Source organism: Gymnoscopelus braueri, assembly GCF_963280865.1.
Source record: "Gymnoscopelus braueri genome assembly, chromosome: 14".
Lineage (NCBI taxonomy): Eukaryota > Metazoa > Chordata > Actinopteri > Myctophiformes > Myctophidae > Gymnoscopelus > Gymnoscopelus braueri.
Genome location: NC_137619.1, coordinates 8,528,158 through 8,816,515, shown reverse-complemented (window position 1 = coordinate 8,816,515; position 288,358 = coordinate 8,528,158). Strand labels below are relative to the sequence as shown.

The 288,358-nt window shown below is 41.4% G+C and overlaps 14 protein-coding genes and 1 pseudogene across 25 annotated transcripts in view; 3 read left to right on the top strand and 12 right to left on the bottom strand.

Moving 5' to 3' along the window:
* Positions 1–33,206: 33,206 nt before the first annotated feature.
* LOC308100494 (proteasome subunit alpha type-7-like) lies at positions 33,207–33,962 on the bottom strand (the record flags this gene model as incomplete). Its single annotated transcript, XM_080449559.1, has 1 exon — positions 33,207–33,962. The coding sequence occupies one exon, from the start codon at positions 33,960–33,962 to the stop codon at positions 33,207–33,209; it is 756 nt and encodes a 251-aa protein (XP_080305685.1).
* Positions 33,963–34,296: 334 nt separating this feature from the next.
* LOC308100493 (nectin-4-like) lies at positions 34,297–43,510 on the bottom strand (the record flags this gene model as incomplete). Its single annotated transcript, XM_080449558.1, has 7 exons — positions 34,297–34,360; positions 37,936–38,011; positions 38,478–38,632; positions 39,333–39,426; positions 40,637–40,942; positions 41,295–41,642; positions 43,453–43,510. 7 exons carry the CDS (start codon positions 43,508–43,510, stop codon positions 34,297–34,299), a joined length of 1,101 nt encoding a protein of 366 aa, XP_080305684.1.
* A 4,233-nt stretch (positions 43,511–47,743) lies between these two features.
* Positions 47,744–49,775, top strand: LOC308100492 (gamma-crystallin M2-like; the record flags this gene model as incomplete). The annotated part of the gene is made up of 3 exons (XM_080449557.1): positions 47,744–47,752; positions 47,950–48,192; positions 49,503–49,775. The coding sequence occupies 3 exons, from the start codon at positions 47,744–47,746 to the stop codon at positions 49,773–49,775; spliced, it is 525 nt and encodes a 174-aa protein (XP_080305683.1).
* Positions 49,776–50,613: 838 nt separating this feature from the next.
* LOC308100450 (delta-1-pyrroline-5-carboxylate synthase-like) lies at positions 50,614–64,381 on the bottom strand. 3 transcript variants are annotated; one of them, XM_080449499.1, is made up of 17 exons: positions 64,272–64,381; positions 62,954–63,105; positions 62,189–62,362; positions 61,125–61,229; positions 60,136–60,294; positions 58,993–59,083; positions 58,696–58,820; positions 58,095–58,239; positions 57,893–57,966; positions 56,199–56,298; positions 55,793–56,013; positions 55,436–55,573; positions 55,141–55,336; positions 54,497–54,618; positions 52,186–52,372; positions 51,974–52,069; positions 50,614–51,807 (listed from the first exon to the last, which is right to left on the bottom strand). In XM_080449499.1, exons 1-17 carry the CDS (start codon positions 64,363–64,365, stop codon positions 51,626–51,628), a joined length of 2,361 nt encoding a protein of 786 aa, XP_080305625.1. In that variant the 5' UTR covers positions 64,366–64,381; the 3' UTR covers positions 50,614–51,625. The 3 variants fall into 3 exon arrangements, with proteins under 3 accessions (XP_080305625.1, XP_080305626.1, XP_080305627.1); XM_080449500.1 differs by having other exon boundaries at positions 62,213–62,362; XM_080449501.1 differs by lacking the exon at positions 64,272–64,381 and having other exon boundaries at positions 62,894–63,026.
* A 2,672-nt stretch (positions 64,382–67,053) lies between these two features.
* LOC308100491 (tripartite motif-containing protein 72) lies at positions 67,054–70,108 on the top strand (the record flags this gene model as incomplete). The annotated part of the gene is made up of 6 exons (XM_080449556.1): positions 67,054–67,647; positions 68,225–68,320; positions 68,427–68,660; positions 69,135–69,157; positions 69,245–69,378; positions 69,507–70,108. The coding sequence occupies 6 exons, from the start codon at positions 67,054–67,056 to the stop codon at positions 70,106–70,108; spliced, it is 1,683 nt and encodes a 560-aa protein (XP_080305682.1).
* Positions 70,109–72,026: 1,918 nt separating this feature from the next.
* LOC308100490 (ubiquitin carboxyl-terminal hydrolase 2-like) lies at positions 72,027–73,433 on the bottom strand (the record flags this gene model as incomplete). The annotated part of the gene is made up of 1 exon (XM_080449555.1): positions 72,027–73,433. One exon carries the CDS (start codon positions 73,431–73,433, stop codon positions 72,027–72,029), a length of 1,407 nt encoding a protein of 468 aa, XP_080305681.1.
* A 2,429-nt stretch (positions 73,434–75,862) lies between these two features.
* On the bottom strand, positions 75,863–76,672 carry LOC308100489 (phosphatidylinositol transfer protein beta isoform-like; the record flags this gene model as incomplete). The annotated part of the gene is made up of 1 exon (XM_080449554.1): positions 75,863–76,672. One exon carries the CDS (start codon positions 76,670–76,672, stop codon positions 75,863–75,865), a length of 810 nt encoding a protein of 269 aa, XP_080305680.1.
* Positions 76,673–79,016: 2,344 nt separating this feature from the next.
* LOC308100488 (phosphatidylinositol transfer protein beta isoform-like) lies at positions 79,017–79,820 on the bottom strand (the record flags this gene model as incomplete). Its single annotated transcript, XM_080449553.1, has 1 exon — positions 79,017–79,820. One exon carries the CDS (start codon positions 79,818–79,820, stop codon positions 79,017–79,019), a length of 804 nt encoding a protein of 267 aa, XP_080305679.1.
* Positions 79,821–82,765: 2,945 nt separating this feature from the next.
* Positions 82,766–88,078, bottom strand: LOC308100486 (hyaluronan-binding protein 2-like; the record flags this gene model as incomplete). The annotated part of the gene is made up of 13 exons (XM_080449549.1): positions 88,017–88,078; positions 87,632–87,722; positions 87,371–87,466; positions 87,137–87,247; positions 86,907–87,023; positions 86,073–86,183; positions 85,806–85,977; positions 84,878–84,975; positions 84,317–84,659; positions 84,063–84,205; positions 83,844–83,978; positions 83,101–83,246; positions 82,766–82,927 (listed from the first exon to the last, which is right to left on the bottom strand). The coding sequence occupies exons 1-13, from the start codon at positions 88,074–88,076 to the stop codon at positions 82,766–82,768; spliced, it is 1,785 nt and encodes a 594-aa protein (XP_080305675.1). The 5' UTR covers positions 88,077–88,078.
* Positions 88,079–88,871: 793 nt separating this feature from the next.
* On the bottom strand, positions 88,872–92,500 carry LOC308100485 (putative E3 ubiquitin-protein ligase TRIML1; annotated as a pseudogene). Its single transcript has 5 exons — positions 92,456–92,500; positions 91,932–92,027; positions 90,642–90,872; positions 90,071–90,246; positions 88,872–89,458 (listed from the first exon to the last, which is right to left on the bottom strand). The product of its transcript is annotated as a putative E3 ubiquitin-protein ligase TRIML1 (transcript).
* A 3,048-nt stretch (positions 92,501–95,548) lies between these two features.
* Positions 95,549–184,796, bottom strand: ablim1a (actin binding LIM protein 1a). Of its 6 annotated transcripts, XM_080448649.1 has the most exons (26): positions 160,751–160,857; positions 149,027–149,161; positions 135,956–136,139; positions 135,373–135,482; positions 129,570–129,696; positions 128,559–128,652; positions 122,997–123,084; positions 120,509–120,573; positions 119,220–119,264; positions 116,757–116,834; positions 115,355–115,513; positions 114,214–114,258; positions 112,697–112,732; positions 111,748–111,880; positions 110,593–110,712; positions 108,917–109,021; positions 107,730–107,777; positions 106,239–106,379; positions 104,238–104,326; positions 103,345–103,468; positions 102,484–102,545; positions 100,178–100,238; positions 99,737–99,744; positions 98,657–98,731; positions 97,252–97,332; positions 95,549–97,010 (listed from the first exon to the last, which is right to left on the bottom strand). In XM_080448649.1, exons 1-26 carry the CDS (start codon positions 160,770–160,772, stop codon positions 96,897–96,899), a joined length of 2,349 nt encoding a protein of 782 aa, XP_080304775.1. In that variant the 5' UTR covers positions 160,773–160,857; the 3' UTR covers positions 95,549–96,896. The 6 variants fall into 6 exon arrangements, with proteins under 6 accessions (XP_080304775.1, XP_080304771.1, XP_080304770.1 ...); XM_080448645.1 differs by lacking the exons at positions 95,549–97,010; positions 97,252–97,332; positions 98,657–98,731; positions 110,593–110,712; positions 160,751–160,857 and adding an exon at positions 184,353–184,796 and having other exon boundaries at positions 99,224–99,744; XM_080448644.1 differs by lacking the exons at positions 95,549–97,010; positions 97,252–97,332; positions 98,657–98,731; positions 110,593–110,712 and having other exon boundaries at positions 99,224–99,744.
* A 2,147-nt stretch (positions 184,797–186,943) lies between these two features.
* On the top strand, positions 186,944–204,496 carry fhip2a (FHF complex subunit HOOK interacting protein 2). Its single transcript, XM_080450223.1, has 17 exons — positions 186,944–187,380; positions 189,649–189,727; positions 191,289–191,458; positions 192,516–192,620; positions 192,707–192,829; positions 193,064–193,288; positions 194,180–194,376; positions 195,387–195,501; positions 196,051–196,127; positions 196,279–196,471; positions 197,940–198,103; positions 198,914–199,060; positions 199,161–199,251; positions 200,004–200,147; positions 200,425–200,565; positions 201,508–201,611; positions 201,920–204,496. Exons 1-17 carry the CDS (start codon positions 187,336–187,338, stop codon positions 202,035–202,037), a joined length of 2,238 nt encoding a protein of 745 aa, XP_080306349.1. The 5' UTR covers positions 186,944–187,335; the 3' UTR covers positions 202,038–204,496.
* Positions 203,210–244,346, bottom strand: srfa (serum response factor a). Of its 4 annotated transcripts, none has more exons than XM_080450228.1 (8): positions 243,260–244,346; positions 236,750–237,016; positions 219,859–220,096; positions 215,752–215,907; positions 212,885–212,983; positions 211,905–212,099; positions 210,695–210,796; positions 203,210–208,094 (listed from the first exon to the last, which is right to left on the bottom strand). In XM_080450228.1, the coding sequence occupies exons 1-8, from the start codon at positions 243,944–243,946 to the stop codon at positions 208,057–208,059; spliced, it is 1,782 nt and encodes a 593-aa protein (XP_080306354.1). In that variant the 5' UTR covers positions 243,947–244,346; the 3' UTR covers positions 203,210–208,056. The 4 variants fall into 4 exon arrangements, with proteins under 4 accessions (XP_080306354.1, XP_080306351.1, XP_080306353.1 ...); XM_080450225.1 differs by having other exon boundaries at positions 210,720–210,796; XM_080450227.1 differs by having other exon boundaries at positions 210,720–210,790.
* Positions 244,347–247,908: 3,562 nt separating this feature from the next.
* ptk7b (protein tyrosine kinase 7b) overlaps positions 247,909–288,358 on the bottom strand; it is a 121,982-nt gene continuing 81,532 nt past the window's right edge. The window contains exons 5-20 of the mRNA XM_080448643.1: positions 282,471–282,618; positions 275,826–275,956; positions 269,383–269,649; positions 265,738–265,874; positions 265,441–265,576; positions 264,012–264,131; positions 262,731–262,880; positions 262,202–262,349; positions 260,233–260,360; positions 257,990–258,193; positions 256,805–256,966; positions 255,792–256,024; positions 254,149–254,229; positions 253,059–253,210; positions 252,099–252,277; positions 247,909–250,571 (exon numbers count right to left, since the gene is read on the bottom strand). Of these exons, the coding sequence (XP_080304769.1) occupies positions 250,411–250,571; positions 252,099–252,277; positions 253,059–253,210; positions 254,149–254,229; positions 255,792–256,024; positions 256,805–256,966; positions 257,990–258,193; positions 260,233–260,360; positions 262,202–262,349; positions 262,731–262,880; positions 264,012–264,131; positions 265,441–265,576; positions 265,738–265,874; positions 269,383–269,649; positions 275,826–275,956; positions 282,471–282,618 (2,537 nt within the window). The 3' untranslated portion in view covers positions 247,909–250,410. The remainder of the gene's footprint in view (positions 250,572–252,098; positions 252,278–253,058; positions 253,211–254,148; positions 254,230–255,791; positions 256,025–256,804; positions 256,967–257,989; positions 258,194–260,232; positions 260,361–262,201; positions 262,350–262,730; positions 262,881–264,011; positions 264,132–265,440; positions 265,577–265,737; positions 265,875–269,382; positions 269,650–275,825; positions 275,957–282,470; positions 282,619–288,358) is intronic.
* fbln7 (fibulin 7) overlaps positions 271,904–288,358 on the bottom strand; it is a 156,552-nt gene continuing 140,097 nt past the window's right edge. Inside the window, exon 10 of the mRNA XM_080448652.1 lies at positions 271,904–271,961. The gene's annotated coding sequence lies outside the window, so the exon portion shown is untranslated. The remainder of the gene's footprint in view (positions 271,962–288,358) is intronic.

The window sequence follows — 288,358 nt, the reverse complement described above, 5'->3', positions numbered from 1 at the left end:
ACACTGGAGAGAAACCTTATGGGTGTGATCAGTGTGGACAACACTTCTCTCAAATGTCCAACCTTAAAACACACCAGAGAATTCACACTGGAGAGAAACCTTATGGGTGTGATGAGTGTGGACAACACTTTTCTCTAATGGCCCACCTTAAAACACACCAGAGAATTCACACTGGAGAGAAACCTTATGGGTGTGATCAGTGTGGACAACACTTTTCTCTAATGGCCAACCTTAAAACACATCAGAGAATTCACACTGGAGAGAAACCTTATGGGTGTGTTCAGTGTGGACAACACTTTTCTCTAATGGCCAACCTTAAAACACATCAGAGAATTCACACTGGAGAGAAACCTTATGGCTGTGATCAGTGTGGACAACGCTTCTCTCAAATGTCCAGTCTTAAAACACACCAGAGAATTCACACTGGAGATAAACCTTATGGGTGTGGTCAGTGTGGACAAAACTTCTCTCAAATGTACAACCTTAAAACACACCAGAGAATTCACACTGGAGAGAAATCCTAATTTGGTCAATGTGGAATTAATTTTACTCAGTTAAGCAGCCTAAAATGTCTGGTGTTTAAGCCAGTTAGTACACATTGCTTTATATCTGTATGCCTTCTGACTTCTTGGATATTCCTGATTGCTGCTATAGATACCATATCTGTCATCATCGATACCATATCAGTCATTTAACTTCATTACACCTAGTTGATGTATTGCATTGTCGTGTTATCACTGTCTTTGCTGAACATGTCCCATCAATATTTCACTTATTGTACTAAGTAAGTGACAAATAAACCCTTCTTGATTGATTCTTGATTTGATTCCCCCTCCTTTTTCCTTGTATGAAGAATTGTCAAGGTAATAATGATAAAATCACAGTAAGTTGGTGTCTGGCGGTTCTGCCAGTTAGTGCACTTAACATTATACTATTTAGTAGTTTAGTTTTCAAATATGTCTTATCTTTATCTTGTTGTAACGACCATTCAAAGACATTAGGTGTTGTGTGTTGTTTAGAGTTTTTTATTGCAATATGATGACTGTAGTTATGTAGGCTGTCTATGTAGGCTGTCTTTTGTCGGGTTTGTAATAAACATTTAAAGTTAAGATGTCGCTTGCAATGTGTTGGTTTACTGTGATTCTGGCAATTTAATGTAATCACAAGGAAAACATTTGGTGTTAGGGAAGCAATAACATACTTGTACTTATTTAGAACATATGTTTTGCCAAATAAATTAAGATGCTGTTATGTACAATGACACACTATAAACACAATATAGAAAGCAATTGTTCCTTCAGCACACCAGGGCCCTATTTCACGAAAGCAGATTAGGGGTTAGATGTATATATTTACTTTTCATATCACATTATTTATGTAATGTGTTTATGGTAACGTAACGCATCACATTTCATTCACAAAGCAGCCCACCACCACCAGGGTTTAGAAAATATAGAACAAATTTAACTATATTTCAATGAAAACATCTTTGCCAGAAAAATGCAAATGTGAACCTTGACAATACAACATATAATTTGGTCAGCTGTTGCACCTTGACCTCTCACCATGACACAAGGGTTAATAAGAAGAACATTGTACATCCCATCTTAAGACCTGACTCTGATGGGAGAATTGTTTCATATTCACTCATATAGTCATTAATTAGCGAATTCAACATTGTTGAAGTCTGAAGATACTGATTGTCTGTTTACTGTGCATGCATGTAATATTATATGCATTTATAAATACAGGGTGTCATATTCATAATTTTCAAGGTAATAATGATACAATCACAGTAAGCTGGTGTCTGGCGGTTCCGCCAGTTAGTGCACTAAACATTATACTATTTAGTAGTTTAGTTTTCAAATATTTCTTATCTTTATCTTGTTATAACAGCCCTTCAAAGTCATTAGGTGGCGGTGTGCAATATGATGACTGTATTTATGTAGGCTGTAGAAGACACTTGGTGTTAGGGAAGCAATAAAATAGTTTCTCTAGTGAAATAAATTAGAGAGAAACCTTATGGGTGTGAACAGTGTGGACAACACTTCTCTGTGATGTTCGCCCTTAAAACACACCAGAGAATTCACACTGGAGAGAAACCTTATGGGTGTGATCAGTGTGGACAACACTTCTCTCAAATGTCCAACCTTAAAAGACACCAGAAAATTCACAATGGAGAGAAACTTCATGGATGTGGTCAGTGTGGACAACACTTCTCTAAAATGTCCAGTCTTAAAAAACACCAGAGAATTCACACTGGTGAGAAGTCCTAATTTGGTCAATGTGGAATTAATTTTACTCAGTTGAGCAGCCTAAAATGTCTGGTTTTGAAGCCAGTTAGTACAAATTGCTTTATATCTGTATGCCTTCTGACTACTTTTATATTCCTGATTGCTGCTATATATACCATACCTGTCATCATGAAATGTTTAACTTCATTACACCTAGTTCATATATTGCATTGTTGTGTTATCACTGTCTTTGCTGAACATGTCCCATCAATATTTCACTTATTGTACGAAGTAAGTGACAAATAAACCCTTCTAGATTGATTCTTTGTTTCCCCCTCCTTTTTTCTTGTATGTAGAATTTTCAAGGTAATAATGATAAAATCACAGTAAGTTGGTGTCTGGCGGTTCCGCCAGTTAGTGCACTAAACATTATACTATTTAGTAGTTTAGTTTTCAAATATGTCTTATCTTTATCTCGTTATAACGACCATTCAAAGTCATTATGTGGTGTGTGTGTGTGCAATATGATGACTGTTATGTAGTCTTTTGTCTTGTTTGTAATAAACATGTAAAAGTTAAGATGTCGCTTGCAATGTGTTGGTTTACTGTGTTTCTAGCAATTGTAATTGTAAATGTAATCACATGGAAGACATTTGGTGTTAGGGAAGCAATAACATACCTTGTACTTATTTAGAACATGTTTTGCCAAATAGATTAAGATGCTGTTATGTACAATGACACACTATAAACACAATATAGAAAGCAATTGTTCCTTCAGCACACCAGGTTGCATTGTTCTGAAGGAATTCGGAACAATCATGACATGTAGAATTGAGGTTTCTAGGAACTTTAATGGCCTATGTATTTCAATGGTTCTCAACATGGTTTAAATGTTACTTTTCAAATCAGAGATAGTTTGAGGTGAACTATGTATGGTAACTTCATTAATCATGTATTATTCTCTAGTAGAACACTTCTCTCAAATGTCCAACCTTAAAACACACCAGAGAATTCACACTGGAGAGAAACCTTATGGGTGTGATGAGTGTGGACAAAACTTTTCTCTAATGGCCCACCTTAAAACACACCAGAGAATTCACACTGGAGAGAAACCTTATGGGTGTGATCAGTGTGGACAACACTTTTCTCTAATGGCCAACCTTAAAACACATCAGAGAATTCACACTGGAGAGAAACCTTATGGGTGTGTTCAGTGTGGACAACACTTTTCTCTAATGGCCAACCTTAAAACACATCAGAGAATTCACACTGGAGAGAAACCTTATGGCTGTGATCAGTGTGGACAACGCTTCTCTCAAATGTCCAGTCTTAAAACACACCAGAGAATTCACACTGGAGATAAACCTTATGGGTGTGGTCAGTGTGGACAAAACTTCTCTCAAATGTACAACCTTAAAACACACCAGAGAATTCACACAGGAGAGAAACCGTATGGGTGTGAACAGTGTGGACAACACTTCTCTGTGATGTCCGGCCTTAAAACACACCAGATAATTCACACTGGAGAGAAATCCTAATTTGGTCAACGTGGAATTAATTTTACTCAGTTAAGCAGCCTAAAATGTCTGTTGTTGAAGCCATTTAGTACAAATTGCTTTATATCTGTATGCCTTCTGACTTCTTGTATATTCCTGATTGCTGCTATAGATACCATACCTGTCAACATGAAATGTTTAACTTCATTACACCTAGTTGTTATATTGCATTGTTGTGTTATCACTGTCTTTGCTGAACATGTCCCATCAATATTTCACTTATTGTACTAAGTGACAAATAAACCCTTCTTGATTGATTCTTGATTTGTTTCCCCCTCCTTTTTTCTTGTATGTAGATGTATGTTTTCAAGGTAACACTGATAAAATCACAGTAAGTTGGTGTCTGGCGGTTCTGCCAGTTAGTGCACTTAACATTATACTATTTAGTAGTTTAGTTTTCAAATATTTCTTATCTTTATCTCGTTATAACGACCATTCAAAGTCATTAGGTGTTGTGTGTGCAATATGATGACTGTTTATGTAGGATGCCTTTTGTCTTTTTGGTGTGAGATGTTCGACTTGCGGTTGGAGTTAGTACAGAGGCCTTGATAGGCCATACAATTTTTAAAAATAAACTGTTAGGATTTAGAAGACGTGGCTTACTGGCTCTCTCTGACGGTGCTATTACAAGTGGGAGTACTTGCCTTAACACAGTAATACTGGGTTAAAGCTCGCTGCCGTGCTATGAGCTTGTATATCTGCTATTTTTTAATAGCCAAAGAAAGTGACACAGATGCGTTCCAGGTCTTAATGGGTTAAAGGTGTTGGATAGTGGATTACATCTATTATGTATGTAACTATGCACCTTATATGTTATATATCTGCTGCTATTTTGCTATTTTTAACTGTTAACTCAATCCATTGCTGTTCTTTAACCATGTACCGTATGTGCTATAGATACCATACCCGTCTTAAATAGGTTTAGCAGCTTTTTTAACTGGCTATTGTTTATTGTATTGGCTATTGTTTATACAATGGTATTACACCTAGTTGTTATATTGCATGGTTGGGTTAACCATGTATTTGCTGAACATGTCCCATCAATTCACTTATTGTACTAAGTGAGTGACAAATAAACCCTTCTTGATTGATTCTTGATTTTTTTTCCCCCTCCTTTTTTCTTGTATGAAGAATTTTAAATGTAATAGTGATACATTCATCAGAAAATTGGTGTCTGGCGGTGCCGCTAGTTACAAACAAAATTTGGCCATATCAATCCACAACAGCCTGTTATTTGGGGTCAAATTATTCTTGTCAGTTGTTCACACACCAGGGCCACCTGGTGAGATAGTGACACATCTAATTATAATCAATGGCCACATTTGCATGGATATAGGTCATTTTCTAAAGACAGATAAGCGATCATTTACAAGACAAAACCCTTCTTGATTGATTCTTGATTTGATTCCCCCTCCTTTTTCCTTGTATGAAGAATTGTCAAGGTAATAATGATAAAATCACAGTAAGTTGGTGTCTGGCGGTTCTGCCAGTTAGTGCACTTAACATTATACTATTTAGTAGTTTAGTTTTCAAATATGTCTTATCTTTATCTTGTTGTAACGACCATTCAAAGACATTAGGTGTTGTGTGTTGTTTAGAGTTTTTTATTGCAATATGATGACTGTAGTTATGTAGGCTGTCTATGTAGGCTGTCTTTTGTCGGGTTTGTAATAAACATTTAAAGTTAAGATGTCGCTTGCAATGTGTTGGTTTACTGTGATTCTGGCAATTTAATGTAATCACAAGGAAAACATTTGGTGTTAGGGAAGCAATAACATACTTGTACTTATTTAGAACATATGTTTTGCCAAATAAATTAAGATGCTGTTATGTACAATGACACACTATAAACACAATATAGAAAGCAATTGTTCCTTCAGCACACCAGGGCCCTATTTCACGAAAGCAGATTAGGGGTTAGATGTATATATTTACTTTTCATATCACATTATTTATGTAATGTGTTTATGGTAACGTAACGCATCACATTTCATTCACAAAGCAGCCCACCACCACCAGGGTTTAGAAAATATAGAACAAATTTAACTATATTTCAATGAAAACATCTTTGCCAGAAAAATGCAAATGTGAACCTTGACAATACAACATATAATTTGGTCAGCTGTTGCACCTTGACCTCTCACCATGACACAAGGGTTAATAAGAAGAACATTGTACATCCCATCTTAAGACCTGACTCTGATGGGAGAATTGTTTCATATTCACTCATATAGTCATTAATTAGCGAATTCAACATTGTTGAAGTCTGAAGATACTGATTGTCTGTTTACTGTGCATGCATGTAATATTATATGCATTTATAAATACAGGGTGTCATATTCATAATTTTCAAGGTAATAATGATACAATCACAGTAAGCTGGTGTCTGGCGGTTCCGCCAGTTAGTGCACTAAACATTATACTATTTAGTAGTTTAGTTTTCAAATATTTCTTATCTTTATCTTGTTATAACAGCCCTTCAAAGTCATTAGGTGGCGGTGTGCAATATGATGACTGTATTTATGTAGGCTGTAGAAGACACTTGGTGTTAGGGAAGCAATAAAATAGTTTCTCTAGTGAAATAAATTAGAGAGAAACCTTATGGGTGTGAACAGTGTGGACAACACTTCTCTGTGATGTTCGCCCTTAAAACACACCAGAGAATTCACACTGGAGAGAAACCTTATGGGTGTGATCAGTGTGGACAACACTTCTCTCAAATGTCCAACCTTAAAAGACACCAGAAAATTCACAATGGAGAGAAACTTCATGGATGTGGTCAGTGTGGACAACACTTCTCTAAAATGTCCAGTCTTAAAAAACACCAGAGAATTCACACTGGTGAGAAGTCCTAATTTGGTCAATGTGGAATTAATTTTACTCAGTTGAGCAGCCTAAAATGTCTGGTTTTGAAGCCAGTTAGTACAAATTGCTTTATATCTGTATGCCTTCTGACTACTTTTATATTCCTGATTGCTGCTATATATACCATACCTGTCATCATGAAATGTTTAACTTCATTACACCTAGTTCATATATTGCATTGTTGTGTTATCACTGTCTTTGCTGAACATGTCCCATCAATATTTCACTTATTGTACGAAGTAAGTGACAAATAAACCCTTCTAGATTGATTCTTTGTTTCCCCCTCCTTTTTTCTTGTATGTAGAATTTTCAAGGTAATAATGATAAAATCACAGTAAGTTGGTGTCTGGCGGTTCCGCCAGTTAGTGCACTAAACATTATACTATTTAGTAGTTTAGTTTTCAAATATGTCTTATCTTTATCTCGTTATAACGACCATTCAAAGTCATTATGTGGTGTGTGTGTGTGCAATATGATGACTGTTATGTAGTCTTTTGTCTTGTTTGTAATAAACATGTAAAAGTTAAGATGTCGCTTGCAATGTGTTGGTTTACTGTGTTTCTAGCAATTGTAATTGTAAATGTAATCACATGGAAGACATTTGGTGTTAGGGAAGCAATAACATACCTTGTACTTATTTAGAACATGTTTTGCCAAATAGATTAAGATGCTGTTATGTACAATGACACACTATAAACACAATATAGAAAGCAATTGTTCCTTCAGCACACCAGGTTGCATTGTTCTGAAGGAATTCGGAACAATCATGACATGTAGAATTGAGGTTTCTAGGAACTTTAATGGCCTATGTATTTCAATGGTTCTCAACATGGTTTAAATGTTACTTTTCAAATCAGAGATAGTTTGAGGTGAACTATGTATGGTAACTTCATTAATCATGTATTATTCTCTAGTAGAACACTTCTCTCAAATGTCCAACCTTAAAACACACCAGAGAATTCACACTGGAGAGAAACCTTATGGGTGTGATGAGTGTGGACAAAACTTTTCTCTAATGGCCCACCTTAAAACACACCAGAGAATTCACACTGGAGAGAAACCTTATGGGTGTGATCAGTGTGGACAACACTTTTCTCTAATGGCCAACCTTAAAACACATCAGAGAATTCACACTGGAGAGAAACCTTATGGGTGTGTTCAGTGTGGACAACACTTTTCTCTAATGGCCAACCTTAAAACACATCAGAGAATTCACACTGGAGAGAAACCTTATGGCTGTGATCAGTGTGGACAACGCTTCTCTCAAATGTCCAGTCTTAAAACACACCAGAGAATTCACACTGGAGATAAACCTTATGGGTGTGGTCAGTGTGGACAAAACTTCTCTCAAATGTACAACCTTAAAACACACCAGAGAATTCACACAGGAGAGAAACCGTATGGGTGTGAACAGTGTGGACAACACTTCTCTGTGATGTCCGGCCTTAAAACACACCAGATAATTCACACTGGAGAGAAATCCTAATTTGGTCAACGTGGAATTAATTTTACTCAGTTAAGCAGCCTAAAATGTCTGTTGTTGAAGCCATTTAGTACAAATTGCTTTATATCTGTATGCCTTCTGACTTCTTGTATATTCCTGATTGCTGCTATAGATACCATACCTGTCAACATGAAATGTTTAACTTCATTACACCTAGTTGTTATATTGCATTGTTGTGTTATCACTGTCTTTGCTGAACATGTCCCATCAATATTTCACTTATTGTACTAAGTGACAAATAAACCCTTCTTGATTGATTCTTGATTTGTTTCCCCCTCCTTTTTTCTTGTATGTAGATGTATGTTTTCAAGGTAACACTGATAAAATCACAGTAAGTTGGTGTCTGGCGGTTCTGCCAGTTAGTGCACTTAACATTATACTATTTAGTAGTTTAGTTTTCAAATATTTCTTATCTTTATCTCGTTATAACGACCATTCAAAGTCATTAGGTGTTGTGTGTGCAATATGATGACTGTTTATGTAGGATGCCTTTTGTCTTTTTGGTGTGAGATGTTCGACTTGCGGTTGGAGTTAGTACAGAGGCCTTGATAGGCCATACAATTTTTAAAAATAAACTGTTAGGATTTAGAAGACGTGGCTTACTGGCTCTCTCTGACGGTGCTATTACAAGTGGGAGTACTTGCCTTAACACAGTAATACTGGGTTAAAGCTCGCTGCCGTGCTATGAGCTTGTATATCTGCTATTTTTGAATAGCCAAAGAAAGTGACACAGATGCGTTCCAGGTCTTAATGGGTTAAAGGTGTTGGATAGTGGATTACATCTATTATGTATGTAACTATGCACCTTATATGTTATATATCTGCTGCTATTTTGCTATTTTTAACTGTTAACTCAATCCATTGCTGTTCTTTAACCATGTACCGTATGTGCTATAGATACCATACCCGTCTTAAATAGGTTTAGCAGCTTTTTTAACTGGCTATTGTTTATTGTATTGGCTATTGTTTATACAATGGTATTACACCTAGTTGTTATATTGCATGGTTGGGTTAACCATGTATTTGCTGAACATGTCCCATCAATTCACTTATTGTACTAAGTGAGTGACAAATAAACCCTTCTTGATTGATTCTTGATTTTTTTTCCCCCTCCTTTTTTCTTGTATGAAGAATTTTAAATGTAATAGTGATACATTCATCAGAAAATTGGTGTCTGGCGGTGCCGCTAGTTACAAACAAAATTTGGCCATATCAATCCACAACAGCCTGTTATTTGGGGTCAAATTATTCTTGTCAGTTGTTCACACACCAGGGCCACCTGGTGAGATAGTGACACATCTAATTATAATCAATGGCCACATTTGCATGGATATAGGTCATTTTCTAAAGACAGATAAGCGATCATTTACAAGACAAAAGGAATGTTGCAGTGCAGATTTTTTCCCCCTTCTTTTTTCTTGTATGAAGAATTTTAAATGTAATAGTGATAAATTCATCCGAAAATTGGTGTCTGGCGGTGCCGCTAGTTAGTGCACTAAACATTATACTGGTTGAGGTGAACTATTTATGTAATGTGTCACAAATGACACAAGGGTTAATAAGCAGAACATTGTACATCCCATCTTAAGACCTGACTCAGATGAGAGAATTATTTCATATTCACTCATATATTCATTAATGAGTGAATACAACATTGTTGAAGTCTGAAGATACTGATTGTCTGTTTACTGTTCATGCATTTATTAATATATGCATTTATAAATACAGGGTGTCATATTCATATATTTTATGTCAATATTATAGGAATTAAGACATATTTGAATTGCATGCATATTACAAATCAATTCATCCACAAATGTATGCTCTTGGTTCTCTTGTAACAGAAAGTCATACGTTTCTAGAAGGTTGCATGGATGGAGCATGTCTGGGGGAGGAGGAAGGGGTGGAGCACAGGTAGGGTAATGTAGACGTATGTTAGGTTGTGATTGGTGGAGAGATGGCTGCATTGTTCTCTTTGTCCAATCATTCAAATAAGTTACTGGCTCCACCCCAAGCTCTCTGGTATAAGAAGAGCTTGTAGTTGTAATTTATCCACAACTCCTCCAGGACATCAATCATTTCTGATCAGATCTGACTGTGGACTCCAGAATTCAGTGGAAGATGAACTCTCTCAACCCAACCAAGGACAGTTCTGCTGAACAGGAGGGACCCAAAGAAAATGGTATGTTACTTTCTCTACCTCCTTTCTAGTTTTAATTTCCCCTCTGTCATACAAATGTTTTATTACTTTACTTTTCAAGTTTTAAACTAAGCAGTCCCATTACTTGTCTCAATCTTTACTTTGTGTATCTTACTTTGTGTTTCATTTCAATTTGACCTGTAGCTTTGCTGTAGATTATTTCTCTTTATTACTTCTTTGTCTCCTTTGTGTGTGTTTTTGTGTGTGTGTGTGTATATATATATATATATATTATTATTTTTTACCATGGCTGGCTGGTGGTTAACTTCCTAGATTTTCTAGAGAACAACATTAGTACTCTATCCCACCTCTAAACTATATTTCCTTTGTCTTTCTGCAATCCAGTGTTGCATCATCAGCCTGGCTTCCCTGTGCTACCAGCAGTGAATGAACAAAGAAGCGTGGCTACACCAAAACGACACTGCTGTGATCAATGTGGACAACACTTCAGTTGCATGTCCAAACTTAAAATACATCAGAGAATTCACACTGGAGATAAACCCTATGGATGTGACCAGTGTGGACAACACTTTTCTGTAATGGCCAACCTTAAAACACACCAGAGAATTCACACTGGAGAGAAACCTTATAGCTGTGACCAGTGTGGACAACACTTCTCTCTAATGGTCAACCTTAAAACACACCAGAGAATTCACACTGGAGAGAAACCTTATAGCTGTGACCAGTGTGGACAACACTTCTCTCTAATGGCCCACCTTAAAAGACACCAGAAAATTCACAATGGAGAGAAACCTTATGGGTGTGATCAGTGTGGACAACACTTTACTCGAATGTCCAGCCTTAAAACACACCAGAAAATTCACACTGGAGAGAAACCTTATGGGTGTGATCAGTGTGGACAACACTTCCCTCTAATGGCCAGCCTTAAAAGACACCAGAGAATCCACACTGGAGAGAAACCTTATGGGTGTGATCAGTGTGGACAACACTTCCCTGTAATGGCCAGCCTTAAAACACACCAGAGAATTCACACTGGAGAGAAACCTTATGGGTGTGATCAGTGTGGACGACACTTCTCTCAAATTTCCAACCTTAAAAGACACCAGAAATTTCACAATGGAGAGAAACCTTATGGGTGCGATCAGTGTGGACAACACTTTTCTCTAATGGCCAGCCTTAAAACACACCAGAGAATTCACACTGGAGAGAAACCTTATGGGTGTGATCAGTGTGGACAACACTTCCTTCAAATGGACAGCCTTAAAAAACACCAGAGAATTCACACTGGAGAGAAACCTTATGGTTGTGATCAGTGTGGACAACACTTCTCTCTAATGGCCAGCCTTAAAACACACCAGAGAATTCACACTGGAGAGAAACCTTATGGGTGTGATCAGTGTGGACAACACTTCTCTCAAATGTACAACCTTAAAAGACACCAGAAAATTCACACTGGAGAGAAACCTTATGGGTGTGATCAGTGTGGACAACACTTCTCTCAAATGTACAACCTTAAAACACACCAGAGAATTCACACTGGAGAGAAATCCTAATTTGGTCAATGTGGAATTAATTTTACTCAGTTAAGCAGCCTAAAATGTCTGGTGTTTAAGCCAGTTAGTACACATTGCTTTATATCTGTATGCCTTCTGACTTCTTGGATATTCCTGATTGCTGCTATAGATACCATATCTGTCATCATCGATACCATATCAGTCATTTAACTTCATTACACCTAGTTGATGTATTGCATTGTCGTGTTATCACTGTCTTTGCTGAACATGTCCCATCAATATTTCACTTATTGTACTAAGTAAGTGACAAATAAACCCTTCTTGATTGATTCTTGATTTGATTCCCCCTCCTTTTTCCTTGTATGAAGAATTGTCAAGGTAATAATGATAAAATCACAGTAAGTTGGTGTCTGGCGGTTCTGCCAGTTAGTGCACTTAACATTATACTATTTAGTAGTTTAGTTTTCAAATATGTCTTATCTTTATCTTGTTGTAACGACCATTCAAAGACATTAGGTGTTGTGTGTTGTTTAGAGTTTTTTATTGCAATATGATGACTGTAGTTATGTAGGCTGTCTATGTAGGCTGTCTTTTGTCGGGTTTGTAATAAACATTTAAAGTTAAGATGTCGCTTGCAATGTGTTGGTTTACTGTGATTCTGGCAATTTAATGTAATCACAAGGAAAACATTTGGTGTTAGGGAAGCAATAACATACTTGTACTTATTTAGAACATATGTTTTGCCAAATAAATTAAGATGCTGTTATGTACAATGACACACTATAAACACAATATAGAAAGCAATTGTTCCTTCAGCACACCAGGGCCCTATTTCACGAAAGCAGATTAGGGGTTAGATGTATATATTTACTTTTCATATCACATTATTTATGTAATGTGTTTATGGTAACGTAACGCATCACATTTCATTCACAAAGCAGCCCACCACCACCAGGGTTTAGAAAATATAGAACAAATTTAACTATATTTCAATGAAAACATCTTTGCCAGAAAAATGCAAATGTGAACCTTGACAATACAACATATAATTTGGTCAGCTGTTGCACCTTGACCTCTCACCATGACACAAGGGTTAATAAGAAGAACATTGTACATCCCATCTTAAGACCTGACTCTGATGGGAGAATTGTTTCATATTCACTCATATAGTCATTAATTAGCGAATTCAACATTGTTGAAGTCTGAAGATACTGATTGTCTGTTTACTGTGCATGCATGTAATATTATATGCATTTATAAATACAGGGTGTCATATTCATAATTTTCAAGGTAATAATGATACAATCACAGTAAGCTGGTGTCTGGCGGTTCCGCCAGTTAGTGCACTAAACATTATACTATTTAGTAGTTTAGTTTTCAAATATTTCTTATCTTTATCTTGTTATAACAGCCCTTCAAAGTCATTAGGTGGCGGTGTGCAATATGATGACTGTATTTATGTAGGCTGTAGAAGACACTTGGTGTTAGGGAAGCAATAAAATAGTTTCTCTAGTGAAATAAATTAGAGAGAAACCTTATGGGTGTGAACAGTGTGGACAACACTTCTCTGTGATGTTCGCCCTTAAAACACACCAGAGAATTCACACTGGAGAGAAACCTTATGGGTGTGATCAGTGTGGACAACACTTCTCTCAAATGTCCAACCTTAAAAGACACCAGAAAATTCACAATGGAGAGAAACTTCATGGATGTGGTCAGTGTGGACAACACTTCTCTAAAATGTCCAGTCTTAAAAAACACCAGAGAATTCACACTGGAGAGAAGTCCTAATTTGGTCAATGTGGAATTAATTTTACTCAGTTGAGCAGCCTAAAATGTCTGGTTTTGAAGCCAGTTAGTACAAATTGCTTTATATCTGTATGCCTTCTGACTACTTTTATATTCCTGATTGCTGCTATATATACCATACCTGTCATCATGAAATGTTTAACTTCATTACACCTAGTTCATATATTGCATTGTTGTGTTATCACTGTCTTTGCTGAACATGTCCCATCAATATTTCACTTATTGTACGAAGTAAGTGACAAATAAACCCTTCTAGATTGATTCTTTGTTTCCCCCTCCTTTTTTCTTGTATGTAGAATTTTCAAGGTAATAATGATAAAATCACAGTAAGTTGGTGTCTGGCGGTTCCGCCAGTTAGTGCACTAAACATTATACTATTTAGTAGTTTAGTTTTCAAATATGTCTTATCTTTATCTCGTTATAACGACCATTCAAAGTCATTATGTGGTGTGTGTGTGTGCAATATGATGACTGTTATGTAGTCTTTTGTCTTGTTTGTAATAAAACATGTAAAAGTTAAGATGTCGCTTGCAATGTGTTGGTTTACTGTGTTTCTAGCAATTGTAATTGTAAATGTAATCACATGGAAGACATTTGGTGTTAGGGAAGCAATAACATACCTTGTACTTATTTAGAACATGTTTTGCCAAATAGATTAAGATGCTGTTATGTACAATGACACACTATAAACACAATATAGAAAGCAATTGTTCCTTCAGCACACCAGGTTGCATTGTTCTGAAGGAATTCGGAACAATCATGACATGTAGAATTGAGGTTTCTAGGAACTTTAATGGCCTATGTATTTCAATGGTTCTCAACATGGTTTAAATGTTACTTTTCAAATCAGAGATAGTTTGAGGTGAACTATGTATGGTAACTTCATTAATCATGTATTATTCTCTAGTAGAACACTTCTCTCAAATGTCCAACCTTAAAACACACCAGAGAATTCACACTGGAGAGAAACCTTATGGGTGTGATGAGTGTGGACAAAACTTTTCTCTAATGGCCCACCTTAAAACACACCAGAGAATTCACACTGGAGAGAAACCTTATGGGTGTGATCAGTGTGGACAACACTTTTCTCTAATGGCCAACCTTAAAACACATCAGAGAATTCACACTGGAGAGAAACCTTATGGGTGTGTTCAGTGTGGACAACACTTTTCTCTAATGGCCAACCTTAAAACACATCAGAGAATTCACACTGGAGAGAAACCTTATGGCTGTGATCAGTGTGGACAACGCTTCTCTCAAATGTCCAGTCTTAAAACACACCAGAGAATTCACACTGGAGATAAACCTTATGGGTGTGGTCAGTGTGGACAAAACTTCTCTCAAATGTACAACCTTAAAACACACCAGAGAATTCACACAGGAGAGAAACCGTATGGGTGTGAACAGTGTGGACAACACTTCTCTGTGATGTCCGGCCTTAAAACACACCAGATAATTCACACTGGAGAGAAATCCTAATTTGGTCAACGTGGAATTAATTTTACTCAGTTAAGCAGCCTAAAATGTCTGTTGTTGAAGCCATTTAGTACAAATTGCTTTATATCTGTATGCCTTCTGACTTCTTGTATATTCCTGATTGCTGCTATAGATACCATACCTGTCAACATGAAATGTTTAACTTCATTACACCTAGTTGTTATATTGCATTGTTGTGTTATCACTGTCTTTGCTGAACATGTCCCATCAATATTTCACTTATTGTACTAAGTGACAAATAAACCCTTCTTGATTGATTCTTGATTTGTTTCCCCCTCCTTTTTTCTTGTATGTAGATGTATGTTTTCAAGGTAACACTGATAAAATCACAGTAAGTTGGTGTCTGGCGGTTCTGCCAGTTAGTGCACTTAACATTATACTATTTAGTAGTTTAGTTTTCAAATATTTCTTATCTTTATCTCGTTATAACGACCATTCAAAGTCATTAGGTGTTGTGTGTGCAATATGATGACTGTTTATGTAGGATGCCTTTTGTCTTTTTGGTGTGAGATGTTCGACTTGCGGTTGGAGTTAGTACAGAGGCCTTGATAGGCCATACAATTTTTAAAAATAAACTGTTAGGATTTAGAAGACGTGGCTTACTGGCTCTCTCTGACGGTGCTATTACAAGTGGGAGTACTTGCCTTAACACAGTAATACTGGGTTAAAGCTCGCTGCCGTGCTATGAGCTTGTATATCTGCTATTTTTGAATAGCCAAAGAAAGTGACACAGATGCGTTCCAGGTCTTAATGGGTTAAAGGTGTTGGATAGTGGATTACATCTATTATGTATGTAACTATGCACCTTATATGTTATATATCTGCTGCTATTTTGCTATTTTTAACTGTTAACTCAATCCATTGCTGTTCTTTAACCATGTACCGTATGTGCTATAGATACCATACCCGTCTTAAATAGGTTTAGCAGCTTTTTTAACTGGCTATTGTTTATTGTATTGGCTATTGTTTATACAATGGTATTACACCTAGTTGTTATATTGCATGGTTGGGTTAACCATGTATTTGCTGAACATGTCCCATCAATTCACTTATTGTACTAAGTGAGTGACAAATAAACCCTTCTTGATTGATTCTTGATTTTTTTTCCCCCTCCTTTTTTCTTGTATGAAGAATTTTAAATGTAATAGTGATACATTCATCAGAAAATTGGTGTCTGGCGGTGCCGCTAGTTACAAACAAAATTTGGCCATATCAATCCACAACAGCCTGTTATTTGGGGTCAAATTATTCTTGTCAGTTGTTCACACACCAGGGCCACCTGGTGAGATAGTGACACATCTAATTATAATCAATGGCCACATTTGCATGGATATAGGTCATTTTCTAAAGACAGATAAGCGATCATTTACAAGACAAAAGGAATGTTGCAGTGCAGATTTTTTCCCCCTTCTTTTTTCTTGTATGAAGAATTTTAAATGTAATAGTGATAAATTCATCCGAAAATTGGTGTCTGGCGGTGCCGCTAGTTAGTGCACTAAACATTATACTGGTTGAGGTGAACTATTTATGTAATGTGTCACAAATGACACAAGGGTTAATAAGCAGAACATTGTACATCCCATCTTAAGACCTGACTCAGATGAGAGAATTATTTCATATTCACTCATATATTCATTAATGAGTGAATACAACATTGTTGAAGTCTGAAGATACTGATTGTCTGTTTACTGTTCATGCATTTATTAATATATGCATTTATAAATACAGGGTGTCATATTCATATATTTTATGTCAATATTATAGGAATTAAGACATATTTGAATTGCATGCATATTACAAATCAATTCATCCACAAATGTATGCTCTTGGTTCTCTTGTAACAGAAAGTCATACGTTTCTAGAAGGTTGCATGGATGGAGCATGTCTGGGGGAGGAGGAAGGGGTGGAGCACAGGTAGGGTAATGTAGACGTATGTTAGGTTGTGATTGGTGGAGAGATGGCTGCATTGTTCTCTTTGTCCAATCATTCAAATAAGTTACTGGCTCCACCCCAAGCTCTCTGGTATAAGAAGAGCTTGTAGTTGTAATTTATCCACAACTCCTCCAGGACATCAATCATTTCTGATCAGATCTGACTGTGGACTCCAGAATTCAGTGGAAGATGAACTCTCTCAACCCAACCAAGGACAGTTCTGCTGAACAGGAGGGACCCAAAGAAAATGGTATGTTACTTTCTCTACCTCCTTTCTAGTTTTAATTTCCCCTCTGTCATACAAATGTTTTATTACTTTACTTTTCAAGTTTTAAACTAAGCAGTCCCATTACTTGTCTCAATCTTTACTTTGTGTATCTTACTTTGTGTTTCATTTCAATTTGACCTGTAGCTTTGCTGTAGATTATTTCTCTTTATTACTTCTTTGTCTCCTTTGTGTGTGTTTTTGTGTGTGTGTGTGTATATATATATATATATATTATTATTTTTTACCATGGCTGGCTGGTGGTTAACTTCCTAGATTTTCTAGAGAACAACATTAGTACTCTATCCCACCTCTAAACTATATTTCCTTTGTCTTTCTGCAATCCAGTGTTGCATCATCAGCCTGGCTTCCCTGTGCTACCAGCAGTGAATGAACAAAGAAGCGTGGCTACACCAAAACGACACTGCTGTGATCAATGTGGACAACACTTCAGTTGCATGTCCAAACTTAAAATACATCAGAGAATTCACACTGGAGATAAACCCTATGGATGTGACCAGTGTGGACAACACTTTTCTGTAATGGCCAACCTTAAAACACACCAGAGAATTCACACTGGAGAGAAACCTTATAGCTGTGACCAGTGTGGACAACACTTCTCTCTAATGGTCAACCTTAAAACACACCAGAGAATTCACACTGGAGAGAAACCTTATAGCTGTGACCAGTGTGGACAACACTTCTCTCTAATGGCCCACCTTAAAAGACACCAGAAAATTCACAATGGAGAGAAACCTTATGGGTGTGATCAGTGTGGACAACACTTTACTCGAATGTCCAGCCTTAAAACACACCAGAAAATTCACACTGGAGAGAAACCTTATGGGTGTGATCAGTGTGGACAACACTTCCCTCTAATGGCCAGCCTTAAAAGACACCAGAGAATCCACACTGGAGAGAAACCTTATGGGTGTGATCAGTGTGGACAACACTTCCCTGTAATGGCCAGCCTTAAAACACACCAGAGAATTCACACTGGAGAGAAACCTTATGGGTGTGATCAGTGTGGACGACACTTCTCTCAAATTTCCAACCTTAAAAGACACCAGAAATTTCACAATGGAGAGAAACCTTATGGGTGCGATCAGTGTGGACAACACTTTTCTCTAATGGCCAGCCTTAAAACACACCAGAGAATTCACACTGGAGAGAAACCTTATGGGTGTGATCAGTGTGGACAACACTTCCTTCAAATGGACAGCCTTAAAAAACACCAGAGAATTCACACTGGAGAGAAACCTTATGGTTGTGATCAGTGTGGACAACACTTCTCTCTAATGGCCAGCCTTAAAACACACCAGAGAATTCACACTGGAGAGAAACCTTATGGGTGTGATCAGTGTGGACAACACTTCTCTCAAATGTACAACCTTAAAAGACACCAGAAAATTCACACTGGAGAGAAACCTTATGGGTGTGATCAGTGTGGACAACACTTCTCTCAAATGTACAACCTTAAAACACACCAGAGAATTCACACTGGAGAGAAATCCTAATTTGGTCAATGTGGAATTAATTTTACTCAGTTAAGCAGCCTAAAATGTCTGGTGTTTAAGCCAGTTAGTACACATTGCTTTATATCTGTATGCCTTCTGACTTCTTGGATATTCCTGATTGCTGCTATAGATACCATATCTGTCATCATCGATACCATATCAGTCATTTAACTTCATTACACCTAGTTGATGTATTGCATTGTCGTGTTATCACTGTCTTTGCTGAACATGTCCCATCAATATTTCACTTATTGTACTAAGTAAGTGACAAATAAACCCTTCTTGATTGATTCTTGATTTGATTCCCCCTCCTTTTTCCTTGTATGAAGAATTGTCAAGGTAATAATGATAAAATCACAGTAAGTTGGTGTCTGGCGGTTCTGCCAGTTAGTGCACTTAACATTATACTATTTAGTAGTTTAGTTTTCAAATATGTCTTATCTTTATCTTGTTGTAACGACCATTCAAAGACATTAGGTGTTGTGTGTTGTTTAGAGTTTTTTATTGCAATATGATGACTGTAGTTATGTAGGCTGTCTATGTAGGCTGTCTTTTGTCGGGTTTGTAATAAACATTTAAAGTTAAGATGTCGCTTGCAATGTGTTGGTTTACTGTGATTCTGGCAATTTAATGTAATCACAAGGAAAACATTTGGTGTTAGGGAAGCAATAACATACTTGTACTTATTTAGAACATATGTTTTGCCAAATAAATTAAGATGCTGTTATGTACAATGACACACTATAAACACAATATAGAAAGCAATTGTTCCTTCAGCACACCAGGGCCCTATTTCACGAAAGCAGATTAGGGGTTAGATGTATATATTTACTTTTCATATCACATTATTTATGTAATGTGTTTATGGTAACGTAACGCATCACATTTCATTCACAAAGCAGCCCACCACCACCAGGGTTTAGAAAATATAGAACAAATTTAACTATATTTCAATGAAAACATCTTTGCCAGAAAAATGCAAATGTGAACCTTGACAATACAACATATAATTTGGTCAGCTGTTGCACCTTGACCTCTCACCATGACACAAGGGTTAATAAGAAGAACATTGTACATCCCATCTTAAGACCTGACTCTGATGGGAGAATTGTTTCATATTCACTCATATAGTCATTAATTAGCTAATTCAACATTGTTGAAGTCTGAAGATACTGATTGTCTGTTTACTGTGCATGCATGTAATATTATATGCATTTATAAATACAGGGTGTCATATTCATAATTTTCAAGGTAATAATGATACAATCACAGTAAGCTGGTGTCTGGCGGTTCCGCCAGTTAGTGCACTAAACATTATACTATTTAGTAGTTTAGTTTTCAAATATTTCTTATCTTTATCTTGTTATAACAGCCCTTCAAAGTCATTAGGTGGCGGTGTGCAATATGATGACTGTATTTATGTAGGCTGTAGAAGACACTTGGTGTTAGGGAAGCAATAAAATAGTTTCTCTAGTGAAATAAATTAGAGAGAAACCTTATGGGTGTGAACAGTGTGGACAACACTTCTCTGTGATGTTCGCCCTTAAAACACACCAGAGAATTCACACTGGAGAGAAACCTTATGGGTGTGATCAGTGTGGACAACACTTCTCTCAAATGTCCAACCTTAAAAGACACCAGAAAATTCACAATGGAGAGAAACTTCATGGATGTGGTCAGTGTGGACAACACTTCTCTAAAATGTCCAGTCTTAAAAAACACCAGAGAATTCACACTGGAGAGAAGTCCTAATTTGGTCAATGTGGAATTAATTTTACTCAGTTGAGCAGCCTAAAATGTCTGGTTTTGAAGCCAGTTAGTACAAATTGCTTTATATCTGTATGCCTTCTGACTACTTTTATATTCCTGATTGCTGCTATATATACCATACCTGTCATCATGAAATGTTTAACTTCATTACACCTAGTTCATATATTGCATTGTTGTGTTATCACTGTCTTTGCTGAACATGTCCCATCAATATTTCACTTATTGTACGAAGTAAGTGACAAATAAACCCTTCTAGATTGATTCTTTGTTTCCCCCTCCTTTTTTCTTGTATGTAGAATTTTCAAGGTAATAATGATAAAATCACAGTAAGTTGGTGTCTGGCGGTTCCGCCAGTTAGTGCACTAAACATTATACTATTTAGTAGTTTAGTTTTCAAATATGTCTTATCTTTATCTCGTTATAACGACCATTCAAAGTCATTATGTGGTGTGTGTGTGTGCAATATGATGACTGTTATGTAGTCTTTTGTCTTGTTTGTAATAAAACATGTAAAAGTTAAGATGTCGCTTGCAATGTGTTGGTTTACTGTGTTTCTAGCAATTGTAATTGTAAATGTAATCACATGGAAGACATTTGGTGTTAGGGAAGCAATAACATACCTTGTACTTATTTAGAACATGTTTTGCCAAATAGATTAAGATGCTGTTATGTACAATGACACACTATAAACACAATATAGAAAGCAATTGTTCCTTCAGCACACCAGGTTGCATTGTTCTGAAGGAATTCGGAACAATCATGACATGTAGAATTGAGGTTTCTAGGAACTTTAATGGCCTATGTATTTCAATGGTTCTCAACATGGTTTAAATGTTACTTTTCAAATCAGAGATAGTTTGAGGTGAACTATGTTATTTTATTCTCTAGTAGACCACCACCACTAGGGTTTAGACCTGCAATGTCTGTTATATGAGAGACTTATTTAATGATCACTCATATATATATTATTGGCCATGTGTACACATGTAAGACTGTACAACAATAACAACAGTTCTGTAGAGAATCAGAACAGACTAAAGACTAAAAGAGAAGGTAACTAGAAAAAGTGCTTCTTGGAGCACAGGTCTCCGCCAGTTCAGGTAGGTTATTATGGCCTCCTGGTGGCGCTATAATAGGCCAATGCGGAAAGGGTGGCATTTCTTCCTCGGCCTAGCTCTCAGATGGCTCCCCTTCCCCTAATAGTCCATGTATACATGTATGTAACTTTAACATTCCAAAATGTTCTTCTGGAAACAAAATATGACCATATCAATCCACAACAGCCTGTTATTTGGGGTCAAATTATTCTTGTCAGTTGTTCACACACCAGGGCCACCTGGTGAGAAAGTGACACATCTAATTGTAATCAATGACCACATTTGCATGGATATAGGTCATTTTCTAAAGACAGCTAAGCGATCATTCACAAGACAAAAGGAATGTTGCAGTGCAGGTGTGAAGTGTGTGAGGGGATATTTCTAAAGAGTTGCCAAAGTTTGCCAAATAAATGAAGATGCTGTGATGTACAATAAAGACTATGAACAGAATATAGCAAGCAGTTATTCCTTCACCGCACCAAGTTGTATTGTTCTGAAGGAATTTGGAGCAATCATGTAAAATAGGAACTTGAATGGTTTATCTATCTTAAAGGCTCTGCTTGAATAGCAAGATTGAGATGAGAGAGACTCATCCACACAAGGACATGACTAGTGTTAGCCCGGTTGCTTAAGACCAGATTTTTGAAAAAGGGGGACACGGCTGACAAAAGCGCCAATTTTTTTTTACGTGTTCTCCATCACCATAAGTTTCATTTTGGACGGGGAGCCACACCATCAAGATGGCAGAAGGCGGCCATCTTGGATTACAAAGATGGCCACCATGCAATATCTATAAAAGCCAATATCTCGGCTTCCAAGCAACTTAGAAGGTCAATCTTGGTGTCAAAATATACATTTTCTGGGACAAGGAATGCAATAAAACTATAGGGAATATCAATAAGTGACTAATTCAGCCAATATTAGATAATTTGGTAAATTCTGGCAATATATGTACACAATTATGCACGCTTCGTCTAGATTATGCACAACATCTCAGTGTGTGTGTGTGTATGTGTGTGTGTGTGTGTGTGTGTGTGTGTGTGTGTGTGTGTGTGTGTGTTTATTAAACTTTGACAGATCTGACTCTTGTTATTTCCTATTTTTCCTATCTATTTTGTAGTATCGTTCCTATTGTTTCCTGTCTGCCTAGTTACTGTTTACCTGCCTTGTCTCTCCTCCCTGTGATTATTAGTTATCTCCACCTGTGTCCTGTTAGTCCCTAGGGTGTGGGTGTGTCTGGATCTGGTTCCTGCCAGTGTGACCACCTGAATTCACTCACCTGCAATCATGCCTACAGTACTTAAGCCTCAGTCTCTCTCCAGTCTCTTGCCCGATTGCCTTGTGTTTACCCAAGCTCTCAAGCATTGTTCAAAATCAAGTTTTTTGCCCTAACTGATCTCTGTTCTGTTTTCTATACTACATTTTTGCCCAGCCCTTGCCGGTACCTCTGCCTTCTCTGACTGCCCCTTTGGTTTTCGACCCCTTGCCTTACACAGTTTAGATTTTTGCCTGCCCCTTGCCAATCTCGTCTCTTGCACACAATGGATTGGGCTTTGTAGATCTCCAAAAGAGTTGTTGTGGTCTGGGATACTTACATCACCAGCAGCATAAAAGAGTCAACAAGGGAGAAGCGAGGCAAAGGGATACGACGGAAGGTGGCTGGTCAAAACAAGCTGCCGGGGAATTGGCCAGATTTCCTGCGTGATCCTATAAACAAGCAGGAACTCTTTACCTTTCTCTCTGGGAAGATTGCATCCACCGCCTGGCCAGAGGGCAAGCTGGTCTTCATCACATCTGGCAGCACAGTGGTCGGCACAGACACCAGCCACTCCATGCTGCCATGTAACCACGAAGAGGCCGACACCAGGATATTGATTCACCTGCTTGATGCCCTGGAACATGGCTGTTCTACCTGCTTGATACGCACTGTGGATACGGATGTTGTCGTTATCCTCATCGGCAAGTTCCATGCCCTGCTCACCAAGTATCCAGCTGCAGACATCTGGGTTGCTTTTGGCACTGGCAAGAACTACACTTATGTTCATATAAACACCATCTGCCATGCTCTGGGCAAAGACAAGTCCACAGCACTTCCCATCTTCCACTGTTACACAGGCTGTGACACAACATCAGCATTCTGCGGGAAAGGAAAGAAGTCAGCATGGGTGGCATGGAAGTCCTACCCTGAGGTCACCCAGGCCTTCAACTACATGGCAGAAAATCCATACACTTCAGTGACCATAGATGCCCAACACTTTCAGCTTCTTGAGCGTTTCACAGTCATCATGTATGATAAGACAAGTGATTTGGAATCTGTCAATGAAGCACGGCGAGAGTTGTTCTGCCAGAAGAACAAAACGATGGAACACATTCCACCAACGCAAGATTCACTGTTGCAGCACGTGAAGCGAGTTGCCTACCAGTCTGGGATCTGGTCCACGTCTGAACTGGCCCAGCAGCCGACACCCAGTCCAGAAGGATGGGGATGGACATTGGATGACAACAACCAGGTCTGGCTTCCTGTGTGGAGCATTCTACCGATGGCGTCAAAAGCCTGCAATGAACTGGTCAAGTGCGGTTGTAAACGTGGTTGTGGTGCAAGGTGCTCATGCAAGAAGGCACACTGGAATTGCACAGAGCTTTGCAGTTGTCAATGTGACAGATAATTTGAATGTCAATTCACTTCATGCTCCATTTTCTGTGTCTGACTGCTAACCGAGTTGAAAATTATGTAAATATGTTGCTAGAATGACCATATTTATTTGATCGTGGCACAAATAAACATCTAGTGGAATTCTCAATAGCTTTATTGCATTCCTTGACCCAGAAAATGTATATTTTGACACCAAGATCGACCTTCTAAGTGGCTTTGAAGCCGAGATATTGGCACTTATAGATATTACATGGTGGCCATCTTTGAAATCCAAGATGGCCGCCTTCTGCCATCTTGATGACGTGGCTCCCCGTCCAAAATGAAACTTATGGTGATGGAGAGCATGTAGAAAAAATGTGGCGCTTTTGTCAGCCGTGTCCCCCTTTTTTTGTTAACAGCCCTTACTATGTTGTTTATTGTAAATGAAAGCAGGACATGATAAATGGTTAGCAGTGATGACCATTACAGAAAAAGGTGAAATTAGATGTATATATTTACTTTTCATATCAGGGATAGTTTGAGGTGAACTATTTATGTAATGTGTTTATGTTAACTTAATTAATCACATTACATTCACAAATGCCACAAGGGTTAATAAGCAGAACATTGTACATCCCATCTTAAGACCTGACTCAGATGAGAGAATTATTTCATATTCACTCATATATTCATTAATGTTGTTCACGTTACTCACAACAAGGCCGTGCCTTTGCATTCTGTCCACGTATACATGCTGTATCTATCATATATCATCACTGTCGTGACCTCGGATACTGTACTTTTCTTTTTATATGATCACCATCATTCATTCATTCTCCTATACTCGGGTGTTTCACACCCATGATGAGATAATGGTTTACACGTGATGGATATATTTATTTCCGTGTTTGATAAGCACATTATAGGATAATTAAATGTATAGAAATCTCAAACACGTAGACCTACTAACTGACGCATTATACAGGGAAATGGAGAATATATAAATAATTTCAGCTCAATAACCACTCGCTATTGTATTTTCTCTATATAGTAGGCTTTTAATGCTATAATCTGCCGGGTAAAAGATTGAGGGGGGAAAAGCGGTCATTGTGTGGGGAAAAAATATCAGGCTGTGCCAATTTTAGACTCACAAGCACAGATACTGTCTGTATCTTACTATTATTATAGCATCACTACCTGGCTGGCACTTGACAATGCTGTTCTACTGTGGAAGGCTCTACTGCACTCTGCTGGTGGTACAGTAGATCACAGTCGGTAGGTTTAGCTACTCCACAGATTAAACTAAAAAAGCAGTCTGCCCTGAGTGGTGTTCTATGATCACGCTGGGCTTGGATAATGACTGTTATTATGGTCAATCTATCACTTTCGAGACAGAAATCATCAATTTAACCCACGACTGGGTGCATAAACTCATGCATTAGACAGCCAACACACCACACACACACACACACACACACACACACACACACACACACACACACACACACACACACACACACACACACACACACACACACACACACACACACACACACACACACACACACACACACACACACACACACACACACACACATAAGAGAAGATTTTTACAGCATAGCAGTGATTCTCAACCATTTTAATTCAAGGACCCCCAGTTTAACATGCATTAGGCTATACACAGACCCCCATTTAATTACATTTCTATCTCTGGGACCCCAATTTATATTGCAAAATCAATGTTAATTTAACTCAGAGAGTGTACAAACGGAACCAAATGGACCCGTAAGGGTCAGAGTTACAGACCCATAAGGGTCCATTTGGTTCCTAACTATCTATCATTTAGCTGGGGAGTGGGGACCCCCTGGAACTCCCTCAAGGACCCCTGGGGGTCCCCGGACCTCACTTTGAGAACCACTGGTATAGACACACAGCATACAACACAAGCAGCAGTATAACAAAAACAAAAGGGGGGGGGGGGTCCTACCTTGAGCCGTCTTCTTGACTTCATCAGTTGTGTAAGTGACGTCCAGGGTCAAACTTTGGAACCCATGGATAGAGAGATAAGAGCCCCACTCTCTATAGTTCATCCCCGGATGAGCCCTCCAGCGGCGTTGACAGTCACGTGGATCCTCCATACATCTGGCTAGCTCGCCAGTACTTTCCTCCCCCCCTGCCGGGAGCTCCCGGTGTCAATGGGCAGTGACCGACCACGACCAGCCTCATCCTCCCGTCCCGGCTGCCATCTTCTCACTCACCCTTGGCAGCCCCTCATACCTGGGTTGTTCATCTTGGTTGATGTTTAGTGTTGCACATAGCGTTCTGGTGTAGCACAGTGGCCAGGGACTTCTGTAGAGTAGGCTTCAGGGTCCAGCATTCACAGCTGTATAGGAGAACAGACTCTACAGCAGTGCTGATTTCGTCGACTAAAACTATGACGAAAAATGTTCGTCGACTACCTTTTTTCACTGACGAAAACTAAATTAAAACTAAGCTAGACTAGAGTAAAATGCTAGTGAGGGATCTAGTGGAGAAGAGATCCAGTAGAACTAAAAGACAAGTCATTTTATGTTTGGTTGCACTCGGGTGTTGCGCTCCGAAAACAGCAGATCTACAAGCTTACAACGCGTCGCAGCGCGACGCGGCTATTTTCAGCATGCAACCAAGAAATCAGCCAACACGACGCCATCAAGACTAAAATACATTTTAGTCGACTAAATCAGCTGTAGATTTAATCGACTATAATCTTATGATATTTGTCAACTAAAACTAGACTAACTAGGCTAAATATGACTAAAACTAAATGGAATTTGATTCGAAAGACTATGACCATCAACACTACTCTACAGGACTGAGAAGAGGCTGAGCTTAATATGGTTGGGGGTTTGGACTTCCACACACTGGTCATGCCATTCAGAGCACTTCAAGTTCAGGCAAGCAAGGGTGTTCCCCTGCAACCCCCCCCGCCAGGATGTCAAACTCCTCACTGTTGCCGTCTGGGGTCATCACCTTCCTTGCCTCTTCTTTCGTGTATCATCATCATCAGACGTCAAGCTCAATGTCATGCAGCCACGCCCTCGTCTCAGGCCCCACATCAAAGAGGCCGGCCTCCGTGGTGGACTATGTAGGGGACAGGTGGCAGTGGTGTAAAGTAACTAAGTACATTTACTCAAGTAGTGTACTTAAGTACAATTTTGAGGTATTTTTACTTTGCTGGAGTATTTCCAATTTTCAATACTTTTACTTCTACTCCACTACATTTCAAAGGCAAATATTGTACTTTTACTCCACTACAATTATTTGAAAACTTTAGTGAGCTTGTAGATCTATTTTCAAAAATGTTAGTACTTTTACTTTTGGTACTTTAAGTACATTTTGATACCAATACTTTTGTACTTTTACCCAAGTAATTTTTTTATTCCAGACTTTTACTTGTAACAGTACTTCTACATTGCAGTATTGATACCTTTACTTAAGTAAAATAGTTGAGTACTTTTTTCCACCACTGCTACCAGGCCCCACTTCTTAATAGATGTTTTGAAGCAGCCAGCCCCAGGCGTGGCAGGTCTTATTTATCGCAGTCTCCCGGGTCCCAGATGTAGCAGTGACAAGTTGTGGGCCCAGCTGATCCCACTCCTGCTTCCGGGATGCCACCATCCATGCCTTGAACACAGGTCCTCAGGGATAGAACTTAGCTTATCTCTTGTGCCGCCTTGTTGTATGGGTGGTGGGACATGAGTCTGTTTAGTTTCTTCCCGCTCAGAAACATTGCTCAAATCGAGTCCTTCTTTTTTGTCATCATTTGCAGACGTTGAAAAAGTCATTCATGCTTTCATTTTATCAAACTAATAAATGGTATAATAGTAAACATGCATGTTTCTCTTCCCTGCTGTTGGATTGCTCGACTTAGCGTCTGGAAGCAGTACAGAAGCGCTTGTAACTCCAACAGTGGTGCTCTGCTCTCATTCTACCACAAACCAACTCTGTTGCTTGCTGGCAGCATTTTATACTCAGCTGGAGGCAATTAGTTTGGACTCCACCACTTAGCAACTTCACAAGCACATTACAACCCCCCTCTGTCATTCTGACTTGGTCCAGCCCAATTACACTGGCAACAGAACAGCACAACTTGAACAGGGCACTTGGTCTCTATTGCACTCATGCATATATTACACATATTGAACTTGCCCCTCACGATTATCACCAAACATTCTGTCTCCACAGCTGGAACTAGTAAGTTAGCAGAGTGGCCAGCTCAGCTGGACGGGAAACAACTCCAAAAATGTCAGTTAAAATGTATTCAACAATAAAATCATGACTTCATTTATTTTCTGTGCAAATACAATTCAGGTTGTAACACTTGCTCAACGGTTAGCCTGTGGCTCTGGCATTCAACACGAGCTCTGTTGATGCAAATACGGGCGTCCGCGGTGAGACCCGCGAATGCCATGCAGACATGCTCATCCAGGGTGTTTAACTTGCGTATGGTCCTGTCCTCCTGCAATTTCCCTACGGATTTCCTCTCGACGCCGAGGACGACGACGTCTTTACCCCTGATTCCCACCACTGTGGATCCTTTCTTTACGGCTTCTTGACAAGAAGGTAGAATACGCACAAGAAGTTCTTGTGCGTATTCTACCTGAAACAGATGGCCATCTGGAGAAAACACAGTGATTGCTCTGTCATACCTTGCTGCCATTGTGTCTGGTTAACTGAAAACGTCCCTTGGCTGCCGTGGGGTGATTTTTATCTGTCCTTGTCTCTCTCTCGCTTAACACCCTCAGATTCTGTGTCAGCTTTTTAAAAGGGCTGCCTCACATCTTGCCTCATGATGTCATGATGTCTTGCCCAAATATGGAGTTCCACAGGGCTCTACGACTGGCCTCCAAGTACTCTGGTTGGAAATATTGGGTAACCATGGCAACCTGATGTAAAAAAAAATGGAAACTCGATATCAACATCATGGACCCCAGGTTTGTAATGGAAATAATCTGTACAATATTACCTTGAACTTCCAACAGTCCTGACTCTGTCCTCTGCTACAGGGAGGAGCAGATGACGGACACAGGAGCAGGGTTGCCAGATCTGCGTATTATAATTTCCCCGCGAGATTGTATTTGAAAATAGCCGATCTACAAGCTCACAACGCGTCGCACCGCGGCGCGTTGTGAGCTTGTAGATCTGCAATTTTCAAATAGCTGATGTATATGTGAAAGTGCTCATGTGGCCCATAGTCGCTTCTTTTGGGCTGGTTTTCCTAGACCTGGTTGCTTGTTTCTCGAATCTGGCAACACTGGACAGGAGCCTTCTCCAATATCACTTTCATTGGTAAACAGTGAAGTATGAGGTGTCATACAAGGATATCTGGTGCTGTAACACCCCAAAAACATGTGTGTATTTTTTACCCTAGTCCTAATGGCTGTGATATTACATACATTTCATGTATTCCAGAGGGAGCCTGATGTAATCCCTATAGGCTACTGTACTCCTGCCCTACGTTTGTAGGCTACTCACCCTATAATTAATTACTACGACTTGGGGTCAGTCAGCTATCATATCCATTTGAAAGTTAGGCACAGTGTGGCAGAAAATGTGTATTTAGTAAAACATCTCCACTTTTCCTTGAGTACTGGAAACTGTACTTTCCTGTGCTTTTTTGGGTGAGTTTTCGGAAGGGTTTTAAAACAGGGCCGACTCAGCAAGCCTCGTTACCTCCGACTCCTCAATTAAAGTAGTAGGATTATCCTTACTTTTAATAAAAGTAGCCTATGTTTTCAGTGTTGTACTGAATGACATGCGTTTTTGTTCCCAAAGTTACCATAGTAAGAAATGGTGAAATCAACAAGTATTTCAGAGAGATTTACTTAACCCCCACGCATTGATAGAAGGATTCAGTAGTTCTTCTTTGTGATGTCACATGATTGCTTCAAAATAGCTTTTTACCTTTGTGGGACTGAATGACATTGATGAAGTACAAAAGTCTGGACAATTTTTTAAAATGTTTTTTAGATACAAATTGTAAAAATGCATGGAGGTACTTTTGTTGGCCTGCTGGCAGCATGCATAAGACATTTACAGTGTTTTGCGAGATTATTGGCCTGGCGGCGCTAATGCAAAAGATTTTCAAGTCCAACATCCTCCGTTTGGACTTAATGTGGCCAGTCTATGACGTCAAGACGGTGTGCAGACCTTCTCCTTTTGTTCACAGTCTATGACGTTAGTCATCTATGATGTATCTGTATATGACCCCATGTTTAGGCAAGGTTTCAGACCGATCCGACCGCCAGTATAGAATTAAGTTTGAATATTTATAAAAATGTATGCGCTTTGGCGCTGATTGGTCCAGCGCTTTACATATTAGCCACAGACAAACACATTTCTTGCTTCTTACAGAGCCACACCTTAACCCAGTAAGACCTGGAACGCATCTGTGTCACTTTTTGATTTGAGCTAAAAAGCATAATTTTACACTTTGGCTTTAACCCATTTCAAAAATAGCAGATCTACAAGCTCATAGCTACGAGCATGTAGATCTGCTATTTTTGAAAAATCGAGTCAATTTGTGCAAATCTTTGAATATATATTTTTAAAGCGAACATTTGTAACTCAAATCTTTGCTTCTGGGGGGTCCCTGGACCAAAATATTTAGAGATGGGGGTCGGCGGCCGAATACATATCATTTTGGGGGTCCTTGACATGAAAAAGTTTGAGAACCACTGATATAGAAACATACGTTTTTCAGAATACTGTTGGGATTTAGAAGACACTTCTAGAATCGGCTTCAGGCCTTAGGGCGCGCTCCCACCGCACTTTTATTTTACCTCTGGGGCGGAATCTGCCAATGCTTTGTCAATGTAATTGCGTGGATTCACGCAAGAGCAGATCTTTCCGCATGTCGCGCAGACCTTGCGTTTATCTGCTCTACACGACTTGTCCATTTGAAGCATAAAACTGCTGGAGGCAGGAGCTGATTTTCCCCCTCTGCCCAATCGGGTGAGTCGAAGGCGGACCGTCCCGAGACTCAGGAAGCACCATGGTGCTCAGTCAAGGCAGAAGGCGGTGCGGGCTACGGGGAGGGTCCTGAAAGTGAGTGACAGGTGCGTCACTCCAGTTTTTTAGAATCCGCTGGCTGCAAAAAACTGTGGCTGCGCACAACCTGCGTTTAACAGCAGCCGACCATGTTTTGGTGGGAGCGTGCCCTTACTGGGTGTGTTCTTTTTGACTAGTACAGGAACTGGGTCGTGCCGTGAAACGTATTTCACAGGTTCTGGATTTGTTTCAGATAAGGTTCTCAGAACCTAATCCGGCCCTGCTCAGTACTGTGGGTGGCAGTGACCCTGAGTTCTGGGCACTCAGAAATGAGAACGTAACACTTTCAAATGTGAAAATACTAATGCTAAAATAGCCAATCTACAAGCTCACAGCGCATCATGTTGCGAACTATTTTAACTTCTTTGGGGTTTATTTCTATGACATACACCCCCCTTCAGGGGTGGTTGTGCTTATCATAGAAACGTAAACAAAAAAAACATCACAGAACTCGAAAGAAGCCAACAGACTGACCTCCAAGTAACGCTGATAATGGGTAGGCCTACTGTAATTCATCACCTCGGTTCCACTGTCCCTCCAATCTACTGGACCAGGACCAGGAACCAAAGTCTTATTTGGGCAAAACTGACGTCACCAGCGTATCGTCAGAGATTCACAGAATTCACAGCCACGCGTTATTAGAACCGTCTTTCTTTATAGTTTAGTTATTGTCGCTCACCACCGGACTATTTACCCACAAAGACCTATAGCTCTAGTTGCTTTTCTTTCTCTTTTTTTTTAAAAACAAGTGGAATTTTACTGAGCCATTACTATTCAGAATAGTAGCCTATATATAAGAATAGATGCTGTGTAGACTTAACAGCATGTAATATCCGGACTTTACTCTGTGTTGAAATCTATAAAACAAGACCAGGAGACCTGGTTCTGCCAGACCCAGAATGAAGTCCTAGTATGTAACACACCTACAAATGATGTCATGAATAGTTCATGACGAAAGAGGGACAGACTTTTTTTGGCTGGGGCCGGGGGACAAAGTGACATACCAAATATGGAGAAAACAGATACAAAGCCTCATGTAAGCCCGACCCCTTGGGTCAGGCAATTATGGAATATGTGTTTTGCTAGCCTAGAAACCAGACAAATCTGACATTGCAAAAAAGAAATTGACCCCGGTAGATTTGGTCTGGCACCGCTCAGCTGTGATTGGATTCTGGATTGCACTCCCTCCGAAGTAGTGAGGGACCAATCAGGGCCCAGTATGCAAATATGGGGCGGGTTTATCACCATGAGGCATTTTTTTTATACGCCCCTTGGAGATGCAGGTTCCACACAGAGATTCCAGACTAGTATCTACGTAGTGATATTAGTCTGGCCATGCCAGGCTAATGTTTTGCTACTGGTAATCACTCAGAAAATGTGTTAAAAAGTGTTGGGAGTTAAGCCAATGAACTGAAGTCTGCTGTCGTAACCACCTAAACCCCAGCATCCTTATTCATAGCGCGACACCTAGCGCCGCACTACAAGCTTGTAGAGTAGATCTGCTATTTTTGAAAAATCATGCAAATTTTGCAAATCTTTGAACATACATATTTTTAATGCAAACATTTGTAACTCATATCTTTGCTTCTGGGGGTCCATGGAACTAAATATTTTGAGATAGGGGTCCGTGGCCAAATACATCATTTTGGGGGTCCTTGACATGAAAAGGTTTGAGAACCACTGATGTAGCAACATAGGTTTTTTTCAAAAAAACTGTTAGGATTTAGAAGACATTTTGTAGAATCGGCCTCAGGTCTTAAAGGGTTAACCGGATTTCTTCGGTTTCTTCTTGTCCACCTCCTCTTCCTTTTCTTTCTCAATCTCGGCCACAAACGCCTCGATTTCCCTGGACTCCAGTATCCTCAGTGGCTCGTTTCGTTTCATAACGGCGAGTTCAATATTTTTCCCTCCTGACTGCACCACTTCGAGCAAGGCCCTGATAGCCAGCTTGATTGCCTCCGTGTCTACGGCGACGGCTTCCTCCGTGTAATGCTTCTCCAGGAACTCCCTCACGGTCTTGGCACTGTGGCCAATCGCGTTCGCCATCCAGGCGTGATAGGTTCCTGAGGGCTCCGTCTGGTACAGCCTGGGAGTCCCATCGCAGTCGAACCCAACGATTAAAGCGGCTATACCAAACGGCCTGCGCCCGTTGCTCTGGGTGTAGCGCTGTTTCAGCGCCGCGATGTAGCGGGTTATGTATTCCACTGTGACCGGATCCTCAACGGTTAGCCTGTGGCTCTGGCATTCAACACGAGCTCTGTTGATGCAAATACGGGCGTCCGCGGTGAGACCCGCGAATGCCATGCAGACATGCTCATCCAGGGTGTTTATCTTGCGTATGGTCCTGTCCTCCTGCAATTTCCCTACGGATTTCCTCTCGACGCCGAGGACGACGATGTCTTTACCTCTGATTCCCACCACTGTGGAGCCCTTCTTTACGGCTTCTTGTGCGTATTCTACCTGAAACAGATGGCCATCTGGAGAAAACACAGTGATTGCTCTGTCGTATCTTGCTGACATTGTGTCTGGTTAACTGAAAACGTCCCTTGGCTGCTGTGGGGTGATTTTTATCTGTCCTTGTCTCTCTCTCGCTTAACACCCTCAAGACTCTGTGTCGGCTTTTTAAAAGGGCTGCCTCACGTCTTGCCTCATGATGTCATGATGTCTTGCCCAATATGGAGTTCCACAGGGCTCTATGACTGGCCTCCAAGTACTCTGGTTGGAAATATTGGGTAACCATGGCAACTTGCCATCGAAATTGGAAACTCGATATCAACATCATGGACCCCAGGTTTGTAATGGAAATCTGTACGATATTACCTTGAACTTCCAACAGTCCTGACTCTGTCCTCCGCTACAGGGAGGAGCAGATGACGGACACAGGAGCCTTCTCCTGTGTCAGCCTCATCTGTAGCCTCCTTAGGGCGGACTCACACATTATGCGTGAAGCAACTCATGCTCATGCGCGGGGAGCTGCGCCACACGTTGTAGGCCAAGCAGCCAGGGAGCAGGGCGGAACTTCAGCAGAAGAGGCAGAAGGGTGGGGTTTAACCGCACAACCAATAGGACTGAAGGGCCATGCTTAGACCCCACTGGGCAATGCAATGAAAGGGTCGTAGTCATGTATAGGCTACTTTACAATGTAAAGTAGGCTATACATGACTACAACATTCTTTAATTAAGGTGTCATATTTCTACAATTGGCTCCAAAACCTCTATATCCAATCATTTTGGGCATAAACAATACGTTGAGGGATAAATGTAGGTCTGATGATGATGTACCATGTATGTCCAAATCATGTATAGGCCTACTTTACATTACTTAAGATCATTTTCCTAATATCTTTTTTTTTTTGGGACAAAATAGCCTACTTAACATCGAGGTGAATCATTGGGACCTTGTTTGTTACCAAACTAGATTTTTTTAATAACTGCGAGAGGCTGTTGTACCAGGAGGTGGCAGCGTAGTCAAAGTGCCCCAGCCAAGATGTGTTGATTCAGTGTCAATGCTTAATAATAAAAAAAATTAATGGGAGCCACTGTGAAGCCATTGTTATTGCCATTTATTACAGCAACAAAAACACATCATGTGTCTCAACAAAAGCACAGTATTTGAAAACAAACCCAAACAACAAGTCGTCGCTCAGCAGCAGCAGCTCATCTGTCAGCCTGACAAACATATCATGGCTTCTATTAAAGATCAAACGCTGGTGAGTGGTTTGTCGGTGCAATGACAGACATCCGTAACAAGCTGTGCACCCGGGATACTGACGACTTTGAGACGGTCGTGGAGCTGTGTCAGGCCCACAAACAGTTCATGCAATCTGCCGTTGATCAGTGATCAAGGAAATGTAAGGCTGATCAGACACTGTTTGACAAGGCACAGACATATACAACAGACAAGAAACGTATTGATAAATTGATAAATCGATAAAGGGGAAACGAAATGCCATTTCGTTTGTCAAACGTGTGTCAAACAGCACACGACGTAACTACATACAAAACCAGTGTGAGCTATCATAGAGCATTTTTTATCACAAATGAGGATTTAGTGCAAAAGGCCATTAAAACAAAACAAAAAGTGCAAATTTCAATAAAACGTATTAGAAAAGGTTTTGTTGTCTGAGGCTCCCCGTTTTCAAATGTCACTCAGCTGCATACTATAACACTGTCTATAAAACCATATCATACAGTAGTGTTTAGACTTTAAACAGTACACAAACAATGGTCCGACCTTTAAAAAAGAAAACTACAAAAGGAAGATCTCTGAAAAAGCTCTCAAAACAATTGACGTAGCCCTAATAAAATGCTGTTTTGACCTGTAAATTTATAAATAATAATACCAATATCAATACCATTCACCTGTGCTTTCGTCATTGAAAAACTCTGAACAATCCACTTCCTTGTTAAGAGTTATGCCATCCCAAAAGTATCTGTAGCAGTGAAATCCTTCATGTTAACCGTTTCAGACCGGGAACACATCTGTGTCACTTTAAGATGTCTTTGGCGATTCAAAAATAACAGATATACAAGCTCGTAGCGCGGTACCAAGTGCTGCGCTACAAGCTTGTATATCTGCTATTTCGGAAAAATTGGAGAAAACAAAATCATGAAAATGTGCGCAAATCTTTAACTCAAATCTTTGCTTCTGGGGGTCCCTGGAACAAAATATTTTGAGATGGGGTGGGTCTGCGGACTTCCCCAGAAGCAAAGATTTGAGTAAAAGAAATGTGCTTTAAAAAAACTATATATATATATATATATATATATATATATATATATATATATATATATATATATTTATTTATTAATTTTTTTCCAAAGATTTGCACACATTTTCACGATTTAAAAAACAATAACAGATCTACAAGCTCATAGCGTGGCACTCGGTGCCGCGCTATGAGCTTGTATATCTGCTATTTTTGAATAGCCCAAAGTATAAGATAATGGTTAAAGCGGCTGAAATCTAATGACAGATGCTTTCCCGGTCTTAATGGGTTAATACATACATACATAATGATTATAACAACAATAATAAATGTAGTGTTTCAAAACTGAAGAACAGCGCAGTGGTTTCACTTAGAAATAACACTTCAACATTCACATTCGGTACAACACACACAGGATGAAGGTTTCCTGTGAACCAAAAAATATCAATAAATGTCTGGAATCACTATGAATATCAAATTACCATCTTTCATCATGTTTAGAATCAGAATAATCATTTATTTTGGTAAATATTGCAGAAATAATGCAATGGTGAAATAGGGTTAGTTAAATGGGGTGAGTTGGACACTTCAAAATAAGGCACTTAGATAGGAAGCTAAATTCTCAGTATGACAATCATTCAGTCAACATTCTGTCAACCTTTCAAAATTCAAGTACACCCAGTCTGATACATTAGACCACGGACCCCCCCCCCCCCCACCCCATCAAATAGTTTATCTCTGGGACGCCAATCTACAGTAATACAACAGTAAATGTAAAGTAGCGGGCATGGTTTGTTCTCGGCTGCAAGTGCAGAGTCACAGGATGGAATGTCTTTTATAGGCTGACAGCAATCAACAACCACCCAATTACTCGGTTACAAGTAAAAGTCTGGGAAACATTTTTTACAAAAGTATTGGAATCAAAATATACTTATACGTTACACGTTGCAGCCGACAACAAGCCAGGCCCCACTGCCACGAGGTGGTCCCGTTTTTTACAAAGATCATATCATGAAACATAGAGATACTTATATACAATAATGCAGTGCTAGGGTGGGGGGCAGCCATTCCTCTGCTTCTGCACGCCGATCAACAGTAGTAGGATTGCATTGACGCAAAAAAGAGGAAAAATAAACAGGCACACAAGCCTGTCGGCCGGTCCTCTCCTGAACCAGTCCCGTCCTGTTGGTGTTCCCTACATGAACAGGGAACACCATTAGAATCACAGCAACACTACGCACACAAATAGGATGGTTACTGACGTTGCTGATAGCAGTGGTGGAAAAAGTACTCAAATTCTCTACTTAAGTAAAAGTACCAATACTGCAATATAAAAAATACTCTGTTACAAGTAAAAGTCCGGAATTCAAAATGTACTTGAGTAAAAGTATTGGTATCAAAATGTACTTAAAGTACCAAAAGTAAAAGTACTAAAATGTTTGAAAATAGACGATCTACAAGCTCACAACGCGTCGCGTTGTGAGCTTGTAGATCGGCTATTTTCAAATAGCCTATGTATAAAATAGGGCCTATGTATAAAATAGGGCTCAAGTGGTTAATGTATGTTTTATAATATAATCATTTATATCGGAAAAGTAACTAAAGTTTTCAAATAATTGTAGTAAAAGTACAATATTTGCCTCTGAGATGTAGTGGAGTAGAAGTAAAAGTATTGGAAATTGGAAATACTCAAGTAAAGTACAAATACCTCAAAATTATACTTTAAAAGTACAGTACTTAAGTAAATGTACTTAGTTACTTTCCACCACATGGCTGATAGTTACCTGTACAGGTGGAAGAGCCACCAGATGGAATAGAATAACGTCACCCATCTCAGCATGAAGCATGGTGAGAAGCGTCCTAAAGAACAGAAGACGGGGATAAAAGACTCATAATGACACTGAAGACATCATGGGAACGTGACATTACATTTTACAAAGCACATCATGGACAGGCCGCAGGCTACATTTCTGACCTGACATTCCTCATGAGCAGTGGTGGAACAGTGGTGGAAAAAGTACTCAAATATTTTACTTAAGTAAAAGTATCAATACTGCAATGTAGAAGTACTCCGTTACAAGTAAAAGTCCGGAATTTTACTTACTTGAGTAAAAGTACAAAAGTATTGGCATCAAAATGTACTTAAAGTACCAAAAGTAGAAAGTACTCGCTATGCAGAATGTCCCATTTCAAGGTTTCAAATGTATAAAACTCTTTTGAAAATAGCCGATCTACGAGCTTGTAGATCGGCTATTTTCAAATAGCCTACGTATAAAAACAGGGCTGAACACCCCTGGGTTCAGTGGTGTGCAGGTATATTTCTCACCTGTGGCGTGGTACACGTAGAGAGAGACATGTTGTCGTCCATGAGGGTTAGAAGCTTCACAGGCGTAGAGACCTTCCAGGTCAAAGTTGAGGACGCTGAAGTGCAGCCTGCCTCCCTCGGCACTGATCCCAGACGTGGGCCATGACTGGTTCACTCTACAACAGAGACACAGCAAACACTCAGGATGAGCGTTTATCCCAGTGATTCTCAAACTTCTTCATGTCAAGGAACCCCAAAATGATATGTATTTGGCTGCGGACCCGCGGACCCCCACCCCCCCCATCTCATAAATATTTTGTGCCAGGGATTTTTCTAAAATAGCAGATCTACAAGCGAGTGCTGCGCTATGAGCTTGTACTGTATATCTGCTATTTTTGAATAGCCAAAGTATAAAATATGGTTAAAGTGGTTAAAATGATGGTGACGCTATATTAACAAATTTGGCCTGGGACCCCCTGGTACCCCCCCCCACCCCCAAGGACCCCTGGGGGTCCCCGGACCCCACTTTGAGAACCAATGGCGTATCCCACACAGAAAAGAACAGTGTCATGTTTTTAAAATAAAATATCTGATAAAATGGACAACAGCTACGTTTTGGAGAGAAACCCCTGTATTGAGTGGCCATATACTTGACATTCCAATGTTGATGTTACATCTAAATACCACCATGCTATATGGTGTCCGTCTAGCTGAGATGGTGTGCGTTTGGTCACATTCAGGTCCGTGGATACAAAATAAACTAAACAAGACATCATTATGTTTAACAGAAAGGCTATTTCAACTTTCGAGCGTGTGTAAGCACACAGGTTCAACATTTACATTTACATTACATTTAAACTAGTTTGTTGAAACTACCTGCTCCAGGTGTACGTTGCTTCTGGACTGGAGTCAGACACACATTCAAACACGTCTTCGGATGTTTCATGGATGTTCACTGACAGCGGCGCATCTGCAAGAAAGGAGATGAAATGGACATATTGTAGGGGCAGTAGTTAAGAAGGATGTCAGTAGCCCCCCATGTTCTGAACAGGAGATAATGGCACCCATATAGATAATGATGCAACTGACTTCAAGATGAATGGTTCTTTTGAATGTCAACACTGAAGCCTTGTAACTCCTCCTTGCATTTGCATCATTTAGTGTACGACCACCAGGCACCAGGCATGCATGGTCTCACACAGTGGAATCTACTCATACCTGTGAACCTACTGGCTAAATGCTATAGAACAGTGGTTCTCAATCAGTGGTCCGGGGACCACCAGTGGTCCTTGGAGGGGTACCAGGGGGTCCCAAGCTAAATTAGTTAACATAGCATCACAATCATTTTAACCACCTAGCTTTGGCTATTCAAAAATAACAGATCTACAAGCTCATAGCGCGGCACCAAGTGCCGCACTATGAGCTTGTAGATCTGCTATTTTTGAAAAATCCTGGAAAATGTGTACAAATCTTTGAATATATATATTTTAAAGCGAACATTTTTAACTCAAATCTTTACTTCTGGGGGTCCCTGGCACAAAACGTTTTCAGATGGGGGTCCGCGGCCAAATGTATATCAATTTAGGGGTCCTTGGCAAGAAAAAGGTTGAAAACCACTGCTATAGAAGACAATTACGTGTCTGTGATGTCTTTTGGAAAACAGGCACTACAGATTGAGACGACATGCACTTTGTTCCACTACTAGTTGTATAGTGTGGTTCAACAAGGACTTCACGCAATACACAACAGGAGAAAAAGTTTTTTTTTTTTTTTGGAAGGCAATTATTTTTTACCCCTTTTTTCTCCCTAATTTAGTCGTTGTGCCAATTGATTCCTCCCCCACACACATTTCTGTGTTGTCTCTGCGGTTGTAGCCTACTGACTCACCTGCCAGTGAGGAGCCCCCACCAGGAGGACGTAGAGCCTTCGTCCTACTCCTCCCGCTTAACACTCCCTGCTGACAGGTGACGCCCTCCTCCCCGGCCGGCTTCCCTCCCCACGCTCGACAAAGCCGGATGCACAACTGTGGATTCGAACCCACAGCCTCCGTGGTGGTGGGCAGAGACTTTACCACTGCGCCACCCGAGCGCAACAGGAGATAATGTTTAACCTGCACATGTGACTCCCTGTTGTTACAAATATGAAAGTGTATAAGCTGTAGGGCAAGGTATATAACTCACAGTGGACCTCAATGGTGAAGGGCAGGGTTTCCTCTGTTTCCAGGGCTTGTTGCTTGACCACACACTGGGCGAGGAGGTGGTTGATATTTCTGGTTGGTATGCCGACCAGATGGCTGACTGTGGTGGTGGTGCCGTTAGCATGTTGAGTGGAGTTGGTCGCAACGCTCAAATCTTGAGAAGACCCAGTGTCCCAGGTGACATCTGCAGGGGGTTTGGCACCAGAAGCTATGCAGCTCGCAAACTTGACCAAATCCTCCCTCTCAACGGGAGCAGGAGCTTCAACCTTCAGGCTGGTCACTGGAGGGACTAAGAGAGTTGCACAAACAAGTTGACAAATAAGTCGCATCAACTGACTAGCCAATGCTTAGTTGCATTATCTTAATTGATCCAAAAAGGAAAACAAAATGTACAATTTCAAATGGCTATCATAAAGCATAAGGCAATCATGTAGCATTATAAAGAGAATCTCTGAACAAACATTCATCACTCTAGCCATGATATGAAATATATCACAGCCTTGTGTGTATTATTGCTTTAATAACCTGGCTGTCATAACTCACATTTTTATCCAAAATCATTACGTCGTCAACTAAAACGTAACATCCATGAGTTATCTCCATTATACAACAATACTACAATATAAAAAGGTATATTTTACCAAGCACAGTCAGAGGCATCTCTGTCCTGTATGATCCACTTGGGAAGAGAGTGAAGATGCAGGTGTAGACTCCTTCATCCAACAGCGTGACATTAGAGAAATGGATGGATCCATTGTTTTCCGTTAAGTTCCCGATGAACTTGAATCTACGGTCATGATCGTCGACGAGCTCTGGGCCGTATTCAGGAGAAACTGTGAGGAAATCGTGAACCTTGGTGTTGTTTCTGGTTGTCTTCTTCCAGAAGACCTGAGCGATTTCTTCAGTTGCAGGTTTCTCAGTCAGTGTGCAGGGAAAGGAGACGTCCTGTCCTTGTACTGCCGTTTGGTTTCCTCCAATCACCTGGATACCTGGACAACACAATTTACAATTACAATTTAGGTAACTCAAAGTACTGTAAGTAATGATGGCAAATGGCAGTTGACTTAAAACGTCAGCCAGTGAAAACAGCAGAAACTCAATTCAACATTTTAAATATTCAGTATTGTACACAATACTGTATATCAATGGTTCTCAAAGTGGGGTCCGGGGACCCCCAGGGGTCCTTGAGGGAGTTCCAGGGGGTCCCCAGCTAAATGATGGATAGTTAGAAACCAAATGGACCCTTATGGGTCTGTAACTCTGAGTGTACAAATGGACCATTGATTTTACAATATAAATTGGGGTCACAGAGAAAGTCATTAAATGGGGGTCTGTAGCCTAATCCCTAATGCATGTCAAACTGGGGGTCCTTGAAATTAAAATGGTTGAGAATCACTGCTAGAGCCGTAAAAAATCTTCTCTTGTGGGGGTCCCTGAGGCATTTATTTTCAAATGGGGGTCCACAGGCTAATGAGTGTCAATTTGGGGGTCCTTGACATGAAAAAGTTTGAGAACCACTGCTGTATATCAACTGGATGTGATTTCATGTGAAATCTTAGTTGAACTTGTTCATATAGTTCATGATTTATAAAATACATTGTCAATGATTCTTCTTCACTTCTATTGTAGGGCATGTTATATAATATAACTTATATTACATTTCTTAAATGTTTTGTCTGTATTTTTTTGTATTAGAGATAGATTCTTTATTGGGCTCACATTGAGATGCAAGATATCCTTTACAAGTTAGTCCATATACACGTGGATTAAAACGTGCATAGTGCATACGTAGCCTTGCCCTTGGGTCATGACATCATATACATCATATAATTTTGTCTGTCCCAAATGTTAACTAGGGGTCCGGCGTGTTTGTGCATTGTATACGTCCATATTTTTCAATAAAGAAGTGTTTTAATCCCGTCTGTGGCCGAACGCCATTTCCCCCCTCGTTTACTTCATGTTTACATTGAAATAATTCCGTCTTTCACCGCATGCGCCCCGTCACTAACACCCAATGCCATTGGGAACTTCCGACAGAATCGGCCACAGACGGGATTAAAACACTTCTTTATTGAAAAATATGGACTAATACATTGCACAAACACGCCGGACCTCTAGGTAACATTTGGGGCAAGCGGGTAAGCAGCTTATATTTAGCATTTGTACATATTCGGAGAAATACGGGTTTTACTGGTGAGATTCCAGTGCAAACTGTGCAAAGGTGGTCACTAAGACTCGTAGATACGAAAGTAAAAAGTCAAGACTCGATAAAATACTACAGCTAATGTTAGCAATGCTAATAAAGAATATATAGAAACATACTTTGAACTGTGCTCGTCATCCGCATCAACAGCCACAGGGACACCAGTAGGCCTGCAACGTTTTTCCAAGCCATTGTAAACATAATGCCAAATCAATTAGTTCATTCTCGTTAGTTGCGCTAAAGTTTGAATGAAAGATGGATTTGCCAAACACGTCCAACCCGGTTGAAGGCGCCTTGCTAATTGCTAAAACCAGGGTTGCCAGATCGGAATGACAGTTTCCAGCCCAAGCAGCCCTTAAAACCAGCCCATTGCAATAAAAACCAGCCCACATGCACTCTCATGCACGCGCGCGAAGGCTTGTTTTGGGCTTGTTGGGCTTGTTTTGGGCTTGTTTTGGGCTGTTTTTAACTTTAAAACAAGCCCAAATTTGATGTGCCCACCCAAGGCTATTTATCCCAGCCCAATGAGTTTTAAAATAGCCCAATTGGGCGGAAAACCGCCCAATCTGGCAACACTGGCTAAAACTCTAGTCCACCAGGGGTCTCCAACCCGTGGCTCCACGGGGTCACATGTGGCTCTTTAGCCCCTCCCATAGTGGCTCCCTGTGGCTTTACAAAAACTATATGGAAATTAACTATATTTATTTTCTTCACATCTTAATTTTTTATTTATCGTGGCTGTAAAGTAGGCCAAACATGACACAGCCTACATTCTTACGTTTTCCAATATTGTAAAAATGTGTAGAAGTTTCAACATTTCTGTCAACTAAAATGAGCATCATATCATAATGCTCATTAACAGGTATTTGTATTTAGTAATTTTGATAGGCTAATATATACACTTAATAGCAAGTGTTGACTTCATTATAAGGCTCAAATATATTTGTGGCTCGAGACAGATTTTGTGGTCCAAAATGGCTCTTTTGACTGCCTTTTGGGACATTATTTGGGATATTGGGCTATAATAAGATTTGACTTGACTTGACATTAATAACTTTTTTATTTTTATTAAACCTGCCATTCACGGTTATAGCTGTGATTTAACGGATTTTTTTTCCTTTTGGGGGGGGGACGTCCAGAACCCAAGATAACATGATCCGAAGATTTACTGGTCCATTCACTTCCTGGTTAACTTATTACTTTAAAATCCTGTATCTCGGCTCCTGTGTACCTTTTTTTTTTACTATGTATTTTTGGCGAAACATGCTATTTTCAACTGGGTATAACAAGAGAACGGGAGGTCACAATGACATTTTTTTCTTTAAGCACAACGATTTCCTCTGTGATTAGCAACCATCAGGGGATCGATCATAGGCCTACTGGAGATAAATATTCTGTGGTTCTTGAAAAAATAGTCAGAATGATTAAAAATGCTGGCAGAAGCTACCTGCCAGCATTAGAAAGCCCCTGGCAGAGGATCACCAGAGTGCCACCATTGTTATGCTGTATAATAAAATACCTGCCACCAACAGAGAATTACACAACAGATTTCTTGTATAAAAATTATTAACATTTAACACAGACCTATTTCTGTAGTAGTCAGTGGAAACCAGCAGTAAGGATAGGATAGGATACATACCTATCCTGCAGCTTGGCTGCAGAACTTTACTTACTTTAGCATTGCATCAAGCAGTCCACGTCCCAGGTCTATCTCCCGCTGCTCCTCTGACAACGTTCTTCCTGGGTGGTCCATGGAAATCACCAGTTGAAGAAAAATAACACCTGTTTAGTTATCATTCAGCAACCGTATGTACTGTACTATGTAGAACAGGGGTCTTCAACGTTTTCAGGGGAAGGACCCGCTAGCTGAGAGAGAGATGAAGCAGGGACCCCCTACTCTATATTGTATAAAATTGTGTTTCAGATTAAAGTTTTTTTTTAACTTAGTCTGCTCTTTTCCCCCTCTACACCTATAGCCTCTTTGCCAAAAATAGCCGATCTACAAGCTCTCAACGCCTCGCAGCACGTGGCGTTGAGAGCTTGTAGATCTGCTATTTTCGGCTAATGTTCCTCTCAGAAAAGGAATTCTAGGGTTCAAGTGGTTAATGTAAAAAAAACTAAATCCTATCACACAAAGATTTGGCGGACCCCCTATAGTAGCTCTGAGGACCCCCTAGGGGTCCCGGACCCCCTGTTGAAGACCCCTGATGTAGAAGATCACTGAAGAGCGTCAACAATGCAGGGGTAGTTTCTTTGTTCAATCAAAATCACATTTTAATCAAATCAAGCTACTGTACATGCAGTGTATCAGAAGATTCAGACGTTGCCACTCTTTTCCTTCAACAGGAAATCTAGATTCTAGATTAGTTCCTCCCTCCACCTTCAACATGTAACTTGATGCTTAGCAGATTGCAAACACATGCAGCAGACAGGAAACACATGTTTTGACAATGCATACGCTACTTATGTATTGATTTTATGTCACTTTCAAGTTTTCTTTATGTTGAAATCTGTGTATAAAGGTATTAATGTGGTATTCAGTTATAGCCTACATCAGGAACAGCCGACATAGAGTATGTGACTGTTATTAGAGACCTGAATGCTCTTTTAGATTTGATTTGAAAGATGTATCATTGTCTCAGTTTGTTTTATGTAAGTAGTGTTTTTCTGGATAGAATCTTAATTTAAAGCAGACCTCTCTGGAATTAAATTGCTTATTTGCAAAGTCCAATGTTTTTTTCCACTGGATATGTGTGCCATTTGTAGCAGAAGTGTCTTTCTGTATGTTGGAACATTCAAGGTGGAAGTACAGATGTGTAACTGACTGTTATAATGACTTAGGTGCGGAAACTGCATTTTAATGTAGGAAATGGCATCTCAAGTAACCATAATCAAAGTAAGACACTGTATTTCATAATCTAGGACAATGTGTTTTATACAAATATAATAATCAGTTTGATCTTCTATTTAGAATAACCTGGGGCCTGTCTGTGTGAGTGCTTCTAAGGAAAGGAGACGTTGAGTATAAGAGGTTGTAAAGCAGCTCAAAATACAGTGACCAGGCCTACTTATAGCATTTCTCAATTTGGTTGTCTTCTGCAGTTGGAGCACTTTCCTAACTGTAGCCTAGGCTAACTATTCTGGGTTTTTTTGTTATGTTTTGAGAGTAAACACATTTTGTAACAAACCACCCATCACATCATGCTTTGTGGTCATAACTAGGCTACATGTGTAGAAAATTGACTGATTTAGTATACATGATTAATCTTCTATATTGGCTAAATTGGCTACACAGAGCAAAATCCAAATATAAACACAAACCTGTTGAATAGGCTTCAGTTGTAACATAGCCTCTTGCCGTGGCATTTTCTTCATCATACTGAAGCTATTCCACAGAAGTTGGCCACACCTTCAGTGTCCTTTTTTCTATGAGGCTAAAGTCACTGCTAAGTGATGGTAGGCAGCTGCCTGTATATGTGTACAGTACTACTTACTTACTGTATGCTCTGGTTTAGTGTGAATTACGTCTGCCCCCTTGTTGTCCAAACATAATGTTTCCCACATGGCCAAATCTCCACGGCACTTTCTGACCTCTGACCCCTTTAAAAAAAAAACACCTGTCCGGCTTAGCTGAGAGTGTGGCGTGGTAGAGGAGGTCTCCCCGAGCGCGTCGGTATGTCACAAGTGCTGACACAAAGAGCCGTCTCCTGTCCAGCGTCCACCATTGTCTGCAAGCGGCACTTTTCTGACCTCTGACCTCACTGGACGGCCCACCACACCGTCAAGAACAGGCTGATAAGAAGGTCAGTTGGCTCTCATGCATTGAAGGAGGCATGAGCTCGGCCCTGGCCTCCCTAGGTTGGCAGAGGGAGTGTAGTGCCCAGGATTACATAGAGATTGGCACTGGGTGTAAAAAATGGGGTTACAAAATCGTGGGATAAAAATTATATAAAAAAAAACAGGCTGATAAGAACAGCATTACTTCCGGTACAATATGTCATCACACCTCAAAATAAAAGCTCTAACCACACAAGCCCCATATGGGTGACCCCGGAGTCCCTCAGGGCTCTGTACTAGTGTATTTTCTGTTATTGTGGGGAAAGCTTTCGCTGAAAATAGCCGATTGACAAGCTCACAATAATGCGTCGCAGCGCGACGCATTATTGTAAGCTTGTCGATCTGCTATTTTCTGTAGGGATGCTGGGGTTTAAGTGGTTAAGCTTAGTAGCAAACATGAGTACTTTAACTTAAACCTTACCACTCATTTTCAACCATTCTAGTGAATGAGGCAGCCTAGAGGGCGGGCCAAAGAGTACACCTGTATGTCACTGATCACATGACCCCAACAATCGATTTTCCAGTTCTAGGCAACATAGAAGGGGGGGGGGGGGGGGGGACTTTTTTCTTATTTCCACACAACAGCTCTAAGGTATATTATGACATGGTTCAATGTTGAACATGAGTGGCCCTTTAAGTACAAATTTGGCAACTTTCATTTTTAGTTGAGTAATATTTTGACCAGGACTACCTATACTTTAACAGCCGTATCCTGCCTCCACAACCTACTGTACATAACAAGCTGCAAAAGTTGCTCTTAATGGTGGGCCTGCATCTGACCTCAACCTTGTTTTTGTTTTTTCCCAGGGACAATTCCAGAGTTTCCACCTCTATTATTCAAGCCTAGGAAAAACAGTCCATCCAAATTTGCATGACAACTGAGAATGGAACATGAGGTTGACATGTGCCCAGAGTCATGGGGCAACAGAATAGTTTTGTGCTGACATGATAATTCACCTTATTTCAATAACAATGCTCAGTGCTAGTTTCACACAGATAAAAGGATGTGTAGAACTGGACAGGCCTGTCCTGTCAAACCACACAGCCATAATGGGAAAGGTAAGTGGACTCTAAAAGCACTAAAAAAAGGCAGAGCCAGCCAGAAAGCCTCCACAAGCCACATACATGTATCCCAAATGGTTATCATTTATGATATTTTGCTGTATAACCGGAATCCTGTTTTTGGGCTGTCTCGGAGCTACGTTGGACGACAGCTCCCAGGGTGAATGACCAGTGCTTTGCTCTTCCCCGTTCAGATCATCTTCTACGAGGGCAGGAACTATGAAGGACGTCACTATGAGTGCAGTGGTGACTGCACCGACATGCATTCCCACTTTGCTCGCTGCAACTCCATCCGCGTGGACAGCGGCTGCTGGATGGCCTACGAGAAGCCCAGCTATTCTGGATACCAGTACATGCTGACCAAGGGAAAGTACCCCGACCACCACCGCTGGTCCGGTTTCAATGACTGCATCCGCTCCTGTCGCATCGTCCCTGCTGTGAGAGACGGTCCTCTTTTCTCATCTACAAACACGAATGACAGTACACGTAGGACAACACAAACACTACATAATACAATACCACACAAACAATAGCACTAACAGCAGCACACAAATAACACTACACGAGGAACAACACTAACACTACACAAATAACAGTACACCTGGAACACAAACTCTACACAGATAACAGTACATATGCAACTAGAAAAAGTGCTCCTCGGAGCACAGGTCTCTGCCAGGTTAGGTAGGTTATTGTGGGCCAGCAATGTTTGGAATTCAGGATGGAATATGAAAAATCGGACGGATCCGTCTTGATCACTTGACTAGAGATAATATGTGCACCGATTTACGTGATGTTTGGACAAGATTTGTAGGAGTAAATGTTTCGCAACATATCAGCCTCCTTGTGGCGCTATAATAGGGCATTTGTTCCTCAACGTAGTGTGAATGTGCACGCAAAGTTTCGAACGCTGCATTCATGATTTGCGGCATTTTGTTCCCAACGGGCCACTCCTGCAAACTTTAGATGTCAATCTTAGCCAATCAGGATGGAATATGAAAAACCTGAAAGACCCGTTTCGTTTAATGACTATAGAGATACTGTGTACCGATTTGCGTGATGTTTGGACAAAATCTGTAGGAGTACGGTCAAAAAATGTGTTTTGCATAAATCGGCCAGATTAGCTTAACAGACGGACGGACGGGGTGCAAAACATAGTCATGGCTATGCCTTCGGCCTGGTGGAGACAACAATACTAACACTTAACAAATAACAGTACACAACATTAACACCACACAAATAACAGTACACATACACATGGAATGATACCAAGACTACACAAATGAGTGTCATTACACAGATTACAAAACTACATAACTACAGTAATAACATTAAAAAGGTAAATCCACACTGGATGACTTTGGGTAGAAAAAGGCTTCTACACTGTTCTCTATGGGTTGAAGCTTTCAAGCATGTTTCACTTCTAACCCCATCAGTGATGTCAAAGCAGATATTGTTACCAATACCAGCAATGATGTCACACCTGCTGTGACATCATTGCTTGGGTCAATGGGGTGTGGTCAGAAGTGCAACATGCTTGAAAGGTTCCAAACACCGAGAAAAACACACCAGCTGTCTGCTAGAAGTGATGCCTTTAACATTACACACTTTACATAACCAATACACTACACAGTTACACCGCCACAATACGGACATCATAGATGCCATTTTTGCTCAGATTATTGCGCGATAACGTGCACGTTCCCTGATACCAATGCTTCTTTCTGGGTATGTGTGTGCTGTGCAGTACAATGGCAAATATAGGATGAAGATCTTTGAGAGGTCTGACTTTGGAGGCAAGATGACGGAGCTGAGTGACGACTGCCCCAACCTCCAGGACCGATTCCACCTGCGTGACATCTGCTCCTGCAACGTCATGGAGGGCTACTGGATCCTCCACGAACACCCCAGCTACAGAGGGCGCCAGTACTACCTGCGTCCTGGAGAGTACACCAAGCATAGTGAGTGGGGCAGCACAAGCTCCACCATTGGCTCTGTGCGTCGTATTACGGAGTCCTAATAAAAGGCTCTCTCTTGCCTTACACAGGAAGATTTCTCTAAAGCATAGGCTCCGTTATCAGGAGATTAACAAATTAACCACAATAATTTACCAATTATTTAAAAACAAATTGATATCTACAATCTACAAGTTCACAACATCTCACATTGCAATGCATTGTGAGCTTGGAGATCTGCATTTTTTTTGGAAAACGAAATCTAAATCTTTTGAATTTGTTTCATTTTTAATTTTAGCCTACGATGTCACATGCTCAAAATTGGGACGTCAGGGTTGTTGTAATGTGGTTAAAGATTAAGAGTACTGGAGAATGGCTGAAGCTAACCAAATTGGAAGTAGCTAAGCATTTAGAAAAGAGTCAAGATGGCTTGACTTCCATTAGCCTCATTTGTGTTCAACAAACAAACCTCCGAACTTGTGTAGATTGTAGTTCAACTGGTTCACAATAAGAGTTGAAGGAAGTTTATAAAGATGTGTTACTAACACAGAATGCCGCTTACAAGGCAGCAACATGTGCAATGTATAACTAAAGGAGCCTGGTTTAATATTCAGTGTCTTAACATTCCTCAAACTTAAACCAAAACATTCATGTAATCCGTGGCATGGCAAAGTAACTTTGTTATCCTGTCAATGTGGCACAAACTGAAAACACAACGGCCTCAAAGAGGTGTCTGTGTGAAGTGCTGAGCAAATAAATGTTAAATGTTGAATACAAAACAATCCAGTTCAAGTGTGCAATAATCAAGATCTGCCTTTACATTAAATACATCTGTAAACCACAGGCTTCAAATGCAGTCTTCTCTTACGACCGTGTGTTACAAACATTACACAGGACTTGAAGTAAAGAACTGTACAGCATATTTATTCAAATCATTTTGTGCAAAACGGTTGGACCATGGCGAAAAACAGAAGAAAATTAACTGATCTGTACGAGCGGCACATAAGTTAGAAAAAGACAGAACTTTCCAAGTAGAAAAATAATGATAGCTACAAAATCACAACCGTTTAACTGATTTCTTTCAGTCCATCTAGAAAAAAAAATCTGATATGGGATGAAATAAGCTAGTATCAAACATGAGATTTCCAAACCGGAATCTGTCTGGCAGTTGTTTCAGTTGTGTCATCATCACAGGCGCTTGTCACCCATACAAACGTCACAATGACAGTGATATAAGATAATCAACCATGTGCTCACTAGGCTTGGGCGATATCAAGGTGTTATAGTATGCTAGTATAAGTGTACTGTACTACCAGGTTAATTATCAATCCCATAATAGTATGATTTTCAATACTGTCAAAAATACAGACAAGGAATCGTGAAAATGTTGCCACATATATAACTTCATCTTGAGAGGACTTCTTCCAACTACAAATGCAGTTAATTAGTCACAATGTTATTCGACTAACTGCCACTCTGTCACCTGGCACTTCATCTCTGTTCAGCCCACCAATATCAATATCTGCCACAGCAACAAGTGTCATTGGGTCATCAAGTAAGGTATGCCGAATATGGATTGAGGACACGATATACAGTACAATCTACCGGGGGAAAAAATTGTCAGGAAGGTATAAAATAATAATAATAGATAACGTCCAAGCCTCGTGAGTGAGCAACCCATCATTACTGCCCAAGGGAGTTAATGATCGAGTGTCTCAAAATATATCCGGGGAGAAGTGGGATCTCTGTCTAAAACAGAGACTTGTGCTTGGGCTCAGGAAAACAGCAAGTGGCTCTTTTGAATGAAAAAGTTTTGTTGTAATATCAGGCAAATGGAGCTGCAGTTCAAAGTAAGATGGGCAGTTGTTGCACTCATGACAACTCTTGCCCAGATGGTGCTTCCATAGGTGGGGTTCTAGTTGAGGTTCCTATGTGGGACGGGGATGTTCTCATGGAGGTACTTCATACTGCCTTGCTCAGAGAAGTCAGCCACCGTGTGCCCTTCACCCCGCAGCACCCACTTGGTGGTCAGGAGCCCCTCTAGACCGACAGGGCCTCTGGCGTGGATCCGTGCTGTGCTAATGCCAACCTCAGCTCCTGCAATATCAAAATAACTCAAAATGAGCTCCCCCAGGCAATTTTTGAGTCAGTTTTAGTACTCAATCTTTAGCTCAAAATAAGCAATGACAAGACATACTGTATATACTGTATGTATTTATGTTATAACAGAGAGATGTCAAGCTATCATTGCCTCTGTACCTACCTAAGCCAAAGCGGTAGCCGTCAGCAAAACGTGAGCTGGCGTTCCAAAACACACAGGCACTGTCGAGCTGCTGTAGGAACTGCTCCGCAGTGTCCTCTGTGGAAATACATTATATTGAACTCAATTCATATATATATTCACTACTTAAAAACCAGGGCATGAAGTTGTTAAGGATGGTGTTTTTTAACTTATGTTAAGCGAGATTTGCTAACCATTTTCAGTAACAATGACATCCGTGTGGGAGCTGCCGTATTTGTGAATGTGGTCCACGGCATCCTGCATGCTGTCCACCACCTCGATGCAACACTCCAGGTCCCCGTACTCTGTCCTCAGAGACTTCACCTCAGATGGGCTGAAGGTCAAGTATGAAGCAAACCTGGGTCCAGCGTGGATCTTGACCTATGGGAACACAGGGGCATGATTTTAGGAACATGGATCATAAAAACATTTTTTTTGGTGCTATAATTGAAAAGTTAAAAAGGTAGGGTAAGTGATATTTTTTCGTTAAAACAAAAAGTTTATTAAAAAGTTGAAGCTCTATATTCTGATGGTATCCTGCCCTGAAAATGCATTTTCTGTTTAATAAAGCTCTGGAGAGACATGGAGACTCCTGTTACTGAACAAACACTCTATAGCCATGAGTACTATCACAATATAGAGCCATTTAACACGTATTTTAACCAAAGAAAATCACTTACCCTACCGTTAAAAACTACACTTTTCAGTGACATTTCAATAACACATTTTAAGAACCTGTAATTTGATTGAATTTGATTTGTTTCTAAAAAACATTATACATGTTAAAACGTCATGGCTGAACATGATTTGGGGGACTATGTTTTACCGAATGTGGAGTTAGAATAGAATAGAACCCACTACTTGGGGCGTTTTTTTTTTCTTCACTGTATAGTAGCACATAGGTGAAATTTGTCCTCTGCATTTACCCATCCAATAACAACTAGGAGCAGTGAGCAGCCATTCTACAGCGCTCGGGGAGCAATTAGGGGTTAAGAGTCTTGGTCAGGGACACGCATCGACACATTGCTGGCATGGCCTGGCATCGTACCTGGGACAACCAGTAAGGGGCTCTGGCTTCCCAGGCAGGCTCACCAACCACTCAGCTATGCACTTAAAACTGTTTGTTCTTCAGAGTGATTTTTGGGGGGGCTGGTCTGAAATCAGGCATGTTTTCAGTTCCAAGTGAAGTTCATGAAGACATCGAAACATGTTGGTTTAATAAAGGCTGCTCCCTCTTTTAACTCTGAGTGCCCGGATCTTCCATTTTTTTTATCTGAGAATTTATTGCAAGTTTTGAAGCAATATTGAGCTTGCTTTATATGTAAAATTGATGCCAGTTGTAGCCGACAGAACAAGATTTAATTTGAGCCGTTTAAACAATGACAGTGACTTTCTCTGACCACCAGGAGGCAGCACTGTGCAGCAGTAAGTACAGTAGCCCGTTAATATTGGAGCAAAGGGAAGGATGTGTGTTTGTTTTCTTTGTTTTGTTGTTGGTTGAATATGGTAATGAGTTATGATGTAGGCATTTATGTTTAGTGTTGTATCATAGTGTTCATTGGGTAATTTATGTTGGTATGTTTTTTGATAACACCATGACTGTAGTGTGTCTGTAATTTTCATGACACCCTTTCCAATACGCTGAAACCATAGTCTGTATAAGAAGACCCTCAATTAACGTGCTGTTGCTGGCATGTTCTTCAGATGCATTTTTGTGCAACACATATGCATACACCTGATTCATTGTGATTACCTCTTCCTTGATTTGAGTGATTTGTAGGATTTGTACTGCTAATGCATGTTTAAATGTATTTTACTTTAAATGAACACCTAGAAAATAGAAAGATGTGGCAGAGTAGTGTTGTGGTTTCCCCTTGTGACTCAGTCTAGACTGATGTCATACAAAACTGCCCCCTCCAGAAGAAATGTCATGCTAAATACACCACAGGAGTCAACATTATCCTCGTCACCTTAAGAAATTAATTAGGCCCCCACAAAATTCCACCCGCACCCTCAGATCTACGAGCAGATTCCTCCTCGATGTCCCTGGTACAAATCTACGTACTATGGGTGACCGGGCCTTCTGCTCGGCAGCGCCGCGCCTGTGGAACAGCCTTCCTATTGACCTGAGAGCACCACAGACCCTGGACTCTTTTAAAATAGGCCTGAAAACGTTTTTGTTTCAGAGGGCATTTTCGTGTTGAATTGTTGTTTAGTCACATCTGTTTTTAAATCCTGCTTTTTAACTTTATATGATTGATGATGTTTTACCATGTGGCACTCTGAGATTCCTTGTGAATGAAAAGTGCATTACAAATAAAATGTATTATTATTATTATTTGAATTGTAGTGTGCTCTGAATTCACTGTAGCAATTGCTTTAGAGTTTGTGCATAATACTCCTGACCATGATAAGTCAGTACAGTGTGTGTGTGTGTGTGTGTGTGTGTGTGTGTGTGTGTGTGTGCGTGCGTGCTTGCGTGTGTGTGTGTGTATTTTGTTTTACCTGTTCCGTTCTTAGCATGTCGATGATCTGATCAAACATAGGAGTCCTCAGCAAGTCTCTGTGGATAAGCAGGGTCTCCATGGCATTGCATGCTGCAGGGTAGTCACACTTTGAGTCTTTGACTGTAAAAAAAAAGAAGATTAGACCCAAATCAGTCCATCACCAATATGCATCTTATGGAACTCAATATAGTATCTCACCTTATAAGATCTTATGGAACTCAATATAGTACCTGACCTTATAACATTGTATCTATCTTATGGAACTCAATATAGTACCTCATCCCCGATCTATCTATGCAGCCATCCATCCTGTATATAGCAGCGTGTGCCGTGTACAATGGAACAAATAGTACGGTTTCCGAGAACCAGGAAAAAAACCTAAAACAACAAATATCTGTATGTTGCCGAAGGGCACCGGTCTAGTAATGAATGATGAGGGATAGGTGGTGAGATGACCCAAAATATTGCACATAACACACATGCACACAGTACTGTTTGGACATAAGAGGTTTGTTGTAATAGGCAAAAAATAGAAGTAAAGGGAATATTCTTATGGCGACTCCAACATCCCCATAAAACAATGACAATATTGTTTTATTGCTACCAACAAGCCCCACGTCAGTGCATTTATTTGTCACATACCAATGTCAATAGCTTTGTCTATGCTGGCATCGGCGTCTAGGTAGACGTGACAAACGCCCTCGCTGTGGCCCAGCACTGGAATGCCTTTGGCTGCTTTCTGGATCTCCCTGACCAGCTGGGATGAGCCTCTAGGAATGATCAGGTCAATCAGTTTGTCTAGTCTGCACAGGTCCTCGACCTCTTCACGTGTGCCCACCTAAAACACATGTCAGAGTTAAAGCATATCCCACATGGAATAATAAGCAGTGTAACTTTGTACAGACACACAAATTACGGTAACATTTTCAGCTCGTACCAGTTGAATGGCATCTCTCAAACCATGAAGGGAGAGTGCTTCCTGAGTGAGTTGATGTAGAACTTTATTGGTGTTGGCTGCTTCTTTCCCACCTTTCAGTAACAACGCATTTCCACTGGCAATTGCCAGAGCTGATACCTGTTAAAGAAAACAATATTTGTGTCATGTGTGGACAGGAAATACTAACATTGAATCATTTGTCAAATAACAGTGTCCGGTAAATAAAATAAAACATTGTTTTCACACATTGTTTTCTGATCGCTTGCTTTTAATACTGTGATACTGTGACAACTAAACAGAGATGGTGATCATGATGTCAGTTGGATTAAAGTACAGTATGTAGGCCCCTTCACTGACCTGTGGGAGGCAGTCAGGGCGGGATTCAAAGATGACCAGAAGGACGCCAATAGGCACGGTGATCTGTTCCAGCTCCAGGTTGTTGGAAATCCTGGTTCTGCTCACCACCCGGCCCACACTGTCCATGGAGGACACAGCGATCTGACGCAGGCCAATGGCCAGGCTGTTCAGCTTGGATGAGGATAGACTCAGGCGGTTCAGCAATGGCACAGAAAGGCGACCTAATAGTGAGCAACAGAAACCCTTTATGCATAAGGGGGCAGAACTGCGAAGCAACGCCTACTGCAGTGACCTTCTATAGTATGTTCTACTAACTATATGTTTGAATCAATAGCCATTTCCATGCTAGCAACAGTGAATGAACCAGTGAAAGGGGATGATGAACAGCAAGTCTGTGCCTCTGTACCTGAGGCAGTTGCTTTCTCCATGTCTTTCTTGTTGGCACCGAGAATCTCATCCTGCTTCTCCGTTAGCAGTTCAGCCAGGCGGCAGATTATCTCCCCCCTCTAGAAAAACATACATGTAGTAGTAATAACATGAGGCGCAGCATAGTAAGATTCAAACTTGTGATTAGAGGTCTTCACAGGTCCACCCCGAACCGAAAATACCAGACAGTAGTCTGTGTTTTATCATGGTCGCTCGGGTCCGGGTAGGTTCAAATTCTTTCACCTCTGATCCTGGGTCTGTTCATCATTATATAAGTGTAATACCCGAGTAAATCGGAAAAGACCCGTACTCAGCGCTGATCAGGAGAGAAAAGCATGAAGTGAAAATCAGGGGGATTTGTTTTGCTGTGCATGCCATGTAGTCCATGAGCCAGACAAGATTTCATTATCGAAAGAGTGGGCAAAACCATACCTATATTAAATTGTTCATAGGGTCAATACGTGTAAATAAATATATGATAGCCTCTCCACAGGAGCAGCTTTTTCATTGTTATCACACATTTTGTTATTTTCCCCATACGTTCATGACATGAAAAAATTACAACATTTTAAAAAGAGTTATCATAATGAAACTTCCTGAGTTGATTACTTACATGAAGACAATGATTTATCGTATTACAAGTTTTCTGAAATTGTATATTTAAATATGGAAATTAGGCATTTAGTCCATGAGCGAGAGCCCCAAAATTGAGCCAGATATTGAATATTCCCTCGTTAAAAACCTTTGACTCCAACATCTTAACAAAATGAAATAAGTATGTTGACTCTGGCTTTGTCCAATATTCCAATGTTGATTCTGGAAAGTTATGCAAATGTGGGCATATTTTCCTAATGCCTAATTTGCATATTTAAATATACAATTTCAGAAAACTTGTAATACGATAAATCATTGTCTTCATGTAAGTAATCAACTCAGGAAGTTTCATTATGATAACTCTTTTTTAAATGTTGTCATTTTTTTCACCTGTCATGTACGTATGGGGAAAATAACAAAATGTGTGATAACCATGAAAAAGCTGCTCCTGTGGAAAGGTTATCATATATTTATTTACTCGTATTGACCCTATGAACAATTTAATATAGGTTTGGTTTTGCCCACTCTTTCGATAATCATTGCTCAATTTTGGGGCTCTGCCAGGTTGCCGGCTGTCAGTTCAGCGGCTTGGGAGAGTGGATCAAACTACACCTCCATGGAATCAAAAGGTGCGTGCACCGTCACACGCACGATTATGGATTCCTTCTTCATCAAGGTGAAAACATGGTTCTACTGGCACTAGTAGAACTTAATAGTAATTATTAGGTTTGTCAAGTTAATGTAATAGCCAACAGTCGGGGTCGATTCTGTAATATCTCAGAACAAATTGGATCTCTGAGCGAATTTCATGGATCCATTAAGGTTCGGGTCTGTCATTTTGGACCCATGAAGAGCTCTACTTGTGAGCTTTAATTGCATGTAAGATTTTCTCCAGCTGTGTCACTGTTAAAGCTGCAATACAAAACATATTTTAATGAATAAAATAAAAATTTAACCAACATGTATGGTAGAGTATTAATATAATATAACTAGTAAATCTGCAGTTTGTTTGGTGTAAAATTCCACTCACAAGTCATCTTATGTCAGCATTGCTTTGGGTGAGAGAACTGGGAAACTCACCTCCTCTGGGAGCAGAGCGGCCAGGGTGCGGCCTGCCTGCCTGGCCATTTCTGTCTGCTGCTCCACGGTTGGACCTGGTGATGGCAAAAACAGTGCAAGGAACTAACTGACCATCTGCATTTCACTTCTTAATGAAATAGAGGAGAAATAGATAAAACACGGGTGACTAAAATGAGATTAAAAAAGAAAATCACTAAATTACCTGCGGGTTTCACTTCAGAGAAGAAGGTGCCAACTTTCTTCCCTTCTACGATGTCAGTGATGACGTGACCCGTGACTTTGGGATGTGTGCCGTTGGCAATGACAACAGATGTGCCTCCCTGCAGAGCCCACAGTGCTGCTTTCACCTGGTCAAGACAACATGGTGACAAATATCTTCATTTTCATTGATCCAAACCATGTTTCATTTACATGAAAGACTAGTAGACTAGTCCAGTGCTTCTCAAACATTGTCATGTCAAGGACCCCCAAGTTGATATACCGGTAAATTTGGCCACGGAACCCCATCTAAAAACGTTTTGTGCCAGGGACCCCCAGAAGAGAAGATGTATGTAAAAAAAAATCTAAATTATTCAAAATTATCCAAACATTTTCGAGATATTTCAAAGAATTTCAAAGATAGCAGTAGAAGCTCACTGTGAGGACTAGTGAGCTTGTATATCTGGCTATTTTTGAAAAGCCAAAAGTATAAAATACAATTCTTACATTTTGCTGGGGACCCCCTGGAACCTCCCCAAGGACCCCTGGGGTTCCCCGGACCCCACTTTGAGAACCAATGGACTAGTCATTTCTACGACACTGACCTTGGCTTCCATGCCACCAATGCCTACTCTAGACTTGGTGCCATATGTGATAGACTGCTGGTCTCCAGGGTAGAAGATATCGATGAGCTTGGCATCATCCGTTTCTGGAGGGCTGTCATATAAGCCTGTTGGATAAATCATTATTTGTACAATTATTTCTTTACCCTGTGGTGGTAGCCACATTCAGAATCTCCTTTCAATGTAAGACACTCAATTACATGATCATTAAGAAAAAGAAAACATGTTTTTGGATGAAATAAATAAACATCATGTGAAACTGGGGCTGTATTCCTGTACCTTCAACATCTGACAGAGCAATGAGTAGATCTACTTTCATCTCAACAGCCAAACGTGCAGCCAAGCTGTCATTATCCTTGATGCTTATTACCTGAAATACAAAAGAAACTTTCATTAAGTAGAGCATAACACACAATTTGTTTATTTATAATTTATTGCAAATATCAAAAACCAACCCCCTCCCCCCAAAATAAATAATCAAAATATGCCACTGGTATGTCACAAACTAATAATCATCACGTATACTGTACACAGTTACAACAGGCCATGCAGCTGAGCTTCTAGTGCCCATATAATCAGGACACAGCATGCTAATTACCTTTTCAGAAACAGGCCGGTTTTTAACTCTCTCAGTGCCACGCCCCGAGATATCCCGAGTTTTTCCCGAGTACCCTCCGTGCCAGCACGAGAAATCCCGAGTTTTTACTTTTGACTGTGGTCGCGCTATTCTGTTTATTTTTCATGATCACTTTCGCTTCCTGACTCCTTCAGACTCATTGGGTTCCGGTTTCATGACGCAGATTCCGTTTCCGGTTCTCATTTTTTTCCCGCGGTCATTTTCGGCCAGAATAGGGAAAGTCACGTTTTTCACACGGTATAAAATACGAACGGAGAGGTCCACATCTACTCTCTTTGGTCTGGGTGACGATCAGTCATCGTAGTCGTGTATCGCATCGTAATTTAGCCCGATCAACGATTGTCAAACATGTCAACATCCGGTTATGACCGGATGTGACGTGAGCCTGTTTGGGAGGGGGCGAGTGAGCCAGCGAGGTCATCAATGTGTCGATTTGTTGCTCTCTACTGGTAGAACTGTATTATGGGTTTAAACACCCAATCAGATAATTTATTTGAATGAAAAATTACAAAATTACAAAATTAAAAAAAAACGCAAATTGCTGGCACTGGGGGAGTACTTTATGAAAAAACTCTTGGCACTGAGAGAGTTAATATACATTTATACCAAAAAAACGGTTGGTGGACACATGCACAGTACACATGTGCACGGTCGCACATACAGTTAAAATTGAGCTTACTGTACATGAACAGTTGGCGAAGGTGAATAAAATAAGTGAAGAGAAACGTTTCAAGTATGAGTTATGTAAGTCAGCCTCACAACACTGAACCACACTTAGTACCCACATTTAGCCCCTGCAGATCACTGTTGGGAACAGGAGGAGCCACCACAGCATCGTTGGTGTTGATGATGGGAATTATGTTCATCCGCAGAAGTTCAGAGATGGTGCTGTTCAGGTTGCGTCGCTTCTGCTCATCGTGAAAATCTAGGTTGGTCACTAGGATCTATAGGGTTGACATGGAAGAATATTGAGCAATGTAAGATCGGGGTGGAAAAGTAGCACTTGCACACCTATTATCACCTAGCCAGGCGTTCAGAGACCTCAACTTACATGTGGTCTAAATTCAATGTAGGGACTGACACTGGGTGAAAATAATAAATGGATTTAAAAAAGAAATGCATTGCAGAACCAATGCAAAAGCAGTCCTTATCAGTAGGTGGAGATCTCCAATCGTCTGGCAACGTGTGACGGTGAAAATTGACTGTCAGTTGGCCTAAACTTTTGGCCACTGTCAGAGAACCTTTATTCGAGGACCTTGTTTGATGAATTTGTAGGGGTGTGCCGATACACTAATTTCACGATACGATACACGATATTGGGCTCACAATATCAATACAATACGATATATGGCACTTTTTTATTATGAAAATATATGGGGGGCGGAAGCAAATGCAAACAAATACTGTTTTTGCATTATTATTATTGCAAAAATGTTATGTTTTGTTTTTCAAAACGATACATATCGGCACGAAAACGTATCGCAATATATCGGCACACCCCTACTTATTTGGCTTGTAAAAATACTGCACAAGCGGCTGGTATCCTTGAGAATCTTTCAGCCACTGTGTGGCCAGTGCGTTAATCATTAGTGTGGATCAGTTATCATCCTATTCTTTGCGAAATGTGGTACTTCCATCAGCATAGATCACATTTGACAACATTACTGTAGGTTATTAAAATGCATTTTTGCACAGCCACAATAAATAACATTCATATTCCAGAGAGCAAGCGAAACCTGTAATGGAGGGATAGTCATTTTGTGCCGGTACATACCTGAGCAGTGCATGTGCTGTACTGCGTGAACATGGCTTCGTACAGTGCCATCAGACCGCTCTGCCCCGCAGCCGCACATGCCCGTGCCTCCAACACTGGAACCGACTGTGGAACAGAGAGAATAGATTTAGATGTCTTTATTATCCACAAGAGAAATTTGTTTTGCCCAGGTCAATGCATACATTCAAGACAAGACAATACACAAATATATACACACCACAATTAACACACCTAGCAAAGTACTTCAATTCTATAAAAGATCAAATTCTAAATTTAAAAGAGACTTTAAAAGAGAGATGAAAGCAAGTCGGTCCTCTCCACACTTGTGGAGCACCCAGAATGTGTTTGCGTATGATGTCATGTGTGTGTGCATGTATGTAAGTCCATGGAGCGATAAGCACAGAGTCCAGCTCATCCGGGTGCCTGTGTGTGCACAATGTTTTAACCCTTTAAGACCGGGAACACATCTGTGTCATTTTAGATTTCTTTGGCTATTTAAAAATAGCAGATCTACAAGCTCATAGCGCTATGAGCTTGTGGGTAGGTTAAGTTTTTTTTAATTATTTTTATAACTTTTTATTTACTTTTTCTTTTTTCACAGAAAGTTGTCATAATTGTATTCAAATAAACAAACTGGGATAATATAAATTAAAAGACACACAATACAAAGAGAACAAACAAAAACACAGAAAACAAAACAATAACAAATAAAAGGGAGGGCAAGCAGCATATTACAATGACATAAGACTATAGATGCACACGCAGTTAAATATTAATATAAAAAGAAACACACAAGAGCACATCAAAAGGCAAATTGTAAGAGCACAACCGGGGCTTTCCAATGCAAAGAATCACTTCCCTTATAAATCAAAGTAGCGAGATCCTTGGGCAGGTAATCTATCAGTGTTCAAGTTATTTTCCCTCCCTTTTATTTTAGCACCGAGTCTTTCCATTGGGAGTACTTGATATATTTCTCTATTAGGTTAAGGGTTTGACCTGATGTGCAGTGCTAAGGGTAGGTTAGGTTGGTTAAGGGTTGGTTAAGGGTAGGTTAAGACTTTGACCTGATGTGCAGTGCTTTTATTCACCATGTCCTTGAGCTGGTTCTGTCCAGAATGCAGGGCTTGTCTGACGCTCTGGGAGAGCAGGATCTCATGCCTTAGTCTCTGTTTCCCGAACGCCACAGCTCCACTAGTGACGATCATCATCTCCCTGCCTTGGCTCTGCAGCTCAGCCACCTGACGGCACAAAGACGAGTAAACGTTTGTCATTTTGTCACACCACAAGTCACCAAAATTCATTCTTTGACATCTTTACCTACTAAGGGCTGTCACGATTATAAATGTACGTTGGCGGTTAATTGTCACTCAAATAATTGAGATTAACGATTGAATTGTGTTTCTGTCATTGAAAATTAATGGAACATTATGAATAAAAATTACATTTTGTTTGACCTTTAGCCTTCGTAAACAAAAGTTGCACAGGTCAGATATGACAAATAACACATATTTAACTACTTTATACTTAAAAATAAACATTAATAGTGGAAATAGCCGATCTATAAGATCAAAACGCGTTTTGAGCTTGTAGATCTGCTATTTCCACTTTTTGCCATTAAAAAAATAATAATACATTTTTTAACATGGAATTAACAAGACGATTATACAAAAACAATTGCGATTATATAAAATAATTACGATTACGTAACAATTGTGAAAGGCCTAGTATTACCTACATATAAACATAATATTTTCCTCCTTTATGCCCACCTAATATTTTTTATTGTTACATAGCAATCATCAATGCATCCAGAACAATGTGACATCCACCTGTTCCACTACGGACGCCAGCCGCCCCAGCGCCAGGCCACACTCGTCTCCCCGGGTCACCACGGCGCTTCCTAGCTTCACCACGATACGCTTGGCCGTCTTTAACTCACTCCGGTGGGCAAAGGACTTCCCATGGGATCGGGTGGGAGGAACTGTATGAAATAAGAACAGCATGATAATGTTATGACAGATTAATAACACATTTTAGGTTGCACTTTGCAGTGATTATTATTGTACCCATTTTGGTTAATCCATTAACACATTGACTGCCAATCGCGTAGATCTACACAAACCTATTTAAAGCCGCCACGTGCCAATCGCGTAGACCTACGCGAAGTGGTGTTTTTTTATTTTTTATTTTTTAAGTTCACATTGCACTTTTTTTCACTTTCGATACGGCACATTTCATTGTAGCACCACCGGAAACGGAATTATCCGGGATCCGGTTTTGCCGATCCCATCGGCCTCCATTCTAAAGCGGACACTAAAACGCCATTTTCTCGTTTGTAGTTTTTCTCGTCGCTGATCGCTGTTTAACATAAACTGTTGTAACTACAAGATGGCGACTGGGTTTTTGACGGGGATTTCACTGGGCGACGCAGTCGGATCGCCGCTGTGTTTACAAACAGTTTTATGCTAGGGATTTAAAGGGATTTAACGAGGTCTGTGGCGACGTGAATACAAATAAAAAAACAATAAAACGCTGGCACTGGTGAGTACATTATGAGATTAAACTCTGGCGTGGAATGTGTTAAGACCGGGAACGCATCTGTGTCATTTTAAGATTTCTTTGACTATTCAAAAATAGCAGATCTACAAGCTCAACTCGGTGCCGCGCTATGAGCTTGTAGATCTGCTATTTTTGAAAAAAAGAAAATCGTGAAAATGTGTGCAAATCTTTGAATATATATGAAAACAAATTACTCAAATCTTTGCTTCTGGGAGTCCCTGGAAACAAATATTTTCAGATGGGGGTCCGCGGCCAAATACATAAATTTGGGGGTCCTTGACATGAAAAGGTTTGAGAACCACTGATATATATATAGCAAGATACGTAAAAAAAAAAAAAAAAGGATTTAGAAGACATTTGTAGAAGAAGCAAAGATTTGAGTTAAAGAATTTCGACAAGATTTGCACAAATTCTCACAATGAAAAAAAATAGCAGATCTACAAGCTCGTAGCACGGCACTTGGTGCCGCGCTACGAGCTTGTAGATCTGCTATTTTTGATCAGCCAAATTAAAAAAAGATGACACAGATGCGTTCCCGGTCTGAATTGGTTAATAGTGTACCATGCTAGGTGAGTGCTTCGTACTTACACTTCTGTGAATATGTCCTGAGAAAGAGTGAGCAGCCATTTGGCTGCCGGGTCCTGGACTGCAGGCGGGAACACAAAGCCAGCCTTGGAAACATGGCACTGAGACCTGAAAAAAAGCTGGACGTACCAACACAGATCCACAATCAACTGATCTAATACTAAATTATTGGTCAAATGATAAGTTTCATCTTTCCATCTTGCAAGAGGTCAGAGCGTTTTGGTATTCCTGTGGATAACTACTGTATTAACCATCAATGATTTAACAAAACAATATGTAATGGATTATGGAGGGGTTTTTCTTTACTGGTATTGTAAAATTTCAAAAATGAGTTAATTATTCTAACAATGTATTTGATTATTTTAAGAACAACACTGTCAAGTCATGCCTGCCATTCACAGCCTCCATGTTGTCTAGACCTACAGATAGTACAGAAGACAGTCAAGTCAGAAAACGTAACTTATTGGCACTTCGGTCGTGAATAATCACAGTAATACACACCCTCTGGTGTAATATTGCTTAATTCTTCTCTACAGCCAGTATCCATCCCATCATGCCCCAATGGTGACTTAGGTTGCTTGCTCCACACCAGAGTAAGCGACACAGTCTGTTCAATATAGACTTGTTTGGTAAACCCATTGTTGCTCACACTCACACAAAATAGCTATGTCAATTTTAGCCATGGTTCACAACATGACGCCATGGCGGAACTTCGACCTGGTTTTGGCACTTTCTCCGTTTACAACCCGTACATACACATCAACGTTCAGATTTCAAATATAAAATGCTGACCCCATGGCCACGAATGTTACAATTTGAATCGGCTGGGTCTTAATACCCGTATCTTCCGTATTGTTTAATAAAAAGCATTTTAATCCGATCGGCGGCCATTTTCTCATATAGTTAAGATGTATCAGAGTGCAATACATCGCCCAGCCGATAGGGTCGCGTTGTTGAAAGCATAAGGAGAAAATTAGTTGAAAATGGCCACCGATCGGATTAAAATGCTTTTTATTGAATAATACGGAAGATACGGTACTTAGGACCCACCCGATTCAAATTGTAACATACGTGGCCATAGGGTCAGCACTTTACATTTGAAATCTGAACGTTAATGTAGATGTACGGGATGTCAATGGAGAAAGTGCCAAAACCAGGTTGAAGCTCCGCCATGACTGTCATGATGATATGACAGACTGACTGTTATGTTTCAGGGCTATGTCAAGTTCAACATCAATGTCTTGATGAATTCTACACAGCAACTAGTCAGTAAGTCAGCCAAATCTACAGCTCAGCTACATAACACCAGGCTGCTGTTGCATCATGCCGTTATCAATATTGAACTAACGTTATGCTGTAGCTAGTTGTGCTACAGTGTGTACACACTGCACATGTGGCTAACTCTCAGGTTAGTTAGCCGGTGTTCCCAGTGCAGCAGCTATGGCAAGCTAGCCTGGCTAATGCGAGCTGCCTCCCTCATATAAAGGACATTTTGCTCATTATTAGCAGGCGCATCTCTTACCCAGAGATATGAACAGTAAATCCTCCCAGCGGTGCAGCTGTGAGTTGTGTTGTTTACCCTGCAGAGGAGAGGAGGACAGGGAGGGACACGTCGTCAGAGAGCAAAGCTGCTGCCTGCTGTCTTGTTGGGTTGCCACATCCACAACAGACACGTGCGCTCTGTAGCAATTCATCAACAGCTTCTACGCAGGATTTAGTGCGGAGGTAACCAGAACGCTCGCCCCTAAACACACTCGCCCCCAAGCCCCCAGAGTTGCTGAGAAACATTGAAGCCGCCACCCCAGTGGCCAAAGCTGGAACTGCAGGCGGGGAGAAATACATGCACGAGCAAAACATACTGAGAGATAATATGTAAACATATTATACATAAATACATATCTCGAGTGTATTTAATAAATATCTCGCGTTCATTCCTTGATACACGGGCTGCCATAGGTAGGACTCAAAAAGGACACTAGTGCTTGTTTTACTGAGGTTACTTATGGTTAGGAATAAATGTAGGCCCATCGACCACTGAATACAATTTTTATTATTATTATATTATTATTATTTTTTTTTTAGATTTTGCTGATTACATTGAAGGCACTTCATGGCCTGGCTAACAAGGTCCTCAGACAGGAACCTGTAAAGATAGAATGACTTATGATATCATACAGGTCGGCTAGTAGTCCATGAATCCAATCCAGGTACACTGTACAGCTAAAAGAAAGACATCTTAACCTGAACAACTCTGCTGCAGAGTTGGCAGTTTCTTCACCAATGCAGATGCTGGCCTTCCAGTATGGCCTCCCCAGCCAGAACAAAAGGCTGTGACATCAAACAGAGTCTGGGAGACGCCCTTTTGCTTGATTTATACTCCATAGTATGATGGAGTTTCACGCCAAAAATAGCCGATCTACAAGCTAAGCTTATTGCATATGGGTTAACCTGCTGTGTGTTCAATGTTGCAGTCTTTTTTAACTACAATAGTAGGTAGCCATCTTAGAATACAGGCTTTTTTAAATTCATTCCTGGCTGCTTCTATTTTTGTGTGCCTGGGAGTGGGATCTACTGTATGTAAAGAAAACAAAACTGCTCAAGTAAGTGATGCACCATTGCCAAACAAAATAACTTCCTGAAACGTATACCTTGTAGTACATCTTTAGTAACGTGACACTTAGGCACATGAGCTGTGCGTGTATGCCAGTTAGTAGGGGTCTATGAAACATTTATGAGCAAGCAGGACACTGCAGACTGAGACGGCGTAACAGGTGCAAGCAGAGCAATGGGAACCATTGAGGATATCTTGGAATGTCCCGTCTGCCAGGACCTTTTCACGGATCCTGTGACACTCTCATGTGGACACAATTTCTGCCTCACTTGCATCCGGAATGTCTGGGATGCAGATGTCTCTGATGCGGGTCCTTTCTTCTGTCCGGAGTGTCAGATAATCCTCCCTTCCAGCCCTACTCTGGAGATAAACACAAGCCTTCAGACAAAGGTAAAGGACTTTGCCGTCAACAGATCAGAAGCAATGGGACAGAAGACAGCCCCCAATGGTACAACATCCTTCTCTCAGTCTATTTGCTGTGACCACTGCATAGAGGAAAAGGCAGTTGCCGTAAGGACTTGTCTCACCTGCGATGCCTCGCTGTGCCAGGCCCACGCTCTGTTGCACCAACAGAGAGCAGCTCTGAGGGAGCACACGCTGGTGGATGTGACCGGAGACCCCATGTCTCTGAAATGCAGGGAGCACAGGGAGGAACTGAAGCTGTTCTGTAAAGAAGAGAAGGTTCCTGTGTGCTGTTTGTGTGCCCTGGTCGGAGTTCACAAGAGCCACCAGACAGTTCAAGTCCAGGAGGCCTGCTCAGACTTTAAGGTGAAGTATCACTGTCAGTAGGGGTGTGCCGACTAATTTCACGAAACGATACGATACGATATTGGGCTCACAACTTCGATATGATTTCGATACGATACGATATGCACTTATACTTATTACTTAAAATATATGGGGGAGAAAAAAAGCAAATGCAAACAAATAATTCTGTTTTTGCATTATTCAGACATGCAAACTTGTAGCTTTTCAGCTACAATAGCCGTTTTGAATCCAAATAGGGCAATAGTATGACACCTGACCCGAAAAAAAACTACATTTTGTCACCCTTTTCACCTCGGGGCTGTTTGCATGCCTGATTATTTTTTCTTTCAAAACGATATTTTTTTCCCCCAAAACGATACATATCGTCACGAAAACGTATCGCGATATGTCGCGGGACGATATATCGGCACACCCCTAACTGTCAGTATAGTGGGGATGTCATGTAAAACATAAAAAATAAAAATCCTTTTCTTTTTTGACTCACAATTGTATTCTCTCACATTTTGACATTCTCGTCCTCATACTATTGTTCTGTCAGCCTGCTTTCTATAGGTTTGTGTATGTCAATCTGTTATAGGGCATGTTAGAGACCACGATGAGCCAATTGCTGAAGAGAAGAAGTGAAGCGGAGCATGTTATCAAGGATTTGGAGTCACTGTATGCAGAGACATTGGTACATAAGGAAGATTTTCATTTTAGATGATTAATTTTATTCAGGTATTTTAGATTATACCTCCATCCCACCCCACCAAACACATATTCCCATTTTTATTTTCCAGAAGTCTGCTGCAGATTTCAGAGAGAGAATCTCAGAAAAGTACAGTAGGATCCGGTTTGTACTGGATGGTGATGAACGCCTGATGATGCAAATAATCGATGCAGAGGAGACATACATGACGGCGTGGCTGGAGGCCCAGAGAGGAATCATGGAGGTCCATCTCAAAGAGATAAACAACCTCAGAGCTGCCAGCAAATCTCTACTTCAAGAGACAAACGACTTGAAATTCTTACAGGTATTGCAATTGTTAAGTTATTTTTTACCTTTGTTAAATTGTTAGAGACGTCATGAAATGGCTTTATTGCTAACGTTACCTGCTAAGCTTAACTCAGAAACAGTGGTGTTGTTTGTCAACCAATCAGACGATCCCGTCCCCTCGAGCAATGGGATAGAGGAGGTCTCACATTTTCAGATGCACATTTTAATGTACTGTTTAAGTTTGAAACAAACTCAATGCGCCGTCTGGCCGTCATCCCGAGTTGGATAAAGAACGTAGCAGCCCAAGAGTGTTTCCCTAATTAAAATTATTATACTCTAACATGATTATACCCTAACATTTGTTATCAAGTTATCTTACTAACAAACTCAAGCAAACAGACAGACAGACAGACAGACAGACAGACAGACAGACAGACAGACTAATAATATGATATTTTCTGAGTTTCTCAGTTTGTAAAACAGTGTGTCTATCTATCTGTGCCCTTGACAGCAAATCACAGCACACAGTCTTGGGTGAGTGGATTTATTGGTTCAAGTTTTAATATTACAACTGCATTCCATTCATACAGTATAACTTTTATCTTCTAATGATTATTACAGCAAACCTCTGGATTTAGCACCTATCCAGGAAATAGACAAAGTTCAGTGTGATCCTGAGAGGTTGAGAACAGTCGAAAAGCTAATAGATGACCTATCCATGGCTTTGGCACAACACCTTCCACGGATGTGGTCATGTTAGTACAGAATAAAGTATTTAATCATTTAAAGTCAACCCTTACCATCTATATAGTTGTGGTAATAACTATCAAATTAATTACGTTAATTAAATTAAATGCGTCTTAATGGTGATGTTTATTTGCAGATCTAAGTACTCATGTGTCATTAGACTCCAAGACGGCACACCCCAAACTGGAGGTGTCCCAGGACAGGAAACAGGTTCAATGGAGCAGACAGCCTCTTGGCGAGACGCCAAGCTCTCGACCATACGACTCCCAATACAGCGTCTTAGCGGAAGAGTGCTTCACTGCCGGAAAGCACTACTGGGAGGTCATCGTTCAGGAGAAACCCTACTGGCTGCTCGGTATGACCACTGGCCCCCTCCCGAATAAAGACGGTCCAACCGCGAGCATCTCCAGCCCGGATATGAACAAGACGTCCTGGTACATCTACCACGGAGATGGACAATACCTGGCTTGCCACGATGCCCAGGAGAAGCAGCTTTCGGCCGGTGGAAAGAGACTCAGAAAGCTGGGTATGTTCGCAGACCTCCAGAAGGGAGAGCTGTCGTTCTATAACGCCGACACTCTGACTGTGATTCACTGCTTCGCTGTGGAGTGTAAGGAGCCCCTGTACCCCGTGTTCAACCCTTGCATTGACATGAGCGGTCTGAACAGGCAGCCGCTCATCCTGCTCTGCCTCAGAGACTATGATTGGCCTCTAAACACAGCAGAAGCAGAGAATTAATTTGACCCGATGATAAAAATAATAAAACTCAGCCAGGGACTGAACATAAACAAGACATGACAAGGTCATATGTATCAGGTCGCACTTGTAGTTGTCTATCAGTGATCCAGCACTCCAAAAATGCACGGGGAACGCAAGGTATTTCAATAAATGTAAACATCCTTATTTGTGGTGAATGGCCTGAATACTTTGCACTGTCTACCCCATCTGAATGGCTTATGTGAGCATAATAAAGAATAGCAGAATAATAAATCACTATCCAAAATAAATACGATTTTTATGAATTGTGGGCTTCAAAAAAAAAGAAACATCTCTGTGCTTTATTGTCATAAATTGCATTTGCATTTCTCGTCATAATTACACAATCATAATTATTGATGTAATTATATAGCCTAAACCCTCTATTGTCAGTAACAGGGCCCATTTGCTTCCATGTGTGCACTCTCATGGGGTCTAACTGAGTACATTAGTTACTTTTCACTATAGCCTACTGGCATATACCTAATACCTTACATGAAAAATTACCCAAATGGGTCCATTTGGTTCCATTTGTACACTCTCATGGGGGTGTAATTGAGTCTTAAAATCGAAATTACTTGAGTAAAAGTTGTTATTCATATTGAAAAAGGAAATGATCAAATATGCTGCTATTAATTAAAAAACCTGCACAATGCGATCCCAACATCCCAACCAGGACTATTTACGAGGGGTATTGTATATTAATGTATTTTCCAATGTCGTATCGTCAATGTGAAGCTATTGACGTGTCATAAAAAGAACGGGTGATAATGATGTTTAATGCTATGAAATAACTGTTTAATCAGATTGTTGTATTTATGAAATAAAACCTGACGTTAAGTTGCTGAATTACTGTACTGTATGTATGTTTTTCTTCATCATATCAATGTTTGTATGATTCTCTCTGTATAATAAAGCTCTTATTGAATAACTGGGCTGTTAACTTGCACGGATGTTATGTTGTGCTGAGTACGCTAAATATTGACATGGTAGAATCCATGCCTTATCAAACTAGAAACTTGTTGTAAGTGCATCATTAAGACATCCTAACATGCAATATTGAGGTTGGTACTTTGTTAAAGTACCTGTTGTACCCGTCTGTCTGTGACTTATATTTTGTGCCCATACAGTATATGGAGATCTCTGTATTTGTAAGTCCTTGTCCCTTAATACCCATATATGGAGATACCTGATGTCATCACTATATGCCCATATTGTGGTAACTCGGAAAGCGAACAAAAAAACACAAATATCACAAATATCTGTGTGTCAGCCCACAGGACATCTAGAGTCTGCCCATCCTACCAAAATGCCCATATATGGAGATTTATGTATCTATCCGTCCTTGACCCTTTTATATGCCTATATTTGGGCATGCCCCCTTTTGTGCCCATATATGGAGCTGACTGGTTTGTTTGCATCTGATGCCAGGACGACACATTGAGGTTAGACAACACACTCCATATCTGGGCGTAACTCCATTGGGAACTCCTTATATGGTTATGGCTGAGTGAGTCATGGTGACATAAGCGTGGCGACGTAGTCTGAGCAATTAAGCCCTATTTTATACTTTGGCTATTCAAAAATAGCTCACGATGCATCACGTTGGGATGTGTTGTGAGCTTGTAGATCGGCTATTGTTGGAAGATTCTGAAAATAATGAGTATATTTTGATGCCAACACTTTTGTACTTTTATTCAATTATAATTTTGAATACAGGCCATACAAAAAAAGGGCAGTACTTCCATCACTGGATTTATATGAGTAATACCACTCTGAGTCAGTTCTCCTGTTCAAAACCCTTCGCCCAAATGTTTTTGTATAACATTCATTCCTGATGGAGATAAACTGGGCGTATTAGTTTATATTTTTAGAGATCTCTGCAGCCATGTATAGTGATTTATGTTGTATGGGTATTATCACTTTCCATCTCCATCACTCTCAATCCATCCATTACTCCATCTATCTGACTGTCCTCCAACGGAGGCTCACATCCGCGGGAGGAGGCCAACTCATAGAACAGCACATAGGCATCGAAACTGCACACCTGGCTGCTCAATACTCTAGTCGCTACTCTGGAGTCATTGAAGGTGTGCCATTGTCCTGAGGTGGGGTTGCGACAGTAGGCTGTATAGTGACCGTCGTTTCTAGTGGTGCCTGAGTGGGTGGACACTGCATGTAGATTGTACACTGCTGCATTCATGCTGTTTTCAGAGGCAAACTCCCGCAGGTCAAGGTCTTTTACAGGGAAGCTGACCAAAGTTTTCAGTTTGCTGCTGGTTGTTCCACGCCCCTCAGAGAACCGTTTCAGGTGAAGTACTAATATCTTGGGGAATTTCTGTACCGTGAACTTCTTAGTGCATGTACTCTTGGCTTTACAGTTGCAGCACGTTGGCTTCTCATCCCCATCGAGGATGTCCTCTTTGGTGAAGAGCCGCATGCAGTCCATCAGGCTGACCATAACACCCTCTGCGATGGGCAGAGAGAGTGTCCAGAAGGGGTCAAAGACGATGGCGCAGAAACCGCATTTGCTGCAGGTCAGGGAGCTCTTCAGTTGGCCCGCAAAAAGGTCAACTATCTTACTGTTCTCTCTCTCCAGGTATTTACTCCACATCTTCTTCCCTTTCTCCTCATCTGGCAGGTGGTCAAAGTCCTCTACATCACTGGCATTCGGTCCGACTGTGACTCTGTTGACCTCGTTGTGCAGCCCATCCAGAAGGTAACGCAGAAACTCATGTGCATCGTGTTGGTTGAGTCCCTCAAATACGGGGGCAAACTTCATGAACTGAGCTTTGAACTCGAAGGGGCTGACGACCTTGCTGCTGCTGGATGACGTCCACATGGTTTGCATCAGTTTGGCAAATTCTTGCATAAGGACTGTGTTGTTGGTGCTGCTGCCGCTAGTGCAGCTGTTAAGGTCTCTGCTGTACGAGTTGTCCAGGCAGTAGTCCCGTAGGCTTTGTGTGTTACTGAGACACTGCAGGATGCTGTTCATGAAACAAGTGTTTCCCAGGTTCCTTAACCCCACCAATCCCTGGGCACTGTTTGAGTTTATGGAGACCCTGGTGAGGGAGTTGGAGTTTAAGGAGTCCCTGGTGAGGGAGTTGGAGCTTAAGGAGTCCCTGGTGGGGGAGTTGGACTGGGCTTGGGAAGAGAAATAGGAAGAGTATGGGGACGACTTGATCAAACTCTGCCTTATATTGTTGACAAGGCCCTTGTATTTGGGCCTCCGAGGGTATGGCTTTTGGTATGGCTTCTGGACGGAACCACCATAACTGGAACTGAGTGATCCGATGACGCTAGACATAGTTCTGCAGCTGGAATGACAGCAAAGAGTGTTCACCTTATATAGGCTGCCTGGGATCTTTGGTCTGACATCACACACAATGCAAACCGTTGCCTAGCAACGGCGACTTTCGCAGGTATATCCTGAATTTGGCATTGTATGCCCATGGCTAGTGGTCACCGCCATCTAACTCTAACTATTAACTATTATGCAAATCTCTGCGTGCATGTGTGTCAATGTTTGGTGTATCTCTTCTTGGCGTATCTCGAGGACCGGTCAACTTCAATCTGACCATTAGGCCCATATGTGGAGCTATAGGCAGACATCTGCCCATATATGAGCATAAAAGGGACACAGACAGACAATGGGTACAACGGGTTAGGCATTCCTAACTTGCATCGTTCCTGAGTACTTCTATCCCAAGCTTATCTCGAGAATCAAAATTACGCAAATCTCTACGTGTGCGTAAAACCTTCTGACCGATGAACTTCAAACTCGGCGTGCATAGCACCCAGGGAGTGCATGCATGGTAGGAAGTCAGTCAATAGGCCCACATATGGGCATAGAGATGGAGTTCAAGTTGTCCAGAACCGCCGATCCGACCGATATGCCCATACATGGGCATACAGTATCTAGAGATGAAATCTCTGTGTGTGTGCATGCGTGTATGCCTATCTCTACTCAAGAACCGTCCAACCGATTGACTTCAAACTCGGCATGTGTATCGCCAAGGACCAGAGGGAGTGCAGTGCCCGGTGTGAAGTTGGGCACTGAAACAGGTAATTGTAAGGCACTCTGAAATGGAAGCTTTGGAACAGAGTGTGGGGTACTGTGGACAGGAGAGGTTCCGGTGAAAATGACGAGCTGGTTCTCAAAAGGTGCTACCTCTGGGTGACTGGTAATGTTTTGACCCCACAGGATATCTGGGTTTGTTATAATAATGTTATAATGCATTATAGTGGGATTATAAGTCACTATAAGTGGTCATTGTGTTCTTTAAGTGAAGTGAAAAAAGCGTTAACTCTGTGCAAGAATAGAAAACATTTCTTCTGCCCCCAGAAGGCTTTGATCATGATTATTGGGTTATAAAGCATTCTGAATATTTATAAGTGCTTATAACTATAATTATAAAGTGTTATAAGCAGATTAAAATGCATTTATTTATGCAAATATATGTTTATAATGCATTATAGACATGGGCTTCATAGAAAGTGTCAGCAATTTTCTTATGTGAATGAATGAATTAGCGTTCATATAATTTAAGTAAAATATTCATGTACAGTTATCATCTAACTGTGTATGGCAGCTGCTCCACATATAACCCCCTCTATAGGGAGTAAGGATTACTGAATGAGTGAGGAGAATAAATAAGTAATAAACCGAGATCTAATAACGCCATGACTCCCAAGTTGATCTCAGTCTATTAAGTCCGTCATCCATGACGTGCCTCTGACTTCCATTACAAAATTGAAGTTAAATGTAAGTTATTAATTGTATTGAGTACCACATTCGAATGACATGGGCCATGGCTCTAATGTGGAAGTATCCTTCCTATATTAGGGTGGGCCGATTGGCCGGACCACGGCCACATCACACTGACTCAGACATAACCATAAAACCCGATACGCCCATATATACAGTAGGCAGGACCATGGCCATGTCACTCTAACTCAGACATGACCATAAACAAACACGATAAGGTTGTCCAGAACCGCCGATCCAACCGATATGTCCATATGGCATATACTGATGACATCAGGGATCTCCACATATGGGCATAAAAGGGACAATGACTGACAAATACAGAGATCTCCATATAGCATAAAAGGGACGCAGCACAGGTAAACAGACAGATACAGAGATCTCCATATATGGGCACAAAAGGGATACAGACAGACAGACAGACAGGTACGTCTACTCTGACAAAGCCCTCGTCACTATGACTCAGACATATCGGTCGGATCGGCGGTAAGACGTAAATTGTGGAAAGGTTTCAGCCCCATTTATTATAACATTAAAGTTAAATATTAAAACATATATAAAATGTGGAAAAAAAATGTATGGAGGCACTTCCCTTGACCAACTGCCAGCGTGCCTGGACATGGACAAACACATCTTCCAAACATGACCTGCACACAAGGATTTCAAAGGGGACACATGCACGACGTCTACAACCTCCCTAATGAACCAACCCAGCCATTAGGGGTCATTAGCGACAAGGGACTACGGTGGAAGTTGAATTGTCCGCACAATGGGGAGAAAAGGGGGATCAAAATCTGCAAAGTAACTAGTAAATAAAGCTGTCCAATAAATATAATGGAAAGTGGATTGTCCTCTGAAATGTAGTAGAAGTATAAAGTAGCATGAAATGGAAATACTCAAGAAAAGCAGTACTTGAGTAAATGGTACCAGTGGAATGACTTTCCACCGCAGTAAGCAGGCCAGTATCATTAGTCACTGAAACCCATGCCTCTGTATTCACCATTCTCCCTTATCTCATCCAGCTGAGTCTTAGTTTCAGCCTCCAGACGTCGTATATCATCCATCGACAGGTCGATCCATTTGTCAATCCAGCAAAACAGCTGTCTATGGAAGAGGGTAAACATGCGCTTTTCTTGCTTCTGTATAAAGTGCTCCACCTTACCCTGAAAACCAAGCCACTTGAAGTGGACAGTGACTAGCTTGTAGGCACACATATGAGGACAACTGGGGTTGCTTGCAACTTCTTTCTTCCAGTCAGGTCCCAGGGGGCTTCTCCCTGTCTTCTCTGACTTGAAAATGGCAGGATCAGTATCAGGGTTGTAGTCCCCTGTTGATACTTGACTTCCGTCAGCAATGTCGATGTGAACAACTTCAGCTTTCTTCCATTCCTTTGCATCTAATCCGTGAACATTGTCCTCCTCTCCCATGTCAGGCTTGTGCCATGTCTCAATCTTAATTAAAAAGTTGTCCTTCATGTACTCATTTGTAACAATGGTCCGACAATAAGGGTACGCATTCCAGGCCTTCTCGTGGCAAACGAGAGAACCTTTTGGCGCAATCATAGTGATTAATTTAGGCAATTTACAATTCATGTGGTAGATCTTGTGTGTGTACTGTCCTTTCTCGCCATCTTTCTCGTAGGGCTCGTTGGCCAACACTTCCACGCCCTGTCCTGCGCCTGTCTCTATTTTACTTGCCTCTGCGATAGCATACAGCTGGCCCACCCGGTACTCGTCCACTGACATGGGTAAGACGACTCGAAATTCTTTAACGATCATGCTGACTTGTGGAGTTCCGTCTCTGAAACAGGATGCAGAACAGTGTGAATGCAACACCTCTTCAACTTGACAGCCGTTGAGACAAGAGAACTATTGTTCTGTAGAAAATAGAGCTAGACGTCTAACGATATCGTCACCCTTCAACACCTTATAGGCTGACTAAGCTCTGATCTAACATCACACACAGCACAAAGCGTTGCCTAACAATGCCGAGTTTTGCAGGGGTGTCCTGAATTTGACATTGTATGTCTTCGGGTGAGTCCTCCAAACAGAGTTAGTGATGTCTCTGTGTCGTGTTGAACCCAAGGTTGAGAACCACTGGTATAAATGGCAAATTGGCTAAAATGGACAATTATGAGATTTATTTTGCAGAGTAAAGCCTAAGTCAGCAAAAAAAGTGTCAAAACTGGCATGTCAGTTTTTGTCAAGTGACACATTTTCACTGAAGCATAAACTAGTTTTGAAAGTGTTATTCTTCTGATAACAGAAACATTTTCCGAGGCAGAAGAATGATTTTGTTTATAGGAGTTTACAGTGGAACAGAACTTGAGTTCAAGGCAATGTGCCTTGCCTAAATATGGAGTCATATGTCATAATATCTATGTCATAGACGACTGGCGTCATAGACTGGCCACATGAAGGCCGTGACCCACAAGAAGCCACGCTGTTAATTGGACCCAGTCTTGTTTAACCCAGAAACTTTAAGAATGCCAGTAAATGGCAACCCAAGAAAAGACCATTTATATTCTTCATTGAACAGAATACTGGGGTTCAGGTGCGCTAACACAATTACAATGTTTCTAATAACTAACATTAGGACACAAAAGTAATGGCTAATATTTCAAAACGTCCAAAATATATATTGAAAAAATTAGTGAAGATACTTCTGTGGTGTACTGGCAGTGTGCACAAGAAACCTGGCGCTGATCGGTGCAGCTCTCCGGACGGACAGACACACACACACACACACACACACACACACACACACACACACACATTCTAGCTCTGCCCTTGGTCAGGTGAAAATAAGACCCCCAGCCAATCGATTTCCGAGTGTACTATATGATGTTTGACCAATGAAATTACAGTTTACTTTGATGGGCTAGTGTATCTATGTTCCCCGTTTACAACCCTAACACTAACCCTAACCTTATGGGAGGCGGGGAACATAGAACCCAGGGGACATAGGGATGACCCCACTCTGTATAGGTGAGACATGTGGTTGTCTACACCTTCCGCAGACCAAACTGTAGGGGTTGTTACAATTGAATCCAACGGCCTCACTGTTGATTCAACCACTTAAACCCTATATTCTTAGTCAAACGGACCTGAATTACAACTATATACTATTTTTGGCGAATGTCCCCCCCAGAATAGGCATGCTGGTGCTCAAGCGGTTAAGATCACACTCATTGGCTGTTCAACTAGTCTGTCATGTCTGAAGGTAAATGAGGGCAGTGCCTAGTGGTTGCCATTAATCACATATAGGTGCCAGCTGGGACGCCAGGCGGATTCATGCATGCAGAGAAACAGGAGAGCATAATGAGAGACTTGCAGAAGTCAGAAGAGAGGAGAAGTCAAGCGTGCAGAGAGGTGCAAGCCAAGGTTACAGAAACAAACACTTTCAGCACTGTGTTATGCCGAAGCACCATATAAGGTCATTTTGCGGATTATTGAATTTAGGAAGAAACTCAGTTTTCAGTCAGTGGATTGATCAAGGGACTGTTTAGACTGTGACACCACACGGATGAACATAATGTATTTCCTGCTCCGCTCTTGGATGTCATGCTTCAGTTATTGTCTTCATCTTACAGTATATGTGAAATGAACCGCTAAAGAAGCAAAGATGACACGACGAGATGACACGACGAGGTGTCAGACGCGGAGTATTAGAGGCCTTCCAAGTACTCTGATCATTTAGAAAGAGAACACCATTGAAAGTAATGGCTGAAAACCTCACAAGATGGCACCACCTGTCCATTTAACTCAATGGACGGACGGAGGGACGGTCAGGGCAGTCGCTTGTTCTAAATCGGCACTGCACAACTGCACTAATTACTCTTAACACCAGGTACTGTACAAGTAACTACTAAAAAAAAGACAATTCAAACTTCATAGCAAAAAAACCTAAGAAAACATTGCCAGTAATATTATAAAGTTACAAATGCAGTACCAGTTTGTCAGCGGGTACTACAGTATGGCGTCAGTACCCTTGTGGAGGCCAGTCTATGATGTCAGTGATGTTTGACACCAACTTGGGAGATTTTGGGATCTCCGTAGAACTACAGTAGTAGTGCAGTGCTGCAGTACTGTACTGTACTGTACTGTAAGCAGATTAGTTTCATTAGTCACAGAAACCCATGCCTGTGTATTCACAGTTCTCCATAATCTGATTCAGGTCATTCTTAATTTCATCCTCCAGACGACGTATATCATCCATCGACAGGTCAATCCATTTGTCAATCCAGCAAAACAGCTGTCTATGGAAGAGGGTAAAAATGCGCCTTTCTTGCGTTTGTATATATTCCTCCGTCTTACCTTGGAAACCACGCAACTTGACCAGGACTTTGACTAGCTTATAGACACACATATGAGGACAATTGATGTCACTTGTGACTTCATTTTTCCAGTCAGGTCCCAGGGGCCCTCTTCCCGTCTTCTCTGACTCGAATATAGCAGGATCCGCCTCAGGGTTGTAGTCTGCTCTTGGTATTTGACTCCTGTCAGCAATGTTGATGTGAACAACTTCAACTCTATTCCATTCCTCTGCAGTTAATCCGTAAACATTGTCCTCCTCTCCCATGTCAGGCTTGTGCCATGTCTCAATCTTAATTAAAAAGTTATCCTTCATGCACTCATTTGTAACCATGGTCTGACAGTAAGGATATGCATTCCATGCCTTCTCATGGAAAAGGGTAGATTTTGGCCAAAACCAAGTAATACATTTAGGCAAATTATTCATGTGGTAGATCTTGTGTGTGTATTGTCCTCTCTCTCCATCTCTGTCATAGGGCTCATTAGTCAACACTTCCACACCACTTCCTCCACCTGTCTCTTTCTTACTAGCCACTGCAGTCGAGTACAGCTGGGCCACCTGGTATTCCTCCACTGAAATAGGGAGGATGACTCGATATTCTTTAATGATCATGCTGAATGTTGTCTACAGTCTAAAACAACATGCAGAACAGTATACACCCAACTCTCTTTCAAGTTGACAGCCATTAACAGAAAACGTTGGTGTTGTTCATGATAGTTGCCTCAAACTGTAGGTCTTGCTCTATGTCTAAAGGTACCTGCGCCATATATATTTGACCAAGTTCTATGGTGACGTCACACAAACCGTTGCCTAATAACGCCATGGGCATTGTATGGCCAAGGCTAGTGATACACTAGTGATATACTGTGATGGCCACATGTGATGGCCACACCAGCAGCCACACAAAGTCAGTAAAACATGGTGGACATGTTACACGTATGTAATGGTTCTTCAATCCGGTGCAACACATTTAATTTATTTTTCAGGGTAAGGGTATCTGTGAAACACAGTTGAAACCATAGACTGTAAAAACAAGACCAGGGGACCTGGTTCTGCCAGACCCAGACTTCACATGACGTGTTAGCCTGTGTCTATGCCCATGTATGGACGAAAGGGGGACAGACTTTTATGGCTGGGGCCTAAGGACAAAGTGACCAAAACCTGTTTTTCGCCCATGTATGGAGAAAACAGGTACAAAACATGCCCATGTATGGACGAAAGGGGGACAGACTTTTATGGCTGGGGCCTAAGGACAAAGTGACCATGCCCATGTATGGAGAAAACAGGTACAAAGCCTCATGTAAGCCAGACCCCCTGGGTCCGGCAAATATGGACGAAGGGAACGGTGACGTCACCCATTGGTTTCTACAGACCGTAAATGAAGCCGATTGTTCAGGAACGTGCAATCCGCCATCTTTAATACATACCATTGGGCACGTCGGAACTCAAACGCTATTGCTTGAGACCAGACATGAACCGGAACCGGAAAACCATCCCCAAAGAATGCTATTGGTTGGGTAGCTTGTCAATCAAGAGCGGGGGCGGGGAATGAATGCTATTGGTTGTGTAGGTTGTCAATCAAATCATCCTGGAGCGTAGCCTACTTTATCGTCAATTTTAGAATAAATGCGATTTTTAGCGAAACGCATATCATGATCAGCTGGAGGACTAACCGGACGCGCTCCAGGTGTTCTTCAAAACTGCTGCTGTGTACTATGTTTTCATCTAGGTACGGGAGGCAGATCGTGTCTCTCAGGCCAGCCAGGCAATGTTCCATGCTCCTCTAGAATTCTGCAGGGGCGGAGCTCAGGCCAAACGGTATTCATTGTGGAGAGGCTTTGGGACAGACGTAGGTCTTTTGTACTGGACTGGTGTCGTGGATGGTAATGTGCATCTGAAGGGAAGGTATGTAGCCTACATCGTCACTGTCTATGCAAAGGCTTGACACTCTCTCAACATTGTCTTCGCCACTCTCTGCTGACCCTCTTGAAGGTGGTTGAGTTCCACAGGGGGGTCCCATGTCACTGGTGTCTCCTCTTGCCTGTTACCGGGCTGTGGTGCAGGGTGTGACATGTCTGTTGCCCCGTTGGACTTACGGTGCGGACAGCGGGCGATTCAGGATAGTATTTTCCGGAAGTGCATTATATGTCTATGAGAGCCGGCAACTACTGGCGATAGGGCGAAGTGGGCGGGGGGGCGATGAAAGATGGATTTTCTTTATCTTTTGGACGATGTCGCCCGGCGATCGCCCGAGAGTCGCCCGCTGTTAAAACGTACTGTTAGACTCTGCCTGTCTGTCTGGTCAGGTGACGGCTGGTGATATTTGGTCTGAATGGCTGCTGAGTACACTATTTTGACTGATTCTAGCTGTCCAACAACTTGGTGATGGTTCAGGTAGACTGTGGTTAGTGGTGTTTGTCATGAATCAATAGCCCAGTTTCAATTGAGCGGAGGAACTTGCGCTGAATGGTGATTCTGCTGTACTGTTCATAATTTTCTTCATTTGCTGCTTTCCACAACAGCTTCTCCTTTAGCTCAATCGTCTGGAATACAAAGTTCAGGGGGGTCTCTCTTGGATCCTGCAGATGTTTATAAGCTGGTGGTAGAGGTCAGTGGAACTGTCGATCTTGTAGTGACCCTTCTGGATGGTGAGTAGTGATGTGAGGGTCAGCCCACGCTTAATCTCTCTCAAGGGTAGCCCTGGACTGACAGCCCTGATCACAGCTTCCACAATCTCAGCCTCTGTGTGTCCTTTTTCTATCCCCATCGCAATCTGGCGGACTAAGCTGAGATAGGATCATTTCTCCCTCTGTCCACTTTCTCCAATTTGCACACAGATTTTAAACTGCTAGTTTTTTGCTGTTTATGTCCTGAAACAGAGTCAAGATGTGCTTGAATCTTAATAATAACCGCTTTAATGAATTCCTTGGGTCAAAATTATATAGACAAATGTGTCTCCATTTTATTGTTCGGGTTGGTGATAGGTGTAAGAAAGGGTTAAAAGTGCACCCCATGGGACATTAGTTGACCTGGGCAACAAGAAGAAATCTTAACTAGACACCATAAGGGTCCTAAAAAAATATGTCACTCGGGTGCTGTGGGACCCTCTCCCCTGCCCTACTATGAAAAATTAAACAGTTTTGGACATATGAGGTTTCCAACCGACGGAGATGATATATAATATACCTCTTTAATAAATTTACATTTCTACACAATGTATCACTGCCTGCAGTCGTCATTAATCTGATAATACACTTGAGGGACTGAATCTGCTGGCTCCACTGCACTGCTGACTGTACTAGTGTAAGCTATAATAGACACGGTGGAGAACAATTATGAAAGAACTGTTTATTTATGACAAGAATGCATAAATCTATAGGAAACAAGTGATGATAACTGGTTAAACATCATTTATATTACACTTTTCCCCCCAAAGCCATCTTTTTACAGCAATAATGATCCTTCTAACCCTTCTTGTCTATATGCATTTCTCAGATGGATCCAATCACAACTCGACCCTTTATCCGGTTGTCATACTGCTGCCTAACAAAGATGACTTAGACTGCTTGCGTCTTTGCCTTGATCCAGTCCAGGAAGTGGGAGACCTTTGCATAAACGCCTGGTTTATTCGCCACAGCACATTTGTCTCCCCAGCTCACAAGACCATAAAGGAAGTGGGTATTATGCCTCTGACATGTCAGCGGTCCTCCAGAGTCACCCTGGAACATAAATGAACATCCTTTATAATGTAAATTACATACAATACTAGAAAGGGACACACACACACACACACACACCACACACACACACACACACACACACACACACACACACACACACACACACACACACACACACACACACACACACACACACTAATTCCTCTACTGACCTGGCAGGAATCTGTCCCTCCTTGCAGGTGGCCGGCACAGAACATGCTGTCATCAATGGCGTTCCCATAGACCTTCTTGTCAGAGCACATCTGCTGGTCAATGAGCAGCACCTGGGCGTCCAGTAGGTGGCTGGAACCATATTGAGCTACCACCAAGAAATACATAAAAAAATCACACCCAGTGTGAAGTGAGCGGTGCTATTTATGAGTTGTTAATTTCATCATGCATCTCGGTAGCCAATCACAGCACGTCCTGCGAAGTGACGTGCTTACATTTTTTACATTATTATTAATTTCATCATGCGTCTCGCTAGCCAATCACAGCGCGTCTGCGAAGTTTGAAGTTAATTTCATCATGTGTCTCGCTAGCCAATCACGGCACGTCCTGCAGAGCTTAGCCTATGGGCGTGTTTTCCACAGCATGGCGTCACAGCGAAAGACACATTTTCACGACGGAAAGAAAAACCTTCGCCACGGATGGGTCCTAAACCCCTCTTATAGGAGCGGTTACACCACTCAAAAATAGGGTACTATAACCACTTAAACCCTCTATATACTTAGGGAAATGGAGTTTCCAAGTACAGTTGCACAGTCGGCTATTTCTGGTGAATGTTTAGTAGTAATTAAACGTAAAGATTTTACTGAAAAAGCTTGTAGCTCGAGATTATCGATCCATCAAGTTTAAAAGAAGATCGGGATTAAAGCAAAGGCTTTCATGCTGTGTGCAATGGCAGTGTTCTTACACTGCTCCGTAGCACCCCATCCAGCAATGGTGCACTCTGATCCATCAGCGAATGCAGCATCAGGCAGACAGGCCGCCTTCACAAACTGGGTCTCGTTGGCACAGATGCCGTTTGCACCTTTCAGCTTCAACAAAGCTAAAACAGGGGAACATTACTGGTTATTTCCAAATAATGCGTGACGATAAACTTAGCGATTTGAGTTAGAGCTACATTGATCACCTATGTCATTGTAAACGGCTGCAGGCGTCTCTCTGTAGTTCTCATGAACGATGGTCTCTTCCACGACCAAGGTTTGCTCTGTGGGCTCTTCCAAATCCAGTGACAGACTTCCTGCCACCACCTCCAATTCGTTCTTTGGATCACTGTGGCAGAATATAAATGATTGCACTCAAATAATATATTGGAGAAGGAGTACCTTTGGTTCAAATGTGTTAAGTATTCCTATTTAAATTATAGAACAACAGATTTCTTACATGCAGTGGGCAGCCGTCAGTACCCAACAGCTCTTAATGAGGACTCCTCCACACAGATGACTGTGGGGACGGGTTGCTCCCTTCGGCCTTGCTTGCAGGGACACTTGCCAAGGCAGAGCGCCAGGATTCACTTTCAGACCTCCGTATATACGTGTGAGGGGCTTCCTAGGCTCGGGTTTCCCACAGGCTTTGAACTGCTCCAGTTGGGATGGGGATGTGGGCTGAGGATCGGTTGGTTTGGGCTGTGGAACGGTTGGTTTGGGCCGCGGAAGGGTTGGTTGGGGCTGGGGAACGGTTGGTTGGGGCTGGGGACCGGGAGGGGATACACCAGTTGGTACTACAGCTGGAAATAAATACAAAGAAATTAAAAACTTCATTATTTTTTGCTTCTTGTCAGGAAAGAAGAGAAAATAAGTGGGCATTTATAAGAGGTGCTCGCTATAATGTAACGTTCTACTGCATATAATATTTCAGGGAGTTGTCTGAAGAGTTGTACGCAGGATATGTACTTTGTTGCATAATGAGTCACAACATTAACCATTAGAGTCTGTTTAGTCTGACCTGTACAGTCGGAGCATTCAGTCACATCACCGTAGTCCCACCACAACTTGCGACCTTTTCTGATGAAACACCAGGGCATTACGTCTCCATCCGGGTTTCTGGATCACAGAAACATGAGCAGCAATATTTGTTTTCATAACCATATTGAGGTTTCAGAATGTGCAAACATGTAGTTACCAGAACTTGCAATTGTACAATGGGGTCAATCTGGTCCCAACATTTTGGCTCCTCAAAAAATTATGTAATTTCTTCCACTCTAAATATTGTATGTTTGCACCTTTTTTAATACATATTTTGAACACATTTCCTTTCTTTATGGGGTCCACACCATAGACTGTGAAAAAGAATGGACAGCGTTATGCCCATAGACTCTACAGACCTAAATGAAGCCTATTTTTCAGCAATTTCAAATCCACCATCTTTCTACAGTATGTCGCGTCATATCGCGTCATATCCTATGCACACAGAAATTAATGCTATTAGTTGGAGCCAGAGCGGGGGTGGTGAATGAATGCTATTGGTTGTGTAGCTTGTCAATCAAATCATCACAAGGTAGCCACGCCCCTCCTACAACACACCCTACTTTATCATCAATTTTAAAATAAAGGGAACCATTATTTACCAAAACGCATATCATGGTGATTGAAAGAAGACTTTAAACTAGCGACTGGAAGCATATAGTATTTATGAAAATGTCTATTAAGGTAATAAAATCTATCTAAAGTTCAGCAAAAACCCACCCACTTGAATGGAGAGAAATTCTTTCTGGCACCAGCAGGGGTAAAACAGCGAAACTACAGGCCATTCATATGAACTGTCACTTCCTACGTAGACTCAATGTACAGCTCAGAAGCAGGCCCCTTGGTCCACACATACAGGTTATGCATATATGTATACATGTGTGCAAAGTTGATCTTTAAAACCTGACCTGCAGAAGTTATGCGGGCCCAATCCGTCAGCGTCCTCATAGGCAGTGAAGGGGTTAACTCCTCTCTCCAGGATGAAGTGAGAGTTCCAGTGGAGGCATTCGCGGCCGTCGTCTGTCTCACTGACGTTGCCACGGTACGACTCACCGTCGCCCACATAACAGTCATTAGGGCCTGGTGGTAAATATTACACGCCTTGGTCAGTACACAGTTTGTGAGACCACATACAATAGAATGAAGAGGTTGTCACATGTAGTAATGGTATTTACCAACATGGCAGAATTGCCCTCTAAACCCTCCCTTGCACTCGCAGTCAAAGTCGTCTTCATCCCGGACGCACGTTCCACCATTCTTACAGGGATTGGGTTCACATAACGAAACTTTAAAATAAAGAAAGCTTTCTTGTTACAAATGGACGGGTAACATTTTAAAATCTATTATTAAATTCAATGACTACACAGGTAGATTTGCACCCATTTAGACCGGGAAAGAATCTGTGTCATTTTTACATTTCTTGCGGCTATTCAAAAATAGCAGATATACATACAGTATATAGCAGATATACATATATAGCAGAGCTTGTAGATCTGCTATTTTTTTTTTAATCGTGAAAATGTGTGCAGATCTTTGAATATATATATATTTTTTAATCTAAAATGTTTAACTCAAATCTATGCTTCTGGGGGTCCCTGGAACAAAATATTTTGAGATGGGGGTCCGCGGCCAAATACATCCTAACAGTTATAACAGCTATATCAGTGGTGCTCCAACTTTTTCATGTCATGCCAAAAATGGACCCCCATCTCAAAATATTTTATTCCAGGGACCCCCAGAAGCAAATATTGGAGTTTAAAAAATTCGCTTTGAAAAAATGTATATATTCAAAGATTTGCTAAAATGTTCGTTTAAAAAAAAAAATAGCAGATCTACAAGCTCATAGAGCAGCACTCGGTGCCGCGCTATGAGCTTGTATATCTACTATTTTTGAATAGCCAAAGAAATCGAACATGACACAGATGGGTTCCCGTTTTTAATGGATTAAAGCAAAGCACACAGATCAATTCAAGCCAAAGAGGAGTACACTGTTGGAGAGACACTCCTACCTGTTTTGCAGTCTGGCGGTTGGAAGGGCTCCTTACAATGGCATTCATAGAAAGGGGCCACAGAGGTCAGGACACACTCACCACGTCCACATCTGCCCCTCTTACAATGTTTGCGGGCTGCAGTAATAGTAATAATAATATTATGGTTTCATGCAGTGGTGGAAGAAGTACTCAAATTCTGGACGTAAAAGTAGCAATACCGTCGTGCACAAATACTTTGTTTTGCAAACCTTTCTGACACTTCTTGCCCTTGAAGCCTTCGGGACAGTCACATTTGAATCTCCTCATGCCTTTTTCCTCACATATGCCATTATTGAGGCAAGGGTTCGGGTTGCATTGTCCTGGGATGAGTGTAAAGCAAATGGGGAGATACATGGGAAAATGTATGCTTCGTATGAGAAATTAATATGTGTAATAATATGGGAACATTCTATATTTCCCTACTTATAAGATTGAATTCTCACCATCTGGTTCTTGAAGTTCGAAAATCCAGTCTCCTCTGTCATCATCTTCATCATCATCGTCATCACTCCCGCTATCTACGATCTGATAGAAAAAGTCTAAAACATGAGTCATAACATTGTTAGTCCATTACTCTATCCATGTAGTTTTCTTTATTCTTGATTCTCTATCTCTCTCTCTCTTTCCCAATAAAGGATATAATATTATCATATACCACATACTGTACAGTACACTATAAAAGAGTAATGGAGTAAAGTGCTTACCGTCCAGGATATCTGTAACCCGGTCCCTTAAACGTTTTCTCTCAGCACCATCCTCAACCTGAAGCTTGTGTTTCCGCTTATGTTTTCTCAGCTGAGAGAATGATGAAGGTTTCATCAGTGCCATTGACATCATAGTCATCGTAAAAACACATACAGTAATGCTCACTGCTCTGACTGTCCTTTAGACAATTCAAAGACAACATTGGAAAGACAATATCACAAAGCAAATATGACTGACAAATCCGGAGGTGTTTTATTCACGGCAAAGGTGGTTACTTATAACACAGAGACAGTGGCTTAAACTATGTTTGTCCATTACTCTATATTTGCATACTGCCATGCCTGACGTCAAGCACTGTAAGAAAAAAGGGATCAAAATACATACTTCAGCAGATGTGATGAGCATCGTTAAAATCAGGCACAAGAAGAGGACTTTAAGGTTCATGATGGCAGTGGATCAGAGGACGTCCGGGAGAGTGAGACAATCTACTCTCAACATTTGTGTAAGTATACTAACCTTTGTACTGTATGGTCATGGCCCGTACAAGTAGCTGAATCTGTTTTTTAATTGACTTGTGGACAGTGGCGTTTTTCCAACTGTAATCAGTGCAGTGCACTACACATCCTACGCAGCAAACATTAATAATACTGTACGTATGGCACAACATATACAGTAGGGCTCCTCAGCTTCTTTAACTGTTAATGTTTTTGAAGTTCAACTGCAACATAATGTTTTTCTTTTTAAATGGGTGAGTGTGCCAATATTCACTTGCAACGCATACTGTATACTGTAAGCACAGAGAGCATGTTTGCTAAGAGCTCATTATTTGCTTGAATGTAGACTTTGTAACCCTTCAGATTCACATCCAGGCAGGTGCATCTAAGGCCAAAATGAACTGTGTGCACTTGTGTGATCTGTTTTCAAGAGGATCTTTTAAAGCAGAATTCTAATTGTACAAATACATGTTTTAATATATGACAACATGAATTACTCATCATCCTTAAGGTATTAGTAACACCACAATATATATTTTTTAATATCAAGAGAGAAATGGAATTCTATTACAAAGAGAGTGTAAAACCAACCTTGTCTACCGTTTAGTATAACATCTGAAGTTAATTTATTTTCATACAAATGCTTTTTATATAGAGATATATAGATTTTTATTTCAAAGATGAGAAATTTGACGTCAGCAACATCAACACGACAATCATTAAAGAAATTACAACAAAAAGTACACTAGTCTTTACTCGTACAGAGAGTACTAGTGGGCGAGGGTGTGTTACAGATCATGATAGGTCTGGCGTTGGTGCCTTTATGGTCATGCCCCGGGCACACAGCTAGGTGAAGGCAGTCTGTGAACGTGCCCGCACAGAAGGAGAACAGAGGGGCCATGTTGTCTGCCGCTACAAACGTCACTAAACCTGCAGGGAAACTACACAAGACCCCGATGCGACGGAGGTGTTTCGTGACAGGCAGCTGGTGGGGCACCCCTCCATGCCAGGCTGTGTACTCGCCATCAAAAAACTCCACACACCAGGATGAAACCCCCCGGCCCAGCCAGCAGTCCTCAGTGTTACCTTTGCGAGGGATCGTTGGATAGGTGAGGCCCAGTTCCCAATAGGTTTTTCCAGTTACATCGATCTCCCAGTAGTGGCGGCCAAAACTAAAGCCCTGTGAACTGATGACGTTGAGCGTGGAATCGAACCGTCCCGGGAGGTCGGGCAGTTCCTGCCACGTGTCTGTGTAAGTTGCGCTGTCACCCTCGGCCGAGATGATCAGCTTAGGGTGGCCGGTCTCTGGATTGAGATGCACCTCACTGGAATCTGGAGACAGAAACCAACAGTGTCAATATGATATTACAAGATATCAGCGCAATATATCGTCTTATACATACTGATAATTAAGGGGAATGATGTCGTTTTGTGTCGTTTCGGCTTTTATGTTGGAGAACAATACCATTGCAGTGCTTGGCCAGATACTGATATTAGTTGGGGTTGAATTCCACAACTAATAGCCGTATCTGGCCTAGACCGGATCACACTAGTCAATTCAAAATGAAAACCAGGCTTCCTACTGTGTGTAAAGCCTGGTGACGCTTAAGTTTAAACCGAACATGTCCACTAGCCGAACATGATGTGTGATAGGTCAGAAGTTCAAAGGGGGCGTGATTTATTTTGTTTTGTTTCTGCATTCTGCCTAGGCGTGATTGTGCCAGTGTCACACTTGAGATTTGCATGGGAAGGGACACTGAAGCCAAACATCTTAACCACCTTTTGTCAATTTGCTTTGAAAAGGGGTAAAGGGGTAAAATACAACACATATCGACATATCGGTAGTGTTATACGTCTCATTGAAACCTCCCACAGCATATCATTTATTTGCTGTAAAATGTACTTCTGGTATAAAGTAGTGTAACGTTAAGTGTGTGAACTGACAGCTCTTGAGGAGGGTCTTAGTTATGGGGGTCTGGGAGCGAATCAGCAGCAGCATGTTGTTGGTGAGGCTGAGGATCTGCTCGGCTTTGGCCTCATCCAGCTTCACGGTGCTGGGCTCTGTGGTGTTCAGCAGGTCCATCACCCTGTGTGAGAGAGACGGCCAGGAACCACATCAGCTGCTATTGTGCGCTGTAAAATGTTTGTTAATCCAACTTGGGAGTGTAAACATTTTTGCCGTGATGGTCTCTCTCAGGAGAACACTCAGAAAGACACTATGGATTTTGCTGAGTACTATATGATTGGAGAATAAACACAGCAGATTGGTATAGGTTGGTATACATTTATGTTTTTGTCTTAGATTCCGTACCTGCCAACACTCTCTTTGTCCTTCTGGACAAGGGGAAAAAAAGAAAGATTTAGCAAAGAAAGAGAGAGAGAGAGAGAGAGAGAGAGAGAGAGAGAGAGAGAGAGAGGGAGAGAGAGAGAGAGAGAGAGCAATGGAATCACATAATGTTAATTTAGTTTCACTATGAAATAAATAAATACAACTAAAATAAATAGCTTTAGTCACCATCGCACTGGGATCAATGTCCAGAGCCAGTTCCACTGTAAGTCTGGCCAGGTGTTGCTCTATTTCCTGGATAAGCGAACAGTTCTTCTCCATGAGCCCGTCCAATGCTGACACGGCAGCTCTCTCCTCCATCTCCAGGTGGGCTAGAGTCACCATCAGGTCCTCTTCCAGGACCTTATGGATCTCCTGATACTTCCTGATGATGCCGTCCCTTATGACCGCTGACTTTGTCTAGGTCACGCACAAGCATCGATCATTGTGTGTGAGCAAGGTGTGCATCGTGCAGCAGTGGTGTAGCCAGGAATTAATTAGTAGGTAGGCCTGGCACAATGTGGGTGGGCACAGTGTGCGTGTGCATTAATTAATTAATACTTATTTTTGCCTATCTGCACATGGTTTAGCAATGCATTTGTATTGGTTGAGTAGATAATGGACAGGTTGTCATCTCCAATCAGTAAGAAATTGACACCCACTACATAATTTAGCAGCTTAACAGTGTGAATTTGAATGCAGAGATTGCTGTCCACATTGTTATTTTAGTTGAGAATGGCTTAAAGGGATATTTCACTTTCAAAAAAACTTTTTTTTCATTGATTTTATTTAAAAATGTTATTGTATTTTATTTTTTTAATTTTCCAAAAAAATATTTAAAATAAATGAAAAAAGTAATTGAAAAAACACGGCCCCCTCGCGTATTAGGGGGGCAGGGTGAGTCACCAGAACCAAGGACGGGTGTTTTTGATGAATCTAACATGGTTAAAATGGAGTTTGAAGTTACAATGGGTTTGTATAGGAAGGGGGCGTGTCTGATAAAATGAATATCAAATGTATAAATACTGAATCGAGCAACTTAAAAACTGTCTGGGGGGCTCACAAAGGCCTGAGTAGACGATAAAATGACCAAAAGTTTTTTTGAAAGTGAAATATCCCTTTAAGATGAGATAAAAAAAAATATATATATATATATATATATATATATATATATACTGTTATCAAAAAGGCTTAATATAATTATTATTATTTTTATTTTTTTATATATATATTCTTTTTTTTTTTTTTTGGGTGGGCACAAAAACCAAAAAGGGGGGTCCAGGCCTACCTATGCCCACCCGTGGCTACGCCCCTGTTGTGCAGTCAATACCTGACCACTAAATGTTACAGCAGTAGTGCTTTCTGGGTACAAAGATCATGGCTGACATACAGATATACTGTTTATATGTATAGCACAAGAAAACAAGATGTTTTTTGTCAAAGTAATATTTGAGAACACTAGTAGTACAAACAACTTACTGTGAGTTCTGACTGACGTGCAGCTAGCTTCTTCAGCCTGTATTTCACTGCTTCCCTTTGCTTCTGTAGACTCTCCTGCTGCTTTTCTAACATCTCCTGTGTGAAAGGGGGGGTCGCAGAAACATTCACAACACAATTTCATTTCAACTTCCGGCTAATTGGATCCCAGAGAATGATTCTGGTGAAGTGCAGCAGAATCCCCTCATACCAGATCCCAGGTTTTTGTCTTATCTAAATAGAAGTAATAGGAGCTTGGCTAACAGAGCATTGTGCAGTGGTTAGATAAGTGTTCATTTAACTCTTGAGAGTTAAATTAACATTTAGGATTTTACAATCAGTGGCCTTCTCCTTACAGGTTATTGCAAAGCAAAGCATTGCAATTGCTTGCCAGCTGTGCAGTGATTTGTAAAACATAGTATCATCTTCATCGTCTTTTGCAGTCTTTTGTGGTCTTTGCTGTATGGACCCCCTGTGTGTGTATAAAGTTTGAATTGAATTGAAAAAGTAATTACAGTATGACCCACCAAGCTGGAAAGATTCCCCTTGACCTCCTCCCATAGTTTGTTCATCATTCTTTTTAAACTAGTCCATGCCCGCATCTCCACCCACCGTCCGTCCGTCCGGGCGGGCTATGGGCCCGAGACTGTGACTACAGATCTCATATCACCTGGTGTTATTGGATCTATGCCAATGGATAATGGACAAGGCCCATGTGCAATTTCGGATTGATCGGTCAACCCACTGAGGAGGAAAATGGATGAGGACGGACTGACCGTTTTGAGCATTTATTAGTATAGGAAGTAGGACAGGCTGACCACATGTAGCAAAAGCCACCACAGGCATTTGATATCCAAACTCCTATGTTAGGAACTTGACATGGCCTGACCCAGACCAGGCTGCTTGCTATACACTTAAACTTCTCATTTACAACAAAGGCTCTTTCACGACAGAGAAAACAGAGAGTGGTTGGAATTTAAAGGGATAGTTCGCGGGATAGTGACCAGCGGACTGGTAGGCAGCGGTTCCGGTAGGAGATACAAAGGAGACTCTTTGTGTTTCCTACCGGGAACCGCTGCCGGTCATCAAATTATTGGCTTAGGAATGGGACAAAAACTACAACATATCAATGAATTCAAGTCTCCATGGGGTGACTAATCGATCGAGTCATTTTGGGGGGGAATCCCTTTAATGCAAATCACTTTTGAGCATTGCCAGGACCACTCAATGACAATGTGAAGGACTTTTGTCTGTATACTGTACGTGACGTGTAAACTGATCCAGAGGAAAGGGATCAAGTCACATACTGTAATCCACATGCTAAGTACTGTAGCTTTTTGGTGAACGCTTCAGTTGTGACATTCAAACGAGTCATTGTGGAACTGTACACAGAACGTTTTCTATATACCGAGAAATCTCTATTTTCATTGCCATGTTCCCAGAAACCAGGATCATTATTTATTATTTGTCCTTCCTGCCCTGTGTCTGAAATCACTCCCTCCCTATTACGCCATCTTGTAGTGATGTCTGAATGTTATTGTACCCTGTATAGTAGACTCATCCTATCCCATAGTGCATCATGAAAGGTATGGTACAACCCGTCACAAACCCCATACTGTACATGCCATCGTGCATTGTGCTGAAAGAAAAATGCAGACGTTTATCTGACTGGCACACAAAAACATTTTTTAACCTCGAGTTCACTATCTGGCACAGCAGTGATGGCCATTTTGTGGTGCCTCCATACATTTTTCCCATAGAGATTTCAGAAAATATTTATATAAATTATTTTAAGCCTGGAACCAAGCCATCCAGGCTCCTGGTAAATCATGACCATAAAACATTTGAATTAAATATTCAAATATTTTTTGACAGAGAATCAAATGCCCCGAATCTATGCCCTGTATATAGTCCCCTACACAGAACTCCCTACTGTATAGGGATTAGGGAGCAGAGAATTTGTGAGTGACACAGCTGGGGTCTGAGCCAGTTAGTGTGCATTCCGCATGACCATGGAATCATGGATTTGAATTATCTTCCTCTTTCTGTATTACTGTCTAGGATAATAAAGGTTGGGTTGATTTTAGCCATGGTTCACATGACGCTTGAATACAAGCGTCATGGTGCCGAGTCCCCCTGGTCTAAAGTTGTGTTCGATTTTTTCACATTGCCATCTCTCACATAAACATAAACGTTCAGATTTCAAATATAAAGTGCTTACCACCGAGCCACGGATGTTACAAGGCGATGCGGACCGCGATAAGTACCCGTATCTCCCGTATTGTTCAATAAAAAGCATTTTAATCCCATCGCCGGCCATTTTCTCCAAATTGTCTCCGATACTTTCAACCATGCGACACTAATGGTTGGGAGGTGTATTGCACTCTGATACATTACAAAACAAAAAAAAACAAAAAAAGAAAATGGCCGGCGATGGGATTAAAATGCTTTTTATTGAACAATACGGGAGATACGGGTACTCATCGCGGTCCGCATCGCCTTGTAACATCCGTGGCTCGGTGGTAAGCACTTTATATTTGAAATCTGAACGTTTATGTTTATGTGAGAGATGGCAATGTGAAAAAATCGAACACAACTTTAGACCAGGGGGACTCGGCACCATGACTGTCATGGTATGACAGTCATGTTTCAGGGCTAGGTTGATTTAAGCGATGAGCCGATGACTGTGTGCATCTATTAGCTAGATGCACAACAGGTGGGTAGTCACACCCAGCTCTGTGTCCAATTAGTTACTCAGGCCAGGTGTGACTGCTTGAATCAGCCATCACCCACCCTACACTGTCATTATTCACTGCCCAGCCCAATTAGGTAATAAGATGACCATAGAGTACAGAAGTCCTGACTTCACTCGTTCATCCCCTGGTTCGTAATTTCTCTATGGAGAATAACATTGGGTCATCATAGAATCGTCTCATATAAGAATTGGGGTCCAAAGATAAACAAACTGTCTCTGTGATATTGTCAGAGGTGAAAATTTTACTAATTCGGCGGAAGTAACATTATCGTTTTCTCAGTTGATGCTTCATATCCATAAGAGTCAAATCGCCGGGATCATTTGTTTATTTTTGGAACACAGTTCTTATTTGACGCGATATTAAAGACGTCTATGGGAATTCACAATGGGGGTGGAAAACCGCGCACCAGGTAGGATGCGTAAATTACGCCAGACTTCGGTGCTCTATGTTGCTTGTTTTTTGTGACAAAGTACCTGCATGAGCAACAATGTGTTTTTTGTAGAGTTCCCAGCACAATACTTTCTAGTGCTCTTTTTTTTTAACCTTTTATAGGCTATATTTTGTTTATTCATGAGAATACATATCCCACACTCAGACTGCATCTATAAAAGTCTCAAAGTATCACACAGAAATATAAATAACAGGGGGAAGAATATATTCTATTTATGCACAGAATCAAACACGTGTGTGATTGCCACTGGTTTGGCTTTAAGTCTAGGATATATAAGATTGGTCCCATGAAAACCAGTCCTCAACATATGTACAACAGTGCGGAACCAGTGTTTATTATGGATGAAATACAAAAAAACGAAAAAAAAACAATACAGGCGGTGGATACCTTTGGTACAGCCGAGGGTCATACGGTTCAGGGTGATTTAAAGCTTTATTGGCTTAGATTTCAATACAACAAATGGCAGTGTGGGTTTCATTTATAAAACAGTTATTTCAAATACAGTTACTCCTTTACACTGGGTGTTTTAGCTATTGTTGGTTACTGTACTGTATGTTGGATACGGCATTGAAATATGTTCAGAGGAATTGTTATTCCAGTACAACTAAAGGGAAAGTATAATGGCCAGGTTAATGAGAGCCTGAGAAGAGAGTAGAGAAAGAGAGAGTGAGAGTTTTTTTTTTTTGTCCGGGTCAGCTATGAATGCCTGGCATGTGCAGTAAGAGCATGATGAATATGTTTTATAACAATTAAGTTTTCATGTTGTAGATCCAGCAAAACAACGGGTCGGTCAGCTAACTGAATGCCCAGTCACTTTTTTATCTGAAGGACTCACTGAGTCAATTCAATGCCAGCATTGGGCTATAAAAATCTCTCAGCCCAGGTGGGGGGACGGGGGGACGGGGGGCGGAGTGGGACGCTGACTCACGTTCAAGCAAATAGCATGGACATTTTTCATAAATGGTGCCATGAAAAGGTTTCTACTGTAATTACAAAGTTCCACAGGAATCAACAGCAACAAATAGTAGGAAGGAAAACAAGCAAAAAAATAAATACATGAAAAGCAGTTCCATTCAGAGCAAAACAAGAAAACAAGCGCAGTCAAAGAAAAATAAAAATAAAATAACATGACCCTCGAGATGATTCATCCTCATTCTTTGTCATTTTTGAACGTGGAAGAGATTTCCCCCGCCACTCCTTGTCTCCATGAGCAAGTCTATCGCCAATTTGGACAAATCATTCAGTGCAACAGCAAGTCTCTGGAAGCACCGGCAAAAAAAAGAGAGTCCATTTCATTGCTTCCTTGCATGGTTATGTATGTCAGAAAAACAGAGAGAGAACAAAAATGAGAAGAAAAAAAAAGAAACAAAAAAGCTACATCTAGATTACAGTTGGAAGTGTGCTATCTGAATGAATGTACAGTATATCAGTGGCTCTCAACCTTTTCTGGATCAGGGCCCACTTAGAAAATCTCAAAAGCGTCCGCGGCCCACCCACCTGACCACTTAACGCTGCCGTGTTAAGGGGTCAGGTTGGTGGGCCTCCTGCATTTCGAGAGCATGTTTTATTTTAATGATCAATCAATCGATTGTGTTTATTTGCCATCACTTTTTAAAACTGATGTAATATTATCATTAAAGTATCTGTGTTTTTGGCAATTTTTTGAGGGGCCCATTTGCAATACCCCACTTGGCCCACCAGTGGAGCCCGAGCCCACAGGTTGAGAACCAGTGCAGTATAATGCATGCTGTTCTGACAGCCTTAGAAGAGCTTGGCCTTCTTTTTCATGTCGTTGCGTTTCCACAGGGGAAGCCTGTCAAACTCCTGGATCTCCATTCCAAAGATGTCAAAGAACGTTTCGGGCGCTAAGTGGCGCTAGAGTGAGAAGAAAGGTCGAGAAAACAAAGGAGGGGAGGGTGGGAAATAAGGGAGGAGGGGGGGGGGGGGGCTTGTGGTTAGCATTAACGCCACAAAGGGAGGGGGGTCACTGCAAAAATGACAAGAGGCAATGGATACTGCACATTCCTTGCTACAGTAGCACTTGTGTAACATCTTATTTACACAAAGTAGACAATTCCAGTATCAATTGCAGACGGTCATGTGGGAAAGCTGATACCTCCAGTCTGGTTCTGTCCACCTCCCTGGGCAGTTTAGCTCTCCCTCTACTGGTTATCATGAGCATTTCATATGGATACACCTTCAGAAGGAGACACTTTGTCAATAAAAAGAATAATAAGAAAGTGGGGGTTGGGGGAAAAGTCAAAACCTAGAAACTGATTTAAGCTTCAGAAACCTGTAAACAATTTGATATGACACAAATTTGTGGCAATTTTGTTTTGTACTGAGACAGGGTGGGAATCACTGGTAGGGAGAACAGGTGTGTGCAGGGAGGTTGTTGTTGTGTGGAGGTGAGGGGCTGCTGTTAACAGGTTGGGGGAGGTGTGCATGGTAAGCTCTGTGCACAGTAAAATCCTCTGTTCATTTAACTCTGGGAGTGGTACAAATGGAATCAAATGGACCAGCAAGGGTCCGTTTGACTGCATTTGTACACTCTCAGAATAACAAATGGATAAATTATAACTGAGGAGTTTACTGTGTATGGTGGCTACCGGGACGCATACCATTTTTGGTGTGTTGACGTGCAATCAGTTGGTAAATGCTGAGAAAAGGGTAAGGGAGATATAGTGTGAAAACAATGAAAAGGGTCTGCATTCTCAGAGTAATATCGTATACCAAATAAAAGGAGTAAATTTGTCTCAATAATAATAATGAAGAAAGGTCTACATGGGAATGGCTGTCCTGGAAAGCCACTAATATAATATAATATAATATAATATAATAAATTAATATAAATGAACTGATATCATCTCACAAGGAGGGAAGTGTCCAGTTATTTTGATGTGGCATTTTGCCACTGTTAATTCAACTGAAATGCCCAATAATAAGCAACTAGAAGTCGTAGGCGGCCTCTATTCAACTCATATTCACACAGTAGTATACTGTACACCTCATTATATACTATGTTAAGTAGTATATACAGTGATATGAGTTGTTTGGATGATAATCTTAAGTGTTGGATTCTGCAACTGTATGGCTGCATACAGTATCCAGCCACTGTCAGTCAAAGCTTAGCTATGTGCAGATGAATAATGGAGAAGCCAGCATGCTAAAGCGCATAAGGGTGACTCGGCTGGTCCTGTAGCAGCATGCCAAATCAGGAAGCCAGCTATTAGTGAGTCTTTTACCGTTGATAAAAAAGTTAGTTTATCGCTTTCTTCCACCAATGTCCCCACACCACAGATTTTAAATGAGGAAATTAAATTATTATTATTATTTAATTCCACACTCCTGTCTTTGAGTTGGGCTTTTCTTCATTTTTTTGACTTGTTGAATATAAACAGCAGTAGTTAATTAACGACATATATTAGGCACCTTTGAAGAACAACAAGTTTTAAGTATGCTACTATATTTGAGGTTACGGGCTAGGTTTTTCATCAATACAAAAAGAAGGAGATACTTGCTTTTGGTTCCAACATATTAGGCATAGATACTCCCCTGTCCATCCTTGCAAGTGCTGCACGGCCATCCTTAATGTGCTAAAGAATAGAACATACACAAATGTAATATAGTGGGAGGGGACTGGATCAATTGCATGAACATCCCCCAGTGACTGTGGTCACTCACTGGTCAGTCACTATTCTCATTAGATGGAGCAAGTTCTACTTTAGGAATCAGGGAATGAAGCATTCAAGATTCAAGAAGGTTTGCACACTTGTTTTGAAAATCTCTTCAGGGTTTTTCTAGTGTTTCTCTACATCACATGTTCAAATGCAGTGGTGGGAAAGGTACTCGAATGTTTTACTTAAGTAAAAGTATCAATAATGCAATGTAGAAGTACTCTGTTACGAGTAAAAGTCTGGAATTCAAAATGTACTTGAGTAAAAGTATTGGTATCAAAATGTACTTAAAAGTACCAAAAGTAAACATACTAAAATGTTTGAAAATAGCAGATCTACAAGCTCACAACGTGTCGCGATGTAGAGCTTGTAGACCTGTTATTTTCAAATATCCTAGGTATAAAATAGGGCTAATGTGGTTAATGTATGTTTTATCATTTATATCTGCAAAGTAACTAGTAACTAAAGTTGTAGTAGAGTAGAAGTAAAATAACTGAACATAGGAAATACTCCAGTAAAGTGAAAGTACCTCAAAATTGTATTTAACTACAGCACTTGAGTAAATGTACTTAGTTACTTTACACCACCGTTCAAATGAGACATTTAGCTTGACTCAAAACATTGGTAAACTGACAGAAACAAGACATGAGAGGCAATGACACTACACTGCATGTACAGTACAGTGAGTGGTTCAATGTCCACACACCATCATGTCCGCCTCCCCAAAGTAAAGAAGCATTTACAAATCACTGCACTGCATGCCCTGTAGCCGACAGTCTAACACTGATGCAAGCATTCAGCAAAGTGGGGCGAGGTGCATTTTGGGACAAGGTGCGCACGTCTTGTGACCCATGGGGCAGCAAGCAAATACATTATGCAAGGTGAGGAAGCATGCCATGTAAATAAAGCAGATGGGACACATACCTGAAACTCTGCAGGACAAAATGGGACAGAAAATGAGACTCACAGTTAATGGTTTTCCTATCAAATCTACCCTACCAGGCTATACTATCTATTACCAGATGATTACCTCCCTATTTTGGCCATGTTATTATAGGTGAAAAGGTTCAGAAATGATCAGAAATATTCCAAAAATGATTAAAGATTTCCAAAACTTTGCAAAGATTTTCTGAGATTTTCCAAACTAGCAAAAATAGCAGATCTACAAGCTCACGCATCATGACATATTTAGATCGTCTATTTTCACTATTCATTTAAAAAGTGCTTAAGTGATTCAAAATTAATGTGGATTTTTGTAATGAGTTTCTTTGTTTTGTTTTTTTTGCAAATACCGATGGTGCTGAATAACCTTGGTGAACTGATTAAGAGATAAGAAGATTGTCTCTATTTGGTGGGAGCGCTCACCTCTTCCGCCCCCGCACATGTCCCCATAGCTGTTGTACTGGGTGAAATCTGTGGACTGGGGCTGCAGGAATGCACATGTTGGAGCAAAAAATAAATAAACGGAAAAACATCATGTTTTGCAAATCAAGAACAGCAGACAATTAAACACACAGAAATTTAAGGTGGTGTAAGTGTGACATAAACACATACATATATATATATATATATATATATATATATATATATATATATATATATATATATATATATATATATATATATATATATATATATATATATATATATATATATATATATACTGTAAAAAAGGGATGGACCTTTCAAAAAAGAAGGGACTGCACACTCCAGAGAACAGAGATGGACAACTTACTACTGCATAAAGTGTTTTTTTAGCACAGCGTGTTTCGCCGTGAGCTTCGTCAGGTGCTATACTAAGGTGTGAGTGTTCCATACATATAGTGTCACTCAGAGTCATTAAACACTCATTCCACAACTCCAGGCGTGGTATAAATCATTCAATTAATTAAATACAGGGAAAGGCAGGAAAAGACGCTGTATACACAAACACCATGAAACAAACAGATCAAATAATAACACATTTAGAGAGAAAGTATAAATACATCAAAATAAATATATATATAGTAAATGTACCGACGAAGGGTCCCATCAACCCACCACAATGGTGCAAAGAAACCCATTTATACCAATGTATTACAATGCAAAGTTTTCAAATACAAAACAAATATCATGGTGGGCACAATCAAAGTGGGCCTCAATAGAGGTCAGGATGTAGGCTAAACATGGAGCAGGCCAGGTAAGTCAGTCAAAATGGGACTGTTAAATATATAGGGCAGTGCAATCTTAAAAAATAAATATAAATAGGGCAGTGAGATAATGACACATTTATAACATTTAAGATTATAGAAAGGGGCCTGAGGTCTAAGCTCTCGTTTAAGCCATTAGGTTCCATAGTATTTAAAGTAAAGATCCAATGTGCTTCTCTCTGTAATAGCATTTTTTTCATGTCACCGCCCCTAGGTGGCAGGCTGACCTTCTCTACGCCCATGAATTTAAGTGTGGCTGCTGATCCATGCCCCCACTCCTTGTCTCAATGTGTCTCAATGTCGTGCAATGGCATATTCCATGTTACCGTTTCTGATCACCGCTTTGTGTTTAGCTATTCGTATTTTCAGATTGCGTTTAGCTTGACCAATATAGACCATCCCACAAGGACATTTCAACATCTACATACATACATACATACATACATACATACATACATACATACATACATACATACATACATACATACATACATACATACATACATACATACATACATACATACATACATACATACATACATACATACATACATACATACATACATACAGTACATACATAATTATTTTTGCTAAAATAAGTGTTAAATAGCTCTATATTCCAATAACAGAGGTCTACCCATCTTTGCCAATTTTATTCAACCAGAAGAGAGAACTAAATAGAGGATAAATAAAAAGTGATGACACACTGAACTGGAACACTATCAAATTAAAGCTGATAAATTATCTTTATGAGGTTCTCTCTACTGATTGGAAACATTTGGGATGTTTACTAAAGAGCTGGACAGATGGGAAGACCCCTTTTACTGTACAAACACTCTGGAAGACCCCTTTTACTGTACAAACACTCAAGCAAGAGTGAGATGAGATCATAATATAGAGCTTTAACTCTTAAACAAAAACATACCACTTACTACCATATTTTGCAGAAGGTGAATCATTTGAATTACCAGTATTATAAAAGCACATACATTTTAGCTTGGTCACATTGGAGCAAATACATGCTGATAATGTCACCCCCTGATCTCTGTGCATTTATGGAAGGGGTGATGCAACTTTGATGAAGGCGAGGGCCACTATATTTCCACACTCACTCCAGAGGGCCACATTGCATATATACCGTCGGGCAGAAACCTCTTATCTCCATATTTTAATTTTAAATATTTTAATGCCATTCTATGTCACACACAAAAGTAGCAAAAATAGCAGATCTACAACATAGACTGAAGTGATTAAAGCGGGTCATGTTTGGAATTGTAACAGCTGAAATCAATAATATATCAGTATTCCGATATTAACCTGCGGGCCGCATTAAGTGAAGGTGGGGGCCGCATGTGGCCTCCGGGCCGCCAGTTGCCCATGTATAATTTATGGTATTTGGCAAATGATTCTGAAGGTGATTGAGCTACGGCCACGTGATTGATGTTGTGATGCTGGAATAATGTAGTTGTAATGAGTTCTTACCCGATGCATCCCGTTCCTTCCATAGCCAGGCAGAGAGTTGGTTTTAGTAGGAGAAGTTGGATCTGTAACATCAAATTGGTCTTTGGGTCAGCTTGTTTGCATGAAAACACAAAGCTAAGTCTATTTTATTTAGCAGACCGTGGTATTGCACTGCAGCTTATACATATCGCATCTTCGTGACATACCTAAATCAGACCTGAATCATACAGTATGATATATTTCAGTCGATGGCCTTTCAATGGCAATTCAAAGGAGATAAAAAATGCTCCAGGGGGGTGAAGACCCTGCCTGCAACATCTCTTCAATGTGACTAATGACAGTACATTGTAAAGCGCATTTGAGTGGGCGGATGGCTAGAAAAAGCTTTATATAAATGCAGTCCATTTCCATTTAGACACACACACAGATGCACACACACACATGCACACACACACACACACACCTGATTACAACACCGTACAAGTTTTCAAATGTATAAAATGCATAAAAATCTTTTGAAAATAGCCGATCTACAAGATCACAATGCGTCGCAATGTGACGCATTGTGAGCTGGTAGATCGGCTATTTTCAAATGGCCCAAATGTATATATAGGGCTGAAGTGGTTTTGTAATAATAATCAAAAAAGATAAAGTAACTAAAGTTTTCAAATAATTGTAGTGGAGTAAAAGTACAATATTTGCCTCTGAGATGTAGTGGAGTACAAGTAAAAGTACTGAAAATTGGAAATACTCTAGTAAAGTAAAAATACCTCAAAATTATACTTAAGTACAGTACTTGAGTACATGAACTTAGTTAACTTTACACCACTGACAAGTACTATGTGATCCAGGGCTGACGCAGCATACCAGGGGGTTAAATACCTGCGTCACAGTTGGTCTGCTTGGGATCGTAGCGCTGAGCGGAGAGGCTGCGTGCGTGACGCTCTCTGATCTGATCTTTCTCCCTCTCTTCTTTCAGAATGAGCTTCCCCAAACCAGACTGGATCTGAAATACACACATTCAAATACATCATTTCACAGCCCTCACAGAACAAATGGCAACCAGACAAAGAAGTATTTTCTACACAGTAAAATCCAGAATTAAAATCTGAGGTTTAAATTAAGACTAAATACAACCCCTTTGCACCACTTTGAGCACAGATTAGGTACGGTCTAACTAGCAGAACTAGAGTTAGACACACCAAAATGTGTGTGTGCCATGTACTTTGGTCCAAATACCCTTATAGATCTTTAACTCTTGAGAGTGTAAAATGAAACCAAATGGACCCTTACGGGGCCCATTTGGTTTCATTTTATGCTCTCAAGGGTTAAATGATTGTAAAACGTAGAGTTAAATGATCTACTGTATAAGGGTCCATTTGGTAACCAACTCTCCATCATTTAGCTGGGGACCACCTTGGAACCCACTCAAGGACCACTGGTGGTCCCCGGACCACTGGTTGAGAACCACTGATCTTTACTTAATTAAAGAATTGTTATTTTTGATCAACGTTTGCCTGTTATCTCTCCTATGGTACCAACATCAAGAATTGTGGACAAAATCTTATCAAACGATAACAAAATATAATATAATAATAAGTCTTGGGTCTGGGAGTCTAAATCTCATCAAATGGTGGTTCCGTGGCTGAAATGCCGAATAAATAATGGACCTTGATATGAAAAGGGTTGAAAACCACTGCCATAGATGGTTTAAATAGGCCGTCTGGTAAGGTTTTGTTGTGTTGTTAAAGGTGTGTGGATGAAGCCTGGCTGACCTTGCTAAGATGTTCCTCCTGCAGCTGTTTTCTTTTCAAGGCTTCCTCCTCATCCTCCTCCTTAGATCGTCTCCTCAATTCTGATGAGCCTAGAGGTGCCACAAACAAACCACTCAGAAGATGAAAAACAACACGCACGCACCCACACACACACGCGTACATGTATGCCCACGCACACACATGCACTCACACGTACATGTATGCCCATGCACACCCACACAGGTGTGCGTTCACACACGCACAGCTTTCTGGATACCAGAAACTCTAAAAAGATAAATCACACACACACACACACACACACACACACACACACACACACACACACACACACACACACACACACACACACACACACACACACACACACACACACACACACACACACACACACAGTTTACTGTGTATTGGACTGTACCTAATAATGAAATGATTTAATACAAAGACAGAAACATATGGTTGTATCATTGAGGCCCAACAAGGCCTGCATAGACTAATGAACTCCTGCAGAGTGGTGAAGAACACACACAAACACACACAGGGGGACCGATAGAACACAAATGCGAGACAGAGTTGACTAGACGGACAAACAGATAAATCAGCCACCGTGACATCGTGACGAGATGGTCAACGCTGGCAGCAACTACACAGTTAAATCCTCAGCGTGTTGACTTAACTCCAAAAGCATAAAACGGTTCCACGTTTTTCACTCTTGGCGTTAAACTAACACTCGGAATTATTTTACGTCGAGATCTTAATAACTGCATGTTGTGAATATACACAGAAACAGGACGAGACGAGACAAGGCGCGAATCAGTTTGAAGTCAGTCTCAGTTATCTCTGTCCAAGTCATTTGTGTGACAGCGTTGAGTATACAGCAAGGACACTAGTTATGTGCTCTAGGTTAAAAACCCAAATAAAACAACGACAAAAAAACGGCATGACTGAGGCTATACCACAAGCAACAGATAGTTAAAGAAGAAGCAGAAATGCGAGCCATTCAGAGAGGTACAACAACAACGCCGCTGTGCTGTGCAAGCAAACTTAATAATAACACCAACAGATGCCAACAACTGAACAGTATAAGCCTGTGCTTGAAGTGAAAAGCATAGTGAAAGCAGGGATGCAGTTAAAACCAGTTCAATCCGGGAACGCATCTGTGTCATTTTAAGATTTCTTTGGCTATTCAAAAAATAGCAGATCTACAAGTTCGTAGCCGCGCTACGAGCTTGTAGATCTGCTATTTTTGAAAAATCGTGAAAATGAATGCAAATCTTTGAATATATATTTTTTAAAGCGAAGATTTGTCAAATATTGTGTTCCAGGGATCTCCCTAAAGAAGCAAAGATTTGAGTTACAAACGTTCGCTTTAAGAAAATATATATTCAAAGATTTGCACAAACGTTCAAACATTTTCAAAAATAGCAGATCTACAAGCTCATCGCCATGAGCTTGTAGATCTGCTATCTTTGAAAAGCCCAAAGTATAAAATAAGGGTTATAACTCTAAATCTAAAAAGGACACAGTATGCGTTCCCGGATTGAACGGGTTAAAGGGGCGGAGCCTATACAGGGAGACTGGGGTTAAAGGTTAGGTTGTGTTTAGAATATCAGGTAGTCTCGCGTAGCCAGACAACCGGAGATCTCCGCCTACCGATACGTCTAAATTTGGATTTCCCCCCCGACGTATCGGTAGTCAGACATCACCAATGTGGTTTAGACGCAAGACTATAGGTGTTAGGGCAGTGGTTCTCAAAATGGGGGTCCAGGGACCCTCAGTGTTCCTTGAGGGGGTTCCAAATGGGCCCCCTACAAGTCCGTCACTCTGAGAGTGTACGAATGGAACCAAATTGGACCCAACCATTTATACACTCCCAGAGTTATGGGGGTCCTTGAAATATATATCATTATTTTTTTAATTGAGAACCACTGTTGTTAAGGGTATGTTTTGCCACTAGAGGGCAGCAGCAGTGTAAGCATGCTCTTCGGGGGGAGCCTACTGTACCTAATACAGCGAGAGAGGGAGAGAAGGGCCAAAGGACGCCCTCGCTGGTATCCGCAGTGGGAGCATGGGCGGCGGGGAAGGTGGCGGATCTGATGATGTCATCAGCGGTCTTGATTTGGGCCGCTATCATGGCAGCTGTATCTAAATCGGTAACCATGGGAACTGATCTATCAGTCTCTGTGGGTCAGAGTCTTGGACCCGCCGCGCACGTTTTTCAAATTATCTGGCAACGTCCGATCGTCAAGTCTCGGCGATCGCTCGGTGCCAGACTGTCGTGGGTTTGACTTGGCTGCAAAAATGTCTGTTTTCAGTCACAAGTCGGTTTACTTTGTATTCGGCCTTAAAACTGATCTTCCTCATAGTTTCACTTATTGCTAATTTCTTGCTAGTTTCTTGAGTCATTATTCTCAATAAAGCAGACCACACCACTTGTTTCAGTATAATATAAAGTACATAAGTCAACAACTTCCCTGCACCGGCAACAAGTGGAATTGTCTCACCCCATTTTACAAGTTAAAGGGGTAGTTCACCCCCAAAATGACTTTTTTTCTATCGATTAGTCACCCCATGGAGACTTGAATTCATGGATATTTTTATGTTTTTGTCGCATTTCTAAGCCAATCATTTGATGACCGGCAGCGTTTCCGGTAGGAGACACAAAGTGTCTCCTTTGTGGCTCCTACGGGAACCACTGCCTACCGGTCCGCTGGTCATCAAATTATTGGCTTAGAAATGCAACAAAAACTAAAGAAATCCATGAATTCAAGTCTCCATGGGGTGACTAATCGATAGAACAAAAAGTAATTCTTTGGTTGAACTATCCCTTTAATATGAGAAAAGCAAGGATTAACACAGGATTAAATCAGAAGGACAGTGTAGCACAAGCTACGGTGGTCAGACAGAGTATAGGGTCAGAGAGAGACTTCAAACAGTGCTCATACATTAGACACTGGAGGTGGACACTGCACATGGTTAATGCTATGACACACAGTTTCCATTGAAGGCCAGTACATTAGCCAGTGGTGAAAAAAAGTACTCAAATGTTTTACTTAAGTAAAAGTATCAATACTGCGATGTAGAAATACTCTCCGGAATTTAAAATGTACTTGAGTAGAAGTACAAAAGTATTGGCATCAAATACTGTTATGTAATAATAATCGAAATCTACAAAATAACTACCGTAGTAACAAAAGTTTTCAAATAATTGTAGCGGAGTAAATGTACAATATTTTCCTCTGAAATACTAAAAACTGGAAATACTCCAGTAAAGTAAAAAATACCTCAGAATTGTACTTAAGTACAGCACTTGAGTAAATGTACTAAGCTACTTTACACCACTGACATTAGTAATTAAAAGCACGACTCGCTGAGCCACTGACATAAAACATTTCAATAACTACAGCATAGCACTCAAACTTTAGAAATACTAGGCTGTACAGTTACTGTTGCCTCATAAAATGAGATGAAAACAAGTTAAATGAGTTAAAATACCGTGCAGTTTGTAGATGGGCGGTTTTCTGTAGATGTTGATCCCCTGATCTGGAAAAAATAAAATAAAATAAGGACATTTAGTAAGAACATTGTGCCACCATTACATGAATGCACGATACAATATGAATGTAGCAAAAACACTGAAGTAAACAGGAATGTATCAAACAATTATGGTAAAGACTGTGCATGTCAAGCATTCCAAAATGTTACAGTAGCAAATACTTACTGTAAAAAGCAAATACAGTAGTTACAGTAAACCCAGTCCTCATATTGATGTCTGTATTAAATGCCTCTATCTACCCCAGCCCCCCCCCCCTCCCATGATACTGCACTCTAATGGTGCATTAATTGTCTCTAGGAGAGGTAGGGGGATCAAAACGTTGACACAAATGGAATTAGAAAAAGTGCTCCTCGGAGCACAGGTCTCTCCACCAGGTCAGGTAGGTTAGTGTGGGCCAGCAATGTTCGGAATTCGCCAATGAGCCTGGAATGTGATTTTTTTGTTCGGCCTCCTGGTGGCACTATAATAGGTCAATGTTGAAAGGGTGGCATTTGTTCCTCAACGTAGTGCAAAAGTGCGTGCAAATGTTTCACCGCAATCGGACGCTGCGTTCATGATTTGTGGCATTTTGTTCAAAACGGGCTACACCTGCAAACTTTAGATGTCAATCTTAGCCAATCAGGATGGAATATGAAAAATCATCAAACAGATCTGTCTTCATCACATGACTATAGAGATTATGTGTACCGATTTGCGTGAAATTTGGATAAAATCTGAAGGAGTAATATCCAAAAATGTGTTTTTTAAAAAGTGGCATCCTGGTGGCGCTATTACAGGCTCATGTGAACAATTTGGGGGAGAGGTTCTGAATTGGCATGTGTGCACAGTTTCGCTGCGATCAAGCTGCGATTAGCTGTCCACAGACAGAAGAACACAGACACACACGGAAGGACGGACAGGGTGCAAAACATACTCTCTCGCCCTGCCTTTCGGCCTGGCGGAGACAATAAAGTGGCAAGGGGATGAGAGACAGAATGAGTGGAAGAGAGAGAGAGAGAGGGAGAGAGAGGAAGGGAGAGAGAGACTCAGAAAAAGAGAGGAAACGAGATCGAGATTGACAAAGAGTGTTGACGGCGATCAGAGAGTTCAGAGATGGAGCAGTGACAGGGTGCGCTCCGGCTCCTACCTGGGAGGTGGAAATGTTTAGGGGTCAGAGAGAGCGGCGGAGTGACCGGCCGGCTGTCGGGCCTGAGGGGGAGGGGGGAGCTCCGGCCGCTTGGTGGGTCAGTGCCTCCGGATGAGAAGAATGAAGAACAGAAACATAAGCAGGGAGGACTAGAGGTAAAAACCAAGATGTCTGGACACTAGCGTGGAGCATGAAGGGAGCGACTTTGGACCAAGTCACTCCGAAGGGGAAATAATCTGATTTGTTTTGATTAATGCTGTTAATGAAGTTAATTAAAGAGAAAGTAAAGCAGACTTAAGTAGTAGATCTGATATTGTAGGAAATTAAAATAGAAAAAAACATTTGCATTTGGGAGATGTATTATTAATTATGATGTACAATGTCTGTTAATGTCTAATAGCAGTTCTGTGGTAAAAACAAAACAAAACAAACCTGTCAACATGCAGCAATACAGAGATTAAAAATGAAATTCCACTGAGAGGGCATCTATTTCAACTCATCCTATACTTGCAACTCTGTGGAAGCTGGAGATTCATTCTAACATGCAGAAAAAGTCATCCGCCATTCAGACACGGGAGGATTTTATTGTAAGATTTCCAGCTCGTAAGACAAAACTTCCCAGTGTGCATGCAAAGCTGTCAAACGCTGCAAAACACAATAGAAATGCACTGACCGTTGCATGAATGAAAGAAGAGCCTCAAAATTGCATAGGCCATCGTTATGTTAGTAATGGATCAGTTAGCTCATGCTAGGTTAATTGGAGGTTAAACGCAGGAGGCTTGGCAAGATGGGGTCGACCGTTTCAGCAGACATCACCACGCCATTTCTCATGTCTGCGTGGCGGGAGATGGACATGGATCCAGAATGGAGGAACGGTATGACATTTGGGGGGCGGGAGGAGGGGGAGGGGGCGGCGGTAAGACTGGAGGTGGCGCGTGCAGCGCTATCCCACCCGGTCTCAGTAACAATTGGCGACGCCCTCTTCTGTGACGCACGTGGAACTGCCTCTCACATGGGCGGACCTCTTTAAATAACTCCCAAAACCCCTGAAATACCAGATGGCACCATGGCGTCAACGTCAAGCATTAGCCTGTCAATCCCTGTGTCTTGGGATCGAATCCTTGTCATCGCACTTTTTTATTTATCAAATTATATGATTCGCGTTGCAAATCGTTTTGTTAGGTTTAGGCATAGTTTTTGGCGCCCCCAGCGAGGCCCGTTTGGTGAGAACAGACTACAGCCCCTAATAATAAGTTAGGAAGTAGTTGGGGAAAAAAACAGTTACAACGTCGGAGGCGCGCCGTCTCTGGCGGACTTGAGCAACGAGAGGCACTGCCGAGCGAGCGAGTCGCTGTGCCGAACGTTGCGAAGTCCGCCAGAGCCGACTCAGTGCCGTTCGAGTTATGTACCGATAGTAATAGTAAATTATCCAGCGTCAAGCACTATTTTCCACCACGGAGGACAGCCGGCCAGTGCAGTGCTGTCCTCCTGGAATGTGAAGCATGACTAGGGGGGGCGAAGCAGTTCCGTGTGCGTCACAGAAGGGGCGTTAACACAGAAGTTACTGAGACCGGGTGGGATAACGCCGGTCGCGGAGGTGGCGATGGAGGTGACATCTTGCCTGGGGGGGTGCAGCGGAGAGGAGGCGCATGTTGTTTGGACTGTGGACCCCTTACCTTGGCTATGGGGGAGGAAGTGGTGTCTGAAAGGGGATGTGGGGCGGGAGTCACTATTTCTGGAGCCCACACTGTTACTGCACAGAGAAGAGCAGAGCTTCTGCATGCCTGTAAGAGCTTCTGCATTGGGGGGGAATGGTATTTTAAAAAAAGGAACGAGGGGGACATTATACCCTCCGGGGACCAGGCAGCACAGATGGAGGAGACAGAGGGTGAGAGAGAGAGGGAAAAAAAGAAAGGGAAAAATATTTACAGGAATCATGTATCGAAAAGAGGGAAGTATATAAAGCCACTTCAAGAGTGTGAAGTGTGAAGAGTGGCACAAGAGATACCTTTGAATGAAATAATACATTTAAAAAATAAAGGGTAGTTAACTGAAAGGTAGTTAGTTGGGTTATTAAAGGTTGAATCCCACCAGAACTGACTCGATATTATTCTGTGAAAAGTGTGTGTTAAAAACAAACAGGAAATAAAGTTGGGGGAAATTTGGGGGGGAACAAAACAGAGTCAGTCTTGATGGAATATCACTTTAATACAGTATCTCTAGAGTAGTAGGGTGGAGGGGGGGGGGGTCAAGTGGATGCTTAAGGTCAAGTGGCTCAGGGTGGGTCAACTTTAGCGTCTATGAGGAGGGAAGTGAACTGAAATAGAATCAGTTATGTCACTGTGTTGTGCAGGTTGACACAAAGGTATAATGAGTAGGATTTGTCAGTTGCGGTTTGTAAACACAACATTCAAAGTTGGCTCCTCCTCCCCGGGCTCAGCAATAGGCCTGGGGAGGGGGGGGGGGTGGTCCTACTCATTATATGCTGAACTGTTTTCTTTGACACACACATATTGACCGAGTGTGACGCAAGTGCAAAATGGACGCTGTGTGAATACAATTTTACTCTGAAGATCATCCAAAATCTTTTTTGAAACGTCTACACTGGATTCTGCCACAAAAGAATGACTGAAACGAAGCACAAGTGTGTATTCTGTCATGCACACACACACACACACACACACACACACACACACACACACACACACACACACACACACACACACACACACACACACACACACACACACACACACACACACACACACACACACACACACACACACACACACACACACACACACACACACACACACACACACACGCCTCACCTGGCCTGTGAAAATGTTGTGGCGAGCGTGACAAGGTGGGGGTGTAACCATGGCGATTATAAACAGGTGACCCTATGGAGCCCTGACTAGTGGACCTCTGGAGGATGCGTTCTGCCCTCCTGTCATAAGAACCCTGTACAGAAAAACACACACAAAGCACACACACACTTTATCGCCTGCTGCACCAGTAATTCTCAACCTTTTTGCAGCGGCCTATGCAGGAGTCTAGTCCAGTGTTGATTTCGTCGACTAAAACTATGACGAAAAATGTTCTTCGACTACCTTTTTTCACTGACGAAAACAAAAAAAAAGTATATTGTCAATTTCGTCAACAAATAAAAACTAGACTAAAATGTTAGTGAGGGACTAGTGGAGAAGAGATCCAGTAGAACTAAAAGACAAGTCATTTTATATTTGGTTGCGCTCGGGTGTTGCGCTCTGAAAATAGCAGATCTACAAGCTCACAACACGTCGCGCTGCGACGCGTTGTGAGCTTGTAGATCGGCTATTTTCAGCATGCAACCAGGTGTTAATTCAGCCATTAGAATGCTATCAAGGTCCGCCAAAATACATTTTAGTCTACAATTGTAGATTTAGTCGACTAAAAAGACAAAAACTAAAACATTTCAGGTGACTAAAATATGACTACCGGTAAAAGTAAAACTATACAGAATTGTATTCAAAAGACTATGACTAAAACTAAATAAAAAATTGCTGTCAAAAAATCAACACTGGTCTAGCCGTCTGTCTGTGAGTATATCTACACTACAGTAAGTGTCCGAAGCTAATCTTGCAAACCGCTGAACCTACTGTATCAGCGCCGGATTTATTGGGAACACTGCCAACAGGCCACAGAAGGGCTTTGACAAATTCCTTTTCACATTATGTTTCATAATTCTTTTAAGTTTTTAATATTTAACATGAGAACATGACACAATATTCTTCTCACCTCGACAGGCGGTGTAGGAGACATGTTTCTTGAGAACTAGAAAAGGGACAAACAGGTCCGTGTCATGGTGGGTTTTCATCAACACAAAGAATCATCTGAGATATGCGCCACTGAGGCACCAAACTCACAGTATTTAGACTGCTAGGACAACTTTACTTAGCAATTTTATTATTATAAGACATGTACGTGTGCAATACAGCAAAGCATCTTCTACTTCTTACCAAAAGCACACACAACAAAGACGAACAGAAATAAACATGCTAGCCGAAGGTTTTTGGATGACCAGCGAACAACACCGTGTATTACCTGATGCAGTGTTTGGACAAATGACAGATATCAATAGATATGTGCTTCGGGGTATTAGATACCTGAATTCCACATGAGTGAATCTGGATCGTTCATATTTGTCCTACCATGTCTTCACAAAACAATACCATCTACTAAGTAAAATCAGTCTCATTGAAATCTCTATATAGACAACCTATGGTCTTGGGGTGTGTCCTCTTCCATCAGTTATTCATTAGTTAATTTGATTGGTTCAGGCAATGTCGCAATGCCATGGCCGACAGAACACATATCAGGAGAGTTTGTCGCACGATTTTGTTGCCTGATCGCTCGCTCACTGGTAGCCAGTATGGGGTGAAAGTGAGCGACCAGTTAGCAGCATTAATAATGTGATACAGGGATTTCAGGAGACTGGGGAAACTGGCATTTTGGGCATGAATGCAAGAACCACACATTCCTCCACAGTCTCCTAATTTATGTCCAAGACATATCTGTGATATCTTGACATATCAACTTAATAACCACACTCTCATTCTCAGTCATGTTCTTATTTAAAACTGCTATTAAAGCATGAGATTGATACATCCTTGTGTCAGAGCTCTATAAAATGGATATTGATGCCCGTTACTGCTGTCCATTGAGCAGAGACAGATAAAGAAAGCCAGAAGGCCATTCTTACATGACATTCTGACAGGATGAGAGGGATTTGGACATGTTCTCATTGAAATAAATGCATATTTCTCTACTCTGGCTTTCTCCCTTTCGCTCCCTTTCTCTACACCGCTCGTTTTCCGTGCAAAGAAAATGGGCACTCGCCCGATGCAATATTAATAATCTGGCCCAGATCATAAATAATTTGTTGAACCTCAATGTTGAGTCCCTCGGTAATGTCATCTGCCATGTTGAACATGAGTGTTGCGTGGAATTTGGATTGGATTTTGATTGCATTTTCAAACGACGTTCGATGTTTTAAAAATGTTTTCAAATAATTGTAGTGGAGGATTAAAAGTACAATATTTGCCTCTGAGATGTATAGTGGAGTAGAAGTAAAAGTACTGAATATTGTAAATACACCAGTATAGAAAAAAATAATACCTCAAAATTGTACTTAAGTACAGTCCTTGAGTAAAAGTACTTAGTTACTTTACACCACTGCAAGTGGTGTAAAGTAACCTACTGTAGACTAATTCATCATCACCAGTAGAGTAGAGACATACTGTACTGTGTCTTACCTTCTCATCTGGCAAGGGGGAACGTTCCCTCCTGGCAGTGTGGAGCTGTGAGGAACACATCCAGGACTGTGTGTTAAAAGCCAACAACAACCCTGCTGCCTGCCATTACTCTGCAGGAACACACTTTATACCGACTATAATAATAATATCACAATGTGGAACAAGCTAGCCTTCATTTTGTATGAATCCTTCTTGTCTGGAATGATTCCCTGGGAAAGAATCCTGACTCTTAACCCTTGTAGTTAAACTAACACTCTGGTTTTCAGTTTATATATAATAGCATGTGGTTGCTGTCGGGTTCACACCTTTTTCTTTTTCAATTATTATTTTAAACACATAAAGAAAATAGTGAAAATAGCCTATCTACAAGTTTACAACGCGTCGCTTTCTGCTATTTTCATTACTTATGTGTGACACTCTTGTATGATGATTCATTCATATCATTCATTTACCAAAAAAAAAAAAAAAATGTAAACATGGAGAACAATACAAGGTTTCTGCCCGACAGCAACGGTGTGTATAAACTGGCAGACTCATTTTAACCCATTCAATACAAGAACGCATATACTGTGTCATTTTAGATTTTTAGCTATAACCATTATTCTATACTTTGGGCTATTCAAGAAATAGCAGATATACAAGCTCGTAGCGTGGCACTCGTGTATATCTGCAATTTATTTTTGAAAAATCGTGAAAATGTGTGCAAATCTTTGAATATATATGTTTTTTTTTTACTAAAATCTTTGCTTCTGGGGGGATTCTACAAACGTCTTCTAATCCTAACAGTTTTTTTTTTTTCTTTTTTTTAGAAAAAAATTGTGGTTCTCAAACTTTTTTCATGTCAAGGACCCCCAAAATTATATGTATTTGTCTGCGGACTCCACCATCTCAATTTTTTTTGTTCCATGGACCCCTCCCAGAAGCAAAGATTTGAGTTTAAAATGTATATATATATATTCAAAGATTTGCAAAAAAAATCCACAATAAAAACAAAAATATTAGCAGACATACAAGCTCATATGAGCTTGTATGTCTGCTGTTTTTGAATAGCCAAAGAAATGTTAAAATGACACAGATGCTTTCATGGTCTTAATGGTTTAAGGTCACACGGGTCACTCTTGCGTGCATGCAAGACATTTACCTCTCCCACACTCTCTCTTCTCTCCTCCCTCTCATCCAAGGAGGTCGTGTACATGGGGTCATAGGTTATGAGATCGGGGCGTTCAATGTCATAAATGGCTTTGACCTTAGGAATGGCAGCTAGGTCTCTGTAATCAAGGATCTCATTGTCTACTTTTGCCTATGAAGACAAATAAAAACATACATATACACACACACACAGACAAGAAGTAATGGGAGATTACGAGAAGCACGACAACTCTTACGAAACAGGATTAACAGTGTGTTAATCTACTGCTATTGCTAAAATAGGGGCGATAATCTCTCCGATTCTAAATTCAGAGTAACCAGTCGTGGAAAGAAGTAATCACTTTTACTTTTACTTTTACTAAGTAAACATAGCAATACCACAATGTAGAAATACTCTGTTGTGCTGTATTCAAAATTGTACTTGTGAAATGGTACAAAGGAAGGCAAGGAGTATAAGTATTATGCAATACTGTATATAAGTATGAAATAAAAATAAATGGAAATACTCAGTAAAGAAAAAAGTACCTCAAAATTGTATTTGAGTAAATGTACTTAGTTACTTTCCACCACTGGCAGTAACACAGTAAGGAGCAGCCACACACAATGACAGTTTACAGTCTATGGAACAACAGTCTAGGCATCTATGTATATTTTCACAGTAAAAGGTGTACTTTCTCATGGCTGATTGATGTTATGTCTTTTCTGAAGCTTGAAAAAATTAAATTCACAATTCGAGGATCCTTTGACAAATTCTATATCTATTGGCAACCATTAATATCATATGTAAGCAGATTACAATCATTATCACCTGACTGAAAACACATGGTACTGGGGTGCTTTGGTGGTGCGGATCTCTATTTGGTGCAAGATGCATAACTTAAGGTATTAAGGAGGTGATTTCATGTGAAGGTCATGGAATGAGCTAATTCAGCTCATTACTTATATAAATGTGTATACAGTTTTATTTTTATTAATCATTATTTTATTTTTTTTATATTATATATTTCACATTTTATTGGTATATTTGTTTTTATATACATCACTGCTATATATCATTGTTAATTCGGCCTTTTTTTTCTCTTCCTTCTCAAATTCTTATCTATTCTTTATTCCCTTGAACATAATTTTGTGTTTTTTGTTCTTGTCTCTTAACTATGTATCCTACTGTATTTATTTGATCTTGTACATGTACATGTATTGTTGTGTGTATGTGGGGGAAAATGGTGGGCGGATGGGAGGACTGGGGAGGGGTGGATGGGAGTTGTTGGGAGAAAATGTAAAACCAAAGAGTTGTTTCAATTTTTGTAAATTTGAATACAATGTCATGTGTACTCTTTGAATAAATCTTGCTTTAAAAAAAAAAAAGGTGTACTTTCACGGCCATATAAACTTACATAGATCGTGTGACCCGGTGAGCCAGGTATGCTTGAACCAGGTCGGGAACAAATACTTTCGGATGACGACCTTGTCGGCTGTGAGAGGAAAAGGACAAGGGGTTGAACGTTAGTGAACAAGTAGCAACGATGTGTCTCAAACAGTCAGTTTCCCCAGTCAGTGCATATAAGGATCCACAGCACCCTCTGTCATCTGGAAATCACTTTCGATTATCACGGAAAACACTTCAAAGTAAAACACTCACTCTCCTGGGTTGATAGGTAAATGTGATGAAGAACGGACGGCAAAACCTGACTTTCATGGACCATGGGAAACGCTTTGGAAACACCGACATCTGACTGTACCCTCTTAACTCATTCAGTGCCATTCTTATTTATGGCAGTTTGGTTCTGAGTGCCACAGCCAAAATTCATTGTAAAAAAAAAGGTGCTTAGGAGCCGAGATACAGCCTTTTTCAGTAAGAAGTTAAACAAGAAGTGAATGGAGCAGCAAATCTTCAAATCATCGTATCTTGGGTTCTGAAAAAAAAAATCATGACGTCTTAGACGTCACGTGGCGCTCAGGGCGCTACAGGCCATGACGTCTTAGACGTCATGTGGCACTGAATGAGTTAAGCCATTTAGACCTGAGGCCGATTCTAAAAATGTGTTCACAACGCACTTTTTTTTAAACCGAAAATCTGGCAAATTATTTTTCAATGAGAATCGCGTGGTTTGATGGTCTTGCGCATCTTTACGCGTGTCGTGCACACCATCTATTTAAAGCAGATAAATGCTCGAGACGGATGCTGCTTTTCCCCCTCTGGCCAATCGGGTGAGTCGAAAGGTGGCTACGGGGAGGGTCCTGAAAGTGAGTGACAGGTGCGTCACTGGTTATTGGGACAGAATGCGCTGCAAGCTACTCCGTTTTTTAGAATGCGCTGGCTGCAAAAAACTGACGGCCGCACACAACATGAGTTTATCAGTGGGCAACCATATTTTGGTGTGACCGTGCCCTAAAAACTTTAAATATTTATAAAGAAATTACAAAACACGTATGTTGCTATATACTGTACATAGCATCAACAACCCCAAAAGGGGTTCCCGGACGGAAAAGTATAGTTACGTATAGGGGTTCCCGGTCTAAATGGGTTAATCTTCGCCGGATGGCGGTGTTGCATGCCAAATATTGTGAGCTTGTAGATCGTTTTTTATTTTTTTTGTGCAACACCGTTGTACAACATTTGCATTGTGACTTTCTGCTCCTAAGAATCTCATGCCTATTAACTCTCTCAGTGCCAAGCCCCGAGTTATCCCGAGTTTTCTCTGAATACCCTCCCTGCCAGAACGAGAAATCCCGAGTTTTTACTTTTTACTGTGGTCGCGCTATTCTGTTTATTTTTCATGATCACTTTCACTTTCTGATTCCTTCAGACTCATTGGGTTCCGGTTTCATGACGCAGATTGCGTTTCCGGTTCTCATTTTTTTTTCGCGGTCATTTTTGGCCAGAATAGGGAAAGTCACGGTTTTTCACACGGTATAAAAAACGAACGGAGAGGTCTACTTCTATTCTCTTTGGTCTGGGTGACTAACAGTCATCGTAGTCAGGTATCACATCGTAATTTAGCCCGATCAGCGATTGTCGAAAAAGTTACATCCGGTTTATCACCGGATGTGACGTAAGCCCGTTTCGGAGGGGGCGAGCGATTCAACGAGATGATCAATGTGTCGATTTGCTGCTCTCTACTGGTAGAACTGTCGTATGGGTTTAAAAACCCAATCAGATAATTTATTTGAATGAAAAATTACAAAATTAAAAAATTAAAAAACACGCAAATTGCTGGCACTGGGGGAGTACTTTATGAAAATACTCTTGGCAGTGAATTAACCCATTAAAAACGGGAATTTTAGATTTGTTATGTGTTGGATATTCAAAAATAACAGATATACAAGCTCACAGCGCTATTTATGAAAACATTTTTTTTAAAATCTTGAAAGTGTTTGAGAACAACTGATTTAGAAGACAATCGTAGAATCGGCCTCATGTCTTAATGGGTTAAATAGGCCCACACATTTCATAGGATAATGAAAAATTTGGATGGCAACAATAATTGCATTGCAATTAATAGTCTTGAATTTGTTGCATGTGTCGAAGGGAATGAGCTCTTCCGTGTCTTGGCTATTAGTAAGTGGGGGATTAGTAACAAATACAAACATAGAGGACAGTCTAATCCTCCACATGTATGTATGTGTGCGTCACTGTACCATACACCTTCAGTATGAGCACAGCACGGGTGTTGAAGAGACAGTCAGAATGTAAACATAGACACGACTAAAATGGTTCCAAAATATGTGACACACAGAGCAGGCACTGCACGCTGTCTCCAGCAGATGGCAGCATACAGTGCACCATGTCCCTTATGTACATGGTGAAACACAGGAAGGATGATGCCATCTCTCATAGCCAATGGCGAATACAGTACCTGCCTTTCTGTTTTTTGGAGAAGTAAGAGGGACGGAGGCAATAGCTGTGGAGGAAGGAAGGGAGAGGGGGGTTCACAGGACATCACACAGGGGCTGTGCTTCTCCAAGCCTGACTCACAGCGCTCACACACACACACACACACACTCACATGCCCATACACATACTGTATCCATACAGTACGTATAATACAGTATATATGGTGAATGGGTCCATGAAAATGTGAACCACATCACACAAACACTCACACAAACCAGTTTTCATGCAAACACTCATAAGTACTCAGTCTCTCACGCACAAAACAAATGGGTACACGCAGTCACGCACATACATTTTTCCGATGTGCACGCACGCACGCACGCACGCACGCACGCACGCACGCACGCACGCACGCACGCACGCACGCACACACACACACACACACACACACACACACACACACACACACACACACACACACACACACACACACACACACACACACACACACACACACACACACACACACACACACACACACACACACACACACACACACACACACACACACACACGGGAAATTCAATTACACATTGATAGGTAAGGATTCAAACAGCAGGAAGGGAGGAGGCACGGTGGCGCAGTCGGTAGCGCTGTCGCCTCACAGCTAGAAGGTCCTGGGTTCGATTCCCACAGGGGACGCTGTGGGCGCTGGGGGCGTGTTCTCTCCTCCGCGTCATCAGCGCCCATACCCTAGGTGGGGTTGGCGAAGGGGCCTTTCTGTGTGGAGTTTGCATGTTCTCCCCGTGTCTCCTAGGGCAGGTACCCTCACAAAAAACATGCAGTAATCCTGGTCTCTATACTGCCTCCCCCTGGCCAGCCGGGGCGCCTGATGGAGGGGAAGGGAACTGGTTGGAATAACGTGTTCCTTCCACGCGCTACGTCCAACCAGGGAAACTCTCCCCTGTCAGGTGATAAAAAGGTCAGTTGGCTCTCATGCATTGAAGGAGGCATGAGCTCGGCCCTGGCCTCCCTAGGTTGGCAGAGGGAAGGTAGTGCCCAGGATTACATAGACAATTGGCACTGGGTGTTAAAAATAGGGTTACAAAATCGTGGGATAAAAATTTAAGTAAAAAAAGAAAAAAACAGCAGGAAGGGAAGGCAGGTGGCAGCAGCCCCACAGAGAGATCCCTGTCTCACATCCAGATGTTTACATTGTACAGTGAAATGGAGCCATGGACAGAGAAAGGTGTCCTTTATGGAGACAGACAGCGTCAAAGACAATCAGTGGTTGTCCATAATAATTCCTACCCGCTCCCTTTGTCTCTCCTCCGTTCTAGTGGTGTTCTTGCAGCCAGGATGCCACACAGTAGATCCTGAGGGGGGGAAAGATAGAACATTAATGAACTGCATGCATATTGATGTGCATACTGTATACTCAAAATATATATGCATGTATTTAGCACTGCCGCATATTTCATGTTGTTGCTGTCGGGCAGAAGCCTTGGCATCTCCATGTTTCAACTACAAAAGTAGCAAAAACTAGAAAAAGTGCTCCTCGGAGCACAGGTCTCCGCCAGGTAAGGTAGGTTATTGTTGCCTCCTGATAGCGCTATAATAGGCCATTGTGAAAAGGGTGCCCGTTTCTTCTTAGGCCTTTCACGGCAATCGAACACTGCATTCATGATTTGAGGCATTTTGTTCCAAAAATGCGTTTTGCTAAATTAGACCTGCTGGTGGCGCTATAACAGGCCAATGTGAAAGGGGTGGCATTTCTTCCTCAGCCTAGTGGGAATGTGCGTGTAAAATTTCACGGAAATCGCAAGCTGAGTGCTTGAGGCATTTTGTTCAAAACGGAGCAATCCTGCAAACTTTGGAAGCCAACCTTAGCCAATGAGGATGGAATATGGGAAATCGGACAGATCCGTGTTCATCACATGACTATAGAGATACTGTGTACCGATTTGCATGACGTTTGGATAAAATCTGTAGGAGTAATATTAAAAAAATGGTTTTGCACAAATCGACCTCCTGGTGGCGCTATAACAGGCCCATGCAGAGGTTCTGAATTGGCATCCAGGGAGTGTGTGTGCACAATTTCGCAGCAACCGGGCCAACGGTGCCAGAGATTAGCTGTCCACAGACAGACGGACGGACGGACACACACACACACACACACACACACACACGGACACACGGACGGACGGACGGACGGACAGGGGGTAAAATATACTCTCTCGCCATGCCTTTCGGCCTGGCGGAGACAATAACTGATCTACAAGCTTGATACATGATCTACAATATCTACAAGCTGGTAGATCTGCTGTTTTTGAAACATTTTGAAAGTGAAAGTTAAAGGGATATTTCACTTTAAAAATTAAATTGGGTCAATTTATTGTCTACTCAGGCTTTTGTGAGCCCCCAGACAGTTTTTAAGTTGCTTGATTCAGTATTTAGATATTTGATATTCATTTTATCAGACACGCCCTCTGTAACCCATTGTAACTTCAAACTACATTTTAACCATGTTAGATTCATAGAAAACACCCATTTATTTTATACATTCTTTGTATTGTATTTAATTTCTTTCATTTTCCAATTCAAAATAAAAATGAAAATGAAAAAAGTTATTGAAAAAGCACGGTCTCCTCACGTATTAGAAGGACAATATCAGTCACCAGAACCAAGGACGGGTGTTTCTGATGAATCTAACACAATGGGTTTGTATAGGAAGGGGATGTGTCTGATAAAATTAATATCAAATATCTAAATACTGAATCAAGCAACTTAAAAACTGTCCGGGGTGCTCCTAAAAGCCTGAGTATAGACCAGGGGTCCTCAACAGGCGGACCGCGGTCCATGACCGGACCGCGGGACACCTCTCTGTTTTTTTTTTTTTTGTTTTTACCCTAAAACCGAAATAAAGTAACAAAAACGGGGAAAAAGTACCCGAATCCGCCAAAATCCGCAAAAAAAAATCGCGCGCGCACGCGAACGCGCGGGGGGGGGGGGGGGGGGGCACATGCACGCGCGCGCAGCGCGCGTGCATGTGCGGACCCTAGCCTTATTCAAAAACATATTTGTGGACCTTCAAGATTTGTTGTTGAGGACCCCTGGTATAGACGATAAAATGACCCAAAAATGTTTTGAAAGTGAAATATCCCTTTAAAGGACAACTGTGTTTTTTTTTACAACCAAGGTTTATGTTTTAGCTTGTAATTAAAGTAAATAAAAGATGAGTGTTCAAATTTTTTTATTTACTGCTTTCTATAGTTATTATATTTTTTACAGTGGGTGGGGGCATTCTGTCCGGTGGCTAAATATGTCTTTTTTTACACAATAACCCGGCGTTTTCTTTATTATTATTTACAGTAGCTCTTCTAGCCCCCAATAACTCACATCTGGCCATCAAAGACCACAGGACCTTTTTTATTGTGTAAAAAAGGCATATTTAGCCACCGGACAGAATGCCCCCGCCCACTGTAAAAAATATCGCAAAAATTGCTAAAACTATAGAAAGCAGTAAATGAAAAAAAAATAACACTCATCTTTTATTTACTTTAATTACAAGCTAAAATATAAACCTTGGTTATAAAAAAACTAAGTTGTCCTTTAAAGTGGTTAAGAATGTCTGTAGGTTTTATAAATATTTAACCAATGAAAAGTATTATTAACAAGAGCTTGGAACGAAATAATAACTACATTGAATCCACTGGAACACAGATTTTCTTTTTTTACCATTTCAAATATTATCTGAACATGAGTGAACATGTAAGCATGATTTCTTTTGTCTGTTTACCTTGCAAGTACATTTCTTCTCCTTCTGTGAACATCTGGTTGCACCGGCTGCATCGTGCACAGCTAGGATGGTAGTGCTTATCCCCTGCCTGGAAAACACGGCCCAAGGCAAACACACACACACACACACACAGCAACATTAATACCACCACAGCCTGATGGACGAACAAACATATCTGACCAGCAGTGTTGATTTTGACAGCCGATTTAGTTTTAGTCATAGTCTTTTGAATAAAATTCCTTTTAGTTTTAGTCATATTTTAGTCATCTGAAATGTTTTAGTTTTAGACTAGTTTTAGTCGACTAAATCTACAGTTGATTTTAGTCGACTAAAATGTATTTTGGCGGTGCCTTGATGGCGTCGTAATGGCTGATTTTTACACTTGGTTGCATGCTGAAAATAGCCGATCTACAAGCTCACAACGCGTCGCAGCTTGTAGATCTGCTATTTTCAGAGCGCAACACCCGAGCGCAACCAAACATAAAATGACTTGTCTTTGTTCTACTAGATCGCCTCTCCACTAGTCCTTCACTAACATTTTAGTCTAGCTTTTATTTGTTGACGAAATGTACAATATATTTAGTCTTAGTTTTAGTAATCGCAGCTTAGTTTTTATTTAGTTTTCGTCAGTGAAAAAAGGTAGCCGACGAACATTTTTCGTCATAGTTTTAGTGGACGAAATCAACACTGCTGACCAGTGGAGAGACTTGCACTCCTCTCCCTCAAGAAACTGCTGTTGAAAAAGAACGCCTCCATGTAAAACTGTTGAATGTACAGTATCTCAGAAAACACAATGTCCTGTGAGTGTAACATACGACATGGACGAATTGGAACCTCCCATCGCAACACGTTGAAGTTCTTCATTGCATAATCATGGGTTATGTAATGGGGTTATTACTGTATATATAGACATACTAACGTAATGTATTGTGGTTATACCACAGCTGCGATCATGGTATAATCACAACGTACCACAGCCTCGAGTGTATTATTTACTAAATTATACAATCCACTGGATTGGATTCTATCACCACCAGACAGGCAACGGTAATAATGGTAATACTTAGCATGACTCAGTTGACATGAGGGTTTGTAGTACATAAATACTAGCCTGACCCGAATGCTGTTGACATAATCAAGCACCTGCCACTATGTGCACTCCTCTCTTTTTTGAGAAAGCGTATAATCGTATGCCAGAAAATTAACAGAGGTCTAGAGTACTTGAGGTGCAATTCACACAAATGTCATTCTTTACATGAGGAGTGCTCCACCAGCCAAATGCTTTTAGGACGTTGACGTTAACCCAGGTGAGATAAATAGCCAAATGGTCCTATACCCGCTTGCTGTATAAAAACTCTCCAGCTTTCCGTTTGACAAGTGGCCACTCAGAGATAATGTAATCACACCACCAACTGCATTTGCATTTTACAGTTTGACTTCACTGTATGCAAAGTGTAAAAAAACAAACAAAAGGGAAACAAAGCTTCTTTTTTTTCCTTGGTAGATGAGGGCCAACAATTATTTCTTCTCATAGGGATCATTTTAAAATAACTTGAACTTGACTTAACTTCTGATGAGGTAAAAATAAACACGGTCAGTATGGACAGTATTGTCCATACTGACCGTGTTTATTTTTTGAATCTCATCATCTCTCATCTGGTGTAACTGCATTACACATAAACCCCAACACACCAGACAATATGGTTTACAATAAAGCCAGCGATGGATAGGAGGGGTATCTGACCTTGAGTCCTGGGCAGTGGTGGAAAGTAACTAAGTACAGTACATGTACTTACAGTAAATACTGTACTTAAGTAACATTTTGAGGTATTTGTACTTTACTTGAGTATTTCCAATGTCCAGCACTTTTACTTCTACTCCACTACATCTCGGATCCAAATATTGTACTTTTACTCCACCACAATTATTTGAAAACTTTAGTTACTAGTTACTTTTCAGATATAAATTATTATATTATGAAACATACATTAAGGGACCAGTTGAAATTTACATAAGGGGGGGCATGGAGGAAAATAGGGGAGGGTCATGCCTTTCTAATTTTGGTCCAAGGGAGGGTCAGCTAATTTTACTTTGAATCCAAGGGAGGGTCATGCAATTTTGAATTGATAAAATAGTCCGTTTTTTATATACCTTTTTAGTACAGCAGAACAGTGGTCAATGACCCCTCTCTATTTCAAAGGATACAAAGAATTCAAATCAAGTAACACCTTGTCTATTTAGTATCAATGACGGTCGTTAACAAGCCATCAACGCACAGCGAGTGTGAACGACCCAGTCAAATCTATTCAGCGTCTTAACGATGGTGGTTGAACAATTAAGCAAAACTTCAACAGGCGTTATTGGAGAGATGCATTATAAATAGGCCTACTATAACTGGATATTCATAATCATTTGAAGTAATTCTGTGCATGTGATTAATGTGGATCTATATGGACAGTTGTGTATAGATGCCTAGCTCCACAAGTAAAACCAGAAGCATCAGGCCATAATTGATAGCCTAATTTGTTTTATGTAGGCAACAGTGTAGTTGTAGTCACTGTAGTTGATAATTAAAAGGGCAGAGTGACAAAAGTTTTAAACTACTGGTTACCAAATATTCAACTTTCTTCAATCTGACCAGGATTCAATGGGTTTCCCACATGTAAGATGAGAACACTATCCATTCTGCTACCACTACTACAGATACACTGTGCATTTAGCAAGACTGACTACACTACAGCAATGTTCTAATCAATGTGGAAAGCAAAACATTGGACATATCAGTTTTAAATGTCATGTTGTATTTGATGGGGAGGGTTAGGGGTGTCAAGAATTTCACAATACGATACATGATGTTGGGCATGATATCGATATGATATATTATTAATGTTCTTTTCTCATGTATCATCAACATTGGCCATCATCTTATAAATAACGTTATAAAGCAAGTTAGAAACAATTACAAAGTGCTTTGTACACACAAATAAATACATTTGTGCAAGCTTAATGGAGAAGTGAAGTTCTCACTAACTATAAACCCATTGTTTCAGAGGACAGATAGACACTAATATAACAAATATAATATAATATAAGACTGCATAACTATAAATTCCACAAACCTCATATTTTTGTCATCTGGACTTTACCAACCAAGTGCAGCCTAGTTATATCCAACAGCTAAAAAAATCTATAATACCAGATACAGTATAATACAATCTTAGATTAGATGTAGGCCTATTTGAGAGTGCAGATGCATGTCACATTAACGAGCGTCAACGAGCATCAGCTGACACACAACACCTCCCCTCTGCAGTGCTTTAAACTGAAAGTGACTGACTGGAGTCTGTTTCATTTCTCTCCAAAATACCTTGAATATGATGGAGGACATGATTAATAATTACTATGATTATGATAAGCTTTACATTTCATATCATACAGTAAAAACTCCTAACTTTCACCGGCAAAAAAAAAGTGTTTTTTTTGTATTAAAAAAACAATTAAAAAAATATTACGATACAGTATGACATCATGACAATACCTATCATCACATTTTAATACCACGATAGGCTATATCGTGACACAATATATCGTGACACTTCTAGGCGGGGAGGGTTACTCTTTTTTTTGTAATCACTTGGGGAGGGTCATTGATTTTTTTTTTGTTGTCAAAGGGAGGGTCATGGCATTTTAGATCAGGGCACATACATTTCCTCCATGCCCCCCCTTATGTAAATTTCGACTGGTCCCTAACCACTTTGGCCCTATCTTTTACATAGGCTATTTGAAAATAGCCGATCTACAAGCTCACAATCACGACGTTACATTAGTACTTTTTAGTACTTTTACTTTTGGGACTTCAAGTACATTTTGATGCCAATACATTTTGATGAGTAAAATACTTTTACTCAAGTAAATTTTCAATTCCGGACTTTAACTTGTAACAGAGTATTTCTACATTGCAGTATTTGATACTTTTACTTAAGTAAAGAATTTGAGTACTTTTTCCACCACTGGTCCTGGGTCAATGATCACACTAGCAGACATCAGATGGGGAACAGGGCTTTGGTGCCACTGATCCACTGGCTAAAACTCAGGGATGAGATGCAAAGGCCTTTCCCTGCTGTCATAAAGGCCTGCCTTATTACTGGGATTACTGTAAGCCTAGCAGGCCAACGCCAACGTTACCGCAACATTAAATAGCACATAACTCACTGTCTGATGGGATCACCGTCTGTAGACAGACAAGCTAGTGTGTCAATGCAGTAGAGAGAAAATGGACAAAGAGAGAAATACACAGATAGATAGCAGTGGTGTAAAGTAACTAAGTACATTTACTCAAGTACTGTACTTAGGATCAGACGTGGGTAGAGGCCAGATATAGAGGTATGTGTATAATATTTTAAGGGTTCATAATGCCTAAATAAGAATGTCATAATTGTTATGTGGCAAATTCATTAATACTGAATCTCTTTATGTTAGCTTTTATAAGGTTCTCACTATGGTTTGTGCCGTGGCAAACATTCATGTCACACTGTGTTTGGCTCACTGGCAAAAGGATATCTCAAGTGATAACCAAAACACAATACAATTACTGCAATGCCACAGTATATGCAATGTCCTGTTCCTGTACGGAAAGCAGATATATATTACACATCCGTTATTGCACAAGTTTGCAGTTTGTTTTAATGTGTTTATTACCTCGGTACCACGGTACCATATTCTCTTCGGAATGTAGATGAAAATCCATGATATGCAAAGAAATTCATTGAAATTCATTGTGATTCTTGTTTTTCTGAATCACCGCATGTAATTCCAGGCTTTAAGCAAAGATACAGTTTAAAATATAGGACTAAAATGGCTATAAAAGTATCAATACTGCAATGTAGAAGTACTCTGTTACAAGTAATAGTCCGGGATTCAAAATGTACTTGAGTAAAATTATAAAAGTATTGGCATCAAAATGTACTTAAAGTACCAAAAGTAAAAGTACTCATTGTGCAGAATGTCCCATTTCAAGTTTTCAAGTGTATAAAAATATTCTGAAAATAGCAGATCTACAAGCTCACAATGCGTCGCATCGCGACGCATTGTGAGCTTGTAGATCGCCTATTTTCAAATGGACGAAATGTATATAGGGCTGAAGTGGGTATGTTTTGTAATAATAATCAAAATCTACAAGGTAACTAGTAACTAAAGTTTTCAAATAATTGAAGTGGAGTAAAAGTACAATAGTTTGCCTCTGAGATGTAGTGGAGTAGAAGTAAAAAGTATTGGAAATTGGAAATACTCAAGTAGAGTACAAATACCTCAAAATTGCACTCAAGTACAGTACTTAAGTAAATGTACTTAGTTACTTTACACCACTGATCGTGTGTTTAAGAGCACAGTCCTACCTTTTGCAGCAGTCAGAGGAGTCATGGTGTTAGTGGTACCTTTGGCACATCATAGTGCACATCAATGCTACACAAAGGAGAGTCCTCTCTGAGCCATTGAACCAATCACAATAGCATGACTTGGAGGGGGAGGGATCAATGAAATGAGCGTGCCTGGTGATTGGCTTACCTCCAGCACTTTCCCTGTGATGAACTGTTGACATGCCTCACACTGGACGCCAAAATGGATCTGGTAGTCCTTCTCACAGTAGGGGGCGCCCTCCCTAGACAGAGACAGCGAGCAGACAGATCAAAAACACACTGATGAGTTCACGGTGACACACTTTTACATCAAAGCAGGTAGTGGTGGAAAAAGTACTCAAATGTTTTACGTAAGTAAAAGTATTAATACTGCAATGCAGAAGTACTCTGTTAGAAGTAAAAGTCCGGAATTAAAAATTTACTTGAGTAAAAGTACAAAAGCATTGGTATCAAAATGTACTTAAAGCACCAAAAGTAAAAGTACTAAAATGTTTGAAAATAGCAGATCTACAAGCAGATCTACGAGCTTGTAGATCGGCTATTTTCAAACAGCCTGGGTATAAACAAGGGCTAAAGTGGTTCATGTATGTTTTAAAATGTAATAATGTATATCTGCAAAGTAACTAGTATATAAAGTTTTCAAATAATTGTAGTGGAATAAAAGTTCAATAATTCCCTCTGAAATGTAGTGGAGTGAATTGTAAAAGTACTGAAAATTGGAAATACTCCAGTAAAGTAAAAGTACCTCACAATTATACTTAGGGTATAGTACTTGAGTAAATGTACTTAGTTAATTTACACCACTGAAAGCAGGTATGTACTAGCCTGAAAGAGCGAGCCCTATCGATGGTCTTGAAGGGCGGATCCAAACCCAGGCGGTTGGATTCCAGCGCCGCTTCCTATTGCTTCACCAATCTATGTCCCAGCCTCCCCATGCCACGAGTTATAAAAGATGGACGTACCAAACGATTATTATACCAAAACAAAACTAAACGATTATACAAAACTAAACAAATTTTAAACTAGGGGAATCATTTTGGAGGTGCACGGCACCGGAGGTTCCGGTCGTGGGTTACCGGCCGCATGAAGACGTAAAGTTATTTCCGCTCCGACCGGATGAGAACACCCAAAAATGCTATTGATCCCATGCTATACTTACTTGCTGATGTACTCCCCAGTCAGGACTTTGCCGCAGGCCTTACACTTGAAGCAGCCCAGGTGCCACTGTCTGTCCAGGGCCAGGAGAGCCTGTCCATTCTTAATGTCTCGACCACATCCTGCACAGTCTGCAAAAAGCATATACGTGCACCACACTGAGGTTACGCCAGGACTTACAATCAGCAGCATCATCTATAAATACACATCTACAACAGTACAACACTTGGCCACACAATGAATGTAAAGTAAAGGACAGTACTGGGGGGTGTAAAAATGATTGCACATTCTTCTCCCTTTTAGAGGTTTGTTCCTGGCAACATCTCAACCAAACACCTTCTTTGCCAGCCAGGCACACTTGGCACATAAAATGCAAATATTTGAGTGAATTTATTGCACACGATCAGCAGCTGACCCTATAATATATCATAAAAAACATAATGTCAGGATCTGTTGCCTTGTACCTTTATTTTGTAGTATTGTCCTAGTGTTCCCTGTTTTGCCTACACACTAATAACAAACGGTGCTAGATAGAGCACCAAAATCGGTTCTTTGGCTCGTAATCATAGGGGAACCATTTTTGGTGCTATAATGACCAATCTTTAAAGGTACTATTTAGCACCTTTGTCAAATGGTGCCGTATAGCACCTGTTGTTAAGGTGCTATATGGCACCACAACTATCCCAAAGAACCACTGAAGAACCCTGAGGTGCTGTATAGGACTTCAGTAATTGTGCTGAGGTGCTAGCACCACAGGGACTGCCCTTAAGTCCGACATCCCATTACTCCGATTACGTGGCTTCCGCGTGCGGTTAGGGTTAGGTATAGGCTTAGTAACCGTCGGACTAATGAGCCGTCGGAACAATGACACGGCACCAGCACCACAACCACCTGAAGAACAAGAATCCCAAAGAACCGCTGAAGCACCATTTTCTTTTTGTGTGTTACTGTTACCTGTCTTGTCTCACCTACCCTTTGTCTTTGATTAGTTATGTTTATTTATTTTTTGTTTATTTAAAGTTATGTTCTCCACCTGTGTGTCCTCTGTTGTGCCCCAGCCAATCCCTGTGTTGATTTGTCTTGTGTTCACCTGTGTCCGGTTAACTCTATGTGTATATACATACATAGACCCACAGTTCCATAGGTTTCTTGTTTGATTACAAATGTTCACCCATCTGTATAATAAATCCATGTGCACATGACCTGCTCTTCTCCTGCCTGTCTGTAGCGCTTCTAGGTCCTATACACTCCTGCCTCATGCCGTGACACATAATAATACTGTAGGTGACATCCTCTGGCAAGTTCAGATCCATGACACTAGATGGCAATAGAGGGTAGAAAGTGATGTTCTGACAGTTTCCCCCTAGTTTAACATCCACATGTCTCTTTTTTTGCTGCATGATGACCCTAAAAGCATTGTTCTTATACAAGTAGAAACCTGAGGCTCTAAAAGCACAAGAGGATGTAGGCTTTTACATGAACAATCTTTCTGTCAAGTCTGCTTTAATGAACAGAGGATGAAAGCGAGCAAATCCGCTGCAGCCCACTGGGAATGTTAGCTACGCTACGTAAGGCATAACGAGGCTGAGAGGGTGATGGTGACGTGAGAAGAATCAGCATGCAGCATTTATAGGTGACCATGTCTAAAAGCTGCCAACAGGGAGGAACAAGCAGCAGAGAGAGAGACACAGGGAGGGAGAGGGAGGGAGAGGGAGAGAAGGTGGGATTGGGAGTGGGAGTGTGGGAGACATGGGAGAGAGAGAAAGAGAAAGAGAGAGACAGGGAGGGAGAGACATGGGGAGAGAAAGAGAGAGGGAGCGGGACAAGAAGAAAGAGAGAGGGGGAGGAGAGGGCAGGAGATAGGGAAGAGAGAGAGAGGGGGGAGATAGGGAGACAGGGACACATGGGGGGAGAAAGCGAGAGGGAGAGAGAAAAAGAAAGAGAGAGAGGGAGGGAGAGACACAGAGAAGGACAGAATAAGAGAGACAGAGGGAAAAAGACAAGAAGTAAGAGAGAGGGAGAGAGCTATGGGGAGAGAAAGAGAGGGATGGACAAGAGGAGAGAGATGGATTACAAGAAGGGAGAGAGGGAGACATGAGGAGAGCAAGACAGGGAGAGAGACAGAGAGAGGGAGAAAGATAAGGAGAGAGAGGGAGAGAGGGACAGGGAGGGATAGACATGGGGAAAGAAAGATAGGGAGGGCGGGAGAGAGACAGGGATGGGGGGAATACAAGGAGAAACAGAGTTTGTGCAGGAAGATGGGGAGAGAGAGAGAACGACAGAGGATTGGAGGAGATAGAGGAGGGGTTTGCTGCTGGTGTGCACATTCCCTGCTCCAGAGGAGAGGAAATGCACGTTCATGCATAATTTAGTAGGGCAGGTCTTTGTGTTCTTCATAAAGGAACATGGCTGGTGCTATAACACAGGGCTGAGCCAACAGGGCCACGGGGAAGGTACACAGCGTTATAATGAACACTTACTTACAGGGTCCATTGTCCAACACTCTCAGAGTTAAATTAACACTCCGGACAATGCAGACGTTGCTGTGTTAGGGAAGAGGCAATCTGGGAACCCATCGCCAAATAAAAAGGAAAAACAGCGCCCTCTGCTGTTTTTTACTCTTTCACTTGGCTCTGGGGGGAGCTAAATGCAGCACCCGTGCGCAAGGAAACCAGGGTTTTTGGTCTGCCCTCAGCGCTCCACTTCCGGTGGTGCGCTTATGTTTTCATTCCCACTAACAATATTTCTACACGGAACACTAACACCACTTCTCCCAGAGAACATGGATCGTTTTGGTTACAAGCCCACTTGTTTCTATGATGAAAGAGCAAGTTAAAATGTGAATATCTTTAACTGGTTTTGTCTGCTCCGAGGACGCTATTGTTAAATGAGTTTCGGTTTGTTTTCAGTGGGAAGCGAGAGCAGACAGTAAATCCCGCCCACTACATTTGATTGGGTAAAGCGCGGCCTGCTTCCTGATCTGAAGGCACGCCCACTTGTAGGCCAGTGCGTACACGTTATGACGAACCCCCCCCCCCCGACAGATTCAAGCGGAGAGCAGAATCTGTTCTTGAGAGATTAGGGAAGAGTCCCTGAGTGATGTTCAGTGGTGGAAAAAGTCACCTTTTGTAATTCAAAATTTACTTGAGTAAAAGTGCAAAAGTATTGGTATCAAAATGTACTTAAAGTACCAGAAGTAGAAAGTACTCATTATGCAGAATGTCCCATTTCCAGTTTCCATGTATACAAATCTTTTGAAAATAGCCGATCTACAAGCTCACAAGACACATTGTGAGCTTGTAGATCGGCTATTTTCAAATGGCCAAAATGTATTCAGAGCTGAAGTGGTTAATGTATGTTTTGAAATAATAATGAAAATCTACAAAGTAACTAGTAACTAAAGATTTCAAATAATTGTAGTCGAGTAAAAGTACAAAATTAGCCTCTGAGATGTAGTGGAGTACAAGTAAAAGTATTTGAAATTGGAAATGCTCAAGTAAAGTACAAATACCTCGAAATTGTACTTAAGTACAGTATTTGAGTAAATGTACTTAGTTACTTTCCACCACTGTGTATACAAAGTACCGTATGTGACAGAATCTGTAAAGATGAGCTGTAGTGGAAAAAGCTGTTGATGGGCCAGATTGATGTTTTCCAGTTTTACAAGCTTCACAATAATATTGTGAAGCTTGTAAAATAGGGTTCTCTCTACAAAAGTGTCCTACTTATTCCAGACCTTGATTTGTTGCCCAGATTTAAACATATTCATTAGTCTTCGCAATGATGTACTGTATGCTGACAGTGTCAACCATGGCCAATGACTGTAAGCTATGCCATAGGACTAGCTGTAGAATACAACTCTCGTAGACGTATTTATGACGTTTTCAATCTACGAGAGTTGTAGGGTTGATCCCCCATGGACACAGGGACTTTCAGCTCGTAGATCTCCAAACATGTACAAATGCAAAAATAAAATGTGCTTACCCCCACGACCCAAATGTTAACTCTTTCTACGGCAATGTAATAATCCATATCTTTCAATAAAGAAGTGTTTTAATCCCGTCTGTGGCCGAACGCCATTTTTTTACCTTTGTTTACTTCCTGTTTACATTGAGTGTAATTCCGGGTTTCACCGGATGCGCCCGTCACTACCGCCCATTGGGAACTTCCGACAGAATCGGCCACAGACGGCATTAAAACACTTCTTTATTGAAAGATATGGATTATTACATTGCACTACTACCCCGTAGAAAAGGTTAACATTATATGTTTTATAATGTAATGTATATCTGCAAAGTCACTAGAGTAGAAGTAAAAGTATTGGAAATTCTAAATACTCAAGTAAAGTACAAATGTCTCAAAATTGTACCTAAGTACAGCACACAGCACATGTACTTAGTTACTTTCCACCACTGCTCAGTGGTAGGCGAGACAGTAGGATACAACAGCAGTGACAACACAGAAATATGTGTGGGGAGGAATCAATTGGCAAAAAAAAAAAGCTAAAAAGTAAAACAAATAAAAATGCATTGAACAAATTAATTGGATATGCCATAACTTTCCAAAATTAAACAAAAACTAAAAAGAAGTCATTGTTTTTGGAGCCAAGAAAGAACAATTAAAAGTCAGCGCCCAGCTTCAATCAGTAAAAACCAGATGCCAAGCAATATAACCTTTGTGTAGTTCATGGACCACAGACCTGAATTTTAACAGCCACATTAATACTTAATTACAAAGTCAGCCTACTATCACCTTAAGAATACAGTATATAACAGATTAAAAACTTGTCCATGCATTCATCGTCAGTAGACTTAACTATACTGTTACGCCAGCCTTTACAGGTCTCACGAAAAATCTACCAGACAACTAGAGTCCTCACAAATACCAAGAAAGCATATCACACCAGTTCTTAAATCTTTACATGGCTCCCTGTATTTCAAAATAATTGATTATAAAATGTAATGTAAAACTGTAACTTGGAAAAGCAGCATTCAGTTTTTATGCACCACATATACAGTATCTGGAACAAACTCCCAGAAAACTGCAGATCTGCTGCCACTCTTAGTTCTTTGAAATCACACCCAAAAACCTTTTTGTGTGCTGCTGCCTTTTATTGAGATATATACATTTTACTGTCTTATTTTTCAGTTTTATTTTTACTGTATTCAAATGTAATTTTATATTATGTTTTTGCTCTGAATCCTGTATAGGTGTTTCCTATTAAGGAAATAGGTGTTTAACTTCTCTTTCTTAATGTTTACTGAATTCTTAATGTAAAGGGAGGGGGGGAGAGAGAGAGAGAGAGAGAGAGAGAGAGAGAGAGAGAGAGAGAGAGAGAGAGAGAGACTATTTCACCCACAAAATATGCTGGGTACAGAAACCTGAACACGCATATCGATCAGAATGTTATCAGCACAACAACCCAGGCAACACCAGGTTTTCTGCTTGTAACACTATAAAACAACCCGACATTTACATACATACAATTAATTGTAATTGTATGTAAAGCACACTGAATTGCCTTGTTGTTGAAATGTGCAATACAAATAAACTTGCCTTGCCTTGTCTTACCCCAATTTAACCCTTGATGCTCAGTGCCAAGCAGGGAGGCGATGGGTACCATTTTAATAGTCTGTGGTATGACCGGGGATTAAACCCTGACCTCCCAGTCTCAGGGTGGACACTCTAACCACAATCCATAGTGTTAATTTAAGTCAGACAGTATACAAATTCCAAATGTTACTAAATGTAAACTAACGTTGGTTACATTTGTACACATTTTGGTAACAGATACTGCCAGTACTCACTGCTGGAACCGGTGATGTCCTTGGGTCCTGGAGACATGGGCTGGACACAGTATTGACACAGACAGTCCTTCCCATTGAATGTCACCCTGTCCCCAGCAGGGAACGGTCGTCTGCGGAAACCATCAACAACATTAACACCTGAGCCACTAAGAAGATTATTGATTTAGGGTGAAAGTGATATGAAAAAAAAGAAAAAGAAAATAAGTTAAAGCTCTATATTATTTTAAGTGGTTCTCAAACTTCTGTAAGGATCCATTTAGAACCCCCTCAAGGAATGCTGAGGTCCCTGGACCCCACTTTGAGAATCACTGTTCTAATATAGAGTATTTGTTTATTAACGGGGTATCCCCATCTCTTCAGGTCTTAAGTAAACAGAAGCAATATGTACATTTTTAGTATACCAATTTGTGGAGTGGCAATAGAGTCTGCACATTTCATCACTTCCAATCTCACATGACACTTAAAAGTATCACTTACAACCCCTTTAACACAAGTATCTCCTTACTGAGCTAGATAAATGTGAAAAAGGGAAATGAGGAATACATGGAGGACAAGTGTGTGTGTGTGTGGGGTTGGGTCTTACTTGCAAATGGTGCAGACGAAACAGGCAGGGTGGTAGGTCTTGCCCAGAGCTGTGACCACCTCGCCCTCCACAAAGTCTCCACAGCCGTTACAGCGGGTGCCATGCATGCGCTGGTAGTCCAGGGTGCATAGATAGTCTCCATTCTTCATGAAGAAGCCCCCCTGGGCAAGGTCACAGCCGCACACTGCACAGACCACACGCACGCACACGCACACGCACACACACACACACACACACACACACACACACACAGTTAGTTAGTTACTGTAGGTCATTTGGTGTCTTTTCCACTCACTCATTCATCCATCCCCCAGCGCCTCCATTCCCCAAATCTTTAAACGGGTTAGTGAATACTTTAAGTGGATGCTGGCTGAAATCAGAAAAGATTACTTCTCCACTTTCTGTGCTTCCATATGGTTTGAGTGAACCAGTGAAATATACTTTGATCAACTTTGATCAGCCTCCTCTCAGGGCTCACACAAACAAAAATAACAGCCTTTCACAAATGGCTTTGTATGTGACAGTACGTTGATTGATCGACACTGGAACGTCAAGGTCTTTTCATTGTTGATGCAGAAATGAATTGCTCAGTGGCAGTGCTTACAATAGACTATTCCAGGAAATGGCCTTGTTCTGTTGTTCCCGATAACTAACTGGCGTCTAATACTCCCTTTTCTACATGCTTCCTTCAATTCAAGCACAACCTTGTTCATCTACAAAGACATGAAAGACAGGTGAAGGCAGAAGCACAAAATAAACATTTGAATGAATGTTTACTATTTTAATGTGAGTTATTACTGAGCAAGAAGAATGCCTCGCTAATTTCTTTTTTTACATGTCTCCCCCTCATTCTATGTTCCCTTCACTGGCGTTCAACTGCTGCCTGCATCCAATTCAACACAATGATGATGACCTACAAGGTCAAACAAGGTCATGGCACCCGCTTACTTTCAGGACATGATCCGGCCCTGCATCCCTTCTCACTCACTATAGATCAGCTACTGTAACACAGGACTGTGGAATAATAACCTCCCCCCATAGTCAGGACTGCAGACTCAAGTCCAATTTATACTTTGTCGCACGGCGGTGTCATGCGCTGAAAATAGCAGACCTACAAGCTCACAATACGTTGCGGATGCGATGTGTTGTTGTGAGCCAAGTTTAGCCTTCACTCCCCATTTTCAGTGTGAGAACTCACCTCTTCAGGCTCTACCTCATCACCACCCTGTAGCAATACCAGTGGTGGAAAAAGTACTCAAATGTTTTACTTAAGTAAAAGTTTCAATACTGCAAATGCGTGTTCTCTCCTCCGCGTCATCAGTGCCCATACCCTAGGTGGGGTTGGCGAAAGGGCCTCTCTGTGTGGAGTTTGCGTGTTCTCCCCGTGTCTCCTAGGGTAGATACCCTCACAAAAACATGCAGTAATCCTGGTCACTATACTGCCTCCCCCTGGCCAGCCGGGGCGCCTGATGGAGGGGAAAGGAACTGGCTGGAATAACGTGTTCCTTCCACGCGCTACGTCCAACCAGGGAAACTCTCCCCTGTCAGGTGACAAGAAGGTCAGTTGGCTCTCATGTATTGAAGGAGGCATGAGCTCGGCCCTGGCCTCCCTAGGTTGGCAGAGGGAAGGTAGTGCCCAGGATTACATAGAGAATTGGCACTGGGGTGTAAAAAATGGGGTTACAAAATCGTGGGGTAAAGATTTAAAAGTAAAAAAAATACTGCAATGTGTACTGTTACAAGTAAAAGACTGGAATAAAGTTTTCAAATAATATGAAATTATATTGCCTCACACTTTCTTCGCTCTGAAGTTGTCCTTGTGAAGAACTGAAGGACAACTGCAGAACTCTTGACCTTTCACCTTTTGGCTACTCACTCAAGTACGGCAAGTAGTATTGACCTATGACCCCTTGACAAGTTTACCTTTGGGCCTCATAACTCTTCAGTCCCTGAGATGTACACTACAGGGCCTTGGTAAGCTGTACGATTAGTCATTCATAAACGTGAAAGACATTCAGTGTACCATTGTGCCTATTAGAAGAACAATCTAAAAGTTCTTTGAACTACTTTACTTTTTTCCTATCGATTAGTCACCCCATGGAGACTGGATTTTAGACTTATTTTCTTGTTTTTGTCGCATTCCTAAGCCAATAATTTGATGACCAGGGGGACCGGTAGGCAGCGGTTCCGGTAGAAGACACAAAGGAGACTCTTTGTGTCTCCTACCGGAACAGCTGCTGGTCATCAAATTATTGGTTTTGGAATGCAACAAAAATAATGGGGTGACTAATCGATAGAAAAAAAGTCATTTTGGGGTTGAACTATCCCTTTAACATTGACGTTTTTGTCAATAGAGCCCAGAGTCTAATAATGGTGTGGTCTCCTTGTCCAATCTATAGCTAGCTATCAATATTAAGTTGCTGTGTGTGCAGGTTGTGAACAAAGCCACACAGATCACAATGCCGTGTTCAGTGGCGATGCTGCTGGCTGCTAGTGGTGAAGGTCTACATCTCAGGTTGGTGTAACTAATGCGGGCCATATTATACTTGCTAAGATGTTAGAAGTTTCACCGACCAACATGTCCCCAATACCTTTGTCAGTGTATATTCAATAAGTAATCCTACACTTATGTCTACTCCATGGCACGCCCACTCCACTGCCTGGTGAGATTATGCAAAGCAGGCATAGCTGCAGTATACCTCCCAGGAACAAATATACAACAAATCTACTATGTCAAATTCTAATTGTGTGTGTTTTTCTGTCTGTAGCGGGTGGGCGGATTATGCCCAAATATGGACATGCCCGACAGCATCGCTCAACTAGAGAGAGAGAAAGAGAGAAAGAGAGACAGAGTGAGAGAGGGGGGGACAGGGATTGGGATAGTGATATAGGGAGGGAGGGAGGGAGGGGGAGAGAGAGAGAGAGAGAGAGAGAGAGAGAGAGAGAGAGAGAGAGAGAGAGAGAGAAAGAGAGAGAGACTATTTCACCCACAAAATATGATGGGTACAGAAACCTGAACGCGTTTATCGATCAAAGCGTTATCAGCACAACAACCCTGGCAACACCAGGTTTTCTGCTTGTAACACTATAAAACAACTAACCTGCTAACCCTAAAAGGCCCCACACACACAAATACCTGTATACTTAAAAGTAGCGGAGTAGAAAAGGACTGCATATTTTAAAAGGGATGACATGTCCAGTGAAGGCTGAGGCTCTGTTCATATCTGTAGTCCAATAGTCACTGGTTTCCAGAAGGTGGAAAACCCATTTCTTGTTCTGCTTCCGTTTCCAACAGTGGTGGAAAGTAACTAAGTACATTTACTCAAGTACTGTACTTATGTACAAGAGGCAAATATTGTACTTTTACTCCACTACAATTATTTGCAAACTTTAGTTACTAGTTACTTTGCAGATATAAATCATTATATTATAAAACATACATTAACCACTTTAGCCCTATTTTATACATAGGCTAAAATGTTTGAAAATAGCTGATCTACAAGCTCGCGACGCGTTGTGAGCTTGTAGATCTGCTATTTTCAAACATTTTAGTATTTTTACTTTTGGTACATTTGAGTACTTTTTCCACCACTGGTGTTCCATAGCTTCGTTTGATTGGCCTAGCAGCAGATTTGAACCAGGAACACATAATGACACATGATCGGTCCAATGGTTTGTGAGATTAGCTCCGGACTCACATACAAGAAAGACACACTGACAGACAGGCTGACAGACAAGACAGACAGAACCTCTTGTACACAGCTAAACTCCTACAGAGCCATGCCGTAAAAAAAATAGTTCCATCATATTATCTGCAATGCTTCAAATGGTGTCAAATAAAAAAACCTACAGGATCATACTACAACACATACGAATGAACAGTGGGTTATTCTTGTGCATGCATGGGTCAGGGATTTTTTTCTTCAGAAAAAAAGTGACTACTTAAAGTAATACTAGGTAACTTTAAAACAAAAACTAAAGTTAAATTGTATATCTTTTGTGAGTGGCAAATGTTTCACAACACCCACTCCATGAATTTCACCCCCGAAAGCCTTTTATTTATATCTTTTCTATTGAACGGTGTCGGGGGACACTCTCCCGCGAAAATGACGTCATCCGGCCGGAAAATGCACCGGTTTCCTGTTTGGCCAGGAACTACCGCACCGGTTTCCTGTTTGGCCAGGAACTACCGCACTAATAACAAAAAGGAACCTCACGCTGATTTTAAGAGAATGTAGGATTGTAAGATCGAAAAACAACAAAAAAAGAAAACACAGCTCATGGTAACTAATGCTCCACTTGCTAAGAGAAACGAACAGCAGATAGTATAAAACAATTAAAAGAACGCTTTTTGAAACGCTTCCGGCTTCCGGTGAAAACAAATGGAATTCTGGGTAATCGAGGACTACGGAAAATTGTGTGCAGTGACGGTAGTGACCAGCAGAGCTAAAAATCGTTAATTGTGAACCTGCATTGTACAACTTTAAGCCCTGTTTCAAAAATAGCAAATATAACCGGTGTTCAGCTTAGCTTATTGAGCTATTTGTGAAATTTCAAAAAAGAAAAAAGCCCAAAATAGAGACACCAGTTTGAAAGGGTTTAATGAATGTATGTATGGTTGTAGACAAGAAAACAAGTGTCTATAACGTGTGTCACATGTAGATGGATGGTTGGCCATGGATTGAGACGCACTCAGCACCAGTGTTGATTTTGACAGCACATTTTTATTTAGTTTTAGTCATAGTCTATTGAATAAAATTCTATTTAGTTTTTGTCATATTTTAGTCATCTGACATGTTTTAGTTTTAGTCTAGTTTTAGTCGACTAAATATCATAAGATTATAGTCGACTAAATCTACAGTTGATTTAGTCGACTGAAATGTATTTTGGCGGGTCGTGGTGGCATCGTAATGGCTGATTTTACACTTGGTTGCATGCTGAAAATAACCAATCTACAAGCTCACAACGCGTCGCAGCACGACGCGTTGTGAGCTTGTAGATCTGCTATTTTCAGAGCGCAACACCCGAGTGCAACCAAACATAAAATAACTTGTCTAGTTTTTATTCGTTGACAAAATTGTCAATATATTTAGTCATATTTTTTAGTCATCATAGCTTAGTTTTAATTTAGTATCCGTCAGTGAAAAATTGTATTCAACGAACATTTTTCGTCATAGTTTCAGTCGACGAAATCAACACTGCTCAGCACTGATCTGCTGTCCATTGGTGAATATAGCGGCTTCATGTAAAAAACCTACCACAGCTAAAGGGAAGAAAATATTTTTATGTTTGAAATAACGGTACTTAAAGGGATACTTCACTTTCGGGCCAGGGACACATTTAAAAAAAATATTAAAAATAAATGAAAAAGGTTATGGAAAATTCATGGCCCCCTCACACATTAGTAGGACACTGCGTGTCGTGAGGGGGCCATGAATTTTCCATAACTTTTTTCATTTATTTTTAATATTTTTTTTAAATGTGTCCCCGGCCCGAAAGTGAAGTATCCCTTTAATCATCCTTATGTAATGAGTCGTGCTCAATCCTGGGGATGAATGAACGTGTGTGTGTGGGGGGCGGGGGGTGGGGGTGGTAGGAATCAGATTTAATTGCATTAGGGCTCAGGGATGATGAGATTAGTCTTAACCTAATAGAGTTGAGGGAAAGCAGCAGTGGAACTATGCTGTGTTTGGCTAACGCCACCTGAGCCAATGTCAGTCCTCTCAGCAACAATTATTATATGTGACATAAAATGTCTGAAAATGCATGATGAGAAAGCCGGCATAACTATTTGAATTCTGTCGATTTTTTTACACGATGATAAATTATGGACAAGACCACTTTTCAATCTCTGGTAGCATTGGCCAGCCATGTAATTTGATGTTTTGGCTATTGTGGAAGAATTGCAAAACTCTTTTTTTGATATTACTCCTACAGATTTTGTCCAAACATCACACAACTCGGTACACATTATCTCCATAGTCATGTGATCGAGATGGATCTGTCCGATTTTTCATTTTCCATCCTGATTGGCTAAGATTGGCATCTAAAGTTTGCATGAGTGGCTCGTTCTGAACAAACTGCCTCAAATCATGAACGCAGCGTCCGATTGCCGTGAAACTTTGCAATCAGAGTATTATTGCTTGATTCAATATTTAGATATTCATTTTACCAGACACGTCCCCATATAAACACATTGTAACTCCATTTTAATACATATCCCCGGTTCTGGTGACTGATATTAGGGCGTACTTTTTAAATTCATATTATATATTTGTTTTGAAAATGAAAAATGAAAAACACGGCCCTCTCATGCATTAGATTAGAAGGACAATATCAGTCACCAGAACCAAGGATGTTTTCAATGAATCTAATATGGTTAAAATGGAGTTTGAAGTCACAATGGGTTTATAAAGGAAGTAAGATAAAATGAATATCAAATATCAAAACACTGAACCAAGAAACTTAAAAACTGCCTGGGTGCACACAAAAGCCAGAGCAGCCATTAAAACCCCCCAAAAGTGTTTGAAAGTGAAATATCCCTTAAAGGAGGAGTTCACCCAAAAAATTACGTATTTTCTATCAATTACACACCCCATGAAGCCTTGATTTCATGGATTTACTTTTGTTTTTGTGGCATTCCTAAGACAATAATTTGATGAGTGTATTTCCGGTAGGAGACACAAATAATCTACTTTGTGTCTCCTACCGGATACATTAGCCGGTAGGAGACGGGAATCAAATTATTAGCTTAGGAATGCCACAAAAACTAAAAAGAATCCATGGATTCAAGGCTTCATAGGGTGTGCAATTGATAGAAAATAAATCATTTTTTGGGTGAACTCCTCCTTTAAGCAGTCTAGAAACTGTTAACAATTGTCTTATAACCGCTTACAAATGTCTTATAATCTAACAAAATATTAGCAATGCCATTATTAACACTTATATGACTTGCATAGCATTAATAACATAATAAGGTTGATAAGCAGCTTATAAGAACTTCATAAGTGCCTTATTAACTACTAATTAAATGCTTATTATAGCTTTATAATATAACAAAAATGTGTTTTACAATGCCATTATTAACACTTACATTGCCTTATTAACGAATAATAATGTTAATACACATCTTATAAGTGCCTTATCAACTGTTAATTAATGCTTATTAAATAACATCGCTTTTATTGACAAATAATTAGGTTAATAACCTTACTTACTTATAAGTAAGGACGCATAAGTATCTTATTAACGGTTAATTCATGTTTGTTAATAGGATGTTTGTTTAAAGTGCTACCGATTTTTCAGATCCCATTCAAAGTGGCTATGACCAAAACGTGCAGGCCCTGGGTGGGCAACCCAGCCCAGACCTGTACTCCGAGGATCACACTTTTCTAGTTAAAGGTATCATGACATTCATTTTCACTTTTTTTATTTTCAATGTTTTATTTGGGGTTTTATGACCTCAATTACACCCAAAAAACCTGAACTTAGAACATTCAGTGGATTTTCTGTGGTCTGGGGTTTTCTGAATAATTAGGCTGAAAAGTAATCTGAGCTTGGCCCTTCGACAGTGAGGTCACAGTCGATTAATCCCGCCCACTCTCCTCCTCGCCCCTCCCCTCCCCTATCCTTTCCTTTGGGGGGGGGCGGAGCAGAGGCGATGATTGACAGGCAAAATCCCTCACCAGCGACACCCGCAGGCAAAGATTTCTTTTTTCATTGCAGTTGAAAAGGCTTTAGAAATGTAAGAGAAAAACACCTGCCATGGATCACTGGAATGGAATTTCACTTAAAACTTTTTGTACACTTTTGAAGGACCAGGACAAAGACTTTGAATGTGGTGTAAAAGTGAATGTCATTAAATCTTTAAAGAGGTGGTGCCATGGTTTTGCACTTTTCTTGTTTCATGTGTCTATGAGGTTGATAGAACTTCATTAAGCCCCCTGGTGGGTATAGTGTTTTATGTCTTCTCTGACTATTTTGAGTTTCTACCTGGAGGCTGAAACCTTGAGGGTCAATAGAGAAACAGCCCTTAAAGCCGCTTTTCCATCACAGCTTAAGCACGACACTGTCCAGTACAGTCCAGAACCGCACCGCTTCAAAATGTCTTGCTTTTCCATTGCACAAAAGTCCCCACTCGCAAAATCCCCACCCTCCCCTCCCCTCCCCTCCCGAAGGAAATCAACGCCCCTTTCTTTAACACACCAACTTAGCCTCAGGCTACAGGGTTAGCCTAAATGCTAGCGTGCTTCCTCAGAGCTAGTTTGGCTCTTAAGTTATTATTTGGCCATGTTCACCCTGACTTTAATCTTCGCTATTGTTGGGAAGTCCTGTGTGGTGTCTAAACACGTTGCCATCACTTATATAAAAAACATTAGCGTGTATCGTGGCACATTCATTGTTGCCAGGTTTAGCAGAAAAAAATAAGCAATCAGGTCTATTAAAACAATCCCAAAAGAAGCGACTATCTACGGCTATTTGAAAATAGCAGATCTACAAACTCACAACGCGTAGCGATGCGACGCATTGTGAGTGTGTGCATCTGCTATTTAAAAAAAATATATACATATATAATGTTGACAAATACATATTAATTTGGGGGACCTTGACATGAAAATGTTTAAGAACCACTGGTTTCAACAACATATGGAAACAAGCCCCAAATAATCAACTACATTTTAGAAACAAGCAGTGGTGGAAAAAGTACTCAAATGTTTTACTTATGAGTTGTGAGCTTGTAGATCGGCTATTTTCAAATAGCCTAGGTATAAAATAGGGCTTAAGTGGTTAATGTATGTTTTATAATGTAATCATTTATATCTGAAAAGTAACTAGTAACTAGTAACTAATACGTTTTCAGATAATTGTAGTGGAGTAAAAGTACTACCAATATTTACAAGCAACTTTACAGAAAAATAAGCCCAATGTCGCTTATAATAAGTGGACATGGCAACAATGCTACCGTAGTGTTTACATTTTGCAGAGACCTGAGTGGACAGACACAGCTGTGAGCCGACCAATCAGTAGCAGCAGCGTTATACGTCACAGCTTTAGCCCCGCTTAGCCCAGCTCAGACCTACCCAAGACTGGGTACTTTTTAGGCACCAGTTTAGTACCACTTACACACCACTCTACCCACTTCATTGTAGTGGAAACCGTTGCTGTGGTGGGCGGTGTGGGGTGGGGCTAGGTAAGTCCATGTATATGGAAAGCCGCCTTTAGTGACAAAAAAAAAGTAAAAAATATACCCTCCCCCTCATTATCATAACACAACAGGTGTGGGCATGAGGAGGAGGAGGGACTAGGACAGGTGGGTGGTGCTAAGGTGGTGGAGGAGGTGCTAAGGTGAGAACCAGGTATACTTAATGAACTAGAGACGTGTCCACATAAAAACATAATTTTTTTGTAAAAAATCTTCCTCCTAGTATAACCATAATACCTGATGATTATGTTTTAGGTGGGGGGGGATCACTGAAAATCACGGCACCCCGTCTTTAAGCACATGTATTAATCCAGCGGTTTCGCACAGGCTCACAACATGTTGCGTGTTTTTTTTTTGGACGCTGCTTGCTGCATTAAGGACTTTTCAGATGGAGGGGCATGTGATGCAGGTAGGAGGAATGAGCAGCAGTGTGAGAGAAGTATGAGTATGAGAGAATGAGTTCAGACTCACTCAGACCTCAAAGAGAAGCTGCAAACAAAATATATAATAAATATCACATTAAAAATGACGTGATCGGGACAGCTCTAACACAAACTAATGCAGTCAACAGCACTGGCAACAAGTGATGGGCTTTTTCCAACTAAGATCTAAATGAGAATCTGGTCGGGGATAAGTTCACTTGAGGTGGTAAAGACAGTCTGGTAATGTTTTTAAAGGTTTCATTCTTCATTAGGCTACTTATGACGCATCTGTCAGACAACGAGGCTGTCCAATAAGGGGTTCAATCAACACATGCCGTTTGCATTGTATTGTATTGTGAGTTATTATGGCGGTAAACACTGCAGTAGCCAGCCTACCTGCGGAGCTGAATGTGTCCCTATGTTTGCCAGATTTTTGCCTAACATTAAACAGGGTTTATTTACCCATCGTTGGGGGGGCTGATCTGTCGCCTGTCATTGGTTGGTTGTGACGTTGACATTGCAAGGCCGATGTCCTGTCATTGGTTGGTGTGATTCCCTACCAACATCGATTCCAACCAATCCATCTTGCGTCGCGCGTAATCTATCACCCCATAGATACCCGTAGACTTAAAAGGATAGTTCATCCCCAAAATGCATTTTTTTTCTATCGATTAGTCACCCCATGGAGACTTGAATGCATTGATATTTATTTGATCACTTTCCTAAGTCAATAATTTGATGACCGGCAGCGGTTCCGGTAGGAGACACAAAGAGTCTCCTTTGTGTCTCCTACCGGAACAGCTGCCTACCGGTCCACTGGTCATCAAATTATTGGCTTAGGAATGCGACAAAAACTAAAAAATATCCATGTATTCAAGTCTCCATGGGGTGACTAATTGATAGGGGAAAAAAAGGGTTTGGGTGAACTATCCCTTTAACATGGAGACATGATGTCAATTTTATCACTCACATTCTCCTTGCGAATGTAAGCATTGTGGCCAATGTGGTCACCTCCCAGGCTCTGGAACAGCTTGCCCTTCTATATTAGAAGTGCCAATTCTATTGAGGCTTTTAAATCCCTTCTTAAAACACACTTTTATTCTTTAGCTTTTAATCACATTTGAGTTCATGTCTTGATCTCTTGTTGTATGTGATGTATGACTTTGTTGTTGTCTCACTCACATACTTTCCTGTTTGATGTTTTTCTGTCTCTCCATGTACAGCACTTTGGTTCAGTTTCGATTGTTGTAAATGTGCTTTATAAATAAAGTTTGATTTGATTTGATTTGATTTGATCAGCTATGGCAATTATTATTTGCCGCTACAAGTTGGAGAACTGAGTGATAACAATATACAGCAGAACAAGTTCTTCAGAACGAGTTCTTGCGCAGGCAGGCACAGCATATCTTTATGATCAATCACAAAGGATGCAATGGCATGTCCATCCACTCGCCCGGGAGATAATTAGGTTCTAATCTCTGCATGTGCTTATGTTATTCTAGACCCTTGGCAACTTTAGCCATCTATATAACAGTCCAGTCACAGATTAACTGTAAGGACCTCAGCCAAACGAGTTCAGCCTACAAGAGTCAGCCTGCTCGGCTGTTGGTGGGCGGCTGAGGTCTCATCATGCCAGAATGCAAGGAAACATAGACAAACAAAAGACAGAAGGATTTGTACTGTCAAATAGTTTTGTCTGCATGGTGAAATGCCTCCATTGCAGTCTGGATGCCATACTAATTGGATAAATCCAGCACTCATCCCTAGTTGATCACATAGAGAGAGGAATGGGAATGGCAAAGGCCACACTGTGTCCCTCACAGACTGGTTGGTAGCTTGTCACATGCTTCCAAATCTGTTCTGCATCACAATGTGTATCTTCATCATTGGAGTGGTGGATTTACATGTTATTTTTTTCTCTATGCGTTATTTCAGTGGTTCAAAAACATGTATGTGGCCACGGACCCCCATTTGAAAGTAACATTTTTTTTAAATAGCTGATCTAGAAGCTCACAACACATCGTGATGTGGCGGGTTGTGAACTTGTAGATCGGCTATTATTTATGTTCCTCATTTTTGCTGGGGACCCCCTGGAACACCCTCTAAGACCGCAGAGGGGTCCCCAGACCTTTATTTAATGTCATACTGTGTAACATTCATTTAGTAGTCTTTTTCGGTGACACCTTTTGTAGCTCTGTTATCATTACAACGTTTTTCGATAAGGGGTGGGGAACTTTGATGATGGAGAGGGCCACTAAATGTCCACACTCACTCCAGGGGGCCACATTGTGTATCTAAAATCAGTAAATGTTCTAATGCAGAGAAAGTAATATTAGTATTAGTAATACTTATATTAACTTAATGAACTTAAATACAGTACAAATCATTGTACAGTACAAATCATTGTACTGTATTGACTGTAAAAAAAATATGGACGAAGCGAGCTGTCACATGACCCATTGGTTTCTACAAAGCCATTTTGAAGCGATTTTTTTGGCAAATTCAAATCCACCATCTTGGAATTTCCGGTCCCGAAATGCAAGCGGAAACGAATGCTATTGGGCTGGAAAGGTAGCGAGGGCAGTCTTCACTCTGTAGAACCAGTGTAGAAGCCCAAAAAGCATATATCCTACTTTATCATATATTTTAGAATTGCTTGTTTCCATTGTGGCCCATTATTGTGCTCAATACATCATCAGTGTAGAGCCTATACACACTGTCCTGTCCGTCTACACACAAGACAGGAAAGCCTGAGAGGAGGATGACGCACAACACAGCACAAACAAACTTTGGATTTTACTATGTAATGATGTGGTTTTATGTACTAAGCAGTACCAGTCAGCACCCATGAAAAGCATTCAACACCCATGATTTTTTTCTTTTGCCTGATCGATCTCCATTCTAGAACTTTTAAACATCGGCAACGCATCTGTGTCATTTCAAGATTTCTTTGGCTATTAAAAAATAGAAGATATACAAGTTCATAGCGCGGCACAGAGTGCCGCACTATGAGCTTGTAGATCTGCTATTTTTGAAAAATCATGAACATTTGTGCAAATCTTTGAATATATATAGATTTTTTTTTTAAACCGAACATTTCTAACTAAAATTTTTGCTTCTGGGGGGTCCCTGGAACAACATATTTTGAGATGGGGGTCCGTGGCCAAATACATATCATTTTGGGGGTCCTTGACATGAAACAGTTTGAAAACCACTGATATTATAGCAACATATGTTTTTTCAATAAACTGACATTTGTAGAATCCCCCAGAAGGAAAGATTTCAGTAACAAATGTTAGATTTGAAAAAAATATATATATAGATTTACACACATTTTCACAATAAAAAAAATAGTAGATCTACAAGCTATTTTTGAATAGCGAAAGAAATCTTAAAATGACTCAGTATGTGTTCCCGGTCTTAACGGGTTGAGGACCTCATACGTACCTTTACAGGTGAAGCACTTAAGGTGGAAGTGCTTGTTCTGCACACGCAGAACCTCCCCCTTACATGGCTCCCCACACTTGTAGCACTGAATCAGGGGCTTCTCTGTAGAGTGGTGTGTATCCTGTGCATGTGCCACTGAAAACAGAAGAGAAACAAAGCTAAATCACATATCTGAGGTTTAACGCAGGTGATCATTAGGCAGGAGGTGTGTATTTGCAGTTTAACCACATGAACCCTAGCTAGCATCCTATTCTGGGGGTGAATATTCTGTGAAAATAGACGATCTACAAGCACACGAAGCGACTGTACGTTGTAAGTTGGCAGATTGGCTATTTTCACTGAAGATATTTGATGTAGAGGGAAGGCATTTGGGGGCCTAATATAGAGCCCTGGGGGACTCCGGTCAACAAAGTAAAGGGTTTAGAGCAAGCCCCCAGAACCCAGTGGTTGCATTGAAGCGCATTGGACATGCTGGCCATTCATAGGTACTGCAGCTGGGGCCACTGTACACGAACGAGCGAAAACGGTTTCGACCAATGGGCTGGACTCACGAGCTTGCGCACGGGTCACAGATGTGACGCAAAACAGAAGAACAGCAGAAGCCCCAAATAGGCCTCGCCCATCACATTTCACAACCCGGAAGAAGGGGTGATTTCGCCCCATGCGATGGGTGAGCAATTCAATGCAAGTGGATGGGAGGGGATATCCGGTGCCCTCTCTATTATTTTTTAACTCTATCGTTTAAAGGTTTCATGACGTTCAGTTTTACCACACATTAAAAGTCTTTGTCATGGTCCTTCAAACGTGTATAAAAAGTTTTAACAAAAAATTCCACTCCATTGATCCATGGCAGGTGTTTTTCTCTCACATTTCTAAAGCCTTTTCAACTGCAATGAAAAAATCTATCTTTGCCTACGGGTGTCGCTGTTGAGGGATTTTGCCCGTCAATCATCGCCTCTGCTCCGCCCCCCCCCCCAAAGGAAAGGATAGGGGAGGGGAGGGGCTAGGAGGAGAGTGGGCGGGATTAATGGGCTGTGACTTCACTGCCGAAGGGCCAAGCTCAGATTACTTTTCAGCCTAATTATTCAGAAAACCCCAGACCACAGAAAATCCACTGAATGTTCAAAAAAAAAATTTGGGGTGTAATTGAGGTCATAAAACCCCCCAAAAAAACATTTTTAAAAAAAATGTGAAAATGAATTTCATAGAACCTTTAAAGAGGCTAAACGCTTTAGTCGTGTTATCTCACTGTATTATGTCAACAGGTGGCACATGTGGGGGATGGCATACCGTAAATATAGGGTGACCATATTTCCAAACATCCACACAGGTAGCCTTAAATACATGTTCAGGTTCATGCATGTGCATGCACTTGATACATTCATGCATGTGCATAAACTTTCATGAATTCACATTGATGAAAGGTATGCACACACCATGGGCCTTTTCATCAGAATGGTCTTGTTTTGGCTGTAAGCACACCTAGTAGTTGACTGCACTCACCAGGGCATGATGAATGTCTGAATGTAAGTGCTAAAAATGTGTATTATTAATTTAATTGTGGTGACCGGGACAATGTAGTGGACTAGAGAATGTTGCAAACAGGGACATAGTGTTTTAGAGATATTTGTGGTGACTCAGGAGGACACCCAGCTTGAAACTGGGACAGTCCAGGACAAACCGGGACGCCTGGTCACCGTAGACATAAGAGCAAAATGGCTACCATATGCATACGTTTGATTCCGATGACATGGTCTACTTTTGAAGCATGCTAGTATCTGCAGATAGCTTTAACATATTGCCTGGTTTGAAGAAGCATCTTAAATGATAAGAGACTTCTGAAGCTGTCGTTAACTTGTGTGATAGATAAAATGATGTTTGACCTGCAGGTGACAGAGCAGCTTGTGTGGCCTTTTATAGCAAGAGGTTTGGAAGGCAGCGGTGTACACAGACAGTCAGTCAGCAATCTACAACAGCACTGTACTGAACACGCTCTGCAGTGCTGCACTGCACACAGCTTCTCAGCAAGTCTGAAACCAGCAGATTATTTCACATTCAAGAGTATTACCTAGCATCACATGTTCGCTTTCCCTGTCTCACCCTCTCACCCCCCCCCCCCACACACACACATCAAAAGGAGTCTTGCTCTGTCTCCACTGCATGTGGATCATTAGACAGCAGGGCCTAAAAAAAGAGACATTACTGACTGAAGACACAGAAATAGCACTGTGACCAATCGATGATCAAAAAAAGAATGACACATTACTCTGGATTATTGATGACTCGGCTCATCTTGCACACAGTAAATTCTGTTGTGTTCATTTAAGTCCATATTAACTGTAAGGGCCACTCTCTCTCAAGAGTACATTTTACTGTGTTCTAACTGCTGCGGTTGAGAGGGATTTCCCTGTGTTGCTGTCGAGTGGAAACCTTGTATGTCTAAAACCGCTACTTCTCAGGAAATGTATATAAGAACCATGTGGTTCAATGGATCCAGTGTAGTCGCAAGCCATTGTTGATACTTTTCATTGGTTAAATACACAGACATACTTAAACCACATTCAATCTGCTGTCCCTATTTTGGGCATGTCATTATAATTCAAAATGTTTCAAAAGTAGCAGATCTGCAAGTTCACAATGAACCATATCATGTGAACTTCATCTGCTATTTTAGCTACTTTTGTTTGACACTGTCATCATACAACAAATTATAAATTATTGTTTCATTCATGAAAAAACAAGGTTTTTAGAGGCGATATGCATGAAGGATATTATGATGCTTACCCCCAATACAACCCTTGATGCAGAGTGCCATGCAGTGATGCATTGGGTACCATTTCTATAGTCCTTGGCTATGACTCGGCTGCACATTCATATGTCCTGAAAGGATCACAGAGCCATGATGTCATGGTGCCAAAACACCAGTGGTGAAAGGGCGACGTGATGCCAGCAATACAAAACCAAATTAAATTGAGTTAAATGGACAATCTAGATTTTGCAAGAATAGGAGCGATGGGTGTATGTAGGGGGCTGGGGGTCTCTCTCTCTCTCTCTCTCTCTCACTGTGTCTCACTGTAATTACACTCAGCAGGATAAAGGATTCATCCCCGGCTGACAGTGAACTGAGGCCCATGCAGCAGCTCTCTCTCTGTGTGTGACATAGCGTGACTGTGGATACACAGAGGTCACCTGGCTAGCATTTCCACCAGAGAATATCGTTTGCATGGTTGTAATTAGTTGTTTTCAAAAAAAAAAAAGAATGACAGAGGAGACTGTCAAGTATGTTTACGAAAACAAAACAAAAATAGCAACAAACAAAAACATGACATCTAGGGAGAACAAGCAAACTTCCTGTCCGGGAGGGCGTTGATTCAAAGGCAAAGCAAAAAGATTAGGTAGATACAAATCTAAGAGGATGAATGTACAATTTTGTGCACATGCTATTGGTACCTCAGCACTAGCATAGCTACTAAATAGCTATGCTATTGAATGCCATTTGCTGTTTGCTAAACCCGAGTATGACATAAGAGCAAAATGGCCGCCATGTGAATATGGTCGATTACATCATTGGTTCTCAAAGTGGGTATTTTTGAAAATATTCACACCACACATCTTGTATTGGCACAAAATCTTTTCAGATGGTGGTCCGCGACCAAATACACATTAATCTAGGGGTCCTTGAGATGTAAAAGTTTGAGAACCACTGGATTACATGATCTAGATCTAGATACAAACTACAGTCTGCAGAAAGCTTTAAACATTGCTTGGTTTGAACAAGTATCTTAACTCATTGACTCATTGACTCATGGCCTGAGGCTCAGCCTGCCATTGACGAATTGACAAGTGTTTTTTTGTTGTTGTGTGTTTACAATGGTTTACGCTAGAGGGTGATGTTCGCCAACCTATGAGTGATCCTATGACTTCTGGAGAACAGTAGACCCGGAAATAATGTGACTGGTAAGGGCAGCTATAGATGATGTTTAACTCTGGCAGTCAATATGAGACCTCATAAGCTGTCATTAACTATATTTTTTTGCCCTGCAGGCTTTTATAGCAAGACATTTTGGCAGCAGTGGTGTACGCAGACAGTCAGCCAGCATCAGTGTACCCTACTGTACAGAAAAGTGCTCTGCACCGTTGACACATTGGATTTCCCTCTCTCTCATAAAAAAAAAAGAATGACATTTAAGTAATTCTTTCAGATCATTAATTTATGTCTACATATGCATAAATTAAACACAATACATTAAACACGAAACAATTTCTTAACTACGTGATTGCAGGACTCCCATCTCGCTGGGGACAAAATGGAATAAGATATTTTAGAATGTATACATATATTATATAACCACATTATGAATAAGTAAGCATGCGGTACACACAAAGCATATCTCTCAGCAGAGTGCAGGATGCTGTGAAATGTACAGCGGTATGGCTTCTCTCTGAGCTCTGGGGGTTTCTCGTTCAGTGTTGGATGTGATAGTTGTGCTGACTGAGCGATCTGTTCGGGCGCCATCACCAGAACATCCCACTACTGACATGAAAGTATAGCATAAGCGTGCATGTACTCACACACGCACACACGCATACGCACACACACACACACACACACACACACACACACACACACACACACACACACACACACACACACACACACACACACACACACACACACACACACACACACACACACACACACACACACACACACACACACACACACAAAAGTATTGGTATAAAAATGTACTTGAACCAACGGTAGAAAGTAGGCTACTCATTATGCATAATGTCCCATTTCACAAGTTTTCAAGTATTTGAAAATAGCAGATCTACAAGCTCACAATGCATCACATCGCGACACATTGTGAGCTTGTAGATCTGCTATTTTCAAATGGCTGAAATGTCAAAAAGGGCTGAAGTGGTTAATGTATGTTTTGTAATAATAATACAAATCTGCAAAGTAACTAGTAACTAAAGTTTTCAAATAATTGTGGTGGAGTAAAAGTACACACGCACATACACACGCACATACACACGCACACACACACGCACACACACACGCACACGCACACGCACACGCACACACACAGTGTCAGTAGGTATACCTACGTACAGTACAGTATATATACTGTATATATAATCACGGTGCTGAGGGAACAATAACCAGCAGAGCATCCCAGAAGCTGATGCAGGGGAGAGGGGGGGCCGGGGGTCTCTACCGTATATCCCAACCACCTCCAATTTAAAGGGAAACCTCGCTGCGTTAGCAATAATAAAGGCTGTGGACGACACCCAAGGGAGGAACTGAAGGAGGCCAGTCTGAATCCCCCGAGGACACATTTCTCCGTTACACGTGCTCCCTCCAGCCTTGTTATCATAAAACAATAGAACGTGCTATCGATAGATAGTTGGGGGGGGGGGGGGGGGGAATTGCTGAGGAAGCATTGCTCTTATGGGTTTGATGGGTTCATTTCCTATCTCAAACCCTCAGGAATGCACAGACATAGCGACGGATTGGAAAATGAACTGGGAATGAATGAGACATTGGAATGCTCTTATAAAATATTCACTCGCCCACTGTGTTTGTTACCGTAGAGATGGATGTTTTCCAGCACGGGCCCCCTGTGAAATATGTGTGTGTGACTGTGTTCATGTCTGAGAGGTCTATCTATACTGATAAGATACACTTAGCGGTAGCAGTCGCTAACTCCCCCCACCACCGCCTGGGGCCCCAGATGTGTCCCAGCCACCTGCCCTCCAGCCACACGCACACGCACGCACGCACACACGCACACACACACACACACACACACACGTTTGTATTACCATACTTGTGAGGACATCAACATTTTAGGAAGCCGATTTTATGATTGATTTATGATTTCTTTGGGGCATTTTTAACCGCAAGTCTAAAGCCGAAAAATAGCAGATCTACAAGCTCACAACGTGTCGCTCTTGTAGTTCGGCTATTTTACGGCGTGTGCCATCGCCGCACAACTAAGAATAAAATGGGAAAAATCTACAACCCTGACCCCTAAACCTAACCTCTAAATGTCTAATCCTAATCCTAACCCCAACCTGAATCTTTTTCTAATTGTAAACGTATCTCTAAAAACCATAAAACAACAATTTTTCTTGCGAGGACCAGGAAAATGGTCCTCACAACGTCTATTCCTCAAATTCTACTATACTTGTGAGAACGTTTGGACCTCACAAGTATAGTAATATAAACACACACACACACACACACACACACACACACACACACACACACACACACACACACACACACACACACACACACACACACACACACACACACACACACACACACACACACACACACACACACACACACACACACACACACACACACACACACACACGTCTGAGCTCTATATATCGAAACCACCCAATCTAGCTCCCCTGGGATGGGGGGATGCTGAGGGGGGTCTGGGGCCACAATGAATATCAAAGGAACTTTATTCATACTAAATATGCCCAATGATGAGCCTGTGTGTGTGTGTGTGTGTGTGTGTGTGTGTGTGTGTGTGTGTGTGTGTGTGTGTGTGTGTGTGTGTGTGTGTGATGCTTAGAGGAGGGCGCGTGGGGCTCTCCATCACAAAGACATAACAAGAAGCCCTTAACCCTCCTCCCCCTCCTGAATATTTATGGCCCTATTCAGATGCCCCCGCCCCGCCACGCCCCTCTGCCCCTGCCCCAGCAGCACCAGCGTCCCAGACAAAGCACTTCAAACACGGGCCACAAATTGTGTACGGCAGGGATGGGAGGGAACCCTATCTGCCTCCTCCAGGCCCCCAAAAACCCTGTATGAGGGAGAGGGGGGGGGGGGGGGGCTTATCTATTCCTTTGGGGACCCTGACTGTGAATCAGTGGTGGAAAAAGTACTCACATTTTCTACTTAAGGAAAAGTATCAATGCTGCAATATAAAAATGCTCTGTTACACGTAAAAGTCCGGAATTCAAAATGTACTTGAGTTAAAGATACAAAAGTATTGGCATCAAAATGTACGTATGATACATTGTGTACGTACACGGCCTCTTACAGTATCGATATCGACACCCATTATGCAGAATGTCCCATTTCAAATGGATGAAAATCATTTGAAAATAGCAGATCTACAAGATGCGACGCATTGTGAGCTTGTAGATCGGCTATTTTCAAATGGTCGAAATGTATATATGAGGCTGAAGTGGTTAATGTACATGTTTCGTAATAATAATCAAAATCTACAAAGTAACTAGTAACTAAAGTTTTCAAATAAATGTAATGGAGTAAGTGTACAATATTTGCCTCTGAGATGTGGTGGAGTAGAAGTGAAAGTACTGGAAATTGGGAAATACTCAAGTAAAGTACAAATACCTTAAGTAAATGTACTTAGTTACTTTCCACCACCAGCTCGGCTGGGAATAATGATCTAGTGGTCTAAATGGCTTGAACGTCACGTACTGGAGCTTCCCCCATCGAGCTCAGGTAATACATGATGATAACACAACCCCTGTGAATTGGGGGGCGGGGTGGTGGGGGGGGGGGGGTGGGGGGGGCAGATTAGCCACTCAGCTGGCAGGAGACAATGTGTGGCTTCATGAACCGCTGAGGCCACTGTGTTTGTATAAAGTGAAGCCAATGAAAGCCATGGCTCTCTGCCTCTGAATGACACCCCAATACACACTTGGACCACTGGCGCCCCCAAAGCCCTGTGTCATATTTCCTGTGACACAATCAACCAGAGAGAGAGCACACATTCACACGCCAGAGAGAGAGAAAGAGAAAGGGAGAGAGAGAGAGAGAGAGAGAGAGGATGTAAGTTGACTGACACGGAACATGAACACGCCTGCATGAATACTGCACTGCTTTCACGCCACTGTACTATAAAATGCTGAGTATTCATTTAAAGGAGTAGTTCACTCAAAAAAATCCTTATTTTCTGTCTATTACACACCCCATGAAGCCTTGAATTCATCGTTTTTAGTTGTTTTTTTTCGCAATCCTAAGCCAATAATTTGATGAGCGGGTGTATTTCCGGTAAGAGACACAAAGAGTCTCCTTTGTGTCTCCTACCGGATACATTAGCATCTTTCCGCCGGTAATCAAATTATTGTCTCAGGAATGCGACAAAAACAAAAAAATCTCCACGAAATCAATGCTTCATGGGGTGTGTAATTGATAGAAAGCAAGAAATTTGTTTGGGTGAACTACTCCTTTAACTCTCTGAGAGTGTACAAATGGAACCAAATGGACGCTGGACAGGGTTCAGACTGAATTGAAAACACTCAGGATTTTACTGTGTGGGATTCACATGTGGCGGGTGTTGTTTTTAGTCTGTGTGTATATAGAAGCCCATCCCCCCACCCAACCCCTCCCCCCCTTTCCAAGCTGACCATTTTATCTCATCTGTATATTCTGGTCCTGTGTCTGTGGCAGCTGTACAAACAAACAGTGTCTATATATGAGACGGCGTGCGTGCGTCGAAGTCTGAAGCGTTGGTTCATCTTCAGGGTTTGTACAGAGACAGAGAGAGAGAGAGACGGGCGTGCTTCAGAGATGAGCCCGTCTACCACCACTGCAGATGTCTGCAGCACACTGTGAAATCATGGTAGGCGGGCAGAGGCACACCATCATCATGACACTGTAGTATACCTTTCCTACGGGCCCGCCGGCGATATAAACAACAGAAATGAGTCCAGAAGAGAGAGAGCCGGGGATGCTGGGAGGATAAGGTTTGCGTTTCCCTGCCTGGCACGAGGCTGAGATGTTGCACACGTGATGATGATGATGATGATTATCTGACTTTGCAGACCCAGAGTCAGCAGTGGTACTGCAATAAACACAGACACTGTGCAGCAAGCTAGACACAGTGAGAGAGAGAGAGTTAGCAGGGACTCACTCTCACAGACAGAGAGAAAGAGACAGGGTAAGAGAGAGAGAGCACGAGAGAGAGAGAGAGAGAGAGAGAGCGACACATAGAGAAAGTGATAGATAGAGAGAAAATAGCCGATCTACAAGCTCACAACGCCTCGCAGCGTGAGGCGTTGTGTGCTTATAGATCTGCTATTTTAGTTAGCAGGGACTCACTCTCACAGACAGAGAGAAAGAGAGAGGGTAAGAGAAATAGAGCGATACAGAGAGGGAGAGAGAGAGAGAGAAAGAGAGAGAAAGAGAGAGAAAGAGAGATGAGTATGAATAATGTAGCAGTAAGATTTATTATTCCTGCTATTTCCGTACCTGTGATGGTGGTTAAATTGCGTTAGAAGTGGATCAAGGTGAACAGACTAGACTGTTTCAGGTGCATCACATTACAGGCATACAGCCCCTCTATAAATTTGCAAAGCATTTCAAGTGTATTCTTAGCTTTGGAAAATGGGCCGACCAAAAATGCTGAACGCTGCACCCTTAGATTATGATTCATCATTTTGTCCAGCTGAGTTTATGTACCATGCCATAGGGCTATATAACCCCCAGCTGGTACCGGACGGGTCACATGGTAGAGTCCCTGGAGTACACTACAAACGGTGACGTATTCGTTCTCAGGTTCGAGATATAGGCACGTTTCTCTAGAAAGGGAGAGTTGGTTCACATAGAAAGGCATAAAAATACAACACATAGGGACGAATAGCTAAAATAGCTGATCTACAAGCTCACAGCGCGTCACAATGCGATGCATTATCAAACAATTGCTTCATTGTTTGAACGTTTCTGACAATATAATGCCATGCCAAAATAGGGACACCAGTGGTTGAAACACAAGACAAACCCAAGAGCCAGTGGGCACGGTGGAAGACAGAAGTTTCAATTTCCACTGAATCTTTCCACATTTAGACATTTTAGTAGTCTTACAACAGCAACTGAATACTGAACTAAAAAATAATCCTACAGTACGATCCTAAAACGATTTTGTATGCTGTTGATGAATTGAATTGAATACATAGGACCACAATGGAAACAAGTCCCCTGACATTTTTGTGTTATCCTTTTATTGCTTTAATGTCTCACTGTACCACGTGCTGTTTACATTTCTGACTAATAAAGTATTCAATCAATCAATCAAACTTGTGGGCTAGCTGTGGGGCCAAGAGAGTCAACAGCTAAGGAATCGCATGAAAGGATTTCTATTGGTTTCACTACACTACAGTACCGGTAATATGAGTTTGCAGCCACAAGAGATTATGGGTGTTCTGCAGACACAGGGTTTGATGTCTAAGGCATTTTTATTTGCGGCCAGAGCAAGAAACATGCAACGTCAACAGAACGCTCATGGAGTCAGCCATGTCATGAGCCACCGGTATGTTTAAGATAAACACACGAACATCAGAGAAATCAGAAACATGGCAAGTTGAATGTTTACACATTAACACTCAGTATCTAACATTTGGTTAGATATGGCCTGATACACGTTTTTTATTTAAAATGTACTTCTTCATGAGTTCAAACTAAGCACAGCGCATAAAGCAATCAGTGGTGATATAGCACTAATTTGAGACAGCATTAGGATTAGTGTGTAGAACATGTGGCTGAATTGATGACTTAATTACAACTTATGAAATTATTTCAAAGAACAAGAACAAGATAAGATTGTGTTGCTTGTTATGAGTCATACTGGAAAGGAATGGTTGAGCTCCCGACCACATGCCATAGTAAACAATTGGAATGTTAATTCCACTTAATAAATGTCCACTGACATGCAAATGGCATAGCCCACACAACTGCAGGACCACTAATATAAGTTATTGTGTTTTTCTTCTTTTTACAATGAATGAGGCCACAGCTGACAACAATGGAGTACACCTTTTAGATGGTCGCTATGGTAACGCTGCAGACAGAGAGACAGAGAGAGAGAAAGAGGAGAGTGAAAGAGTGTATATATCGAAGGCAGCGCTGCATGCGCTGTGTGAATCTCTTCAATAGTGCTCCACTCCCCCCCCCCATCTTCTCACGTTAAAATGACATAAATGTATCCATTTCTAACCCCCAGAGAGTGTGTACACTCTCTGAGTTAAGTTAACACTCAGGATTTTCTGTTTATGTACCAACCCAACCTATAGACACCAAGACATGCTTGAGAGCCTGAGAATCAGGGTAGGAGTCTTGTTTTTATGTTTGCATCTCTGACAACAGAGAATGTTTACATTCCACAAGAGTCTGGTGGTTACCAGAGACTCTGTGGCATCATGCTCTATCGTACATGCATACACAACCATAGTGTATTATCATACTTCCAAAACCTCCATTGTTAATCACTCCAACATCCAATATGAATCAAACCAAACTTAGAATTAATCCTGCTGCACTAAATCCAATTCTCCCGGGCCAGTAAACACACACACACACACACATACACACGTGCGCGCGCACACGCACACGCACACACACACACATGCTGTGCGGACTGCAGACAGTGAACATGCCCTGCAAACCAAATCAAATCCCGGAGTCACTGTCACACACACACACACACACACACACACACACACACACACACACACACACACACACACACACACACACACACACACACACACACACACACACACACACACACACACACACACACACACACACACACACACACACACACGTACACAAACGCGCACACACACACACACACACACGCACGCACGCACGCACACACACACACACACACACACACACACACACGTACACAAACGCACACACACGCGCACGCAGGACCAGAGCTGTACCTTTTTCTTTGACCATGACCATTGGTATCCAGGTAAAATGTGAGCAGAAAAGGCTCTTCTGTGAAGCTCGCCGGTATCCACAGAGCAACTAAATCCTTTTCAGAGACAGGAGCCGAAAATGAGCGAGAGAGAGAGAGGGAGAGAGAGAGAGAGAGAGAGAGAGAGAGAGAGAGAGAGAGAGGGAGGGAGAGAGAGGGGTAGAGAGGGAGACAGAGAGAGAGAGAGAGAGATATGTAGCAGAGAAGCTCTCTTCCCGAAACCAACACGACAGCATGGGGTATGTGTCTCCTCCCTGTTTGCCTGCCTCCCCATCCCTCCCTTTCCCCATCCCTCCCCCCCTTTCCACCTCCTCCCCTCCCCCTATACCAGCCCCTCTGATGTCAACCTCCTCCCCTCATTGCAGTAACCTGGTGGCTGCTGCTGCTGCTGCTGCTGCTGCTGCTGCTGCTGCTGCCGCCATGTGACCAAAATACAGAACCCCAATGATAGCCCCTACGAGGGGGCCTCTTACAGTATCCATATCGACACTCATTATGCAGAATGTCCCATTTCAAATGCATAACAATCATTTGAAAATAGCCGATCTACAAGCTCACAATGCGTCGCATCGCGACGCATTGTGAGCTTGTAGATCGGCTATTTTCAAATGGCCAAAATGTATATAGGGGTGAAGTGGTTAATGTATGTTTTGTAATAATAATAATAATCAAAATCTACAAAGTAATTAGTAACTAAAGTTTTCAAATGATTGTAGTGGAGTACAATATTTGGATCCGAGATGCAGCGGAGTAGAAGGCATAGTACTGAAAATTGGAAATACTCCACTAAAGTAAAAATACCTAAAAATTGTACTTAAGTACAGTACTTGAGTAAATGTACTTAGTTACTTTACACCACTGCACGCGCGCACACGCACGCGCACGCACGCACACACACACACACACACACACACACACACACACACGCCTACTCACACACGTTTCATCAAGTATTATTTGCAGACATAGACACATGTATCAGCTAAACAGGCCTTCACACACAAACAGAGATGAATCGCTGCACTGAACTTGAAATGAGGAATTACAGTAGATTGATCTGGGTATTGGTTGGGTTCCAGTTAATTAATGTGTCAGTTAAATATTAAAATATGTTAAAACAATGTACTACTATGCAATATACAATATCCCACTATATGAGAAAGATATGCAATCCATATAATATATATAGATCACATTAGAATAGGGCAGTGGTGTAAAAACTACTCAAATGTTTTACTTTAAGTAAAAGTATCAATACTACAATGTAGAAGTACTCTGTTACAAGTAAAAGTCCGGCATTCAAAATTCACTTGAGTAAAAGTACAAAAGTATTGGCATCAAAATGTACTTAAAGTACCAAAAGTAAAAGTACTAAAATGTTTGAAAATAGCAGATCTACAAGGTTGCAGATCGGCTATTTTCAAATGGCCTTGGTATAAAATAGGGCTAAAGTGGGTAATGTATGTTTAATAATGTAATAATTTATATCTGCAAAGTAACTAGTGACTAAAGTTTTCAAATAATTGTAGTGGAGTAAAAGTACAATATTTGCCTCTGAGATGTAGTGGAGTAGAAGTAAAAGTATAGACAATTGGAAATACTCCAGTAAAGTAAAAATACCGCAAAATTGTACTTAAGTACAGTACTTGAGTAAATGTACTTAGTTACTTAGTTACACCACTGGAACGTGGTCAGTGAAGGTGGTGTGTGCGTGAGGTCAAGCAGCAGGGCCATGGGGTCAGAGTCTCAGACCTTTAACCTATAAGCCTTGTATTAATATCTTTGAGCAGAGCCTCTGGAATCCAATTACTGGGATCACGATAGACCAGGTTATTCACTGACCCTGGCCAATCACACAGGCTGGGGCCGACTATACAGAACATAATTACAATTTACCATCTGAATAATAACCATATGGGTTTAAAATCGAACTAAAACACCCTGTTTAGCTGCTTGTCAGGGCAGTCAGTGTATTAGTATGAATAATGATCACACACTTTAACACCCAGCAGTCACTTCGCTCAATAATAGTTTTACTGTTCGTTCATATCTTGTGGAGAAAAATAACCCTTCAAATACACTAATACAGGCCTGGACCGCTGGCATAGCGGTACAGGCACCCATAGGCTCAGTATATAGGTTCGAGTCCCGATCCCGTGACCTTTGCTGCATGTCACTCCCCATCTCTCCCTCCCCATTTTCCTGTCAGCCTACTGTCCTGTCAATGAAGGCATAAAATAAAAGCCCCAAAAATTATCAAGAGAACTAACAAAAAACCCACTAATGCTAATACTACAGATAATACTCAAGCAAGATGACATGTACGTACTTGGAACAGCACGTTAAATATAAGACCAGCTCAGTTAGAATTTGAAAGAAAATGACTTTGTTTTTAACTGGCTTGGATTACCATATGAGCGCAATGTGTCACACAATCAGTCCAAGAATAAGAGTAGTTCACCCAAAAAAGCACTTATTTTCTATCAAATACACACCCCATGAAGCCTTGAATTCATCGATTTGTTTTTGTTTTTGTCGTATTCCTAAGCCAATCATTTGATGACCGGGTGTATTTCCAGTAGGAGACACAAAGAGATGCCAATGTATCCGGTAGGATACATTGGCATTTCTGGCTTTCTGGCTTTCTGGCATTTCTGGCTTTCTGCCGGTAATCAAATTATTGGCTTAGGAATGTGACAAAAACAAAAAAGAATCCATGAATTCAATGCTTCAGTGATAGAAAATAAGTATTTTTTTGGGTGAACTACTCCTTTAAGTTCATAAAATATAATTGACAACGCATCTTGTAACATCTGAATGACCCTGCTGTTGGCAACAATAAAACCAATTACATTAAAATCTTATTTGCAGGTCTTCTATAAATCTACTAAATATATTACCTTAATAAAAGGTTCCAGCCCACAAGGGAGGTGACTGATGACAACTGAGATATCAGCATAATTGAAGTGGATGCTCAATGCAATATCTGTACGATGTAAAATCCTGAGTGTTCATTTAACTCTGTGAGTGTAATGGAACCATTTGTAGTTTCGTACACATAGTTGAATCAACACCGAGGATTTTACTGTGTAGACCTTTAAATTCAAGGGCTAGAGAAGATAGGATCTGGGTAGCAAGACTCTTAACCCATAATTGCTCACAGGCCCTCATTGGAAACAAGACCGCAAGGACTTTCATGAACGGACCTGTTAAAGGAATTATCCTTATCCTAGCAGTTCACTCTGTCACACTAATACCAATTAGGAATCACACGGTCACTGATCCATCGTTCCTATAGTGTCGACATAATGTACTTTTTCTATGGTCGTGCATCAGCGGCAGCATCTCTGTAATTGCTGATGCAGGAGGCAGCCCATTATGCATTCAGAAGGCCACTCATCCACTGCAGTGTCAACTACTGCCACCTACTGGACAGCCTAGGATATGACATGAATTTCCATGTGGTGTTTCCTTTCATGTAATGGGCCAAGAGAGAGAGACCTGCCAGTGAGCCAAATGGTAAAAATAGTTTGTGGCCATTTCTCCAGTGCTCCACCCTATTTTATGGCTGAAGGTTGGCATAACGTGTAATGTGTTTTTACATGACGTAAGTCTGAAGTGCAGTGGTGGAAAAAGTAAAAGTAAAAGTATCAATACTGCAATATAGAAATACTCTGTTACAAGTAAAAATGCGGAATTCAAAATATACTTGAGTAAAAGTACAAAAGTATTGCCATCAAAATGTTCTTAAAGTACCAAAAGTAAAAGTACTCATTAAGCAGACTGTCCTATTTCAGTTTTCAAATGTATGAAAATCTTTTGAAAATAGCAGATCTACAAACTCGACGCATTGTGAGTGTGTAGATATTTTCAAATGGTTGAAATGTATATATAGGGCTGAAGTGGTTAATGTATGTTTTGTGATAATAATCAAAATCTACAAAGTAACTAGTAACTAAAGTTTACAAATAAATCTAGTGTTGTAAAAGTATAATATTTGGATCCGAGATGTAGTGGAGTAGAAGTAAAAGTGTTAAAATACTCAAGTAAAGTACAAATACCTCAAAATTGTACCTAAGTACAGTACTTAAGTAAATTTGATGACCAGCGGACTGGTAGGCAGTGGTTCCGGTAGGAGACACAAAGGAGACTCTTTGACCGGAACCACTGCCGGTCATCAAATGATTGGCTTAGAAATGTGACAAAAACTAAAGAATATCCATAAATTCAAGTCTCCGTGCAGGTGACTAATCGATAGGAAAAAAAGTCATTTTGGGGGTGAACTATCCCTTTAAACTGTCATCTGGGGACCCCCCAAGTGGGGACCCCCTTGGAGGTCCTGACCCAAAGGTTGAGAACCACTGTCTCTAGGCCTTGTAGCTGGGCATGCTGGCACCATGGGACGTGCCAACAGAAGTTCCTGAACAGGAAAGCCTATTATCAATGAAAGGATGAAAGGTTGCTATCTGGTTCACCTATCTATGGATGTCCCTTTACTCACTGTCCCTTAATCATATCCTGACCTGGCAACATGAGTTGGCCGTGCAAAACCTGCACGCCAATGTGTAAGAAGCAGTGGTGTAAAGTAACTAAGTACATTTACTCAAGTGCAGTACTTAAGTACACTTTTGAGGAGTTTTTACTTCACTGGAGTATTTCCCATTTTCAGTACTTTTACTGCTACTCCACTACATCTCAGGGGCAAATATTGTACTTTTACTCCACTACAGTTATTTGACAGCTTTAGTTACTAGTTACTACAGATTTAGATTATTATCACAAAACATACATTAACCACTTCAGCCCTATATACATTTCGGCCATTTGAAAATAGCCGATCTACAAGCTCACAATGCGTCGCGATGCGACGCATTGTGAGCTTGTAGATCTGCTATTTTCTAAAGATTTTTATACATTTTGAACTTGTGAAATGGGACATTCTGCACAATGAGTACTTTTACTTTTGGTACTTTAAGTACATTTTGATGCCAATACTTTTGTACTTTTACTCAAGTAAATTTTGATTACCGGACGCTGTAGTATTGATACTCTTACTTAAGTAAAAGATGTGAGTACTGATATAATCTCAAGCTGTAGACAGTCGCCTTGAACAGTGAAACCAACCAGTTGAATCCTGAAGAAACTTTGGTAACACTTTATACCAACGTCCTCATAATAAGCATTAAATAACAGTTAATGAGGCACTTATAAGTTCTTATAAGATGCGTATTAACCTTATTATGAGTTAATAAGGCTATATAAATCTTAATAATAGCATTTTAAACCTGTTCATTGTTAGACTATAAGACATTTATAAGCACTTATAGGAAACGTGTAAAGTTTATAGACCGCTCGCTGTGTTAACAAAACGGTAAAAAAAGAAAACTTCAAACTAGAGAGCAAGAGGTCAAATGTAATCTTGTCAATAGCAGGGGATTAAAACAACAAAGAGGGATTATTTGATACTAGACAGCAACATGAAGACACCCAGGCAGACAGAAATGTGCGCGCACACATTACATTAAGTGGACTGGTAACTTGATTCAACGTGCAAATCTCATAGACAGATCATTGAAATGAGTTGGCACGCGAGTAGGTAACTGGATAGTTCTTTGACCACATAATCACAATCATAATCATAATTTGATTCCAATTGTAGACCTTTGTGGCATGTACTGTCTCTCCTCTACTTGCTATGTCCTCGCCTCGCGAGGCCAGACTATATATCACTGCGTGGATATGAGTCTGGTGCTTCTATGAGGACGTTTTTTTTCCAAGGGGCGGGATCAAAAGAATGGCTCTGCACGCAATTGGTTAGACCTACAACCAACTACCAATTACAGTCCTGATTGGTCACCCCAGACTTCGGGAGCAGGAAATATATTCACAACGGAGTGTGGCCAGACCCAAATCGCAGAGGGCCTCTACACTATCTATTTTATCTAAAACAAAGCCCCCTCCAAATAAATAAATAAATATGCGTACATACATACATACATACGTGTGTGTGTGTGTGTGTGTGTGTGTGTGTGTGTGTGTGTGTGTGTGTGTGTGTGTGTGTGTGTGTGTGTGTGTGTGTGTGTGTGTGTGTGTGTGTGTGTGTGTGTGTGTGTGTGTGTGTGTGTGTGTGTGTGTGTGTGTGTGTGTGTGTGTGTGTGTGTGTGTGTGTGTGTGTGTGTGTGTGCGTGCGTGCGTGCGTGCGTGCGTGCGTGCGTGCGTGCGTGCGTGCGTGCGTGCGTGCGTGCGTGCGTGCGCGCGCGCGTGCGTGCGTGCGTGCGTGCGTGCATACAGTAGCCAGAGTAAACATCTAAACTCACTTAGTGCATGGCGAGAGCAGTTTTATTTCTGTGGATGATGAGAAGCACTTGAACTGGCTTGGTGCTATTTTAAAATAGGTTATAAAACAGAGAAAGCCTTTTGAAAAGTAATGTGTGGCTGTGGCGGGGTTCAAGGATCATTTCAATCATGATGCATTACGAATCCTGCTTTGTAGCTACCCTGTAAACTGTTCCAAATGAAACCACTTCAGCATTTAGTCTAAGTCAGCTGATTTGAAGCTGTAATGTGCTGTTTTGTTTTTAAAAATCAATTAAAAAAAAAAATATTTTCAAAGTATAAAATTACAATTTACTTACTTGAAAACTACACTTTACTGCATGTATTCCTGGTTTTGTGATGTTCGCGTTTTTCCCAAGTCATTTTGTTGTTGTTTGAGTTGTATAGCCAGCAATGGACAAAATATATCAGCTTGTGGTCTAACAAATTGCACCAACATATTCAGATATGATGTTCACTGTCACTGAACATTCTAGTTAGCCTACGGTAAGTTTACACAACAGTCTCTCTATAGCCTTTAAACTTCAAACACCATGAAGAAATGCCATTACCAAGCTCCCAAATCCAAATATCAGCTTGCTAAGCCGAACCTGTACTATGACAGTTTTACACCAAAACATGAATTAATGTAAGCAGTGCCTGGTATTGACCAACATCCTTAGTGCAGATTAATGATGGTTTTACTACAGTATCTAGTATGTAGTCAGTGAATACATAAGGTCTAAAAATCTCTATTAGTCTTCATTTCCACTGTGTAATCCTGATGTAAGTCAATGTTCCTCATGTACTTTTGCTTGGCAAAACGACATACGCATTATATAACATTTTAGAAAATGATGATTAATTTGACTTTGACACTTTGGAATAACATTTTCTTTTTTTTTGTAAATTATGATTGCATAAGTTGTGCTTGGACACTCATACGGACAGGTCAAGTACAGTTTGAAAGCCTGAAAGAGGCATAATCATGCACTTTCATCCAATTAAAATGAAGTAAGCTCCAAGCAACACCTTCTCATTTCACTTTCAGCCACCTACATACACGGCATGCAAAGCAGAGCTCTAATGCTGCATTTGAACTACAGCTCCTAATGGTATCATTAAACAGTGCCTATTAAAAATATGTTACAGTTTATTTCCATAACTGCATTTGCCAGCTTTAATGGTCAACAATCACAGTGTCTGCATTGACCAGCATGGCTGGGGAGACAGCACAGACACCAGAGCGTTCAATGGTGGATGGACTATTACATGAATAAATATTGTGCCTAAAATCTAGACTCTACAGTAGGAATGAGTAGATAGAATGACAGACATACAATTCTTGATGAATTGAGTACACAGGACCACAATGGAAACCTTGGTTATCCTTTTAGCATTATTGTATAACTGTACCTCTGTACTTCTTACAAACTGTTAATAAAGTATTCAATCAATCACTCAAACAAACAGACGGCAAGTATCCTCTCCCTCCTGGATCATGAAGTAGCTCAGGGTTTCCCAAACTTTTCCATGCCAAGGACCCCAAATAACCATAGCCCCCCTATTGCAAAAAAAGGGGGGAAAAAATAGCAACAAACAAAAAATCTACAAGCTCACAACTTGCCGTGATGGGAACCTGTGAAGTAACTTACCCGAAGCCACACTCTCGCTCATATAATAATCATCTGGGTTGAGATAGGGAAGCTGCTCCATGTACTTCTTTGGTATCAGGTAGAGGACTTCAGCCACATGGCCATCCTCGATAATTGACATGCGCTTGACTGAGCCGTTGCGCTTCACGCGGACACGGTCGCCGTGGTTGCGGCCGGAGCCGCACAGCTTGCCCAGGTTGTTGAGAGAGGGCAAGGTAGGCATGGTGCCCCCGCTCGACCTCGAACCTTCCCACAGAGGAGGGTGAAACACCGCAGGTAGACCTTCGCCTATGGTCGTACGGTTGCCCTCGGGTTACCCTAAATCCAAATGTCTTGGGACATCTGGAATGGAGATGTGTTCACACGAGCAAAGAGACGCAGACCGGAAAGCGACATGCGAGAGGAGCTCCAGGGGGAAACGTCCACGGGTGTTATTTCATCGTGATAATCTCCAGTGAGATATGCAGTGTGGATGGCAGGCGTTGATGTCAGCCTTGGGAGGTGAAAGCGGCAAACATCAGGTATGAGAGAGCACTCCCGCTGCAGGTAGACCAGAGCAGACTGGGAAAGAAGCTTACAATATGACTGTCTTCCGCCCAGCCAGCCTTGCAACCTATAAGCTGCTTATGGCTGACGTGGTACCTATGATTACCTTCATGGGGGGGGGGGGGGGGGGGTAGGCACTGTAATAGACTGGCTCAGATGCCCCAATCTGATGGAAGCCCTGGAGCCTATGAATATAGCTAGATGACTGGTGATCCACTAGGCTTCCATAAAGTGATGCTGAACATTGGCAGAGGCTTGGGTTGTAAAGCGAGACACTGGAAGTAGCAATTCTATTCACTCGCATTGTATGGCCAATCATCACTTTGTAGAATGTGCAGGTGTGCACGCCGGCATCATAATGAGGCATCTGTGTGGGTCAGTCACAATTCTCAAGCAGAATCGGTGGCGGAATGCATCAAAAACAGAGGGGGGGTGGGGGGGGGGGGGGGGTAGAGGGAAGGGGGAGCTCTCTCTCGCATTTTTGCCCAGTGCAAACACCAAGAGAGAGAAAGATAAAGGGAGGTAGAGAGAGTGTGTGTGTGTGTGTGTGTGTGTGTGTGTGTGTGTGTGTGTGTGTGTGTGTGTGTGTGTGTGTGTGTGTGTGTGTGTGTGTGTGTGTGTGTGTGTGTGTGTGTGTGTGTGTGTGTTTTGTTTTGTTAAGTCATGATTTAACATAAGAACATACAGAACAAGGCAACAAGATAACTATTGGCCGAAAAGGTATGGGCTGAAGCCGAAGCTTATTATTCCCACCGTATTGCTATTTTTGGGCGGTGTAGCCGCCCCTATAAGTGGGGTTGGGACATCTCATTAGTATTAGTTTCCTGCACTGTGATTGGCCCAGCTGGCCCAGTTAGCTGTACTGTGATTGGCTGACTCTATTGGCTGACTCTATTCAGCACTGTGATTGGCTAGCGAGACACATGATGACATTAATAACCTATAAATAAGATTATGGACTTCCAAAAATGCATTTTTTTTGGAAGTGAGCTTCCATCACTATGATGACCAATAAAGATTATTTTCAATAAATGTATTTCTTTTTTGAAGTGAGCTTCCATCACTATGATGACCACTGTGATGACCACACCGCCCACTTCACACTGGGTGTGATTTTTTTTAGATATTTAGTATACAGTAGATAGACAGGAAATGGGGGGAGAGAGACGGGGAGTAACAAGCAGCAAAGGTCATCGGGATCGGGACTCGAACCTTGGAGCCTGGGTGCTCAGACCGCTAGGCCTACGGTCCGGGCCCCTTAGTAGTAAAAAGAGAACAAAAGAGTGAAAAAAGTCTTCAGAACAAACGAAAAACAGTATGTGGATACACATATTCGCTATATCACTAGTTTGTTAAATTGATGCTATATATTTATCAAGTACCTTTACGTTATATATTTATTTGAATTTTCTTATGGAGTTGCTCATTTTAAGTTCGTTATCCAATTTATTCCATAAGTTTACCCCAATGGCAGATATACATCTCCCTTTGATGTTAGTCCTTGCATTTGTTTTGTTGAAAATACCAATTCCCCTGAGTTCATACTCTCTTACCCTTGGCTAAAACAGCTCCTGCATGCAGATTGGAAGTGATTTATTGCAGCATTTGTACATTATTGCAGCAGTGTTAAGGTTGACTAAATCTCCAAATTTCAAAGTGCGGTTAGTGAGTTTCTTGGTGCATAATAGTCAGCCAATTCCTATTGCTTTCTTTTGTATCATAAAAATGTGATGAATTATTGTTTTGTAGTATTTCCCCACACTTCCACACAGTAGGTTAAATATGGCAGTCGTAAAGAGTTGTACAGTGCCTGGAGTGAACTTGTATTAATGGTGCCTTTCACTTTATATAAGATTGCAATCATTTTAGATATTTTTGTTTTTAATTTCAGTCAATATGGGGTTTCCAGGTTTATTACCAATAATAATTCCTAGGAAGTTTATGTGATTTGCTTGTTCGATTTCTTTGTTATTTATGGTTAATTGGATTGGTAATTGTATTTCTTTATTTCCAAAGATAATGAATTTAGTTTTACTGATGTTTAATGATAATTTATTTATGCCAAAAAAAATTACGATTTTTAAGTCATCTTCCACTACATGCAGGAGGTGCTCAAGGTCTGCACCAGGGCAGTACAGACTGGTGTTATCTGCAAATAGAACACAGTGGAGGTCTTGCAAGGCTTCACAAATGTTGTTAATGTAGAGGATGTATAATTTTGTGCCAAGGACAGAGCCTTGAAGAACGCCAAAAGTTACTGGTAGGGTTTAAGAATCAACTCCATTTAAATTAACAAATTGCTTTCTGTCCGCAAGGTAACTTTTGAGCCAAGAGTGGGCAATACCTCTAATTCCATAACTATATAATTTCTTAAGCAGTATGTATGTCATGGTCAATGGTGTCAAAAACCCTCTGTAAGTCTATGAAGACTCACCATTCATTCCCTGTTGTCTATTGCTGTTGACATGTTTTCAACTACTGCCATCGAGGTGGATCTAATAGCTCTGAAACCATGCTGATGTTTACTTAAAAAGGTGATGTTTTTTAAGCCTTTCCACAAAACGTTTTTCTAGTATTTTGGAGAATTGCGATAGCAGAGAGATCGGTCTATAGTTAGTAAGTTGTTGTTTGTCCCCACTTTTGAAGATAGGTATAACTGTTTTCTTTTTATTTGGAAAGATACCTGTTTGAAATGATAAATTGCAGATATGGCTGAACGGTGTTACAATGGTGTCTTTAACTATCATCATCGTCAACGATGGTATAATCAGTATACTTTATATATTTTTTATTTGTTTACGATTTTTCATATTTTATGTTCATTTACACCACCAAAATTCCTTTGCGATTTCCTTTGCATATCCTATGATTGTGTTGTCTTTTTTAAAGAAGTTTGGGTACCAGTATTTGGCTGTGCCAGTGCCCTTTTTAATTTAATTCAGTATTTTCCAGGTCCCTTGAATGTCACTTTTATGCTGATCCAGTATAAATGTGTGTGTGTGTGTGTGTGTGTGTGTGTGTGTGTGTGTGTGTGTGTGTGTGTGTGTGTGTGTGTGTGTGTGTGTGTGTGTGTGTGTGTGTGTGTGGGTGCATGTGAGAGAGAGAGAGAGAGAGAGAGAGAGAGAGAGAGAGAGAGAGAGAGAGAGAGAGAGAGAGAGAGAGAGAGAGAGAGAGAGAGAGAGAGAAAGATGTACGAACATCATGTTTAATGTCAGTGTTGATGCAGACAAACAATACACTTGTAAAACCCTGCCAACTGCCGGGGTGTGTTCAGCAGCTCAAAGCACAAAACCATATTCTAAATGATCAATTTCTAGACTACTTCCATGTCCTGGCATGGAGTTATTTTGTCTTATTTCCTGTCACGCAGGCGCACAACAGCGCCATCAGCCAACCTTATTTGCAGTGTGTTCACACAGTGAGCACACAAGTTATTTTTCAACACCTTATACCTGACGTCTGACTGGACTGATCTCCCACCAGCCAGCCAGCCAGCCAGCCAGCCAGCCAGCCAGCCAGCCAGCCAGCTAAAAACTGAAAACTTTATTCTTTACTTATTCTTCTTTGCTCTCTTATTTTTGGATTTAATTTTTACTTCTTATATTGTGTTTTGTGCTCTGTGTCCTGAATAGGTGTTTCCTATTAAGGAGTTCGGTGTTTAACTTTTCTTTCTTAATGTTGACTGAATTCAAATGTCCTGTTTAATAGGTTTATTTTTGCTTAATGTTTTATGTAAAGCACACTGAATTGCCTTGTTGTTGAAATGTGCTGTAGAAATAAACTTGCCTTGCCTTGCATGTATCCAAAATAAAAAGTAGTCCTGGTACGACATTTGGGGAAAGTGAAATGGCTTTGAGACCTTTTTCCTCATACGAGATTGAATGGAATCACTGCGGTTCCTCAATCTACTTAAACTACAATCATTCTCAAATAGCTATAAAACCAATTTACTACCACAGTTCATCACTTTCAAGGCTTATTATGATGTATTTTCCATTATGTATCTTTTCACCACTTCTAAGCCTACTCACATCTGTCCAATTACGATTGTGATTCAGTTAAGAGCATCAGCGATAAAAGGATTACAAAAATCAAAGGCATACTTTCATCATCAGATACATTAAGCCTAATACTGGCATGTGATAAACATCCCCATCTGTGAGTAGATTTTCACTGAAATTGCATTAAGCTCCCATTGTGACAACAAAATGCAAAGTACAATAAATAAAAAAAAGAAGTGCATGCACCCACACAAATTAGTGTCACATACAATGATGTTTATATGAAGCGTAAAATGTATAAAATCCTGTTTCTTTTATCTGGTCATGTATCTGGATGTATCTGGTCATTTTCCAATGACCAGATACATCTTTGGAGGAGAAATGTTTGAAGGAGCAGCTATATTTTGCAAACATCCAACAATCAATAACTCAACCAACCGCTTATGAACGCTTATGATAACGATTAGAACAGGAATGAAAATAACAAACGATTGTATTACATTATGGTGGATCACGCAGTCATTTTCTGGTGAAATCACTGTGTTAAGCAACCGGATTAGATGGATGAAAACTTTGTAGGGAGACATGTTCTACAGTATGTTCTACAGTATGTTCAGAAGAAATAGTTTCCACAAAGGTTTACTAAAAGGGCTTTTTTTTTTATCCATCCCATCCATCCGGCTTTCATTTCAGCTTTTGAATAGAAAGATACTGTACATTCCACCTTCCCTGAAACAGGGAATTGAATGTCAGCTAAATGTAGAGTCATCATGTTGCCCTGGTGTGAGGTGAAATGATGGGAGGAGGCAGAGTGAATTCTACATAAAAAAAGGTTTGATAGTACCATTCTTAGTCTTCTATTTCAAACCTCTTTCAGAAAGGAACATAAAATGCATACTGATACCACACTTTGGGTTGTCTACCTCCTACGGACAAACTAATCTGAATTATGATTGACAAAAGCACAGCAGACAATGACAAAGCAGAAATAATAACCCTTTTAGACAGGACAGTTTTACACAGTAAAACCCCCCTCCGTGTTAATCTAACTCTGACAGTGTATATAAATGGACCCTTGCAAATCTCTTTTAGTGCCTGTCTACTTCAAATTTAATGAATTACCTCTAACGTCAGAGCAGCTTCACAGAAACCGGGATGGTTAGAGCTTGGCTGACTTAGCATACTACTACCGATATAAATACTGTATTACACCTTCCAATTTCTCTTGTGCGCATACGGTGATTTCTCCAGATAATGGGCAATAAAAAATATTTTCAGTCACATTCAGACAAAGGGACATGATAAGATATTAGAACAAGATACGGATTAGCGCACGCACGCACACACGCGCACGCGCACACACACACACGCTCACACACACACACGCTCACACACGCACGCACACACACGCGCACACACACACAACCACATGCGCACACATGCTTCCGAGAGGCGTTAAGTTGGAGGACAAGCTGCTGCTCTGCTGCAGTGGGCCATTGCCCTCCATTTGTCATCCATTATTACACCATCTATGAGGAGCGAACAAAAAGGCACAAGGAGAGGCACTTCCCCGCACAACCACCAATATAGCAAGATAGCTGTCCTGAGACACAAAACTAGCATTGGACACAAAATTCATTTCAGGGATTTCTAGTCACCACAACAACAGCCTATAACTTGAATGTTGTCCATGCAAAAAAACACAAAAATAAATAGAAGATAAATCCTCCTGTTCCTCTTACCGTTTAGTCCAAAGCACTGGGATGTGATTTTTTGGGCGTAGTTGCAGAGCCCGACAGGCTGCTGCTTCACTGTATTCCTCTCCCCCATCTCTACACACTCGCACACACACACCGTCCCATCCGGCACTGCTTTCACCTCTTCCCCTCTTCATCAATTATTCAGGCTTGTGAACGGACAAACGCACGCACACACACACACACACACACACACACACACACGCACACACACACAGAGAGAGAGAGTCACACGCATATGCACGCCATAAACAAGGGCACGCACACACACACACACACACACACACACACACACACACACACACACACACACACACACACACACGCACACACACACACACACACACAGAAAAGTGCTGAGGCAGAGGGTCGTGCAGAAATGAGTACATCCCTCTCCATTGGTCAGATAAGGAGAAGGCATGAGATTGGGTTACTGCCGAGTGGAGCGTTTACCCACTCACCAGCCAGATTACACTGCAATGTAACAGGTATAAGGGTCTGGATGAGGCACTGCCCCTGCCCCTGCCCCAAGGCAGGGTGGGGCCCTAGTTAATTTGCTGCCATAGATAAGTATGGTCATATCTGGAGTTCTCTGGGGTTTTTTCACACGTAATGAAACTCACAGACTCATTAACGCATGACCTGATAAGACTTTTGCCAGAAGCAAAACTGTAAAGATTTCTGTTATTAGAGTTGATTTAGTAAAGAGTAATCTACAATAGGCTACAGATAGTGATAGTGAGTCAAAGGGGTTATTTATATATTCTCTGGACTGATTTCTGATTCAATTTATTCACTTTGAGAGCCTCCCTTTGAATGATGGACACTGCACAGACAACTACACTGTCAAAAAAAACAGAGAATCATTCTCATGTACAGTGGGGACAGGAGACACACAGTGACATGAAGCAAATGGCCCCGCCAACTGGGAATCAAACCGGGGACTTGTTGCCGGGCAATTTGAGCCCGTGTGGTACAGTATGCACCCTAACAACTCGGCTATCGGGTCGCCCCAAAGAATCATTCTTTATCATTTTAAACGGAAAGGAAACAATATTCAATCTTTGTGCCTCTTTAAAACGGAAGTATATTTTGCATGCGTGGTTAATAATGACAAGTATTTTATACTTTCACATACCAGAAGCATTACTTTTTCCATTTTCTTCCTCATGGTAGTAATACCCACACTATACCTTAAATAAGAAAAGAAGATATGTCCCAAAAAAGACAAATGAGCAATGGCATAAAAGTGGATGAATGAAAATGGTAAATGGTGCATTTATATGGCGCCTTTAAATATACATTACATTCACCCATTCACACACACATTCACACACCGACGGCAGAGGAAACCATGCCAGGTTCAGTGTCTTGCTCAAGGACACTTCGACACTGACTCTGAGGGGAGGTGGGGGGGTGGGGCGGTGGGGGGGGGGGAACCTTCTGGTTCCCAAGGGGCCGCTCTACCTCCACTACATTGGGAGCCACTGCCGCCCCCCAATGAATGTATGAATGAATGAATGAATGAATGCTGTTGGCCTGGCTGCCCTGTGAAAGAAATACCAATGTTCTGTACAGTATGAGCTTTGCCAGGGCTGCCAACATTGGACTGTCAGAATCCAGGAGATTGGTTGGGGGCGTGGCTAGCGGGGGGTCTGGGGGTCCTGGGTCCTCCCCCCGATTTGTTTTAACAGAGTAGATGTAATTTCCTGTGTTTTGGTGAATTTTAATACTGAGTTTAATACTTTTATCAGGCTTGCTTTGCTAGCATTGGAAAATAATGGGTACAATTTCATCAATTAAAAAAGTAGGCCTGCAGAACTTGATTTGATGACTGAAGCAATGTAAGACCCATCTTTAATAATAACCATTCATTACTTAAAAGTTAATATCTCTGTATGATGGCATGCACTGGCCACACCCCAGAACCGGGGGGTCTGGGGGTCCTCCCCCAGAAACTTTTTAACATAGTAGATGTAATTTCCTGTGTTCTGGTGAATTTTGGGAGTTTGATACCAAATCCAGTAGAAAACCAGAAGAAATGACGATCCAGAAGAGTGTCAGGAGACATGGTCAAAAACCAGGAGAGATCATGCGGGATCCAGGAGTGTTGGCAGGCCTGGCTTTGCTCAGGGGTGGAGCAGAATAGAACAGTCCAAGACAAACAATGAATCCATTCCACATAATGATGAACCAACCCTAACCGGAACTAGACAGCATTTCGTCGACTACAACAACGACGAAAATTTTTCGTTGACTACCTTTTTTCACTGACGAAAACCAAATAAAAACCAAATAAAAACTAAGCTACCATGACTAAAACTCAAGGTTACGAATGTAACCCCAGTTTCTTTACTTTCGGAGTGAGTCACTCACTATGGGATAACAACAGTGCCCCCAGGCGATGCACAGAGCAAAACACACATACACTCCCGGGCCAATTCTGATTGGCTGTGAGGGCCATGTCACGCGACCGGTAGTCCGGAAGGGGTACCCCTCGTGTGATTTAACCACGCCCTCTTAACAAACTTCCCTCTGCACGCCAAATGCGCACAAAAGGGGTGTTAGGTGAGTGACTCACTCCGAAAGTAAAGAAACCGGGTTTTGGGCCTTTCTACGTGAGTCACTCACTATGGGACCTTATAAACCCCCTTGGGGCAATAGGTCACGCAACCCTCACAGACCCGCGTGCCCTCAGCCCCAGGCCCCGCCCCCACAGACGTGACCTCGGCCTCACGGGTGCCCCAGCCCATCGGAGTTGGGTGCGGGACAAGTGAAAGAAATGGTAGACCCTGACAGACCACAAAGTCCGCCTCATTCACCCAATGAGCCGACACAGGTCTGCCCCATAAACTAATATGAGGGAAAAACAGGGCCTCCTCCCCTGGGACCCAGCCCAATGCCGGTCCCAAGGGGACCTCTGAGGAAGAAGCCGGGAGAGAGAACAAGGCCCTATGCCTGCTCAATCCCTGCAGGAAAATGAGTACGCTGCGTACCGGAGCCTGGAAAGCCACCACTGACGGTGACTGTTCCAGACACCATGACACAAACATGTTCCAACAGACGACCTCCACGTGCTTCATCAAGAAGGTGCACTCGCTGCAGTCGCCTGGTTGGTAGCCTCGTGACGCCGCTGACGACCAGCACCGCTGTCCGGAGGCGCCACTGCTGCCGGCGGGCCCATGGCCTGGGGCCGCTCGTCCTCGAGCAGGGCCGCTAGCCCCGCGGCGAGGGGAGCCTCACCGTGACCACTTCCTGGCTGCGAGGGACCTAGCCCTCACTAGCCAGGCTTCGAGGTGGGTAACGGTGTACACAGCGCGCTCCTTGCAAGCATCCAGGTCGCCGGGATACTTTCTGGCGCTGAAGGCATGGTTGACCCCCAGGCATGAGATGCAGATGCGGTGGGGGTCGGCGGCGGCGACGAGGTAGACGCAGTCCTCCAGGTCGCACTTCTTGGGAGGCTCCATCGTAGTGGCTGGAACAATAGGCTAACTAGTAGCTTAGCCTAGCTTAGCTTAGCAACAGTAGCTTTTAGCCTTGTAGCAGCTAGCTGTAGCTGGTCAGGCTAACCGAGCCACGAGAGAAAACTGGAGCAGATAGAGCAGATAAAGATAATAAAGCCGCGGTAGCGTGCTTTTTAGCAAAATAAAACTTTGAAAAAGCCTGTGGGAGATACAAGTAACTCCGCTCTGGGTTATAGCTGGTTTTTCGTGTAATATTATAACGTGTGTTCTTATTGCGTGTGCATTCGCGAGCAGAGAGAAGTAAGAGGGCGTGGTTAAGTCACACGAGGGGTTATGTACCCCTTCCGGACTACCGGTCGCGTGACATGGCCCTCACAGCCAATCAGAATTGGCCCGGGAGTGTATCTGTGTTTTGCTCTGTGCATCGCCTGGGGGCGCTGTTATCCCATAGTGAGTGACTCACGTAGAAAGGTCCAGAAACTAAGACTAAATATATTGACAATTTCGTCAACAAATAAAAACTAGACTAAAATGTTAGGGAGGGACTATAGTAGAGAAGAGATCCAGTAGAACTAAGACAAGGCATTTTATGTTTGGTTGCGCTCAGGTGTTGCGCTCTGAAAATCTACAAGCAGATCTACAAGCTCACAACGCGTTGTGAGCTTGTAGATTTTCAGCATGCAACAAAGTGTAAAATCAGCCATTACGACGCCATCAAGGCACCGACAAAATACATTTTAGTTGACTAAATCAACTGTAGATTTAGTCGACTACAATCTTATGATATTTAGTCAACTAAAACTAGACTAACAGTAAAACATTTCAGATCACTAAAACGAAAACTAAATGGAATTTGATACAAAAGACTATGACTAAAGCTGTCAAGATCAACACTAGTAGACAGCAGTATAGAAACTGTCTGCCAGAGAAATGCATGAGCAGATTGCACTAAACACGTGTGCCTAAAGGTGTATGGGATTGTGACCACAAGGATATAGAGTGAGAAGTAAGATGACACTACAATACTGCAAAATCCTGAGTGACAATTTATCCCAGGGTTAAAATTGATACCATATTCTGGGACCTTGTAAGAAAGGTCCCAGAATAGCCTGAAAGGGTGTATTAACAACTTGAGCCCTATATAATTTGTTGTATGATGAAGAGCGAAAATAGCCGATATAGAAGCAGCTCACAAACAATATGTCAAAATAAATGCACCTATAATGACTTGCCTGAAATAGGGTACTAATGGTGGTACTAATGGAGAGGGCGCCAGTTTCAAGGTGAATCCTGACGTGCCTGTGATGTTTAACATTGGGGGAACAAGAATGGCCTGGGAGCACTAATGGACATCTGAGTGAGGGTGGGGCTATGGATAATAAATTAATCGTGGCAGGGGTAACTTGAGACACTTTTTTTCCATTCTGTAACAGAGGGAAATCTCATAACAGTTCCACTAGCGTATGTTGAATCCTATGGATGTGCTGCTGTATCAGAGTGACTGTCAGTAGAGATGGATAAAGTTCTGTAGGTAAAATGAGACACAATTCTGAACAATTAGATTTAGATTTTAGATTTTGGTATGTACACTATAACTAAATATAGCTAACAACACAAAATAACTAGAAATACCGCATCATGGCTGTATGTCTCCGGCCAACCAATTGCAGTTTACATCCTTGTCTGTCCAGACTCATATGCAAGACTTTGAAGGAAATTATAATGAAAGGTGTTTTTGGTGAAATGCAAGTTATCACTACAGGTAGACATGTATGAAGTGTGTTTTGTGAGGTCACAGTGATCTTGACCGTTGACCACCGAATTCTCACTCAAAGTTCATCCTTGAGTCTAAAGTGGAGGTTTGTGCCAGATTACATTCCCTCCAGGCATTCCTGAGATATCTACTTCATGAGAATGGGACGGATATGAGGTCACAGTGCCCTTTGAACTCCAACATTATCATTTTATCCTATTAGACATTTGTGTGAAATTGTGTCATAATTTATATATTAATTTCTGACTTATGGACAAAAATGTGCTTTATGAGGTCACAGTGACCATGACCTTTGACCACCAAATTCTAATTAGATCATCCCTTAGTCCAAATGGACATTTGTGGCAAATTTGAAGACATTTCCTCAAGGTGTTCCTGAGATATCGCATTCACGAGAATGACAGACCGAAGGACGGACGGACAACGTGAAAACATAATGCGGTCGACACGCACTGACATTTTGCACCTTAATCCCATGTACAACGCACTGATTTTTTGTCTTTTTTGTTGGTTTTTTTCAAGCACCTTAACTAACGTCCATAAGTATATCATGCACAGTATACGTCTGCTGCTATGCTCACGCACCTTTATATTTGATCTCAGGTACCATGTTATGTAGATAACTTGTTTTTTTTGTTATCTTGTTTGATCTCCTTTCCCCCTTGCCCGCCCCCCCTTCTTCTTCCATTTCTTTTTTATAGAAATAACGATACGATGGGAACTATGCACGAAAACGAATTTCACCCACTTTTTTACTTCTGTAAACCTGTGATGTGACAATAAAGCTGACTCTGATTCTGATTCTGATTCCTCCGGCCATGGCTGTTGTCGGCAGAGACATCAAAAATACATCAAACACAAATCATTACAAATTATTGAAGAAATAAGAGTGGAAATACTGTATAGTTTCCACAGCATTTCATTAATAGGATGGTTGGTGCATAAAGTGGTTAAACGAATTGAACCTAATTGAAACTAATTGAACTTGGGGTTATTAATGGTTTAGTAATCTCTCAAGATTCAGCATGCCAGCAGCAAATTGAAAGGGGAAAAATGACATTGGCATCAGTGACATTGGCTCAAACTGACACCTGCAAAATGTATATACGTGTCAGTGTCATTATGTACACATAATAAATACAGTACTGTATGTAGCATTTAAATTCACTTATCACTCCCTCATAGCAAATCTATGTAATAATAAAACCTTGTTTCATCTGTGATAATCAAATACCTCACACACGCTGAGGAAGGCCTGTGAGGCCGAAACGTCCGGTTATTGAGTTGCTGCTGGGGGCGATAAGACTGTGAATAAAAACAAGATCCTAAATGGATGAAAGTGAGTGCTGGTATTCTTTTCAAAGAATCAAACTACAGTGAGTAAGGATAGTTTACTTCTCACAAATAACGATCACCTTCTTGCACCAGCTTAAGCAAGCCTGCTAATCAGGTCTATAATACCACAGGGGGATTGTCGAACCAGTGGTCTCTGAACACCATCGATCTCCAAGCAGAAAGAAGCCAGGCAGAACAGAACAGAGGCAGTGGGCCACAACATCAAACTGACACAGAGTTCAAAGCCATCCCACCTCAGATTCCAAAGAGCCTGAAGCAGTGCAGCCAGAGAGGCTGTGATATGTGCTATAAAAAGACTGCAGACATCACCCCATCCATAACCAGATCAGAGCTAAATTGACAAAACAAGCCAGAAATCATAGTGTAACCGTATACTAATATAATAACATTAAGGCCACGTTAATGTGTTTTCTGTCTTTCTATCCAGGCCAAGCCAAGTCCATCAGTCCCACTGATCATAATGTGTAGCAGAAACAGCTGGGGGGTGCACTTTGTTTCCACCAGAAAACACAATCAGTCACCATGCATACTCAAACCCACTACAGCAGTGGTTCTCAAACTTTTTCATGCCAACTTAAGGACCCACAAATTGATATGCATGTGGTCGTGGACCCCCACCTGAAAATATGTTGTGCCAGGGACCTCCAGAAGCAAAGATTTGAGTTCAAAATGTTCGCCTTAAAAATAAAAATAAAATATTTAAAGATTTGCAAAAAAAAATCAAGAGTTTTCAAAAAAATGCAGATCTACAAGCTCGTAGCGCGGCACTCAAACAGAATACATAAACATATTGATTGTCCAAGCTGTGAGTTACGGATACATCGTCCTCCAACGCAACTGCCATGCTTTCTCTATGAATCTTCCTAAAACAAAAACTTCCTTATTGAACAGCCAACTTAACATGTGACATTCAGACATCCAGAACAAATTTGGATTCTTATCCTGCATTTTTTCAAATAAAGAATTTCTTACAGGTCATTTTACAGTGGACATTGAAAACTTAAATGAAACTCATCCTCCACAACTCCCAGGTCACAAAGAACACACAATCGCTGCTCATAACACATATTATATCATTTACACAGGTATATTAGTATGTGGCCTACTTGAGATGGTAGCATCAAACTTGTTTTTCCTGTACATTTGTCAATTTTCTACATTGTTGGGTTTGTTTAAACTAGCCAGTTAACCCTTAGGTGTGAGATAAGTGTATTATCATTATTATTATTATTATTATTATTACACAACGGTGAAGCTAAGCCAATCATTAGGCTACATCTGAGGTCTTCAACAGGGGGTCCGGGACCCCTAGGGGGTCCTAAGAGTTACTACAGGGGTCGGCCGAATCTTTGTGTGATTTTTACATTAACCACTTCAACCAAGCATCCCTATTCTGAGGAGAACTTTAGCCAAAAATAGCAGATCTACAAGCACACAAGGCCTCGCACTGCAAGGCGTTGTGCGCTTGTAGATCTGCTATTTTCGACAAAGTGGTTTAGTATAGGGGGAAAAAGAGCAGACTAAGTACAGAGTGAAAGGTCAGGTTTACTAAGTAGGCCTATTGTTTAAGTGCATGGTTAAATGTCTGGAAACACACATTAACATGAATCCAACATGATAGTGCTGAGAAACAAGACTTAAGCTGCCTATGAAATCTATGAAAACATATATATTTTATACAATATATAGTGGGGGTCCCTGCTTTATCTCTCTCTCAGCCAAGGGGTCCTTGGCCTGAAAACGTTGAAGACCCCTTTGAATGATATAGAAACGAAAGGCAGGCCCTCAAAAACAGGTTTTAAGTGGAAGCAAGGTACTATGCAATATTCATGTTGTTCAGTCACATTATATCTCAAACAAAAATAATAGCTATTACATTAAATAGATCATTCACGTCATGACAAATGAAAAAGTCAAGTCTGTCTTTTTTTGGTTACAGGTTTCCAGAGTGCAAACTGTTTATTGAGACAATATGAAGTTGTGGGCTGTGTGAGGCTGCAGTTTCAGCTACTGTCAGTGGTGGTAACTAAGTACATTTACTCAAGCACTGTATTTAAATGTTGAGGTATTTGTACTTTACTTGAGTATTTCCAATTTCCATAACTTGTACTTCTACTCCACTACACTACATCTTGGATCCAAATATTGAACTTTTACTCCACTACATTTATTTGAAAACTCAAATAAATCAGATGTTGATTATTATTACAAAACATACAGTACCACTTCAACCATTTCGGCCATTTGCAAATAGCTGATCTGCAAGCTTGTAGATCTGCTATTTTCAAAAGATTTGTAGACATTTGAAAACTTGAAATGGGACATTCAGCATAATGCAAACTTTCTACTTTTTGTACTTGGAAGTAGGCCTATATTTTGGTGCCAATACTTTTACTCAAGTAAATTCGGAATTCCTGACTTTCACTTGTAACAGCATTGCAGTATTGATACTTATACTCAAGTAAAAAAAAACAGTACTTTTTCCACACCACTGTGGACTGTAACCTAGTTATAACAGTGTCATTACCACAGCCCTGATGGTCCCCAAAGACCACGCAAATAGGGCTACCCGCTCCATTCCACCCCAAGCATCAAGAACCCTGCACAGAAAGAGTGTTTCCCCCTCTTATTATCCCCGTTTATCGAGATGATCAAGGCTTATTCTGCGGCAAAAAAAAAAGATAGAGGCTGCTCACCTCTAGCAGACATGAAGCCGTCCTCCTTCTTCACCGAGATGTGGACGATCCGAGGCGAAGATCACCGACTCTCGAGTGATATTATCTGATCTTTGCTGTCGTTGCCATCATTGCCGAGATGATAGGGAGATAAAAAGCCAGCCTGCGTTTGGTAGAGCCAGACTATATACTGCACGATGGAGAGAGACATGCAGGGCGTGTCCTGGAACACACAGCATCCCTGCTAGTTTCCCACTAGTTTAAGACATGGTGCTTCTTTATTAACATTGAACATATGGCCCGGGATATAAAGTTCTAAACATCCATTCTAAAATTCCTGGTTATATCCCTGTCGATAAAAGGGTTTTCAAATGTTTGATGGGGGAATTGTAGCCTTGGTTGGATCAAGACTATCATAGATGTATTTGATCGAGTCTGACTTTTACTTTCGTATCTGCGTCTGCGAGTCTTGGACTAGCGCCCCCCAGTGTGTCCTGCATTTTCACCAGTAAAGCCCGTACAAGGAAAATATATACGGTGCTTTACCCGGTTGCCCCCAAATGTTATCTCACGCTTCGGAGTCTTTGTGCAATTTATTAGTCCGTATCTTTCAATAAATAAGTGTTTTAATCCCGTCTGTGTCGGATTCTGTCGGAAGTTCCCTCTATTCCTCAATGGGAGGCAGTGACGGGGCGCATTCGGTGAAAGCCGGAATTACACTCAATGTAAACGGGTAGTAAACGAGGGGGGGGAACTGGCGTCCGGCCACAGACGGGATTACAACACATATCTATTGAAAAATATGGACTAATACATTGCACAAAGACTCCGAAGCGCGAGTTAACATTTGGGACAACCGGGTAAACACCTTATATATGTTTTGTGTACATGTACGGAGAAGTACGGGCTTTACTGGTGAAAGTCCAGGACGCACTGGGGGGGTGGTCGCCAAGACTGTCGTAGATACGAAAGTACAAATCGGGCTCGATAAAATACATAATGATAGTCTCGATCCAAGGCTAGGGCATTGATTCGGCCAGCCTACTTTTGTTCTGTGGTGACTGCGCTGTGGTCAAAACAAAACCATGGCTGGTTGAATCATATAAAGTTCACATCCAGTGCTGCTGTCTCCGGATTCACAATACATATGAGATATGAGGAAATACTTACAGTTTTCTTTCATCTTTACCGTCATTTGACCAATGTACGCCCAAATAACCTGAGCCGGTCTCTTTAGGCTTCTGTCAGTGACTCTCACTTATTTCCCCCCTACACCATCCACTGCTTATGGTCTATGGTGAATTATGGATTACTATAGTTTAAACTATTGAACACATAAAGCCTTCTCTCAATAACAGACAAAAGACTTAAATGTGGAAATTAAACTGTAACTTCAAACCAAGTTAAGACGTTCTTAAGCTTTTTCCCCAGAGGGAATCATTTATACTTTTTCCGCCCTTTCTTCTAAGACCTAACAAATAATGTTGTCTGTGTGTATATTAGCAATTTACAGGCTATTTCTTATTCTCATTTGGACGCTTTTAATTGTGTTTTGATAAATTATCCATCCTCTTTGAATCCAGGACCCATTTCTGCCATTAAAACTGGCCTATTTAACCACCAGGTGATTTTTTTTTCTTAACTAATTAAATGCATTGATTAATGGTGTAAAGTAACTAAGAACATTTACTCAAGTACTATACTTAGGTACAGTTTTGATGCATTTTTACTTTACTTGAGTATTTACAAACATTAAAAAAATATATTTTTTTACTTCTACTCCTCTACATCTCAGAAGCAAATATTGTACTTTTATTCCACTACAATTATTTGAAAATGTTAATCACTAGTTACTTTGTAGATTTAGATTATTATTACAAAACATACATTAACCACTGTATACATTTCGGCCATTTGAAAAGAGCCGATCTACAAGCTCACAGCAATGCATGTGAGCTTGTAGATCTGCTATTTTCAAAAGATCTTTTTGAAAACTTGTGAAATGGGACATTCTGTATAATGAGTACTTTTACTTTTGGTACTTATACCAATACTTTTGTACTTTTACTCAAGTCATTTTTGAATTCCGGACTTTCAATTGTAACAGAGTGTGTTTCTACATTGCAGTATCGATACTTTTACCTAAGTAGAAAATGCGAGTAGCCTACTTTTTCCACCACTGCTAATTGACACTCGCCTCCATCTCTCTGGTCTGTGTTTGCGCGCCCCCTGGTGGTCAAACAGGGTGGCGTTTGGCTGTGGAAGTGCCACGGTGTCCATAGAGTGAACGTTCGGCGTTGCCATGTCCACTTATTATAAGCGACTCTGGGCTTGTTTTTCTGTAAAGTCGCTTGTTAATATCGGTAGTTGGCTGCGGGTTACGTTTTTTTAAGGCTTGTTTCCAAAGTGTAGTTGCTTATTTGGGCTTGTTCCCTAATGCTGTTTAAAACCCGTGGTTCTCTAACATTTTCAAGTCAAGGAACCTCAAATCAATATATATTTGTAGACACAACCTTCTGAAAATATTATAACGAATTAAAAATATATATATAATTGTACCAGAGACCCCGGCCCATACAAGATTTTGGGGATTTGAAAATATTCCTACATTTTCACTTTTTTTGGCAAGATTTCTTTGAAAATAGCCAATGTATATGGTTAAGACTAGTGCTTAAGTGGCTTCTTTGGGGCTTGTTTCCACAGACCCCGGTTGCTCGTTTCTCTCTCATAACCTGGCAACACAGTTAGACTAGACGCTGTCGTGTTGTTTACAGTGGAGGTTGCCAGAAGGAGGCCTGTGTAGAGTAGTAGAGAGTCTTGTATCAAAGCTGTTAGGTTTTACGACTTGATCTCTTGTGTCGTACGTGTGAGTGTTTTTATTTTCCCGTTCCAAGGGTCAGTCTATGAGCCGTCCACCCTGGATCGGGGCGGCAGCAACAGGAAGAAGAAGATAGAGGAATTCTCTAGATCTTCTCGTGACAAACTGCTCCAGTCCAAGAACAAGATGTTCTCCAAATTCACCTCCATCCTCCAGCACGCAGTGGAAGCGGTGAGTCCCCTCTCTGGTCTGTCTCAAAGTGTCTCCTCCTCGGGTCATAGATGTGTGGTTTATGTCGGTTAAAGAAAGAAAGGCCCCCCCCACCTCCACCCTCACTTAAAGACGTTAGCATGCTAACAATCAGCGACCCCTAGTGTTGCCAGATTTTTCGAGAGAAACGAGCAACTAGGTCTACGAGAACAAGCCCCAAAAAAGAAGCAACTAGGCTACGGCTATTTGAAAATGGCATATCTAACTAGCTCTGATTATTTTTTATATTTGTCTTAACTTATTTTCACATCTTTTTTTAATATTTTTAACAGCACAACTCTTGGCACAAATGGGGGGGGGGGTGTTCTGTGGGAAAATACATGTTAATTTGGGTCTCCTTGACAACATGAACATGTTTAAGAACCACTGGTTTAAACAACATAAGGAAACGAGCCCTAATAAGCAACTGCACTTCAGAAACAAGCCCAAAAAGACGCAAATAACCAGTATTTACAACCAACTTTACAGAACAACAAAAGCCCCAAAGTCACTTATAATAAGCAGACATGGCAACACTGCAGCTATGCCTAGTTAGGTAATCTTGGCTGATCGACGTAAACATGTCTTTTAACATGGTGTTTAACGCTATTTTTCGGTTATTATGACGTCAGAGTTGTTGTCACGTGTGTAACTGTGTTGTAATAACATGTACCAGTCTGTACCAGACGTGTCTTCTTGCCAGACATATCTGCTATCATAACAGCTGGCTAATGTTAGCTATAGCTACAACATGCTAATCTCGACATATCCTTTTAAATGAGCTGGAACCTCTTCCTGAGGATGTGTGTCAAATGGTTTGGTTAAAAATAAACAATGGAAGTTCTCTAGACAAGTTTGCTTGAAGTGGTTTAACGTTATTTATCCACCTAGCTGTTGTTAGCCTCATAGCATGTAGCATAACCTGCCTGGAACCTGTTCTTTGGAAAGATGATCTAATCAACAATGCTAATTAAGACCCATTTAAAAAAAACACTTGACTTGATGATGGGAAATGGACCCAAGTTACACACACTTATTGTTCAATACTGTATAGCTCTAATGGTGATAATTTAACATTTTATATGACCAGGCTGGGCTGGAGAAGCAGTGTACACAGACTTGATTTTGATGTTTGTTAGAGAGACATCCAGAAATCCTTTGAGAATTGCTGGCCTATTTTGGTGGTATCTGGCCAACAGGCACACTCAAATGGGTTAGGTCTGCAATCTGCATGTGGTGGAGTATTGTTAGCCAGGTATATTTTGTGATGTATGATGACCAAAGAAAACAAACCCAAAAATGCCATTCTATTCATCTTTATACAGCCCCAAATCCAAAGATTATTAAAAAAATAAAAGGATTGTTCCCAAGTTTGCTGTGCCCAGCAACCCACTTCAGTCTAATGTTGTGCCCAGCAACCCACTTCAGTCTAATGTTGTGCCCAGCAACCCACTTCAGTCTAATGTTATGCCCAGCAACCCACTTCAGTCTAATGTTGTGCCCAGCAACCCACTTCAGTCTAATGTTATGCCCAGCAACCCACTTCAGTCTAATGTTGTGCCCAGGCAGCAACCCACTTCAGTCTAATGTTGTGCCCAGCAACCCACTTCAGTCTAATGTTGTGCCCAGCAACCCACTTCAGTCTAATGTTGTGCCCATTAACCCACTTAAGTCTAATGTTGTGCCCAGCAACCCACTTCAGTCTAATGTTGTGCCCAGCAACCCACTTCAGTCTAATGTTGTGCCCAGCAACCCACCTCAGTCTAATGCTGTGCCCAGCAAACCACCTCAGTCTAATGCTGTGCCCAGCAAACCACCTCAGTCTAATGCTGTGCCCAGCAAACCACCTCAGTCTAATGCTGTGCCCAGCAAACCACCTCAGTCTAATGCTGTGCCCAGCAAACCACCTCAGTCTAATGCTGTGCCCAGCAAACCACCTGAGTCTAATGTTGTGCCCAGCAAACCACTTCAGTCTAATGTTGTGCCCAGCAACCCACCTCAGTCTAATGTTGTGCCCAGCAAAACCACCTCAGTCTAATGTTGTGCCCAGCAAAACCACCTGAGTCTAATGTTGTGCCCAGCAAGCCACTTCAGTCTAATGTTACACTGAACAAACACCTGGCTGAGACATTGACCTGATGTGTTGGTTGAATAAATATCAGACTTCAGTCTATTCCGTTTACACTGTGACTACAAATATAGCTAGCCTGTTGCACTTGCACATTATCTTGATGCTGTTTTCTTTTTCAGCTTGCCCCGTCACTGCCCTTGCAGGAGGACTTTGTCTATCACTGGAAGGCTATAACACATTATTACATAGAGACTTCAGGTGAGAACAACTTTAAACTGCACAACAGCACAGAGTACGCACACAGGACGGGCGGGCTGTCCTCCCGCGACAGACAGACCATCAGACAGACAGATAGCTGTGCGGTAGAGTTTTTCACTCTACAACAGACATGCATGCGTATTGCTATTTGAATTGAAATAAAGGTAGCCTACTGTTGTTCCTCGACTAAAGACAGATAGTGTTTGCACCACATTTAAGTATCAAAAGAAATAAATATGCATGGTCCTGACCTACACAAAGGACAGATGGGTACTGGTCAATTAACATGTTTTAGTTTGAATAGAAGATGCAAATAAATAGTATGCTACAGCTACTATTCATGTGAGTCATGTGAGTACTGACTTAGGCTGCTTTGTATAAAGTATTGCATTTGTGGAAATAATTATCGACTATTAAAAATATCGTAACATTATCTATTGTAGTTATTTATTACTTCTACACATTATTATATTACAAAGAAGATGGTGCAATTAGATCGTGAATGACAGTGCTCTGTTTCTGTGCAGTCATGTCAGTGGGATCAGATGCGCACAGTTGCATATAGTAGCCCATGCGTTCCGCCGGGACCGGAAGCGCTGCTGAACGAGAACGTGATCGAATCATTGCCGCGAACGTGAACAAAATCGTTCATTCACTGAAATGAACGTTTTTTTCCCCCACCACTGCCGGATATGTGTAACTGCACTGTTATTTTGGTAGTGTGTAATGTGGTACCAGGCTTTTTTGAGGCACGTCATAGATGTCACGCAACTTTGTTGAAGTGGTCGATGCCATCAATAAATCGGTAGATAATGATTCTATATTATTACATGTGTTCGAGAGCGCATTTGAATGACTATTACCACTCTGCTGGTAACACACTACAGACATCCAATATGGTGGTGCGTTGCACAGTCGGATGTGCAATGGAAGTTGGCACTGTGTTCCTTTCTACTCTTGACAACAGACCAGAATGCCTGTCACAGTGCATGTCCATAGATATATAAACACATTGTAAACCTTGTAAGCTGTCAGTTCACTGTCCTTACTGACCTTAGGACTAGTCCTGTCACAATTATTACATAAGTCTAATCGCAATTATTTGAGATAATCGCAATTACTTTTGCATAATCGTTTCCATGTCAAATTTATAAAAAAGCAGAAATAGCAGATCTACGAGCTTACAACGCATCACGAAGTGACACGTAAGCTTGTAGCTCAGCTATTTCTGCTATTTTTTACATGTGTAACATTATTAAATATGGCAATCATTTCTTATTTGTTATTTGTGCCCTGTGCAATTTTTTATCACGAAGCCTAAAAGGAAAACGGGTTCTTTATTTTCTTATTCATATGTTCCGATGTTCAATGTCAAACACACAGTTAAATCGTTAATCGCAATTATTTGAGTGACAATTAATCGTCAACTTAAATTTATAATCGTGACAGCTCTACAGTCCACTGTCCACCTTAGGACCGATGTCGGCCACGTCAAATCCTTTGTACATGAATTGCAATTGGCACTTATATTCACACTAGTTTCTGGGTTTCTCTCTCTCAGATGACAAAGCCCCGGTGACCGACACCAACATCCCGTCCCACCTGGAGCAGATGCTGGACATCCTGACCCAGGAGGAATCGGAGAGGGAGTCTGGAGAGACCGGGCCCTGCATGGAGTACCTCCTGCACCACAAAATCCTGGAGACGCTCTACACACTGGGAAAGGCAGATGTAAGTCAGCCCTTCTGATATAGCTACTGTAAAAAAGGATGGCACTGCCTAGAAAACGTTGTGCAATAACTGGATCAGGGTCTCCACGGTCATGAAATTCCTGGAAATATTTTGAAATTAGAATAAAACTTTTTCCAGCCCTGGAAAAAGGTTTGGAATTTATCAAGGGTCGTGGAAAAATATTTGGCTATGCATTGTTTTTGGCTATTGATTTAGTTAATAATTATTTTTTTTCCAAAACGTGTAAACATTACACGAAATATGTAACATAAGTAGTTTTTCGCCGAACAGGCTGCATGATTGCTGCCTAATGTATACCGGATGTAACAAAAAGAACAGATCTACAAGCTCACAACCTGCTGCAGCGTGATGCGTAGTTAGTTAGTACATTTTGCACGAAATTTGAAATGGAATTCTATATTCTATGCTTTATTTTTGCTACACTTCCTGTCTTTGGGCATTGCACATAGTGAGTAAGAGACTCATTATTGCGCTGAATGATCGTTATATAGGCCTGGAAATTGGGTTGAATATTCTGGGAAAGTTTTGGAAATTCATTGGTAAAAATGTGTGGGAACCCTGCTGGATAAGTTCTCTAGATGGGTGTGTGAGATTTGGTGATCCGTGTCCGCCGAAAATGTTATGTTTTAGCTTTCTGCCATGCATTTTCCATAGATGGTAAAGACACGCTAGGAGTGTTCCTCTTTTCAGCGCTGTGTTTCTGAGCTGTTGGTGGCTAGCGGTTTTGGTGGAGCACTCTTGAGCACCTCAAGTAACTGTGCACCCACCCGGCCCACATACTCCTACCCTTTCTCCTGACAGCGGAATCTTGTTTGAGATATCCCACGACTAGGATAATCGCAAAGATTCGGTTTCTGGCATACATGTTTACTGTTATGCTTTCCATTAGGTATTTCGGTTAGTCTATTTTGTACTAATAATGCAGATTATGTGACAATCGAACCTAGCAACAATCCTGTCCTGTCCACTTTTTAAATATCCAAATCGCTCCTCCATGGTGGTGGTGGATGTTTTATTTTTATCCCCTCTTCATCAGTGTCCTCCAGGGATGAAGCAGCAGGTTCTGACCTTCTACACAAAGCTACTTGGACGCATTCGCCAGCCTCTCCTGCCCCACATTAACGTCCACAGGCCTGTACAGGTAAGAGAGCCGTTGCAGTGGATGTTCCATCCAGGTACTTTTGCAAAGCGACAGGTTATGCAAGTCCGTTTTCTCTGCCTTATCAGAAACTGATCCGTCTGTGTGGGGAGGTGCTGACCGCTCCTACGGAGAACGAGGAGATCCAGTTCCTCTGCATAGTCTGTGCCAAACTGAAGCAGGACCCGTACCTCGTCAACTTCTTCCTCGAGGTAGGTTACTGTGAACAAGTGGAGCCGTAAACTCAAATGATTCATTCATCGGTTTTGCTATTTGTGGAAGAAAGAAGTTGGTTTATTAAAAAGCCAATGCTTTAATAAAGCATAGAATTCCATTTCATAGAGATGGTGTTGAATCGTGATAGTGTCCCAACTCCCTTTAAGCGATATAGAATGCCTGGTGCCTCTTTATCTTTACCTGACCTCATCTGATCTTGTTACTTGCAGAACAAGGTGAGAAGGCCTGAGACAAAGCGTCCTGAAGGGGCAGCGGGTGTGACGGAGAACCTGTCTGCCCCAGACACAGGCCAGCCCCGGGCAGAGGGATCGGTCACAGCTCCAGAGGAGCCTCATGCTGGAGCCAGCTGCAGCAGTGCAACCAGCAGCAACAACAACAACAGCAGCAACAACTACAATCTGGTCACCTCCCTGCTCAACCTCACCAGGAGCCCAGTTAGTACACACAACACACCATGGCCAGCATGGCCTTTAAAAAAAAATTGTTGGGTGTTTCCGAACAAACCTCTGAACGTCCATTTTCCCCAAAACCCATTTGAAAATTAGGTAAACCCTAGGCCTATTAAGGCTCTCATAATGTAATAATGCTTTCATAATATCTTATATATCATGCTCTCGTTATAGCGGTTGCTACACATAGCACCAATTATAGCTATATGAGGGAGGTGGGAGGGTCAATTCAGAATAATCAATACAAGAATAAGCAAATCACTTTTAACTACATTTTTATTTAGTTAAAAGAATTTAGAATTTTGGAGAGAAATGAGACAGACTCCAGTCACTGTCAAATTAGAGCACTGCAGAGGGAAGGTGTGTGTGTCCGTGTCCAGATGACGCTCATCAACGCTCGTTAATGTTATGTACATCAAGACAATTATGCTTCTGCACTGTCAAATAGGCCAACATCTAATCTAAGATTAGTGGGACTCGTTCAAATGACCACCAGTTGAGTCCCAGGACTCACTTCATTGAAAACCTAACAACATCACTGTATTATATTAGATATTATAGCTATTTTATTTTATTAGATATGTGATGTTGTTACCTGGCAATTAGTTGACTTTTGTTGAAAAAGCCTGCATATATCAGTATCGGTTGATATCGGAAAAATAAAGTTGGACAATATCGGAAAATTGGCAAAAATAAATAAATATTGGACATCCCTAATCCAAACCATTCAAACATTTAGGGCCAGCACACACACACACACACACACACACCTACCTCAGTGGAGTTTGGGAGTGTTTTATGCTGTCATGTATGCGTTTCCGTATTCATTGCTCACAATCCTTTCTCCGTCCATGTGGCTTCCCTCTGACCACTCAGGATGGCAGGGTAGTGGTCAAGGCGTGCGAGGGCCTGATGCTGCTGGTCAGCTTACCAGAGCCGGCGGCCGCCAAGTGTCTCATGGAGAACACTGAGCTATGTGAGCTCCTCACCGACAGGCTGGGGTCCTTCTACAAGGCTCTGCCGACGTCCATGGACCCCTTGGATATTGAGACAGTGGAGGCTGTCAACTGGGGGTGAGTTTCTCTTCACCTTTTTATTTACTAGATTGGACAGAATGAAAAGACGGAAGATGCCTAATGATTTCTCAATGTTAATTACATTTGCCATAGCGAAATTTTTTACATTTAATTAGTGAAAATAGCTGGTCTAAAAGCTCACAATGCATCACATGTGAACTTGTAGATCAGCTACTTTTGAACACTTTTGGAAAATCTTAGAAAATGTTAGCATATGACATAAAATAGGAACACCGAGTTGAAAGTGGTTAACAATTTAGTTAGGCTTGATTCACAAGGCCTTCCCCAGTCCAAGATAAAGGACATAGGCGTGCCTTCAGTCTTAAAGGGACTTAACTCACATATTTAAGCATTATCAGTCTCTAGAAGAGCAAGCGGTGGAAGGTCTGAGAAAATGACCCAAGGGTATTACTCAGGGTCTATGATTCACTTGCTTTGGAGACACAGAAAAAATAAATTTTCACCTGCTGTGTTATACGTATACATGATGAGTAAACCGATTGGGATGTCAGAAATTGGCAAAATGCCCATTCTGTGCCTCTAGAATTTGACAACCCGGCCATAACAGCCCACCTCTGAGACACAGCGACTAGACAGAGAGTATCTTATTGTGAGGACTGATATATGTCAGCATTAGTGAGGACTGATATATGTGAGCATTAGTGAGGACTGATATATGTGAGCATTTGTGAGGACTGATATATGTGAGCATTAGTGAGGAACAGTATATGGAGATAAGATTTAAAAAAAGGCAAAGTGTTCCTTTAAAGATAATTTAATCATGACAGATGATAATGGTTCAATTCTGTTTGGGAGAAGTACATTGTACTGAATAGATTCAATCAGTTTATGTAAGACAGTAAAGGGTCCAGGTTCAACAGCACGCTGCAGATATACATTATGTTGGAGTGTTCTTGAGCAAAACAATCAGCCCATCATTGTGTAAAATGCTCCACATGAGAGCCAGCTAAACGTAGCCTCTGGCCTGTTGTTCCTATCTATTTCAGGCTGGATGTGTACAACCTGAAGGAGGATGCTGCCGTCTTCACAGGAAAGAGAGCTCTCATCTCCTTCCTGTCGTGGCTTGATTACTGTGACCAGCTCATCAAAGAGGCTCAGAAGGTTTGAGTGCCATTTCATGCCGACTCATCCTGCAATGTGCTTCGTTGATGCGTTGCACTCAGTGTTGATTTTGACAGCAAATTTTGATTTAGTTTTAGTCATAGTCTTTTGAATAAAATCCCATTTAGTTTTAGTCATATTTTAGTCTTCTGAAATGTTTTAGTCTAGTTTTTGTCGACTAAATATCATAATATTATAGTCGACTAAATCTACACTTGATTTAGTAGACTAAAATGTATTTTGGCGGTGCCTTGATGGCGTCTTAATGGCTGATTTTACACTTGGTTGCACATAAAATGACTTGTCCATTAGTCCCTCACTAACATTTTAGTCAAGTTTTTATTTGTTGACGAAATTGCAATCTATTTAGTCTTAGTTTTAGTCATCATGGCTTAGTTTTTATTTCGTTTTTGTCAGTGAAAAAAGGTAGTCGACGAACATTTTTAGTCGACGGAATCAACACTGCTTTTACTGCTGTGGAAAAAAAAGTGTGTTTTTGTTGACAAAATTCACCCACGGCTAATTGTCGTTTGATTTGTCTTTCTCCAGTCGGCAGCTGCAGTGATGGCTAGGGCGGTGAGGGATCGATTCTTTGTGGCCGTCATGGAGCCCCAGCTTATGCAGACGTGAGTGTCATCCCTTTGAGTTTTAGCTGCATGTGTCGATACTCTATATATCTCAGTCCACTGAAGTCTTTCACTGCACTATGATGGCTTGGTTAGTGGCTGTGCATGAAGTGTCTTCATGTCAGTAACGCAGTGTCCTCCCGGCCTGTAGGTCTGAAGTGGGCATCCTGACCTCGACAGCGCTGCTGAACAGGATCATCAGGCAGGTCACCTCTGAGGCGCTGCTCCAGGAGATGGTTTACTTCCTGTTGGGGGAGGACACGGAACCAGAGACCCTGGCCACAATCACTGGAAACCCTCTGAGACACAGACTCATAGAGCACTGTGACCACCTGTCGGATGAGGTACGCATCAAATGAAATTATCATGATTTCTGCAGGGGCCAAACAACACAGTTTAGGCTTTGTTGTACCTCTTCATTTACCCATCACCGGTAGACGTTTATCCACCAAATCATCTGACTAGCAAACTAGCTTTATCTGTACTCAGTTCCATGAAAGGTGTTTTTCTAGGGCAGTCGGTAAATGATCAACACCCCCGCTACCATATAACCCTGCACCACAGATTAATAGAATAAATACAAGGTTGTGATTTAATTTAGTTTAGTGAAATAATCATAACTGACTATTAATAATGAGAGTCCATACAAACATACAAAAAGTAATAAAAAGTCAACATCTAAAATTACATTGCAAAAAATATCATGTGCAAACATGAGAGTCTGATTTGCATGACCCTACTGAGTGTACGTATGTGTTAAGGAGCCATCAATGCCAGGAAGACCTTCAAAAAGAAGAAGAGGAAGGATAAAATGATTCATCATTTTCACTGCATCATCATGCTAGATTGTGTCATTGACCCTAAATTAGATGGTAGATACTGTAGGCTGGCCAGTTAGTTAACACCACAATGACATGTTACTCGCTATGACTCCTAGTGTGTAATACAGTAGTTGTGCCAATGTGGTCCATAAACTGGTTGCCAGGTTTTATGGAACGACTTCAAGGACCCGTGAAGCGAGAACTGTGTTCTTTCAAGCCTTCGCGATATAAGATTTCATGGATCCATCTATTATGGGTGGGAGGGGATGGATTTATCCATTTAAGGAGAATCGGCCTCCTGGCAGGCAGAGTCGTGAATGCAATAACTCGCCAAGTGGGAAAATAAAGCAGTTTTTGACCTAGATTGTAGTGCCAAAGTGCTATACTTAGATGCTAGTAGCTGCTGACGTAAGTGATTGTTTAGAGTGTGCTCATGAAAAAAAGATGTCCAGTCATTTCCGGTACTTTATAATAGTGGATTTATTTTCTCACCATCAGTGTTTTGTCCAACTAAATAATCTTTAAAAAGGATACAGCCCAACAACATAAATATATGGGTATTAAATAAGGACAAATAATGACTGATCTGGACTGTTAGGGTTTGAGTGACAAATGATCTTTCTTTTGTATTCAAACAGAGGCAGCAGCAATATCCATTGCTGAAGTGCACTACTTCAACTAATTCAGTCCAAATATATCTACAAAACGCATTGTGTTCTCTGATGTGGATAGCAGGTAGAAAAGAGTATGAAGTTGCCAGGTACGACGACATATCCCCCACACAGAAACTACTGGAAAAACATCTGTTTGATTTCTATCACTTCAGAATTCAGGAGATTATAATGGGAGAAATTACCAATTGGGAGCACAGTGGGAGAAAGGGTTAAAAATAGGGAGGTAATGAATCTTTACGTGCTAAATGTGTCATTGTGGACTTAGATTTATGTCGTGGGACATCCAACCCACTGTACTTTTTTTCTTTTCTTACCAGATCAGCATCATGACGCTGCGTCTGTTTGAGCATCTGATCCAGAAGCCCAGCCAGCACATCCTCCACAGTCTGGTGCTGCGGAGCCTGGAGGAGAGGAACTACCTGGAGAACAAGCCCCAGGAGGAGAGAGAGCCTCTGGAGAACGGCCAGCCTCACGATGCTGTGTAAGGCATTGGTTCTCAAAGTGGGGTCTGTGGGGGGGGGGGGGGGGGTTCCAGGGGGTCCCCAGCAAAATGTGTTAATATAGCATTACAATAATTTTAACCTTTTATACTTTGGCTATTCAAAAATAGCAGATCTACAAGCTCACAGCGCGGCACCAAGTGCCACGCTATGAGCTTGTAGATCTTGCTTTTTATTTATTTATCGTGAACATTTGTGCAAACCTTCTGGGGGTCCTTGGAACAAAATATTTCAGATGGGGTTCCGCAGCCAAATACATATAATCTTGGGGGCCCTTGACATGAAAAGGTTTGAGAACCACTGGTGTAAGGACCCCCATCCGCATCCTCCTTGTCTGCATAACAAGCTTTCTGTGGATGACCCTAATACTCAGACACAACTTTAGTGTAAATAAAGTGAATGCATGTGTTCTCTCTCACACCTCAGGCTCCTACCATGCCAACAGTGCCACACTCTGTCTGTCTGTGTTGTGTTTCAGTAAAAACAACTCAGTGGGGGGTATGGGAATGTTTTTCAGAAACAGATGGTCATAAATTAATTAATCCAGTGCACTAAATCCTGAAGGAATAGTTTTCAAAAGTAACTAAATATAAAGTAGTTTAGTTTTTGATGCATTCTAATTGATTGACTTTCATGTATTTCTGTTATACATGTTACTTGAAAATGTTAACAAAACAAATGCAAATAAATTAATTCCTCAATGTTTAGTATTGGGTTTCATAAACAAAAATGCAAGGGGTGTTTAATAGGCACTGAATATTGAAGTATGTTTTTAACATGGTTCTTGACAGGGATCTGGAGGAGGACCCGCTGTTTGGCGATGACCTTTCTCCAGGCAGCAGACTGTCCAGTTCTGATTGGCTAAGCTCCTCTCCACAGCAGAGTCCTGACCACTTAAAGTCTGATGGGAAGACGGAGGTCCACAAGATTGTCAACAGGTGTGCAGACTGTTCCTATAGCATGTGACTCCTAATGTGTCAAATATGTCGTTGTTCCGGTTTGGCTTTTAGTTATATAATGTTTTATGTTTTCCTGCAGTTTCCTGTGTTTGGTGCCTGATGAGGCCAAGTCATCGTATCACGTGGAAGGCACAGGCTATGACACCTACCTACGAGATGCCCACAGACAGGTCAGACTGAACACAACGTCTAATGGTATTTAGTCACTTAATGGGCAGTTTTACATGGCTGTTTCCAGAAATAAGCAAAAAAAAGTAAATAAAGTTAAAACATCCCCAAATTAATATATAATATGTAAAGTTAAAGGGATAGGTCGTTTTTGTCGCATTCCTAAGCCAATAATTTGATGACCGGCAGAGTCAATGGAGACTCTTTGTGTCTCCTACCGGACACTCCACCGGTCATCAAATTATTGGCTTAGGAATGCGACAAAACAAAAAAAAACTCCATGAATTCAAGGCTTCATGGGGTGAGTAATCGATAGGAAAAAAGTCATTTTGGGCTTGAACTATCACTTTTAAGGAAAAAACTAAAAATAAATACAATTTCTGCTTCCGGTCCAATACATTTAAGCTCGCCAAAGCCCGTTCTCCATCCCTGTTCACACGTGTACTTCTGCCTTTTAGTTTGTTAATCCTTGACCCCCCTGTTTCAGCCCTTCGTCTTCAACCCTGTTTCACCCCTTCGTCTTCAACCCTGTTTCACCCCCTTGCCCCACTTCATCCCCGACCCCAAATCACCCCTTCATCCCTCTGTCCTCGATCCTTATACAGTACATACCGTCCTCCATTTTCAATAAGTTCATAGTGGTGTGTCCTTGGTTAGCACAAGGTTCCTGTGTGATTGAAGCACCAACACAGAGATACATCATCCATTGTATGTATAACAGATAATGAATGCAGACCATCTTCTATCTCCTCAGTTCAAGGACTATTGTGGGGTGTGTCTACGATGGGACTGGCGAGGGAGTCCAAAGCCTATTGAAAAGTGTAACCTGGACACCCCCTTCTTTGAGGGCCACTTCCTCAAGGTCCTTTTTGACAGAATGGGACGTATCCTGGATCAGGTGAGTTTGTTACCCCACACAACACCTTTAGAGGGGCCATTAAAGCCACAGATGAAGACATCCATGTTGCCCTTGATCATTAATATTTCACAGTAAAATTCACACTACAGTGAAGAGCCTCTAACAGCCTATCATGACGTGTCATTAGGATCACGCCGTGCTTGATAAATGATTAAGTATCCGTGGACAATATTTCTAGCATACACATTATAATTGTTTTTAAGTGGAAAGGGTTGGCGTAGATATGAACTCACTTTGATGTTTTTCTTTCTTGCAGCCCTATGACGTAAACCTACAGGTGACCTCTGTGCTGTCGAAGCTGTCTTTGTTACCTCACCCCCACATGCACGAGTATCTGCTGGACCCCTACATAAACCTGGCCCCTGGCTGCAGGTCTCTCTTCTCTGTCATTGTCAGGGTAAGTCACAGCTGGATGACGCAATGTTAGGTTAGGCCTGTCACAATTATTACATCATCGTCTAATCGCAATTATTTGAGATAATAGCAATTATTTTTGCATAATCATTTCCATGTTGAAAAATGTTCACATTTTCAAATATATATTAAAAAAAGCAGAAATAGCTGATCTACAAGCATACAACGCGTCACGTAATCTTGTAGATCAGCTGTTATGGAGACTTGTCCTACCTTTTTATTTTCAAGTCGCCAGCCAGCGCAGAGACGGATAAGTTGAGACGCATGTTCCAATTCAAGGGTCCAGACAGTGTTTGTAATCGTACAGCGTTGTTTAACAAAACAAACTTTTAAAAAAACTTTCGTTGTGGTGTGTATAAATAAATCAGTGTAAATGTAAGTTCAATTCAATATATAAAGTAACAAACAAACAATGTCTTCTTAATAAATGGTGTCATGTGTTTGTTGCCGTCCTCACTCAGGCTTGTCCAAAGTCCAAACATTTCCAACTGTCCCCGACAGTCTGTCTGTCATTCCTTAATCAAAGGGTTCCGGCCACCTGTGGGATCTATTGCACCGCCCAAGCAGCGGGGGGCAGCAACGGGTTTATTGTTGGGACCAACAGTGAATAAAATATAAATAACTAAATTGGCTCTAACATCAGCTATTTCGCCTATTTATGTATAAAATGATTACATATGTCTATAATGTCTTTGTATATTTAAGTTATTTGTCATATTTGCCCTGTGCAAAACAATGTTCCGATGTTCAATGGCCAAACACACAATTAAATCTTAATCGCAAGTATTTGAGTGACAATTAATCGTGCTTAAATTTGTAGTCGTGACAGCAGTATGTTAGATGTGGATAATATTTGGTGCTTTGGGGAGCTCGTATGTGCATGGAATCAGTGCATTTGCTGTTTATTTACCGTTTGTCTATATAGGTGGTCGGAGATCTTATGTTGAGAATTCAGCGTATCCCAGACTTCACACCCAAACTCTTGCTAGTGAGGAAGAGATTATTGGGTCTCGAGCCAGCGGGTATCAAGTGAGTACTTCTTAAACTTAACCGCCTCTAGGGATGCCAGGATTAAAGTGCTTAAACTAGACCAGTGGTTCTCAAAGTACCCCTATAACTCTGAGAGTGTACAAATGGAACCAAATGGACCCTTATGGGTCCATTTGGTTCCATTCATACTCTCTCAGAGTTGCACACCTGCAAGGGTCCATTTGGAACCCTGTCAAGGAACCGTGAGGGTCCCTGGGACCACACTTTGAGCACCACTGATCTAGACCAACTTTGTGCATTGAGTTCTTCTGACTCCACGCCTGTCCGTCCGTCCGTCCCGCTTACAGTATCGACCACACGACGTTATTGGAAGGGGTCATCGTGCTGGAGGAGTTCTGCAAGGAGCTGGCCGCCATCGCCTTTGTGAAGTTCCACGCGACCGCCTCCTCCTCCTCCTCGCCCTAACCCTCTCCCCCCCCCCCCCCAGCCTAGCCTAGCCTAGCCGCCGTGGGCCAGGCTGGCGGGACGGCCAGGGACGAAACTGTGCCCTCGGGCTTTTTGAGGTATTGGTGGCACAGGGTCAAAACGTCCATCACCACTAAGCTGGTCATCCCTCCAAGACTGTTAAACCACATGGAGCGCAGGTTTCATCAACCCTCCCTTACGGTCCCTGGGCTCCCCCCCCCCCCCCCAGAGAAGAGAGTCTCTGGCTTTAGCCCGTGGCAGGTCAGAGCAAAGAGACACTGCCCAGTAGGGGGCACTATGGGAGAGCAGGAGGGTTGTTTGAAGGTGAAGAGAGGTTCTCTGGACATTTGAGCTGAGGTATAGCCACCCACACCTTTTTTTATTCTCTCTCGCCCCTCTCCTGTCCTCCTCTTACTTCTCACTAGCCAAAAGGAGACTGTAGCTGCCCCGTATTTACATATTTTAATGGAGAAAAGAGATCTGTGTGTGTGTGTATGTGTATTTATTTCTGGTTCCAGTCAGTGTCTGTCTGTGTGCGTCAATGCCTTAGTGTGGAATTCACACCTTTCAGTTACAGGTTTCCTTTTGAAACTTTTTATCTTAAACCCTCGTTGTGTTGTCTGTCTGATGACTTTAAGAGGCTGTACAGAATAATGCCCTCTATTCCTGTTATCCACTATATACTTAATTGTTTGCAGAACATTTGCAGAAAATTGTGAAATGGAGCTTTAGTATCAAAGATACTAGACTCGTGTTTTGATTTAAAAGCCAAGCCCTCCTATTTATTGTTTCCTTTGCTTTAAGGTTGCCTTTCAACTACTATTTCTTTGTAATAGAAAACAAGATACAATTTTAACAAGACTAAGAAGATGCTTATGGGTTAATTTGCAGTTTTTCTTAGGTTGTCATATTGCTAGTGCTCTCCAACCTAATCTGTCACAGTATATAGACAGTGAGTCTCATCAGTATCACCCACAGATGTCACCAGTCTTCACATTTAGTTAAATGTGGATATATCCTTTAGATAAATATACAGTATGTGAATTTGCACATGGACCTCTCTATACATTGCACTTGTTAAGTGTCAGAATGAATATTTTTGATGGGGTGTCAAATTGGCATAATTATGTGGAACTGGAAAGAGACCTTTTTGCTCACATCCATGTTATTCCTTTCTAGGATTAATGTTGCTTTACAAATGCATACTGTTTGCATTCATCGCTGAGCATACCAGTGTTTTCTTTACCGTTACACTTTTTTTTTTGTTGTGAGTTTGAAGGTGGCCCCTTTAAGTAAGGGGAGGATGTTCATGTCTAAAGCAGTGATGTATGGCAGATCCTGATCATTGTATTGTGTGCTTCAGTCCACCTCATACAGTAGGTCGGTTTTTATCTAAGATTTTGATTCAACTACATAGTACTGCATATGAATAGACCTGCAAAATCTCTTCATATTATTATGTCATTATTTCCATATATTAACAGTATTGTTCCCCACCATGGTCTTAGATGAAGAGGTGGTGAACCTGAAAGTGCGTGTGTTTATATAGTTTTGGTTTGGTGGTGTAATGCCTGGGTGTTTGGTAACTTTGAATCAAAGTCTCACCTCATCACGCACTATATCCATTCATGTTTTCAGTCTACATGTAACTTATGCTGGTGCTCACCATAATGCTTCCCCATCTGAATGTCTCCATGATATGAATGCTAAGTGTGTATTTGGGATTGAGCGTGTTTGTGTGTAATATAATAACTTGCTGCATAGGATAGGTGTGACTTCAATCCCCCCCCATACACACACACACACCACACAACTCATGCACTAACCCATCTAAGCACCTAAGCTGCATATGCAAATGTTTGCATGAAATCAGATTTGCACATTGTCCTCATCTTTGTTCATAATGTACATATACGAACACACACAATATTGTTTCTCACTTCTTTTTTTTCATGAACCAAAAAGAAAAAAACAAATGAAACGAAGGTGTACCTTTTTCAGGAGAAACGTTTCTATTTTAAAAAGGAGAACATCTTTTTTATTCCTAGTCATGCACATTTTTTATCAACCGTTTCCAACCTGTCTTGTATATGTACTATATTAATATATATATATATATATATAGTAACACAGCAATAGTGATATTGCCCAGTGTAATGCATGCGTCGTTTTCATTGGTAACAAAAGAAAGCGGACAATGATTTCTAAGCTGTCAAGCACTTTCTTCTTAAGACACTGACGGGGAAACACGATGTCTTACTTCACACTGTGGGTCTCTATGAAGACTTCTACAATAGAGGCATCATGGAGGTGTCTGCTTCGCTTGGGCTCAGTAGTGTCTGTAGGGTGGGGTTTGTGTAAAAATGTACAGGACTTGTATTTCCTTCCTTAAAACAGTGGTTCTCAACCTGTGGGTCCCCATAGGACAGTGAAGTGACAATTTAAGAACTTTTAATACCTAATACCACAAAAAAAAAGACCATTATACTGCATCAAAAGTAATCGACAAACTAAACTATAAAAACTGGTCAAACATTGGCCAAATTGTCAAATAATATAAGAAAGAGGCAAAATTGTGAAAATAGCCGATCTACAAGCTCTCAATGCGAGGCATTATGAGCTTGTAGGTCTGCCATTTGTGGAACTGAGTCAAACATTTATTTTGGGGCGTCGCGGCCTGAAAAGGTTGAGAACCACTGCCTTAAAAGGTAGTTGTAGAACATAAGTATCGCAACTAATGCCAATATGTTTTTTTTTGTGTCTCAGCTTAGACCAATCACTGTATCATGTGGATACATTCTTTTATTCATATCCCGACTTTTGTTGCTGCTTTACTCTGGTGGGAAATGGAGGGTGTTTATTTGTATTATTTGGGCATACTTCTCTTTCGCTCTCAGTTTGAGTTTTCAGTCGTTGTGCAATGCATAATTTATATGTTTACGGTGCATGCTCATTCTTCATGCATCCACTGCTTCTAGGGGTAAATTTAAGTGATTACTGCAGTCTTTTTTCTCATGCACTCAGGGCATTGCTTCATTTATTCCTCTTTAGACATCTCCGGTTATTGCCTGCTACCATACATACCATGTATTACATTCTATTCAGGACATTATGGCTTTGTTTAACCTTCTCCGTCCCATTAATAAAAACAATGCTTTCTTCAGTAGGCGTTATCATCACTGCTTGAAACGCTCATTTTCATGTTTCATTCAGTTATTTTATTACAAAAAGAGTAATCTGTACATGTATGATATTACATAAAAACCTAAAACAAACAGTAACTGTTCTCATGACAAAGTGAAAAAAAAGACTAATACCACTCAGTAAATTCCCAGAAAACTATATTTTAGAAAAACACCGGATCATTTAGGAGAAACTGATGAATGTAAAATTGGCTATCAAATATTTACCATTTCATTATAACAATGTCAGCTAACATCATAAAATGGACAGAGCAGGGTGGCCTATTTACACAAAGACTAAATCCTGAGTTACACTTGAGCATTGTGTAGCACACGAAAAATAGCAGCTGTGCAACGTGTCATGGGAGCTTGTAGATCTGCTATTTTCGCTGTGTGAAACTAAGTACAAATCAGGCATGAGTGAAGCAAGACAATGTCCTGGTACCTAGGCCTGTCACAATTATTACATAATCGCAATTATTTTTGCATTTAGTTTAAAAAGCAGAAATAGCAGATCTACAAGCTTACAACGCATCACTTCGTGAGGCGTTGTAAGCTTGTAGATCAGCTATTTCTGCTAGTTTGACATAATAAAAATGATTTTTTGAATATTTCAGTTATTTGTCATATTTGCCCTGTGCAATTTTTGATAACAAAGCCTAAAAGGCTTCATATGTTCCAATGTTCAATGGCAAACACAATTATTTGAGTGACAATGAATTATCAACTTAAATGTGTAATCGTGACAGCCCTACTGGTACCAGTGCCATCACATGATGGCAACATCAGCTGGCATGGCGTCATTGTCCCCCGTCACATTCTCTTTGGATGCCAGTCCACCCTGCTCAGTCATCCTGCTAATTCTGTAACACTGAGACAAACATGTTCGTGTCCCCGAGGGAGTGGCAGTACAACATACAAAAAGGTCCAAATTAAAAGGTGAGATAGATAGCCTGCAAAAGAAACAGTTACATTTCCCTCGATATATGAATGTGTCTTTTGAAATCAGCCATGTAAAAGAGGCACTGCGGTGCAGAAAGAAGGCTCTCTAGGTCTCACTTGGTTCAGCCTTTAAAAATGATTGCTGCAATTAACGTTCATAACAGATTGCAGTCAGCTATAGGGCCTTCAGATTGTACTGGAAAATATATATTTCTCAAAAGCACCTGAAACATCGCTTTGCCGAATTGATTAATCTTGTGATCCATACAAAAACGTTCAAATCCTATGCCAGTGTAATGTCACAGTAGTGAAACTACAGGAAATGAGATTGAGAGAGACAACCATACAAAGAAACGCCAATGCCTTTATGTAGTACTGAAGTGGCAGTACCACTATCTTACAGTGTTTATGCCTATTTATGATAAAAGAACAGTGTTTTTTATCCAATGCCCTGTTTGGAAGTGAATACTTTACAGAGAAGTAAAGTCACTCATAGCTGCAGTCTGGTACTCGTAGCAGGGCAACAGGTTTATGATGTAACCAAATCAGCCAGCATTTAGAAGTAAAATGCATTGCTTTGCAATTGCTTTGTTATTCTTAGTTGTTTGGCACCATCAGATCATGGGAGGATGTAATCTCTCTTAAATATAAAGAAAGACCCAATTTTTTAGCTCTACTTGTGGCACCGTTTTGTTGGTGTAAATAAATCAAGCAATATCTTGTCAAAAGGACAGCCAGCATGTTAACCATACTGTATTAATAACTCATGTTAGCCATGAGTTTCAAGTATTTAACCACAGATTGTACCTTTTTTTTAAGAAGAGTGGAGAAAGATGGCCCTGTATTTAGATTGTTGCTGAAACCCAGGCTCTGATAAATGTTGCCGTCAACATTTTCCCATTACTGACGCACTCCACAATATTCCTAGATTCCTCCCTGAGGAAGCCTCACATTATGCTTCTGGGTCGTTCCATACATGGACATTCATGGTTCTTTATGGACAAAGACAGCAATGGAACTGTAAATGTGTAACAGTTTGCAGCACTGAGGAAAAACTCCATCCTTCAAAAAGGGAATCGTCACAATCAAAAACATAAATATTCAGCATTCTCGTTCCATTTTGTTATGAAGTGTACTTATTAAAACCGTTCTTGAACTCGACTCCTGCCAGAATGACAGCAAATCAACACATGTTGTTGTTATATTACATTAATTTACATATCATATGTGTAAATCCTTTTTTTTCCTTTTGCATGTACATACAAAATAGCTACATAAAAAAAAACCTACATGCTGTTGCACAAACTAAAAACAGGCTTACAAATACAAGGTTTTTGATAAAAATAAAAAAAAGTATTTACAATTCCAATGTCTTAAGTGAATATCCATTTCCCCGCCCATTTACAAACCCCAGATATGCACACGCTGTGCACAAAACACTGACTCACACTCAAACATTCAGTCAAAATGAATGTCTTTGGCTGAGTGTGAAGCTGTCACACCTGCAGTATGTAGCCATTACAGATTTTCCACAAAATAAGCAACACACGCACACACACAAAAAATAACACCTTCTATGGTATAGAAAATAGGCTCCAATGAAGGATGTAGTGAACACCTCGATATATTTCTATGCTTTTGCGAATATACTATATATATATATATATATATATATATATATATATATATATATGTATATATATACTAAAACATATACTCACAAGGGTCAGCCACACATATGCCCTTGAATGTGATGCAAAAAAAATCTGTGGGAAGGCATCAATAAATAGAGATGTCAGTCCATCTGTGTGTCCCTTAAGGCAGCTCCGTCAGTCAGTCAGTCGCTCTTAGAGTTCTGTGCTGCGTCCAGGTTGACCACCTGTAGCTCCGTCAGGTTACTGCTGCTGCCGCTCGACTGCTGTCCAATCACCATCTGGAACACACCCACAGCCTCATTAGCATACCGGGTGCCGGGAGGGGGGTCACAACAGAGCTCTGTGCATGCCTAATGGAGTAACCATGCGTCTGTATCTCGGCGCCATTTTGGAGAAGGCAAGCTTCCTGACAACTGGCCAATTACAGCGCTTCTTTCTTGGCAGAATCTAGTTGTATAAAAAATATAACAGAATTGTTTTATACAGCTAGATTCTGACAAGTCCCTGAAAAGACGCGCTCTGATTGGCCAGGAGTCAGGAAGCTTGCCTTCTCCAAAATGGCGGCCGCGATACAGGTCGCTCCAATGACCTGCAGAGGCCAATGAGGTATCTAGGTTTCGATATCTATGGGATTAACCACATGAACCCTAGCATCCCTATTCTGGGCATGTCAAGAGATAATGGGCAAAAATTCTGCAAAAAACAGCAGATCTACAAGCTCAGTGCCTCGCATTGTGAGCTTGTTAGATATAGGGTTAACCCTCTGGCGTCTCACATTTTGTTTTTATAATGCAATTTGAATGGGTCATGGGGTCATGTGGGTCATGGGTCATGGGTGTCCTGGCCGAATTCATCATGGTCTGTAATTTTTGCCAAAATGAATTTATTTCATCCTATAGGGAGAAAAAAAAGGGTAGAATAATTTATAAATGTATTCCCTGAAACAACCATTGGCTTATAAAGTCTACCAAAACATAATTATGACTCAATCACATGGTCAATCACACAACACACAGACAACATTGTATGATTTCAGTTACAGGATTGAGTATATTCTCATTCCACTACAACATTATCATTATTACCAAATATTATTAACAACAAATTTGAATTGACTATGAGCCCTTTGACCCACCACAACAAAGACTGTGCTGGTTATCCTGAAGACTGACTCATACTTAGTTGTGCACTGGTGTCGCACACACCGCAAATAGCACAACACCAACAGCTCACAATGCTTGTGCTTGTGCTTCGCGCTGCAATGCGTCGGTGTGCTTGTAGAACGGCTATTTTCAGCAATGGTGGAAAAAGTACTCAAATGTTTTACTTCAGTAAAAGTATGGATACTGCAATGTAGAAGTACTCTGTTACAAGTAAAAGTCCGTATTTCAAAATTTACTTGAGTAAAAGTACAAAAGTATTGGTATCAAAATGTACTTAAAGTACCGAAAGTAAAAGTACAAAAACGTTTGAAAATGGCAGATCTACAAGCTCGTGAGCTTGTAGATCGCCTATTTTCAAATAGCCTAGGTATAAAATAAGGCTAAAGTGATTAATGTGACTTTGAGTATTTAGAAAAGAGCTATATAAATCGTATGTATTATAATGTATGTTTTATAATGTAATAATTTATATCTGCAAAGTAACTAAAGTTTTCAAGTAATTGTAGTGGAGTAAAAGTACAATATTTGCCTCCGAGATGTAGTGGAGTAGAAGTAAAAGTATAGACAATTGGAAATACAGTACTTGAGTAAATTTACAAACTAAAGTTACTTTACACCACTGATTTTCAGTGTGCGACACCAGCACGCAAAACGAAGTACAAATCAGTCTTTAGCCATGCAACACTCCAAGAGCTGTTTGTTTTTGTGCACCGTTTGTGTCACACAGGCATAAACCAGGACCCAGTTGCACCACCTCACACTAAGTTCAAACTTAGCCTAGTTATAGCTTAAAAACATTCAATCTGGGGACGCATCTCTGTCATTTTAGATGTCTTTGGCTATTCAAAAAGCAAAAAAAAAAAAAAAAATCACACCCTGTGTGAAGTGGGCGGTGTCTTGCTAGCTAATCACAATACTGAATGGAGTCGATCAATCATGTACAAAGGATAAATACATTTATTGAAACACTCTTTATGATGGACAAAACCATAACTTGAAAAAAACCAAAATTTTGGTTTTTTTCAAGTTATGGTTGCTTATATAGGGCTATGCACATGTGTCATGTGACACTGGCCAATCACAGTCCTGAATAGGCTGTGATTGGCCAATCACAGCGCAGGATAATTCTACTAATTTCCTGGGCCCAGATCACAGCGCAGGAAAATGTACATTTTTCCAAATCTCACTTATAGGGGCGGTTTCACCGCCCAAAAAAAAGCAGATATACAAGCTCATAGCGTGGCACCGAGTGCCGTGCTATGAGCTTGTAGATCTGCTTTTTTTTTTGTATCGTGAAAATGTGTGCAAATCTTTAAATATGTATATATTTTTTTTAATATATAGATTTAAAGATTTGAAAAAAATAATCACATTTAAAAAATAAATAGCAGATCTACAAGCTCATAGCACGGCACTCGGTGCCGTGCTATGAGCTTGTATATCTGCTATTTTTGAATAGCCAAATAAATCTAAAAATGACACAGATACTTTCCCGGCTAAATGGGTTAAATGGCTTTTTTAAAAGCCATTTAAGCTATAACTAGGCTAAGTTTGAACTTAGTGTGAAGTGGTGCAACTGGCCCATACGTATACATATATACATAGTACGGAGCCAGGCCAAAACCCTGAGCCTCCCTGTGCTCTGTGTTCTGTTGGGATGCATTTAGTGAGGGTCAATGGCATGCCGGTTGCATAAGGGAATAGGAGAGTTTCACTTGTAAAATGGAGATCTTGCCGTACTGGGTGTAGCTGCACCGCTGAGACGGGGATCTGTACTGTGCCTGGTGGACCCGTGAGGAACACTTGAGAAACTGCACCTTGAGAATACACACAGAGAGGGGGAAAACACGTTTAGCATTCTTTAACACATTTAGACCTGAGGCCCGATTCTAAAAACGCCTTCTAAATCCTGACCTAAGTTCTCTGAAAAACTTCAAATATTTATTCAAAAAAAAAAAAAAAAAAAATGTTATCGCGTATTTTTATCGTGATATTATTATTATTTTTTGGTTCATATCTGACTTTTACAATGACAGAAACCTCACCACAGTGTTTTTTGTTCCAAATGGGCCCGCCGTAGTGTTTACATTCTGATCACGGGTGAAATCTCGGCTTGCGAGACATACATTGCAGACACTGTGGACAGTTTTCTGTCATTAGGAAAGTCAGATATGAAAAAAAAAAAAAAAAAAAAAAATCGCGATAAAAATACACGATCTAGAGCATGGACCGTCCACTCTTTTGCTGCGGTGGACTCGGGGTGGAGTTATGACATGTTTCTACTGTACCACTCGTCCTGGGACATAATAACATCATATTAAAGGTAAGAAAAACATGGTCCGGAACTCCTTTAACATTAGTAGTTAGTTTTCCAGATAGGTGAGTTTACTAGATAGGTGACGTTTGCCATATATTTTTTGGGGAAAGTATAGTTCCATACAGTATTTTTTTAACTGTACGTTTCGTAACCCGAAATGTAATGGTATTTATATCTGAGAGTGTACAAATGGAACCGAATGGCCCATTCGGTTCCATTTGTACACTCTCAGAGTTACAGACCCATAAGGGTCCATTCGGTTCCATTTGTACACTCTCAGAGTTACAGACCCATAAGGGTCCATTCGGTTCCATTTGTACACTCTCAGAGTTACAGACCCCTAAGGATCCATTTGGTTCCTAACTGTTCATCATTTAGCTGGGGACCCCCTGGAACTCCCTCAAGGACCCCTGGGGGTCCCTGGACCCCACTTTGAGAACCAATGCCATACAAGACAATGAAATATTTTGTGGGAAAGTATAGTACAGTACAGTATTTTTTTAACTGTCATTTAAAACCAAACAACTTGAGAGTTTTCTGCAGTTATTCTTTGACCCAGGCCTGTCTACCCCGGCTAGCATTGTTGTGCCCAGTGAGTGGTGACTCACCCGTGTCCTGGCCCTGTGCGTGGGACACCTGCATGGGGGAGTGCCCTTGGGAGAAGGCGTTGAGCACGGCCAGCCCGCCGTCGGTCATGGCGCTGGAGGCGTACATCACCGTGTGCGGGCTCTGGTACATCATGTGACCCGCCATCGACGTGACGCCAGAGGACGTGACGATGGTTGCCGGGAGACTCACCGTCGCTAATGAGGAGAAGACGGAAGAGGAAGCAGAGAGGGAGGAAACGTGAGTAGAAGTAACTAAGTACATTTACTCAAGTACTGTACTTACTTTGTAGGTAGGGTAAGTGATTTACTTTACTTTGGTAAAATAAGTGTTAAATAGATCTATATTCTGATAGTACTCATTGCTATAGAGTGTTTGTTCAGTAAAAGGAGTCTCCCATGTCTCTACAGCTCTTTATTAAACAGAAAATGCATTTTCAGTGCTCTCTCCTGATTGGCTTAAATGTTGTCACCTACCTGAAAATTTACTATATTCTGTTTACTAAAGAGCTGGAGAGACCCCTGTGACCCAACAAACGCTCTGTAGCAATGATTACTATCAGAATATAGTACTTTAACCTTTTTAACAAAAACAAAAAATATATATACCAAAAAATATCACTTACCCTACCTGGGGTACAATTTTGAGGAACTTTTACTTTACTAGAGTATTTCCAATTTTCAGTACTTTTACTTCTACTCCACTACATCTCAGAGGCAAATATTGTACTTTTACTTCACTACAGTCATTTGAAAACTTTAGTTACTAGTTACTTTTACTCAAGTACATTATTTAATTCCAGATTTTTACTTGTAACAGAGTACTTCTACATTGCATTATTGATACTTTTACTTAATTAAAGAATTTGAGGACTTTTCCCACCACTGAGTGTAGAAGTAACACAGAGGAGGAAAAATACAAGTTTGTTGCAATGTTCATCCAGCAGATGGCGATCATGGTTCAGTTTAGAGAGGGCATATACCGGTGGAGTTGGTGGAGGTGTGTATCTCTGGGCTGCTGTCACTGTTGGAGCTGCTGGGATGGACCTGGATGGCTTGGAGCTGCTGGGGCATCCCTGCTCCTGGAGGAAAGGGACACGCATACAAACACACCCACTTTTATTAGTACTTTATCGAAACCTCTTAACTCCATATTCTCCATATAACTTTGTGTTTTTTCATTAATGCTCTACTTCAGTGGTTCTCAACCTGTGGGTCGGAACCCCCACATGATTTTTTTGGGGGGGGGGGGTCCCAAGATGACAGTGAAGTGACAATTTAAGTGACTTTTTAATACTTCAACAAAAAAAGAGAGAAAAGAAAAATACCATTACTGCACAAAAAAACTGGTCAAACATTGGCCAAATGTTCAAATAATATAAGAAAGAGGCAAAAAAAATAAAGACGATCTACAAGCTCACAACGCCGAGCTTGTAGATCTGCTATTTTCATATATGATTATTTCGGGGGGTCACAGGCCACGGCCTGTAAAGGTTGAGAATCACTGCCCTACTTGATCATACTACAGCATCACACAAAAGTATCAAAAGTAGCACATCCACAAACTCACCACAAACTCAAAACGCGTTTCGAGCTTGTAGGTCTGCTATTTTTTTTATTTGAATCCTGAAAAGTAATAGTTTTGGACATATAGGGCCCTATCTTGCACGCCGCCTTTACCCCTTATGCCCAAACGTATTCGCCATATTTTACTATTTTGAAAAACATTTTTTAAATCGTTCAACTAGCCGATCTACATCGACACGTTGTGAGCTTGTAGATCGGCTAATTGAACTATTTAAAAATGTTTTTCCCATAAGCTTTCCACCCCGACAGAGACGATATAATACACATTATCAATATCAATGTATATTTTCAATCTCTTGAAAGTGGTGTCAGAGCAGCTTTAGCAGACACACACACACACACACACCCCCACACACACACACACACACAGGTCCCCTTCACACTCAGCATTTACATGCAATCTGTGTGATCAGGAAGAAGTGGGATCCTAAAACGCGTCACATTCAGGTGTAAATGTATATCCACGGCACAATGAAGATCCAATCGACCTCGGCACCTCTGAAGGACATTTGTACACATTAGTGAAGAAGTGTAGATGCAGAGAGTCTCTAATCCACATGAAAGGACATAAATGTTTGCGCACAGATGCACACATTAAAGTAAATAAAGTGGAGGGGGCAACTCGGACTGCAATTTAACCCATTTAGACCGGGAAAGCATGCGACTGTCATTTCAGATTCCTTTGGCTATTCAAAAATAGCAGATATTTAAGCTCATAAGCACGATTTTTTTTGAAAAATCATGGAAAATGTGTGCAAGTCTTTGAATATATATATATTAGGGGTGTACACTAATTTCACGAAACGATACGATACGATATTGGGCTCACAACTTTTCGATTTCGATACGATACGCACTTTTTTATTATGAAAATATATGGGGGAGAAAAAAAGCAAATGCAAACAAATAATTCTGTTTTTGCATTATGCAAACTTGTAGCGTTTTGAATCCAAATAGGGCATTAGTGTGACACCTGACCCGGAAAAAAACAACATTTTCAAAACGATTTTTTTTCTTCCAAAACGATACATATCGTCACGAAAACGTATCGCGATATATCGCGGGACGATATATCGGCACACCCCTATATATATATATATTTGTTTTTTTGTGATATCGATTTTCTTGCCAATGTATTGTACAAAAATTCCCTTGCATTTTCGGTCATTTAATAATTGGTTGATACGGGTATCTGTTTCATTGGGTATTGAGTACTAGTGTCTGTGATGTCTTGGAGTTTGTTATATGTTTGTATGAGTATCTTTGTCTTGAAAAATTCAATACAAATATTTGAGTAATATATATATTTGTTTTAAAGCTAATTTTTTAACTCCAATCTGTGCTTCAGGGGGGTCCCTGGAACAACATATTTTGAGATGGGGGATCCGTGGCCAAATACATATAATTTTGGGGGTCCTTGACATGGAAAAGTTGGAGCACCACTGATATAGCAACATATCTTTAGGATTTAGAAAACATTTTTAGATATGTATTTGGCCACGGAACCCCATCTCAAAATGTGTTGTTCCAGGGACCCCCCAGAAGCAAAGATTTTAGTTACAAATGCTCGCTTTAAATATATATATATTCAAAGATTTGCACACATTTTCAAGCTTTTTCAAAAAATTGCAGATCTACAAGCTAATAGCGTGGCAGACGGTGGCACTACGAGCTTTAACCCATTAAGACCTGGGGCTGATTCTACAAATGCCTTCTAAATCGGTAGTTCTCAAACTTTTTTCATGCCAAGGACCCCCCCATATTGATATATATTTGGCTGCGGACCCCCATTACAAAATTCAAAATGATTTAAAGAAATTCAAACACTTTCAAAAATAGCAGATGTACAAGCTCACATTGCGGCACTGTGAGCTTGTATAATCTGCTATTTCTTTTATAGCCAACGGTAAGCCTATAGTTAGCGGTAGCCTTGTATTATGGCCGGCTATTATCGACTATTTTGTAACAGATTTCGAGTATAAAACATTAAATATGGTGTATTTTGATCTACAAGCTCACAACGTTGTGAGCTTGTAGATCTGCTATTTCCACTATTTCTGAAACATTTTCAAAATGTACAGTATGAATATTTTTCAACACGATTATGCCGACTATGCCAAAAAAAAATTGCGAATATCTCAAATAATTGCCGTTAGGCGATTATGTAATAATTGTGACAGGCCTAATATACTGTATATAAAATGTACCTTTTCTGTTATTAGACAGGAATAAAAAATAATCAATAGTCACAGCCCAGGGTCACCTGTGAGGGAGACGGCGGTGGGGAAGCGGAACACAGCCTGCTGGCCCTGCTGGCCGTGCTGCAGGGCCTGGCCGTGCTGCCCCTGCAGGGCCAGAGAGTGCTGCTGCAGCTGGCTCAGAGGAATGGTGGGGGTGCCGGGGGGGAGAGGAGTGCCTGCTGGAAGGACACAGACACACAGACAGACAGAGAGACAGACAGACGTGCAGTCAGTCACAGGCATGCACAGACATTCACACATTATGTGCACGTCGTGCACACCATGTAAGACAACATTCCCCTAACCCATTAAGACCTGGAACTGTGTCATTTTTAGATTTGAGCTAAAAAAAGCATTATTTTACACTTTGGGCTATTCAAAAATAGCAGATCTACAAGCTCATAGCGCGGCACCGAGTGCCGCGCTACGAGCTTGTAGATCTGCTATTTTTGAAAAATCGTGAAAATGTGTGCAAATCTTTGAATATATATTTTCAAAGCGAACATTTTTAACTCAAATCTTTGCTTCTGGGGGTCCCTGGAACAAGATATTTTGATGGGGGTCCGCGGCCAAATACATATAATTTTGGGGGTCCTTGACATGAAAAAGTTTGAAAACCGCTGGCGCTGATATAGAAACACACGTTTTTCAGAATACTGAGATTTAGGAGACATGTAGAATCGGCTTCAGGTCTCAATGGGTTAAAGGCTCTGTGTGGAATGGAAGCTGGGAGGGGGGGGGGGGGGAGTGATGCTCGGAAAAAATGATGCTCGATTGCTCGTCATTCCAAGATTTATGCAAGATATTGGGTTTGTGAAAATGATATTGATAGCAGCTGTCACTATTAACACTATTTCATCACCATTTCATCACTCCCATCACTTAATTGTGACTTCATAGGTGTCCATTGTTTCAGTTTGGAACAAAGCTCTTAAGCTCCACCGAAGGTCTTTTCAAGCTGTCAGCTGAGAAGCTTTTAGTGTGGGAGGGTGTTGTTCCACCTGGCACTGCTGCCATGTGCCAGACAGGTGGTGAGGGCCGAGAGAGAGAGAGAGAGGGCTGAGAGAGAGAGAGGGCTGAGAGAGAGAGAGGGCTGAGAGAGAGAGAGAGGGCTGAGAGAGAGAGAGAGAGAGAGAGAGAGTGGAGAAGTGGGGGTGCTGGCTGATACAGAGAGAGGGAGGGAGGAAAGTAGCTGGGGCGAAGAAAGGAGAGAAAATAAGAGATAGAGGAAGGGGAAATAGACACAGAGAGAGACCGAGAGCCTGTCAAAAGGGCACAGAAAAGACTCTGCTGGCGGGCATCATGTCTGTGAAGTGTGAAATCAGTCACGTCTCTGCGTGGTTAAGTCAGAACACAATGCAACATCTGGCCACGTGCTAGTTACCTCACTGTCTGCTGCTTATTGAAGACTATTAGGTTTCACGCCTTGTGCAACAAAGCCCAGGCCAGTATGAGAGAGAGACGACGCTATGGTGTCATGTAAGAACTGGACGACCTCACAGCCAGGGCAGTATTAAGAGGTGTTTCATGTAAAGAGATGCCCCTGTAAATACAACTTTTTTTCTTTTTGGGGCTTTTATGCCTTTATAGATAGGACAGTAGACTGACAGGAAATGGGGAGAGACACGCAGCAAAGCTCGTCGGGAACAGGAATCGAACCCTGCTGTCCCCAAATCCTCATCCTCTATGTAGACAGAACAGAACAGAACAGCCATCCCTTATACGTATGTCAATTGAATCTATATAATAGAAACATCGTTTAATACAATTTTTGATTAAAAAACATACAGAGAATAGCTGATTTACAAGCTCACAATGCATCGCGATCTAATCGGCTATTTCACGTGACACTGCTGTACAAAGAAAATATGATAAAACTGAACTGTTTAAAAAAAAATCTACGCGTTGGATGTCTGATAAATAAAAATATAAATACCCCCCCAAAAAACTTGGTTCTCTATTACTTGATTAATCGAAAAATGTATTAAGAGAATAATCACTAAAAAGATAATGGCTATTTGGCAATCCAAATGAAGTCCCCTTAATGAGGGGGTCACCTCTAGTTCAGGGCCACTCTTGAAATGCACCTCAACCTATAATTTCAGCACGAGCCAAACGATTCACCCCTACATTGAATATTCAGGACTAATTATAGGCCATGTTCGTCAGCCCTCTCTGCGGGGTCTATTGTGTACCTCTCACCTAATTATTCCCCTCCCACAGTGGCAATCAAAGGCAGAGGCCTGAGCTCCATGCATGTGGCTTTTTCATGGTTACCGGGCGCTTTTGTAAAAACCCAAGGAGGCTGAGTGCTTGACCGGGGGATGACGCTTCGCAGCGTGATGTATAAACGGCCTCGGGGCAGGGGACAGGGGGACGGCACCGCCACAGACCAGTGACTTGAGGTCGTGCCTCGGTGCCATTCAAATTCTAATCGTGTCATGAGGTAGAAAACATTGTTTATTTTACATAACACACGTAGAGGCCCCCAAACGAGTGTCTCCTCTCGACCCAAGTGGACCACAGCACAATGATAAAAACGCTTTAGACAATAGTAGCATATTTCCTATATGCCACCGATGTTCAGATTTCACTAGAAAATTGGTTCTCAAAGTGGGGTCCGGGGACCCCCAAGGAGTCCTTGGGGGGGTTCCATGGGGGGGTTCCAGGGGGTCCCCAGCAAAATGTGTTAATATAGCATCACAATCATTTTAACCACTTTCACCTTTTATTCAAAAGAAATCGTGAAAATTGTGCAAATCTTTGAATATAATATTTTTTAAAGCGAACATTTTAACTCAAATCTTTGCTTCTGGAGGGTCCCTGGAACAAAACATTTTCAGATGGGGGTCTGTGGCCAAATGCATATCAATTTGGGGGTCCTTGACATGAAATAGTTTGAGAACCAATGCCCTAGAACATATAGTCGCCGTCAGGCACAGACCTTGTGTGTCCAAACCTTTAATACTTTTCAGGAAATAAGAAAAAATAACCTGGGTTCAGATCCAATGTAGTTATTATCTAGTCACAAGCTCTTGTTAATACTTTTCTATTAGTTCAATATTTTCTAAACCCACAGAGAGACTTAAAGGACGACTTCACCAACATATAATTGGTCCTCACTAATGCAAGTGATAAAATGTACAATGTTTTTGTACTCGGTCTGTGTCTCATAGGAGGGGCTGTGGACAGTTCAGAAACTAAATCATCATTAGGCTTTTTACATTTTTTGAAAAATTATTTTATTTAGATGTTTTTCATTTAGAAAACGCTAGAACAATGGCTTCCATTATAGCATGCAAGGTTTCCAGGAATAGAATAGAAAGCCTGCGGTTTCTATTAGCTTGGATTCCCCATCGATGATGTCACTGGTAGGTGGGTTGCTGAACTGTCCACAGCCCTCCTTCTGAGACACAGACTGAGTAGACACAAATGGTACCATATTATCATGAGCAATTAGTGAGGACCAACTATATGAAGACAGGTTGAAAATGGGTGAGGTCGTCCTTTAACCACTTTCAACGTTTACAAAAAATAGCAGATCTACAAGCTCATAGCGCGGCACCGAGTGCAGCGCTATGAGCTTGTAGATCTGCTATTTTTGAAAAATCTTGAAAATGTGTGCAAATCTTTGAATATATATTGTTTAAAGCGAACATTTTTAACTCTATTCTTTGCTTCTGGGGGTCCCCTGGAACAAAACATTTTGAGATGGGGGTCGGCGGCCAAATACATATCATTTTGGGGGTCCTTGACTTGAAAAAGTTTGAGCACCACTGATATAGAAACATACGTTTTTTCAGAATACTGTTGGGATTTAAAAGACATTTGTAGAATCGGCTTCAGGTCTTAACCCATTAATACCTGGAACGCATCTGTGTCACTTTAGATGTCTTTGGCTATTCAAAAATAGCAGATATACAAGCTCATAGCGCGGCACTCGGTGCCGCGCTATGAACTTGTAGATCTGCTATTTTTGAAAAATCGTGGAAAAAAAATTTTTTAGATTTTTTTCCAAAAACTGTTAGGATTTAGATTTTTTTTAAAGAATCGCCTCAGGTCTTAAAGGGTTAATGGGTTAAACAACAAAGTAAGGCATTGATTTATGTAACATTTCCCCCTCCTAGTACCTGGCATGAAGGTGAAGCCGCCGGGCAGCTGCATGACCCCTGAGGTGCCGCCGGCCTTGAGGATGGTGCCGTTGGCGCTGATGTTGCCGCCCGACACGGGCGCCAGGTAGTTGGTGATGGGGAAGGACGAGCCGCTGCTTATCTGCATGGTGGTGGAGGTGGTGGGCACCGTGGAGGACTGGGCACTGCTGGCCGTGCCCGGCAGGCTGGCCACCGTGAACGCTGGCTTCAGGGCGTCCTGAGGGACAAACATACACAAATGAGCCCACAGGTTAGAATACCTGAGAGGCTATGGGGGAGGCTACTATATTTACAGAGCTTTTTTCATACACAAAATGGTGATTCGGTGCTTTATATACAAATGACGTCGATGTCGGGTAGAAACCAGTGGTGGAAAAAGTACTCACATTTTTTACTTAAGTAAAAGTAGCCATACCACATTATACAAATACTCTGTTACAAGTAAAAGGCCTGTGTTCAAAATGTTACTTGAGTAGAAGTACAAAAGTATTGGCATCAAAATACACTTAAAGTACCAAAAGTAAAAGTACTAAAATGTTTGAAAATAGCAGATCTTGCGACGCGTTGTGAGCTTGTAGATCGGCTATTTTCAAATAGCCTAGGAATAAAATAGGGCTAAAGTGGTTAATGTATGTTTTATAATATAATAACTTATATCTGCAAAGTAACTAAAGTTTTCAAATAATTGTAGTGGAGTAAAAGTACAATATTTGCCTCCGAGATGTAGTGGAGTATAAGTTAAAGTATTTGAAATTGGAAATACTCAAGTAAAGTACAAATACCTCAAATTGCACTTAAGTACAGTACTTAAGTAAATGTACTTAGTTACTTTACACCACTGGTAATTCAGTGATTTATACATGACGTCGATATCGGGTAGAAACTGTGTTACGTCCAAAGAAATAAAAAAGAACATGTGTTCCAATGGATCCAATGCAGTTATTATTCATTCACAAGCACTTCCCCTGCTTTCAACCCATCTTCGTAAGTCTTTATAAGATGGTACCATTTCTGTCTACTCGCTCTGTCTCATTGGTGGGCTATGGACGGTAAAAAAAAAAAAAGTACGTAAGAACAATGGCTTCTTTTTCAGCACGGTAACTTTCCAGGAAGAGAAAAGGCTGTAGTTTCTAATAGCCTGGAATCCCTATCGATGATGTCATTGGTAGTCAGGTTTCTGAACTACCCTACCAATGAAACACAGAAATTGTGCCATCTTATGACCATTAATGAGGACCAATTATACAAAGGTTAAAGGTAGGGTAAGTGATATTTTTTGGTTAAAACAAAAAGCATTTTGTTAAAAGGTTAAAGCACTATATTCTGATAGTAATCATTGCTATAGAGTGTTTGTTCAGTAACAGGAGTCTCCCCGTCTCTCCAGCTCTTTAATAAACAGAAAATACATTTTCCGGTAGGTGTCAAAATCTCAGCCAATCAGGAGAAAGTACCAATTTTTAAGCTTCATTTTTATAGTGTTCCAGTTCCAATTTTGCCTGCTCATTTCTTAGTGTCATCACTTCCAATTTCACTTGTTTAATCTATATCCTGATTGAGTTCTCTATCCTGATTGGATAAAATTGGAAATGAAACTGAAACAAACACTCTATAGCAATGAGTACTATCAGAATATAGAGCTATTTAACACTTATTTTAACCAAAGAAAATCACTTACCCTACCTTTAAGTTTGAAAATGGGTGCTCCTTTAACACTTTTCATTGGCTAAATAATATTTATACAAAATATAATTCACCACTTTAACTTTCAAAATGTTTCAAACACAGTGACGAGGCAACAGAGAAATAAAAGGGCATACAAAGAATAAAGTTCCTTGAATTTTGGCCCAGGGTTTAGGCAGTGTAGTGTAAACACTGTTCATCTCCACTATATGCTGCTAATAAATTATGTGCATTTCTTTTTTACACCACTACCACTATTACACTCAAAGAACTGGAACCCAGGCAGCTGTGAAAGCAACATTAAAGTTGTTTCAATCAAATGGCACCTAAAACAACACTATTAATGAGGCCTTTCCTGTCCCAGCAGTTGAAGCCAGTGTTTACCCGGGACATAGAAAAAGGACCCAGAAGGACAGGGGTTAATACTTGTGCCATTTTCGAGGATAGATTAATGGTTTGACAGAGTCCAGATTGGGCCCCAATAGACCCTTCAAATGACACAAGCAGGGTAGGGACACAGGCAGGGTCACTGCGTCTTAATTGTGCCCATCAGTGGTGGGAAAAGTACTTTTCACTTAAGTAAAAGTATCAATACTGCAGTGTAGAAATACTGTTACAAGTAAAAGTCCGGTAATCTAAATTTACTTGAGTAAAAGTACAAAAGTATTGGCATCAAAATTTACTTAAAAGTACCAAAAGTGAAAGTACTCATTATGCAACGCATTGTGAGCTTGTAGATCTGCTATTTTCAAATGGCCGAAATGTATACAGGGCTGAAGTGGTTAATGTATGTTTTGTAATAATAATCTAAATCTGCAAAGTAACTAAAGTTGTCAAATAATTGTAGTGGAGTAAAAGTACAATATTTGCCTCTGAGATGTAGTGGAGTAGAAGTAAAAATATTGAGAATGGGAAATACTCCAGCAAAGTAAAAGATTCCTCAAAGGTGTACATGAGTACAGTACTTGAGTAAATGTACTTAGTTACTTTACACCACTGTGGTGCCTATATGTTAAACAACAACAACAACACTTTATGGCAGAGACAACCTCAGTGTGCAGTCAGTCAGCCAGAGGGACCATGTGCTGCTGAGCAGAAGAAACAGACATTGAACCCTGGAGTGACGCAATGGTGAGGTCTTTATTTAACAAAGTTAACACAGTCCAAACTACTGACCAACCAGTGTCTTAGAAAAATATCACCTGCAGCATGTACTGTACATGCACAGCATATCCTTTCTATATCAACATGGAAGACCGCCTGTGATGTCACAGTCAGTCATTTAGTATCAGTACGTAGTAGGCACTAGTATTGGCATTGCAGCATCAGTAATATCACTTGTGTCTTTATATTTTTATACGTTATCATGACTTATCTTATTTAAAATCTAGTGCAATGATTATCTATAGATTCTATATTATCAATACATTCCAATCTGTGGGTGCCACTGCCAACCTTCTTGTGCAGCACACTGCCAGTACGCTAATTTAGAACCCCTATTTTCACAATGCGTCGCGAGCTTGTAGATCTGCTATTTTCAAAAGACTTGTATACACTTGAAAACTTGAAATGGGACATTTTGAATTCCAGACTTTTAATTGTAACAGAGTATTTCTACATTGCCGTATTGATACTTTTAAGTAAAAACATTTGAGTACTTTTTACACCACTGAAGGCTGGTAGAGTGTGTTGAAGCCACACCTTTATTAGACCACAAGCACCACGCCAACCAGTGTTGACAACAGAAAGGTACATGATGGCAAGTTGTTTTCAACCTTTTAGGCCGCGATCCCCCAAAATAATCATATTTGAACTGGGGACCCCCCACACTTGTTTGACTCGGTTCCACAGATAAATATTGTGAAAATAGCCGATCTACAGTTGCGAGGCGTTGCGAGCTTGTAGACCGGCTATTTTCAGACCTTTTGCCTCTTTCGTATATTATTTGACAATTTGGCCAACATTTGACCAGTTTTATAGTGTAGTTTGTTGATTACTTTTGATTGATTGAGCAATGGTCTTCTTTCTTTCTCTTTTTTTTAGGTATTAAAAAGGTGGTAAAAGTCCTTAGATTGTCACTTCACTGTCATCTGGGGACCCCCAAAAATCATGTGGGGACCCCTCTGGGGGTCCCGACCCACAGGTTGAGAACCACTGCTCTAGGAGGCTACATTTATAAAAGTAGTGGGTCGCACTCAGAGTGGCAAGAGTGAGTTGACTTTTTTATTATTCTTTACATGTCAGAATGAACAAACATGTAAAGACCCACTGCTTTTATCAATATTGTTGATCTAAGAGGATATCACACCAGAGAAGTCGGTGGTAACAAAACGTATATTGGCTAGCCATCTATAGGAGGGTTGGTTGGTGTGTGTGTGTGTGTGTGTGTGTGTGTGTGTGTGTGTGTGTGTGTGTGTGTGTGTGTGTGTGTGTGTGTGTGTGTGTGTGTGTGTGTCTCTGGAGCCAATATCGCAAAGCGCTAAACCGATAAAGAAACCATCCATAACTGAAATCAGAACTGCTCGTGGTGAGCAGGTTGTTGCTGTGCCGTAGGTGTGTGAATGTAACATTGTAAAAAAGGTGCTATCCTATATTAAAATTGGCTACTTGGAGGGTGGGCCGGCTGACCGGCCAGCGGACCACGGCCACATCACTCAGACATAATCATAAACAAACCCGATACGCCCATATATAGGCAGGTCACTATGACTCAGACATAACCATAAACAAACCCGATTTTCCTGCAGTTTGAACAAAGTCTAAGGTCAGGATGATGAGTATTTGAAGCCTTCTCATGTGGTAGAATAGGTAAAACCACTTGAAACGTAGCATCACAGTTCTGGGGGAAACATTATTCGCAAAAAAAAAGCAGATCTACAAGCCAAGCTCACAATGCGACACGTTGTGAGATTGTAGATCGGCTACTTTTGGCAAAGGGATTTGGTGTAGAGGGGAAAAAAAGAGCACATCAAGTACAGAGTTAAAACTCATGTCCAGTTTACTTAGTATAGAGGGTTTAAGTGGTTAAGTGTTGAAGACAGTGTTGGAGTGCCTTGTTGGCTCAGCCAGTAAGAATGCCGACCACAACATAACCACCATGTCTCTGGCTCCAATCCCTGACGAGGACCGGTGTGGCTTGTCTTTGCTGTCTCTTCTCTCTAGCCCTATCCATTCAAATTAGCTAATGGGAGGGCTGGCCGGCAGACAGACCACCGCGGCCCGTCACTACGACTCAGACAGAACCATAAACAAACCCGATACTCCCATATATAGGCATAGCGTGGCCCGTCACTATGACTCAGACATGACCACAAACAAACCCGATACGCCCCGTTACAGGCCCTACCAACACCTTTTCTGCTCACATGGTACCGTGTTTAGCAGAAGGTAGGCTACATGGTTCAAGCCCTATAGGTGTCAAATGCGGGTTGCATGCCAGTGGCTATGTGAGAGATATAAGCTGACATTGTGTAACCATCACATTTAGGGTCACAACAGTTAATCAAACTAATCGATTATAAAAGATAATTGATTTGAATAAAATACACATTAAATTTCTTTTTTCAAATACAGTAGCAAAAATTGCGTTTCTATCTGTAAATGATGTCGCAAATCTGTATCTGTGGGTGTGTGTGTGTGTGTGTGTGTGTGTGTGTGTGTGTGTGTGTGTGTGTGTGTGTGTGTGTGTGTGTGTGTGTGTGTGTCTGTCCTTTTCGTATCTCAAGAACCTTTTAACCAATCGACTTCAAACTTGGCGTGTATATTACCGGATCAGTAGTTGTGCATTATTGAAGTTATTGTTAACGTTCGCATCAGAGGCAGGCGTCTGTTTGTTCGAGCCCAAATACAAGATGCCCGAAATCTGGTATTGCTGATAATTGCTGATGCAAACAGGTCTAAAGATAGCCGTGTGCCAAGCGGGGGCCCATGCACGACGCAAAACGCTGTGCACGTGCAGCTGAGTCAGACCAAAGCACGAGATGCACACCTAGCGTGGGTCAGAATGATGCAGGTGGATGGAGCGTCAGACAAGGGAGGCTGAATGCACGGCTAACGTGAGGGCGGAGGAGACGCTGCAAGATGTGAGCAAGAGCGTCAGGCAAGCAATGCTGCACAAAGATTCCAGGAATCTCTGTGGGTATATATTCCAGGAATCTGGCTGTGTATCTGTCCGTCTCATGCGACGTCATAGTACTGACTTCACAGATGAGTGACGTCATAGACTGACTAGCCTCCAAGTACTCTGATAACGGGTGCTGCACTAGTTAGAGATAATAATGCATACAACTCCACCCGCATTATTACTATTTATTAGTCAACATAAAATTCAATATTAAAAGTGATTTAAAAAAAAAAGCCATACATCAGAGTGAGCACTAAGTGAAGGATAAGAACACAGTGTGTTCTGCTGGTGAGTGGGCTGTGTGAGCAGAGGCAAATAGGCGTTAGACAAGGACTGGAATACACACATACAGCCCCCACAGCTGCCTGTTCCCAACTTCCTACACATACAGCCTCATATAGACATTTCACGTGACACTAAAGATCAGAAAAAGACGCAGAATGTATTCTCTTTGCATTCAATATATTCCAAGGCTGTGTATCCTTGGAGTATATTGAATGCAAAGAGAATAAATCAGTGATGGCAGAATATTGCTACCACCGCTTTGGTAGGTAATCAGGGATGCGATCAGTACAATACAATGGAAAAAGGCTTCCAACACCCCCCACAGCACCACCCACCCCCACACACACACACACCCGTAAAATCCCAGCCTTAACATAGGGTAGAATAGTGAGCCTCGCTCACCAAGGCAGTGGAGTGGAGCGCCACTATTGGTTTTTATATGTGACTGATTACATGGGACTGGGTGAGAGGTGGAGGATCCAACATGGTCTGCTCTGATAAGGACCGTCCAATCGCACATGGTTATTAGAAATAAAGTCCTATCAAATGTTATGCTTTTAATTGATGGGATTGAAAATTGCATATTAGGAATGAAAAAATTATAATGACTAAAGGAGTAGTTCACCCCAAAAAAAATAGATTTTTGTGTTTTTGTCGCATTCCTAAGCCAATAATTTGATTACCGGCAGAAAGATGCTAATGTATCCGGTAGGAGACTCAAAAGAGACTCTTTGTGTCTCCTACCGGAGAGACCGGCAGTCATCAAATTATTGGCTTAGGAATGCGACAAAAATGAATTCAATGTTTCATGGGGTGTGCAATTGATAGAATTCGTTTTGGGTGAACTACTCCTTTAAGTCACAGTGCATTCACCAACACACACCTCCTGATGTTGAACTGACAAAGACGTAGCCTATAGTAATAGTAATAATACTAGAGAATCAACTGGATTGTGTCCTAATCGGAGCAGAAGAGAGGAGAAGCTCCTGTACAACAGCATGCTGTGGCTGACTAGCTGTAACAGTATTGAGCAGCAGGCAGTCAGTGCCTGCCTTCTGTTCAGCTCAGCTGAAGGGGAATTCAAGTCCAAGGTTCTTCCCCTCTCCTAGTTAAACAGCAGTGTGACTGTGACTGCTGCAGGAGGTTGGGGCAAGGACAGGCTGAATGCTGTCACATTTTTCTCTTTACGTAAAGAGCGATACGGAATGGTGACAGAAAGTTACACCTTACGTGGCTCAGCAGGAGTCCAGCGATCTATTAGGGTCTGTTTGTGTGTCTGTCTCAGCCTCTGTGTGTTTTTTGTTTTTTTAACCCAGTGCCAATTGCCTATATAATCCGGGGCGCTACTCTCTCTCTGCCAGCCTGGGGAGACCCCAGAACTGAGCTCATGCCTCCTTCAATGCATGAGGAGCTAGCAAGCCGCTTCTTATCACCTGACAGGGGGGTGTTTCCCCGGTAGGACGTAGCGCGTGGAAGGAACACGTTATTCCCACCAGTTCCTTTCCCCTCCATTAGGCGCCTCGGCTGACCAGGGGGAGGCAGTATAGAGACCAGGATTACTGCATGTTTTTTTGTGAGGGCACCTACTATTTTTTATTTATTGTGATTTTAATTTTATAATTGAAGTCAATGGGGGCTCTTAGCGGGCTAAAACCTTGGCCAGCTTTGGAGTCATAGGTCATAGATTTGTCATAGATGACTGGACAGAAGAGTGGGAGAACCACACATGGGAGCCATGCTGTTCCCATGTGGAAGCAAAGAATCCACATGATTACATTTTGTTCTCCCTATAAGACAGCCGCCATAGCCATCGGGCAAGTTCTGACACAGTGACGGTGATTACAAATCACGCAAAATCCTCTGCCAACAGGTACTCTGTTCAGTCTCCCCTATGTTATAAGTTCAATTTTGATATGGGTTCAAGCATTGTTCAATGAATTTTACAATTAAGACTAATCTGGAAATAGTTCCAAACTCCATATTGTTGGTACATACATGTATACGATCATGATGGGATGTTACACCATAAGGTCAACGTCTCTGATTTAAACCCATTAACCATTTGTTTGTTTGTGAGTGTGAAAGAGCACCTGAGGACAATGTGATAAAAATGTAAACGAGGGCCGACACATCAGTGTCTCTAACGCTGGGTGAGATTAACCACTGAACCACATGAACCCTAGTGTCCCTGTTCTGGGCATGATGTCATAATAGGCTAACATTCTGCAAAAATAGCCCCAAAATAGGGATGCCAGATTGAAAGTGGTTAAAACAGTGGTTCTCAAACCTTTTCATGTCAAAGACCCCCAAATTGACAATTAGTAGCCCGCGGACCCCCATTTGAAAAGATATGCCAAGGACCCGCATAAGAGAAGATTTTTACGGCTCTAGCAGTGATTTTCAACCATTTTAATTTCAAGGACCCCCAGTTTGACATGCATTAGGCTACGGACCCCCATTTAATGACATCCCCATCTCTGGGACCCCAATTTATATTGTAAAATCAATGTCAATTTAACTCAGAGAGTGTACAAATGGAACCAAATAATTTGGTTCCATTTATACACTCTGTATTACAGACCCGTAAGGGTCAATTTGGTTCCTAGCTATCTATCATTTAGCTGGGGACACCCTGGAACTCCCTCAAGGCCTGGACCCCACTTTGAGAACCAAGGGGTTAAAATCAGGACATATCAGTGCTAGCTAGGATCACTACAGTACTGTGTCGTGTTGTGCCATGTTTTGCAATTGACCACGGGGGACAGATGGGGGGCGAGCGGTTTGCGGGACGAGGCTGTGTGGGGTGGTCATGGGGGGGGGGGGGACACTAGGGGACATGCGACAGGGGAAAGGATAAGGGCGAGAGGAGAGTACAAACAGCTGAGGGTGCAGACAGCTGGAGGGAAACCTGAGCACCTCTCTCTGAAGGGGATTTAACCCTTTCACGTGACGCCAGCTGAAACGACAGCAGACTGGGTGTTAAAGACACCCCCCCCCCCCCCCCATCGCCTGACTGTGGTAAAGTTTAAAAAAATCTGTGTCACTCAATGTCCCTTCAAAAAACTACAGAATTAACATTTCCAAAATTAAAAATTTACTTGAGTAAAAATGCAAAAGTATTGGTATCAACATGTACTTAAAAGTACCAAAAGTAAAAGTACTAAAATGTTTGAAAATAGAAGATCGGCTATTTTCAAATAGCCTGGGTATAAAATAGGGCTAAAGTGGTTAATGTATGTTTTATAATGTAATAATTTATATCTGCAAAGTAACTAGTAACTAAAGTTTACAAATAATTGTAGTAAAAGTACAATATTTGCCTCTGAGATGTAGTGGAGTAGAAGTAAAAGTACAGGAAATTGGAAAAATTCCTCAAAAGTGTACTTAAGGACAGTACTTGAGTTAATGTACTTCAGTTACTTTACACCACTGATAAACACTAAATACACACCTGACAGCTGCTGTCACTGACTGCATCCACTCAGACTGACAGCTACTACACACTAAAGTACACAGAAACAAACAGGGTTTTAGTAGAGCGGGGTATAGGAGCTGAACTAGAAGGTGTTCCCACTAAAAAAGTAGGTCGTTCGATTCCACAGGCTTTGAGTTGGCACAGTCTATGACAGTGGGCCCGGTGAAGTTCTCACTATCTCTGTGACCCACATATCAATCTGCCACTGACCTACTGCTTTGTTTGCCCGTCTTCCTGTCTGTCTGCCCTGTTCAAATGGACGCTCTATAAACAGCGCTGGCTTTTAGTCAAAAGAGAAGCCAGATCATAGTAAACACAGTCGGTCCGAGAGGGTCGAAGCATTCCTTCACAAACTCTGCTTTTAAAAAAAGGACTTCCTGCGTGGGTTTGTTGCGACAGAGCTGCTCTTTTATTATGACGTAGCAGCAGTAGCACTGTGTCCCTACTACTCCCTACTGTTTCTTTCTTATGTCACTCACTACTACAAAGTGTTAATGGAACTCTGGAATTAACACAAACAATGGATGCATGTGGGTAAATTAACACTCGGGACATTGCTGTGTAGGCGCTTATAGACTGTGTGTGTGGGCCCTATTTTCGCCGGTGCCTTACCCATTATCCCTAAACTTCTTTCCCATCTTTTACCATTTAAAAAAATATTTTCTAATAGTTCAAATAGCCAATCTACAAGTTCACGACGTGTCGATGTAGATCGGCTAGTTGAACTATTTGAAAATGTTTTTAAAAATAGTAAAAAATGGCAAAGAAGTTTAGGGGTAATGGGTAAGGCACCGGCAAAAATAGGGCCCTGTGCCTCCCAACACGTGCTATCCACAAGTTTCATATAGGGCACGGTGGGCATCCCTTCCTGTCGATTTGATCAGGTATCAGGGATCAAATCGACAGGAAGTGATGCCAACCATGCCCTAGGAAACATGGATAAAAAAGGTGGGCAAAATGTGAGCTATGGTCTTGAGATTCGAAACAATCACATTTTCAGAATAGTATAAAAACGGTTTTATTTATCATGAAAGTAAACTAAGATTCCATCCTTTTGATTTATACCATGAATTCTGCTTAGAAAAGTTGAGCTTTTCTTACATTACAATCTCCAGCTCTACCTCACCTTCCATTCAACCAACCAACCAACCAGTCAAGACAAGGTCACGGCCGCTTAGTGTAGACGAATCCACAGAGTGGCGATCATAACTGCTGTGTCAAGCGAGTGCCGCTCCGCACCGCGACACCGCAGCTACAGGCATTCGTCTGAGAATCAGAGAATCAGACGAATGTCTCATTTAACGTGTCCGTTAAATGAGACATTTAACGGACACGTGAATGTATTCCTTCCATATAGGATGTGGGTTTGAACAGTCCTCCAGCTTCATGGATCAGTCTGCTTATGTATAATACAATTATTTAACCATTTAATCTGTATCACAACAGAGCAGCTTCATGGTACTCATCAAGTTTGACCTCATATTCACAGAGAACTTTAAGAATCCTATTATGAAGGACAAATGGCGGATTTATACACTATACCGAAAACAACTGATTTCCAACTGGGGAAAAAACTTGAGTATGAAAGGTTTATAATGAGGTTTTTTCTTTTTTGCACCACCCACCATAGTACTTTAACTCTTACAGTGTCAGATAACTTTTACTGAGTCACTTTTTAACAGTAGTACTGCTAGAGTGAGTTTGTGTCCTTGTTACACATGGCAATAAAGAATCTTGAATCTTCAAGAGACCTTGACAAGACTAAAAGACTTATTATCCTTCTGTTCAGTAACGGCTACAACAGCAGAATGATTCAACAGAGAGAGAGAGAGAGAGAGAGACAAGTCATACATGATTCATGAGGGATTACGGCCATCCAACATGAAGGTGACAACTGGCAGGCGCGTACCGGTGCTGGTTGGAGCACCCAATTGTGCAGCCTACTGGTGGTTGCCCCCGTCGGCTAATCTCCCATTTGCTGGCTCCCATCTCCCAGTCTGTCACCCTGCCAGCAGCATGGAATTCGCAGCTCCATTTGGGACTGCTAAAAAAGGCAAGGCAGCCCAAGTGGAGGAGTCGCAGCCAATGGCGTCTGACCTGTCCAGTTGCTCGCTGTAAAATAAGGATAGGGGTGGGGGGTGGTAGGGGGTGACATAACGTTGCCTCCCTCCCCCTCTATCACGGTGACACATTACCCCCCCCCCCCCCACCCACCCACCCCCCACACAACTCTCTCCCTCCTCTCACTAAACGTGTCACTCAATCTCTTCTGCCCCCCCTCCATATGTGTGTCTCTCTCTCCCTGTCTCCTCCTCTTGTCTCTCGCTCGCCAGAATCTATTTAGGAGCAACCTGGTGATAAGGGTACACGCATGTCTGAGGAAATTAACTTTTCATTATCGATGATGCTCACTTGGCACTTCAGCTCACAGTAAAGGGCCTTCTGTGTTTAAAATACACCTTGTGAAAAACATGTTTACCTTTATTTAACAAGGATAGGTACCATTGAGATTAAGTCCTGACCGAGACAGGCAGCAGCACAAAAAATAAAAACAAGTCGTAAACAGACAATGAAAAATGTCAATATTACAATACTGTACAGCATCCCAAAGTACAGTGCAAGCCAAGCATCCGTTTAAACACCCCCCCAACAGATGTCTGTCTCCATGTCTTTCAAAATAAGCAATAAGAAATCAGATAATAGAGTTTTAAAACAGTCTGCGATGTATTCCAGTCTGGGGGTGCACCGGTGCAGAATACCTAAAATCCCCATAAATAAAAACAACACTATTCAAATGCCATATTAAGTGACACCTTTCAGACTCACCAATCAGCTTCATTCCTCTGGGGAGTGAACCAGAACTAAGAGGCATACGTACATTATTCTGAACAATGATGTCACCTTATCATGCTAGGAGCTGCCAAACTGGCAGCAAAAAGGAGGGAAAACAAACATGTGGGCGGGTGGTCAGCGTGGCAGCCTCAGTACGGCGGCGGCATGGTCAGTGGGGTTCTCCGGCGTTTGCAGTGGCGAGGAAATGTGATCCGCGCTAACAAGCAGCGGGGACAAATGAACCTCAACCATAATTACAACTGCAACAGCCCTGACAGCCAAACCAGCAGGGAGAGACGAGAGAGAGAGAGGGAGAGAGAGCTAGATAGAGGGGGAGAGGAGATAGCCAGGAAAAGCTGCGTCATTCATTGCTAAGCTTTCTCTACGCAAACACGGTTGCAGGGCTGCTGCTATTGCCTTGCAGTTGTAACTCTAGCAACTGGAAGCCTAGTTAACGATCATCTTTGAATAAACATCTCGCCCCCCCCCCACACACACACACACACACACACACACACACACACACACACACACACACACACACACACACACACACACACACACACACACACACACACACACACACACACACACACACACACACACACACACACACACACACACACACACACACACACACACACACACACACACACACACACTGATAACCAACGCAATAGACAGCTTGATTTGGCGATATAAACTTCCAAAGAAATGCCAATATAAAATGCCAAGAAGGACATAGTGTAGCCTGAGAAGCCTGACCGTATCTGCCTCACCTCACCACAGCATTAGAGCCCAGTCAATGTCAGAATTAGGAGTCTGATCATGCCAATCTCAATTCTGGAGCGATTACAGATTTTGACTGATATTTTGTCAAGAAGTGCAACACTTTCTAATCAATCCCATCCTATATTAAAATCGGCTAATGGGAGGGCCGGCCAGCCCGAACACCCCGTCATTAAGACTCAGAGTCTCAGACAGAACCATAAACAAACCCGATACGCCCATATATAGGCATCTATGGAGGTCTGGTTGTCCAGAGCCACAGATCCGACTGCTATGCCCATATATGGTAATGCACATATATGGGACCGACCGACTTCAAACTCGGCACACGCATTGATATTGATATATAGCGCTTTTCTAAGTGTGTGTGGGGGGGTACTCTGACAAGGCCCCTGTCACTATGACTCAGACATATAGATGGGATCGGCGGTGCAATGTAGGTGTGAGGGCCGCTTAACCCTAACCCTACTCGGCCCGAACCTCTAGTTTGAAAAACGTACACGTGATTAAAGTTTCTGACATTTTCAAAAATAGCCGAGCTTGTAGATCTGCCGTTTTTGAACATTTTCACCAAGAAAGACATGACATGGCCAAAATAGATGGACGGAAAGGTTCAAAGTGGTTAAAAAGCATCACACAAACACAATGGCTGTATGCCAATAATACAGATGTCATCAAAGAAGACGTCAAATAATGACCAATATATCGGCCAGACCTGACATATATTGTCTGGGCTCTACCTAAAGCATCTCCCTCTGCTTCTCCTGATCTCCTCCCAACACTTCCACAAGCCCCCCGGCCCAGGACAGACATGAAATGTTTAGACTAGCTTGGACCGTATGCGTGACATACTGTTTGGCAGATGAATAGTGTTCAGACAGTACGGAGAGAGAGGCGTACAGTAACGGCAGCCAAAACACGGGACCTGCGGCAAAAGAAAAGGATCCGCAAAGAACTCACAGAGTTCGTCTTGAGGACCGACCCGAACCCACGCTAACCATAACAGCGCTGATCCTGACATAGATCAACATGGTGACAATTTTGAGTGTTTCCTTCTGTAGGGATTGGCTCTCGGGACCCAAAGCTGATCTCCCACACGAACACATGCAACAAAAAAAAAGGAAAGTCAAACACAAGGTCCTCCAACCAAACCAGGGACCTTTAGGATCAGTAAAAAAAAAAGAAGTTTCCATTCCAACTGTCCTGTTTAATGTATCGCTCTTCTCCTCCTCCCCCTCTATGTGTACATCTATACCTCCCCCCCCTCCTCCATATCACCAAATGAGAAAAAAAAAAGAAAAAACAATCACAGGACTCCAAAGACAGCTGCAGCTTGTAAGGAATGTGAGGGGCCTCAGCCAAGAGTGCAGGCAGGGAAACCATACCATATATGGCCATAGATGCAGAATCTAATTTTTATCAATGAGTGGAGTTGGGCATGAGAACGCCTTAACCCATTCAGTCCGGGAACGCATCCGTGTCATTTAAGATGTCTTTGGGCTATTCAAAAATAGCAGATATTACAAGCTCATTTGGAAAATCGTGAAAATGTGTGCAAATCTTTGAATATATATATTTTTTGAAAGCGAACATTTGTAAAAAATATTTTGTTCCAGGGACCTCCCCAGAAGCAACGATTTGAGTTACAAATGTTCGCTTTAAAAATATATATATATTCAAAGATTTGCACACATTTTGACGATTTTTCAAAAATAGCAGATCTACAAGCTCATAGCGCGGCACTCGGTGCCGCGCTATGAGCTTGTATATCTGCTATTTCTGAATAGCCAAAGTATAAAATAATGTTTATAGCTAGAAAATCTAAAAATGACACACGGGATGCGTTGTCCCGGATTGAACGGGTTAACATGCAATGGTTGATCGTCATCCCTGACAGTGTATGGTACGTGTTAAGCAACCGACTTGTACAAACAGTGCGTGAAGCAAATAGGCCTCCCAAAGTGTGCGTCTTCAAAGGGGCGTACTTTAAGGCCATGTAAACAGTGGAGGGAACCTCAGGCTTCCAGCACGTGATTACATGAAGGTGCAGCGTTTTAGGATAATGAAGTGTGTCTGCTGATGACGGATCCAAACGCTCTAATAAAGAACCTCTGGAAAAACAAAAGTTACTTTCACTCGAGCTTTAGAAACCGAAACGGTCACATTCAGATCACCGTAAGATGAGCAACTACCACAAAATGACCAAAGATATTGATATTATATTAATTCATTATTATATATCTTTTTAATAATCTTACTACCAAACCAATGAAATTATCCAATTTTTGTCATAAGATATCAACTTAAAAAACTGTATTTCCCAAATAATTAGGCATGTAAAGTGAATTTAAGTTCCAACACATTTCTTATTATATTACCGTTTACTGACATGATACAGAACTAACAGAGTTGGCAGTCAAATATTTTCCAAAAGATGTTAAGCACAATGAAACTCAAATGTTTGAACGTAATCCTTAACAGAAGACAGCTCAATCCTACAATCAAAAGTAAACAGAGAATTGAATACAGCAGGCTGGATGTGTTTTCCATCCTAATACGAGCCAGACCGGCCGCTGATTTATATTTTCATGGAAGAGAAGGTCAGGACAGCTTTTCTAGGCCAGAGGTCAGGGAGGTAAAGTGAAGAGAAGTTCTCATCCGTCCTGGAGACGAGGATAATGTGGTTACCTGGCTCCACACTTCCTCGCTCTACGGCCCTCTGAAGGAATACTCAGACGTTTGGCTCAATTAAAAATGATTTACTACACGATCAAACCCAACCACAAACGGCAAAACCAGAGGTTTCACTGAACGTAAAAGTACAAAAGCCAAACTTTGTGTGTTACAGTGTAAAAAGGTATTTCCACTGCTGGATGCCGACTTGATTCATTTGTTCTTTCCTTGGCCTATTCTGGAAGGACTTGCCACCATATCCATTTGTGGCTTTCTATGGTGTTTTATCTTTTTGTGGCTCTCTATGGTGTTTTATCTTTTTGAAGTATTGTTAAAGGCACAAGTCTGCAATCACCATTTTTCTTTGGAACGAGGCAGTCAACCGTTCACGCAACGAAAAGCCTCTTGACATGAAAAAGTACCATTAATCCTGAACGTACAGGGAGAGGGTAGTCAGAAAAAGTAAACACAGGAGGAAAATCATTGTGGCGATTCAGACTCTCACAGTGGTTCCTTAGAAGAAGCTAAAAAAGCATTTTCTTTTTGGATATAGGATATGATATTTTTGCAACTTATAAATAATCACATTCTAAATAGGACAGGGTTCTTTAACAAGGGGGTCCGGGACCCCTAGGGAGTCCTCAGAGTTACTACAGGGGGGTCGCCAAATCTTTGTGTGATTGGATTATTAGTTAACCACTTCCATATTATTCCTATTCTGAAGAGAACTTAAACCAAAAATAGCAGATCTACAAGCTCTCAACGCCTCGCAGCGTTGAGAACTTGTAGATCGGCTATTTTCGGCAAAGAGGTTTGGTGTTGGTCTATGAAATCTTCGAAAATTAAATTTTATGCAGTGTAGTGGGGGTCCCTGCTTCATCTCTCTTTCAGCTAGGGGGTCCTTGGGCTGAACAACGTTGAAGACCCTTGAAATAGGAGATTACTGCTTCCCCTTACTGATCTCAGTAAGCTTTCCAGCGTTGGATAAGACAACACTCAGGCGGCTCTCTCACCTTAGAGTCCCCCATGCTCTCCGACTCAGACACCTGGTAGGTCAGGTCCGTCTCCTCGAATCCCGTGGCGCTCATGCGCTGGTCCGTGGACGGATCGTTGCGGGGCGGCGAGTCCGGGGAGTTGAGGCACGTTTGGATCAGGGCTTTGCCCGTCTCGCTGGTGATCATGGGCTGGAGCTTGCGGGTGGCAAAGGTGTAGACGTGTCCCGTTTCACTGGCCACCAGTAGGAGGACCTGGGTCCCCGTCAGCGTGGAGAGCTCATAGGCCTAGCAGGGACAAAGAGAGAGGATAGAAGACCAAACGTTTGTTATAAGGCCATGATTCAAACAGATACATGCGCATTTGAAGGAGACAATGAGGCCCTCCCCAGGCTGGCAGAGGGAGAGTAGCGCCCAGGATTACAGCTTAGGCATTGGCACTGGGTGAAAAGATGGGTTACAAAATCATGGGATAAAAATTTAAGAAAACCACAAACCACACGCAGGGAAAAATATATAAATAAAAACTGACTACGCTCAACAGGCCGAGAAAAGACAAGATTCTAAAAATACCAAAGTAGTGAACTCTTGACGTATAGCATAAACGCACCTAAAATAACACCAGATAAAGCGCCCAGAATAGAGAGTGTGATATAGCAGGAGACTGATTGCAGCAGGGGTCTTTGGTCAGATAGGAAAAAGAGGGAGTGGTCATGACTAAACTGGTCCCTGATAGAGGATATGAGGGCATCGTTCCTCTCAGCCAGAGGTGGCTGGGTCTGTGGAACATGAGACCATCAGCATAATCTCCTCTGCCGCCGTGTCTTTATTGTTTGCCGTTTGTTAATTGTTTATTAGGAGGATCCCCATTAGCTTTTGCCATGACAAAAGCTAGTCTTCCTGGGGTCCGACACAGACAAAACATTTTAACAGAAACATTCATTACATCAACTTTACAGTCATTATAATCTAAATAAAAATAGAAAAAAATCACTTATAACGCATTAAACGTTGTGCGTCTGGGGATTAGTACAGGCTTGTTTGCATCAGGTGTTCTTTGAACTTTTTATTAAAGGTGAATTTTGTGTTTGAATGAATTATGCACTTAGGGAATGAGCTATTACAGCTCTATAGATAGAAGATTTGTTCTTGCTTTAAGTGTTACCAGATCACCTGAACTGGCTTGTCTAGTCATATGTTCATCTCTTATGTATTCTACCTGGTCAAAGAAATACTGGGGTTTTTGGTCAGTCAAAACATTTCTGAAAAAAGGTGAGAGAAAGGTGACAGTAAGCCATGATAGATTTCTGTGCATTTCTACAACATGCGTCCGCTTGGAGCACATATAGATTCAACTCTGTATGACACAAGCACATAAAAACACACACATGCACAGCAGCATGAAAGGACACAAAGATGCACATCCCCACTACACACACGCCTCCTCAATGCTGCACTCGCAGTGAACTCCAGAGAAAGCCTTTTGATTTAAATGACTCATCAGTAATGTTGAGGAGGCCTCTAAAGAGCGAGTAAAGACACCGTCCCTGGCATCCCATTAACATCACCTTGGCGAACGACAGAACGCAGCCTGAACTGACTGATAAATGAGCCCATTGTTGTCCAGAGAGCATTACGCTGGCACACACAGGAGTTAGTTCCTACAAATCAAAATGATTTTATAAGGTAGTTATATTGCTACAGTACCCACACAGGGGTAGATCAGGCTACTCTTTCATGCTCTTTCTCCCTTGATACTTTGAACATTTATGTGCCATTATAAATCCAATGTTATCAATTTGGCTGGAGAACAGTAAACTGACCATGTCGTTGCCTTTTGTGTGTTATAACAATATTAAGGTAGAGCACCAAAAAGAAGATAGAAGTCTGCCGGTCATCACCATATAGCTCCTTCTCTAAGACCGCTTTCCATTCCAGTGGGTCACAGTTCCACATACACACACACACACACACACACACACACACACACACACACACACACATTTTAATAGAGAGTGGAAGGAGCCAACAGCCTCATAACGGAACCTGGTAGGAGACCGTAATTAACTGTACACCACTAACCTCTCTCCTCCTTTGGTAATAGCCACGTTTTATCAGACCATTGAATGGGCGAAGTAGGCGACATACTGACCTACCCACGATTTATCAGACCATTCATTGTGCGTAATCAGGAGATACTGACCTACCCGGAGGCAGAGCAGTCCCCACAACATGATTTATGATTCTGTGCCCATCGGTACATAACTCGGACGGCGCTGAGTAGGCTCAAGCGAACATCGCAACGTTCGGCACGGCAACTCGCTCGCTTTAGCTTGCTCGGTGGTGCCTCACGTGGCTCCAGTTCGCTTGAGACTGTGTGCCTCCGTCATGGTCCGAAACCGAAACTTTACTTTATACAAGTCATCTCCGTCGGCAGGTCAGTATGTCCTGATAACACCCAATGAATGGTCTGATAAATCGCGGGTAGGTCAGTATGTCGCCTACTTCGCCCATTAAATGGTTTGATAAAACGTGATAATGTCCCATTCAATGCATTGATGGCATCCGAATCAGGTGGGATTAGGCATGTTGTGCCAGAGAACCTAACCCATTTAGACCTGAGGCTAAAAACACATTCTAAATCCTAACTTAAGTTTTCTGAATAACTTGAAACTTTATTTATTTTTTATTTTTTTATAATAATGTTGCTATACATAGCAACAACTACAATTACACATGCTTTTCCGGATTGAAGGGTGTAACAACAAGGATAAGGATAATTCCTTTTAACACTGTGAGAGTCTTTTAACAGGACGTTCATGAAAGTCCTTGCGGGCTTGTTTCCAATGGGTGAGCAATTAGGGGTTAAGAGTCTTGCTCAGGGACAAATTTCATTTCATCAACACATATGCTGGCGTGGCCTGGAATCGTACCTGGGGCAACCAGGGCCTCTGGCTCCCTAGGCGGGCTCACTAACCACTCAGCTATGGCCAGGTCTAAACGGGCTAAAGACCAGGGCCTGATGTTTAGCCAATATCAAGTTTTTAACGGTGGAATTGTAAGCCTGGCCTGCTAGATAAAAAGTCTCCTTGGTTGACTGATATTCTCATAAATATTCGGGACCTGACTTGAGGTTGACAGTTCCTCTGCCAAGTCAATCATCAGCACAAAATAAGCTTGTTGTCATAATTATGCATTAAGAGGATAAGGAATATTATAAATATTCACTCACAGTTTAAAAACTATGGACAAGAGCAATTAAACGTTACATATGTTCATAGGGCTGGTAAATTCCTGTGGATAATTTGTTTATTCTTATACTGTATGTTTGCTGATACAGTCTGCTCAACCAGATGTGTGATTCCTATTATAAAAAGGTCCCCCGGTTGTTCAGACCGTCACCAAACTATGAACAGAAGGGACAGGAAGGAGGTTTGGGAGTGAAAGTCAGACAGCCTAATAATCCCAGTTAAAGAAAAGAGGGTGGGACAAACAAATAAGGTAAAGAGTAATTCTTTCAACCAGCACTACCGTGTTGCCCTGGCCTTGACCCAAGGCGTTGGTAGACACTTAGAGGTTTGGATTGTGTAATTTAACTCAATATTGGCTGGATGAATTCTTCAATAGTTGCTCCATTGATTTCAAAAAGAAAAGAAAAAGAAAAATCATCTCCTCATTGACTTACACTGCCCAGTTGAAACAGGTCTCAAAGTCACTCTTAGCACATACATACATACATACATACTGTAAACAAATACAAACTAAGCAGATTCTGCCAATATGTAAAATCTGGTTGTGCATTTTCTTTCTTTATAAAAATGTCAACTTCCGGTTGATTTTGGCATTTGAATTAGGAAGACGACCCAGGTTGGATCTACAGACCAACAGGAAGTTGACATTTGTATTAATAAAAAATGCAGCATCCACTTTGTGTGCATTTGTTTTATGTGCAAAAAGAGTGACTTTGAGAGCCGTTTCACATTGCATTGTGTGAATGTACTGTAAGTCAAAGGGGAGACGATTTTGGAACAGCAATTTCTAATCAATGGAGCAACTATTGAAGATATCTTGTCAATATTTGGAGTTACATCATGGCAAGGTAACGACACAACCTAAACCAAAGTGGGTTATAGCAGAAGTGTGAAGACAAATAAGTAAAAGGAAAGGATTTTTTCCCTCTCTCTTACGTGTGATGTGATCTTGCTGTATGCTGACAGGTTTTGAGGTCAGGTTATTTTTTTCTTGTATGCACATAACATTTACTCTGGAGCAGTTGAGGGAGAGGATCCCGCTGTTGGTGTGGTTTTTGACACATAGGCTAAATTAGCTTTCTCATCATTCATCAAAATGAAACTGGCTCATGGCTCACAAAAGATCCAGGCTGAGATCAATCCTTTCACTCCGTCTCGTTCCCGTGGCTGACATAGCTTACTGTGTGCAACAATTTATAAATGTGCATCCTGGGAGTGGAGTCAAACATCACTCATAGCCAAGTGTCTACATAAAGACACCTCAGTTTCCACGACAACAGCCTAGGATGCAAAAAAAGAAAAAAACAGCCAAGTGGAAAACAGTGGCTTCTTCCAAGTCAAATAAAAGAGGGGAATGAAAATTCTGACACTACAACAAAGCACATTATGTAAATGTTTTGTGAAACAATAATTGGCAAAGATAACATAATGTCTGCAGTGAGTGAGTGAAGTAGCTCAGCTGTTGCTCTGCAGTGTGAGAGCTGTCAGCTAACAGAATTGACTTGTTGGCATGTTACACAATAAAGTTTTAATTATGATACACTTCTTTGATTTTAGATTTGGAATAGCATGGCAGCAGCATTGCCTGCATTTGTTCCTTTGGAGCAGAGCATATAGAGGCCTTTCATATCAGCTTTATCATTGTAGATACTGCTGGCATGCCTGCCCCACCTACACATTTTATCAGTAGTGCGAGGCTGACTGCAATTCACCTCTCTGGTGAGGAAGAAGTTATATGGCTGCTTATATCTAACCTTTATATTTTACTACTAATACATGATATTTGACAGCTTGTAAGAGCCTAAATGTCTCCACTAGGCCTAATAGCTATTGTTTTGGTACAGCCTATCTTGTTATGGTTCAGTTTGTCCTTGAAGCAGCTAACAGCATAACTATGTACTATGAACTACCGTACCACTGACATGAGTGTTAATGTACTTCTGACCATGATATCATGTACATAAAGCATAATCACCACCACCTAGACCTAGAATATTCCCCCGACTCCTATGTGCCTCATCGATTACTGATTGATCCAGAATTCCACGACACTGGCAAGAGCTGCAACAAGACGTTGGTACCATAATGTGCAGCATTGCATTCACGCGCAGACCACCGTTCTGTTTGAGTGCCCTTTGACTGTCCTCTGATCCATGTCCCTGGGGTTGAGTCAGCTGTTGGCACCAACAGGCCAGGCTGTTGTTCACCAACACATGGCTGTCGCCTGCAAGCAAGACCCCCCCAACCCCCTCACACCTCAGCCTGTTCAGAGTGAGGGGCGACAGAACCTTCTGTGTGGTGCACTGCAAAGGATGCTGCTGGTGGTAGGTGCTCCAACAGTTCCTCGAACTTCCTACTCATGGCCGTGCATGCATTTGGGCACATGTGTGGGTGTGTGTGTGACTGTGTGTGTTTGTGTTTGTGTTTGTGTGTGTGTGTGTGTGTGTGTGTGTGTTTGTTTCATGGTCAGAATTCAGAAAGACTGTCACTTGCTCATCTATTTAAAGCCCAGTCATGACTGACACTCACTCAGCCCCTGAGTGTCAGAAGAGAATTTATTCCAGTCATGCACATAAATCCAAAGTTTTCGTTCAAGTGTCTTTACTGTAACCTGTACGTCTAATAATCAACATTATAAAGTGTGTGTGTGCTCTTTAGAACTGTATTTGTAACGCCACCACTAGTGAGTTTTGTGCAGCCTAGTGAGTGAGATGATTCTGAAAAAGTGCATGAAAGAAATGAATGCAATGTGAAAATGTATAATGAACGTTTAGATGGCACTTGAATGTTATAATTCAGTGGTCTTCAACAGGGGGTCCTCAGAGTTACTACAGGGGGGCCGCCAAATCTTTGTGTGATGGATCTTTTGGGGAGTTTTTTTTTTACATTAACACAGCATCCCTATTCTGAGGAATATTTTTGCCAAAAATAGCAGATCTACAAGCTCACAACAACTTGGCTTGTAGATTTTTCAGCCAAGAGGTTTGGTGTAGAGGGAAAAAAGGAACAGACCAAGTACAGAGCGAAGTGGTTTAGTGGTTAAATGTCTGAAAACATACACTGATGATGGTTGCTGTCAAACACATCTATGAAACTATCTATGAAATCTATGGAAAAGTTTAATCTGCAACACACTTTTATACAATATGTAGTGGGGGGGGTCCCTGCTTCATCCCTCTCTCAGCTAAGGGGTCCTGAAAAACGTTGAAGACCCCCTGTTATAATTCAAACTGAGTGTAGTGACAGATCAAACGTCTCAGGTCAGGTTATAATAACTCACCTTCTTCATTATACCGGTTTTCCTCTTGCTGAAGGTCGTGTATCGCCTCAACTTGTTGTCAATAAATTCCATCTTGATCTTCACGCGCCCACGTGTCTTCTTACCCGGCTTGGCCCCGGCGACCCCGCCGGGCACCATGCCGTAGCCCCCCGGGCCAGGGTGGACCCCCACCTCCTGACCCGTCACCGCCGCCTCCATCTCCCCTCTCTCCCGCTTCACCCCTCTCCTGCTGTCCCCGAGTGACCCCATGATGGGGTCATCGTCTTCCAGCGAGTCCGACTCGTTCTCCGACCCGCTGCACAGCGGCGCGCTCTCCCTGTCCGGGACGTCGAACCTGACTCCTCCGACGTGATGCATGCCCACTACTCCCTGTGCGTTCAACCCGGCCATGATCCCCTGTTGCCCGGCGGGCTGCAGGGTCGTCAACCCCCCGGTCCCCCCCGGTGGTCTCCCTCCTCCAGGTCTGGAACCCCCAGGACCGTTGTTGTTGTTGCCCCCCAACATCCCGATGCCGCTGCTCTGTCGTCCCTGATCGCCGATCCCCAGCACAGCCTGTCCTGCTCTGACCAGAAGAGGACGAATCCCACCAACAACTCCCCCCGAACCGCCGTGTGTTGTAGCCCTGCCTGAAACAACCGAGCCGTTTCCTGATGATGATGGTGCCGATCCGGACTGGCTCGGTAACATCCTTTTCTTACCGGGGGAAGACCACCGCGTTTCGTTTCTCTCTTAAACACCCCAGCCTAAAAGGAAAAGCCTGGAGGAGAGAGAGAGACTGAAGGAGAAGGAGGATTTAGGAGGCTGGTTGGTGGTGCGTCTCGTTTAAAATGAACCGCAAAGCAAGACACAACCTCAATACAGGAAATGTAAACACAACCCTAAAGACCCCGCGGCGGTTGGTTGGTTGCTTGGTTGGTTGTTGTTGTTGTTGTTGTTTTTTCGAGTGTCTCGGGATATTAAAACTGGCCCCCAAGTGCTGAAACTTTGAGTTGTGCTGCTAGTTACGACCCCCTGAGACCCTTCAGTTCACCATGGCTCCCTAACACGGCGGTACCTCCTCCTCTACTTCCAAAACTATCGCAGCACTTTCTCAAAAAGGAAAAAGGCCGAAGCGCAGCCTTTTCGTTGTCACGTCCGCCTCCGCCATATTGTCCAGTGTTGCCAGGTCTGGCTTATTATTATAAGCGACTTTGGGGCTTCTTTTTTTTATGTGAAGTTGCTTGTAATTATTGGTTTGTTTGCGGGGTTGCGGAGTTTTGGGGGGCTTGTTTCTGAAGTTTGGTGGCTTATTTGGGCTTGCTTCCGATTTGATCACTATTATTTTATAATTTTATTTTTATTTATTTATTATATTGTATTATTATCATTTTATTATTTTTTTGCCAGTGGTTCTCAAATATTGCCATGTCATGGACCCCCAAATTAATATGTATTTTTCTCTATAACCTCCATCTGAAAATGTTTTATGCCATATTCCACATTTTATTTCTAGATTTTTTTTAAATAGCAGATCTACAAGCTCACAACGCGTTGCATCGCGACGCGTTGTGAGCTTGTAGATCTGCTATTTTCAAATAGCAAGCGCTCACGTGGCCTAAAGTTGCTTCTTTTGGGCTTGTTTTCCTAGACCTGGTTGCTTATTTCTCTCACAAAACCTGGCAACAGTGATCTCATGTAGTCCGCGTGGTTCAACAGCAAAAATGTCGCCGTCGTCGTCCTTTCAGAAGCGTGAGCTGCCACTTTAATCTCATTACAGGTCTTAACGGCCTCCTTATCACGGCTCGCGGCGACATACAACGGGCTTTACAATTTAAACAATGTTATAAAAGTGGAGTGATACCGCACTCCCGAGGAACTACTTTCCTCCTTATAAAGAGATACAATGTTTCCTTATATGGTGTTGTCTCTCCTTATTTGGTGAGTCACAGCGTCGCCTAGGGATTGGTCGACGACCGCCCGAGCAGCGCTGCCATTGGCCAATGTGGCGTACTCATTAGAATAAATACCAAAATGGTTGCACTGCCCCATACGTCACCGTGTGGACAGTCAGGCAACGAGATACCAAAATAACAGAACATGTAATGTGTTTGATAGTAAGACCAGGCCTACTATCAGCGGGTGGAAGAAGTACTGAGATGTTTTACTTGAGTTAAAGTATCAATTCTACAATGTAGAAGTATTCTGTTACAAGGGAAAGTCCGGAATTCAACATTTACTTGCGTAAAAGTACAAAAGTATAGGTATCAAAATGTACTTAAAGTACCAAAAGTAGAAAGTACACTCATTGTGCAGAATGTCCCATTTCACAGGTTCTCAAAACTGTTTACAAATCTTTTGAAAACAAATAATGTATGTTTTGTGATAATAATCAAAATAATTGTAGTGGAGTAAAAAGTAGCCTACAATATTTGCCTCTGAGATGTAGTGGAGTAGAAGTACAGAAAATTGGAAATACTCCAGTAAAGTAAAAGTATTTCAACATTTTACTTAAGTACAGTACTTGAGTAAATGTACTTAGTTACTTTCCACCACTGATTTACATCACCTCATAATGTGAATCAAGGGGTCAATGTCTGCATTGTTAATGTGTGTCTCTCCGGGAAAACACAAGTACTCTCCTATCTCTTATATAATGTAATATTATGATTACTTTTGAAAGCCACACATACACACTTGTAGACAGTTACCACCACTACTCTATATGTCACCACCATTCATTCACTTGTTGCTATTCTTTGGAGTTGCCATCTAGCAAGACGGACAGAAAGTTTTAAGTAGAGACACTTTGGTGTACATTTCATTTGTCAGACAAACTTGCCTGATACTCTTCACCTTGGCAGTCCAAGCAGGTTGATATATAATATATTATAGCTCTATGGTTTAAACCCTCTTTATTATACAACCAACTGCTCAATTAAAGCTAGAGCTCCCATTTGACATTGCCAGTGTCCAGAGGCTTCTAAGTCATTCATCTGTAAGAAGGATTAACATTAATTGCTGTGGGTCAACTAACAGCCCAGGGTACAAATGAACAAAACAAGACATTTCCTATTCAGACTTATGTGTTTGAACATTCAATTCATTACTAGGCTTTATCTATCTTTATTTACTGATAGCGCCCTAATTTGCTCATCTAACCAAAACTCAAACCATATTGGCCATTTGCATTTGTATTTGCATCGTAAACTAAACTGTGTAGGGCCTTAGTTAGCCTATATTACCATGAGTGAAACAATGAACTCAAATACAGGAGACATATTTATGACATGGCATACACAACACATCATTGCATAGCCATAGTAGATAACATTTGGCAAGCTGTTTTTGGTCAGTCAAATGTCCATAATCAGATGAGTGGCACCCTCTGGTGGCTGATCAGAGCACTACCTTGAACCCCCCCAAGATATCTGCAGCATTTACCTGTCCTAAACCTATAGATGGGTTTCCGCGCGACGTCATCACAGAGCAGAGTGTGCAATCTGCGCATGCGGGAGGTAGAACGACCCGGAAGTGCCATTCACTCTATTGTTATTTTCGGGATTTAGATAGGCATAATGCTGCTATTATAGGCATAATAGGCATAATGCTGCTATTATATACAGACAGATCCAACTTCCGACAAATCATTTTTATTGAGTAAAGAAGATATTACAAACTGCATCATTTAATCTACTTTCATTAAACCCGGTGAAGACCATTTATTTTATCAATGTACAATGGCCAGAGATGCTGCGGGTAATAGCGCCCTCTACAGGCTCTTCCCTCCACTGCGCGCGCATCATCCTCTCATGTTTACAAACGGGAAACCCATCTATGGGGTGATGCAACTTTGATGATGGAGAGTGCCACTATATTTCCACACTCACCAGAGGGCCACATTGCATATGCAGACACTTTTTATTTTCATATTTTAACTTTTTTCAGAAATTAATGGCGTACTTCGCCATTCTATGTCACACAAAAGTAGCCGATCTACAAGCTTAAAACGCGTCACATCGTGACGCGTTTTGAGCTTGTAGATCTGCTATTATTTTTGCTATTTATTATTTATTATTTATTTGCTATTTTTGAATTGGAATCCTGAAAAGTTAAATCTTTATTTAATTTCAAATGCATTTAGTTATACTTGTGTTAACTTTATGAACTTAAATACAAATACATTGGACATAAAAAAAGACAATAGAATTTTAATACTAGTCATTAAGCTACTAATATAGACTGAAGTAATTAAAGCGGGTCATGTTTGCATGTTTGGAATTCTAATAGCTGAAATCAATAATGTACATCAGTAAACCGATATTAATCTGCGGGCGGCATTAAGTGAAGGTGGGGGCTGCATGTGGCCCCCGGGCCACCAGTTGCCCATGTATGGCCTACTGTATGGCTGGTATTTACAGTTTTAGATTGATTGATTGCATAGGTGTCATTAAAATGTGAGATAAGTTTGAGAAATTCACCCAAAGGTCAAAACATCCCTTTCTGACCCCTTCAACAATGAGTTCTAACTAGTATCAATAATTCGTTAAGGGGGGGGCATGGTATTGCTATCAGCCCTGTTTATAGCATGATGGTATCAATGATTTGGTGTACCACATGTCTCACACAGTTGTGATTGACTGCCATGAATGAAACACGTTACACACTTGTTACAAACACTGAACGTTTATTGACAGCAGCATGTATATAATTGTGATTACTGTGAACATTTTGCTGAAGCGGATAAAAAAAAGAGGACTAGGTGTGAGTGCCTAGCGTTCATAGAAAACAAAATATTGTACACTAAAAACAATAAGTATAAAAACAAGTTTATAAAACAAAAAAAAGGCCATTGCAATTGATTAGATATTGTAAAAAAAAAAGAAGAGGGAAACAAGTTACGATAATCCTTCATTTGCCAGGCACTTAAACGAGTACTGGTGACTAGTTTGTCACACTTTTATTTTGAACCTCTTTTGTATTTAGTGTTAATATATTCAGCTGGTAACCGTACTGAACATGGAACATGAACTGAGATGATGAGTCATGACACTGGATATACTGTAATAGTGTAACTACTTTATGTGATCAGAGAGAGAGTACCTTTACTATTATAAACACTCCGTACAAAAAATAAGAACAACAAAAAAAAGACAGGACCTTCATGATACATAAACAGGCACCTGCACGTTCCTTCTACACAACGTGATAGAGAAAGAGGGATATTCTTTTTTTTAAGTGAAGTTAGTGCACGGCTTCTACATTATGTACACATCGCCCGGTGGGATGATCCGCTTTGTAACATTGCACAAAATAACTGGACCAGATAGTATTGATTGGACCTCAGGAAGAAAATAAATGGATGCCGGGGTTCACCGACTTGAACCTGTAACGGTGACAACACGGTGAATGAACTGAGCATGTTCATGTTGGTCTATTATTAGGTCTTCCTGCCCTAAGATAGTGACCATTAAGCACCTCAAATTTATATGAGAACAGAGGACACTCATAAAAGAAAATAACACACCCACACACTGGCACAGACTCCAATATATTCCTTGGCTATAAACATGTTTGATCGTTGTTGCTTTTTAGTTTTTTTGTTCATGAAGTGATATAACAGAGAAGAAATTGAGACATGAGTTATCCCAGTCATTAAATGCAAGTGTAACAGACAATGAAACCTTCATGCAAAACCCCCACCCATCCACTTGTGCTTATACACAGTACCCTGATATTTGCTTGTTATATACTGCATCATAGGAATTACCACCATTACGAACCTCTCCCTCTGCTATACAGCTCCAATATGAGGTTCCACTGGGCTTGCTACCGGAATCTGTGTAACACCGGCAACATCGCCACATCGTATCCAAAAACTAAAGGTAGTGCCCTAAATCTACAGATGTTTGAGGATTTTCCGGAACCCAAACTTTTTAGAACGGTCGAAACAACCGCTTAAATCGCTTATTTAGTCAGCCTCTGGCCATCTTTCCCAGTCAACCCGGAAGAACCCCCTACATCAGGTGCCAGTACTGCTCCTGGTTCGGCTACAATGGGAAAACATGGCCAGAGGCTGACTAAATAAGCGATTTAAGCGGTTGTTTCACCCCGTTCTAAAAAGTTAGGGTTCTGGAAAATCCTCAAAAAGCTGTAGAATTAGGGGACTACATAGGTTTTGGTTTTGGATACGATGTGGCGAAAAAGGTGTTGCCGTTGTTCCGGTATCAAGCCCAGTGGAACCTCATCTCGGAGCTGTATAGCGGAGGGAGAGGTTCGTAATGGGGCTACATAGGAATAGCACAGTGGCACAGCACACTCACACACTGGAGGCTGTGAATTCAAGTTGGGAGTGTACAGAAGAGGTGGGGGGGGGGGTCCAGTATGTACAGCACCGCCTACTGGACAGAGTAGCTTAGAGTCTCCTCCAGGATTGGGTTGTAGCGGCGTGGAGCTGGCAGTGGGAGAACATTATGTTCAGGCAAGCCAATCGAAACAGTCTCACTTTATGCCCAGGTGCAAGAAATTCCACTTTTCATCAATCTTTTTTCTTTTCATCAATCTTTTTTTCTTTTCATCAAGGAAATGCACCAAGGAGGCTACAGGAAAAATGATTCTAGGATTCAATAGGTCTTCACAATCTTTTGAAACCATAATGGCTATTCATCCGAGCGCCTCATCTTGACTTCCCCTGCAGGGTTTGCGGAAACAGGTCCAGGTAGGTGGGTGGGTAGGGTGGATGCTGGGTGGGGCACTGTGGTTCTTGGTTTCCACTTGGATAGTGTCACTGGGACAGACAGGCCCTGAGAAAGGGGATCGGGGTGGTCTACAGGCATACAGGGTCAAAGTGGAACCACAAAAAAAGGGGGCTGCAAAGGGATAGTCTTCCATGCTGCAGTTAAGGCAAGTGTAAACTCCTGGCACTGCTCACAAGAGGCCATTCACACCAACAAACAGTGCGTTTCCATTGGTATAGCAAAAAAGTCTTCTCTTATCCACACATACACACTTATAGTTTTTCTTTTGAAATACATAGAAAAGTTTTTGTTTTCGTTTCTCCTCAACCCTCCTCCCTGAAATGTATAAGACTATTAAATCCAGCATTTCTGTCTTTGTTTGGAGGGTTGACAATAAAGTCCCCTCTGATGCGGGGGGGGGGGGGCCTCTAGGTCCCCTCAGACCTTGCTGTCGGAGGGCAGCTCTCCCAGAGCGTGGACAATCTCGCTGAAGGAGGGGCGCTCTTTGGGGCTGGACGCCCAGCAGCGAGCCATGAGCTTGTAGACCTTGGAAGGGCACCCGTCTGGAACGGCTAGCTTCAGCTTCGACGCCTGCAGGCCTGGAGAAGAACCAGCCGAGACACAAACGGTTCAAATGCATCCAGTACACTTAAAAAAGGACCACTGCCAATACATGCTGTTGTCTAATCACAGCTTTAGCCGTGTATTTTACATAAACAGACAGATTTCTTCCGCTAACTAGATTTTGTATCTCTTCACATTGTCTCTGAACCTGATTAATTAAAGGACGACTTCACCCATTTTCAACCTATCTTCATATAATTGGTCCTCACTAATAGTCATGATAAAATGGTACCACTTTTTTGGGTACTTGGTCTGTGTCTCCTAGAAGGGCCGTGGCCACCGGGAAAACCGCCTACCAGTGACATCATCATTTGGCAGATTTCTTTTTTCGAACAAGATTTCATTTTTAATTTAGATTTGTATTAACGTGAGAACAATGGCTTCCATTATAGCATGCTAACTTTCCAGGAATAGATAGCCAACGGCTTCTATTAGCTTGGATTCCCCATCGGTGATGTCACTGGTAGGCGGGTTTCTGAACTGTTCACAGCCCTCCTCTGAGACATAGACGGAGTAGACAAAAAATTTACCATTTTATCATGAGCATTAGTGAGGACCTATTATATGAAGATAGGTTGAAAATGGGTGAAGTCGTCCTTTAACTCTTTGACTGCCAGAGTATTTTCATAAAGTACTCCCCCAGTGCCAGCAATTTTCGTGTTTTTTTATTTTTATATTTTGAATTTTTCTCATGAAAATAATTTAAGGGCACATAATATAAAGACCCAGCACAAATCCGCCACTAGAGTGCAGCACATGACTGCTTGATCAGGTCGTTAGGTCTCTCTCACCCTTCTTGATAGATTAGACAGGGAAAAACATGAAAACGGATGTGACGTCCTCCCAGATTGTTTTGATCGCCAAAATTACGATGTGAGACACGACGGCGATGACTGATCGTCACCCAGACCATAGATTATAGAAGAGAAACTGTCCGTTTGTCCGTCATACCGTGTGAAAGACCGTTTATTTACCTATTTTGGACGAAAATGACTGGGGAAAAGAATCAAAAAACGGAAACGGAATCCAGGTCATGAAACCGGATGCAGATGTCCGTGAAGTAAGTGGAACTCGAGAATAACATTGAATATTAAGCAGCATAGCGCAATCAGAGATTAAACAATGAACGCGCGTCGACGGCCAACTGGACAAAGTAGCACTTGACGCGTTATCGCGTCGTCCGCAGTCAAAGAGTTAAGTTAACATTGGCTAAGAAGACATGAATGTTTGAATTGCATACACGATTTTCATCGAAATTACAAGGCCTGATGCCAGATACTATGTCTCGCCCCTGGTATGCCTTGAATTGTAGGATAAATGTGTTGGGGAAAGATCAGAATCAGGGAGAATGATGAGTCAAGCTGTGTGGACCGGCGAGCAGCTGACGAGCATATTAGTGGGATCAGGTTTGTGGAAAAAAAACATTAACCAAACAAAGAATTGTGTGGGTCTTTTAAGCTCGTTGCATCGCAAATCATCGCTGTGGACTTTATTATACTGACCTTCCAGCACCTCATCATCAGTGAGTTTGGTGTGCGGCTGTTCCCCCAGGCTGAACACCTCCCACATGAGCACTCCAAAGGCCCACACGTCTGACTTGGTGGAGAAGTCGTCCTCAAACACAGACTCGGCCGGGAGCCAGCGCAGGGGAATCCATGCTTGTCTGTAGTGGTAGTACTCACTTCATAAAAAGATGGGAGAGATAAAAGAGACGGAGAGGCAAAGTTAAGCCGATTGCACGCTTTTTACCAGCAGTCAACAGACAACACAAAGGAGACTCTTTGTGTTGTCCTACAGGAACCGCTGAAGGTCATCAAAGTATTGGCTTAGGAATGCGACAAAAACTAAAACATATCCATGAATTCAAGTCTCCATGGGGTGACTAATCGATAGAAAAAAAGTCATTTTGAGGATGAACTATCCCTTTAACCCATTAAGACCTGGTATCTGTGTCATTTTTAGATTTGAGCTAAAAAGCCATATTTTACACTTTTGGCTATTCAAAAATAGCAGATATACAAGCTCATAGCGCGGCACCGAGTGCCGCGCTATGAATTGTAGATCTGCTATTTTTGAAAAATCGTGAAAATGTGTGCAAATCTTTGAATATATATATTTTTAAAGCGAACATTTAACTCAAATCTTTGCTTCTGGGGGTCCCTGGGGGGACAGTGATGACGTCATAGTGGGCGTGGCCTGGAACAAAATATTTTCAGATGGGGGTCCGCGGCCAAATACATATAATTTTGGGGGTCCTTGGCATGAAAAAGATTGAGCACCACGTATGTAGAAACATACGTTTTTCAGAATACTGTTGGGATTTAGGAGATATGTAGAATATAGGTCTTAATGGGTTAAGTGATTTATTATCACATTGGCTGTCATCAACGCAAAGTCCAGTATTATATTTGTGGATTAAAGTAATTCAGATTTGAAAGTTCACGTTCAGATGAAACAATCACCTGTTGTACACATCCTTGCTGAGGCTGAGTGCGGACACTTTGACGTGACGTTGACCGCTGATCAGGCAGTTCCGGGCAGCGAGGTCCTTGTGAACGAAGCGGTGATTGGACAGGTGCTCCATCCCCTGAGCCACCTGGGCACAGATGGAAACCTGAGGGAGAGAATCGAATGTTGAAGGGCCGAGAAAGCTGCACGACACGGTAGTACAGTGTTCAATGTGCATGGAGATTCAACGTCAGTGGCTCTCAACTCCTGATGCCCCGGGGACCCCTGAGGTACTACTGATTTTGCAGCCAATTCTATGTGTTAAGTGGGTTATATGGCAAACACAGAGGTCACTTATAAAGTAGGCTGCACCAACGCTCCTGATTTCGTGTATAGAGGGGCGGGTGTATAGAGGCGCAGAGAGACTGCGCCTGATCCCATTGGTTCACCGATCTGTCCGTCAACCCCCGCCCCGTTAACACAACATTACGAGCGACGCCCACTGCACTCTGATTGGTTGGGGAAATGAAACACTTCCTATACCGGGTACACCGATGCGCTCCTCCAGGCTTTTATTTTTTAGCAAAACTAAACAATAAAAGTCTGGAGATCGAGGCTACTTATAAAGGGACTGGGACAAAGGTGAACTCATTACATGGGAGTGTCCTCTATCTACCCATCAGCATGGGTGGGGTGGATAATTACCCATTACTGACAAGTAACCAACACACTATTTCAGTGTGACAGTGAATTGTGCACGTTTCATAATTTCCTTATTCATATTTAAATATGAAGTATACTACAACGATATACAAAAAGATACATATTTCTGGGACGCTCTCACCCATGCTGATGGGTAGATTGAGGACACTACTATGTAATGAGTTCACCTTCGTCCCAGTCCCTTTAGAAGTGACGTGTGTCTGTTGAACCCTGAGGAAGACTTTACTGTCAAAACTTTGGTTTCTTTTTAAATAAACTTTCGCAGAGCCTCATCTCATCTTTTGTGAAAAAAATGTGGGCATATAAAACCAACAGCACTGGGGTAGCAGAGGAGTAGAGCTGAGAACCACTAAATATTCATAGATACCAGTAAACACTCACTTTGGTCTTTGTGCTGAGAGGCTGAGACTTGATCTTCTCATCTTTGTTTTTGGAGATCCTAAGGAACTGCTTCAAGTCTCCCTAAAATCAGAAAAAAATAAGAAAAGAATGAAAGGTATTAATACTCTTGTGTGTTTGTGTGTGTATGTGTGTGTGTGTGTGTGTGTGTGTGTGTGTGTGTGTGTGTGTGTGTGTGTGTGTGTGTGTGTGTGTGTATGGTAAGAGTTCTGGCATAAACAGAGGAATTATGAATTGGTATGCTGACATATGTACAAAATGACGGACGCGAACCCTAATGGACCCGTGAAATTCATTCCGAGATCAGATTGGATCCGAGATATTACAGAACTGACCCCGAATAACAGATCCATCTTTACCGTGCACCTTTCCTCTGGTCAGACGCAACTCACAGGCGCACAGCTCAACCCCCCCCCCCTCCCTCTCTTATTTCGCAGTGGTAAAATCTGATCCTAGGTCAGCTTAATCATCAGTTTAAGTTAGCACACGTTTATCCCCTGATCTACACTGATCACCGGTCTTCTCGGATCTACTCCGTTATTGCACATAATAATTAACAATCCCAGGAACCACAGTAATAGAGTGGGAACCGACCCAGACCCAATAGACCAGGGGGTCCGGGACCCCTAGGGGGTCCTCAGAGTTACTACAGGGGGTCCGCCAAATATTTGTGTGATAGGAATCAGTTTTTTACATTAAGCACTTGAACCCTAGCCGATCTACAAGTTCACAACGCTTGTAGATCTGCTATTTTCGGCAAAGAGGTTTGGTGTAGAGGGAAAATAGAGCAGACTAAGTACAGAGTGAAAGGTCAAGTTTACTAAGTATTGAAACTTTAAAGTAATACTAGGTAACGTTTTCAACAAAACTAAAGTTAAATTGTATATCTTTTGCGAGTGGCAAAAGTTTCACAACACCCACTCCGTGAATTTCACCCCCGGAAGCCTTTTATTTATATATTTTCCATTGAAAGTGGACTGGGGGGACACTCCCGGGGAAATGACGTTCCTGGCCAACGTCATGACGTCGTGGCCGACGTCCCCAGGAACTACCACAACGGTTTCCTGTTTGGCCAGGAACTACCGCGCTATAACAAAAAGGAACCTCACGCTGATGTTAAGATAATGTAGAATTGGAAGATCGAAAAAGAACAGAAAAAGAAAGCACAGCTCATGGTAACTAATGCTCCACTGGCTAAGAGAAACGATCCGTAGATAGTATAAAACAATTAAAAGATCGCTTTTTGAAACGCTTCCGGCTTCCGGTGAAAACGAATGGAATTCTGGGTAATCGAGGATTACGGAAATTGTATGCAGTGACGGTAGTGACCAGCAGAGGTTGCTAAAAATCGTTATTTGGGATTCTGCATTGTATAACTTTAAGTGGTTAAATTTCTGAAAAATACATATTATCATGAATCCAAAATACACTGATGATCGCGCTGTCAAACAATGAAACTATATGGAATCTCTGAGAAAGTTTAATCTGCAATATCATTTTTATACAACATGTAGTGGGGGGTCCCTGCTTCATCTCTCTCTCTCAGCTAGGGGGTCCTTGGCCTGAAAAACGTTGAAGACCCCAGCAATAGACCATCTACTGTAATCCCCTTTCTGTGTGTTTACCAGGTCGTAGTACTCCAGGATCATGTAGTGTGGTTCTGCCTCCCTGCAGAGGCCCAGCAGACGGACGATGTTGGCGTGGCTGAGCTTGGCAAACATGTCCGCCTCGCGGCGGAAGTCCGACTGGAGCTGTTCGTCTCTGGTCTGGAGGCTCTTCACCAGCACCAGCGTCTCCTCCTCGCCCTCGTCGATCCCCTTGGCTTTGGCCAGAGTCACCTCGCCAAACTCCCCTTTACCTGTTATAGCACATGAAACACCCAGAACACAAAGCAAATGAGTTAGTCTACTACCAGAAATTACACATTGGAAACAAATTAGTAGTGAACTTCAGGCCTTGGTTGACAAAGTTCTATAGAGTGGATCTTTTGTATTGTATCTATTTTTATCAGCGGTGTAAAGTATCTAAGTACATTTACTCAAGTACACTTTTGAGGAATTTTTACTTTACTGGAGTATTTCCCATTTTCAATACTTTTACTTCCACTCAACTACATCTCAGAGGCAAATATTATACTTTTACTCCACTACAATTATTTGAAAACTTTAGTTACTAGTCACTTTGCAGATATAAAATTATTGTATTATAAAACACCACTTTAGCCCTATTATATACATAGACTATTTGAAAATAGCCTATTTGAAAATAGTGTAGATCAGCTATTTTCAAACATTTTAGTACTTTTACTTTTGGTACCTTAAGTATATTTTGATGCCAATACTTTTGTACTTTTACTCAAGTAACATTTTGAACACAGGCCTTTTACTTGTAACAGAGTACTTCTACATTGTGGTATTGATACTTTAACTTGATTTTTATTTATTCGTTGTGTTCACGGGCCTGTAGTGATTCTGGTCATAGAACCTGTGTTTCTCCCCACAGGGTGGGGCTGAACTCTGACAACGTTCTAACTATTATGTCACAGCTCTCCACTGAAACCAAACACCAAACACTCATCACCCTCTGCTACCTTTGACCTTACAACTGTCTTACTGCTGGTCTATCACATGGCTCATACCCAGGGTAGTGATGGTTGTAAGGTTGGCCCGGGGAAACTGGAGCTTGTCGTTGTTGCTGTGGCTGTGTCTTTTCTCTGTGGACGCTGTGGTACCCATGTTGGTGAGCGCCACCTCTTCCTGGATCTCAGCGGTGGTGTGGCCGTTCTGCGTCACTGGCCCGCCTGGTCAATACAAACACACATCACACACAGGGTTAATGTCAATTAACTTGTAGCTGGGACTATATGGCAGTGGGTAGCCTGCTTAGTGTAGCAGGTACTTAAGCAAGGGAATAAACAAGTAAATGCATTTACTAGGTCATCATAATAATGATTTATTCTTATAATTTCTTCATTTATGTATTACTCACTTTTAACCTAGTGTCCACTCTGTGAAAAATAGCTGATTGGCTATTTTTGGCAAAGAAGTGGTTAAGAAAGGCCCTGCACATCAGTGTTGATTTCGTTGAGGCGAAAAATGTTCGTCGGAAACCTTTTTTCACTGAAAACTAAATAAAAACTAAGCTATGATGACTAAAACTAAATATATATTGACAATTTTGTCAACAAATACTAAAATACTAAAATATTAGTGATGGACTAGTGGAGAAGAGATCCAGTAGAACTAAAAGACAAGTCATTTTATGTTTATTTGCGCTCGGGTGTTGCGCTCTGAAAAAAAGATCTACAAGCTCACAGCGCGTTGCGCTGCGACGCATTGTGAGCTTGTAGATCGTCTATTTTCAGCATGCAACCAAGTGTAAAATCAGCCATTACGACGGCATCATGACCCGCAAAAATACATTTTAGTCGACTAAATCAACTGTAGATTTAGTCGACTATAATCTTATATTTAGTCGACAAAAACTAGACAATAACTAAAACATTTCAGATGACTTAAATATGACTAAAACTAAATGGAATTTTACTCAAAAGACTGACTGAAACAAAATCTAAATTTGCTGTCAAAATCAACACTGCTGCACATAAACCTTTTGACTCACGTTTCATGTATTACACAAGATGAACACAAGATGGCAGCAAGTGCACTCAAATGTTCCAAAATGACATCTTTGTAACAACATAGTAAGTAAAGTTGAAGGTAAAGTCAGCCACCCACATGACTTCAGTGCCTGATTTCACAAACGTCTAAATAAGACACTTCACATGTGCTCCCCCCACACACACACACACACCCATACGTACCACCATTGAGGCACTCCATCTCGGGTTCCTCTCCATCCTGGCCTTTCTGCAGTCTCTTGGCGTTGCGTCTCTTCTTGCAATAGAACATGAGCCCCAGCACTATGATGATGTAAGCCACTGCTGCGCCCACGGACAGACCAATGGTCTGGATCATCTTGTAGGGAGCCTTTTCATCCTCGATGTCATGGGTCTGCGCTGGTTTCTCTGTTAGGAAACATTAAGCACATACACAGATATTGTGGTTAGCCGTAACCCTCAGAGTCAAATGTTAAAGAGAGCGTAATATTAAATTAGTTTTACACAGTTGGGTTAAAAAGTTAACAAATTCAAGTGGCACTCAACTTATGACTGAGACTGCATCTTACAAAATATCTGGTTGCCAGGAAAAACAATGTAAAAGGGAAGTTCCATTTAGTATGGGACTATTTCTTTTTGTATATAAAAGGGCTTGTTGCATTAATCATATGTTGAAATAAATCACAATTGATAGTAAAGGGGTGTTGGGGGGTGTTGTCCACTTAGCTTAGTTATGACTGCCTGTTTTTGTTGTGTTTAAGTCTGTTTTTTTCCCTAAATGTATTGTTATTTTACTGTTGTGTTTTTGGTCTTTGTCTTTTGTGTCATGTATTATTTGTTGGAAAATAAATAAATACTTTAATGACAAAAAAACTAAACAAATGACATAAGTAGAGTTGAGATATATTGATATAATTTAGATTTTGATCATCATTACTGATCGTTTCTGAAAAATATCTTGAGTAATATGCCACTGACAGACTTTTAATTTAGTAAATATCGGCCAGCCCTACAGTATACGTTGATTATGTTGAAAACGAATGAATGCATGCAGTTCACTTTGTCATAATGATATCAAACAGATTAACAGCAACAGCTAAAAAAAAAACACTCCCAGCTGCCTCGGGTCAGGACAGTCTGACTCCTAAAAAAAATTGCTCCTGGAATTTATGTCATAAATCATGGCTATGCTGACCTCGAAGAGCTATGACAACACAACACCCAAACTCAATTTGGTCTCAAGACAGTAACCTTCTTCACAGGGAATACCTTCTGCTAACTTTGGGGAGGGGAAAATTGGTTAATGTGTGTGTGTGTGTGTGTGTGTGTGTGTGTGTGTGTGTGTGTGTGTGTGTGTGTGTGTGTGTGTGTGTGTGTGTGTGTGTTACTTTCGGCATCAGTCAGCACACAAGGGAGCACAGAGTGAAAAAGTAGCGTTATTAGATCAAGGACCTCCACCAAATCCCGTCATGTCAGCGACAGCCTTGGCGTCACAAATGTAGACATGGTTATTAGCCTGTCAGGAGTGATGGCTAGCTAAAGGGATGTGGTTTTAATTAATGCCTTCATCTGCCACCCGTGATCATGGCTTACGCCCACTGTGTGGGGAACAGTGTTTGTAATCTAGCAAGATCATGCAGGTATTTCAACGGGCTTGTGTGTGTGGGTGTGTGCACACGCAAGTGTGCACGTGTGTCCTTGCGAACTATATTCTTTACATAAATGTTACCGAATGCAGTGATATATTTAGCATTTTTGTTTTTTCATTTCATACGAAAGTAGAGGATCCAGGCTATACAATGAGGTAACACTTGCTTAGATCGACTGTTTTGTTTCTTAAAGGGATAGTTCACCCTCAAAATGACTTTTTTTCTATCGATTAGTCACCCCATGAAGACTTGAATTCATGAGGATTTTTTTGTTTTTGTCTCATTCCTAAGCCAATAATTTGATGGCCGGTTCCGGTAGGAGACAACAGTTTAGTTGAACACATGCCCAATAGTTCTATCATGTTCCTTCATCACCTTTAAAACAGCTGCTCACTAATCTTTTGACAGATCACCATCCCATAATGAATTGCATTTTAATATCTGGAGCTCCAGTTGGAGGCGTTTGTGCTGGAGGCAGGCTACTCTTCACTACTCTCCATTGTAATGTCTCACTTTGTGCCGATTTCTTTCACGGAAATAAAGAAGAAAAGTGACACCTTCGTCTTAAAACGAGTGTGTGTGTGTGTGTGTGTGTGTGTGTGTGTGTGTGTGTGTGTGTGTGTGTGTGTGTGTGTGTGTGTGTGTGTGTGTGTGTGTGTGTGTGTGTGTGTGTGTGTGTGTGTGTGTGTCTGTCTGCATGTATGGATGGACAGTATTTCTCGATAGGTCTACAGTAAGTGTGCACATGCTGGGATATAAGGTATGCATTAAATGCAAGTGTGTGTGTGTCAAACGTACCGACTACGTAGAGCTGTGCCGCGCGGTCCTTGATGTTGCAGCTGTTTCCTACCACACACGTGTACTTGCCCGTGTCATCTGTGGTAACATCACTTATCACCAGGGAGCCATTGGGCATCTTCTGGAACCTGACAGATAAAGAGGGAGAAACGTTCAGAGGTCTACCGGAGGCAAATATGGTTGTGAGATGTGCGGTTCCACTCAACATGCACTATGTGGCACACAGTAAAATCCTCACTTGATCCATTTGTAACTCTCAATTAATGATAGATACAAATGGAGTTGAACCACTGCATCATACAACAGTACGGTGTTCACAAGAGGACATTCACTGAAACATCATCAACTTAAAAGTCTGAATTGTCGGGGCACACCGGTGGAGGAATGGATTGTGTGCTGACCACACAATCTCTCTCCAACATTCTGTCTGACTGGCACATGTGATGACAATGTTCTGGGGTTGTGCATGTCATGCAATGGAGGTCAAACATAATAATGAAGGACTGTCATTACATCGTTACGGTGCAACCAGAGTAGACAGGCTGTATGGAGACTAAATGTTTGTCTGTAAACACATTGAAAAGTAGTGCGGCATGCTGTCATCTCAGGAAAAACATAATGTTACAATGCTATAGCCTGGAGGCAATTCACAGTCCAGATGTAGCATATATGGATAGACCGGTATCCGCTAGAGTTGGTGAAGAAAAACTATGCAGTAACTTAATGTTTTTTGCGACCCAGAATGGGACTGTTTCTTTTTGTTTTTTTTATGTTTTAATTTGGTTTTTTAACCTTTCCTACAACAAAAATCTAAAAAGGTTCAAAATTATTTTAAAAAGATTTCAATTTTCTTTCCCGAAATCTTCTACAAGCTCTCAACGATGCAACTGGTTGTAGATTTTCAATATTTCTGAAACAGGGCTAAAGTGGTTAATTCATAATGTATTTTGTAAGTTTGGATCCCAGGGAGATGACACATTTCTCCTTTGGATTCTGAGCTGAAAACGTTTGGGAACCCCTGCAATAGCAGATTTCAGCATAACCACCCCGGCATGTCCGTGCAAAGCTCAATATTTGACACGTACTGTTTGTTTCATGCACGTTGATGAAACAGTATCATGCCGAGTTGGCATGATACTGCTTCATCAACATGGACTATTGCAGTGGAAAGCTGTTTCAGCTGTTCTGCATTTAGACTTGCAAATGTAGCTTTGCATGCTTTCAATGTCAGAGGATGTTAGGCAACGCCAGGCAGTGGGACAGTTAACAGTCGGCTCGTCTCTAAACGGACACAGCAATCTTTATTAACCAATAAAGTCAACAATAAGGACAAAATGACTTCACAAGAACAATGTTGTTGGTGTGGCCGAGGTATTCACGTAAAACTATTGTTTTACATGCAGAGATTAACAACTACAATGCAACTATGACCGAGTAGGCATTTCAGTCTGGAGCTTTGGCTTGTCCTGGCATATTGCAGAACTGCAATTGACTAGTACCGGTACATCCCATGAGCTGGAAGGACAGGAGGGCTTATAATTGGATAGTAGTGTCGATCCCATGAGCCAAAGGGACAGCTTGCGCCCGATTGGCATAGCCTCGCAGGACGCACATCCCGTGGTCTGCAGGGACGATTGCTCTGGGATGATTAATTCACAAAAATTCAAAGTTGTCATTGACTGGTAAAAAAATATATTCATGAATTGAGGTCATTGGCCTCCTGGGTAGCGTGCACAAGAAATATGACACTGATCCACCTGGTAGATTGCAAGATTAATTGCGACAGACATACATAGGCTTCCATAGACACACACACACACACACACACACACACACACACACACAAATGCAATATCTCTGCCTGGTGGAGATAAAAGGTCTGATATGTGAGAAACTGCAGATATGGCTTCAGTCAGCATACAAGGGGAAAAAATGTTTTGGTCAATCAAAATGCACATTTCCTCCTTACCTCCTGTTCTTGTTGGAGTCCAGCACCTTGTCTTTGACCATCCATGTGATGTGAGGCTCAGGGTCCCCCGTGGCCTGACAGTGCAGGATGGCTGTGTGACCCTGGTACACCGTGGTGTTCTCTGGCTCCAGCTTAAAGCGGATGTACACTAAACAAACAAACACACACACAAATAAACATATTATGCATTGATTGCACACACACACACACCGTTTAAACAAAGGCACACAAACAGATAATAGCCAAAATAGCAGACCTATAAGCTCACAACGCGCCGGTCGGCTATTCTCACAATTTTCGCACTACACCGTTATGTGACAAAGTATAAACTAGGGCTTAAAGTGGTTAACTTATTATTTTATATATACAAAACGTAAACATACAGTATTACAATATGTAAAAAATGTTTCTCGATTATTTGATTAGTTGAAATAGTAATCAATAGAATAATTGCTAAGAGAATAATTGATGGTTGCAGCAATATACCGTTAGGAGAAAAGAGAAGTGAACTCCAGACAAAATATTTTACCTGCCACAGTGAAGGAGACCAAGGATCTGATCTCCCCCTGGAGGCTGTTGGAGGCGATGCAGGTGTAGTTGCCAGCATCACTCCTGGTGACTTTGGTGAAGTGGAGCTGCCCGTTCTTCTGCTCCAACCGGGGAGGCAGCTCCCCTCCGTCTGCAGGGGGCACCAGAGAGACACAAACGCAGTGTTAAAACAAGAGAGAGGGGCCACAGGAGAGGGTTTGCGGAGGGTGAGTGCATGGAAGGATTAAATAGTAGCCCCTCATAGCCCATGCAAATGAAGGCAATCATGATCCAGGATGATAAATCCAGCTCACGGCCTACTACATATTCTGAGCATGTCTCTTCATAGGTCCTTGTACAAATAGGATTTACCACGGTGAGTACTGAGCCGTGCTTTGGAGACGGAGGAAACAGCATTTTGAAAGAGCTACTTCAGTCAGAAGAACATAGAATATAGCTAAAACATGGCACAAATAGCCGATCTACAAGCTCACAAAGCGTAGCAGAGCTTGCGGATTGGCAATTTTTGGCCATGCCACAGTCATATAACTTAGTCAAAAATAGGGCTAAAGTGGTTAAGCGTAAGTGATACTTTGTGTGATGCATCACGATTTTCACTTGAAAAATCTGACATTTCTTCGAGTAAAAAAATAAATAAGCGCGGCTCATAGCGCGGCACAGAGTGCCGTGCTATGATCTTGTAGATCTGCTATTTTTGAATAGCCAAAGTTCAAAATATGGTTAAAGTCGTTAAAATGATTGTGACGCTATATTAACACATTGAGTGCCAGGGTTTTTTTAAAACAGGGTACTCACAGTGCCTGGATTTTTAACAATTTTTGAACCTTTTTCAAGTAGTCACAAAATATTTTCAGTGATCACCATCCTCACGGTGATCCCCTCATTACACACATAGAGGTATCATACAATCGGGGGAAAAAAATTAAAAACATTAGGTAATCCGTTCCATAGTTGCAGCCAGTTGAAAATAGTCGAAAATAGTCAAAAATACATAATAAAAAAAAAATGTACACAGGAGCCGAGATACAGGCTTTTGAAGTCATAAGTTAACCAGGAAGTGGATTGGAAAAAAATGGGAAAAAATTGTAAAAAAAAAAAAAAAAAAAACTCCTCGTTTGGATTATGAAAAACGGTCCGGACCGTTTTTGGCACTCAATGTGTTAACACAATTTGCTGGGTACCCCCTGGTACCCCCGCACCCCAAGGACCCCTGGGGGTCCCCGGACCCCCACTTTGAGAAAATATTGCAGAGAACACACACCTGCTTTGGTCCAGCGGATGGTAGGCCTCTCTCTGCCTGTAGCTGAGCATTGGATGTTCATCTCTTTATCCAGCTCCAGGCACTGTGCAGGCTGGGGGGTCGGAGTGAACTTTAGCTTCTCTGTAACACACACACACATAAGTGAAAACACACGTTATAATTAATTAACAACACACAGCAAACACAGGAGAGGGGGGGGGGGGGGGGGGGTTTCACCACATGTCAAAGCCCCCTTTTGTGCACTCCTCACACTCCAGTACACAAAATGAGCAGTGGTGTAAAAGAAAAAGTACATTTACTCAAGAACTGTACTTAAGTACACTTTAGAGGTATTTTTACTTTACTGGAGTATTTCCAGTTTTCTGTACTTTTACTTCTACTCCACTACATCTCAGAGGATAATATTGTACCTTTACTCCACTACAATTATTTGAAAACTTTAGTTACTAGTTACTATGTAGATTTTGATTATTACTACAAAATATACATTAACCACTTCGGCCCTATATACATTTCGTCCATTTGAAAATAGCCGATCTACAAGCTCAGAATGCGTCGTGAGCTTGTAGATCTGCTATTTTATACATTGTGAAAACTTGTGAAATGGAACATTCTGCATAACAAGTACTTTTACTTTTGGTACTCTAAGTACATTTTGATGCCAATACTTTTGTACTTTTACTCTTTTTTTGAATTTTGAATTCCGGACTTTCACTTGTAACGAGAGTATTTCTACATCGCAGTATTGATACTTTTACTTAAGTAAAACATTTGAGTACTTTTTCCAGCACTGCAAATGAGTGACACTCTGCTCACAGGAGTCGTGCTCAGACACATTTTGGGAGACACATGCAGATCATGTGCGCACACACACGCACACACACACACACACACACACGCACACGCACGCACGCGCGCACGTATGATCGAGTCAAGAAGCAGCGGCTGCCTATCGGGAACTCTGATCACATAAACAATGGAGATTGGCCAGACAAAATAGTGTCATGTCAGCCCATCCATCACCAGTAGAGCGGTGTAGATAGGGAACTTTAACACAGAGATAGAGTGTTAAAAATTAAGGATCTGATAAGGCACCACCTGCATATATTGGCTCATATTTAATGGCTCAGTGGGTGTTCCCAAAAGAGACAAAACAAAGAGCTTCTCTGTTCCGGGGAATAGACCCAGAAATCACATGTTAAAGACAGTTTTACACACGTACATAAACCGTAAACTCCTGAGTGCTAATTTAAACACTTTCTCGGTTAAATGATTTAAATGATTTAATTAGGATTCTGCTGTGTGGTTATTCAAACACTCCACACACTTTCTGTCACTGAATGTGCTGCTCTAGTTTTGTTTTTCCAAAAACAAACCTGTGTTAAATCACATGCAATCTGATTTCATGATAAACTTTCAGCTTTATTACCGAGGACACCAACTCTTGCTTGTCCAGACAGTCGGCCACCCTCCGTCTTGGTCTCACAGCCGTACACCTGGCCATCATACACCTCCACGTTGTTGATCCGCAGGGTGCCGTTGGGGAAGAGCTTAAAACGAGAGTCCTGGTTCGAGGCAACAGAAAGAGAAAGGGAGAAACAGAGCTAAATTAGATCCTTAAGGAGTTGAAGTGTGTGCAATAAGGTCAAGGTGTGTGTGTGTGTGTGTGTGTGTGTGTGTGTGTGTGTGTGTGTGTGTGTGTGTGTGTGTGTGTGTGTGGGCTGACCTCTGGCGTGATCATGATGTTATTGCGGAACCAGGTGACCTCAGGTTCGGGGTTAGCCTGAGCATGGCAGTGAAGGTAGCCTGGTTTACCCTCCTCCAACTGGCTGTCCATCGGCTTCATCACCCACACTGGGGCCGCTGTGGACGCACACACACACGCACTCTTATATTAGCACTGGGAGAGATGTGTCCTTATTTTGAGAATTTCACCGGTCACACTGTTGCTACCAGTAGTATCGTATAAGCATATCAAGTCAGTTTTATTTAAAAAGTAAAAAGTGTTGACTAAAGTGCTATACAATAAATATAAGTCAAATCAGTAAAAAAAATCAACAGTTTCAAATTAAATAAAAATAGTTAAAAATCTAAAATAAAAAGCATAAAAACAAAAATGCAAAACGTGGCAAACATTAGGACAATGCAAATCTTAAGGCAAAAACAAAGGTATTATCTTAAAATTCGGCAAAAATAGCAGATCTACAAGCTCAAAGCGAGTCACAATCTGCAATCTTTTTAAAGAGATTTGGTGTAGATGGAAAAAAGTGGTCAGAGTACAATTGAAACTCAAGTCCGTTTCACTAAGGCTAGAGGGTTTTAGTGGTTAAGATGGGATTAAGTGTTGATGATGGAAGGGGAAGACCTAATGTAAAGGGTTAACTTATTGCAAAGCCTTGGGGCTGTGGAGTAACTGGTTAGTGGATCTATAAGTGGTCCAGAGGTACAATAGAGGTATTCGAAGATAAAACTATGTTGCCAAACCAGGACGTTTAAAAAAATAAATATATATATACTAAAACTTTGAACTACTGCATGAACTTTAAACTACTTCTGTATTAAAACAGGTAGCCAGTGAAGAGAGGCCAGTAGAGTGGAAATACGTTTCCTCATCCTAGTTCCAGTCAGGAGCGGCGCGACTGTAGCTGAGATAGAGACGGCTGACTGACTCCCATGCAAAGGCAATTACAGTAATCAATACAGGAGGAAATGAAGGCATGCAAACAATCTCCACATCCTTAAAGACCAGAGGAAAAGATTTAAATTTGGCAATGGCTCTAAAAGCAGGGAGAAGCTACCACCCAAAACCAAGTAACAATAAAGATCCTGTCTGTCTTCGTTTTGGAGTGCTAAGTTTTTGCATATGGTGTTGCATTTTCCCTGTGTCAATGTAATACGTTAGTGACTGATTACAATGTATCACAGATGTGTGGCGACATGGTTTTTAAATGGGGACTATGGGTATTTAAAACGGCGACTCTGTATGCCACAGAAGTCTGAGGTCAGAAGTTGCTAGAAATATCACTATTTTTCTGCAGATTCAATATACTTTTTTTTAAAGATTTTTTTTTGGGCTTTTATGCCTTTATTTATCAATAAAGGCATGAAAGACCAAAAATAAATCAGTAGGCTGACAGGAAATGGGGAGAGAGAGAGATGGGGAGTGACATGCAGCAAAGGCCGTCGGAGCCCGGGACTCGAACCGGGTCGGGACTCGTCAGGCTACGTTGGTGCCTGGACCGCTATGCCAGCTGTCTAGGCCAGATTCAATATAATTTTAACGGTAGCTGTGCAGTGGTACCTTTACAGTTTCACGTTTCATATTTGTGTGTTTATGAAACACACACACACACACACACACACACAGATGCACCTTTTAACCCTTTAACTCATTCACAGCCACTGACGAAAAAAAACGTAATTTTTTCCAATTACCAAATCTGCCACTGATGTAAAAAACGTAATTTTGCAAAAGTTTTTTATTTTTTAAAGATCTCAACGTCCTTCATCTCTCGAAGTGACACATTTCATTGTAGCACACCCGGATACGGAAATGACGTCAATCGAAGATTTTCGTTTCCGCCTGCTTCCTGTCCCCCTCTAAAACGGTCTTTCCTCGGTTTTGCATTTCTCCGCCGTGGAATGCTGTTTAGCAACGCCGTTTTAAAACTGCTACTACTGCAAAATGGAATGTCGCCGATTGAAAATGTCTTCTCTGGGCCACTCACACAACTACCCTGTGTGTCTACAAACAGTTGAGCACGCGATCATAAGGGATTTAGCGAGGTCTGTGGCGAAAAAGTAAGTGAGTTTTCCGTTCACATGGAAAACTCACATGGTGTTTTTACACTGGGCTGGAGAGGGACTCCGCCCCGATCGGAATGTTTGTTGTCTGAGCGGCGTGCACGACTCGCCTGTGTGTTTAGAAACGATTGGACTTGCGATCAGAATGAAATTTTTTTTTTTGATTTTTTTTTAAGTTATAAAAAACACTAAATCGCTGGCAGTGGGCAAACACAGCCAGAAATAAGTCTGGCAGGGAATGAGTTAAGACCAGGAACGCATCTGTGTGTCATTTTAAGATTTCTTTGGCTATTCAAAAATAGCAGATATACTGTACTTGCAGATATACATGATATATGCAATGTTTTTGAAATCGTGAACATTTGTGAAAATCTTTGAATATATATATACCTTAATTTTCGCACTATAAGCCGCACCTGAATATAAGCCGCAGCAGCTAAATTGAATGATTTGTACATATATAAGCCGCACTGGACTATAAGCCGCGGGTGTAAAATCCATAGATTTAGGAGGTCCCCTAGTGGCCGTTAGCTGTAAAAATCCATAGATAAGCCGCACCGTTATATAAGCCGCAGGGTCGAAAAATTGGGAAAAAGTCGCGGCTTATAGTCCGAAAATTACGGTATATTATAAAGCGAACATGTTTAACTCTGTTACAACTTCTGGGAGTCCCTGGAACAAAATATTTTGAGCTGGGGGTCCCACGGCCAAATACATAGAATTACATATTTTCAAAAAACTGTTAGGATTTAGAAGACATTTGTAGAATCCCCCAGAAGCAAATATTTGAGTTACAAATGTTCGCTTTAAAATAATATATATTCAAAGACCCATGATTTTCCACGATTCCAAAAAATAGCAGATACACAAGCTCATAGTGCGGCACTCGGTGCCGCACAATGAGCTTGTATGTATGTATGTATGTGTATATATATATATATATATATATATATATATATATATATATATATATATATATATATATATATATATATATATATATATATATATATATATATATATATCTGCTATTCAAATCTGTTATTTGAATAGCCAAAGAAATCTTAAAATGACACAGATGCGTGCCCGGATTGAATGGGTTAAATCAGGGGTCTTCAACAGGGGGTCCGGGACCCCTAGGGGGTCCTCAGAGTTACTACAGGGGGTCCGCCAAATCTTTGTGTGATAGGATTTTTTATTTTACATTAACCACTTGAACCCTAGCATCCCTTTACTGAGGAGAACTTTAGCCAAAAATAGCCGATCTACAAGCTCACAACGCCTCGCAGGCGTTGTATTTTTGGCAAAGAGGCATAGGTGTAGAGGGAAAAAAGAGCAGACCACGTTAACAAAAAATGTTGAATCTGAAACACAATTTTATACGATATAGAGGGGGTCCCTGCTTCATCTCTCTCTCAGCTAGGGGGGTCCTTGGCCTGAAAACGTTGAAGACCCCTGGGTTAAATGAAACCAAAATCAAATAATCCCTTCAGTCCTGGTGTGCAGTAGTCATGTTGTGTGTTCAGTCCAGGTGTGCAGTAGTCATGTTGTGTGTGTGTCTACTCACTGGCGATGGTGAAAGTCACCTCCTGGGTCCTGCGTCCGGCCTTGTTCTCGGCCACGCAGGTGTAGACGCCCGAGTCGTCCGCTTCGGTGGGGCTGAAGACCAGGTCCAGGCCGTCCTGGTGGACCCTGCCCTCGGACGGGACGCGCTGGCCTCCCCGCTCCCACCACACCTCTGGCCTGGGCTGGCCGCGCGGAGCGCGACAGTTGACACGCTGCAGGGTGTCCGCCGTGAAGACTTTGGACAGCTTGGGCACCATGTCGTCTATCTCTGTGGGCAGGAGAGAGAGAGAGACATGGTCAGTCATCTTATTCAGTAAAATCAGTGGTGGAAAAAGTACTCAAATGTTTATCAATACTGCAATGTAGAAGTACTCTGTTACAAGAAAAGTCCGGAATTGAGTAAAGGTACAAAAGTATTGGTATAAAAATATACTTAAAGTACCAAAAGTAAAAGTACTAAAATGTTTGAAAATAGCAGATCTACAAGCTCACAACGCGTCGCGATGCGACGCGTTGTGAGCTTGTAGATCGGCTATTTTCAATTAGCCTAGAGAGAGAGAGAGAGAGAGAGAGAGAGAGAGAGAGAGAGAGAGAGAGAGAGAGAGAGAGAGAGAGAGGGTTGTGAGAAAGAGATAATGATGTAAAGAGAAAGGGAAATAAACAGACAGAGAAAGAGATAAAGTATGATTAGGGAGAAAGTGGGAGAGACAGAAAAAGTGAGAAGGATAAACAATGGCATTTAGGAAGATTTAACTTTGAATCGATTTAGACTCTTTTACATCTGCCATTCATAAAAAACTGCCTTCCAAGAAAATGAAGCGTTCCAATTAGGATTCCATGATGAGCAACCCTTAGCATCCTTAAAGAGTACATTCTTCCTGTCTTGTTAGAGCAAAGACGTGTACCTTAAGGACACAGGAATAAGTGAAACTAAACGTACAGTAGCTTTAGTATATAAGTTGTGCTATAGGTTGACTTTGAATGAATATATTTTTGGGCGAATTAACACAAATTAGCACCAAAAAAAAAGCCTTCGGTGTGTAAGATTTCTACGTACCCACATATAGTAATGTGAGTGTGTGTGTGTGTGTGTGTGTGTGTGTGTGTGCGCTCGCGTTTGTGTGGCTCACAAATGGAAGCCATTAAGGCTTTATTGGCCGACGTGCCTCTGAAACGAGGTCAGTGTCGATGACCTTTTTATGAGTCTGAGATCCAGATCTATTAATCACAGAAAAGCACAAATTTTTCAGCGGATGAAAGAGAGAGAGAGAGAGAGAGAGAAAGAGAGAGAGAGCTGGATCTTGGAGGGCGAGAGAGGAGGGGAATGAGTGGAGGTGGAGCCGCATGAAGGGGTTTAGACTGCAGTGGTGGAAAAAGTACTCACATTTTTTACTAAAGTAAAAGTATCAATACCGCTATATAGAAACACTCTGTGACAAGTAAAAGTCCAGAATTCTAAATTTACTTGAGTAAAAGTACAAAAGTATTGGTATCAAGATGTACTTGAAGTACCAAAAGTAGAAAGTACTCATTATGCAGTATCTCTCAGTTCACAAGTTTTCAAATGCATACAAATCTTTTGAAAATATCAGATCTACAAGCTCACAATGCGTCGCAAAGCGACGCATTGTGAGCTTGTAGATCGGCTATTTTCAAATGGCCAAAATGTATATAGGGCTGAAGTGGGTAATGTATGTTTTGTAATCAAAATCTACAAAGTAACTAGTAACTAATGTTTTCAAATAATTGTAGTGGAGTAAAAGTACAATATTTGTCTCTGAGATGTAGTGGAGTAGAAGTAAAAGTACTGAAAATTGTAAATAATACAGAAAAGTAAAAATACCTCTCGTTATTGTACTTAAGTACAGTACTTAAGTAAATTTACTTAGTTATTTTACACCACTGTTAGACTGTTTAAACTAAAAATCAAAAAACCAAAAAAAATCACTAAATTCTACAGTGACACAATCCCTCCACCCCCTGATAATGCCCAGAGGGATTAACAACAGATTAAGTGAATTAAGGTATTTGAAGAGATCCCCTCGCTCAGTGGGTTAAAAACTACAGAATACAGTTGTACAGCGTTAATCCCAAGCCTTGGGGAAACGGGGGGCTTCGGCAAGACGAGCTGTTTGGAGGAACAGAACACTGGTGGCGATGAAGCACACTGAGAGCTGAAATTCCGATCCTAAGCTTATTCAAAATATTAAAACATGCACATACATGCATTGTGGAGATGCTACCTCGGTTGTTAAGTTGAGAGAGAGAGAGAAAAGCGTGAGTTCACAGCGTAGCTTTTGTTTGTCTTGAAAAGCGGGGAAAGAAAGGCACTCAAGTGTGGATACTCCTGTTTGATTTGTAGATCATTTGCTTGTTGATGTGTTTAACTGGATGTTCCATCAATATATAATCATGTTCAGTCAATACAAACGTATGTATGATGCATGTTATAACATGCGTACTTTGTGTGTGTGTGTGTGTGTGTCAGTGGCGGAAAGTAACTTAAGTACAATTTTGAGGTACTTTTACTTTACTGGAGTATTTACAATTTTCAATACTTGTACTTCTACTCCACTACATCTCGGACGTAAATATTGTACTTTTACTCCACTACAATTATTTGAAAACTTAAGTTACTAGTTACTTTGTAGATTTTGATTATCATCACACAACCTACATTAACCACTTCAGCCCTATATATACATTTTGACCATTTGAAAATAGCAGATCTGCAAGTTAACAATGCGACCCATTGTGAGCTTGTAGATCTGCTATGTAGATCTGCTAAAACATTTTAGGACTTTTTCCACCACTGAATATTGAACCAATGAAAAGTATTAACAAGAGCTTGTAACTAAATAATGAACTAAATAATAACTACATTGGATCCATTGGACCTCATTTCCTGAAAAGTAACGGTTTAGGATATTATCGTCTCTGTCCGGTGGAAACCTCCAAAACTGTTGGATTCTGTTGGATTCAAATTCAAGAATAGCAACAGTAAAGCGGGTCAAATAACCGGCGGCTGTCTCAAGAATGCGACAAAAACTAAAAGATTTCCATGAACTCAAGGCTCATGGTGTGTAATTGATAGAAAATGAAGTAATTTTAAGGTGAACTTAACTCATTGACTGCCTGAATTATTTCTGGCCGCGTTTGCCCACTGCCAGAGATTTTTCATTGAAAAAAGAAAAGTACTCAGGAGCCGAGATACAGAATTTTTAAGTTTTAAGTTAACAAGGAAGTGGATGGGAGTCTAGATCTTAGAAAAATCCATATCCTCCTATCTCTTTGGGTCAAATTGAAGTTAAAAATAAATAAAAAATAAATACGTTTTTTACGTCCTAGGCAGGTTTGGTAATTGGAAAAAAATGCGTTTTTTACGTCCTAGGCAGGGAATGAGTTTTAATGGACTGATGTTTGGGTAACACATATGAGCCAACAGAAAGTGACATGTTCCTTTTTTTCCCTCTTTTTTTTTAATATTTGAAATAGTGTCATGTTAGCTCAGTCGGTAGACATCTCGCCTTTGGACCACAAGGTAAATGGTAAATGGTAAATGGTGCATTTATATAGCGCTTCTATCCGAAGCGCTTTACATTGATTGTGCCATTAACCCATTCAAGGTCATGGGTTCGATCCCGGGCACCGAAACGGGCCGTAGCACTGGGCACCACGAAGGGTTAATCTGCCCTGATGGCTGCCAGTTCCCACCTGATGTTGTGTGGGAGTTCAGACTGGTCCAGACGGTACCGAATAACTGCAAGTTTGGATAACGTCTTCAGACTAGGACTTAAGTCTAACATGAACAGGTCAGGTGTGTTTTCTCCTCCAAAGAGGATGATACGATCTCCCACAATGCAACAGCACATCCCAGACATCCCACACCACGGTCCCCTGCCTTTGGGCCCAAACTTCTTCCAGGAGAAGGTCTCTGGACTGAATTTCCACAGATCATTGAGGGTAGCATTACCAAATATGTACAGCTCTTCATTGTAGGTAAAGGCTGAATGACCCCAGCCTCCTGGGAGAAGCTGTGCAGGAGGTGTGTTCAGCCAGCAGTTGGTCTCTGTGTCAAACACTCTGATTTTGTTGTTGCTGGAGTATTGACATACAAACATCTTTGTCCCGATGATGGTGGCAGAGTGAGATAAAGCAGTTGGTGGAGTGCCTCTGGTGTTAATTGAAGCCCAGACCATTGTGGTGGTGTCCAACTTGTACATGTCATTATGGCATCTAGTCCTATTTAATCCTCCATGAATATACATGACCTTCCCCAAGACACAGGCTGAGTGTTCGGTCCTCGCCTCTGGAACGGTTCCAGAGACCTTGGGCTTGAACCATCTGTGGGTGTCGACATCAAATGCATAAAGTACGTTGAAATACTTCCCTGTGTCATACATACTGTATGTACAACCCCCCCAGATGTAGATGATATCTTCTATCGGCACAGCTGTGTGGTCCCTGCGCCAGGATGGAACCTCAAGATGACTTTCTCTTCCAGTTGTCACTGAGGTCAACTTCCTCCAGCGTAAAGACACAGTGTTGAAGACGTGAACATGAACAATATGACCCTTGTTGACGTTCCTGAACCGTCCAAATGCGTAGACTTTGTCTCCCACGGCAACAGCAGCTTGACTGTCAAACTCTGGTCCTCTGTTCAGATGCTGCGTCCAGCAGAACATTTCTCACAACAGCTCCTCCAGGGATCAAATTTGGTTCCTCAAATGTAATCTCGGTTCAAGTGTAAGACTTGAACCGAGATGTCTGACAAATGAGCTTCAAAGGTAGCTCTGTCAAGAAGAACCAGGTAAAGGCGTCGAGTCAAAATCGATCCTTAAGTAAGTTGATGAAACCTGATGATAAAGGTTTGACAATATCTGTAAACAGTATCTTATTCTGGTTAGAGATGGACGGAGAATACAAGAGCGTTGGTTGAATTCTGCTTTCCCTGGAGACTGTGTCTTCTTTTATACCATTGGTCAGACTGATGATGTCATCCTGACATGATGTCATGATGCGTCGTCCATATTCTTATATGGATTCCCAAGGTCAGCCATGTACAAGCTCACAACTGATCTACAAGCTCATCGCGATGCATTGTGAGCTTGTAGATCGACTGTTTTCAAAAGATGTTTTATTTGATTTTTATTTTATACATTTGAAAACTTGTGAAATGGGACATACTGCATAATAAGTAAGTACTTTCTACTTTTGGTACATTTTGATACCGATACTTTTGTACTTTTACTCAAGTACATTTAGAATTCCCAATGCAGACTACGAACCTTTGCATGAATCTTTGCTCAGTGTTAAGCTACAATGAGAGTGTGGCGCAGTTTCTTTTTATTTTGTTTTGTTTTTTACACTTCCACTGATTTACTGAAAATGTGATCAATATTAGGTTACAGAATGACATCATTATGTTTTTTGGGGCTGTTTGCTACCTGTACCTGTACTGTGATTTGTTTGGCTAACAGCTAGCCAAACGTGTCCCAATGTCAACACATTCTAATAATAAACCAGCTGGTAGCCGCCGCTAACAGCTGCCAAGTGAGGAAGACGGGGGGACAGACAGGAACAGGAGGAGGAAATGGCTACCGGAGGAGGAAAAGGGGAGAGTGGATGTGGAGAGCGTGGGGGGGAGGGGGGGAGGGGGGGAGGTCGAGTCAGGAAAAAGGCTCACAGTACGGTCTCTGTGGAGGATACAGCTGGGCGGAACGTCAATAAGGTGTAATGTGATTATCACAGGTCAGATCTGGCTCTCTAAGTTAAAGACTGAGAGGGAGGTGAGACATGAGAATAAAGAAAGAGAAGCGGCGGTGAGCTGGGAGGGGTCGTCATTAACCCATTACGCCCTTAAACTTGGGTTTCAGTGAGGCAAGCCATATATCGGTCACCCAGTTAATTAAAAAAAAAATTTAGCCCTTTTTTCACCCAGTGCCAATTGCCTAAGCTTGTAATCCTGGCCGCTACTCTCCCTCTGCCAGCCAGGGGAGAGCCCAGAACTGAGCTCATGCTTCCTTCAATGCATGAGGAGCTAGCAAGCCACTTCTTATCACCTGACAGGGGGGAGTTTCCCCGGTAGAACGTAGCGCGTGGAAGGAACACGTTATTCCAACCAGTTCCTTTCCTCTCCATCAGGTGACCCGGCTGACCAGGGGGAGGCAGTATAGAGACCAGGATTACTGCATGTTTTTTATGAGGGTATCTACCCTAGGGGACACGGGGAGAACATGCAAACTCCACACAGAAAGGCCCTTTCACCAACCTCGTATGACGTGGAGGAGAGGACACGCCCCCAACGTCCCCGGCGGGAATCAAACCCAGGACCTTCTAGCTGTGAGGCGACAGCGCTACCGACTGTGCCACTGTGCCCCCCTCTGTCGCCCAGTTCAATAACTATAAAAGCTGTGTGTGTGTGTGTTTGTATTGTGTTCATACCTGCTATGATAATGGAAGCCTCCAGGGTGACGTCGGGACCCCTGGGACCGCGGCCCACGCACTTGTAGACCCCCGTGTTCCTGGGCTTGACCTGAGTGATGTGCAGGGTTCCGTTGGAGTACAGGACCACTCTGTGGAGACAGGAGACATAAAGGCAAGAGTTACAGCTCATCCTCTCATTCATAAACTCTCACTGGAGGAACCAAACAGTGAGACAACCATGAGACAGAGTCACAAATTATAGCAGTGGTTCTCACCCTGTGGCTCGGGACCCCTAGGTTTTTTGGGGGGTCCCCAGATGACAGTGAAGTGACAATTTAAGGACTTTTAAGACCTTTTACATACCTCAAAAAATAAAAAGATCATTAATGCATCAAAAGTAAATCAACAAACTATACTATAAAAACTGGTCAAATATTGGCCAAATTGTCAAATAATATAAAGAGGCAAACATTTTTGAAAATAGCAGATCTACAAACGCGAGGCGTTGTGACCTTGTAGATCGGCTATTTTCACAGTATGTATCTGTGGAACCGAAAATGTAATGAATTCTACAATTCCAAGTGCTTGTCAGGGTGGGGGGTCCCCAGTTCAAATATGATTATTTTGTGGGGTCACGGCCTGAAAATGTTGAGAACCACTGCATTATAGGACCCTACCGGCATCAATACTCTACTGTCTATGAACTATTTTTTGGGGTTAATTCAGTTTTCATGTTTGTTAACATTTTATTCATTGTCATTCAAACATTACCAAACTTCACTGAATAATTGAGTCAATGTTGGATAAACCTTCTTGCTCAGTTTATAAGTGTATCGGTTTGTAAATCAATCTCATCTCCAGGCACATTTTTTTGGCAAGGCTTGTCAAATCAATCTGAGCCTTGAAATGCATGAAAATGAAACGACAACATAACTTTGACAAAAAATAACCACACAATGATGTTTAGTGTAATAAGCGATAGGCTATCTCAAACAACTTTCAAGTCTCTGCTGGTAGATTTTCATTCCGTACTGAAAGTAAATCCGATGGCTTCCTCAGAAATCAAACAAACCATGGCATGCTTAGGAAAATGTTCAGCAGTAATGTGAAGTCAATGGGCTAAACATGCCAGACCACCGGCATGGTCCTTTAGCTCATTAACAGTCTGATGCTGCCACAGGAATTTCACTTTGTGCAAAAACAGATACATTCACAGTGTGCCACATTTGAGTGAAATAGGCAGTGGTGGAAAAAGTCATCAATTTTTTCCACTTAAGTAAAAGTATCAATACTGAGTCCGGAAAAAAATTACTTGAGTGAAAGTACAAAAGTATTGGCATCAAAATGTACTCAAAAGTATTAAAAGTAAAAGTACTCATTATACAGAATATAATATATTTACAAAATGTATAAAAATATTTTGAAAATAGCAGATCTACAAGCTCACAATGTGGCGCATCGCAACGCATTGTGAGCTTGTAGATCTGCTATTTTCAAATGGCCGAAATGTACAAAGGGCTGAAGTGGTTAATGTATGTTTTGTAATAATAATCTAAATCTACAAAGTAACTAGTAACTAAGTACAAATACCTCAAAATTGTACTTAAGTACAGTACTTGAGTACATGTACTTAATTACTTTACACCACTGTTTATAAACCATCTTGTTTTATTTTACCAATTTAGCATAACAGATGGATAGGTTTTAATGTACACATGCTGAAACTAATAAAGGTCTGAAAAAAATAATCTATAATTGCAAAGAATAATCATAATTTATGCATACTTTTTTGTGCCTGGCCCCTTATTGGCACCATCATAATCATCCTGGTTCTGTAAACAAAAGCCATCTGGTGCTGGCAGACTAAAGCCCAAATTACACTTCATAATTACACACGGAAATAAATACGGAGTAATATTTCTCTGCTAAGATTATTTTGCGTTAAGCTATGTGTTGTTATGGCTTGTTATATGTAAACTGCCAGTCATACTTCCCTCAGTGGACATATTGTTGTAAATTGTAAGGCATGCTACAAATGGACTGATGACTGAGGCCTTCACTCTACATAAAGCAACATCATAAGTGGCTTGGATAATGTCTTAAGTCATTGGTTCTTAAAGTGGGGTCCGGGGACCCCCATGGACCCTTGGGGGTTTCAGGGGACCCTTGGGGGTTCCAGGGGGTCCCCAGCAAAATGTGTTAACATAGCATCCCAATAATTTTAACCGCTTTAACCTTTTATACTTTGGCTATTCAAAAATAGCAGATCTACAAGCTCATAGCGCGTCACCGAGTGCCACGCTATGAGCTTGTAGATCTGCTATTTTTTTTTTTATCGTGAAAATACGTGCAAAGTCTGCAAACCATTGAATATATTTTTAAAGCGAACATTTGTAACTCAGATCTTTGCTTCTGGGAGTCCCTGGAACAAATTATTTTGAGATGGGGGGTCCGCGGCCAAATACATATAATTTTGGGGGTCCTTGACATGAAAACGTTTTAGAACCACTGTCTTAAAGGAGAATTTTGGACTAAGTTTTTCTTACCTTTTCTATGATGTTATGATATCTTAGGTTGAATGGTACAGTAGACATTTTTCATAACTCCATCCCAGGTCAAAAAAAAGAAGAAAAAGCTATTAAAATATGTGATCCAACGCAAGGCCAATCCGCACACGTTTTAAGCTGTGGCGGACCCAGGATGGAGTTATGAAAATGTTCTACTGTACCATTCATCCTAAGATATCATAACATCATAGAAAAGGTAAGAAAAACTTAGTCCAAAATTCTCCTTTAAGTTCATGGAGGCTGCTGTTGCTTCACTGAGCCCAGTGTGACGGCTAGGCTCCTGGCAGGCTGAGGGGGAATGTCAGTTCCAGTGATGGAGACTATAAGAAAGGAGAAGTAATTAAGGTCTGACCTTTTAGACAAGGATGACAGCCTCCCATCCACCACCAACAACAACGACGCTAAGGCACCAACACGACTGACAGGGCAAAATCAACAGCCTGTCACGACCCAGAGATTCTCATTATGTTCATGTCTGTAACTCCTGCTATGGGGGTGAATTAATATGGAGGCCAGACTCCTCAGAGGAATAAAGTAAGCTAAGCTAACTGGGCAGGAGCTGCTGGATGCATTTTGGGAACGCTGTGCGATTCTAAGGAGAGTCAGCCAAAAATAAAAGGGATTTATGAAGGTCCCCAGTGGTGTCTCTGGTGCTGCAATGGAAGCCCTGAGGAAAGGGGATATTTCTGTGGTATCCCTTCTGTCTGTGTACCGCAGCAGGGGGGTAATGAGCTTTTGTAGAGAGTGTGTGTGTGTGTGTGTGTGTGTGTGTGTGTGTGTGTGTGTGTGTGTGTGTGTGTGTGTGTGTGTGTGTGTGTGTGTGTGTGTGTGTACACGTTTCCAACCCACCGATGGCTAAATGTTCTGTGGAACGTTAGTTGGCTCAGAAGTCTAAAACAACCCACATAGCACGGCGACGAGAGACTTCGGTGCTTTTATTAAACCACAGCAAACGCAGCTTCAACAGCTATGGGAATCCTTTAAGCTTGGTTTGTTTTAGCAGTTTTGCTATATGACATACAACTCACCAATATAGTGTGTTATGTTTTTTCCCCCCCTCTCTTAACCAAAACAATAGACCTTTTTCACAGTAGCCATTTTGACACGAAATAGAAGGGTGAATACAGATGTTACCAATGATGCTAATTAACCCATTAAGACCAGGAACACATCCGTGTCGTTTTAGATTTCTTTGGCTATTCAAAAATAGCAGATATACAAGCTATGAGCTTGTATATCTGCTATTTTTGAAAAATCGTGAACATTTTTGCTAATCTTTGAATATGTATTTTTTAAAGCGAACATTTTTAACTCAAATCTTTGCTTCTGGGGGGGTCCCTGGAAGCATCATATTTTGAGATGGGGGTCCGCAGCCAACTAAATAAAATTGTTGGGGGTCCTTGACATGAAAGAAGTTTGAGAACCACAGGATTAGGATTTAGAAGACATTTGTAGAATCTCAGAAGCAAAGATTTGAGTTAAATATATATATATATATATTCAAAGATTTTCACACAAAAAAAAACAAGCTTGTATATCTGCTATTTTTGAATAGCCAAAGAAATCTAAAATGACAAGGATGCGTTCCCGGTCTAAATGGATTAAGGTTCTGTACAATTCCATTCAGGTCAAACAGAGTCAGGGTGCTGCTATTGTACTGTGCCTGTTGGCTCACTGGAAAGGCTCTTCTACATTAAATGGAAGTGAACCTTAATTACCATCATCGGTAACCTCTGTATTACCCTGCTATTTCTTGTCAATACGGCTGCCGTAAAAATAAAAATAAAGGTCTATTGCAAGTGTAATTAAAGTGTCATTGTCGTAAGACAGCGTTTTTCGCCGAAGCATAAAGTGCACACAAAGTTCACACCCTGAGCAACACGTCTTAAAGACAACATCAAAGAATGTTTTTGCTCGGCGGGTGAGTGTGTGAACTTCACAGGTGCAAAGCAGAAACAATCCCCTGCAGACAGACCGACGCGTTCCATTGCCATTACACCCCGAGGCCAGATCAATAAACACAACACATACCAGCCTCTCACTCGCCTTGGCCACATGCTGTGAACCCAGTGGGGTGTGCAGTAACTAAGTACATTTACTCAAGTACTGTAGCTAAGTACAATTTCAAGATACTTTTAGTTTACTGGAGTAGTTCCGTTTTTCAATCATTTATACTTCTACTCCACTACATCCAAGAGGTGAATACTGTACTTTTTTTTCACTACAATTATATGAAAACTATAGTTTCTTGCTTCTTGAAATTATTAGTTGCTTTTCAGATTTTCTACAAGCTCACAAGGCATTGCGATGCGATGCCTTGTGAGCTTGTAAATCTGCTATTTTTGAAAGATTTTGAAAGAGTACCGGTACTTTAACTTACTGGTACTTCACGTATATTTCTTTCCCAATACTTTTGTACTTTTACTTAAAAGGGATAGTTCACCCCCAAAATAACGTTTTTTTCTATGGATTAGTCACCCCATGGAGACTTGAATTCATGGATATCTTTAGTTTTTGTCGCATTCCTAAGCCAATAATTTGATGACCGGCAGCGGTTCAAGTAGGAGACACAAAGAGTCTCCTTTGTGTCTCCAAAAAGTATTTCTACATTGTGGTATTGCTACTTTTACTTTTAAAAGATCCGAGTACTTCTTCCACCACTGCTGTGAACTTAGGAGCAACACACACGGAGTGGGGTCAAGGAAAACACAGCTGTGTGCGTGTGTTTGTGTGTGTGTGCTTATCGTATGTTTGTTTGTCTCTGTGCAGGACGGAAACTGAGCAACTGTGTCCGCGCTCACAGCAAAATATTAAGCTCTTTTAAAAAATATATATTTTAAATAGCCGATCTACAAGCTCACGACACGTCGCACTGCAAAGCGTTCGTAGATCTGCTACCTCCGCTCCATGGATAACTTGCGTGTTTGTAGAGTGTAAAAAAGGACAAACAGGGGGCCCATTTAGTGTGTGTGTGTGTGTGTGTGTGTGTGTGTGTGTGTGTGTGTGTGTATCCATGTGTGCACACATTATTATCCATTCCGGCGCAGCAGCGATGCTTACTCAGCATTAGTGGCGATGTGGGGGGTGGGGTCACCGCGCCTGTGTCTGACAAGCTCGTTACACAACCGATTGGGTATTGATGTTCAGTTGTTCACACTCCCTTCACCTCCCCTCACTCACTGAACACAATCTCTCCAATCATATGTACTGTAGGAGACCCCCAGCTACCCCACTCATCATGGTGAACAGGCTGCATCCAAGGCGAGGCCTTACAGAAATTGCCTATTTGCCGGTGCTTGCATGAGGTGTTTATATGGAACGTGGTGGTGGATTGGCTGATTGTAAAGCCTAAGGGCTTTATGCATTGCTTTGTTTTCCTTGTGGTTCAGCGGTACAAGAACCCTGCGGAGCTACAAAGAGTTTGTGACAGGCACAGGGAGGGTGGGAGAGTACGCCGGCCTTCGTGTGATGTATTAGCCGCGTGGTGCAACAGCAACACGGCACGGTTTGTTCCAGGAATAACATTCCTCCTCGGCGGCGCAACATTACCCCCTCAAATTCATCTCAGCATGAGCTGCGATAGCAAACACATAACGGAGAAAGAGAGAGAGAGAGAGAGAGAGAGAGAGAGAGAGGGTTCTACCACGCAGGGGGATTAATATACGCCACACACAGCACAGGCACTTAGGTACAGGAGATAGAGGGAGAATGAGAGATAGAGATAGAGAGATATGAGAACGTGGGAGAGAAGTGAGTTGACATTTTGGAGTAAGGAAGAGAGAATGAGTTGAAAAAAGCGTGTGTGTGTGTGCGTGTGTGTGTGTGTGTGTGTGTGTGTGTGCTGTGTGCACGCGAGTTTGTGTGTGTGTGTGTGTGTGTGTGTGTGTGTGTGTGTGAGAAGCGAATGATGAGTGGGAGAACAGAACATGGAATGAGCGATAGATGAAGGGAGGTGTAGAACAGCAGGAGGAAGTGTAAGTACAAGAGAACAGATGATAAAGACAGGAGGGATGCATGGCTGCAGAGAGAGAGAGAGAGAGAGAGAGAGAGAGGGGTGGGGGGGTGAGGTGGCCGGTGGGGGGTGGGGGGTACATACCGGGATTTGTTGGCCAACACCTCGGTGTCATGGTACCACTCCAAGGTGGGCGGGGGCTCAGCGGTGAACTGGCAGTGGAAGACGGCCTCCTCATTCCTCAGCACCACCTGGTTCTCGGGCGTGACCACCGGCCGAGGAAAACTCTTATCTGATGGCACGGGGGGGGGGGGGGAGTAGAGGAGAGGGGGGGCTTTAGTACAGTACACAAACACAGCTTCCATTAAAACCGAATTAAAGCTGTTGACGGTGTTGATTTTGACAACAAATTTTGATGTAGTTTTAGTCATAGTTTAGTCATTCTGAAATGTTTTACTGTTAGTCTACTTTCAGTCGACTAAATATCACAAGATTTTAGTCGACTAAATCTACAGTTGTTTTAGTCGACTAAAATGTATTTTTATAGTCGATTGATGGCGTCGTAATGGCTGATTTTACACTTGGTTGCATGCTGAAAATAGCCCATCTAGATGGGCTATTTTCACTAGTCCCTCACTAACATCTTAGTCTAGTTTTTATTTGTCTTAAGTCATCATAGCTTCGTTTTTATCTAGTTTTCGTCAGTGGAAAAAAAAAAAAAACATTTTTCGTCATGGTTTGAGTGGACAAAATCAACACTGGCGCACACACACACGGATACAAATAATATAGAGATACACAAAAACACATAAGGGCAACCCTCCACATACAGACACACACACACACCATTTCACGCTGGGCTTTATTTATTAACCCATTAAGACCTGGAACGCATCTGTGTCACTTTTTCATTCAAGCATAATTTTACACTTTGGCTATTCAAAAATAGCAGATATACAAGCTCATAGCAAGGCACCGAGTGCCGCGCTATGAGCTTGTAGATCTGCTATTTTTGAAAAATCGCAATTTTTTTGCAAATCTTGAGATTTGAGTTACAAAAGCAAACATTTGTAACTCAAATCTTTGCTTCTGGGGGATTCAACAGTTTTTTGAAAAAAATTATGTCGCCATAATATCAGTGGTTCTTTTTTCCATGTCAAGGACCCCCAAAATGACATGTATTTGGCCGCGGACCCCCATCTAAAAATATATGTTCCAGGGACCCCCGGAAGCAAAGATTCGAGTAAAAATAATTCGCTTTAAAACAATATATATTAAAAGATTTGCACACATTTTCACGATAAAAAAAAAATAGCAGATCTACAAGCTCGTAGCGCGGCACTCGGTGCCGCGCTATGAGCTTGTATATCTGCTATTTTTGGAATAGCCAAAGTGTAAAATAATGCTTTTTAGCTCAAATCAAAAAGTGACACAGATGCTCCTTCAGGTCTTAAAGGGTTAAAAGCTGCCAACAGCACAGTGTGGCAGGTAGGCAGTGAGGCAACCTTCAGGTGGCAGTGTGTGTATCGGTGCCTCCTCCAGGGCCCTGGGGGGGGGGAGCCCTGCTAATGAGGTCACTCAGTGAACGGAGCATTCCACCAGCAGGCCCAGGGCCTATCAGAGCCATCATCTCCTTCCTCTGTGCCTCCTGGACCACCACAGACCCCTCACAGGGTTTCATCTGGTGCTTTCATGTGATCTAAAACTTGCCCCTCCCCCCTCCTCTATTTGTTCACACAGCAAGTGACTTAAAGAGGACAAGCTCACAAGACGTGCTGTATTGCGTTGTGAGCTTGTTGATCTGCTATTTTTTGGTCATGTCATTTTGAGAATGGAATTGGGTGAATTGTGTGCCCTGGATGTGTGGTAAGAGAGGGGAAGGGGGGGGTCTCCATGAATGCTATCGCCAGGGGTCTTCTCAGCCCTTAATCTATCCAAGGCCACACCAATGGAGCTACAGCTAGTGATCAGATTCGGACACAGGGCGTCGCCGTTAGTGGCAAAGCATGATTAAGCAGAAAGTGAGACCCTTCCCAAGTCAAGTGTTTTACACCCTTCCCCAGCTTTGACTAATGCTGGACTGGCCTGACCCGGACTTGGCCTCGTCTGAGCTGGAACTGAGGATGTAGGAGACCCCAGTGGAGGAGTAATCAGCATAGTACTTATCACGGCTTTTAGCATATTTCTACAGCCCAAAATATCAAGCTGAAGCTTAGTCTCCGAGGAGGAGGAGAGTGGAGAGTGAAGGGCAGTAGTACACTCATATATAAAAGCTGATGCGATGCAATGTAAATACCCTCTAATCCAGGTTTAAGTGTGTGGCCATTTCAAACTTATTATTTATTCAGCATTTGAGCCACGGACCAAGACTTCGAATATTTTGTTATCGTTCGGTAAGATTTTGTCCACAATTTCATGCTGTATTGATGTTGGTACCATAGGAGAGATAACAGGCAAACGTTGATCAAAATAACAATTATTTCACTTGGTAATGCAAATGTTTAACAATAATGTAACCCTTGGGAGCGTAAAATGAAACCAAATGGACCCGTAAGGGTCCACTTGGTTTCATTTTACGCTCTCAAGAGTTAAAGATCTATAAGGGCCCATTTGGTTACCAACTCTCCACTATTAACACATTGCATGCCAGTCGCGTAGATCTACGCGAACCTATTTAAAGCCGCAGCGTGCCAGTCGCGTAGATCTACGCGAACCGCCGATTCCCATTGAAAGTGCCCCAGGTGCACTTTCCGAATTTTTTTGATCCATTTCCGTTTCCGGTTTCCGGTCGGAAACGGAATTATTCGGGTTCCGGTTTTTTCGATCGTATCCGCTTCCTGTCTGGGATCCTGTTTAAAACTCGATTTTCTCGGTTGTTGTTTTTCTCCTCGCTGATCACTGTTTACCGTTGATCGGCTGTAGCTTCAAGATGGCGGCACGGATTTGGAAACTGTTTTCGCTGGCCGTTTCTCACGGATCCGCTGTGTGTTTAGAACCAAATGAACGCGCACTTTTAACTTATTTAGCGAGGTCTGTGGCGACATGAAAAAAACTAAAAAACAACAATAAAACGCTGGCACTGGTGAGTACATTATGAGATTAAACTCTGGCATGGAATGTGTTAAGCTGTGGACCACCTGGAACCCCCTCAAGGACCACTGGTTGTCCCCGGACCACTGGACTAGTCGACTAGTATAACCCCACTAGTCGACCTTGTTGGTACTAGTCAAATAGTTGCTTTTTTTAATTATTATTTAGTTTTAATTTAATTTTTATGCAGTCCTACAAGGTAGCAAGCTAATTTCAACTATAGTCACACCTGTACAGTTTATTTTTATTTTATTACAAACATTATATACAGCACATAATAGTGTAATGCCTAGAGTTAATTAAATAAAAATGTATTAACTCTCGGCCACCGCACATAGCAGCGATCTGGTGTGTAGGGGACCGTGGTGGTGACGTTGGTTTCAGGTTGGATATTCACTGTTCTTTGTTGCAGTGTAACGTTCTCAACACCACGCGTTTGTTTGTGTATTTCCGTTGTCATGGCAACCTAGCTGTGCTGGGAAATGCCGTGCCCCAGAGCGTCTTCAATATTACATAATAGAACCTCGACTAGTGCATTGGTTCTCAAAGCGGGGTCCGGGGGGATACCAGGGGGTCCCCAGCAAAATTAGTTAATAAACACAACCATTTTAACCCCATTATCCATATTTTATACTTTGGCTATCCAAAAATAGCAGCTCTACAACCTCATAGCGCTGCACCGAGTGCCGCGCAATGAGCTTGTAGATCTGCTATTTTAGAAAAATCGTGAAAATGTCTTTTTTCTAAAAGGTTAACATTTTTTAACACATATCTTTGCTTCTGGGCGTCCCCTGGCACAACCTTTTTTCAGGTGGGGGTCCGCGGCCACATACATATCAATTTGGGGGTCCTTGGCACGGAAAAGTTTGAGAACCACTGGACTAGTCGACTACCAGTGGGTCAAATGTGTCAACTAGTAAAAATCACTAGTCGTGAAAGCCCTAGTACATGGTGTAAAAAAAAAAAGAGAACAGAACGGAGAAGAGCAGAGCAGAGCGCACCTGGCCCACCCAGATGGAAGATGTTATGGGACTTCATCAAGGACCTGTGACCCACCCATTTAAAACCTGTCTGAAAGCTGTCAGCCATTCCTTAAGGTGAAGCACCTATAGAGGAGCAAAGGGTGGAACTGGAAACTCAACAATTATCCTTTTCTCTTTCTTCCTCCACCCAGGTGTTAACCTTGCGTGAGTGTGTGTGTGTGTGTGTGTGTGTGTGTGTGTGTGTGTGTGTGTGTGTGTGTGTGTGTGTGTGTGTGTGTGTGTGTGTGTGTGGCAGGTGGCTAATTAGAGTGGCAAGGGGCATCAGATTCCCCTCACAGATGTGCTGCCGTACCGTACCTACTGTATTCCCCTCTGACTTGAGCAAAAGGCGCTAACAGACCAGGCGAACACACATACGCACACACACACACACAGAGAGCACAAAAAAACAGCAGCGTTCATGTAAAAAACAAAAAAACAGCCCAAAGACATAAAAACAAAAAAAATGCAAATAAGCCACAACATATTACAGCACACCCATTTGTGTAAACACACCACAGGCGGTTCAACCGCGGCCAAATGGTGAAGTAAACGGAAAAACAGAAGCACGGCTCTCAGAGGGAGCTGCTGTTATTATACAGTAGTACAGGATGGTTTGTGATGTAGTCTGTCTGCGTTGGTGGCGTGGGTACATGTAGATACCATCACACTCTCTGCTAGCAGTGGTGGAAAAACTACTCAAATGTTTTACTTAACACATTGAGTGCCAAAAACGGTCCGGACCGTTTTTGAGATTTTTATTTTTTATTATAATTTTTTTTTTCCAATATTTTTTTTCCCTTCACAGCACCAGGAGATATCATTTTTCGAAGATTTAGACTCCAATCCACTTCCTGGTTAACTTCAAAAGCCTGTATCTCGGCTCCTGTGTAATTTTTTTTTTTATTATGTATTTTTGACTATTTTCGACTATTTTCAACTGGCTGCAACTATGGAACGGATTACCTAATGTTTTTAATTTTTTTCCCCCGATTGTACGAGACCCCTGTGTGTGTAATGAGGGGATCACCGTGAGGACGGTGATCACTGAAAAGATTTTGTGACTACTTGAAAAAGGTTCAAAAATGGTTAAAAATCCAGGCACTGTGAGTACCCTGTTTTAAAAAAACCCTGGCACTCAATGTGTTAAGTAAAAGTATCAATACTGCAATGTAGACATACTCTGTTACAAGTAAAAGTCCGGAATTGAAAATTGACTTGAGTAAAAGTACAAAAGTATTGGCATCAAGCTCACGCTGATGCCACAAGCTCACAAGCTTGTGGCATCGAGCTCGCATCGTGACGCATTGTGAGCTTGTAGATCGGCTACTTTCAAATGGTTGAAATTATATGTAGGCCATATTCACTACGTTCGGCTGATTTATTTTTCTCACTTTGCTCATCAGTCTGGCCAGCCTCCTATTTGACTCGTATTTCAATTACGTAGGCAAGTCAGGAAGTGACTTGAGTTTTACATTGGACAACACTGGTCCCGCCCCCCTAAAGACCAATCAGAAGCCGCAAGTCGTTAGATAGGAGGCTTACCAGACTGTATAGCGAGTGAGAAAAATGTATCCGCCGAACGTAGCGGAGCAGTCTGGATCCCAGGCGAGTTAATGTAGGCTATGTTTTGTGATAATAATCAAAATCTACAAAGTAACTACGTAGTAGTAACTAAACTTTTCAAATAAACGTAGTGGAGTAAAAGTACAATATCTGGATCCGAGATGGTAGTGGAGTAGAAGTTAAAGTATTGGAAATTGGAAATACTCAAGTAAGTACAAATACCTCGACATCTTTACATTAGTACAGTACTTAAGTAAATGCACTTAGTTACTTTCCACCACTGATGGTGTTACTTTCCACCATGAAATGGTGTGATGCAGAGTCTGTCTGCGTCGGTGGCGTAGGTACAGTAGA

Coding starts and splice junctions, on each gene's coding strand:
- LOC308100450 (XM_080449499.1), bottom strand. CDS start 64,365: ATGTTTCCAAGGCTGGCTTTGTGTTCCCGCCTGCAGTCCAGGACCCGG. Junction 56,299..57,892: donor CCGCTCTGCTCCCAGAGGAG/GTGAGTTTCCCA, acceptor ATGTTTTTCTAG/AGGGGGGAGATAATCTGCCG. Junction 54,619..55,140: donor AGACAAAGCTATTGACATTG/GTATGTGACAAA, acceptor TTTTTTTTACAG/TCAAAGACTCAAAGTGTGAC.
- fhip2a (XM_080450223.1), top strand. CDS start 187,336: ATGTTCTCCAAATTCACCTCCATCCTCCAGCACGCAGTGGAAGCG. Junction 191,459..192,515: donor ACACACTGGGAAAGGCAGAT/GTAAGTCAGCCC, acceptor CCTCTTCATCAG/TGTCCTCCAGGGATGAAGCA. Junction 195,502..196,050: donor TCATCAAAGAGGCTCAGAAG/GTTTGAGTGCCA, acceptor GTCTTTCTCCAG/TCGGCAGCTGCAGTGATGGC.
- srfa (XM_080450225.1), bottom strand. CDS start 243,946: ATGTTACCGAGCCAGTCCGGATCGGCACCATCATCATCAGGAAACGGC. Junction 220,097..236,749: donor AGAGCATGGGGGACTCTAAG/GTGAGAGAGCCG, acceptor TTTGTCCCTCAG/GACGCCCTGAAGCCAGCGTT. Junction 212,984..215,751: donor CACCGCCGTCTCCCTCACAG/GTGACCCTGGGC, acceptor CCTTTCCTCCAG/GAGCAGGGATGCCCCAGCAG.
- ablim1a (XM_080448649.1), bottom strand. CDS start 160,772: ATGGTCATGGTCAAAGAAAAAG. Junction 135,483..135,955: donor TTCGTCTGCACCATTTGCAA/GTAAGACCCAAC, acceptor TGGTTTCCGCAG/ACGACCGTTCCCTGCTGGGG. Junction 116,835..119,219: donor TCCAAAAAACAGAAAGGCAG/GTACTGTATTCG, acceptor TTCCTCTCACAG/CCGACAAGGTCGTCATCCGA.